The sequence below is a fragment of the Hippoglossus hippoglossus genome, chromosome 7 (assembly GCF_009819705.1).
Source record: "Hippoglossus hippoglossus isolate fHipHip1 chromosome 7, fHipHip1.pri, whole genome shotgun sequence".
In the NCBI taxonomy this organism is placed as follows: domain Eukaryota; kingdom Metazoa; phylum Chordata; class Actinopteri; order Pleuronectiformes; family Pleuronectidae; genus Hippoglossus; species Hippoglossus hippoglossus.
In genome coordinates this window covers 798,809-1,007,496 of record NC_047157.1, presented here as the reverse complement: position 1 = coordinate 1,007,496, position 208,688 = coordinate 798,809, and the positions used below count along the sequence as shown (strand labels likewise).

The 208,688-nt window shown below is 40.1% G+C and overlaps 7 protein-coding genes, 2 long non-coding RNA genes and 8 other non-coding genes across 28 annotated transcripts; 3 read left to right on the top strand and 14 right to left on the bottom strand.

The window, feature by feature from the left end:
- Positions 1 to 1,816: 1,816 nt before the first annotated feature.
- On the top strand, positions 1,817 to 60,770 carry LOC117765135 (paired box protein Pax-7-like). Of its 3 annotated transcripts, XM_034591443.1 has the most exons (10): positions 1,817 to 1,934; positions 2,153 to 2,221; positions 2,743 to 2,978; positions 3,191 to 3,335; positions 3,540 to 3,668; positions 30,861 to 31,060; positions 34,196 to 34,361; positions 36,588 to 36,787; positions 53,198 to 53,465; positions 59,545 to 60,770. In XM_034591443.1, exons 2-10 carry the CDS (start codon positions 2,167 to 2,169, stop codon positions 59,658 to 59,660), a joined length of 1,515 nt encoding a protein of 504 aa, XP_034447334.1. In that variant the 5' UTR covers positions 1,817 to 1,934; positions 2,153 to 2,166; the 3' UTR covers positions 59,661 to 60,770. The 3 variants fall into 3 exon arrangements, with proteins under 3 accessions (XP_034447334.1, XP_034447331.1, XP_034447332.1); XM_034591440.1 differs by lacking the exon at positions 1,817 to 1,934 and having other exon boundaries at positions 2,054 to 2,221; XM_034591441.1 differs by lacking the exon at positions 1,817 to 1,934 and having other exon boundaries at positions 2,085 to 2,221; positions 3,191 to 3,320.
- Positions 60,771 to 73,737: 12,967 nt separating this feature from the next.
- LOC117764819 lies at positions 73,738 to 77,033 on the top strand. The gene is made up of 3 exons (XM_034590896.1): positions 73,738 to 74,190; positions 74,278 to 74,421; positions 76,707 to 77,033. The coding sequence occupies exons 1-3, from the start codon at positions 73,738 to 73,740 to the stop codon at positions 77,031 to 77,033; spliced, it is 924 nt and encodes a 307-aa protein (XP_034446787.1).
- An 18,963-nt stretch (positions 77,034 to 95,996) lies between these two features.
- foxp3b (forkhead box P3b) lies at positions 95,997 to 123,693 on the bottom strand. Of its 10 annotated transcripts, none has more exons than XM_034591462.1 (14): positions 123,448 to 123,693; positions 123,087 to 123,123; positions 117,827 to 117,940; positions 115,885 to 115,969; positions 115,009 to 115,145; positions 103,416 to 103,508; positions 102,730 to 102,817; positions 101,803 to 101,877; positions 101,463 to 101,619; positions 101,240 to 101,316; positions 101,036 to 101,137; positions 100,510 to 100,573; positions 99,081 to 99,222; positions 96,347 to 96,526 (listed from the first exon to the last, which is right to left on the bottom strand). In XM_034591462.1, exons 1-14 carry the CDS (start codon positions 123,464 to 123,466, stop codon positions 96,469 to 96,471), a joined length of 1,248 nt encoding a protein of 415 aa, XP_034447353.1. In that variant the 5' UTR covers positions 123,467 to 123,693; the 3' UTR covers positions 96,347 to 96,468. The 10 variants fall into 10 exon arrangements, with proteins under 10 accessions (XP_034447348.1, XP_034447350.1, XP_034447354.1 ...); XM_034591465.1 differs by having other exon boundaries at positions 96,394 to 96,526; positions 99,081 to 99,202; XM_034591457.1 differs by lacking the exon at positions 100,510 to 100,573 and having other exon boundaries at positions 95,997 to 96,526; positions 123,448 to 123,689.
- A 12,785-nt stretch (positions 123,694 to 136,478) lies between these two features.
- Positions 136,479 to 172,865, top strand: gpr173 (G protein-coupled receptor 173). The gene is made up of 2 exons (XM_034591476.1): positions 136,479 to 137,266; positions 170,811 to 172,865. The coding sequence occupies exon 2, from the start codon at positions 171,009 to 171,011 to the stop codon at positions 172,191 to 172,193; it is 1,185 nt and encodes a 394-aa protein (XP_034447367.1). The 5' UTR covers positions 136,479 to 137,266; positions 170,811 to 171,008; the 3' UTR covers positions 172,194 to 172,865.
- LOC117765203 lies at positions 143,711 to 147,027 on the bottom strand. Its single transcript, XR_004614531.1, has 2 exons — positions 146,920 to 147,027; positions 143,711 to 143,744 (listed from the first exon to the last, which is right to left on the bottom strand). It is a non-coding gene; the product is annotated as an uncharacterized LOC117765203 (long non-coding RNA).
- On the bottom strand, positions 156,579 to 157,616 carry LOC117764812 (homeodomain-interacting protein kinase 1-like). Its single transcript, XM_034590889.1, has 3 exons — positions 157,230 to 157,616; positions 156,904 to 157,085; positions 156,579 to 156,720 (listed from the first exon to the last, which is right to left on the bottom strand). The coding sequence occupies exons 1-3, from the start codon at positions 157,614 to 157,616 to the stop codon at positions 156,579 to 156,581; spliced, it is 711 nt and encodes a 236-aa protein (XP_034446780.1).
- Positions 159,229 to 162,313, bottom strand: LOC117765181. Its single transcript, XR_004614507.1, has 11 exons — positions 162,269 to 162,313; positions 162,076 to 162,123; positions 161,857 to 161,900; positions 161,356 to 161,404; positions 161,115 to 161,164; positions 160,899 to 160,925; positions 160,456 to 160,716; positions 159,898 to 159,950; positions 159,697 to 159,726; positions 159,418 to 159,471; positions 159,229 to 159,320 (listed from the first exon to the last, which is right to left on the bottom strand). It is a non-coding gene; the product is annotated as an uncharacterized LOC117765181 (long non-coding RNA).
- LOC117765438 lies at positions 159,541 to 159,613 on the bottom strand. The gene has a single exon (XR_004614587.1). It is a non-coding gene; the product is annotated as a small nucleolar RNA SNORD47 (small nucleolar RNA).
- On the bottom strand, positions 159,795 to 159,861 carry LOC117765449. Its single transcript, XR_004614598.1, has one exon. It is a non-coding gene; the product is annotated as a small nucleolar RNA SNORD78 (small nucleolar RNA).
- LOC117765442 lies at positions 160,781 to 160,863 on the bottom strand. Its single transcript, XR_004614591.1, has one exon. It is a non-coding gene; the product is annotated as a small nucleolar RNA snR60/Z15/Z230/Z193/J17 (small nucleolar RNA).
- Positions 160,993 to 161,075, bottom strand: LOC117765443. The gene has a single exon (XR_004614592.1). It is a non-coding gene; the product is annotated as a small nucleolar RNA snR60/Z15/Z230/Z193/J17 (small nucleolar RNA).
- LOC117765431 lies at positions 161,234 to 161,312 on the bottom strand. The gene has a single exon (XR_004614580.1). It is a non-coding gene; the product is annotated as a small nucleolar RNA SNORD79 (small nucleolar RNA).
- LOC117765430 lies at positions 161,473 to 161,552 on the bottom strand. The gene has a single exon (XR_004614579.1). It is a non-coding gene; the product is annotated as a small nucleolar RNA SNORD24 (small nucleolar RNA).
- LOC117765452 lies at positions 161,969 to 162,037 on the bottom strand. The gene has a single exon (XR_004614601.1). It is a non-coding gene; the product is annotated as a small nucleolar RNA SNORD75 (small nucleolar RNA).
- Positions 162,455 to 162,534, bottom strand: LOC117765441. Its single transcript, XR_004614590.1, has one exon. It is a non-coding gene; the product is annotated as a small nucleolar RNA SNORD74 (small nucleolar RNA).
- An 8,606-nt stretch (positions 172,866 to 181,471) lies between the features above and the next one.
- suv39h1a (suppressor of variegation 3-9 homolog 1a) lies at positions 181,472 to 200,178 on the bottom strand. The gene is made up of 6 exons (XM_034591470.1): positions 199,751 to 200,178; positions 198,731 to 198,876; positions 197,439 to 198,098; positions 191,453 to 191,599; positions 188,951 to 189,080; positions 181,472 to 182,581 (listed from the first exon to the last, which is right to left on the bottom strand). Exons 1-6 carry the CDS (start codon positions 199,767 to 199,769, stop codon positions 182,448 to 182,450), a joined length of 1,236 nt encoding a protein of 411 aa, XP_034447361.1. The 5' UTR covers positions 199,770 to 200,178; the 3' UTR covers positions 181,472 to 182,447.
- A 1,445-nt stretch (positions 200,179 to 201,623) lies between these two features.
- On the bottom strand, positions 201,624 to 205,659 carry si:dkey-16n15.6 (organic solute transporter subunit alpha). Its single transcript, XM_034590885.1, is given in 9 exon segments — positions 201,624 to 202,066; positions 202,996 to 203,209; positions 203,212 to 203,249; positions 203,438 to 203,455; positions 204,009 to 204,149; positions 204,498 to 204,563; positions 204,566 to 204,612; positions 204,701 to 204,774; positions 205,651 to 205,659. Coding segments are annotated over 9 exon segments (1,050 nt in total).
- Positions 205,660 to 208,688: the final 3,029 nt, after the last annotated feature.

Here is a 208,688-nt window from a genome sequence, read left to right as displayed (position 1 = left end):
TTGCACTGCTGTCCGTCCTGGGGGAGGATCCGTCAGATAAGGCTCTCTCTGAGGTTGAGGTTGTTGAGGGTTAAGGGCAGAGGATGTCACACTTTATTAAGCCCATATGAGACAAATTGTGATTTGTGAATATGGGCTATACAATTCAAATTTGATTGATTGATTTGATGTCAGATGTAAGTCAATCAATCAATACAATTTTATTTGTATAGCCCATATTCACAAATCACAATTTGTCTCATAGGGCTTTAACAAGGTTGGACATCCTCTGCCCTTAACCCTCAACAAGAGTAAGGAAAAAATAAAAAAAATAAAAAAACCTTTTAACAGGGTAAGTGATAAATTACTAATATAAAGTATTGTTTGTCTCACAACTTGCAAGATTAGCTTGTTGAACACGAGTTTAGACAATGATTCCAGAGATATAGACCCAAGCTTTGTTGAAACAGAAACTATCTGGGATTCATCACGTTTTTTACAACTGGAAAAGTTGCAAATAAGAAAAGCTAACTTTGCATTTAGAATATTTTACTGCAGAAAAAATGTCCAAAAATATGAGCCGTAAAGGGCGATCAGCTAAGAGAGGGCCGCTCATGGGTGAGTTTAGCTAACCTACGTTGCTACTGAGTGAGAGAAAAGCAGCTCCAGCACTGCAGAGAGCATATTTGTAATTCAATCCATCCTTGTGCTACTGGATGGATATCTGCAGTAAAAAGATGTGTATTTCTGTTGTTACAGCCACTTATGTATTGTGTACATGTATTGTATTTTATTCAAGTAGCATGTTACTGACATTTTCATTCCGATACAGTGTTCTACTGTTATATACAGAATAACAAAACAGGGCCACAGATTTAGTTTGGAAGTGGTAAAGTACTGTCCATTGGCCAAAGTGAAGTGTATTATAATTATAATAATTATTATAATTATTATTAATATTATTAATATAACTACTACAGCACATATATTTCATTTAATTAATTTGAAATTATTTAGGCTTTTTGTTCTTGTAATGGCAGTGCTGTTTACTGCATATTTAGCCTGTGTGATCCAATGGCCTGCATTCCCTGAATAACCACTGTCTGTACAGTAGTTTATTTTGGTCCTTCACAGAGTGCATATTCATAATCTGTTCTGCTTTTCATATGGTTCTACATTTTATATCCTGTATGTTCTACAGCCACGAACTAGCCTAATTTCCTTTTCTGCCTAGTGAATACTGTATTTGCTTTTCTAATGTTTATTTGCTCTGTATATTTTGTGTGTTTTTCTATATTGTGTTATATTTTACACACATTACATAGTTTTTCCTTCTTGTAACTGCACCATATACAGCCAGAAGAAAAACCAATAAACCCAAAGGTCTATCTCTCAACTCTCAGCTACTGAACACAAGTCAGTCAAAGTGACTGTCTCTAACCCCCCTCAGTTGATATTAGATTGCACCCTTTGCTTAGTTATTACGATGCTCAGTAGCATCATTGGGATGTGTTTGTCTTCAGCTGCAGATCAAAACTGAAGAGAAATGCCACAGGCCTGCATCAACACACGGATCGCCTGTATAGCTGATTTGCATTGGATAGCATTTGACAGGTGTTTGTGTGTCCAGTTTGTTAGGTGAGCTGCTATCGAGGCTGTGCAGTGTGTTTCAGTCTGAGTGTATTGTGTAGGCTCCGTGCTGTTCTGACGGTGTGTGTGTGTGTGTGCATCTCCATCCCTTCGTTCCAATTGGCTGCTGAAACTTGTTGGAGCTTTTCCCTCTCGAATAAGAGAAGGCTCCGTGAACCTATCGGTGCTCGCAGTCCGTCCCCCCCTCCTCCAGCCTGCATGGCCCAGACTTGTCCTGGAGACTGAGACAGAGTCCAGCCTTCACAGCGGTTAAATAAGCTGGTGTCAGAGACGGAGCAGCTGTGTAGTGTGAACACATTAACAGTGTAAGGACTGTCTCACTCTGCTTCGGGGGCTTTCACACTCACATTAAACCTCCCTCTCCTCCTGCACCTCTCTCTGGATCTGTCTGTCATTTTCTATCTCCTTAAATACTTGACCAACAAGACTGCTTTTGAACTGGACATCTAGAAACTTTTTTTTATTTTGTTTTTTATTTTTGTATATTTTCTTTTTGTTAATGGTGCAATGTCGTCTTTGCCAGGAACGGTACCGCGGATGATGCGCCCGGCTCCCGGACAGAACTATCCCCGCACTGGATTCCCTCTGGAAGGTAGGCCGCACACAGCCCCAGTGAGAGGAGGCGGAACATCAGGTCAATTAGGAAAGGAACATTTAACTGGAAAGGACATCTTCAGATTAAATACAGTAACATACTTTGCTGTGAGGAAACTCCATCACTTCTTCATATTGAAAATTATTTTAATACTATACAAAAATGTGATATCATCTTAATATTGGCTATATGCTATTTAACATATAGGTGCACTTCATTGATTAATTGTCCACTGGCTATTTGGCCAAGAAAGGAACAGTTTAAATTCCCAGAAAAGTGTCTATAAAGAAAACATATGGGATTTCTTCGAGTGTCTGGAAATTCAAATCAAACACGAAAGGAGAACCAGATGATCTCATCAGTATTTGGACGACGTGATGTGAATAATAAAGACGGTATAAATGTCTCTTCACCTCCTCAGGGTCATAATAATAATAACAGCAGGGCCACTTTCATATGTTAGGCCTTCAGCCAGATCAGCCCGACAGAGTCCAACTGTCTGTCTGTCCCCCCAACAGTGTCCACTCCTCTGGGCCAGGGACGTGTCAACCAGCTCGGAGGGGTCTTCATCAACGGCCGCCCGCTACCCAACCACATCCGACACAAGATCGTGGAGATGGCCCATCACGGGATCCGGCCCTGCGTCATCTCCCGCCAGCTGCGCGTCTCCCACGGCTGCGTCTCCAAGATTCTGTGTCGCTACCAGGAGACCGGCTCCATCCGGCCCGGAGCTATCGGAGGCAGCAAGCCCAGGGTGAGAGGAGCCGGCAATAATAATAATACAAATAATAATAATAACAACAACAATAAGAAGAAGAAGAAGAAGAAGAAGAAGAAGAAGAAGAAGAAGAAGAAGAAGAAATGTTCATATTTAATTTCATTCGTTCTTTCTGTCTCCCTCTCTCTCTCCTTCTCTCTCTCGTGTCATTATACTGATATTCGGTCCGGTCTCTGTCCGATCTACAGCAGGTAGCCACGCCGGACGTGGAGAAGCGGATAGAGGAGTACAAGCGGGACAACCCCGGCATGTTCAGCTGGGAGATCAGGGATAAACTGCTGAAGGACGGAGTGTGTGACAGAAGCACAGTCCCTTCAGGTGAGGCCTCCCCTGGTAAGCCCCATTTAATTATACTTTTTACTTTGACTGTTTCCCCATATGGATACAAAATAAACAAGGCCGTGGTTGTCGCCTGTAGAGAAACGAAGGTTATTATTATAATTATTATTATAATTATTATTATAATTATTATAATAATAATAATTATTTTTATTATTATCATTATTAGTGTGACTGAAGATGCTCTTATGTTGGCAGTGAGTTCAATCAGCCGTGTGCTTCGAGCTCGCTTTGGGAAGAAGGACGAGGAGGATGAGTGTGATAAAAAGGATGAAGATGGGGAGAAGAAAACGAAACACAGTATCGACGGTATTCTCGGGGACAAAGGTACGTGCTGCTTTCAGCGCTCATACAAATTGGCCTGTAAATGGTCGTTTAGTCGCTGCGGTTCTCCTGCTGTAAGCGGCTCTCCCAGCAGACACAGCGGCACCTTAATTATTTATGACGGGGAGCGGGAGTGGATGCAGCTCCCGTGGTGCTGGTTAAACGCTCTGTTGAAAGCGGCGCTGACACATGACCGATGTGCCCGTCAATATCAATTACAAGCGGCCTGACAGCAACACCAGTACCGCTGCGGAGCGGGGGGCCAGCCGCCTCAGTGCGGCCCGTGTGGGAGCTGTGCGTCGGCCACGTGAAATATATACACCGCAAAAAAACTGTATTTGATTTATAAAGGACAACGCTAACAAGAATTAAAACAATCCACAATCCCGGGCCTTTATATAAAAATCAAGATATGTGTAGTTCAATTTTAGCTCATATATTGTAGGCCTACATTTTAAATAAGCAAATGATTCACATCAAGTCAAATTAATTATATACATATTTATGAAGCATTAATAATGAAACTAAATTAAGATTCATTTATAGGTAATTTCTTGAGGATCAATTTTTTCTATAAAATAGAGATACATATTTAGTGTCTAGTATCGAGCTATATATAGGCTATATGTATTACGAGATCATAATGACATAATGTTTACACCCGTTTCTCACAGTGAATTCAAATTTTTATGTATATACATTTTTATAGCTGAATCAATCAATCAAATTTTATTTGTATAGCCCATATTCACAAATCACAAATTGCCTCATTTACAAGTTGCGAAAACAACCAAAAAACGTATAACTTGCTGGGTGACACTGCAGAAGCTGTTTTTTGTAGTGGGCCTGTAAGTAGCATCTGCCTCCTGACCACTGGCTCAACTGGAGACATGTTCTCTTTTCAAATCAAAATTATTCACAACTGTCCTCTTTTCCTTCTTCCTCCCTTCCCTCTTCCTTCTTCAGCCTTCTGCGTGTCTTTCTGTCATCTTGGCCTGGCATTTAATAATTTGAAGACTTAGCCTATTACAGCTGGTAATGAAACTGGTGTCTGTTGAATAGGTGTCTGTGTTGGAGAGGGGTGTAATAGCTCAAAGGCATGGTAAGAAATATATTTATCCCCTATCAGCCCTCACTCTCACAGTTCCAGGCACATGCGTTCAGTTGAAGAGCTTTAAAGCAGATTAAATTGAGCCTTTTATTTCTTTTCACTTTCATCTTTCAGTGGCTGACTTCGTGGTGTAAAGCCTGCAGCGCAAATTCATGAGATTTTAAGGTTTCCTCTCGTGTTGTTTAGATTGTATTTTTGAATATTCATTTCATTTGTTTTTGTGGGATTGCTTTTGGTGGCATGTTGGCAGAATGTGAGGGAGAGCGTGTGTATTTTAGCTGCAGTGTTAGTCTGAATATGTGACAAACACATTTAGTCTCATTTTCATCAGATGAGATACTGCTTTTTACGCCAGCACTAATGTACAGCAAGGGCAGGCTGCATATACAAATTAGTCCAATTTATATTTGTTAAAACCCATCACAAACTGCTTATACACATAAAATCAATATACATTATAGGAGATTTATCATAAAATGTTTACAATTAGCCAATTTATAATTGGCTCATATCACAAATACATGCTGCTCATCCATCTTGATGTACTTACTCATATTTGCATAAAATAAATGACTCCAGTTATATTACATCTACTATACGTGTTGTAAAGTACAGGCCTGCACTGCACATAATTGTATTTCTCATCTTAAGCTATATTGTTTTTTTTCGATTTTTATGATAGATGTCAGTGTTTATGCATATATATATATATATATATAAAACACATATAGTAACATAACAGAAGATGTATTTCATTCCATAGGGGCCCATATAATGGAGCTGTCTGCTTTTGGTCAAACCACACACTGTATCTGTTTTGATGTCTCCATTGACAGTGACTGCTATATAGTCTATTCATCTGCACTTTAAGGCAGCACTGAATCAATATGCTGTATACCAAAGAAATGCATACATGTACTGTAGTACTATGAATTTTGGAGTCCAGAGTAAGCCTCCTTGAAAGAAAAAAAAGGTCGGGGAGGACTTCAAACAAATTCAGTGGAAGTGACAAGAGGCAGCTTTAAGGAGAGCGCAGGCTGTGGGAAGTTCTATTGCAGCTATTAATAACACTTTTCCCCGGGCATCCACACATACTGCACTTTCTCCCAGCTATTTTGCCGGGTTGAAATTGAGGGGGACCCAAATGTTGGCTGGAGATAACACAATCATCACAACCTTGGTCCTGGGCTGTGCATCTGTGTATTAAACTGGGATTAACCTCCCCTTTCCTCCCCGCTGCCTCGCACCAAAAATTCACATTATAAGGGACATATTAAAAAAGAGATGAGGGAATTGGAAGCCAATGTGCAATACAGATGAGTCGTATAAACATTAATAATTATGTCATCGTTTTCATGATAATCATGCTGACATGCTCATCTCCTTTGTTAGTGTAAAGTGTTTGGACTGTGGGTTGGACTAAATGAGCAGTTTAGAGACATCAAAAATATGAATGTCTTATTTTGACCTCACTAAACAAATAATTAGAATAAACAAATGAGACTTTATTTAATATCATTTTTATTTTTCAGCTGCAATCTTGGGCTCATGTTTTTCAGACTGGAAGTTATTTAAATGTAAAGGTGATGTCTTTAAACATCCTGAAAAACAGGCATCAGGCAGTGATTCCAGTCATTCAGTGACTGAAAGACAAATATGTCACATTGTCCATTACAGCATCAAAAAATTGTTTTGGAAAATGTATAAATATTACAATATCATGATATATTATAACGTAAAATTGAATTGAAATTTTCTATAAAAATGGCCAATCAAATGGAAAATCACACATCATGCACAATGGCCAAATATAACCAGAAATAAGACACTGACACCTTTGTATAAATGTTGATAGACACACCTCACTATAACATCATATAGCACACCTTATATTCATAAGATGAAGGTTTAGTGGTCTGCAATATTTTTCGAATTATCACTGATCATGTTCTTACAACTAATAATTCTTGAACATGACAAAATTGTTGTAGCAGCTATACATGTTATTATTGCTTCCTAAAGCTGTCTGATTTACAGTCTGTTCAAATAACCTTTATAATAAATAATTTCAATATTTGTGACGAATAAATTGTGGCGGATGTGTGCTTGGTCACTGTAGGTGCAGAGGTTTAGTGTTTAGCAAATGGGATTTTACCCCCTCTGGGGACATCAGTTCTAAAAGAGGCTTCTATGGAATGACTGCAAAATATTTCTCTCCTATAAGAATATTGTGTCATGAAAAGCAAGTGAAATATGGCTTGGAAACGCCACATCGAGACTAACGTACAGAGATGTTTTTTTTATTAGTGAGCGTGATGAACGCTGAGGCTGTTCCTGTTGTGTTCATGCAGCAGCTGTGGTGACGTGCTGACCTGAGGACAGGATTCATGTGCTGTCTCCAGGTTTGCCTCAGCACACAGTCTTAGAGCACAGGAGCAAAAAGTAGGTGAGGAGAGGAGGAAGCTGTTGGAGCAAAGTGAGCAGCTTAAAGGCTTTGATCCTCTCCTGCTTTTGCTTATCAGAGACATTTGAGGTGACACTGCCACAATGAGAGTTCATCATATTAGCTGGTGCCAGTGCTGCTTTCAGGCTTGCCTGTCTATTAATTAAAGCCCATTTACCACATGAGACAGGATCTGTCTGGGCCCAGCCCCCGATGTAAAAGTATGAGAACAAGGTTTTAGTTTTAGGTTTCAACATATGAAACATGCCATTAAAAACACAAATGAAATTTTCAGATGGCATAGACATTTAGTAATTTGTATTACATATGTAATATATTTTCATTCATAGTGCTCCATGGGAACCATTTAACATGTGTTTCCCACATGTTCTTCTTAGAAAATGTCAAATTCTATTAATTACACATTAATTAAAACATATATATATATAAATAAATTTGATGAGAGTTAAAACATTGTTAATAATACTAATAATATTGATGACCACTCAAAGCACTCTACAGTACAGTTTTTCCATTCACCCATACACATTCATACAGTGCATCTATTTCTTTATCACACATCGCTAACACACTGCCAACACAACTGTCAGGGGCAATTTGGGGTTCAATATCTTGCCCAAGGACACTTTAGCAAGTGGTATGGAGTAGACTGGGATTGAACCGCCGACCCTTTGGTTAATTAGATAATGATCCTAGTAATAATAATAATAATAATCTTAATAATAATAAAAGTTATAGTAATAGTAATAACAATAATCGGTGAAACTGTAACAGTTGTAATTAAAACCTTGAATATGGTTTCCGCTGTTTCTCAACCTACATTAGCATTTTTGTCAGGTCTGACCTACTTGTTGATTTTCCTTTATTTCTTGTAGCACTCTGGACTTCTCAGTGATATGTTTGAGAAAACAAACATGTATAAAGGCTAGCTGCTGAACAGAGAGGGGGCTTTGAATAGGAGAATAGCAGCCCACTCTTTGCTATGGAGTGTTCAGTAGCCATCCCTTAATCCTCCTTTCATTTCGCCGACAAATGCCAAGAATCTTGTCTGGCGACCCATTGGGAAGCTGATCAGCCAACAAAAGAGGAGCCGTGCACAAAGAGCAAACAGGCAAAATGGGGTTGAGGGCAGTCAGAAGCATTGGGCATCCCATTAACATCCCATTTGCAAAGGATACACACAGGATAAAGGCAAACAGAGAAACACAACGCATAACACAAACAATATGGCAACAGCAAATTAATAAAATGTCAACACTTTGGTTGGTCTTTAATTGAGCTGAGCCCTCGCTGCATGTTGTGGTGAAGCCCCAGCTGTGGAGAGCTCATGAACTGCAGCTGTGCCGCTCCAGTGTGAAATACATGCTGTTTTTCTACACACACACTACTAGATGTTGTCAGTGGAGCAGTTTTTAACAAACACATTTAATGGTAAAGGTTTGTTCAAACACATGGAACTTATTTAAAATTAGCAGAGATCTTATAGCTTCCAAACTTATCAAATATGTCAACCAGAAAAATACAGCCTAAGTCTGAATATTTTAATTTGATAGAATGGTGCCATCATATACATTTTAGGGTTTGAATGTTTTTCTCAGTTATTTTTATTTTACATTTTTAATTTAAGAAAAGTGAAATTCTTGAAGGTAAAAATAGAGGTTTTAAGAGGTTAAGTTAATATCTTGTGCTTGATTGGTTTGTTAGCTGCCACTGTGTCGGGATTTGGCAGGAGACATCTGCTTTCATCCAACTAATTTGACCCAAGAGCTCATTACAGACAAACCACTGAGAGGTTCCTTCCTCATACTTAGCTGCAGGATCAAACAGAGCTGCGTTTAGAAAACACAGCTCCCTGACCACAGGATTCGGCACTACACCACTTCACCATGGTCTTTTAGGTTTGTTCTTTCATCCACACATTCATTTATTTTCACATATGCGACATGTCTTTCAAATCATATAATGGATAATATCATGGGCATATTGTTAATATCTACTTTAGATTATGTTGATTATTGATTTGCTTTAAATTTGGACAACACAATATAGTCTTTGATAATTGAAAAATTTATTGAAAGATGATATTCAGAATTAACAAAATCAACTGTCAATGATTGAGGAAAAAACGGAAAGAAATATCATAAATAGATAGCAGGGCTGTATGCTGGACTGTACAAAGTACTGAGTGCATTGTTTTACTGTAAGGCTTCAAATATAATTGATTGTATAATATACAATCAATTATAATATTAAGTCCCAAACTTTGCCAGTAAACAGAATATGACCTTAGTGCCCTCAGTGACCTGATAACATTAGGCAAACAGGTATTATATCAGTAACTGAAATTATTATAATTTATTTAAAGGGAACAACCGTATATTGTATTTTCTTTTTTAATCCTATTATTATCTGTTTTTTTCTGTTTTTCTTTTTCAAAGAAATGACCAAACATATTGAGACAGAGTGAAAATAAAGCTGAAGTGTGTATAACTGATTATTCATATTAGCGTTTCCTGTGTTTGGGAAATGGATGAAGGAATTATTTTCAGAGTGGCCTAATTCATCTCTGAATCCTGATTGAAATTTCCATACAGAGGTCTGTGTGCTTGGATCTATTAGATGGCTTATTCATGGTTTTCTCCATCAATCCATGTAAGAAATCACATTCACCAAATGCAACCATCCAGTGTAATTGGCTAGAAAATGACCTTAAATATACAGAGATTACTGGGGCATAAAAGCCTGGTATTCCTGTATTTTTTTTTCTCGGGGTGGGGGGTAAATGTTCACGCTGCTGAAAGGTATGAAAGTGGATTAATGGCCATGTCTCCGTCACTGCATTGAAATAATTTGAGGCACATATTCAAATATTTGCGACACACACAAGAACTGAACATTGTTCACAGTGCATCTTTAGGTAAATAAATCAGGGAGCGCACTCTTAACAGAAGCACTGGATTAATGAGCTGCTGATCATATTTGATTGATATGCTGTATACCTTTCTTGTATGAATAAGGTACCAACAAAATTAAAGGGTTAATACTGATACTGACAGCTATGTAAAATACAATATTACAGGATACAAAAATAGAAAATGTTGAGTATTGATCTTAAAAATGCACACCACATCTGTCACTGACAAACTTTATTGCAGTTTGTAGAAAATACAATTTAACAGCGGAGCTCAGTCACAGGGATTTATTATGTTGTCTGTTAATTCATTTGAAATTAGGTCTGTGCTTTTAATAATTTGCTCTAAATTGTTCAAATGGTCCTAACTTGATAAATAATACATTACTAGTAGCATCAAATTATATTATTCTAATGAACTGCTTTCTCCTTTTCTAATTACACTGTAAAAAATGTTTCAATTCAATTCAATTTTATTTATATAGTGCCAAATTATAATATACATTATCTCAAGGCACTTTGCATAGAAGGTCAAGACGTTAAAAATTATAGAGAAACCCAACAATTCCGTTTTGTCTTCCACAACTGTAACTGTCGCTATTCAGCAATTACTAAATACTCAAGCAAATCATTTATTTTCTCTTAAAGGTTTAATCCTTTGTTACCCATTAACATTTAAGAATCCATGTTTAATCAAAATCTGATTCATGCAGTGAAATTAAAATGAAATTGTAAATTAATTGTTACCAGATGTTCTGGCTATTTGCTCTCATCATCTGATCATTAAAAAAAGTAATGAGGTCCTATCAGAGATACCTGCATGTTTGGCAGTAATGAACTAAATATGAAAAAATATGAAAAAAATTAAACAAATACCTTGATATACAGACGGGTGTCTAAAGACAGTTGTAATAATTATGATTGTGGTGGACACATTGCACCAAAATATGATAGCATTCTTATTGCAAGATGATTTTATAACCTGAATCAGTTGTATTGCATTTGTCTGTGATGAGGTAAGCTGGTTTCTTTCTTATTAAACTACAAATATCTAAATCGATACAAAAAAACATGTTTTTGAAGTGCAGGACAGCTAGATAGAGGTATTATTATTATCGTAATTGTTATTATTATTGTTGTTGTTATTTTTATTATACAGGCCATAGTAATCAGCTTTGATATTCAATGATATTGCCTGCATTTAAAAAAACAAGTGACAATGATGTATAGTAAGAAAACATAGGTTTGCTACCTGAGGTTTTTGTTGTGTTATGTTACTTTGTGGAACAACATATCTAGCAAAATTATATTTCTGATTGTATGAGCAATGCTGTAGATGTAGAGCTTTGAAATGGTTTTAAAGATTTACATTTTTATGGCATCACTGTGTTCAAGTAGCCTACTTTTATTTTTCAGCTTATATCTCATTGCTCCACAACAAACAGGCCTGCGTTTTCAATGCATTAATTTCACAACATTGCAAAATAAAATTACATGCACTGTTATCAGGATTTTATTCTAATTTCATACTCTAAATTTATTCTGAGATGTAATCTGAGCCTTCTCCTCAGTATGATGAAGCTGAGTGTGTGAGCATCATGTACACAATTATGTTTGAAAATTGATACAGTTCTAAACAGAAAAGTACTAAAGTCCAACTTCAAAACTTAATGATCTCTGTACAAAGAACGTGTTGATTTTCAATAAGTTAATAAATGTTACCACTCCTTATTCATTCAGTTAATTTATCAGAACTAATTATTTGTATAGATACATTTTGTGTGATGTTCTGTGGGAGGACGTTCCTCATCATGTGATTTTAGCAGGAATAATCACAGAAAAATTGAAAAGATTTGGATCTAAGAAACGTACCTTTACACAAATGCCAGTCTCAACATCAGCATTGTGGAATATTGTTAGCCCCAATCAGGCAGCTACAGACAATAGGCATGCATGTGTGCTTTTAGATGTGGCCCTCTGATACACTAACAAGAGAAAAAAAAGCTCATACAGCCTGTCTGTTATTTTGTGCCTGGATTTGCTGTTGAAGGAGCTGATGAACTCCTCCAAGTTTATTAAGGAAAAGGAAACAATATAAACCAAAGACTTTAGGCAAGTAGGCTGACAGTTTATAAAGTGGCAGCCATTGTGGCCTGAAGGCAGATGCATGAATACCTCTGAATAGACTCCCTCAAAGTGACACGATTGAGCTAGACAACAGCAAAACGCTGAAAGGAAAGCTTCTCCTCTGTGCCGCTGAGCTGATCGGCATTTCTAATGCTCCGGCTTTGAATGAACATACATCTGCAGGGGGAGGGTGTGCAGGGGTCCACTCACCACACTGCTGTTCTGACTCCTGTTTTGGCTGGAAGTAAAAAAAAACTTTGTTACAGAGTTCTGTTGTCGCTTTTCTCCCAACTGAGTGCAATGTAACATTTCCTAATGTTGAAATGGTTTCAGTTCATTTGATGAGAAAATGTGGCTTAACAGTGTCCTGTAACATTTTGAGCTCTGTATGGAAAGATGAAGTTGAAAGTGGCAGTTCAAATTGAAGAGCTAGAAGGAGTTTCAGTTATGTTGATAGTCTGTTCAGTCAGTCTTTTGTTTGTTGAAGTCATGTGTTTTCTCACACCTGTTTATTTAATGCTGTGACAAAATAGTGACAGTGTACTACAGACAAAAGGGAAATAAGCAAAAACAATAAAACGTGTGTAAGTAGTTTGAGTATTGATATTCAAACCACTTACAGCATATTAGTGTAGAATAATGATTCAATGTTGAAATGGTTGCAATTTTTTTAATCTAAAATATGAATGCTTTAACATTTTGGGAAATATGATGACGACAGTTAACTCATTTCTATACCACTCCCATGTATGACATGGAAATAAGACAGGCAGGGGTTCCACAGCTCTGTGCGAAGGTAACCTACCAATCCCTGTAAAACTCACTTACACACCTCATGTGTTTCACCCATACACAGACAGTTATAGGCTGCAGTTCTACAGGCTGTTACGTGCTGCTCGATTTCGTGGCTGTGGAAGCAGTGATTTCCTGGAGTCACATCAGAAAATCACTGTAGAAACAGACTATTGTTTCACCCCTGAACCTGTTGTAACAATTGTTCAACATAGATTACCTACATTTAGTTCAGTAAAGAGCTTTCACTACATCCGTTGAGTTAAGATTGTTTTGAGTTTTACTACAGAGGTGGTAAGAATCGAGGCCTCAAAGTAGCAACTTGCTACTTAGTCTTCCAGAGCTGCACTCAAGTCATATTTTCTCATTTTCTCTGCAGGCCTACAGTTAGAAGATGGAAGAGATGACTGATCACTACATCCATTGTTATAGTATAGAGGGAGGCAGTAATTTATTTCATTGTTTCACTAAGCTGATTGTCTTTGTCTGTCTGTCTCTCCTGTTGAGAATATTCATCAATTCAACCTGAACAGAAGTTTTCAGTTATTGAACATCTGGATCTATAGTAGATGTTAGCAAACATTTTCGCTTGTGGCTAAAAATGTAGAACCATGCCTTATATTGTTAACTTCTCAAACTAACTGACCAGTCACAACTTTGAAACAACCACTTGTAAAGGCTCTGAGGTTTCCTTCGTTGTGTTTGAGCTGCTCCATTGGCTTTCATCATCAGCAGTCATTTGACATAACCAGCAATGCACACATGTATGACATGTATGAAAAAGCTGAAGAAGAATGAGCAGAATAAATGTTCTTTTCCTTCAGATGTGATAAGCAGCAGATGAAAGCCCACCTATCCCTCCATCTCCTGCAAACGTATCGGTGCATTTCAAATATTTGAAACCTGAATTTGGAAAGAGAGTCAACAAGCACAAGCACAAGTCACTTCACTTTATTTGCACTGCTCTGATTGTTGATCTACTTTCTCCCAAAGAAAGATTATTCTATTGCTCTTTAAAACTTTCTGCAATTGCTTTCTTTAAGCCTGCAGCTGTCCAGTGAGGGCTTTGCTGTGTTGAGTATATCTTAAGAGTGCTTCTTATTATTATATTTGCTCCCAGCTCTAATCTTTATCAGTATTTATATTGACAGTCAGCAGTTTTTGTTTATGGCTTATGTTTTTATCTACTAAATAAAGACACATGCATGCCAGTGCCTGTGGAGGAAAGAAGATAAAGACTTTGCATTAATAGTTTGCTAAGACATAATGCCCTGATAAAGCCAACATCTTTGTGTGGGCTGGATTGAGTTCAGTGCCAGTTCTATCCAGAGCACACCACTCGCCTAACAGCTCCATATAGTTCTCTTTGAGATTGTATGTTTGTGGCTGCACTCAAATGTTTTTCATAGTAAACCAACAATAGTTTGGATTTTTCAGCACAGTTCCTCCATCTGCTGGAAAATATTTTACTCATCATTGTGAAACTGCCTACGTTGCAATCACTCCACTCCTGCTGCTTACTGTACACTTTTGCTGCATTAGTTGTGACTAAATACCATTGTGTGGGGCTGTATTGGAACAAAGGCGGGAACAATGCTGAACTGTATGAATGGGAGCATGTGCAGAGGCACCAACGTTGTTGCAGCGCTGGTCTCAGCGTCGTCTCAGTTTTGCCCATTTGGGCTTGAATTTGAGGCCTTTGTTGATTGAGGAGCTTCTCTTGCCAACTGGCAGATTTTATTTTACTTTCTTTTGTGTTCTTGGAATCATTTTCAAAACTTTGGCTTTAGCCTCATTAGTCAAGTGTTCAGACCTACAATTCAAGGCCCTGTATTGTACACGCATACAAAAATCTGCAATTTAAATGAAAATATACTGTTGCAGCAAAAAATGTATGAACCTATAGCTGATATGATATTATTATGGTATTACAAAATACATAGTTATTAAATATAAACCACCTGGACTTAGCTACAGAAAACAATTTGTCGAGACACTATTCATTTATTCATATTCCCATATCAATAGGTGACATAAATACTAGGTGATTGGCATACTGTGTGTTTATCGTAATTCACATATATTATGGGAGAAATGTATGAGCAAAGCAAGCTTAATGCTGAGATATGACAACACCTCCAGTCTGGGCTTTGTTAAGTCTCTTTATAAACTAACATAATCTGTGTTGGAATGGGAGATTTTATGTTAAAATGCAACAATAGTGAGAAAAAAAAAATCAGAATCATGTCCCAACAACCTCCCCCATCTGTCAGTTCCATGTCATGCCTCTTCACAGTTTGACCTCTATAATGCTTACACTGCTTGGCTGCTCAGCTTTAGGGACTCCGTCTGCAAGTGTTTGCTGAAGTCTTGCCGAGTGCAGCAGAGCAGTTTCTGGTCTTTTATGTCCAGCGGCCTCCTGGGGGACTTCCTCTGTTGGCCCTGAAAGGCCCGGGGAGGCTCCTGGGCCTCCGTTATTTAAAGTGAGCCCACTTTGTCACTGAGGCAGCTGACCAATAAGAGGTGTAAAAAGACCTGTAGTGCCAAGACAAGATGTCTAAAAGAGCCACAGCTTCCACTTCAGTCTGTCCACATTGTTTCTCATGCCTCCAGTCGAAACTCTTCAGCTGCTAAAGAGAGAAAAGACCTTGTACACACTGTTTATCTGGTCTGTTAGATTTGGTCTTTGGAATGAATGGTAAATATAATGGAAGTAATAAGCGAGCATGTTGAGTGAAGTGTCCACTTAGTTTTGTTTAATCCAGCTTCTGAGATCTTAGTGCTGTGGAGTTAAATATAGTTTAGTTTTATAATCATCCAGATTATAAAAGCATGTAGAGTAAGTATACATGTGTGTACCACATGTGTAGTGGTATTTCTTTATGTACAGGAGCCCAACTATGACACACATGCACAGTTAAGTTTTGGCTAATTTTGAAGGTTATAACCTCTGTTCATACAGAGGCGGGTTTACATGCATTAGTCCACTATAAGCACAGATCAAATGTTAGATGACTCTGTGAATATTCATCATGTGGACAATCTGATGCAGCTCTCAGCTCTGTATTAGACCATGTTGTAGTAGGTTGTGTACAATGCTGCAGAGCAGCAGAGGTGAAGCTCATCTAACAGCGAAGGCTGTGGATATGTAGCTGCTGTGGATATGTAGCTGCTGTGGATATGTAGCTGCTAGCTTTCATTCCCAACAGCATTTTGACTCAGCCACAGCATTTTAACAGGCTTAGTAATGTTTCTACTGGCAACTTTTAAGGTGAAATGTTTTTTGTGTGTTACCCACTATAATAATTGATGTTGAATGGTCTTGAATGTCAATAAGGCAACTTTGACCTTTCCATTTGATTATTAATTGCTCTCTTGCCGAGTACACTTTAATGACTTGCACTTGAAAAGTTCAAGGGATTTCAACGTCTTTTTCCTCGACTGGAGTATACATAATGTACAGTACAATATATACAGTGCATTGTCATTACATAGTGAGTGTAAGTTTTCCAGTGTAAATAATTCTTTTTCAAAACATGTTTTCAGTGTAATGCCCCACAGGTTCTTTTTTTAAATCAAAATCCTGAATGAATGAATGATGAAAACATTTTAGGACCATGTCTGCAAAGTCACAAAATGTTGACTGCATCTGCACAACGTTCAATGTTAATGTGCAGAGAGGGTTGCTAATTCAGTTCTTTGTTCTATGAAAAGTAAACTAAGAAAAATCACACAGTATTGTATACAAATAAAACTGTAATGACATTTTGCATGACATGTCAGCACATGCTTCATTTAACACCATTGTAGTTAGGGTTAGGAATTAAGTACAGAAATGATGTGGTGTGAAATAACATGCAAAAAGCAAAAATGTGAGGAAATAACAAGCAAAATGTCATATGGTGTTTGACATGTTATTCATAAACTCTATGCTTGGGAAATCACGTTTCCTACATGCAGAGTATTTAACTATCAACGTTTTCTTTTTAAACTTGTGCATCGTGTTAAAGATTCTCTGCAATATAAATAAAACTGACTTGACTGGACTTGGCAGTCTGTCATGTTGAAGGGAGGTGTGTACAGTTATGGTGTGAAAAAGAAGAGTGTCAGTGGTGATGAGAGCAGGCAGGTTGGTTAGATCATGCCCTAAAGCTGAGCAGAAAGAGATCCTTATCACAGACTGCACACAGGAAAATACCTTTACGACACCTTTCTCCTTCTTTCATGTCTCACAGAAACAAACACAACAACTATGGACCAAAAACTTAACAATCAACAGCCTCTTTTGTCAGGAAGAGGTAGTTTTGCACTAATAAATCCATCATTGTTGAGCAACTGGTCAGAGCCTATGAAGCAAAACTGAAAGGAGTGTAATTATATTGGAACCAAAAATTATTTTCAAAATACCCCATAATTAGTTTCATGTAACAACCTCAGAGCTCTGTCAGTCTTTGGCCCATTTCTTTAGTAAAAGTGGAAACAGTAATGTCAGTATTCTCCACCAGAGTCAACAATGTCGTTTTACAACAGCCACTCAGTGCAGAACATGGCTCATCTATCTGCTCCTCCAAATACCTCACTTTCACATCTAGCAAGGCCAAACCTTGTTGACGATGTATAATCTCTTCATAGAAGAGAATAGTTTTAAAGGCACAAAGTAAAGTAAAAATCTCTATATTGGGAACAAAAGTATTTTGGCTTCACATTATTTTAACCACCCTAACCCTATTTTTTTTTTTACCTCAAATGGTCCTAAAAGATAATACACACAAAAAAAGTCCTACAAAGCTGATTCTATGTTACTTATTACATAAGTTTAAAGGGTCACATTAATGAAAAGTTCACTATCATATTAAGTAAATGTAAAAAAATCTAATAACTTGGAAGTTATTTGAGTAAATAAAGTTACACTTATACATACAATTTACATAAACTTTATATGGAATTATAATACATAAAGTCAGCGTTTTAGGACACTTTTTTTAGTGTACAGTACAGGATCTACTTCAAAATGTAGGTTTGTTTTGTTGGCCCATGCCCCATCTCTCTGACAGATCAACACACACATGTGCTGCCAAAAGTATCTATTCTGGTGTGTGGTGTCCCAGGTGGGGACTTTCTCTGGGGGGACAGTTACAACCTCTGTATTTCTAGAATTACAGTTCTATTTTCATAAAGACATAAAGAGAGTGAATTAGAGGAGAGATTGTTTGCATCTCCACTGACTTTATAAAGCTCATTTTTATCAGCAGAGTTGGACAGTGGAGTCTGGTAGCATAGCATTGTGGGGTTGCAGTAATTTCAACACATTTTTTTATGTAGAAAATATTATTAGCAGCCATATGGTTTATTCTTAAAACATATATGCAGCATTGAAAAACATTTCAGTAATTTTTGTGTGTAAAGTTGATCTGAATCAAGCCCCTTAATGATGCTAAAGCTAAATGAGTCACATGTCACTATGTGTTGTCCCCTTATGGTTGTAAGTCTACTCTACAGGGCTCTTTTCATTAACAACGCAATAAACAAATTAATCTGAGGGGTATATTTCATAATGTAAATTTACCCAATGTGTTATTTTATTTACATTGTGTACCTTGTGTCTTGAGAAGCTACCTCCATTGCAAATACTGCTTATCAGTTTCCTACATTTTCACCCTGCTATCAGAATTATCCTATTGAGGAAGAGCGATTATTATATCACAATCAAACTAAAGCACTTTGTTTCAATTGATTCCATTTTAGATTTTTCAAGTTAAATAAAAGCCTGACTCTGAGGGACACAGCAGGCTTTGTGATCTCAGTGCACATTCTGAAAAACATAATAGGGTGGTAATTTGGTGATAAATGACTCTCCCTGGAACAGGAAAATTGAATTACAGCTATCGCTATTAAGTAATCAGAATGTCCATAATTGTTTAATTAGACTTGTTTTTTAGAGGGAGACTGTGTGTGTGTGTGTGTGTGTGTGTGTGTGTGTGTGTGTGTGTGTGTGTGTGTGTGTGTGTGTGTGTGTGTGTGTGTGTGTGTGTGTGTGTGTGTGTGTAGTTGCTGCACATGATGCCAGCGATCTGAGCGTGGATGTGTTTCTATATAATCGTATTCACTCTGTAACAAAACCAGGCTGTTGTGTAAAACCAAAGCGTACTGTTTGTTATTTATACCACAGCACATTTGCAAACCCCCTCTCTCTCTCTGTGTGTGTGAGGAGCTGCACCATGCTCCCATTCTCCTGATAAGACGTAGCATGCCAATCGAGGGATCTGCTTGAGACAAAGATGAAGTCCAGGTTTAGCCCCTCTATCGGCTCTAGGCGTCTGTCTCATTACCATAATCTCTGCTATGTGGCTGACCCTCCTGATCCACCGGCCTGTCAAACTTTATTCTACTCCATCCTGGGATCCTTATTGTGCTGCCATCCAAAGCAAGTGTGAGGCTGCTGCTACCATGTGATACCAAACCACCAGTGCAGCTCAGTTTGTCAGTGCAGCTGCCCGCACACTGCCGGCAACATTAGACCGGTTGTGCACTGTCATTTACACAACCAATCATTTTGAGCTTCATGGCTGGCTTTGCTTTTCTAATCTGTTCTCATGTTACCCAATTTTTTTTTTATAGTCTCCACTATGGAAAAGCAACCCCAAGGGCAAAACTCATATAAGTGAAAATTATGCAGAAACACAAATTCTCACAAACCTGTGCAAATAAAACCAAAACTAACTACATGGAACTTTTAATAAAAAAAAGGTATGACTATGTACCAGTGAATCTGATATCTTAAATATAGCTAATTCATACGCATATGTTTTGATGTTCATACGTGTGTTGTGTAGTCCTTATAGTAATGAAATTATTTAATGAACAGCTCTCACATTTCACATAACATTGTCATGATGCTCCTGCAGGGAGCGTATTATGAAGTGATGTATGAACCAAACATACTGAATTATGCTGGCCTACTTCTCGAAAATGAAATACACAAACATAATAACTGACACATTTGATACTGTGCATTGTTAGTATCATTAAATAATGTAATTTTAGGCTAACATGTGACTTTCTCATTCAAAAACTGATTTTATTTAGATTTTCAAAATATCTGTTGCTGTATTTTGGACACTTTAACAAATAATTCACATCTAGAACAAAGTAGATATATAAAGCAGATAAAATGATTATGGTCTCCTTGGTGTATATACTCTAAGTGTAGGCTACATAATTCAATTAAGTGATTTAGCATGAGAGCTTGTAAAAGTCTGCACCTTTCCACACTTGTATTTAAGGTTGGGAACCGAAACTCTGTTCCAAATTAGAACCAAATCCAAAATGCCAAGTACAGGGCACCCGTAAAAAAAAAATGCAAGGATGACGTATGTATCTGCCAGGACCTGCATATGTGACTACGTCATGCACTACACAACACCCTGTCCATTTGTTTAGACGCGACCTAGCATGCATGGCTAACGTGGCTAAGATGAGCGGCGATAAACGTGTGGCTTCACTTTTAAAAAGACAACGACGACAAAGCAAAGTGCAATGCATGTGGGAAGCTCACCAAACATTTAAGGCAGCAAGACTGTAAAGTGTTTAATGTCCTGCGGTCTCCGAGCCCGAGTATGTCATCTTCAGCTAGTGCGAGTAGCACCTCGCTAGCACCTCCAGTAGAGCTCGGGAGAGCGAGCTGCGATGGTTGTGTGGGTTTTCTTTTGTAATGTTGCCTGTCTACCACAAGGCGTTACCTTTGCTGCCCCGGTGTAACATGAAGCACAGGTACTGTGCATTGGTCCAGTCCAATAAAGATATTTTTGTCATCTAAACATTTGACCTCTTTTTTTTACCATTTTGGAATCGAAATGGAGAATCGTTAAGAACCGGAATCGATAAGCAGAATCAGAATCAATAAAATTTAAATGATACCCAACCCTACTTGTTTTGGAGGCAAACACTGTTTGATGTCAACTCTTCTGCAGTGTGAGTTTGTTGGCTGCTGGTCACTCCTAAAACTGCCATAAGATGATTCAAAAGAAAGAACGAAGGCAAACAAAAAATAACAAGCCTCAAAGCAGATTGTTTCAGGTGGAGGCCAAATTCATGTGTGTGGGCTGACAGAGACAGAGAGGAAGACAGAAAATACTGTGAGGCGAGGAAGCCCCATTTTCACTCATATCCCTCCCTCTCCTCCACCTCTGCCCCTCTCCTCCCCAAAATCCAGCAGCATGTGGAGGGAAAACAAATAGAGTCCATCCCATTGCAGCTGCACCCCGAGGATTGGTGATACCTTTTGGAAACTGATCCCACCCTACTGCAGCCGCCTCAAGTGTTGTCACGCTGAGTTAGTGCCAAATTGCTCTGCAAGCTAACACCATCACCCCCCCCCCCCCCCCCCCCCCCAACCCCCCACCCGACAATGCCTGCACCAACCTACCAGCAACAAACAAGACATAGATTGTATATATAAATATATATACAGTATTTTTATTACATTGGTGTATAGGAAAACAAATCTTTGCATGCTAAAAGAATTGAGTTAATTAATGCAGCAGCGTGTCCTGCGGCCACATGTAATCCATTGAGAATTCTCTAGTGGGAGCTTTCAAGGGGTGCAGCTAGGGGGGAATACAAAAAGATATTCTCCCTGAGTCTCTTCCAGTGGCCTGTAATGGGAGCCTTGCACTAATCCTATAATTCCTTGTTTAATTAAACTACAGAGCCGACCCTCTAGTTGTCTCAGCCAGTTTGACAGGGCTTTTCTTTCCTTCCTTCACCAGCACATGACCGACGTCTGTAGTGAATAAAATACATGCATAAAGATAAACTAATACACGGTAGAAGAATATCCATGTCCGCCCTCTACTTTTCACTGTCAACAACCCAGAATGCATTGCACCCAAACACCTTCATATTACACATATTTATAACAAATACTGGACTTCACATTCGCAAAACTGTGTTCCTCTGAAGACCCCTTCACTGTACAAACAGATTTTATATGCCCCTGATCCATGAAAAGCTAAGTCCACTATTCAGGTTCACTATACTGTATGTCACATATTTGAAATTTAGCCATAAATATGGTTTTTCCATGCTGTATGCTTTTCTTCACCACCATATTTTTATTGTTGTTGTTTTTAAACTTTAAAATAGTGGCATATAGTGATTCAGTGGCGTAAGAATTAGCAGCAAGAAGAAAAAGTGCCCTTTTGACAAGAAGTCATGTCGAGACTGATGAAAATCAACCGACGAAGAATGACAACTGCCAGGACTGCTAGCCAAACAACAGAGTCACCATCAACAGGTGAGAAGCCCAAGGCTTTGATTTGCAAGGTGACTCAAAACTTTAACGACATAAAGGAAGAGAAACTCTCCAAGTTCACAGAGACTTTGGAAAGAATATCCAGGATGTTGGAAAGCCAGTAGAGCTGGAGCAGGAGGGTTAACTTTTGTGTTCTTAATCTGAAAGAAGGCACGGAGGGAAAACGCACTTTGCTTGGCTTAGAAGCGCAACGGAGGTTGGGGCCGCGGGTCGTATGTCCCTGCCCAGTGATTATCATACTTCACAACACCAGGGATAAACCGATGATAATGGCAGCATTGAGGGTGACGCCTAATCTGGAGTATGAAGGACAGCGGATCTTCATACATCAAGACTTATATTCTGCGGTTCGAGAGAGGCAGCAGGCCTTCAACGATATGTGTCAGGCTCTGATAGACAAGGGCATCCGCTTTAACATGCGCTTTAACATGCGCTTTAACAAGCGCTTCCCGGCTACACTGATTGTGAACCAAAACGAGACTGTTGTGGAACACTAAGTTTTAAACACAGACATGCAGAAAATGTTCTCAACACACTTGAATAAAGTCGGACAGGAGACGCTGTGACTTTCGTCTTGTTTGATCTGGCAGATTACACGGACACGGCTCCTTAGACTCTACTATTAAGATGGCGCTGTGGATGGCAGCCTCGGTACTGCGCTCTCTGGTACTTTTTCTGTTTTTGTTTATTTGTTTCGTTTCCAGCTGTTCCTCTCTGATCACATTCAGCAGGGAGGAACCTTTAAACATCGGACAATCCACTGGTCAAACCTTTTTACCGCTTTTCATTGAACCGGGAAGTTTTACAGAGCATTTAGTTGGAGAAGCAGCGGCTCTCTATGGGATTTGCCGGAAACGCTGATGGGGGAAGTGAGCAGGTGTGCTCATTAATCTGCGAGAGCGTGGATCTCGAACTGCACTCCCGTCAATCCATCTGGCGAATGTCCACTATCTGGCCAACACGATGGATGAACTGCTGCCCCTAAACAGACCAAACACAGACTTTTGCAGATCCGCCGCCCTGTGTTTCACTGAAACCTGGCTTGGTGAGCACATCCCGGACAGCACACTACATCTGCCGGGCTTCCAACTCCTCCGAGCAGACCGCGTAACGGCGCTATCGGGAAAAACTAAGGGAGGCGGAATCTGCTTCTACATTAACGAAGGTTTGTGTACAGATGTCACAGTCTTAAAGAAATCATTCAGCCCTCACTTAGAAACCCTCTTCATAAACTGTAAACCATTTTATTCACCGCAGGAGTTTTGCTCATTTATTTTGGTTGGTGTTTACATCCCACCTCAGGTCTGTGTTAGTGAGGCGCTACAACACCTGGCTGACCAGATAACTAAAATGGAGCACAAACATGTAGACTTCCTGCTTATTGTTCTTGGGGACTTTAACAGAGCAAACCTCAGTAAAGAACTGCCAAAATGCAGACAGCACATTAAGTGTCCCACCAGCGACAAAAACACACTTGACCACTGCTACACTCTAATAAAGGACACCTATGGATCTGTCCCCACGTGCAGCTTTGGGACTCTCTGATCATTGTCTGGTTCATCTTCTCCCAAAGTCTGCAAAGCCTGTGTTCAAGACTGTGAGGAGATGGACCAAAGAAGCAAAGCTGGAGTTACAGGCCTGCTTTGATTGCACTGATTGGACTGTTTTTGAGGCTGCTGCTATAGACCTGGATGAGCTCACCGACACTGTGACATTGTACATCAGTTTTTGTGAGGACATGTGTGTGTTGACTAAAATCTTCTGCACATACAACAACAATAAACCCTGGTTCACTGCAAAACTCAGGAAGCTCCGTCAGGCCAAGGAGGAGGCCTACAGAAGTGGGGACAGCATCCTGTACAACCAGGCCAGAAACACACTGACAAAGGAGATCAGAGTAGCAAAGAGGAGCTACACTGAAAAGTTGGAAAACGGTTTTCAGCCAACGACCCGGCGTCAGTGTGGAGAGGCCTGCAGGACCTCGCCAACTACAGGAGACCATCCCCCCACACTGTTTACAATCATCAACTGGCTGAAGACCTGAATGTGTTCTACTGCAGGTTTGATAAGACCACTTTCACATCCCCCAACTGCTCTGACATCAAACCACCACCTCCACCCCCTGCCACCTCCTCACCTCTCCCAACCGACCCCCCACCTGCCTTGAGGATCTGCGAAGAGGATGTGAGTCTGGTCTTTCACAGACAGAAGATCAGGAAGGCACCAGGCCCAGACGGTGTGTCACCCTCCTGCGTGAAAGTCTGTGCTGACCAGCTTGCCCCCATCTTCACGCAGATCTTCAACTGATCACTGGAGCTGTGTGAAGTCCCCTCCTGCTTCAAACACTCCACCATCATCCTAGTCCCCAAGGAATCCTCCATCACAGGATTAAATGACTACAGCCCCGTCGCCCTGATGTCTGTGGTCATGAAATCATCACAGGCCCCCTGCTGGACCCCCTGCAGTTTGCCTACCGGGCTAACAGGTCGGTGGATGATGCAATCAACATGGGACTGCACTACATGCTGCAACACCTCGACTCCCCAGGGACATACGCAAGGGTAAGCCTTACCTGCTGCCTCCTATCTGTCAGGAAATTAGTGATCAACTGACAGGTGGAGGCTGGCACAGAGAGCTGGGAGAGTTTGGGAAAGATCACATCCAGCACCCGGGATATCAGCACCGGCGCCCCCCAGGGATGTGTGGTCTGGTCTTCTCCCTCCACACTCTGTTAAACTCCTGAAGTTCACAGACGACACAGCGGTCATCGGCCTCATGGGGACGGTGATGAGCCTGCGTACAGACGGGAGATTGAACAGCTGGCCCTCTGTTGTGGTCAGAACAATCTGGAGCTGAACAAGCTCAAAACTGTGGAGATGACAGTGGACTTCAGGAGGAGCCCCCCTACACTGAAAAAACAGAGTCAAATTCCTTGTATGTGTACACGTACATGGCCAATAAAGCTGATTCTGATTTGATTCTGTTTGTTTTTGTTATAGCAGCTATCCTGTCTTGAGAGAACACTTCAACATAAGATATTTAAAGGCGTAAATGGTGACCTGGCTCTACTATGTTTTTTCTTTTTCAAAATATGTAGTGTGATATAGTCACCTCTTTAAAATGCTCACTCTAATATCTTAATAATTAATGAGTGGCCTCTTTTGTGGTTGATAATATCAGCTGTAGAAGCTTTATGTTGATAGGTGGCCAGAATAATAACAGGCAGGTAATAACGTTAGGTTGTGGGAGCGGGATATGGAGGGGAAACTCCTTTTAAATGGTCTGTATTTATATAGCGCTTTTCTAGTCTTGATGACCACTCAAAGTGCTTTTCAGTACAGTTTGCCATTCACACATTCACACACACATTCATACAGTGTATCTAGGTGAATTTCTATGAGGGGAAATTCAGGGTGTCCAAGGACACTTCGGCATACAGATGGGGAAGACTGTGATTGAACTGCTGACGTTCTGGTTGGAGGACGAGCGTTCTACCGCTCAAATATAACTGTATTGTAGTATATTCGTTATAATGGTTCACTTCTGTTTGGTCTGGATCATTTTTATTTGATGGCTGACCAATCAGCAACTTAATGAGTAACAGAAAAAATCGCACACACTCTCGCCCAAGGGCACAAGCAGACTCGACGTTCACATCGCTACGTCTGCTAGCATCGCTAGTGGAGTTAAAACATGGTGTAAATAACCTAGTTACGAGTCAAATATGAATGTAGGGGGTGCAGACATTTGGATGACACCACACGAGCAGGCAAATCAATTCAATTCAATTTTATTTGTATAGTGCCAAATCTGAATATAAATTATCTCAAGGATTTTATGAAATATACACTACATTACATGTCATTTAGCTTTTTCCAAAGTCCAAAGTGACTTTCAATTGGTGCATTCAACATCTATGAGGGGCCATTTTTTGGGGTGGGAAGTTCAGCATCTTGCCCAAGGACACTTCGGCATGGGCTGGGATTCTAGCTCCTGACCTTCTGGTTGAAGGACAACTGCTCTACCCCCTCAGCCACAGCCACCCCAATATAGTTGAAATATAGTTGAATTTTGTCAAAGAATGGAGCTGTCTGTTGCCATCCTGTCTGATACCATGACCTGAATGACTGATAATCTTCACAGACATCCTGGTAATACATTTGAGACCATGCAGGGACAGTTCCTGGTCTGTCTGCCCACCCCCCCATAATCTTTATAAGAATGGTTGTTATATTGAAAATAATAAGAGTGCCATTTATATATATATAATGATATTATCAATTATAGCAGCACCAGTTAATAATAATAATAATACTAACCACAGACAGTGAGAGTGAGAGAGAGAGAGAGAGAGAGAGATCTCGAACAGTGATTTGTTTAACCATCAGTAGTAGGTTTATTGTGTTCAGATTTGTTTTTAAGGACAGAAATGTGAAATATGGATCATGAGGACATCTGGTCCCATGTCCCAGCTGATGTGTTTTTATCTGTAATTTGACATCATACCACAGTCTAGATTAACATACACTATATATCAAATTATAAATACTCTCCAATCCTGGTAAGAATTTAGTAGCTTCATTGGAAAGGGATATCTGCATGTATATAATGTAGATAATATGTAGATAATCTCCCATGGCTCCTCATGAACATCAGTGTGGACACATTGTGTGTGAGTGAAATCAGCTGTGCAGTAAATGTTTTGGGACTATTTTCAGCCTGCCAGTGTGCTTGTCTGGGCTGCCCTCGGGCAAACAGTGCAAGAATGGTGTTACACACATCACCAAGGTGGTCTGGAGAGATTAGCACCCCTCATTACACTGCACCTCTCAGTAATGTGCCCTGGGGGATGCTGGGATCTGCAGGTTTTGATATAGAACTGTACTTATCAGTCAAAAGAAAAGTGTTCTGTCATATAAATAACCACACAAAGAAATCATTGGAGATTGTAGCATACGAAGCACCGTTTGATCCTCCTCCATCTGATCCCTCTGTATGTGTCGAAAGTTGTGAACATGTCTATTGCTTCTCGCTGTGCCACACAATGTCACATCTATCTCTACCTCTCTCTCTCTCTCTCTCTCTCTCTCTCTCTCTCTCTCTCTCTCTATGACTGTTGTATTATACTTTAGTGTAAGATAGGTGTTCCTAATTGACTCCTAACAGAGTTTATATGAATATAATGTAGATATAATGAATGAAATGTATCTCATTTGCAAATTAATATGTTTGACATTTTTTAAGCCAATAACAGGATGTTCTGCAGCAATAACAACCTCTCAATTTGTGTATCAAAAACAGAGGAATAGATTATAGAACTACAATTCAGATCTCATACCTTCTGAATGTTGATTAACAATCCAATGGAGTGGTATCAGGGGCGAATCTTTTCATCTTACTGGGAAGGTTTTTTACCTGTTGCGCATTGTCCCTTTGTTTTAGCTCATTGTGTGTGAAAGAGAGATATACAGACAGACAGACAGAGAGAGAGAGAGAGAGAGAGAGAGAGAGAGAGAGAGAGAGAGAGAGAGAGAGAGAGAGAGACTACGGCCCATCAACTGAAGTTCTTTACATGAACTTTTAATATAACAACACCCTTTGTGAGGTGTCTGCTGTGATCACTGTATTTCAAAAGTAGTCATATGTACTCAAATAAATACTAGTACTCTACTGTATAGAGGAGCGGCATTTCCGCTCCTCAAAATAAAACAACTTTTTATAACTAACGAATGGATTCAGTGAGCAGAAATGCAGGAGTGCTTTTATTTTAAGGAACGGATACAGAAAGTGTTGCAAACATTTAGGTTTTTGACATATTCAACAGACAGTAAAGATTTGTCTTCAGTAATATTTGACAGAGCATTAAACCTGTGTTTCAGACCTGCAATCTGTCAAAGTTTAAGAATGCTTTATTTTGTGTTTATAATAAGCCAACATACATTCAGTACACAATGTATAACTATTTATTATTATCCTTGCTTAAATTGGTACAGAATGCCTCATTAAGAGATGCTATCTATGTTCATCCTCAGCTGCCAAATTCTGTACTCACATGCAAAATCAAGCTCTCTCTAGGGATTTCAAATCTAACCATGGAAAAGTAAATCTTTTAACTCTAAATTAAGATCAGCTCTCAACAGTGTGACACCTGAGAAATCCAAAAAGAAATCACAGACTAAACTAATGCCATGGAAAAATTACTGAATACGTCTGCTGAAGAGGAAATGCTGTAGAGCTGAGAGAATGTGAAGAAAAAGCTAATTAACAAGCCACAGAGATCGCTCCTCATCTACAACAAAGCTCTGAATACACATGTCCTGCTTCACAATCAGGTATCTTTCCAGATGCACTTCAAACCGCTCTGGTAAAGCCCCTTCTTAAAAAAGCAAATCTTGATTCCTCTATGCTGAACAACTACAGACTCATTTCCAACCTGCCTTTCCTTAGTTCAATCAGGATAAACTTAAAATTAACACTTTAACAACATTTATTGACGTGCACAGAAAGTGATGTGAAAGTTATGGTCTATTGGAGTTTTAGACCCCTATGTGATGTCATCAGGATTAGATGGGGGTAAAGCAGAACGTAGTACAGTAATTCCCCCCGAGGTCTAGACACTGGTGGTGGTTGAGGATCCAGATAAGGTGATGATGATTCTGCAGAAGACAGGAGGAGATTGGGGTGGAGGTGAGTTTTTGAGCATCACTGAATGACAGCTGACCACGGAAAGGGATTTAAAGTTTGACAGCAGGCACATGATTGGCTGTAAGAGACTTTGGCACAATCTGATTGGCCATTTAGAAACGCCCACAGTGAGCTGATCAATAACCATAGAGAGAGTGAGAGATTTGAGATTGATTGAATGGGGGTAAAGTCTTCCTGCCTGAACTTTGAAAATTCTCGAAAAGGCCAAATCTAAACAGTTGGATGAGTTCCTACATATGAACCGTATACACAACTGATTTCAGTCTTAGAAAGGGACCAAAATAGCACCGGTCAGAATAATAAATGAGTGTAGACTGAGCGCAGATAATAAAAATGCATCTATCCTGATGCTGCTCGACTTATCTGCTGCATTTGACACAGTAGATCACAAGATTATTTTACACAGACTAGAAAGTTGGATTGGTATCAAAGGCACAGCTCTAAACTGGTTCAAAACATACCTTACTGGCAGAACAGTTGACTCGTTTTTATTCTTTCTCGCCTGGACTACTGTAATGCACTATATTCAGAATTACCCAAAAAATCCATTGACCAACTCCAGCTTGTACAAAATTCAGCAGCCAGGGTTTTAATGAGAAATAGGAAGAGATCACATTACTCTGGTTTTAGCATTTTTACACTGGGTTCCAGTATCACTGAGGACTGATTTTAAAATTGTTTTACTTGTTTTTAAGTCTCTTAATGGTACAGCACCCTCATACACCCTGAATGTTTATTGGAGTATGTTCCAAAACATTCCCCAAGGTCTTCTACCACAGGCTTGCTCAATATCCCCAAAACGAAGTACAAAAAGCTTGGGGGGGGCTACTTCTGTTGATAGTTTTAACATAACAACTGAAGACCTATTTCTATGATCTTGCTTTTAATTAATTTGAATAAAAATAATGAATCTTCTTTTTTAACACCATTGTCTTTATTCTATATTTTTTTACTTCTTTTTATACCTTTTGCTATTTTTATTTGTTTTTTGTTTTTTATCCCAAGTCTTTGTTTTATTGCTAACGTATTAGGGTTAGGTCCAGACCCCCCTGTCCACCCAGGAAAGCCGCCCCTGAGTGGTATGACGTTTTACTTTAAAGGGAATGATAAACAGTTTGAAAAGGTCACCAAATCAAAGGATGTGTTTATGGTGTTACAACTGGCTCATGGGCCGCAACAAAGGATGGAGATGCACTCTGCATTCTGTTCTCACAAACATTTATTAAAGAAAATGCAGATAATTAACATGGTATATGGGGCGGCTGTGGCTCAGAGGTTAGAGCGGTCGTACTCTAACCAAAAGGTTAGAGGTCGGCAATTCGATCCCAGTCTTCCCTAGTTTGCATGCCAAAGTGTCCTTGGGCAAGATACTGAATCCCAAATTGCCCCTTCTCTTAGAGAAAATGCTGCACATAGATGCACTGTATGAATGTGCGTGTGAAAGGGTGAATGTAAAACTGTATTGTAAAGCCCTTTGAATGGTCATCAGGACTAGAAAAACGCTATATAAATACGGACCATTACCATTTACTATTTATGTGGTAGTTGGGATTCAGTAGTGAATGTGAGTGCCTGGTTGAAAAAAATCATGGTGTGGAGCATGTTGTGAGTGCGAACAAATATAATACAAAGGCAGCATACAGGCTGGTACTGGCACACTGGTGTCAGGGTAGGTGGGTTTAAGTAACTGGTAACACACATTAATTACATCATTATATGTTCACAGCTAAAATCATGCTGACATAATATGCCCCTTCCATGTGTTTGTCCAGGCAGTCGGATGGATGAAGTGTCTGATGTAGAGTCGGAGCCTGACCTCCCTCTGAAGAGGAAGCAGCGCAGGAGTCGCACCACGTTCACAGCGGAGCAGCTGGAGGAGCTGGAGAAGGCTTTCGAAAGAACCCACTACCCTGACATCTATACCAGGGAAGAGCTGGCCCAGAGGACCAAATTGACTGAGGCCAGGGTCCAGGTAACACTGTGACATCCATTAATCAATCCATCCATGATGTTGCCTGTGTCATCTGTGCGATTGTTTGACAATTCGTGCTCTAACAGCAAAGGCTTTGTCACTCTCTGGTAACAAAATGTGACCAACAGGAAAAGCTCCATCCACTGATCCATAAGGGGTTGATAAATCATTGCTGTAATTTAGGGTGAGGCGATATATGATTTAAAAGTGATAAGTAGAATTTCTTAATCAATGCACAATGTAAAAGGCAGTCAGTGTATGTTGGCAGCTACAAGAGTAATGTCACTATGGCTTTGTGCCAGTTAACATTTGAGAAGCAATGTTCTGTAGCATGTCAAGATAGTGAAGGAGACTTGACCTGCTTGACTGAAATTATTTGTACATGTACATGATGTCACATTATTGTGATACTTTACAGACCATCTAGCATTCACCCAAACTGGACATTCATCCAACACTCTGCCCTCTCAGCTAAGGAAACTGTTTTGACAGTTCCAGTGTCCCAGTAAATCTCGGGAAAGTACTGTGGAGCTCTGACAACAGCTGTTCAGCAGTGGGGTTGGGGCGCATTCCTCAAGCATGTCTCACTCCCTAACATCTTGGCTGTAGTCTGTTTTTCCCACCACTTTAAAGCGCACTTCTCACTGAAACATTCATAGCAGATCAAGAGTCTGGGCTGTCTCATGGGAGCTTTAATCCACAGCCGCAAAATGGATCAATCAAGAGACAGTAAAACAGAGACAGTGAGAAACCAGTGAGGCTTGAAACCAGTGCACTGAACATTTAACCTGCAGACACTGGTCATCATACATTCCCTGATGCTGGTTTCAGTCAGATATTTATAAAAAGAAACAGGTAATCTAAACTTGCCAAGTCTGGTCTTGAGTCAAGGTCCACGTTCCCCCTTGTTCTTGAGCTATTAATCCTATCAAATGGTCGCCAGTGTGTTAGAGTTGGCCAGTCAAGTGCAAGGACTAAAGGACATGATTTTGCTAGTTTTCAAATACTGATTGTTAATAGAATACATGTAGAGAGCAGTGGCAAGTAAATGTAAAAAAAAGGGGCTTGGCACTGATTCTCGAAGGGAACTTAAAACCTGAATGATTGCACAAATCTCTTACTGTGCAAGATGGTTGTAATAAGGTCGTGGTTGCAGTCTGTGTCAAACTGTAGCATTTCACATTTAAAGCTTGTCAGATGGGGTGTTGAATGTTGTGCTTTGATTTAAACAAAAGAAATATGCAAGCAGAGACATGTCATCAACCTGCAACACTCTCATCTTGTGAAAATGTCAGTAGTGGAATGTGAAGTGGAAGTACTTCACTCAGGTCATATTTAAGGTACTTGTACCTGAATAAGGAATTTTCTTTTCATGCTACTACATTCAGATATTGTTCTTTTATTATTTCACTACAATGATTAATATTATTATTGACATTTGGCTGTACTTGTACATTTACAATAGAGACCTTTTATTCTATTATTTAACAGGTTTAAATTAATGAGGAGCTTTTAGAAAATGATGCTTTGTTGAAAATGAAATTTCCTAACAGTAAGTGCAGCACAAGTTAATAGGATTTTATCATTGCATTGTATTAACCATTCAATGCTGCCAAACACTGTATGTGTCTGCAAACAGAAGAATACCCCATTGAAATGTATTTTTGATAATTTTTAAAGGTTTGGACTATGTGTGACTTACTTAACATCTGTGCACCTACCTATTTCAAAAAAGAAATATATATTTTTTATATTTTCATGGATGGAGCTAAACACAATGGTTCCGCAGTGTAAATAGCCTATTTTCCGTTTGCTACACTAACAAGTTTTAGGTCTACTAAGACTATGGGATAATACATAATTAATAAGTATATTCATATCTTTACTTGTTAAATTTTGCAGCAAATTCCTAACACACACACACACACACACACACACACACACACACACACACACACACACACACACAGTCCTATCATTGCTCTACAGAAGGAATTGGACTGGTGAGTTGATCAGACTCTACTTGTTCTGCCTTTTTTACAGAAGTACCTCTGGGCAACAACACCTGTTCTAATTATTTGAGTCTCCTGTACAGAAATAGGAGTCCAAATGATGTTCTCCACTTGAAAGGCATATTTTCATTTGCTCCAAATGAAAAAGGCTGATTCCTGGAGAAAGTGAGCGGGTAGAGAGCTGGAGGCAACACAGATTCGTGCAACGACTCTGGATGTTTGCTATGTGCATGTATTAACTCGTGAGTGATATTGTATGGATTGATTCAAATAGCATAAATGAAAAAGAATCCCGTACCTGTATTTCGTAATGTGGGACAGTGTGTGTGAGGAGCACACGGTGCAACAGAGACACATCCGGACTGTGTAAGTGTGATTTCTGCAGAGTGCCAGGCTGAAAGTTGCTCAGAGCGTCTGACTTTTCGTTAGCATAAATTAAGAACTTGGAAATAAGTGCACCGCTGAGTTGAGATGAACACAGTTTAGCTTTTGGCTGTAAACGCACCTTTGTCATTTCACAATCTGCCTGATTTGGCTCACATTACTGGAATGAAAGTAGATTTGTCTGTGCTTTTTTCAAACCCTTAAAAATATTTCACTACAAATAAGTGATGCTGCATTGGAGGCTAATACTTTATAGTTTATGTCAATTACATTTAAACATTTGAGACCTGAACTCTTGACTGTCTTTAATATGATTCTAGGTAGGAGGTCATGTGACCAGGTAATCAACTCACATCTGTAAAACCATGTTGCGCTATCAGCTACTGCTGTTATCTTTCATATCGAGACTGTCTATCCACTCTGTTACATATTCCATATGTGCAGGTCTTTTGCTTTTATTGCTAACATGTTCTTACTGATCTCTTATTTTGTGTCTTTGATTTTATTGATTTTATTGTCAAGCACTTTGAGCAGCATTTTATGTATGAAAGGTGCTGTATAAAAAAATGTATTATTATTATTACGCTGTATACATATTCATTTCACAATTACAATACAAATCTGTCCCTGCAGAGGAGAGTTTTCACTGAGACAATGACAAACTATGTGACACTGTCAGCTCATTTATAATTATTAAAATGACTAAGATGAGTGACTCATGCTTTCGTTTTCTTTTTAGGTCTGGTTCAGCAATCGAAGAGCCAGATGGCGAAAACAAGCAGGAGCCAATCAGCTAGCAGCATTCAACCATCTGTTGCCAGGTGGATTTCCTCCTACAGGGATGCCAACACTTCAGACTTACCAGCTTCCAGAGTCTAGCTACCAAACCAACACTCTGTCTCAAGGTAGAGCACATAACACTTTGACACTGGTTATATGAGTGACAAATAAAAATGTTGAAAAGGTGTTGCTCCTTGTTATAGTGTGTAAAGTGTGTGGGACTCGTGAACTAGTGAAAAATATGGGCTGGAAGCTATGCACTGTTGATTTGTATCTTGGTGGACTATATTTTTTACAGGCTACATATTGTAAATAAAGAAGGTTCTGGTTCTGGACTGTTTAATACTCATTACATTATTAAACTCATGGAAATGGTTGGTTCAGATTCCTGAAATTTACGATCATAGAGAAGATGTTCCATGATGTTGGATTTTGTAAACAACAAAATGCTTTATTCATAATGAACAGTAGTGTTGCAAATGATAAATGATAGCAGAGTACACAGGTTAAAAAATAGAGGCTGCTTGCTAAATATTTTGTACACTTCTGAAACAGAGGTAATTGGTGATTTCTCACGTTGACACAATTTATAATAATAATTTTCTCTTGCATACTGTATATGTAGCAAAAATAGTATAGTGCTCATCAGGTACTTGCTATTCACAGAGAATGCAGCCCTTGTGACTCACACTGATATTGCAGTGCAGATACGCTGTGTTCACTTTGCTTACAATTTCAAGAAGTGTTGGCTCGCTACAAGCCTGAAGAGGACCAACTGTCCCCTCCAACAAAAATGTCTTTCTCAATGTTGTGGCCAAATTCACTCAACTGGGTTCCCTAATCAACAATCAAGATCCTCTCGCTCAATGTCAAACTTGACAGGCAGCTTCGGAGGTCAAACACCATCATGGCTAGACTGACAAAAAGGTTGTGGGAAAGTAAAGCACTGACAGAAGACACCAACTTTGGAAATTAATCAGGACTGTGTTCTCAGCACCTTACTGTATGGAAGTGAATCCAGGATCTATAGTAGGCAAGAGCTTAATGCCTTTTTATATAAAGTGCCTCCAGTGCATCCTCAAAATCAGTTGGGACTTCTCAACTTCTCAGCATGTAGTCCCTGTTTAGTCAATGCCACCACTGATGTATAGGTCGTGTCTGATGCAAAGCAGATGAGAGGCTAAAATACATTGTGTATGGACAGCTAAACAATGGCAACTGACAGATCACTGCATCACACACTTTTAAATGGACTGCCAACCTATACTGAGTAGGATGCAAACACAGCAGACCACAGTTTAAAGTGGTTTTGCCTGTTGATTTAATCAGAAAATCTCCCTCATTCACACGGTGAAGCAAATATAATGTGCAGATCTCTTGTTTCCAACATGAACAGTTACCAATCAGCTATTGATTTAATTCAGCTTTATTGCCATAAAATCGTATAGCTAGTGGACCCACATACTCGTACACTCGTACATAGTCTCAGTAATTTCTGTCCGGCCAACTGGACCAAACGACACATACCAGGAAAAGGCACCAGATTTCTTTCAAACCGAACCAAAGACATAAGTTGTAAAAACACCCTATTAACACAAACAAATCATTTAGTTATAGTTCTACACTCCATTGGTACATTCTTCTTTTGTCCACATATATCCTTGTTTTCATCATTGTGGTGCAATGTCAGTGTCAAAACCATATCTCCTGCCCTTCTACTCACCTGAAAAATTGAACATAGCATTATATCAGGCAGGTGACGAAGTCGATCTCAGCCACAATTCAGTCCGTCAGCTGACAGCAGCGGATCTGTATGCCTGATGACTCAGATTATCCCGTCCTTTGCTTTCAATTGGCAAAACTTATATTGCGGTCTATTTAAGCTACTGACCTTCAGCACCTACTTTTCATTCTGAATCTGACCTAATCACTGTTATATATTGAAATTGATGCTGCTCTGTTCTGTGCCAGGGTCTTTAAGCTGCTGCTCTCTGCATCACTTCCCATGAAGGCTCATGGAAGGGTAGGAAGGTGTGCTCTTCCAACCTCAGTTTTTCCAAGTATGCATATGGAAGAGCAGGGAGGTCCCAGAACAGAGTCGCACTGCCAAATATAACTTTACAATTGTTGAAATCAAATACATTTTGAAGAAGTTGGTGCTAACGAAACTATGCTGTTTACTGATAAATCAACAATTTGTTTGGTTCAGTTGAGCACACAGACAACGGCTTGAGCAATTAAAGAAAGAGATCTGTGTTAAAAACACTGACTGGAGCACAGGGAGTTTTTAGATGGTATACAGAATCTTTAAGTACTAAGCTATGTATGCACTGTTGTGTTTTGCTCTTTAGATGGTGGTGGTACAGTTCACCGTCCCCAGCCGTTACCTCCATCCACCATGCACCAGAGTAGTCTGTCTAGCACTGACAGCAGCTCCGCCTACGGTCTGGCCTCAAACCGCCACAGCTTCTCCACCTACTCTGACACTTTTATGACCTCCGCAGCACCAAGCAGCCACGTCAACCCTGTCAGCAATGGACTCGCCCCACAGGTAAGACCTAATGGACTCAACATTAGAGCATGAGGATTTGAGCTCTTGTTAACATTAACTCCTGAATCGACCTGTACATTATCCTGATCACTCGTGGGCTGTAATTTATTTCTGTAATCTCAGTCATGCTCTGTTATTGGGACACTCTGGTAGATTTGCTTGTTAGCTTCCTTGCTAGGAGTTAGAAAGGACTGTCCATATCATTTTCTTCTGTGTTTGTGTTTTGTGTAGAAACTGGCTTAGAATATGTTCACTGTCAAGAGGGCTGGAGGTGCCTAGAGGTAGCTAGCCACTAATAGCAGATGTATTGACCTTCTGGCAACCTTGTTACAAGTTGCATCTTGTCAAGGGTATGGCCCAAATATTCTCTGGCTGTTTTCATTGTTATAGTGTGTGTGTAAGGTTGTTAGCTAAGTTGAGATTGAAGGAGAATCATGGTGTGTAAAGATTTGTTGTTTGTGGTTACTGAATTGCGCCAGTGCTATTTCTAATTATGGTGAGGTTCCAACACATACACTGTAGATTAAATAACATTTGTTGGTAGTCACCTGTGGCAAAGGTGGGGTGAATAATCGAAAGTAATAGAAAAGATTATTACTTGTACTGTTAACTAATTAGTGTGGTTTGGTGATTACTTCTTCCATTAACAGGATGCACAATGTAATCGATTACATTTTCTAAGTCACTTACCAATGCTGATCCACATTACAGTGGAATCTGTGACCTGGAAGATTCAAAACCTTTAACATTCTATCAGCTTTAGTGTTCGTGTCCATGATGTCAGAGACTGATACTTAGTGAAGTAACAAGTGGAAACCAGAATTATCATTTAAATCAAGCATCTTTATGAATACTTGTCCGTTAGTTTGCAGGATTATGCAATAACTACTGGACAAATTACCATGAAATTTGGTGTGGGTCATGAAAGAATTCTATTTTATTTTACATTCTCTGCAGCATTTCCCACAGAATTAATTCAATATATGGTCTTACACGCAACAGATTCCAAGAGAACACAGACTAAAGAGTGAAAGGCAAGTTCTTGAGTGAGAGAGAGAACTGTATTGCATGCCCATTACAGGTATGTGCACAACTGCAACCAAAACTATGAGGACTGAGTGCAGCATGTGGCAAATACCACTGCAAATAGTTACAGCCATACAATGCAGCAGCAAACCAAAACAGCAAGTTATCTCTTTCCATGTTCTTATGAGAAGTGTAAAAAGTGGTATGGGTCAAAGAGGAACACATACAATTTTGGTGTGGATCCAGGTAAGGGGGTGGATCGAGGATTTTTTTTTAAACATTTTTGTTACTTTCACAGAGAACAACTACAACACCTGCACTACTGCTGACGCAGCAATGACCTGCCTCAACATCCTTTGCTCAATCTTCCCCTCCATTGTGAGGGAGTGAAAGAACTTAAACTCTTTTACTTGCGGCAGCAACTCACCCCCAACCCAGAGGGAGCAATTACCATTTTCCGGCAAAGAACCATGGCCTCTGATTGGAGGTGCTGTCTGTCATCCTGACCACTTCACATTAGACTGCAAACCCCTGCCACTGAACATAGATGGCTGTGGCTCAGTAGGTAGAGCAGGTCATTCACTAACCAGAAGGTCTGCTGATCCCAGTCTCCCCCATTTTCTGTGTTCTTGGGCAAGTTACTGAACCCCAAATTACCCCAGACGACATTGCTGGCAGTCTGTGAGTGATGCATAATAGAGAAAGTGACATCTTGACTTGACTTGACTTGTCACAAACTTAACCATGATCTATTCGTAACCACAACCAACCAATAGCTGCCTTGTAAAGATTAAGAGTAATTTTTGCAGCAGCAGCAATTTTGTGTCACTGTGTTTGTGTCGACACTGTTATGGAAGTTTTCTGGAAGCTGGTGAAAGGAGAACTCAGGCAGCAGCTGATGTCTTACGCAGAAGTTTTAATGTAGACTTGATGCATCAAGGAGACCAGAAGGTGAAACAATATACCAATGCCAACAGAGTAACATGAGCAATTGTCACCCCCAAGTCTGAAGATGTCTCCCACAGCATCCCCATATATCTCACTCTACTTGTGTCACCCATTCTAACAGCACATCAATGAATGGCTAGAACTGCTGTCACTCTATGTTACATGTAGGTGTTCACATCCTATTGGATAGTTAAGGCTAAAGTATGCATTCCTAAATCAAATGTGTCCTTACATCTTGCCACTGGTGAAATATGCAAAAAATACTGCACTGGAATAATAGGACAAAAACCTGATTTTACTGTTGGGTGTCAGAAAGGAGCACCAGTACATGAGATGATGGAAAAAAATGGATACAAATCTCATCACTTTTGAATCGAAATAGCTCCATTGACTTTATCTGACTGAAATTGTATTCATCGATGACATGCAGTGAGTATGTAGCATTCTGTGTTTATTGTCCTTTCGGTCTATTCTTAATCCCTCCAAGTCATAGTTGAAGCTTTTTTCATTATGAGTTCACTGCCATTGACCCTTTCATCATGTTCCCAGGCATTTACATGAGATAACAATGTGGGTGTATTTCCTAAGTTCCCACTTCAAAATTGCAGGAAGACCACATGCTGTATGTCTGACAGGCAATAATTCAATTTGAAACAGCTATATTGCATTTGAAATGTAATTCATACAAGCCATTTCTGCACCTCCTCCTCTCAAATTGAATGGGAAAGAATTAGTGGCTGACTTTCATGTGGAGATGGAGTGTGCAGCCAATTCCAAGTCTTATTGACAGAAAGACAAAATGACAGAATGAAAAGCTGTCCCTGTGATGGCAGTGCATGTGTAAATAGAAACCCTTTTTCACAGCTTCACCATCAGAGGTTTTACAAGCCCCCTCCCCCAAAGAAAGCCTGCAAAATAAAGCTTTTTATTTTCAACCACACGTTTTTGACAAATTCCCACATATCTATTCTGCTTTTGAGCTCTCTTAGTGGTGAGGAGTTATTTTCTCCACTCAGACAGACAGTGATGCTGGACCACTAATCCCTTTTCGTCAGGTCAGACAACTCAGTGACCTGCCACTGAAAATGAAACTATTACTTCCCACAGTGACCTCAACACATCACACAACTAAAAGCAGAAAACATTTCTCCTCTTGCACTCTCATTTCCTCTCTGGTTTGTTGTGAGAGGAAGATTTAGCCTGCTTTGGAATGGTGGAGCTCTCTGGCTCACTATTTGATGTCAGGGTGAGAGATAGAGAGAGAGAGGCGGGCGAGTAAGGATAGAATAGAGTGGGTTTCAGTGTTGGGGGATCAGAGCTGCTTTGGTTCTCCAGCTCTGTCTCTTTGATCCATATCCCCAGGCCTGCCTGCCTGCCTCGCTAACTCAGGCCTCTGCTCGTGATTCCTGACAACTGTCGGCCTGAGATAAGGAGGTGGGGTGGGGGGATGTGGGAGGCCTCTTCCACTACCCCCCACCCTCCACACCCCCCCCCCATCCCCCGCACCCCCCACCCTACCCTGCACCACTACTCTTTATACACTTCTGTTAACATTAACAATAACCTCTTTAAAAAAAAACAGTGAGGAAATGTGTTGAATTATATTCAAGAAGGCTGAGCACAGAGGGACCTACCCCCCACCCCCTCCCATAACAAAATATACAAGCTCCCCCTTTCTAGTGCCCGTTCTCATGCAGCCCCCAGTTCACAGGGTGTTGACACGGCTGCGTGCACCTGAATGTCAATGAGAGTGGTGCCTATTAGTCTCAGCTGCTATTAGAATTTGCACTAAGTACTAAGCCCTTTGACTGGGCGCACTGTCAACTGGCACACTTCCATGTCAACAAATCCAAAAGGATGAGGAGGGTATATTTACATCATTCCCATAATGAGGAATAGAGTGGTGGCAGGGGGGAGATGTTAATTAGAAAATGCCTGGCAATTTTGGCAAGAAGCAAAGCAAAGAGCTTTAGCAAATAAATAAATAAACGACAAGTCCTACTCAGGAAATCTGCCAGAAAAGCAGAGGAATTTAAATCATTTCCTACTGATGGAATGTTTGTAGGATATATTTCTCAGTGTGCTCTCCTCCAAACAGAGCACAGGGTGTTGTCTGACTGACTGACTGAGTGAGTGGGTAGAGAAGTGTAAAGCCCCTCTATTTCCTGTAGTTTGATTGTAGGCGTTGACTGGCTGCAGTACAACGTGAAACTTACATCTTCTGTTTCATAAGATCCGTTTTTACAAACACTTGACTTCATGACTACAGAGACGCCGTGTTTCAGGTAGTGTCTGGCTTAGTGTTGAACATGCGTTTCTTCTGGTTTTACCTGTAACCAGGCTGCAGCTAGCCTGGCTGGACATATCTGAAGCTGCTTTCAGACATGCACTGAACGGAGAACATGCAGACATTCTCCAGAGGGGTCATCAGAGTGAGACCGTCATGAGTGTCTGTAGTTTCTCCGGCCAGCCTCCAAGTACAAACTATGCAGAATGTCCGAAGGAGCAATGTGACAAAACGGCAACCTCCACAGGATTCATCACGAGAGAGTGGGCGTATTGATGATGTTTCTAACACGCGACAGAATCAAACATGAAAAAAACAAAAAGAAAACAAATATCTGAGGATGAAAAATGGTAAATGGTCTGTATTTATATAGTGCTTTTCTAGTCTTGATGACCACTCAAAGTGCTTTACATGAAAGTTTATTGCTATTCACCAATTCAAACACAATCATACAGTGCATCTATTAGCAGCACTTTTTCTATGAGGGGCAATTTTGGGTTCAGTATCTTGCCCAAGAACACTTCGGCATGCAGATGGGGAAGACTGGGAACGCACCGCCGACCTTCTGGTTGACCGCTCTACCCCTCAGCCACTGCCGCCCTCGGTGCCATACGTGTAGAAAATACCGGCAAAGATGTCAAGAGCTTTTGGTTATAAGAGCTGCCGCCGGTGTAGAAAGAACTGTGTAATTAATACATTACATCTTGCCTTTCTGCCTGCTGCACCAACTCTAACCTGAATGCTCTCTAGATTTCTGTGTGGTTGTGAATGTGAGCAGAGAATCTCCAGTGTTGAATATTATGTTTGAAGAGCAGAGTCCAGACCCAATGCTTGGGACATCCTCTGGAGTTCATGTCTGAAAATGGCTTGAGTTGCTGCTTACGTCTCTGATCCACTTACGGTTCAGTTCAGTTATTTAGTCAGCCTGCTGTGACTAGTAGCCATGAATGTTGCAGCTATGGTCACTGTCACTCCTGGGTGGCAAACAGAAAGTTGTTAACATCAACCATGATGACATATGGAAATTATCTGTGATAAACAAAAACAAAAACCAAAACAAGAAAAATGGAATGATTTAATGAATGATAGATCGAGGACATGTTGCATTTAGATTAGAAGCAAATTTTAATGCCCTCCATCCTAATTTTTAAAGGTCTTGACCTTCTAGGTAAAGTGCTTTGAGATAATGTATATTGTGATTTGGTGCAATACAAATAAAAATTAATTCAATTTAATTGAAAAAGGAGCTTTGACCACATCGCATGGTGTCACCAGTAGTTAAAGTTGTTGCGTTGTTCAGTTGTCATGGACAAACCTCACTTCACCATCAGGTGAAGGAAAGCACCACATGTTTGATATGTGTGAAAGCCACATAACATGTGAGTAACTAGACCTTGAATTGTGATTATTTTGTCACATACATCAATTCAGAATCTACTAACCACCAAAACTGTCACAGATAATAGTCAAATTTTCCATATTTTGCTGTGGTAGTAACACCGCTCTGTCATTTCTTCAGATAAGTTTAATTAATTTTTGAATGCATTTGTTTGGTGTTACAGCTCTGAATGTTCAAATCTTCCTTCTACATGTCTTTGAATCACTGATGGAGGAGTTGTCTTTTTCAGGATTGCAGCCTCTGACCAAAAACATATCTGCTCATAATAAAACAGCATAAGCTGATCACAGAATTACCTCGGATTGCATTAGATATTCTGCATTCAAAGCTGACATACTCAAAGGGCTTTCCAATTAGTGTCTGATTTAAGATTTCATGGAAGAAAGTGAATCCTGTCTGACACCAGCAACATCAGCCTTAATCAAAGTCACTGTATCCACCCACAACACAAACTCAATCTGACACTGTTAGGTTGATAATAACCAAGAAACATTGGCTCAAAATGCAAATATAATACACATGCATAGTGAAAGTCAACATCAAAATTCTGCACACTGCTCTGTTACGAACGTCTCATGCAACAGTCCGGTCTCAATAATCATGTATGCTCGATAACATGTGGTCTGAGGCTAGAATGCAGACTCTGAATGTGACTAGTGCTGCTCGATTATGGCAAAAATCATAATCACAATTATTTTGATTCATATTGAAATCTCGATTATTAAAAAACGATTACTCATTGATTTGTGAACATATGCGTTTATTGAACTTTAAAACTGGTGTTTCATTTTAACACAATGTCTTTGAACTTTAAGTATAATTGAACTGACTTACAAGAAATACAAGAAAATAAATAAAGTGAATTATATACAAATAAAAACAAATAATGTATAAAAATAATAAATATAAATACATACCACCAACTATGTTGAAGTGCACTCACTGCTACAACCTACTGAAGTGCAAACTACTGACATACAGTAGCATAATCAGTATATCAATGTTAAACTTAAACATGTTAAACTACTTTTGAGGTAGTGCACTCTTGTGGCCAAACACTTTGAAACATGAACCTGCCCAAACCTTTTTTTTTAAAACAAAAGCCACCCAGTCAGATTCTCCCTCACCCTGGCTCCCCGCAATCTGCCTCCTGAAACCTCTTAAAGGTTTTATCCAGAAAAACCATGTCTGTCTACATGGTCTAGCTTCAGAGATGAGTGCAGGAAGGTGACAATATTTCCACCTGTACTGAAAACCCTCTCTGAAGAGGCACCTGTGGCTGGGAAGCAAAGATATTTCTTAGCCAGTTTAGCCGTGGGCAGAGCCGTGGTAGAGCTTCTGGGATACCTTCCACCACTCCAGTGTCCAATATCCCTCCTTTGAGGTAGGACTCTAGCTATGGCCTGGTCCGGTTGCAGAGCTGGTCCTTGAGCTGTGGCTTCACTGACCTTGAAGAAGCTGCCCAGAGCCTTCTTCTTCTTCTTTCGTGCACCACCAGCAGCAGCATCCTCAGTGTCTTCAGCAGCAATCACTGCTGTCTCAAGAGAGGCCCTCTCCTTGGAGAGGAAAAATAGAGGCCATGTCGACTAGCTCTTGTTTTGGGACGTCATTATATTTCTCATTGAGATAGTCCACTATCTTCTTTTTGATGCTTCTGGTGAGATCTGTGTCATCCTCCTGCACTGCCAATATGGAGTTGTTGAAGAGGTGGAGAGTTGGTGAAAGTGAATTCGTCAATTCAACCAGAGGGCTAATTGACTTATTGATGGCCTCCAGTACATCTCTGTCCTGCCACATGGGGGTGAGGTTTTTCGGTCATTGGAGAGGAAATGGGAAATGGCCTTTTGCTGCTTGAGGACCCTGCCAATCATGGCCTGCCGAGATCCTGGGATCTTTCATTGCAATCTCTAAGATGATAAAAAAAAAGATATATATAACCATTTATTATCATGATGATCATCATCATAATCTTCATCAAAATATATTTTGGCTGTGGAAAAGGAATTATTAAGATTTTATTATCATTTGGTTGTGTGTGTGTTAGTGTGTGTGTGTTTGTGTGGGAGAGAGAGATATCATAGAGTAGCTGACATGAAATATCTTAATTACATTATTTGTTATTAATGTCACACACAATCAGGAGGAAGGAAACTTTCCCCATAGGTGACTATGGCCAAGTGGAGTCTTTGCCCAAAGCACTGCAGCCTCATCCACCTATTAACTTTAGCCACTAGCCTTACGTTTGAGGTTCTCCCCTTTAAATCCCATGCAGCCATCGCTTGCCTCAGGCCATCTGCAATGTTTTGCCCCGTGTGGTCTTTGGGGAAAAGGCAGTTCGGAGACATCTTGTCTTCATAGTGAAATCCCGTCAATATAATGTAGCGGGAGGCTTATAGAGGGCTCCATAGCGTGGCTTGACAAAAGGTCTGTGCAAAATATTCAGCTGTACAAACATCTTTTGCAACTTTCTCACAATATTCCTCAAATAGTGCAAGCAGTGCAACTCTGCTGAAATGGTGATGCGATGGCAACATGTAACGCTTGTTTAAAGTGTTTACTAATTGCTTAAACAGTGTTGATTAGACATATGTCTTTGGCTAGCATGAATGTAATGGCATCTGTAATTTCTTGATGTCTCCAGGAGATGGGTGGATAGGCTGTTGCTTTATAAAGAGTTCCCTTAATGGATTTCTTATTAGATCATTGACTGTTTTTTCTGTCAATTAATCATTATTGGAAGAAGAGAAAGTAGAAAGTAACACACACACACAAACATATACACTGACTCTGCTGCTCTCTGTGTGTGTGTGTGTGTGTGTGTGTGTTTGTGTCTCTCTCTCTCAACTGACGTCTCTACAGTTTAAAAGTTGATTTGTTTAAAATGACGCCACAATATCAATACTGATTTTCACATAATGATCGATACTTTTATCAATTAGTTAAATCTTTCTTCAGAGCAGCGCGTGCATTCATCATTTTCCTCTCTCTCTCTCTCTCTCTCTCTCTCTCTCTCTCTCTCTCTCTCCCGTTCAGTGTGACGGGTCAACTAAACACATGTTCAGTCTGTGTTGATAATCATATTGAAAGCCCAGTTTCAGTTCAGATTTATGATTTTATTTGGATCCTCATCAGCTGAAGCAGAGCATCAGCCACTCAATAAAAACATCACAGCAGATTACAGATGAAACAAACACATGAAATAAACATAAGAAATATATAACTGACAATAATCTTCCTGGAAAAATATTATATATGCTTATATCTTATATAATCTAAATCCATTGCTAATATTCCTATATGTAACATTTACAGAGGAGACTATCAGGAGTGGGGTCATTAACTGTGGCTTCATAGCTTGGTAAATTGTGGGCTTTAGCAGTCTGAAATAGAAGTCAACCATAGTTCAATACAATACTGTGCAGAGCTTTATTGTCCTCTAGATGTAGCAACTGTGGAGAGACCTGTCTGCTGGGGTGTGCATGTGTTTTAGAGCTGAATGTGAGTCGACTTTATGAACAAAGATATTTCCGTGCCCTATTATATCTTAATAATCTCAGCTCACAACTGCTCAAAACTCAGATTGAAACTAAGCACCAATAAATATATATGTGAGATGATGTGGGGTTTAGCTTTTGAAAGATATGCAGAGGAAAAGATATGTGGATGTAGGGCAGTTGTAACCAACCTTTTTAAGCTCAAGATCCCCGACCTTGGCCTAGTTGAAAGGTAAGATCTACCTATTGAAGCACTGAGAGAAGAAGATGGCCAGATTGAATTTACTCCTTGCAGCCTTTTATTTTGGCTAATTGTATTTGAATTACATGTAATGCTTTGGTCCAACTTTCAAATTGATGCAACCAAGAAAACAATGTAACTAGCATATTAAACAGGCCGGTCTTGCTTTAAGAATTTTACAACACACCTTAAATTCTAAGTTTCATTATTTAATTTCATTCCAACACCAACAAAAGGCCTGTGGCCTATTTTGTATAAGGACATTATTTAGTTCATAGTAGACAACAAAGAAAATAAAATCAACACACTTGCAGTGAGCAGATCATACCAGGTGCCATTGTTAACTGTAAATGTTTATCCTCTGAAGTTTCATGCAAGTTACTACTTTTAAAATTACTATTTTAGAAAGTAGAACTGTAATATGCACAACAAATTACAACAAACAACAACATTCTCAGTCAGTTTAATGAAGCGAAGTGCAGTTGTATGTCCCATCTTATGCAGCCTCACTTTTCACAATGCCACAATGACATCAGAAGGCAAAACTGTTGCAGTCATGTTACTCACTCAGGTCAATGTGATGGCTATGAGTGCTTTGTAGTTTGGCTCATAGCTATAGACAGCCAATCTGAGGCAGTCTGTGAGGTGTCTGTCAGTAAGCCGGCTCCTGTACTTTGATTTGATTATTTTCATTTGTGGAAACACCACTTCACAGAGGTAAGTGGATCCAAAGTAGCCACTCACTCTTAGTCAGCAGAGTGAGAGGAAACTTCTCTATGCTGACAAGTGCCCAAAAGTCACTGTCCCTTGATCTGGCTTTCAGCTCTATGCCATTTTGCAAAACAACCATCTCCATGTCAACTCCACATGGCAAAGCAAATACTTGCTGGAATTTGACTGCTACTTGTTCTATTTCAATGGGCAGAAATGGATTTGAGACAAATGCAGCAATATCTTCCATGACATCTAGCTCACCAAAAGCCAATTGAACTCTGTTGCCACTTTGTCCAGGTGAGCACAGTACTGCTCAGGGTGAAAAGCATCCTTGTCTTCAATGGCCTGAGACATTTTCTCCAGGTTGGGAAAGTGTGTCATTCTCCCATTCTTTAAATGTGTGGTTCAAACACAGAGCTTGGCTTTGAACGCATTCACTGCACTTATCATATGGGGTAGGTGTCACCCTTTTTCTTGGAGCTCGTTGTTGAGTGCGTTCAGTTTTGTTGTTAGGTCTGTCAGAAACCCCAGGTCCAGTAGCCACGCATCATTTGACAGTTCCTGGTGCTCCTCGTTCTTTCTAGCCAGAAAATCTTTATCTCAGGCAGCAAGTCAACAAATCGCTGCAGCCCTTTGGCCAACCACATTACATCCGCATGGAGGAGCGGGTCTCAGTAAGCTGCATCGAGCTAATCCAATCACACCTTGAACAAGCGCACCTCTTGAAGCGGTTTTGCTTGAATCAAGTTTATCAGTTTGACCACCAGTGTCGTTACATGAGAAAAGTCCACAACCTGCCCTCTGCTGATGAATCACACAGTGATAATTTATGAAGTCGGGAAAATAAGGGTCAGCACGGCACAGTGCTATAAAACCAGTGCGCACACTGTGCATTGCCGGTGCCCCATCAGTAGTAATTGCCACCAGTTTATGAATGGGGCGAGCATGTTTTTAAACTCATTGTAAATATCCTCACCTCTCGTTCTCTCCTTTAAGTGCAAAAGAGTGAGGAAGTCCTCCTTTGTTGTAGAATCCTGGAAAGTCCTTCTGAGAAATACAACAAGCTGAGCTGTGTCCATTACATCTAGAGATTCATCAAACTGTAGTGAGTGTCAAGTCCTTGTTGATCCACGTCCTCTGATAGTGACTCGACCCTCCTTGTCACTGTGGCAGGGCCAAGCGGTATACATCGGAGTGTGGTTTGGATGTCGTCTTTGTTTTTTAAGTCTTGAATACAGTCTCTGCCTCTAATGGCCATTGCTTCCTTGAACTTGCAGGTTTTGTGAAAAGCGTTTGCTGAGCCTTCAACTCCGTCATCTCGTGAACTTTCCTTTTACGGATTTTGCTCTTCGCTGGGTAGCGGTCTTTAAATTTCTGGTGGTTGCTGTTGTGGTGCCTCTCCAGATTTCCTCTTTTATACAGTGCTTGTGTTTGGTGGCACAACATGCATACACACTTGTCTTTCACCAAGGTGAAAAGAAATTCCTCATCCTATTCTGAATGGAAATTGTATGTTTTCATCTTCTTTCATGGAGCCTCAGCCATGCTAGCTAACTGTTAGCTACCTATCATCGGTGAGTACCGCATATTGACGTTAATGACAGTTAACTTACCGGCACTTATCTCTTATCGCATTGGTCAAGGCAGCAACTGATACTCTCAGCAGCTGAATCGAGAGACAAGGAGAAAGAGGGAGGGAGAGAGGTGGGGAGAGAGATAGGCAGAGGTAGCGTTGCAAAACAGAACATACATTTTTTTCTATTAATTGTGGGAGCTTCAGGGAAGTCTCAAAGATCTCAGCCATGCCAGCTAATTGTTAGCTACCTGTCACTGGTGAGTGCCGTATATTGACGTTTGCGACAGTTAACTTACCGACACTTGTTTCTTATGTCATTGGTCAAGGCAGCACCTGTTACTCGCAAAACTGAACATTTATGTTTTTCTATTAATTTTGGGATCTACAGGGGTAGTCTCAAAGACAATCGCAATCGACGGGTTGGTGACCACTGAAAGTAGGGGATGGTGCTGTGTGGTACAGATATAATACACACCTCTGCTCCTGTCCCATCTCTTCATTTGTTTAAGACTCCTCACACTGTTTGAGATGGGCTCTTATTGCCTTATCCACCTACTATCTCTCTCTCAATCTCTCTCTCTCTTTCTCTCTGTGTATATGTTTGTGTCCTTTTGTTTTTGTATGTATTTTTTGAATGTCTCAATATCACTGTCTAGCTGTTATAGTGTATGGTCTGGTACATTTGGGATTGGTACTCGTTCAGCTCTGCACCACAGCTGAATTCATATGCTCTTCAGTGCAGTTGTTTTAAGATTTGAGAATGATTTGTTACATCCACAGACTGTAAATAAAGATGGAGGCCGCATCTTGCTCCCATTGTACAAAAATTAAATCAAAATATACTGAAGCCGCTATCTTGCAAGGTTATGTGGAGTCAGACTTAATCTCAACTGTTAACTGATTAATAAGCAATCAAAACAAAACTTATCAGAAAAAATTACTCTTGAACAAACATCAGTGTGATAAGAACTATTTGAAATGACAGAAACCATTATTGAGAAACATAAATTACTGTACTTTGACTTTTTAGTAGTTCATGTTCAGTCCACTAACACAGAGGAGGCTGGGTTTATGACCTACTGTATATTGCAGCCAGCCACCATGGGGCGCTCAAGATTATTTGGCCTCACTTTTTGGCAGCTGTCATGTCATCCATCATTATATAGAGTCATGGTTATATCCCCAAAGTATTTTACTCACCAGTTTATTTACTAAGGTCTGGGAGTTACACTGATACCAGTAGTAATTTACAATGTGCTTTCTAACAAATCCACAGTTTAACCCACATATTTATTTCTATGTTTATGTTTATATAGCACTTTCCCAATTTAATCAACCACTCAAAGTGCTTTAGAGCCACATTGACCGATTCACGCACACCTTCATAAAGCGCTGCTATATGCAAAACATTTTTGTATCATACACCATTCATACATGGCGGCACAGCTGTCAGGGGCAATATGGGGTTCACTATCTTGCACAAACCTGACCTTCTGGCTAGTAGACAACCTTCTCTACCCTCTGACCCTCCAGAGGCTTTCACCTGTTTGTGGCTGACCACTTTCTTGACAAACCTGGCCAGCGCAATATTACAACTTCCACACTGTGAGCTATTAATGAACGTCTATATAAATGGCGCTCCATATGGCCATGAACAGTGTGATGAGGTGTGTATTGGAGGTAATATCAGGGGTGCTGTTCAAATAAGACAACAGACTGAATTAAAACGTCTTCAAATCACATATCAGCAGTATGGCAGGTGTTATTAGCATCTGTCCATCATATTCCTTCAGTTTCAGGTATGAAGTGGGGGAGTACTGAATAATATCTAAAATAATGAAAACCAAAACCACAGAAATATTACCCAAGTTACAAAAAACTTCCTCACCTTCTCCTGACTACTTACCTTTTATATGTTACCAAACCGGCCATTTACTGTAAATGAACACACTACAACAATAAATAATGTCTTCTTGTATCTTCATAAAAACATGTATATATATATACTAGATTTATGTTAGAGTAGCAGCAAAGTAGTCTGACAAAGAAAATAATAATAATAATAATAATAATAATAATCATCATCATCATCATAATACATTTGATGTCACTGTAGCACACTGCAAAGCTGTGCAAACCAGGGAACTTGACTCTGCTGCTGCTGCTTATAGCAGCTCCTCTACATGTGGTGTTTGTGTGTTCTGTCTGCTGATACCTCGGCTCTCAGGACTTCTGTAAGGTAGAGGCAGAGAGATGGACCAGATCTCAGTTAAAAAAACACATTATGTTTAAGGTAGGCTCATACGTAAACTCTTCACCAGACTGCGCAAGTGAACACCAGCCTCCAGAGTTGTGTATTATTTTGTTTTGCTGTGATGCCAGCCTTGCACCAAGAACAAGTCTTTTGTAGCATAGATGCCTGGTATTGAAAAGCTTATAGTCCGTAGTAAAATGTCATGTCACTTTCATTGGAAAGGCCCAGTAATGATGTATCATTTCACTCTGAAGGAGAGTGAATAAGGATAGTATTGTTTAACTCAACCTTTAACAAGGGACTAAAAAATCATCTTGTACAGAGAATCTAAAAACCGTCTCACTAGACCAGCACTCAATTCACATTTTCAACAGATTATGACTGAATTTAGGTAATCGTGTTACTGTTAAACAAAGGGGAAAACATTATCAACTATAATATCAATACAAACATACATACATATAGTAAGTAAGGCCACTGTTTATAGTAGCCAAGCACAGAAGCAAACAGTTTCAGGGCACAGACCTCAGCTCTGAAGATTTTAGCTATTCTCCAACAGTGGCAGGAACCCTGGTGCTTTCTTTATTATGGTCGCCCAAATATTTCACCCCCTAATCCAGGCGCCTTTAATTGATGTGTGTGAGCTTATGCTAAATATGAAGATTTGAATAATTTCCACTTACAAGCACCACAATGTGCTGCTATGCAGTGACAGACCACCTCCATGTTAACCTCAATAGAGGTGTCAGGCTGCTGGAAACCCCTCACCTTCTCACCCAAAGTCTAGCTTTGACGCCCTTTGGGATCCTGTAGGGGATCTACCCCCTCCTCACTTCTCTACCTGTGTCTCTCTGCCACTCCTCCCCCAACAACCCTTACCTCTTTTTACTCTAAAGCAAAACCACCATTACCAGATCAACCAGGCAACATACCATTGTCCAGCATTCCCATTACAAACAAAACAAGGTTGAAAAAAGTTGTATTATCTACAACTGAATTTCTAAAACTAAATAATTTATTTTAAAAAATCGAATTGCTTGATTAACTCAGTTATACTGCTGACACTAACTCAACAGAAGACACTTAACAGGTGGCTACGAAATCGGCAACAATCAGCAAGGTTACCTTTGTGTCGTAAAAAAAACCTACAACTCTACAGTAAACACATTAACGTTAAATCATGTATTGATAATCTTAAATTGTACAGCAGCCTCATTGTACTCTATATAACACCTCTCTAAAAAAGAAGGTAGTAAATCGGAGGAGATTAGCTCCATGGCATTAACCAACACATGCTCTAAGATTTTAGTGATAGCAGCGACAGTTAATATAATAATAATACAAGCAATAGTTGCTCAGTGCATGTTCTGAGCTGTGGCTCAAGGGTAAGAGCTGTCGCCCTCGAACCAGAAAGTTGGCGGTTCGATCCCAGTCTTCGAACCGCGTGTGCTTGGGTAAGATACTGGACCAGTAAAGCGCGTTATGCATCAAGACTAGAAAAGTGCTATATAAATACACACCATATACAATTACCCCAGCAGTCTAGACCTATAACAGCATAACTAAGGGATGGTTCAGGACTCACCTGATCCAGAACCCACTATAGGCTTTATCAAAAAGGAAGGTTTTAAATCTAACCTTAAATGTAGAGATGGTGTCTGCCTCCTGAACCCTGAGTGGGAGCTGGTTCCACAGGAGAGGAGCCTGGTAGCTGAAGGCTCTACCTCCCATTCTACTCTTACAGACTCTAGGAACCACAAGAGAGCCTGTGTTTAAAGAGAGAAGTGATATGTTGGGACAATACAGTGTTATGAGCTCTTTGACATATGTGGGAGTTTGATTGTTAAGGGTTTTACATGTCAGGAGCAGGATCTTGAATTCTATTCTGAATTTTACAGGGAGCCAAAGCAGAGAAGCTAAGACAGGAGTAATATGATCTCTCCTTCTAGTTCCTGTCAGCACTCTTGCTGCAGCATTTTGTACCAACTGGAGGCTTTTCACAGACTTACTGGGACATCCTGATAGTAAAGAATTCATATTCTTTTTAATTAATTCCTAATTTTCTTAATATTAAGCAGGTGGAAGAAAGCTGTCTTAGTTAGTAGTTTTGCCATTATTATGTTAACACCAGATGTTGATAATTAAAGACAGTTTTATTTGAGAGGTATTTATAATATAATTTCAGTTTTTCTTCCAAATAAGTTTGTCCAAGCTGTTAGTTTTTGTTGAATCTGACAGATTGTCTGACTACACGTGGCTGTATCCTGTGACTGCAGAGTTGTCAGATATTATCATTAAAGCCCACAGTTCACTACATTTAAAAGGGTTCATCTTCTAAGAATGATTATGGAATATCTTGCGACCATTGTTAACATGTTGTTTATAGTTTTCAAAATAATCTGACCATTGTTTGTTGCTGTGTAAAAGCCCGGTAAAAACTCTTGCTGAAAGCCTTTTCTGTGTCTTTGCAGGTGATGAGCATTCTGAGTAACCCAAGTGGAGTCTCCTCACAGCCACAACACGACTTCTCCATTTCACCGCTACATAGCGCCTTGGACTCCTCTCCATCCAACGTCATCTCAGGCAGCTGCAGCCAGCGTTCAGCCGAGGCCTCTATTAAGACGGTGGACAGCCTTCCCTCATCCCAGTCCTACTGCCCTCCCACATACAGCACCACCAGCTACAGCATGGACTCAGCTGTGGCAGCTGCCGGCTACCAGTACAGTCAGTATGGCCAGAGTGAGTGCTGCTATTCGAGGTTAAGCAACATTTTGTTATGAAACTTGCCCTTTTTTAAAGCTCTCTGTCATTAATTGATAAACAATTAATTAAGCACAGTTATTCCACTCAGTAAATTATTCCAATAAACAATAATTCCACATTTATTCAGAGTTAGACAAAGTATTGCTGCTAGCAGTCAAGCATAGTCTACAGTACAGAATGACACACACCACTGAGAGAAAACAGCACAGCTAGTGTCAGAGTACAGACAGCACAGTCAAATAAACAATCACACACACATAAACTGTGCTGTAAATGAAAATAAAAAAAGGGTTTAGTCCGTGGACGCTTCCTGGTGTATTTTTCACAGGAACAATCAAACAAATAGAGGGAAGGAGGGATGACCATCACTCCCTATCCTCCTCATAGTTTGGTAATGCATAAACAACTTATAGCCTACTATACGGAGTCAACGGCAGTGTAAAATATCACTTTAGCATGGTGGGACACCACATCCCAAGACACAGTGCTGCAGTGGGGTTACCTGTAAAAAATAGTGTGTAAGCAACAACATTTACGAAGAAGATCAGAAATTTATGGAGATGTGGATTATGATAAGGTTTGGAATTTCAGCACCATGGACAGCACCACTGATTTATTAGTACACAGTGACCAACTCATATTTAAGAAGCACAACTCCAAATACGCTATCCAATAGAAGATGAGTCGAGGGCAACTGGACTTTGTTGTATACTTTTAAAAATACTCTCATCCAAGAGGTCTCTTCAGTTATTACTGCCTGGTGGGAAGACCTATGCATTTAACTTCTGTGGGGTCGTTTTTAAAGTCATCAATGTTACATGGTTCATTATTGCTCCTTACAGTCTTTAGACTTGTTGGAGTCACTTTAGGCCAAGTGTGAATGCTTGTTAAATCTCCTGGGAAGGGGTGAAACATTGTGGGTGAGCGACAAGTGATGTTTTAGACCTCCACCTCTACTGGGGAATAATGTCTCTACTTTGACATAAGTGGCCTCCCTCACTACTCTTTCAAACCACATGTCCTCCCTATCTAAAATGTGTATTGTTGTTGCCATCAAGGGAATGATCCTCCTCCCTCATATTTAAGTAAAATGTTGAGGCTTGAACTTGGTAACTGACACTCCTGATTAACGCCATGATTTTGGCTTTTTTGATTACACCAATATCTCTACTGTAGATCTGTTCATAACTCACATGGCTGACATTGCTTTAATGGGTGTCCATTCTTTCAGATGTACCATTTTTTTATGTTACTGTATTGGTGGGTTTCACATTGTTGGTGCTCTTCAAGGTTCTTGCAGCCTTTTTCACAAAGGTCAAGCTGTCATTGAATCCAACCCAGCAAAAAAAATAACATGGAATCCAATGGAACCCTTATGAAGAGTTACCATGAGGCCACAAGATTCTACCTCTGCTCTTTTTTTCTCCTATTTTAGCCAACAAATATACAATAGCTATCATATTTATTTAAATATCACTAACATTATTTAAAGGTTTGACTCAAGCCAGTGTTTGAGATGTGTCATAAAAGGCTGGTGCACTCAAGCAAATGATAGCACACTCGCACTCGAAGGGAGCAAACCACAGCACAGCAGGTGCCAGAAGCCTCAAAAGCAACGCTACATAGGAGTTTATCCATGCCAGAGCTGGTTTGAGCCCTGAGAATGCCAAGGGAGAGTAAACTAAGGGTACATTGAGCAACAATAACTGGTAGCCCTGCTGGTGGTTGTGTAATTGGGCTAATGTCAGCCATTAATTGTGGGCAATGATTAAGTTCTATTTCACTAGCCAATGGTAGTATTATGACAATTGAACAAATCGCAGACAGGGGTTGGCTGGTAGCATCTCCTTGCACTTTGGCATATCCACTGTTTTGGAGCTTAGAGAAGAAATGGTGTTGGCTCTTCAGTACTGGGTGCTTGACCCCGGTTTTCTTTTATAAAATAATATCATACTAAGTGGAAACATAATGCAGTGGACCAGACTCAAGAGGTAGAGCAGGTTAACCAGAAGGTCTGTGGTTCAGTGCTGCAGTCCATATGTCGTCAAAGTTGGGCAAGTAAGTGAACCCCCAAAGTGCTGCTGACATGGTGACTACACAAACATACACACTACTCAAGTGAAAGAGACAACACTCATGCACCTGAACTTCAAAGTCTGAGGTAATGTTCTATCAAAGGACACACACATACACACATGCATATTGAAATCAGTAATGATCAATTCACATCCCTCACATGACAAACAAAGAGAGAGACAGAACTACAATGGACAGGCATAACTCCAAGGGAATCAGAGCGGCAGGGGATCTATTATACTAAGGGTGGAATCAATCACTGCTTTCATACATGCACTGAACCCCAGAGATCGTCTGTAGTTTCTCCGGAGGAGAAGTATGTGTGGGCAGAGTTTCCCCGCCTGGCCCCCTAGTATAAAGTCCACAGAAACTCAGGAGGCACAATTCTTCTGCTGGTGCTATTTGCTGCATGAGTCGGGATCACTTTGGTTGGGGGCTTTTTCAGCTCTGATGAGGTCTGAGTCTGACTTTTTAATTTTTTTTACACAATCAAGACACATAGATACAATTTTATAAATTGGGAGACCTGTGGATCTGCTCCCCCATTCACTCCGCAACAGATGACATTGTAACATGTGCCAACTGCATTAAAGGGGGTGGAAATGCGATACCACTGTAATATGGTTAAAAGCATGATTCCAGATTATAACAACTTGATAACTAGCTATATACTAAAACATTTCTATTACAAAATCTCTCTTATGCTATGACTGATCCTCTGTAATGCAAAGTTAGTGGTTTGGCTGTACCCCCACCCCACCCCACCCCCTTCCTGCAGACAGATTTAACAGTTTACTTGAGACATTTGACTCCTCTCTTGTTCTAATTCAGAAAGCTCCTGACAGATTAAAGTATATACTGTCAAAATAGCTGAGGCTAGAGTGTGTGCCTGCACCTGTATTTGTACATGTGTGCATATGTTTTAGTGTGTATTATCAGATGAGCTGTATCTTGGTGGCAGAGGACTCTCGGTGTGACTGCTCAACAGGGATTTAAGGTATAAACCTGGCTGACAGGAAAAACAGCTTCCTTTACAGGGCCTACTAAACCCTTGTGAAACATACACACACACGCACACACACACTGCTCCCCCACTAGCTGTCTGGCTGACTGGCATCTTGGCAGACAGACCTGCCCACCCATAGGTGCTCTTCTTTCTCTCATTCCTCAGCATCGAGTGACAGCTTCCTTTTTGTGCACACTAACATCCTAACTGACATGTCTTACTTATTGCCCCCAATAGCCTAAACACACACACATGCACACCATGTCACATCCCTTCTGCTGTCAGCCCCCCTCTCTTCAGCCCTATTAAAGAGAAGTTATCGCCAGCTAAACCAGGGAGGGGCAACATCCACCACTCCAAGAGAAAAATATACTGAGCATTAATGCCAGGTTTTTCGAAGAAAGTGACTACCTGTCTCTATCTTTGTTTGTGGAAGCAGAACTGTTGGCTGCTTTTGTCTTTCTGTCAGTGTTATGTTGTCAGTCAATGTGAATGAACAAACAATTCTGCAACTATACAATATATGTTTTGTTTTGTGGATTAAGTACTATTTATGTGTGTGATTGTGTGCATCAACACCTTTTATCTCTTATTTCTCTGTGCCATAGAACTCCATTGTTTGTAAAAAGTATTAAAAACACATCAGTGAGACACACTGGGTCACAGGTTCCTTTATTTTCATCAACGTTTAAGTCCCTGTCCCAATTCCTCTCCCTTGGCCCTACCCCTAGTTATGAAGTTCCCTTCGCTTGGAGTGTCCCCCTTCAAACTGAGCCACAAAGGGTAGGCTTAGAAAATCTTTCCTAGGAATAGGGACACCACTCGCTACTTCATCAGCAGCCCACCAACGTTATGTCCTTTAATTCTCACTTAAAACAAATTTCTAGGACCACCTTGTTTCACTTGCATAACATCTCAAAAATCAGACATGTCCTTTCTCAAAAAGATGCAGAAAAACTAGTCCACGCCTTTATTCCATCCAGACTTGATTATTGTAATTCCTTATTATCAGGCTCCAGCAGTAAGTCGTTAAAGACTCTGCAGTTTGTCCAAAATGCTGCAGCACGTGTCCTAACAAGAACCAGGAAAAGAGACCACATTTCTCCAGTATTAGCTTCACTACACTGGCTTCTGGTTAAATCTAGAATAGAATTTTAAATTCTCCTCCTCACCTTCAAGGCCCTTAATAATATGGCACCATTATACCTCAAAGAGCTGTTAGTACCTTATCAACCCACTAGAGCACTGCGCTCCCAGAATTCAGGCTTACTTGTCGTCCCTAAAGTCTCTGAAAGTAGAGTAGGAGCCAGAGCTTTCAGCTATCAAGCTCCTCTCCTGTGGAATCATCTCCCACTTTCAGTTCGGGAGGCAGACACCATCTGTACGTTTAAGAGTAGGATTAAAACCTTCCTTTACGATAAAGCTTATAGTTAGAGCCGGTCCAGGCTTGTCTTAGACCTGCTCTTAGTTATGCTGCTATAGATCTAGAAGGTCGGGGGACACATGACACACGGAGCTTCTCTTCCCAGCTTCTCCTTCCTCTTCTCAATCGTTATCACATCAAAGAAATTAATATCCCATCAATACATGTTACTGACTTGACTTCTTCCCCGGAGTCCCTTTGCCTTATCGTCCGCGGATCCAGGGCCACGGCCGCGGCCACATTGTGTATTATGATGGTGGATCGAGTATCAGAGATCGTGATCGTAATGGCGGATCCTTTATCGTGCTGGCATCTGATAATGGTGGTGGACCACGATCAAGGTGGCAGCTGATGGTGGATCCTGATGGCGGCAGTGGATAATGACTGTGGACTATAGTGGCATCCGATCTTGATGGTGGATCATGATCGTGGTGGCTGCTGACCATAGACTATGATTACAACAGGACTGCTTGATATATAATATGTCTCCTCAGATACTCGACCATTACTGACAATAATCCATCAATTCATTGACCTTCCATTATGCTACAAAGTGTTTATTCTAATCAATGCTGCAAATACCCTTATCTTTCTGATGTTCTCCTTTACACTTGACATCTATTGCACTTCTGTCCGTCCTGGGAGAGGGATCCCTCACATGTGGCTCTCTCTGAGGTTTCTACCTTCTTTTTACCCTGTTAAAAGGGTTTTTGTTTTTTTGTTTTTCCTTACTCTTGTTGAGGGTTAAGGGCAGAGGATGTCACACCATGTTAAAGCCCTATGAGACAAATTGTGATTTGTGAATATGGCCTATATAAATAAAATTTGATTGATTGAATGTAACGTTAGTCCTGTCCATAGAAACTTCTGTCCCGCACTGAAAACTTTATCACATGAGCAGGGAAGTTTTTTTCAAACTTCATATACGGACATGGGAGTAACGAGCGTTACTTATTATTCTCACTCAGACATCCTTGTTTTGATGGCGTGATTAGCGATTTTCCTGAAATACTTGTTACAGCAATTCAATTACATATGAATTTGTTACTGGATTAGACTAAGATATAGATAAAAAATCTGAGTTACTTTGCAGGATTTCTTACATTTCTGAACATTTTACCAGCAGCGGTGGCCATGTAGATGCACTTGGTCCGTTCGTAAAGCATTAGGGAATTTCCGTCTACCCTTTCATATTCAGAGAGTTCCTGAATACACTATGGTTAAAGGGGTGTTTAAAGGGCTAGATGGTGACTACCCCTACGTCATACAGAGACATTGGACAAAACTATTCCCTTCACAGCCACGCGAAAAAACTAAGGGGTAGGGGTAGATAATACCTGACAAGGTCAACTGTGTATGTTTTGCTGTATATACACTGCACCAATTCCATCAAAACAACAACACAGTCATGTTCTACTCACCACTCTGCTGCTGAGTTTCTCTTTGACCAGAGTCACTACAGATTCTTCTTCAAGATGTCACAATGTTGAGTGTCTGAGTAGCAGCTGAAGAGGATATTAACTCTGGCTCCTGTCTCTCATCCTCTCCAGCTGCTGTGGATTACCTGGCAAAGAACGTCAGCCTGTCCAGTCAGCGCAGGATGAAGCTGGCCGACCACACAGCTGTACTGGGACTGCTGCAGGTCGAGACTGGCCAGGCCTACTAGTGCTTGCCTGACATGTTTAAACAACATGACATCTGGTCACCAGCACAACCTGCACCTCCTGCTGCCATCCATACAAATCTGTGTGTGAGTGTACATGTGTGTCATAGACTGACTACATGGGGCTGATATTTAGATGTTTTATACTTTATGTAAGTGCTTGTTTAAGGATCGAATTATGCAGCTGTCCAAGCTTTAAACATTCCCCATGGGACCAATCAAATCCACAACAAGGATTTCCACTGTTAGTAATACAGTTTTCCTTTGTTCCTCACATTTTGTAAACAAGTTTACTGTATAGCTTTAAACAAGTGATAAAAAAACAATACTATGTGACCCCTGAGCCAACCAGTTAAGGGTGTCATCTAAAATATTACTCACAAAACCTGGGACAGATGTTAATTATGAAGCAAGCAAACCATCCTCACTATATCAGAGATCTAATCTTTTACAGTGTGACAATGACAGATGAATGTTTTCAGGTTGTCACTGCCCACAATGAAACAGAGAGAATTATGCATTACAGTCATCCTGTGATGCACAGAGTGAATTCACATGTGTTGGTGTTCATTGTGCTGTTGAATTGATGTTTGCATTCAGTCTGAACAAACCATAAAGGGATAGTTCACTGAAAAAACTTCCCTCATTACCTACTCACCACTATGCCGATGGAGGGGTGGGTAAAGTGTTTGTGTCCACAAGACACTTGAGGCGTTTCAGGGGTAAACAGCGTTGCAGCAAAATTCAATAAAATTGAATTAAGTGGCGACCACGTCTTCAAATGTAAAAAAAAAAGACAGAAAAGTGTCCATAAGCCCTGACATTCAAATTCGACTTGAAACAGTGTCAGTTACACCATGTTTCTAGCCTAAATGTCCTCTGATATCCTCCTCCGGTGCTGCCTTCACGTTCGCACGTACACACCGCACACACAGACAAGCGCGGGGTTCGCGGTAGCATCGCTGCAGTTACTGCTGAATATCACTGATGTTGACACGTGCCCCTTGGGCAAGAGCATAGAGGCGCAAGCTTGTGCGCTGTGCATGTGCACGAACGTGAACGCGGCTCCAGGGCCGCCCATTGGCATAGTGGTGAATTTACATTTTTTGGTGAAATAACCCTTTAAGAAAGCACAGCCCAGTTACTCTTCTGAGTCACCTCTTGACTGCTGCCTCAAATTCAAGTGTCCGTCTTCTGATAGCACACTTTCACAGATGTTTTGGTGCTAACAGTGGAGGTGAGATTTTCTGCCCAAATAGACAGATCAGGGCCAGGTCCTGGCTGAGTTTTAAGATGCCCATATTTTGGCCATTTACAGTGTACATTTACAAATTTAGAGGGTCTACTGAAAAGGTTTACATGCTGTAATGTTAAAATACAATTATAATTGTAATTTTTTTGCTTTATAAGCAAGCGCTTAGCTTAAGCAGCGCCTCTTTTCTTCCTCTGTTTTAGTTCTTGGTCCAGTCTGCTGTGATCGATCAGCTGCCTAACTCTTTTAAGAAGATCAACCACAAGCGTGTTTTGCAAATGTCATGGCCCTTGCCCAGAGGCTTCTTGATCAGCAATGTTGTAGCCAGCTTCTACTTCTACTTTATAGCCCTGTTACAAGTTACATGTCACTTGGTGATATAGATGCTTTATGAAAAAAGGCAGCAGTGCAAAGGACGCATTTCAGGATTTTCTGTGGGAGAGAAGGATTCCCTTTGCGGCAGACATTTAGTCAACGTAGTAGAACTTTTACACGCACAAAAACTATGACACAGGAAATGAGAAAAGGGACAAAATATGGGCACTTTGAAAAAGAGTGGGTTTGGTTTTTCTTTTTAGCTTTTGAAGAATAATATGCTGGGGTCTAAATAATTTCAATGTCTTGAGTCAAAACTTGACACATACTGAATATCAGCACAACATAATGGCAGCTTAAAGAAAAAAACAATCAGCCATCAGGAATTCATGTGTGCATGTGTGTTTTCCGAAGGAGATAACACCTCTGTAGCAGACTGATGTGGTATTATTCAGCCATTCCTCAACAGATGTCTCTATTCAGACGTTAGAGTCCCTCTCATCACTGGGACCTCCCAAAGGGCACTGTGAATATTTGGAAGTCAAACATTCAGAGATAGTCACTGCTGGCAATTTCAACATATATACATTCGGAGCATTTATTAAAAAAACTGCTAATTTCCCCATAAAACTTTTTTTATACTTTAGCAGAAGAAGCCTGTGTTTTCTGATGTGCTCCTGTCTTAATTTACTGTTGATGCAAACTCCTACCTATTATCTTGATACATTTAATATAGGCACATCAATTGCGCACACGGCCCAGTAAACCCAGTATATCTATCAGTTTAAGACTTTCTGTTGTTTAGCTATGTCAGTGAAATGCTTCCTGCAAACAGTAATATGCTTCTGTATTATTATTATTATTATTATTATTATTATTATTATTATTATTATTATTATTACTATTTTCTTTCTTTCTTTCTTCTATATTTAATTCCATTCCAGATTGATGCTCAGTGTTTAGTCATGGGTTTATGTGAGGATGATGCTTGTAAACCCAGTCATCACATTATAAGAGCATCCTTCTTCATCTCCTCAAGAGCCATGGAAACTGTTTGGACGCTGACTGTGTTAACCTTCTACCTTGTGTATATATATTTTTTCACTGACAGCAAACCAAGGAGAACATTTAGGATCAAATGTACAGATATGTTTATTCACCTGACCTCTTCTGTTTACCTCTTGGTCCTTGCTCTGCTTGTTTAGTTTTGCTTTCTGTTTGGCATGTGTGTAATATAATTTATTCTACCTGTATGATGTATTAGACTAGTAAGACATTTCTATTGGCATTTATTCCCCTCAGCCTCTTGGTGTGTACACTGTAACACTGGCGTAACTGTTCATTAAAGCTCTACAATTGGACCAAGATCACAGGGCTGTGCTAGCTTCCTGCTCTACATTGAAGTTGATGTTTGTATGTAATGTAGAAATAACTACTACATACTCCCATACTAATGTAGTATTGACTACTGCATATCATGTAATAGTGTAGTATTGGCTACTGAGTACTAAACATGTAACAATTTAGTACTGATGACTCTGTACTCATGTTATAACAACAAGTCCTCCAACTCAGACAAATACACATGTCATTTTAATGTAGTCTGTGTAATTATGTCATATTGACTACTAAGTACTCATGTAATAATGTACTACTCAAATAATAACTTAGTTATGACTTTTGAGCACTCACTTAACATAGTATTGACAATGGCGTACACGTGTATAAATGTAGTATTGACTTTATAGTACTCACATGATAGTGTAGTCATGACTACTAAGTATTAATGATAACTACTAAATAAACATGTAATAATGCAGAATTGTCTACTGAGTGCTCAAGTAATAATGACGTTATAAATACTAAGAATTCCTTAATAATGTAGTGATGACTACTAAGGTCATGGAGTAATGGAGTAATAGATACTGAGGACTCATGCAATTATGTCATATTGACTACTGAGTAATAATGTAGTCATAAATAATGAGTACTAACTGAATACTGTAGTATTGACTACCGAGTTCTAACTTAATAATGTAGTAAAGACTCCGGAGGATTAATGTAGTAAGGAATGAGTTCTCTGATAATAGTAGTTAGTTTGTCATATAAATGAGCTGTAAATGTAATTGAAATCTATATAGTTACTTTATAAAAAATAAAAATATTAAACTTACGGTTAGGTACATAAAGTTTCATGGTTGTGTAAATGTATGATTTTGTAATGTGCGCACGTTAAGAGGCATAAGCTTCTGTTGGGGAAAGCGTATACTTTTACACTTTTGAATTACTTACGTAATTTTAAACACACATTAATGAAATCATTAAATCCTGCAACTTCCATCTTCCATCTATCTATTTACAAAATGAAATCAGTACTCTTCTATTGCAATGCACTTTTTACATGCCTTAGTCAAACCTTGGTAACTCGTTTGCAGCTTGTTCAAAATGCTGCTGCTCATATTTTAACTAAAACAAACCATAGGTCTCATATCATGTCATTACTTGCATCCATTCAGTAGTTGCTAGTTAAATTCAGGATTGATTTTAAGATTCTTTTAATAACTTTCAAAGCTCAACATGGGTTGGCCCCCACTTACATTTCACATGGATTTCATAGCACTGCCATACAAGCCAGTAGCCTGATGACACCATGGTACAGGTGAAGATTATTATTATTATTTCAACAACCAGTCTGACAGAGCTCAAATGTGATGGTTACACAACTGTTCCTAGTCTCTACCCCCAGCACAATGTTTTTGCATTGGCTTTGCCTTGTATATGGCCATAAATATGGCCATATACAAGGAATATTTCCTTGTATAAAAGTAGTCCTGTTTACTCAAATAAATACAAGTATTATACAGTATGAAGCCGTGCATCTTTTGCTCCTGCAAATATTTCACAATAAAAAAAAACTTTTTAAACAAAAGAATGGATTCCTGTCAACAGAAACGCTGTAGTGCTTTTATTTTGAAACGCATACAGAAAATATTGCAACCATTTATGTTTGTGACATAAATTCATCAGATAAACATTAAAACTCAGGTGAAAGAGAATTTTCTCTGTTTATTCTGCTGTGAAACACAATGTTTATCTTGTCTATGAAACAAACGTTTTTACAACACTTCCCGAACCCGTTTCAAAGTAAAAGCACTCCAGCATTTCACTTTCTGAATCCATTCACTTCTTCTAACGGGGCTTTGATTGTTATTGAGAGATCGGAAGATGTTTGTCTTCATACGGAGTCCTGACATTTAGTTTAGTACATAATCCGACTTGTATTGAAGGAATTGCAGTAGATAAACCTGCAGCTCCACCGCCAGTAGCAGACACACTGTCCGTGTGAACAACAGACAACCGACACACAGCTGATCTGCGGCGCAACCGCAGCCAGCGAGTCCAGAGAGTTACAGGGATCGACCGGTAGATCGCAGTTGATGGGTTGGCGACCACTGTGCTAGAGGTTTCTTCCAGTTTATGAGTTTTTTCTCTCCACAGTCATTGTGCTGATTGTGGGAACTGTTGGGTTGCTCTACACATTTTAAGGTCTTGACCTTATTATGTTATGATTTGGCCCTTAAAATTGTACTGAATTTATTATAATTCATTCATCTTTTTGACATAGGTTTTTTGTGAAGCACTTTGTAATCTTGTTTAGATAAGTGCTATACAAATAAAGTTCTTATTATTATACCTCCTTCAAGATTAATGTGCTGTTCTTCCATTAATTATCTCAACTCGACCTCATAGTTTCAGCTGCAGTTGTTTGTGTACCCAAAAGGGGCATCAATGCAGTTCTCTCTCTCATTCGATAACTGTCTTTCATTGTTTTGTCTGTGTATCTGTCACTTGGAATTTATCATAGACGGAATGAGTTGAAAATGTTGCAGAGAAAGTAAAACAAAGTTCCTGGGTCTGCAAACATTTTTTAATTAATTATTTAATTTGAATCCTGACCCACACTGCATCCTTCCCCTTCCCCAGTTTCATGATAATTTGTCCTGTAGTTTTTGTGTTATTCTGCTAACTATGCTAACCAACAGACAGACAAACCAAATTCCTTGGAGGAGGTAACAGCTGGGTCCAAATGAAAGGCAATTTATTTACTATTATTTACTGACATTAAATAAATGCAGTGGCTGATAATGAATTCAAGATGAACAGCGCATATTTGGGAACCGCATCTACTAAGAAGGACAAAATGAGCTGTGTGATAACTTGAGCGATGATTCAAGATTTATGTTTTTTAATGTTAATACTCACAGACTAACAATCCAATACTTTCCAACTTTCTGCTGATTTTGCTTGAAGAATAAGTGAAAGACTGCACAAGAAATATGACTCAAAGAACACGTGGTGAAAGAAAAGAAAACATGATAAGGAAAGATGATACTGGAGAAGCAAAGAAAGGTTAGGTGAGTTGTAGTTAAATGTGCATTATTTACTGAATTAAAAACAATTGAAAGTATCTGCTATCCATATAAGAAGGATGGTGAATTCAGCATAACATACTATATTAGTGTTACCAAGGATAACAGAAACTCCCTGGATCAGCAGCACGGGGCGCACAGCCATCCTGGCTTCACCATGAAACAAATCACAGTCCAGCATTACACTGTGCAATGGAACCCACAAAACATTCAAATCCATCCCACGAAACCGGATACCCGTTTCTGTTTCCTTTGACAAGGGCAAAACTCCAGCCTTAATGAAAGAATCAGAAGCACCTGTGTCCCTAAAAATGGTCACAGGCACCTTATTTCCATCTACAACCAAAGACACAAAACCTTTAAGCATAAATGGACGATAGGATTCCAACCCCTTATGACAAAAGTCTTCACATAAATCAGATTTACCGCACTGAGGAGTAAAGGCACGAGACACGGATGCAGATAAACCAACCCCTTTCACGTGGACCACAGACGCAGCCTTTTTTTGGTTTAAAGGGCCCATATTTTACACCTTTCTGGGACTTAATTTGAGTTATTGGTACCCCTAAGATGATATATCAGTGGTTTAAAGTCTAAAAAAACTGCTGCAATGTGTATTTCCATGTCCTCTTTTCTGCCTCTCTCTGGAGCTGCAGACAGGACAGGCTGTTTTCGCCTGCCTGTTTAATTATTTAGGAGCCCCTCAACTGATTGGCTGACTGCACTTTGAGTGACAGGCCAGCTGGGTGGGGCTGAGAGAAGAGTGTGATTCCATGATGACATCATACGGAGAGGAAGTACGAAACGCAACGTTTCAATAACATATTTCTTAGAATGGACTGAGTGAAAAAGTCCGCGGAGTGACTGGTTTCATACTTTGAGGGTTCCTACTGACCCCCTTCAAGTAACTACAGATAGTAAAAGTCCAGAAAATGTATTTTACACAATATGGGCCCTTTAAGTGACTAGCAGTCCACCTTCCAGTGTCCCGGTTTGTGACAGTAATTAGAGTTTTTGCTGAATCACGTAAGTTACCGTTGACTTTACTCCCAACCTGAACATTTTTACCATGCTGGCCATATAAAAGAGCTGTCTCTGTGTAATCATCAGCCAGGGTTGCCGCTTCCGAGACGTTCCTTGCCTTCTGCTCACTAATGTATGTCGCTACACGCACAGGTACAGAATATTTAAAATGCTCATGCACTATGAGATCACACATGCCTCAAAATCATTTACACCAGAGGAAGAACACCACAGATTAAAGTGAGAGGCCAAGTCACGAGCCAACTCAAGATGACTCTGCTTCTCCCCTCTTCTCCAGGTTCTAAACCGTTGCCGGTAAGCCTCCGGAACCAACTCATATGCCCTCATCACAGCTGACTTCACCGAAGAATACTTACGACTTTCAGCATCAGTCAACGCTAAGAGTGCTTCCTGCGCTCTGCCCATCAACACACACTGCAGCATCAGCCTGCGCACGCAATCTGGCCAGGTACGCGGATCAGCCATACGCTCAAACAACAAAAAACAATTCCAGGTCTCTTTCAGAGAATTTAAAAACACTAATTTCCCAGGACATCAAATTCATCAACAGACTGTTCGGGGAGGAGGGACTTCATGTCTTCATTTGGTTAATGGCGGTGGGTAGTTACGCACTGAAGCCCAGTGGTGAGGGAGAGAAACCAGGAACTGGCGACACCCCCTTAACCATGGATATGCTCCCGGGCAAAGTTGCTCTAACCACGGTCACCGCGACACTATTAAAACAACAAACAAGACGAAACCCAAAGGGGTTACGCCACTGAACCTGTCAGGGGAACACCCGTTTGCTTCAAAGTAAGTTTTGTGCACACAGAAGACAACACATCTCTCAAAAAAAACTGCGTCTCCCAAACAAAGCGCTTACTTCCCACGACCTCACACTAGATAAGTTACGGACACGGGACAGCACTATCAATCAATCAAATTTTATTTGTATAGCCCATATTCACAAATCACAATTTGTCTCATAGGGCTATACAAACTAGAGGGAATCCCTAGGGAAGCCCTCGCCAAAAACTAGTGACGTCAACTCTGACGTCACTAGTTGAACATGAGACTAACAAACAATCAAGAAACACTAGTAGTAGCAAACCAAACACCGAAGCGTGTGTGTGTGGTGCGGGGAGGATGTTGGATGGAATAGAACAAAGCAAGACTGCATGAAAGTCAGGTGAGTGAGAGCGAGAGAGAGCATGTCAGCCAACTACTTTCATACCAGTTGGATTCTGATTTACAACATGTTATAGCAGCTCCAGAGTAAAAAAAATAATATGCTTTAACCAGATCTGGAGTATAATCATTTTTAATGGAGTAAGTTCAGATTGATGATGTCTTAGGCAAACCTAAAGACACTTAACTGAGTATATCATGTGAAAGCTTTAGTGGTTAAACAGAAGACATTCAAGCATTTAAGTTTGTTTGTTGTCAAACATTAATGTCATCAGTCTGTCTGAGTAGAGAAAGTGCCACAAAGCATGCAGTGATTACAGGACTTGTTTGTAGAAGTTCAACTACCCCCACCCAAAAGCCCCAGGGATATTGTGCATCGGGAGAACTGCTTTGTCAAACACTCCACACTGTCACAATGAAAGGACTTACAAAGCCTAACATCTCCCTAAATCCCATAATTATTCCAGGATACATTATGTACCTGGGCTCCAGCTGTCTGATCACCACTGTGAGGGGATTGCACCTTCTACAATCAGCTTACAGGAGACAGATTGTTATGATTGGCTAATAATATTAGCTTGTAAGTACTGTGCTTAAGCAGTGTGAAACAGACGTAAGAATAAATGTGAAATAAATTGCTGGATCCTCTCTCTGCTCCACTGTCATTCCCGCTGTTCCTGCAGATTACAATTTCTACAACAAAAGAAAGTGAGATGTACTATCATTTTGTAACCACTTCACCCCCCCACCACCACCATCCCTTCCCATCCCTAGCCACCGCTCTGCTGCTGCTATCACATTCCATGTCTTTCATTGAGTGTCAGGGTTTTCCTTAAATCCCGGGTCTTTATTGTGTTATTGCAGCAGCCCCCTGAATGTACGATTACTAAGATCCTCCGTTGTTGCGAGCCCTGCTCTCACACCCTGCCCCCTCACTCCCACTACCCCACTCATTCTAATCTCATCATTGCAGTAGCACTTTGAAATGAAGCCAGGAGGAGGCTCTGTGTCTTCCTAACCTCTATGCCCCTACACCAGGACCTCAATCAGCCTCACTGTGGAAAAGGATTTTTTTTGAGCTGACAGTCACACTGAAAACCTGGGCTTTAAAAGACAGCATGGCTACACTGGTCATGGACATTCATTATTGACTGGGTATATCAAAACAATAGCATAGGTTTAATTTAGCTGAACACAGAATGACCAGATCAATATCACAGGTAACTGTAAAAAATGACTGAGCTTCAAGCTCAACTAAACAGATACAGTGCACTCAGAAAGTATTTACTTTTTTCACTTATGTTGCAGCCTAATGAAGATTAAGACAAAAATCCCCAATCAATCTACACTCAATAATCAATAATGACATTTGACAATGACAATGACAATGCATTTTTTATCTGAAAACAAAGGTTGAAATATACCATTTGCTATCTGATACTTTTAATTTCTGGATCATCTTTGTTTCTAAACCCTCGCTGTGACCCCAGCGAGGGTTTAGAAACAAAGTCGGACCACCTCTTAGGATCCTACTGTATATTAGATACGTTTTTATAATTAGACCCAATCAGAAAGTACGATTTTTACGGGGGCTAATCATTGCAAAATATTGTTTCTTACTTTAAAGGGATAGTTCACAGAAACATTTTTATTCACTCATTATCTACTCACCACTATGCCAATGGAGGGTGGGTGATGTGTTTGACTCCACAAAACACTTTTTGAGTTTCAAGGGTAAACAGCATTGCTGCCAGATCCAATACAATTGTATTAACTGCCGACCACATCTTAAAACGTAAATACAAACATAAAATGCCTCCATACTTATCCTCTGGTGTCATCCAAGTGTCGGAAAGCCTCGATAGGGTTAGGTATCGTTTAAATTTGACCGATTCCGAAACTGCTTATCGATTCCAGTTCTTATCGATTTTACATTTCGATTCCAAAATGTAAAAAAAAAAAGAGGTCATATGTTTACATATCAAAAATATCTCTATTGGACTGGACTGCTGCACAGTAGCTGTGCTTCATGTTACACCGGGGCAGCAGTGGTAATGCCTTGTGGTAGAGAGGCAACATTACAAAAGAAAACCCACACAACAGCTGTGGCTGAGGGGTAGAGCGGTCATCCTCCAACCTGAAGGTCGGCAGTTCGATCCCCAGTCTTCCCCATCTGCATGCCGAAGTGTCCTTGGGCAAGATGCTGACCCTGAATTGCCCCTCATAGAACAACAAAGTGCTGCTAATAGATGCACTGTATGTATGTGTGTGTGAATGGGTGATTGTAAAACTGTGCTGTAAAGAGCTTTGAGTGGTCATCAAGACTAGAAAAGCACTATATAAATACAAAACCATTTACAACTTGTATCTCAGACCCCATTCCTACAAAATTACTTAAAGAAATTCTGCTCCTAATTTATAGTACGTTACTGAACACAATCAATCTGTCATTATCATCAGGATATGTACCACAGTCCTTTAAACTAGCTGTAATCAAACCCCTTCTCAAAAAACCCACCCTAGACCCGCAGGTTTTAGCCAACTACAGACCGATATCCAACCTCCCCTTCCTGTCTAAAATCCTTAAAAAAGTTGTAGCCAATCAGCTGTGTGAGTTTCTCCAGGAAAGTAATGTATATGAAGACTTTCAGTCTTGGTTTAGAGCCAATCACAGCACAGAGACAGCCTTGGCAAAAGTCACTAATGACCTTCTAATAGCTTCAGATCAGGGATTTGTGTCTGTCCTCGTTCTGTTAGATCTTAGTGCAGCATTCAATACTATTGATCATAACATTTTATTACAGAGACTAGAACAGTTAATTATCATTAAAGGAACTGCCCTAAACTGGTTTAAATTATATTTTTCAGATTGATTCCAATTCTGTGCTCGGCCCAATTTTATTCTCATTATATATGCTTCCACTAGGAAACATTATCAGGACACACTCGGTAAGTTTCCACTGCTATGTGGATGACACCCAGTTATACTGGTCAATAACACCTGAACAGTGTAATCAATTAACTAAACTCCAAGCATGTCTCAAGGACATAAAAACCTGGATGACCTGCAATTTACTCTTATTAAACTCAGATAAAACAGAGGTTCTAATACTTGGCCCTAAACACCTTAGAGATACATTATCTAATGATATAGCTGCGCTAGACGACATTGCCCTTGCTTCCAATGAAACAGTCAGGAACTTGGGAGTGATCTTCGATCCTGATTTGTCCTTTAATTCTCACTTAAAACAAATTTCTAGGACCGCCTTCTTTCACTTCCGTAATATCTAAAAAATCAGACATGTCCTTTCTCAAAAAGATGCAGAAAAACTTTGTTACTTCCAGACTTGATTATTGTAATTCCTTATTATCAGGCTCCAGCAGTAAGTCGTTAAAGACTCTGCAGCTTGTCCAAAATGCTGCAGCACGTGTCCTGACAAGAACCAAGAAAAGAGACCACATTTCTCCAGTATTAGCTTCACTACACTGGCTTCCGGTTAAATCTAGAATAGAATTTGAAATTCTCCTCCTCACCTTCAAGGCCCTTAATAATATGGCACCATTATACCTCAAAGAGCTGATAGTACCTTATCAACCCACTAGAGCACTGCGCTCCCAGAATTCAGGCTTACTTGTCGTCCCTAAAGTCTCTGAAAGTAGAGGAGGAGCCAGAGCTTTCAGCTATCAAGCTCCTCTCCTGTGGAATCATCTCCCACTTTCAGTTCGGGAGGCAGACACCATCTGTACGTTTAAGAGTAGGATTAAAACCTTCCTTTACGATAAAGCTTATAGTTAGAGCCGGTCCAGGCTTGTCTTAGACCTGCTCTTAGTTAGGCTGCTATAGGTCTAGAATGTCGGGGGACACATGACACACGGAGCTTCTCTTCCCAGCTTCTCCTTCCTCTTCACCATCCTTATCACATCAAAGAAATTAATATCTCATCAATACATGTGTAACAGAGTTAGAAATGCACTTTATTTATTCTTATTTATAATTTGTATTTGTGAATTTTATTAGTTATTTTTATTAATTGTAATTTTCTTTATTAATGTTTCCTGCGAAAATGACCTTGCTGTGCATCACCTTTTGTGTTCCTCTGAAATCTCATACTTCCTGTCGACCCCTCCCCCCTCAGTGTTGTTTTGCATTGCTGAGGGTAGGTCATGTGCAGAAATGCTGCAGCGCTATTTTATAATTTTCTTTGAAAAATTAACGGTTTAAGTTAGGGCTGAACGATTAATTGCATTTGCGATAAAATCGCGATTTTCTAACCACAACGTGCGCGATTACAACGTGCAAAAGAGAGTAGGGCACTGTGCTGCATCAACATTTCATGCTGCCCTTTAACCTGTTACAATGGCCTCTGGCTCAACGGAACAGTCAGAAACTGACACAACTGAGACTTTAGTCACGAAGAGGAACAGCACGTCGGTGGTGTGGAATTATTTTGGCTTCAAAAAAGATGATGCTGCACAGTGTCAGGTGTTGTGCAGAGCATGCCGTGCTACCGTTGCTACTTCACGGGGTAACACTACAAACTTGTTCCAGCACTTAAAAAAATACCATAAAACCATGTACGACAGTTGTATGGCCAAAATGCCGAGCACCAGTGCGCCAGACAAGCCAAATACCTCAAGACAGGGATCACTGACCGAAATGTTTGATAGTGTCAGTCCATATGACCGCAATTCAAAACGGCACGGGGAAATCACTCGGGTGATAACCGAGTTCATAGCTAAAGATATGGTGCCTCTCAGCACGGTGACCAAGCCTGGGTTCACGGCATTGATAAATACGCTTGATAAACAGTACAGTATACCCTCCCGTACATACTTCAGTCAGACTGCCATTCTGGAGCTGTACAAAAAGTGCAAAGAGAAAGTCGCCGCGGAGCTTAAAATGGTGGAGGTTTTTGCTACTACTACTGATATGTGGTCAAGCCGCACATCTGAGCCTTACCAGAGTCTTACAGTCCATTTTATTGATGAAGATTTCAACCTCAAAGCTCGCTGCCTACAAGCTGCGTACTTCCCAGACGACCACACAGGGGAAAATATTGCAGCCGGCCTGAGAGAGGGGCTTGCCAGCTGGGATCTCCACGAGGAGAAACACGTCTGCATCACGACGGACAACGCGTCAAATATGGTGCTGACTGCACGGCTTAATGAATGGACGAGGCTCCAGTGTTTTGGGCACAGATTACATCTTGCCATTGGTAAGTTATCATGTCGTGTGTGTGTGTGCAAGAGAGAGAGAGATTCACCAATTTACAGAAATCAGTGTCGGCCTATAGTATAAAAATCTAATGTGTTGATTAGTAATCAGGAAGCTGAATATACAAATATATAAATTATGTTGAGTTGTGGAAAGTGGGTGGGATGAAAGAAATTCATACTTTCCCCCCATTCCTTTTCGAATATGTAAATTGAAATATTATGTGTTTTGATTTTATGTGCTTATATGTCTGTCTGTGGTGGAATGCCCACCTGCATTTATTTGTATTTTTGTTTTTTTTTACATGTTTTAAATAAACACACACACACAAACTGTTTATGTGTTGTGTGTGTGTGAGATAGAGAGAGGACAGGGGTGTGGATGTGTGTATTTCAGAATGACAGAGAATGTGAGTGTGTAATGGTGATAGCCTTGTATCACAGAACTCAAATTGTTTGTAATACACTACTTTTTATTTCTTTCAGAAAATGCACTCAAAGATGAGTGTCAAGGGCAACAGCACTGTGCAGGAAGCTGGTGGGGCACTTTTCCCACAGTTGGAAGAAGAAGGCAGCACTGACGGAGGCACAGAGGGATCTCAAACTCCCTGAGCACAACCTCATAACTGAGTGCTCAACAAGATGGGGATCTAAAGAAATGACGATTGCCAGAGTGCTTGAACAGGCCAAAGCCATTTCTCAGGTATTGTCTGGTGATCGATATGCACGCTCCCTCATCCCAACCTGGCAGGATATTGACGTGTTGGAGTCAATTCACAAGGCACTGCATCCTCTACTGGAATTTACAGATGCTCTTTCTGGAGAGGAATATGTGAGCATCTCCTACCTCAAGCCAGTTCTCCACCTTTTTGCCACATCAGTCCTGGCTGAAGATGCTGAGGACACTGACCTGACTAAATCAATAAAAACCAAAGTCCTAGCATACCTCAATAACAAATATGGAGACCCAAACATCCAGGAGCTTTTGGATGTTGCCTGTTTCCTGGACCCTAGGTTCAAAACACAGTTCATCAGTACTGACAACATCCCTGCCATCAAGACCCGACTGAAGACAGAGATGGTAGACTTAGCAAAACGTACATATCATCGGGTAAATGATAATTATGTATTTCACAAAAAGACAATTTTTCTGTAAAATCTAACTGGAAAACTAATGGCTGTTTTTTTCATCTAATAGGATAAGAGGTCTCGCACTGAAACTGTTCCTCAAAGTGCACAGCCCTTGGGGGAAAAGGCGAAGAGGTCTCTTGGCAGTTTTTTCAAGACCAGTGCGGCCTCTCCGTCTTTGCCTGTAAAACCTGAAGATGCCGCAGAGGCAGAGGTAAACAGTTACCTGATGACTCCTGCCATTGATGGAGAAGATGATCCCTTGGCTTGGTGGAGGGTGCACGAGATCAGCTACACACAATTGTCCACCATGGCCCGCAAGTATCTTTGTGTACCTGCCCCAAGTGCTCCCTCAGAGCGTCTTTTTAGCACAGGAGGGAATATTGTGACTTGCACTCGCTCATCGTTGAAGCCAGCAAAAGTTAATATGCTGGTTTTCTTAGCAAAAAACCTGTGAGCCACTGAGAAAAAATCACTGTTGGATCATTATGGCTGGCAGTGCCATACTCATTGTGAAATTTAGTCTGTGAGGTGTGTTATTGTTGTGTATTTCAGATAAGTGAGGTTGATCTATATTATAATATTCAAATTGTTTTTTTATTGTCTAATTTACAAAGTGCATTTCTCCGTTTTTTATTTATAACTTTATTTACTTTTATTTTACAAAATATTTTCAAAGTAGTAGAGGCAAATTCTATGTTTCAGTTGTGTGAAATGTTACTGACTTGGGAGCAGTAAGACACCTATAATTTTAAATAATTTTTTTCTTAAGATGGTAAATTTTGCACACAGTGTTTAAAAAGTGCATGCCTTGTGTTTATACTTACAATGACTTTGTTTAAATTACTTAAATGCACAGTGGCAAAGCCACCGATTTGTTGTTCTTGTTTCTGTAATGAGCAGTTAAATAAAAATGTAAAATGTGGGAAAGAATATTTTACACTAAATGTATCTAATATTGTGTTGGTCATATTTAAATCATTCATTACGTTTTGTTGGGAAAAAGAAAAAAGTGGATAAAATAAAAAAATCGCATATTAAATCGCAATCGCAATATTGGGGGAAAAAATCGCAATTAGATTATTTTCCCAAATCGTTCAGCCCTAGTTTAAATTGCATATTGTAAATACAAGTACACTACGCTGCCGTTTTGAGTGTTAATATGTTTTGTAAATGTTATCATTTCACTTTCACGGCGGTACTTTTTGCATGATGGTGGAGCGCCATTTTGTTTAGTAGCGTCGCAGGGATTTCGGCAGCCCTTTGAGATTAAATTATTTTATTTTATATGTTTAAGAACGGAGGTGCAACAAGAGGAGAGATTAATCACAGCAAGACAATGTGTGTTGTTTTCTACAGGTATGTGTTTTTCCTTTTTGAAACTTAATTTTCGATGTAGCTGTTTAATAACCCAACCCAAGGCACCTATTTATTTCACCCAACAATGTGTCACTGTTGTCCTGCTGTATATAATTCTTTTTTAGTTTTGAGGATATTTGTTGTAATTTAAGTTAAATGTTTTTCGGACAATTGTAATTGCTCCCTGTAAAAGTCTGTGAGGTAGACTGTGTCTAATACATACTGTTGTGAAGAGAAAAGTATGAAGCCAGTGTTGTTTTGCATTGCTGAGGAACGGAGGTGCAGCAAGAGGAGAAATTAATCACAGCAAGACAATGTGTGTTGTTTTCTACAGGAGCAAATAAAAAGCTGGAAAACAACCCAGAGTCGTTCGTCCCTATGCCCAATCCACATCTGTTACACATGTTACTGACTTGACTTCTTCCCCGGAGTCCCTTTGCCAGGGCCGCGGCTGCGGCCACATCGTGGATTATGATCTGTGGATCGCGTATCAGAGATCGTGATCGTAATGGTGGATCCTGTATGGTGGATCTGTATCGTGCTGGCTGATCGTGATAATAATGGCGGATCCTGTATCGTGCTGGCTGATCGTGATAATAATGGCAGGGACCACAGGAAAATACTGTAGTCAGCTTGTGCGCAGATTTATTCTGGCATGTAATGCAAATTAATACAACAACAATTTTTGCATTACATTCCTCATCCATATTTCATTCTTATATTTTCCACATTTGCTTACTTTGTCCCTATCACACAATACTCTAATCTGAATAACTTTTGATATTGCCCTTGGAATACATATGTAGTAAAGTATACATCAAACTTTCCTTTATACAATATATTTCTACATATTTCCAAATGACCCAAACAATTATTATTATCAGTTATACAGCTGTAATTCTGTGACACAAACCATTTTTTACAGACTAAGCCCTTAATATGAAACACAGTATTATACTTGTTCTCAAAACCACAACTGTACTTAGAGTAACTTCCACCATTAGGCACGGTGGGCCATAGACTACCTGGGCTCTAGAAAAAAACAAATTAAAACCGGTGTTGGAAACAAAATAACAATTAAAATATGAACACAATTCAACACCAGTAACTTCACGTAAACTGCTTCTGGTTGCTTTACAGGACCTGGATATCAAAGCGGGAAATGTCCCAGAAATGTCCCGGTGCTCCGGATATGCACTCATCCCTTCTAATCCACCAACTACTAGAATGAAGCGGAGCTACCCAAGTGGTTGTGGAAAACGGAAGAAGCAGGAGGAGGGTAAAAAGGTTTTAGCAACACTGCCAAAGGTATCAACCTTTTTCAGGGTGCTGGCAGGTACTGAGAACAACATTGATAAAAAGCAGCAAGAAGTCGCTGCTTGCGCAAGCAATGGCGATATCGCTATCAGCTACCTGTTGCTGGTTGCTCAAGCTATGCTGATACAGATAGGCCAATCAACAAAGTGATGAAGATGGCGATCAAAAACTAGTGAGTAGCAGTCCCCTTACTAACCAATGTGTTATAGGCTTACTTGAAGATGACCCAGCACTCTGGCCCAAAGAGCTGAGAGACAAAGAGTGTTGCTCAATAGTGCAGAGGACCAGTTTAGGTAAAGGACCGAATTAATCCAAAATTACATTACATGCAAATCAGGAATGGAGTATAAAAAACAGATAAACATTCAAGGAAGAGAAAGAGAAAACAGAGACAAAGAAGAAGAGTAGGGGAAATATAGGGACAAAGGAGGAGAGGAAGAGAAAGACGGGGACAAAGAGAAATGGTAATAATTTTTAACTGTATATTTTTTTAATTATTTCATATACTTATTTCCATAATTGACCTCATATTGTCATGTGTGTTATCTTCTCACTTTAGTAAAAAATACATACAAGACAGAGGCCCATCATCAATTTCTATCAGAGATCCTGCACGAAAACCAAAAAAGACATCTTCCATGTGAATGGACAATACGGTACATTCTTATTGTACAGAGATCATATTGTTAATGAAAATCAGATTTGACTGTTAGTAATGTCAATATGTTTTGTTGGGTTGGGAAGAAGTTACAAGTAGGGCTTTCTTAGATAAGGATGGAAGAAAAAGGTGGGGAACAACGGATGCAGAGGGCCACGTGCCTGTGGCCCCTAAATTACTAAATCTGCCACTGCCTCCCTCCCTACCTTACGTGACTAGACAATAAAATCCTGTGAACCTGCTCCTGTGTGTTGCACTTGGTTTCAGCTCCCAGTGAAATCATAACAGTAGCAGGTGTTGTGATTATTATAACTAAAGCGTGACACCAATAAATGGTTTGCCTTTGGGCATTCAATAAATTTTGTTATCAGAAAAATATTGAATATTAATATTAAACATATTAATATTAAATAATAACTTTAATTGATTAAAGTTACCTTGGGGCACCACCCTTCAAAGGAAGGGAGATAGACAATTTATTGATTAAGTCTCATGAAAGTACTAACTACAAATTTAGAACTGATTAATAATTAAATGAATAACATAACCAAAATTACCATATAAGAAGTTAGCAAAGTTGAAGAATATGGAGTTCTAGAAAATGTAGAAGTTGGCAAAATTCATACTTATGCAACATTAATGAAGACAACATTTGTGTTAAAGAAAAAAATGTATTATGACAATAATAAAAGTAGAAACACACAAACTAACTAAGTTTACCTACTATATACATGTGTGTGTGAGTGAGTGTGTGTGAGTGAGTGAGTGATGGCGGCTGGCCACGACGAAACAAAAGAACACATGGAATGGTGGAGTCATGTGGTTGATGTCACATGTATATGTTAAGTTTGGGGAGATGTGTGTGAGGTGTTGGTGTCATGTTAGAGAAAGTAGTTAGTGGCCTGCAAAGAAAGACTGTAACTTTCGAATAACTTATCACCAAAATATCACAGCAACACAAATCAAACGTATAAACATCACATGAATAGAATTGTCTTTGCTTAGCCTAGTGTAATTATTAAGCCCAGTTGTGTTACCCATCCATGAAAAGCGGGAATGGTCCTTTTTGATGTTTGAAGTCCAGTGAAGTGGTCTTGCTGGTTTGTGGCTCCTGTTGTTGTGGTTCTGCTGGCAAGACTTTTGTCGATGCAGCTCGTGCTGAAGTTCTTAGGCAGGCTCTCGCGTAGCTGCCTTTTGGAAAGTTTCAGCAGTCTGCTCCAGGCAGGCCTGCTTGGAGGTTGGTAGAGCTTGGGTAGGGAGGAAGTTTCCCTGGCTGGGTGAGCTGGAGAGCTACACCTAACCTCCAGGAGAAGTGAGTAGAAAGAGGAAGAAGAGAGAGGGAACTGGGCTTATATTGACCTGGTGACCTCATGGGTCATGGGGCCCAGAGTGACCAAAGGTGGTTGAAAGTTGTGTCCAGGGGAAGTTTTAACACCTAGGTGTGAAGTTGAAGCACACTGGGAGACTGAGTTCTGGAAGCTCTCCTTTGTCTGCAGAACAATGGTTTCAGGCTTTGGTTACACATGTAGGCCCAACTATTGTTCACAAATACTAGGTCCCAACACAGGTGTAAGATGTTTCACAACACAGTGATCTACTGCCATCATTGCTGCACAATCATAGAGTTTGCACTCCTTTGGATCCTTGTCCTGAGCTCCAGAAATTTCTGTCTAACAACCTAATATTTCAAAGCTTACCCCCACCCCCTACAAACCATGGAGTTAGATGACACAGCTGGAGCCAGCCTCTTTATGCATTCATGAGCCATGTGCTACTGTGGCGCCGTAAAATAGCATCATTAAATTGCTAAATTGTTATTATTCATATTTATCTATCCTTCAGGCGACTGCAGAAATGAAATGTGACACACCCAAATGAAAAACCTGTACTGCAGCCGTATTCCACTCACCCTTTTCAATTTCACTATTCTGTCACCATGATATTAATCCAAGTTATTTACAATGTCAGTCATGACCCTTATGTTCACCAAAAATTAAACCTTTCCAGTTCAAAATAAGGACAGAATCTAGGGAAGGAGACTCCAGTCGAGCATTGTCCAAGACAACCAATTCTTATTATTCTGCTTTCATATTAAATGGACACTGAGCAAAACAAACCAAAGCACAGGCAAATGGTTGTTTGGACTTTGCTTGTGGCTCAGGAGGTTCACAGGGTCGTCCACTAACCAGTTAGTGGTACAATCCCCAGCTCCACCAATTCTGTCTCTTCAATTCAATTTGTGTCTCCTCCTCCTTTTCCTCCACCTCTTCCTCGTCCTCCTCTTATTCCTCTCTGTGATGGTAATGCCTTAATGGATGTGCCATCCCAGGCTGCAGACAGCAGATACGGTCTTGAACTGGTGGACCATGTTGCGGGGGAGGAAGTAGATGTCATCGTGGCACAGGCGGATGCGGGCTGCCATCTTTTGACTCCAACATCTATCTTAAAAACGAATCGCTGTATAAACAAATATAAAAGGGATTTAAGTTTCCTCTTTTTTTTTTACCTTGGTTCTGTAAATATATGATTTAAATAAAACTCAAATTTCTTTCTTAAGTCAAAAAGCTCTATTTTACACGAAATCAAATGCACCTGATCACCTAACAAAATGTGAAATGTAAAAATATGCAATAAAATGCTAAATCTGACTTTTGTTAGATAAGCACAGACGCTAGCTTGTATCAGTGCAATTTTACTCTACATTTACATCTTAAAAATTAACATAGCCATAACAAGATGATTTGAAGGCACTTTCTCTTTGTGTGAACTGAGTGTGTATGTGTGGTCCAGATACTATTCATGTTGTGGGGACCTAAATCTGTTTACACAGTCACATTATGGGGACTTGTCTTCCTTATGGAGGCTGTAATGTCATGTGTGATAGAAAAAGCACTGTGTATAGAAGAGCTGTATGAAAATGTGACTTGAAGTGTAAAACAAAGTATAAATGTAGTCCATTTAGAGTGGATCAAGATTTATACAGATCATCAGGGACAGACAGCTATTGATCAAATAGTGCCCCATGTGTTATATTGCATACACACACAATACACACAAAAATTGCTTTCCTGATGGGAACATGTTAAGGGTTTAGAAACATAGTTGCATCCCAACATTATCCCGGAAAAAAAAGCTACATCTCCAACTCCATCAACGTCTTCTGCTTCTATATCTCTACCCATCATCTAAAAACAACTCTTCAGTGATACCAGAGTAAATTTCATTATTGAGGGGATACTTGAAATACTATGATTGTTCTTTTGAGTCAAACTTTGCTGATTGCTCCACCAATATGTTTCCTTTTCTTCTGTCAGGTCTTTATTTAGTTTTTTTATCTAATAGTTCTTTTCCCCTGTGGTGTGCGCACACATACACACACATACACACACACACACTGCCTGTGCCCTTAAGTCCCCTATTCATTGTGATAGTGAAGCGCTGGGGCTTGAGACCCTAGGTGCTTTTTTGGCAAGATCAGTGGAGGCCTGACTATGTGATGTACATGTGTAAGCAGGCTTCAGCCATCAGGGAGTGAATTGTGGATGCTCCAGATTAAACTGCTACAATAGAGGGGCATAAGAACGCGAACGTTGGTTTGCAACTCTGCAAAATGCACATGGAGGATTTTAAAGCAACTTCTGCCAGGTTTATAATGGAGGACAACCTCCCACCTCATCTCGCTCTCTCTCATGTCATCACATCACTGTAATATGGCAATTTATAATTTCTACTTCTGTCCATTAGTTTGCAGTCACTTTACCACCCTGCAGACACAAATACAAGTCCAGCATGATCTGGAATAAAAACATTGCAATTGCTGTAAACCACTATCTGCACAGTTTATGGCTTTTACATAGAGGCATACAGTTTTGTATCACATGTGAAATTTAATTCTATATGAAAATGCATCCAGATGGGGCATGTGTGATAATGATTATTAACTTTGTAATAGTAAAGAGTGATTATTATGATGAGATGGACTGAGAAGAATAAATATTCCAGAGGCTATTCCAGGTGTAGCTCTGGAATGTTTTATTAAACATTTATCATACCCCAAAATTATTTTCTTTTGGTGAGGGGGAGGGTGGTAGGGTCAGGTTTTCATCGAAAACATTTCAGAAAACAGAACAACTGTTGTCCAGTAAATTGATTGAAGAACAGACAGATAGTTGGATGATCTGAGGAAACAGACATTTGTGAATTTGGGGTTATCTTCAAGTTGTATTGATGCATGGTTCTGATTATTGGATATGGTTCCCATCACTTCAAATTGTGATGGTGTGGTATTTATAAGGAGGAAGAAATATGAACACATTTTTCAAGTGGGCATCTGTAATCTATATATGAAAATAGTTATGTTTATGTTCAATTAACAAATCAAATTGTGCTGTATGCTGGATGTATGTAAATAGGTTCAAATATGTATTACAAAGCAACATAGACTTTAGCTACAACAACAAATCACACCTTTATATTATAGAATATATTAGTCATATCAAAGTTTTCAGTCGCAGCTTATTCGTCCTTTGAAGCTTTTCAACTCATACTTTTATGATTTTCATGCTAAACTTTACTATGCCACACAGCTGCGCTCAGCATGTATTGTCAGAACATACAGAGATTTTCAAAATCACCTGCTCTAAAGATATTCAGCATGTGCGAGTATCTGCATATAATAAATCCCCTCCTTTGTCCTTGTGAGCTGCCTTGAGAGTGGTGAATATCTTAGCTCTAACTGACCTGCCTTTGGGAAGAAAGGCAATTACAGCAGGATTTCATGTACAGCACTGCTCAGGATTACAAAAGCCTTATATCAGAGATGGTGCGACCCCACCCTCCATTGTGGCTCCACCGGAGGTATCCATGGTATCCACCTGGGATGAAAAACCTCCAGACCTGGGAGGTAAATTTAATTTTTGAAGATCACAAGCCTTTATGATAATCAGTCCCCCTTAGCAGGACTGTGAGATATTTCAAGAAACAGGATTACCAGGGCTAGGTGACTCAATTTCAAAAAAAGAAAAAGATTAATTTAGGGGTTATAGTACATGAGGAGACAGTGGAGAAAACAATGCAAATTCTTTTCACCCCTATCTACAGTGATGACCCTGTCGCAACATAGTACTCTGTGTTTCCAAAATGTACCATGCAAAATTACATCATTCTACATCCAGCATATTTCAATGAAAGCTTTTCTTCACAGCTGAAACAAGAGAGTCAATTCCTTGAATACTGAGCAGGGAGACTGATATGGAGTATCTGCAATATCACATTCACGAGCGAAGGGAGCAGTTACAGTGCATGCTAATGCTGCTATGTGTAACCTCCACTTTTATCAAACAGGTGGAGGTTTGTGAGCAGCATTGTAATTGGCACATTAAAAGAAAGCATTACAAACACATATAAAACAGTCTGATGACAGTATCACCACAGAGGAAAATGGTAGGTAGTACTAGCAAAAATAATATAAAAAAAAAAGAATCACTAAAACAAAGATTGAAATTTAACAAAATACGCAGACAAACCTTAAAAATGATGAAGGGAATTCTTAGTTTAAGCATGGAAATATAAAAATTAACTCTGAAAAGAAGAGGGGAAGTGGTAATAACAAATGAGGCTATAGCCAGGCATAAAACAGGCCTTAATGATTTAATGTTAAAGTAACTCATGGACAAAGTAAAAGTTAATTTCAGCACATTTGTGGCAGGATTAGGCAGAACAGAGCAATAAAGTCTAAATTTAGAGACCATCATGCTATGGAATCAATGGTATAAAATGGACAAGATTTGTAAATACCTCTTTATTGTAAATGGAAACAACTTCAAGTATTTGTCGTGAATACCGATATTTTTGGGACACAAACAGATACAGATTTGAGCTTTATATCACACCCGTAGATTGGGTTCAGTATACTGTCCCTGGGTCTTGGCTATCTCATCATGTGGAGGGGCCCCTGAATTTCATGGGAACTGAAATTCCAAATCAAAGCAGACACAAAAAAGCTTATTATATTAACACACAATTTTCCAAGAGCTGTACAATTGTGTGTACAGTGCATAACAAGATTAGATCTCTGTGATGCTCTCTATACAGGTGTTTTTCAGGATTCCTCAATTGGTCCACACATCCATATGTTTGCTTTTGCACTGATTGTATGAATTTTTTGATCACAATCAAGGTTTTACTTATCCAAACCCTTATGTATTTCCATGATATACCTTGAATTTAGAGACCATCTAAACTTTCCTTGCAAAATATTAATTGTTTTAAATTTGCACCACATATTATTAGGAGAGAAGTGAGATGACTGCTTGTGCCACATGTTCATATATGGGATCCTTACCTTATCACCATCCTTCACAATCGGTCCAAGTTGATTTATACCTTGACACTGCCAAGTATTGTTTATTGTTTCAGGTTGAAAAATACTACAATCTCTCTGTAGGCTAATAATTATTTAAACTCCATTGCTCACTTTTATGGTTATTTGCAGCAAGATGGAGTTGGACCATCAAGGGGACATGGTCTGAAATTATGATATCACGAGTGCAGTGTACTATAGTAAACTACTTGAAACCTGTAGTTTGAAATGTTTTGTCTCTTGGCCAGTGTTGATGCTCTGGAGCTACTTCAGAATTATTTCTTGTCATTAGTGAGTCCACCACAAAGAGTTCACTTTTTATTGTTTGTGTTCTGGAAGTTGTGTGTAGACCTTTTTATAAACAGTCTATGGTGCAGAGTGAAGTTAGAAAACGTTCTGGTTTATCTGCAATGAAGATTTCACATTCAATGTTTTTCGTAAAATGATGCAGACTTTTATTTACTATTGTTCACATGTGGGGTCTTTATATAAGTTTGAATGATTTACTTAACAGGTGTTATTTTTTTCACATGTCGGCTATTTTGAGTCTGTTAAGCAACCGACACAACCTTCAGATCCTGGGGTCACAACTTTTTATAATAAAAGCTTTGCATTCCCGCTCAGTACAAGGCACTGCAGCAACAAAATGAATGTTGTTGGGGTGGCTGTGGCTGAGGGGGTAAAGACGTCCTCCTTGGGCAAGATACTGAACCCCGAATTGCCCCTCATAGAAAAGGTTCTGCCCATAAATGCACTGTATGAATGTGTGTGTGAGCGCTTTGAGTGGTCAACAAGATTAAAAAAGAGCTATATAAATACAGACCATTTACCATTTGTGCAAATTGTCAAATAGGAAGTGATTCTATGAATGTTGTTACCATGACGGGGGCAGCACCCACTGCAACCATGACTGTCTGTGTCAGTCCGATTTGGTGAAATAAAAATGTTGACGCATAGTTTGAAACAGTTACGTGGTCAGTAACTGTTTCAAACTATGCGTCAAAATTTATATTACTGTTTATCCGAGGATGTAGAAGAGGACATGTACAAGTCGGGCTACAGAGGGCACACTGCCCCCCCACACTCACATACACTGACTGCTAGAGTGCTGGTTAATATACCAAATGTAGAGTTAATTAGATTAACGGTTGATGAGATATGATAATATATCTGCCATCCTTATCAACAGAAGATGAACTGGGGCCTCATTTATAAAACAGTGCATAGGATTCATACTAAAATTGTAGATGTGCACAAAAGCCAAAAATGGCTTATGCAAAAAAAAAAATCTGATTCATAAAATTGGGCGCACGCACAACTGAACGCAATGTTCACTTTATAAATCACAGTCCACACGGAAACGTTCGTACGTGGATCTGTCTCCAAGTCCTCCCTCTACACACCCACATTCAAACATAAATGGTCAATGCAAAGCAACTGATGAATATTAACTTATCCAGCTGACCAATGGGTTTCCACGGTGAGTCACGGCATCAAGCGATGAGAAGAGGAAGCAAAACTTTCTGAAACTGACATCGAAGTTTTTGTTAGTGAGGTGAAGAGCGATTCTTTGGGACAGCAGTTATGTCACTAATAAAGAAAATACACTGATATACTGCTGATGCTGCGGATAATACAGTCAGTGAGAGAGAGACAGAGACAACGGAGCCTGAAATAAAAAAAGATAAAACTCAATGGTGGAGGCAAAAATGTGAGGGAACTTGTTGTATTGACTGTTCGTCTGTAACAATCTGTTCAGTCTGTTTCTATTTGTGTTCACTTCCTGTTTTATTTTGTTGTCAGGGTTGTTGTGTCTAGTGTCTAGTGTTACTTCCTGTTGGTTTCCCCACACACCTGTACCTTGTTTGTAATTAAGCTTGCCCTATTTATACCCTGTGTTTCCACTCACCCACTGCCAGATTGTCATCGTCTCCTTCGTGTGCACGTGCGCTCAAGCCTTAATGTCCGTGTGTTTGCTTGCCTGGTTTTGGACTCTGCCTGGATTACGGACTTTGGATTTTGTGCTTTTTCCCTGTATGGACTTGGTTGCTTCTCTGACTGCCTACCCGTGTATGACCTCTGGATTGTCAAAGTAAAGTTTTATTTTGAACTTTTTGTCTCCCGTGCTTCCTTTTGCATTTGAGTCCCAGCTTTGTACAGAACCGTCACATCGTCTTTCAATTGTAGGTTCTTATGGAACAGATATGTCGCAGGGGCGCAAATATTGCTGTTGGTTTAAAGTAGATCACACAGCTCCAGCTGTATGTGAGCCACACACACCTCAGTCTTCTGATATTCCCACACGGCTGAATCGGCAGTATTACAAGGCAAAGACATTAATCTAGTCTCCCTCTTTCTGCCATCCCCGAGTGCGATAAAGCATCTCTACGGGGAAATAATCACTGCCGCGTTCAGATCCACGTTTCAATTTAGAGACTTGTCAATCGGCCAGTTCCTTGATGCTTTAGCATTTACACAACCTGCTCCGTCTACCCCATTTTATATAATTTGGTCCTCGGACCTAAATTTCCGTTTGGTCAAATGACCTTTAATTTAAGTTTGGTCCTTTGCTGACCTTTTCATTAAGTTCTACATTTAGCTCTCACACTCAGCATTCTATTTTACGTTCGGTCAAATGTCTTAATTTCTGTTGTCATTGCTGACTTAAAAAAAATGTTGGGGTCATATTTTCTGTTGGCATTTTATTTAATTGTGGTCCTTGGACCCTATTTTTGTTCGGTAGAATGACATTTTATGTTATTTTGGTTTTTGCTGACCTGTTATGTTCTATGTTCTAACATTGAATTAAAGTCTCCCCTGATTGAAATATTGTTAGAAATGTGTTATAGATAAGAAAGAAATTCCCAGAAGGCTGTTAGAAAAATGACAAAAAGGAAACAGAAAAGTGCCTGTGAGCAAAGTGATGGGCACAGCTATCTGCAAAGATCAATCAATCAAATTTTATTTGTATAGCCCATATTCACAAATCACAATTTGTCTCATAGGGCTTTAACAAGGTGTGACATCCTCTGCCCTTAACCCTCAACAAGAGTAAGGAAAAACTACTAAAAAACCCTTTTAACAGGGTAAAAAGAACGTAGAAACCTCAGAGTGAGCCACATGTGAGGGATCCCTCTCCCAGGGGGGACAGAAGTGCAATAGATGCCACGTGTAAAGGAGAACATCAAGATAAAGGTTTTAGCAGCATTGATAAGGGTAAACATTTTGAAGCATAACTGAAGGTCAATGAATTGATGGATTATTGTCAGTAATGGTCAAGTATCTGATGAGAAATACTATATATCAGGCAGTCCTGCTGCAATCATAGTCTATGGTCAGCTGCCACCACGATCATGATCCACCATCAAGATCGGATGCCACTATAGTCCACAGTCATTGTCCACTGCCGCCATCAGGATCCATCATCAGCTGCCACCTCGATCGTGGTCCACCACCATTATCAGAGGCCAACATGATAAAGGATCCGCCATTATTATCACACCATGTCTCAATTAATGCGGGATCAGTGCGTCCTGAATTATGAAAAAGAATTACAGGGAAAAAAGAGGACAAAAAATGATCTTGCTTTCACCTGCACCAACGTGGCCTTTTAAATCCATTCTTTAAACCAAAAGAAAAAAAAAACAACAATCATCTTAGTGTGAAATTTTAATTTCATTTGACTACTTAGATTATAAATAATTGCATCCTTTTGTGAAAAAAATTGTACATTTGTTAGGAATAGTACTATACAAATGAAACTTTGTATCGTTATAAATATATAATTCAGTGAGTACTTCCTCTTTAAAATTACATGGATTGTGTGATTTAAAAAGTAGTTCTTGAATATACTATAAAATTACACACTCATGACTTCCCATGAATCACTGGCAAATAAAAGCTCATATGTTTGAGTCCAAATGTTTGTTTAAGACCTCGGGTGGTGCCCTGGTGTCCCAGCACAGTCATCTCTCAAATATGATCAGAATCATGGCTTCAGGTTTCACACAGACATGAGTTAGAGCTGAGGGGAAACAGTGATCCGGCTGGACTGAGGAGTCAAGGCCAGCATGAGGAGGTACGTGCCACTTTCCCAGGCTTTTGACAAGCCAAACAGCTGAGATACCCCTGCCCCCACAGCCCATGCACAGATGTATGCATGTACTGTACTGTGTGTGTGTGTGTGTGTGTGTGTGATGTTGTGACATCTCAGGGTGTGCTGCGTAATGAGAAAGAGAGGGAGAGAGCTGAGAGATTATGTTTTTCTTCCCATCAGCAGCAGGATGATGAGAGTTGAACAGCAGCTGTGCTCTCTCTCTCTCTCTCTCTCTCTCTCTCTCTCTCTCTGTTCACTATTTGAAGCTTATAATGTTGAAAAAGCATAAGATTAGAATAAGAATCTGGTGTTATTCTGTACTCTACTTACAAAAGGCCAAAAATCAACAATGTCCTCAATCATTTTTCAGTCCTCTACCATGCCCTCTCTGTGGCTCTCAGCCCATTGGTTTTTACTGAAGATATAAATCTTTCAAAATTGACTTTGGATTGACATTACTCAGACAAGGAGAGGTCGGACAAGGGGAGAAATATATAAGAAGGTATGTTTTTCAGCTGCTATCCTCCAAATTCACTAATGCACATTAACAGTTTAATTGACTGCTCATAAACTGATAAAACACCAAGTACAGATGCCTCAGTTGAGATGTTGTAGTATGAAAAAACAATATCACATATATCAACTTCCCCATTTATGTACTCATGTTTGTGGTTGTAATTTTCATTTTGGTGAAAAAAGGCTGAAGAGCACAACTGCCCTAGCCCAGATGGACATGGTAAATGGTTTTGTATTTATATAGCGCTTTTCTAGTCTTGATGACCACTCAAAGCTCTTTACAGTACAGTTTTACATTCACCCATTCACACACACATTCATACAGTGCATCTATTAGCAGCACTTTGTTGTTCTATGAGGGGCAATTCGGGGTTCAGCATCTTGCCCAAGGACACTTCGGCATGCAGATGGGGAAGACTGGGGATCGAACTGCCGACCTTCAGGTTGGAGGACCCCTCAGCCACAGCTGCCCACATCATGATGGCTCCACAAAAGTGAAGCAAAATTAGACCCAACACAGGGTCTAGACATGCATATATTTATCTAAAGCAGCCTATGGGTTGAAAGAGCCCAATGACCCAAAAAGTTTTTTGTCACACAAAATTAAATTTTAGGGGTTCAAGAAGAACAGGAGACATGCTTTCAAGTCCCTATTAAAGGGCCCATATTGTGTAAAATACATTTTATGGGCTTTTACTATATGTAATTACTTGAAGGGGGTCAGTAGGTACCCTCAAATTATGAAAACAGTAACTCCGTTGACTTTTTCACTCAGTCCATTTGAAGAAATATTTTAGTGAAACGTCGCATTTCGTACTTCTTCTCCGTATGATGTCATCATGGAATCGTACTCTTCTCTCAGCCCCACCCAGCCGGTACCAGTCCACCTTCCGAACCCACCACCCCTGCTCCACACCAAACGCGACACCAAGCAGACATGTTGCTGAGCTAGCAGTTTGTTAGCTACCACAGGCTAACCACAACAAACGACACTGAAGAAACACTGCAGCGTGGAGGGATGCAAGGAAGAGAATGTGTCCGTGCACATTCCTCCTTAGAGCGTTACTCTTCGAGACCAGCGGTTACGCTTTATATCTTCTGACGTGCCTTGTTGGTGTGCTCGGAGTAACGAGTAAAGTACTCCGTACTGAAAGTCGGGACTTACTCCTAAAATTTGAACAAACATGAGGACGGTGTAACTTACCATTCAGAAACATCCTGTTGTAACCGACTGTAAATATGTGGCTGGTCTTCTATAGCTGTATCAATCAATCGATCAATCAAATTTTATTTGTATAGCCCATATTCACAAATCACAATTTGTCTCATAGGGCTTTAACATGGTGTGACATCCTCTGCCCTTAACCCTCAACAAGAGTAAGGAAAAACTACTAAAAAACCCTTTTAACAGGGTAAAAAGAAGGTAGAAACCTCAGAGAGAGCCACATGTGAGGGATCCCTCTCCCAGGACGGACAGAAGTGCAATAGATGTCAAGTGTAAAGGAGAACATCAGCAAGATAAAGGTTTTAGCAGCATTGATAAGGGTAAACATTTTGAAGCATAACTGAAGGTCAATGAATTGATGGATTATTGTCAGTAATGGTCGAGTATCTGAGGAAAAATACTATATATCAAGCAGTCCTGTTGCAATCATAGTCTCTGGTCAGCTGCCACCACGATCATGATCCACCATCAAGATCGGATGCCACTATAGTCCACAGTCAACACGATAAAGGATCCGCCTTTGCGTGCGTTTTGTACACCGCTGGAAGGATAAACACATCACTTTCTGTGTCCGTCACACAATGCCGAACCATTCCCACTAATCACGCATTAGTCCATGCCATCAAGTGAAGACCACATGGTGATAATTTAATGTAGGTGGCACTATCACTATCACTACATACAGACTAATAGACACATGTAATTTGAGGGACATTGAACCAAGTACACTAAAGTTACAGCAATTTCGTGTGTCATGGTTGAAATTTGATGCCACGCCCCTAACATGGTGTTGGACGAAAAACTCACAGTTTCCAAATGACTTCATCATAAATGTCTTGAGGCCTTTCTGATAAAGTTTCACATGTTTGCGGTCAATGGACGAGGAGGAGTACATCAAAGTGTAAGACATGCAAAAAACAAGACATTTCCTTTTGCCACCAGGGGGCACTGTTATTTTAAGCCATGATTTCTGTGGAGATGTCGTCAGGCCGGGACTCTTGTCATACATGTCTAGTTTGGAGTAGATTTGACCATGTATGTCCAAGATACAACAACCTTGTGTTTGGATGGCGACTCATCAAAATTTTACGCCACGCCACGGTCACACCGTATGACGAAAACTTGTGTTAGTTTTAATTTTCATGTTGTTTAGATGACACTCACTGATTTTGAAGTTGATCTGATGAAAGCTGTAGGAGGAGTTTGTTAAAATACACAACGTGTAAAATGTCCATTAATTTCACAATATTTATAATAAAGATCAAATAACTGAACCACTGGGAAACAAAACATACGTTAAAGTGAATAATGGGGGTAATTTTAGAGGCTTATTGCGGCGAGATTCTATCGCAGACCCCAATAGAAATCACCACGTGAGCAAATTTGGATAACTACCACCGCAACTTACACTGCAAAGAAAAACAACAAGCCCACACACTGTTTAAGTGACCACCACGCTTTAGTACTACCACACTTATGTGTGTCTCACAACTACTCCCCACAGGTCGTCCTGCTGCCTGAACAAAAAAAAAGGGAGAAAAAATAAACAAACAGTAGAGTGAGACTCAGTTGGTTCAGGGTCACAAAAAATATAATAATCTAGCAGTCCATCAGGAATGTAATGAAATAGACTTTGGACCAACAATATAACACAAACGCAGCAGAAGCTGTTGGCCAGACAGCATTGGTACAGGCAAAGCAGCTGTCATGGTTTTGTCTTCCTAGTGTGATTTTTGCCTCTTTTATTAAGAGTGTTTTCAGTTTAATTATTATTACCGCCTCATGTTTTATGTTTTTACCTGTGTTTTATGTTGTTTATGAGTTGTGTCTGTGTGTCATGTTTGCCCACTCCCTGTGTTCTGTTTCCTGTTTTATTTTGTAGTTTCTGCTCCCAGTGTGTTTTCTTTCTTCACTTCCTGTCTTTGTGATTGTCTGCACCAGTCCTCATGTGTTCCACCTGTGTTCAATTGCCCCTGCCTTCCCTGTGTGTATATAAGTCTCTGTGCTTCCCCTTGTCCTGGTCCACACATTTGGAAAACCGTGGCAGATGAATGGATCAAACTCATAAATGAACTACTTTCATATTTGTCTTTATTTTATCTGGCAGAAAAGCTGTCTGGAGAGAACCCAAGAAAACTATAAAAGTATTGAAAAAGAAACAAGAAACAATAAAAGCTGTTTTTTTTCACTTGCCTGTCTGGGCAGGTGACCAAAGGTTTGGGAAAGTGATCTTGGTGACAAAAACATAAAAGTTTTGTCAAGCGTATTGTAGTAGACACATGCAGCATAATTGTGTTTGCTGCTGGATGATATGATACAGACAGCAGATTGGTGGGAAAGGAAGCTCAAACTGATTTCAGAGAAAAATTAAGATTTCAGTTTTATTCAGAGGTTGGAGGGACTCTCTGCTGATAACATGCCCCACCCTGATTTCCCCTATTTACTTGTAGTAACCAAGCGTTGTTATTTAACCTCACCTTTTGCCGCTGTGATTTGATACCTTTGCCTAATTGACTATCAAACTTCAAGTCTTAGTAAAGACTGTTTTATGAACTGATTCCAGAGTCGTGCACTTGAGTCCTTTCCTGTGATCAAGTGTTACATCTGCACACGATTCACACATTTCAATAATTCCCTCACCTCTCAACAGTATTGACAAACCTGTCTGATCACCACTACTCTGCTAGAGCCTTGTATTACCTCATGGTACTCACACTTCGGCTGAACCTTGTTTGATCACAGCTTGTATTTTTTCTTGTTTTTGTGCCTATCCTGATCATTTTTTTTTTTGTCTGCCAAGAACAAGCATGAGGCATATTTTATTTTTTTCTCATACTATTAACTTAGTATAACTAAAGGTAAATGTGGGTGTTCATGTCCCATTTCAGTCAATGGTGATATGGTTCAGCCTAACTGCATTTTGTAGTAATGAACAAGTGCCACAAGAGGGCAATAGCTACATTTCAATTGTCATTTGGGAACCCCTCTATATTTTTATAGTACATTCCTGAAGATGTTTCACAATAAAAGCATTGTTGAGGCATACAATTTGTGTCTATTGAAACACTAAAGGATTTTTATTTGACATTTAACAACATTTAACAGCGTAATGCAATTTAATAATTTCAGACTGGAATTTATTGAAACTCAATAAAACAAATTCAAATAAAATAATGAAAACAAATTAATACACATTATTGTACTATCACTTTGAATATTATGTTCATAGCTTCAACAGATTTCTGTCCTGTGAGGACCAGTGTGTCTTTATTCATTTACTTATTAATTTATTTTATTTACTCATCTGTTTATCACATTCTGGCCGAGGAGAGTTTTTTTTCTTCAAATGAACTCCCTGTGACTAACCACATTTACTCCTAGTTCCTAAATGAATTATGAACAAATGTGTGTGTTATCTAAGCTGATAGGCTGGGAATATTTGCTCATATTTATTTATTTATTTTGATGTCTGTACATTGTTATTGTGTCATTTCATGAACACAAAACAGGTTTCTGAAAAGTACTGTAAATATTATTGATGAACTAAAAGGCAATATGTATTTATGAAAATATAAAAAATCCTATCAAGTTTTAAAATCATCTACATTATATTTTCTTCTGGTATCTTTACCAATATTCTCAGAAATATTCATAGAAATTGTGTGAAAGTTTGTCTAAAAACTATTATCAAAAAACTGGGCACTAGACAAAATCTAGACAAACCTTTGCCAATCATCAGTCTAGTCTCCAGAGAGAACTGATTTTAATGAACTGATTTTAATGAAAAAATGTATAGTTATGTATATGAAGGCAAAAGACTGTGGCCTCTGCTTTTTGCTACATTTTCTGGATCATGACCTGGAATTTGCCTGCAGAGATAAAAAGAAAAGTAACAGTAGAAAGCATGTGTTGGACAAAATGTTATTCTTATTTAAAATGTATAATCAACAAACAACTCAGATAGGGCCACTAGATCAATTTAATTTATTTAGTTTTTTTACAAAAAGCTGTCTTGGTGACAAATGAGTCATATGTGCTGTCATGTGTTGATGCCATACTCACAACAGCCTCATCACAATTTCCAGTCAGTGTAATATGACAATTCAAGTCAATGGTAGAATGAAGATTTGTCAATGTACTGTCCCACAAGTATGAGGTACTTGTGCAAACTGAATTATTAAGTTTTTATTAATCCCTGAATCTTTTTTTGCAATAAATGATTATTCGTTTTGTTATTCTATGGGTATGTTTTGGCATTTTCCAAAAAACTAAAGATTTAGAGACCCCAAAACCTGCCTGCATGAGAGTAACTGAAACATAAATACAGTATGACATAGATCATATAATATGCAAGTTTATGGTAAAACCACCTATATGTACAGAACTTCCCTGTTCCAGACACAGAAATTAAAAGAGATTCCTTGGTTTGAGTTTCATATATTATCTTAGTTTTTTGGCGTGTTGTTAAGGCCACAAACAGAAAATGTGAAATCAGGCTCAACCTTGTAGCCACAAAATAAAATGAGGACACCAACCAAGTACCGAGTTTAAACACAAGATAAAGTTTATTTACAAAATGTAAAATAAACTAACTACCAAGATTTACCAAAACTATGGGAGTCTGGAGGTCTAGCCAAAAATAACAAATAGGATGAGGAAGTCTGGGCCAGCCCACAGTGACCATATGACCAAGAACTTCCTCCCCTAAACTAACAAACATGAAAGCTTTACAATTAGCTGAATCATATTTCTATGGAAGTAAATCAGTCTCATCAGATTTAGAAATTTTAAAGCCTTTGAATTTCTAGCACTGAATTTGTTTGCGTTGAAATTATGCATTTGTATTTTTTGCCACTGAATTTCAGTATTCAAATTTCAAAGTATAATATTCAACTGCTAAAATTCAGTTGCAAAAATTCAGATTAAACATCCGGGATACCAGGAAAAGCAATCAATAGTCTCAATTCGAACCAAACCTCCGACCAATCAGGTCATGTGTCAGAGGTCATGTGACGTCAGGTGATGCTTGTGACAACGAGAAGCGCCATACTGTCAGCTACGCTACTAGACCGGCCATGGCATCAAACCAGCATGAGGTTTGGTTCGATAACAGACTATCGATTGCTTTTCCTGGTATCCCGGATGTTTAATCTGAATTTTAGCAGTTGAATATTATACTTTGGAATTTTGAAGACTGAAATTCAGTGGCAAAAAATACAAATGCATAACTTCAACGTAAAAAAATTCAGTGCTAGAAATTCCAAGGCCTTAAAATTTCATAATCTGATGAGACTGATTTACTTCCATACATTTCTGACAGTTTACCATGACATGATGAACTGTTTCCTCTTGCCCACAATAATCACGTTCTCCTGTATCGTGTTTTCCTATTTTTTGCAAAGTACTGTTTAGTCCTGTGTCCAAATCTGAGACTTGATACTATTGTTTCTTCGCTCCTGTTTCCTGTCTCATTTCTCCCACTGTACATTGAATTTGGTAAAACCATCGTTCTTTCCTGTCTTCCTCCCATTGCTTCTGCCACCTTTCATTCAACCTTTGTTAATTGATCCTCAAGTCTCTGCTTTACTGAAGCTGACTGCCACATCACGTGTAGCTATTGTTTTTTTATCTCTAAGCCACATTTATCATGATTATATTTGCACATTTTGTTAAGCTTCAGAACTAGTGAATCCTGATGTAGAAACTGATAAGTCAGAAAAGGTATTTGTATATCTTATATAATTCATAATGAATAAGATAACAACATATACATATTATAGAGCTCAAATATAGTTGTTATATTTGTCATCAATATCTTATTTTGATATATTTGAGCCAATCACATTAAATATAAATCAAGTCATTTTAGGCTGTTAGACTTTTTGTACACTCTTTTGTTATCTGCCATTCTTACATACATTTTGAGGTTATTTAACTAATCTGCAGTAAATGTTAACCTAAAAGCTAAGAGTTCCTGGGTAATTGAGGATTAATTCATGAATTAATTGAAGGTCAAATATACAATTCCTAAGAATTTTTGAGAATCATTAGGATTGTGTTCCAATCCAGCCAATCAAATGCTGTGAAATCACACATATTTAATTCGGTTGCAGTACCACAAATCCACCGACAGGGGAAGTGATCATTCTCAAGGTCAGGTAAATGTAAACTATGCTGCCACAAATACTGCAACACTAAATGTGACCAGTGGAATTAGGAAATCAAAATTTTATATTTATTAGAAAATATTGTCATAGAACAATGTGTCGCAATAATATGCAGTTACCTTTTGAAATATTTGGGGTTTTTGTGTGCAAAAGGAAATAGAATTTCAGTGGTTCATGTCCAATTTCAATTTGATAAGAGATCAATTTGATCAGTCAGGATCAGAGAATATTTAAAAAACAGATGACGTAGTGTAGGAGGATGTTCTCTGCTCATGATTTTATTTACTTACTTTATAACTAGTTCATGAATGGATAAAATCAGGCTGAGGACAAAACAGCCACAAATGTCAGCCTCATATGTTACTAAACAACATTTCTTTTGAATTAGAAATCAGTGAGTATGACAACAGCTGTCGATATGTGTACAAAATATAATTATGTAACAAACAACATAGCAATATTTAATAAGTAATTTGAAAATAATACAAAGTAGAAATGGACATGTGAACACTGCTGCAAACACCGATTACGCCAGCAGCATTGTACTGCCATCTGCTGGTCTTCAGGGGTCCACTGGACAATAATGGGAGAAGGATGTGAGCCACTTGACCGGACAGTCCCTGGGAACACACATTTAGTGACAAACACACACTCACTGTATGCTCAATTTAGTCACATTTTTTTCAAATTAATTAATCAATTATGGAATCACATTTGAAGCTGAATAGAAAGTGGCACTGAATGTCAAACTTCATCTTTAACCCCCCCCCCCCGACCTCTTCAGTTTCTGTTTTACTTCCTCCGCCTCTTTTTTACCTACTTATTTCTTTCGCTACCAAAATGTCCTTCTTGATAACTTGATTAATAAAATAAATCATTTTAATGATTATAATTTTTATAATTCGTGGGCACAAGTTCTTAAGTCGTGGGAACGAGATAAATAACTCATGGCCACCAGTTGTTATAAATCAGTTCCTTAAGTAATAAATAAGACGACATGTCGAACTGAACTAAAGAAGCTGCTTGGATGAGAGATGAAATGTTTCACTTAATCACATGATGTAGCCTCTATAATGGGCTTTAGTTTGAAACACACTGTCTGCACTGACTCTGATTGTGGCCACACCGTGGAGAAAACGTTTGTCAGTTAAAACATAGGGCCCTATCCTCATGCGCCATGAAGCACCGTGCAAAGTGCGTGGGGAGCCTAACTGCTCTTGTTGAGAGATGTGGCCCAATCCCATTTCGCCCCTTGGCCCTACCCCTACCTCTTGTTTTCGAGGGTTATCTTGACCCTTGAAACGGAGTCACAAAGGGTAGTGGTTGAAATCTTCCCCTACGAATTGGGACAGCCCTTCAAGAAGCTGTTGCATCATCAGTAGTCGTCGCGAAAACCCGACATGTCATCAGTAGTCGATGCGAAAATACGTGATTATCATCGCACAAAAAGATCACTAGCATGTAGTATCACTAGCAACGGTAGTATGCTAGAGCTAGAGCGATTGCGATCTTTTTTTTAAGGTTGTTGTCAAAAAAGTGACCATAATACATTGAAATGATATTAAACTAAGATATTACAATCATTTTCGTAATTTTTAAATCCTTATTAATGGAGAAAATACTACATTTGTGGGTCTCTCTCCCAGCTTGCCGGTGATTCGCAAGGCATTCTGGGTATCCCTCTGTTCGAAGTGAGGGTCTGAAAAATCTCCGTTTGGAGTGGTATACAGCCCTACGCCTCGGCCCTACCCCTCCGTCCCAACAGGTATTGGGACAGCCTACGCCTACACCTGAGCGCAAAACGAAGGGGTAGGGCCAAGGGGTGAAATGGGATTGGGCCTAAGATGTAGCCTACTTGGTGGTAATAATAAAACATAGTTTTATAATTTTATCCTCCCCTTTACATAAGTTTATCATAAGAAATTAAATATTGGTTTGGAATGGGAGATGGATAGTTTACAGATTTACCTTGTGACGCCCCCCCAACATCTACTGTTAGTTGGTAACTTTAACTGTTGGTCACCTACATGTGCATCCGATACCATCAACTAGTGGTAGGCATTCATTAGTGCGGTAGAACATACAAGGTATACTCTCCACTTGTCCTATGTTCTAAAATGGGACAGTGCTTAGTTTTAAAAAGGCATAGAGGTAATGTCTGATCTACTAAGCGGGTCACATGGCTTTCCTAGTACTGCCATACAAGTTTTACCTTTAGCCTCAGCATACCGTAAAGTTCGGCCTGTATCATTGATTACAAGGCCAAAAGCAGTTATATCCCGAAGATCCACTAACACCTTCTAACATCTACTGGTAGTTTTCGTTTTACCTGATATAAATTAATATTGTTTTGGGACTGTTTATTTATTTTTGTTTCTTGATTTGAGTGCAGCCCTACTAATGCGTGTCTGTTTTCTGTATTTTGCAGAAGTTGAGAGTCTAAGGTGGTGGAGCCTGGTGTCTCCATCCTGTGTGCTGTGCCTTACACCCCTGGTCTGGTTTTAACAATTGCATGTGTCTGTGCGGACACATGTGTATGCATGTGTGACCGGGACTCTCCCTGGAATACCTCTCCTCCCTCGCTATAGCCCGCCTCTCCACTGGTAAGTCTTAGCTCTGGATCATTCCCCCCTGCTTATATGTGTGAATGGTGTGTGACAGCTCCTTTAATAGTTAAAATGTTGTCATTATTAATAAATCAATATTTTTGGATGGAACCATGTCTCTTGCTCTTCAGTATAATGAACATGAATGCCTTATGTCTGAGGTAATTCATTCCCTGGGTTAATATCCAGGTGTGGCGTTGTTGTATTTTCCTTGATAACACTGGTTAATGCTCATCTAGCCAATCACAAGTCCATTATAGAGGCTGCATCATGTGATTAGGTGAAGTGTTTCATCTCTCATCAAAGCGGCTTCTTCAGTTTAGTTCACCAGGTCTTTTCCTTAAGAAACATATTCATAACTCATGGCCACAAGTTATTTACTGTATCTCATTCCCACAACTAAATAGCTTGTGGCTACGACTTCGGAATATTTTTTTCCCCCAAATGTCACCAAAGGGGCTAGAGTTTAACCATTCAACCATTCAAGGAATGAATATCTGCCCATTTACAGCACTTAACTATTCAGAGCAGAGTTGCAAAGGTGTGTTTGTTGTGAGGATGTTTGTACCTGTGATACTTCTGTCCCCTCCTTCTCTGGTACTCGGTTTCATCGACTGTCCACACAGCCCCCTTTCCTCCCTCCACTCGTACAAAACACTTGTGTAGGCTGAGGTTGTGACGCACAGCATTCTGGAGACAACAGGAGAGTTCTGTTGTCATAAAGGTAAGGTTAAATGGTCTGTATTTATATAGTGCTTTTCTAGTTATCACTTAAAGCTCTTTACAGTACAGTCTTTGCCATACAAACATGCATTCATACAGTGCATATACTGTATGTGCAGCACTTTCTCTAAGAGAAGGGGCAATTTGGGGTTTCAGTATCTTGCCCAAGGACACTTTGGCATGCGGAATGGGGAAGACTGGGATCGAACAACTGGTTAGAACTTCTTTGCCCCCTCAGCCACAGCCGACCCCAAGTCAAACAATTTCTGATGGAATATATCATATTACTTACAAACACATTACCAAACCACAAGGCAACAATACAATGGTGTTTAACAATGTTCAAGCCAACCTGTAAACACCAGTTTCCAACCTCCTTGTTAAAGAGATATTATGTCTCACATGACCAGCTCACAGTTAATGTGAACTTTCAGCCTATGTTAAGTTTTCATCAGCTGTGCACAGGAAAAAAACTAGAAAGCATTTCACAGTTGTTGTTGTACAACATTACTTTATAATACCACAAGATGGTTTAACTTAATGAATGGACACGTGCCTTATTATCAACAACAACGTTGTGCTGCAAAGCATTGAAAAAACAAGGTGGTATCCCATCCACCACTGGCGTTTGTTCTCGCTCACAACTTCTCTCCCAAGCTTGTAACTTAGTGGTGGCTATTTTGTGTTAGTGAGATTGTTCTCAAATAACTCTCTGCTATTGAACAAGACTGCATGGGCAATTGAATGATTGATTAATTAATTACTTAGAAAGTTAGTTGCTATGGTACTGTTGGTCAGACTGTTTTAAACTATATGGATTGCAATGTGATGTTCTGCTGCCTAGGAAAAGTATTTTCTTGTATTTTTGAAATACAAAGATACAGTAGTTTATTTTGATACAATTACGGTATTTGGTAATTTATTTTGTAATGCATTTGGATGTATCTTTGCCCATCCCTTGTGTATATATATATATATATTTAATCACATGGTTGCTTTAAAATAAGATCTTAATTTTCAGGTGAAAGAAAGTTCGTGCAAAAACACAGGGATTTCCTAAACATCCGTTAAATCTGCAACAAAAAGGCAAACGCAGCGAGATCGGTTGTTGTTCTCTTTTCACTTGCGCTACGAGAAGTAGAAAGTAGGTGCATTTGAGATGGACTTAGTCTGACTGTGTCCAACTGTGTTCGTTTTTTTACTCCACCCCTGCAGCCACTGGCAGATCACATCGGAGGATAAAGACAGCTGCAGTCAGACCAAGTCCAACGTACCTATTGTGTGACCTCCTGGTGTAAAACGTGTATTGAAACAGGAACAGTAGTTGGCGGTATGCACCTTGGAGTTGTTTGCCATCCACAAGTGAACCAAGAGAAGAAGAATTAAATTAATAAAAAAGTTTTTGTGTAATATTAACACTTGCAAATGATAGCCATGGGTATTTTCCTAATTCCACCATCCAACCTATGTGATGAATTCATAGTGTTGCTCTAACAAACCTTGCATGCCAAAAAAACCCTGGCTTAATAATCAGAATGTTTGTGCCATTTTGTTTGACCTCATTAAGGGATGTAGATACTGTAGGTGGCTAAATGGTAAATGGACTGTATCTATATAGCTACCTCTAAAATGCTTTAATGTCACCTTCACCCATTCACACATACATTCATACAGTGATTCAATATGCAGCACTTTATCTATCACACACCATTGATACACTGTCAGGGGCAATTCTGGGTTCAGAGGAACCTGGGCTCAAAGCAGCGACTTGAATGAATTTGTAATAAAAACATTTCAAACCTTCCAGGTAGCAGTGTTGTGTCTGAAGTAGAAGAACATTGTGGTAAACCAGTTGTAAATCTCATTAAGTGTGAGCTGTTTTTCTGGAGACTCCACGATGGACTACAACACAAAACACAAAACAAGCTGTGACAACTCAGCATTGATTAAATAGCCACTATAATAACGATTTATTTTTACTACCCAATTTGAAATGAAACTCACCAATCTTATCAAGAAGGCATAGGTGTATGGAGGCCTGATGTTTTTGTATTTGTAATATTCAATGCTGGGGACCAAATCTGTACAATAACAATAATGATATGTCATCAATTCATAGTGTAAAACATATATTGAAATTTAAATACATTTTGAAATCTTTGAACAAGTTCCTTTTGTTTTTTCTGTAATACTTTATCAACTATAAATATCTGTGGAAATGTTTTACCTGGCAGCAGGCTGGCAGAAGCAGTAGTTCTGTAGCCATGCTGGGATAACTCCCCCAGCTGTTTCATGCACCACTGTTGCCCTCTCCTGTCTCCATCTGCCACGTGAGGCTGTGGGAGGAACAGAGGAAGGCTGTGTGGCCACTCAGAATCTGTCCTCTGCGTACAGTGATGGAGGTGGACAGTAACAGACAATGATACTTGCTTTTTTTATGCAGAGAAATCATAAATAGAAGACTTTATATTCTAGTCTTCTTAACATTACAAAAGCTACCCATGTTTAATCAAGTAAATCAAGCAGACAGAAATAGTTAAAGCCAAGAATAACAAGAGCCAACATACCAAGCCAGTGTGTTTGAGTTCAGAGAGGTGTAGATGAAGTTGCATTGCAAATAGTTTCTGTTTTTCCAGGATGAGCTGAAACAATAAGTATTGGATTTACCTCATTTGTGCTTGAATAAGTCATCACACTCACCCAAAGTTAGAAATATTTAAGAAAATACGGTTCAGATAGTTGAAGTAACAGATCCATGAGTTTCATACAAAACAATGTGTCTACACTGTACATATTAGAAATAAGGCTTTTTTTTCACAAGCATATTATAATCTAAAAATGTGTGCACATTGTTGAATTATTTATGGTTTAGTATGGCAGAAAATCTATATGCTCTACAGCAACACTGTATATTTTTACAAAGATAAAAACTGAATATAGTAAGGAAAACTTTGTTGTATATAATCTGTCAAAAAAGCAAAGATCACAATGTGACCAGCTGAGATCAAGTGTTTTACCTTTTGACTGTGGAAACTGGATGATACATTAATTGAGAGAAGGATAAGTGGATCTGTCCGATGTGATGTCTAAATGATGTACTTTTGTCTTGTTTTCTACTGTCCCTTTTTTCTTTTTTTAATTCTGCAATGGTCTGTTTTGTAAGATAAAAAATAAATAAAATGATTTTGTACACATGGCTGAAGTGCATAGATTGACTTGAGTTATCCGGAGAAAACCTAGGAGACTAGAAAAAAAAAAAAAAAGAAGACAAAGACAAAAAGAAAATTCTCTATCAAGTCAGTTTGTATAAGTAAGAGTTGTGTAAGCAATGTGTTTTTTCCCTTGTCTTCTTTCCACAGGTTTTGTATATTTAGTAAGAGAAGAATATGTGTGTGTTTGTAAATAAGGGCTTTTTTGTAACCCCAAAATGGGATGGGAAACTACATTGATATTTATTGTGTACTCGTAAAATTCTATGTTCTTCTATGTCCCACCTGACTCTCCATGCACTGGACAATATCCTCCTGGACCCTGCACTGAGCAATACTTCTGTCACCATGACTGTGTTCAGAATGGAGATGCCTAAAAGACAAAACAGGGCAAAGTTTTTAGGTCAAAATGCTCTTGTATGCAATGAAATCCAAAATTAGATAAGAAGCTCTACTCCCTCTTTTAGGTACTATAAATAAATCTGTTCTCAACCAGAGCAACACTTAACCCACTTGAAATGTTATTTAAATTAATTCAACATTTTTCACTCTACTCCCATATGGATGCATGAATAGATAGAAGAAGGTACATTTCAGTCCGTCTGCCAGTGTGGTTGAGGAAGGCCAGACAGTAGAGGAGGAAGGTGAAAGCTCAGAATAGTACATCTCCGTCCATAATGGCTAAGAGCCAATGTATAACAATCTGAAAAGAAATTTTGAGACCCAATGTCCACTTCAAGGAACTGGTGAGAAATACATAACATAAATAACATTTTTAAAAGATGTTTCTTTTGACCACAATACTAATACTGGAATTGTCTAAAAGAATTCTGGGTCTCAGGAGGCTAAGTACATGGTGCTGCCAGGATTGAGCAATCCTCAGCAATCTGTGCTTAGTGAAGGTGGGAAATAACCATTCCAAAAAATGCTTTAACACTTAAATGATTCAATGTATTCAGCAGTCTACTTACTTTAAGAAGCTCGGAAAATCGGTAGACAAAGCCTCACAGCCGGGCCAGCGACATAGGCCACTCACAAACAGAGCACTGGCCCCCTCAGAGATGCTGGAGGGAAAAGGAAAGTCTCAGTGACATCATGTGTAACGTACAAGATGCCACATCCTCCAGCTCTTCCTGGGTGATCTTTTTATGTAACCAGGCCAGATGACATATGTAAACATGTTTAATGGGGTCTCTTTCAATCAAATCAATCAAATTTTATTTGTATAGCCCATATTCACAAATCACAATTTGTCTCATAGGGCTTTAACAAGGTGTGACATCCTCTGCCCTTAACCCTCAACAAGAGTAAGGAAAAACTACTAAAAAACCTTTTAACAGGGTAAAAAGAAGGTAGAAACCTCAGAGAGAGCTACATGTGAGGGATCCCTCTCCCAGGACGGACAGAAGTGCAATAGATGTCAAGTGTAAAGGAGAACATCAGAAAGATATGGGTATTTGCAGCATTGATTAGAATAAACACTTTGTAGCATAATGGAAGGTCAATGAATTGATGGATTATTGTCAGTAATGGCCGAGTATCTGAGGAGACATATTGTATATCAAGCAGTCTTGTTGTAATCATAGTCCATGGTCAGCAGCCACCACGATCATGATCCACAGCCGCCCCTGTGGCTGAGAGGTAGAAGACTTCAAAACCTGAAGTCTTCAAAATCCTGAAGTCAAGTCAGTAACATGTATTGATGAGATATTCATTTCTTTGATGTGATAAGGATTGAGAAGAGGAAGGAGAAGCTGGGAAGAGAAGCTCCATGTGTCATATGTCCCTCTAACTATAAGCTTTATCGTAAAGGAAGGATTTAAGCCTACTCTTAAACGTACAGAAGGTGTCTGCCTCCCGAACTGAAAGTGGGAGATGATTCCACTTCTTTAAGGTTGGACATGCCTGGAAAACCTCAACAGGGAAGCATCATATACGTCACATCAACTGATTCCTTTTGAGAGGAATTGTTATCATCCAAGCTTCTTCTGGATGTTTGAACTTCTTGTCTAAGTCATTCAAATGCTATTATCCAACTTTTTTTGTTAATAACGAAAAGCTCAGGACCATCGAGGTAGAGTTGGACTGTTGAGAACAGTGCTCAGTGCCCACTAACGGAGCGATGCTTGCGAGCTAGTTCAGGCAGCCAACTCGAGCTGCGCTGCTCCAATCATGTGACATACCTCACTCTTCACAATCATCTATAATACATACCCACCCTATTAAAATGTCCCATCACTCCCTTTGACTGCCCCCGCTCCTGCATCAGTATTGCTGCCAGTTCCTTCAGCGTCTCAGTGTTGTCCTCAGGGGAAGAAGTCAGCTTTATTCCCGAAACTCGGGTTCAATCCCTTGAGATTCACTCCGAGTCTGAATCAGTCCACGCCATATGGTAAATGTAAATGGTCTGCATTTATATTGTGCTTCTCTAGTCTTGATGACCACTCAAATTGCTTTACAGTGATTCTATGGGCAATTCGGGGTTCAGTATCTTGTCCAATGAAGACTGGGATCGAACTGCCAACTTTGTGGTTAGAGGACGACCGCTCTACCACCCGTAGCAATAGCTTCCGCAAACAACCTATCAGCGGGGTGGCCTGTGCACCGCATCCAGAAAGAGCTGTTAATTTATCAGGCCTTAATCACGAGGAAGTCTTACAATTAAAACTGAAACCGAAACGACATGGAAAAGTAGTATGATTGCCTTGACTGATGACGATCTCTACGCCACCGAGCCGCTGAGTGTTTGGTGCACTTTACCTAAATGAAGCCTATTTTTACTCTGTCAGCTGTAAGACACCTGATTCAATTCAAATTTCAATTTAAAACAACTATATTTGTTCAAAGGCACATAGAGCATGTCCAAACACAAGTAAAAACAAGAAAGAAAACATCGATAACATCAGTGTATGTATGAATATATTTATACACTACAGTATATATTTATCTGCTGCTGATGTTCTTTAAGGAATCGCTCATGTTATCTGGTGATAGTCGGAACACAGATAAACGCTGCATAATTAATAACAGGCCCCACAAACTGATGATCCTCATTCATAGGAGACCCCGGGAGGTATGAAGAAAATACACACGTGGCCAGCTCAACGCAAAGTGCTTTTGTTTGACACTGGTGATCCTAAAATCAATGATCCTATTTTCAAAGCTAACCTTGGCAGAGTTCAGCTTCACCTTGGGTCTTTAGACCAAGTTTACCTGAAACACAGGGAGAGCCTCAACGCTCACTCACAATCAAATCAAATCAAATATACTTGATTGACCCATAGGGAAATTTGTCTTGGACCAAAGTGCTACAGCAGCTGCAGAAGAGAACATTGTACAACAAACAACAACAACAAAAAACAGTACACAAGGACATATCACGCAAGACCTAGAATAATAATGCAGAATAAAAGTGATATTGCACCTGCCCGAAAAACACTACAAGGATATAACAAGATAAGCCAGATGAAAAACAGAAACGGGCATTAAAACTTAAAGATGTGCTAGACAAAGTGCAATTATTTGAGCTAACTTCCCACACAGAAAGTCTACATGGGCACTCCATTTAAGATTGCAGCTGTATGCCCAGATATGTAAAAGTGCCCACCTGCTCGATAACATTGTCAGTGATTATGATTGGGTCATGGACTCTCACCTCTTTGGGGTCAAATATCATCTCCTTCGTCTTTTTTATGTTAAAAATTAGATGATGACTGTCACACCAGTCTTTAAAGGTGTGAATCTCATCGAAGTATATTGCAGGACAAACATCAACATCATCGACATCCCCCTTGAGCATATTCACAATGATCTTTTCAAAACATTTCATAACTACAGATGTAAGCGCTACTGGTCTAAAGTTATTGTTAGTAGCCGGACATGATGTTTTTGGCACTGGAGTGATAATAGATTTCTTCCAGAGAAAAGATTTCCAACTTACTGGACATCCCACAGAGTTCAGTTAAATCCATCATTAAGAAATGGAAGGAGTATGGCACTTGTTTAAATCTGCCTAGAGCTGGCCATCCTCACAAACTGAGTGACCGGGCAAGAAGAAGACTGGTGAGGGAGGCCACCAAGACACCTATGACCAAAAGCTTCAGTGGCTCAGATGGGAGAGACTGTACATACAACAACTGTTGCCCGGGTTCACCAGTCGAAGCTGTATGGGAGAGTGGCAAAGAGAAAGCCACTGTTGAAAAAAGCTCATATGAAATCTCGCCTGGATTTCACCCAAAGGCATGTGGGAGACTCCAAGGTCAATTAGAAGAAGGTTCTTTGGTCTGTTGAGACAAAAATTTCGCTTTTTGGCCATCAGACTAGACGCTATGTTTGGCGAACACCAAAGACTGCACATCACCACAAACACACCATCTCCACCGTGAAGCATGGTGGTGGCAGCATCATGCTCTGGGGATGCTTCTCAGCAGCAGGCCCTGGAAGGCTTGTAAAGGTAGAGGGGAACATGAATGCAGAAAAATATCGCCAAATCCTGGAGGATAATCTGACTCAGTCTGCAAGAGAACTACGACTTGGGAGAAGATTTATTTTCCAGCAAGACAACGACCCCAAGCATACAGCAAAAGCTACACAGAAATGGTTCAAAGACAACAAGGTGAATGTTCTGGAGTCGCCAAGTCAAAGCCCAGATCTCAATCCAATCGAGAATTTGTGGCTGGACTTGAAAAGAGCTGTTCACGCCCGATCCCCGAGCAACCTGACAGAGCTTGAGCTGTTTTGCAAGGAAGAATGGAGACAAATTGCAGTGTCCAGATGTGCCAGCCTGATTGAGACATATCCACACAGACTCAGTGCTGTGATTGCAGCCAAAGGTGCATCTACCAAATACTGACCTGAAGGGGGTGAATATTTATGCAAACATTTACTTTACCTTATATATTTTTTATTAATTGACATTATTTTGTAAAAATCTGTTTTCACTTTGATATTAAAGAGTTTTTTTTTGCAAATTCTTGTCAAAAAAGCCAAGAATTTTTATTTTTTATAGGCATTGCATATTTAGGAGGATGGCAGGCAGGCCATGAGGACCTGTAGATTTCTTATTACAGACTCTGCTAAAGACACACTGTACCTGCTGTGGTTTAATTATTAGACAGTGGGAAGCATTACATGCGGTTGAGGCCTCAGCCCCCTTCTGAGAGAGGTCCCAAGTCTCATACCTTTGGAAAAAGTAATTTAGTTCATCAGCTCTTACTTGATCGTTCATAGTGGAGAGCTGTATCCTACTGGCGTTCATATTTGTGATGCTTTTCATTGAGTCAGATTTTTTGTGTCCATGGAGCTTTGTTCGACAGCCGCCCAATGTTTTTCTCTTGCTTTTCTCAGAGCAGGATTAAGATCTTTTTTGTGCTGTAGCCACACCCATACGGTCCTTGTTCCTGAAAGCCAGTCTCTTTTTGTTAATGCAGATTTAAACCTCCTTAGTTATGTATGGCTTATTGTTGTAAGATTGTAAATGTAAAATTATTTTTTTCTGAAATACATTGTCAACACAAAATTTAATGTAATCTGTGATAGTCACTGTTGCCTCATCAATACCTAGGTCATGAAAGTCCATGCTAAGGAAACAGCCTCTTAAAGTTTCAATGCTATCTTCAGACGCATGCAGCACAGTCTTTAGCTGGGGCCTGCTTGACTTAAGCGCAGATTTATATGTGGGCAACAGATGAACAGTAGAGTGATCCGAGTTAGAGAGAGGAGGAAGGGCATTAGCTTTGTAGGCACTTTTGATAATACTGAAGCAATTGTCCAGAACAGTGTTATTTCTGGTACCACATTTTACATACTGGTTAAAACCAGGCAATGCCACCTCCAGTTTGCAGTGATTAAAATCACCGAGGATGATAGGGGCCCCTGGAGTGCACTGGAGTTGGGTGTGGGTGCATTCAGCAAGGAGATTTGCAGCTTTTTTTGCATTATCACTTGGAGGAAGATAAGCAGCACAGATAATGATGTTCCCAGATTCTCTAGGGAGGTATAACGGTCACAAAGAGAGAAAGAGGATCTCTAAGTCAGGGCTGCACATAGGGTTTATTATCATGACTTGCTTGCACAAGCTGTTACTTACAAAGATACATAAGCCTCCACCTCTGCACTTCCCTGATGATTTATTTCGAGTAAACACCATGATACACAAGTCTTTGTATTCGTGACTGTATCTTGTGTTTAAGTGGAGCTCATCCATTTTGTTGCACAGCAACCTCACGTTGCTTAAGATCATAGGGGGCAGCGGGGGTCTGTTACCCCTCCAACAGAGCTGCTGTTTATTGCCTCCTCTCCTGCCCCTCCTCTGCCAACGCTGTTTTCCAGCAGGCTTCCCTCTGACGGTCTCCGGGAGAAGCATCAGAGGTGAAACTCCCTCGAGCCGCAGTGCTAGTAGGGCATCCCTGGAGTATACCATCCGAGTTTCCGTGTGCACCAGTGGAGAGGGCAAACTCATACACAGGAGTTCACCAGTCACCAGAAGTAAAAGCACAATAGTAACAAGTGGTGCCATGGCTTCTGCAGTCGGCTATAATTTCTGAACTCGCCCTCTTGTAAGGGAGCTCAATCAACTAGGGCAGTCGGCACCGGGATAAGGCTCCGTGTTGTGTGCGTTTGGTGTGCATTTTGTGCACCACGGGAAGGATAAACGCGTCACTTCCTGCGTCCGTTGCATGGACCATGCCCACTAATCACGCGTTCCACGCCAATAATTGTAGACCACAAGGTGAAAATTTAATGTAAATCAAATTAAACTTGTAAAACGAGGCTCACCTCTTTTTGGCAGTAGGTGGTGCTATCACTACCACTACATACAGACAAATAGATCTGTTCAGGTCAATAAACAAGTTAATTTCCAACGTGTTTTAAGCCCAAAAGTCCACCAGAAGTTGCTAAGCTAGCAGACGTTAGCATTCCCGGTCCCTGAATGCACCTCGTCTGAAGATATCAGCGGACATTAAGGCTAAAAACATGGTGTAAATGATGCAGTTTCCAGTCGAATTTGAATGTCGGGGCTTGCGGACACTTTGATGACACCACACGAGCAGTACGGAGGCATGTTGTGTTTTTTATGTTGTTTTATTACTTCTGATGATAGGTCACTAATGTCTTCAATTGTATTGGATTTGGCTGCTACACTGTTTACCCCTGAGACTCCTAAAGTCGTTTGTGTACTCAAACACTTCACCCACCCCTCCATCGGCATAGTTGTGAGTAGATAATGAGTGAATTTTCATTTCTGGGTGAACTATCCCTTTAACCCTTTGATACACATGGGTCAAAAGTGACCCGGCTCAGTTTTTATTTTGTGCAATATTTGATTTAGTGGTCAGTGCTCTGCATACTGATTTGACATCCATTTAGTTTAGACTTATGTGCTGCTTAAAAGGACAAACTCTGATTATAGCCTTTACTGTATCAAGGTGGCCCCACGTGGCCCTGATTTCATCGACACTGTGTTGCACATGCGCTCGTCCTCAAGCCCTCTCGACATCCTACCCACATTACTCCTAAAAGTAGTAATCAATACTATTGGCCCTAGCCTTCTTAGAATTATTAATTGCTCCCTTTCCTCTGGCAAAGTCCCCGATTACTTTAAGAAAGCTACCATTCAACCTTTATTGAAAAAGCCAAATCTTGACGAATCATTTCCAAAAATATAACAAATCATTAAAGGCCCATTTCAAAACCCCCATTCATATCCAAAATTCAAAGGTGGTTCTGACCCAACTGCTAGATGTGTGTGAGAATAATACAATTTTCGACAAATTCCAGTCAGGATTCCGGAAATGTCACAGTACGGAGTCCGCTCTCCTTAAAATTACTAATGATTTACTAATGTCTGCCTATGCTGGTGATGCACGGTATTACTGCTCCTTGACACCATTGATCATAACATTCTGATCAATAGACTAACGCAATGCGTCGTCATATCTGGCACTGCCCTTAGTTGGTTCAAGTCATATCTCTCAGATAGACAAATAACCGTTTCCATCGGAAATAACACCTCATCCTTGGCTCCACTGTTATGTGGAGTGCCACAAGGTTTCATTCTATTTTCACTCTACATGCTCCCATTAGGAAACATCATCAGCCTTTTTAATGGGATATCATACCATTCCTATGCTGATGACACCCAAATATACTTGTCCTTCAAGCCAGACAACGTCAGCCACATGAGTGTCCTGACAGAGTGCCTATCCGCCATTAAGGAATGGATTTCACTTCCTTCAGGTAAATTCCAATAAAACTGAAATCTTCGGTCCCGACCAGCCAGCAGGCAGAACCCTATCATTTCTCAGTCCCCTGGCAGCCAATATTAAAACTACAGCTAAAAATCTAGGTGTCACATTCGATTCTCATCTGAACTTCAAAACACATGTTAATCAAATCATTAAATCCTGTTACTTCCATCTACTAAAACATCTCTAAAATCAAATTGGTTCTATCTCTCCCTGACCTAGAAAAGTTAATACATGGCTTTGTTTTCTCCTGCCTGAATTATTGTAACGCCCTGTATACATGCCTCAGCCAATCCGTAGTAACTCGTTTGCAGCTTGTTCAAAACACTGCTGCTCGTATTTTAACAAATACAAACCGTGGGGCTCATATCACGCCAATTCTTGCGTCCCATCACTGGTTACCAGTTAAATTCAGGATTGATTTTAAGATTCTTTTAATAACTTTTAAAGCTCAACATGGGCCCCCACATACATTTTGCAGGTCTTGACTCCCTATAATCCCAGTCGTAATTGAGATCAGCCAGCCTGTCCCGGTTGGCTGTCCCAAAGGTCAAGGCTGGCTACTCAAGGTGACCGGGGTTTCTCAGTCAGGGCTCCGAGGTTCTGAAACTCCCTGACTGATGAGATTAGGCTCGCTAACTCATTACACATCTTTCACTGCTTAAAACGTATTTCTACAGGAAAGCATTTCCAACATGTGACTTGTAATTATTTTCATTACAACAATTAGTCTTACAGAGTTCAAATGTGATGTTCCTGATCTCTCTCTCTCTCTCTCTCTCTCTCTCTCTCTCTCTCTCTCTCTCTCTCTCTCCCCCCCACTCCCATCTCTCTCTCTATTCCACCCACCTCCACTCTTCCCCATAGATAGATGAGTATTTTGGTGCTGATTGGACCATGCACAGAGGAGTTAAAATAAATCCCTCTTTTTTGGCAATCATCTAACTTTGACGTCACGCCACGGTCGCAGTGACTGTACACTAGAATGTTTAATATATTTTAATCTCCATAGAATTAAGATGAGCTTCACTGAATTTAGAGTTGATCTGATGAAAGCTATAAGAAGAGTTTGACAAAATACAACATGTGGAAATGGTCAAAAATGGCTACTTAATTCAAAATGGCTAACTTCCTGTTTGGTATAGCATATCGATCCATGAGGGTTTTTTGTTCGTAATGAAATGACACATGTCACTACAGATTTTTGTACATGTCGGTCATTCAGGTAGCTGGGCTGCTCTTTAGGGGGTGCTATTCAGCTATTTTGCCAAACCATTCATTAAAACCATGTCTTCAGGCTGGGGCTGTTTTTTTACACACATGTAGTGTGAGGGAGATTGAACAATGTACACCGAAGTTACAGCAATTTTGTATGTCACGGCGACACGTTGAAATTTGACGCCACGCCACTAATATGGTGTTCGACAAAAACTCAGTTTCCAAAAGACTTCATCATCAATGTCTTGAGGCCCTTCTGACAAAGTTTGACATGGTTGTAGTCAATGGACGAGGAGTGGTACATCAAAGTGTAAGACTTGCAAAAAACAAGACATTTGCTGTTGCCACCAGGGGGCGCTGGTCATGATTTCTGTGTAGATGTCATCAGGCCATGAATCTTGTCATACATGTCAAGTTTGGAGGATATTGGACCATGTATGTCCAAGATACAACAACCTTGTGTTTTGATGATGATTCATGAACATTTTACGTCAAAGTGTGTGATGAAAAATGTGTGTACCGAATTTCGTGAAGATCGGTTAAACCAGACGGAATTGCTAGGTTTTAGGGGGCGCTGTAGGGCCATTTTGCCACGCCCATTTACAGTTACTCCAGAATACATACATTTTCATCAGGCCTGATGTGAGTTTGGTGAGTTTGGTGAGTATGTTCAAGCCATCAAATATGTGATTAACTTGCCTGAATAATCAAACAAAAAGCTATAGGGCCTCCGCACTATCGGTGCTCAGGCTGCCAAAGCTGGCATTTAAGTATGGACAATAAAAGAATATCAACAATCATCGTAGTATAAATGATTATATAGCAAAGGTGCAATATATATATATATATATATATATATATTTAGCTTATACATTGCACAAGAACAGTGATGAGGTATCACACCGATCTTCTCAGATTGGTAAAGTTTGCTGTTTAAGAGTCATTCTCTGCCCAGAAGTAAGGAAATTCTGGGATTGAGTCAAAAATATACCAAGTAATAAATGAAGATGTCTCAGTATCCCCAGAAGTATGCTTGCTTTGAAATAAAATTAATGGATTACAATCTGAAGTAACATTTGATAATTTTGGCATTGCTATTTGTAAAAAGAATCATACTTGTGAACTGGAAAGTGAGAAAACAGATTTGTTTCTGTTTAAATAACTGTAATAATCGATAATGGGTATTTTATATTGTTATTTATTTATCGGAATCGGAAATTATAGCCAATAAACACAGCGCCTGGTCACTGAAAACTGCGTTGACGGTGTGGAAGTCTCAGAGTGACTGTGGGATTACAATTTGCAACAAATGTGCAAAGGTTCCAAGAGGGGGGAAAACATTTGCAAATTTTAACAGTACCAATCTCATAAGTCACCTTAGACCGGAGATAAACTTGCTGTTAACTACGCGTACGTGTGTGCATGATGGCTGCCTCCAGTATCCTGCATCCATTTGGAGCGTCGGTTGTGCACGTCCTCAGAAATTAACTCTTTGGATGACTTCCTTGTCTCGTCTCCCCTGACAGCAGCACCAGATAAATCTCCAGGCCCTTCCACCATTTGGAATATCTCAGTATAAGTCTCGATAGTCTGCTCATGCAAGCATCTCTGTCAGACAAGTTGTCTGTCATCGAGCAGATATTAAATCCTGGTTTGTTGTGGCCATACTCACTATAAGAGAGGTTTCATATTCCCTCAGTTTTACTGATCCAGCCCCTTCTGTTGGTCTTGGGGGATTCTACATTAATGTCTGGCCAACCAAAAAATTGAATTACCCTAACATCTATTCCAAATCCAGTGGTCTTTACCCCATTGTCCTCACCCACTTCCAACAGAGTAGATGGATCAAGGAACAAATTACTTCGTGATGCATCAATGCTGCTACAATAGAAATAATCTATAAAAGCCCCAATAATTAACAGTTTATGCATCATTTAGTTTGGTTTTCTACTCAGTACTACTAAGTAGTTGTCAATTGATTGGATGATGGAAGCAGTCTTGCCAGCAATCCTGCAAAGGGGATTCTCTAATTTAATCCCCTACATGACCTTACCTTCTCTAACCTTAGAATAACACATGTACCCAATATAAGTATATACCAAATAAGTACTTAAAGACTGATAGATCTTGTGAAGACACATGAATTATCATTGCTAAGAATAATACTGCTTTCTGTTCTTTCTCTTTTATAATGAAACACTTGCATTGCTTCCCAACCCATCTGTTGGCACCCCTGCTCACCAACAATGGTTGAAACCCATGACGAGATCTCCTCAAATCTTCGCAATCTGAGCCAGAGCTGCGGCCTAACACCTGACCGCTATTTTCCTCACTCAGCTCTCCATCATCCATGAATAAATATAGTATATATATTATTATATATATAAATATGTGCTCATCACTCCCATCATATCTATACCATCAGATCTGGGGGAATGATGAAGTCGGAGCCTAGACACCAAACACATTCTACTGTTGCAATAAACATTTGAATGTGAGTTTTCTGACTGAGCTGCTGTTGGGGCACCAATCCACAATTAACCTAACATGCCCTCATGCATGAATAAGAACTCAGGATACATGAACTGTTTCACCCAGGACAGTTGCAATTTAAAATTTAATTTTGCAGCAGAGAGAGTTATTGGCTTTTATCTCCAACACTCAGTACCACAGAATCACCTCAGTCCACCTTGGTCATTGAACAGGACAGTCATTATGTCTGTGCTGCACCTTGTGATTCTGTCCATGAAATTTACAAACAGAATCACAGAGATACTCCAACAGTAACCCTTCCTAGATATTCCATAGGACAAGTTCATTAGCCCTTTCTAGTCCACAACACAGAAGTCGACTGTATGGGAAAAAATGACATCTCCAGCTGGTCCGGTTTTTCGTGACCACAACAGAATCTGCATGAATTTACCAACTCGAGTAAGTCATTTTAATTCCAATATGCATATATATGTATTTTTAGTCAACCAGTAATTACACAGAAGAAAATCTTCCTATCCTATGATGCAATGATTTGCCTAATGCCTGCACACACTGGTTTGTCTAATTTATCATTCAATGTAAATGTTGATGTAACAATGCAAGTCACCCATCATGAATTCTGGCCTCGATGGAGCTCTGTGTTGGACCATCTGTCGTCAAAGGGATCTTGTGATTGCTTTGCCTGAGAAAGGAAGCCCTTGGTGGTGAAGGGGACTGGGGAAAACACCATCCATCCACCTCTTCCTCGCAAATGGAGAAGGTTGCATTATTTTCTAAAGGCAGAAGGGATGGAAAGCATTAGTTTTGGTTTTTGACCTGCTCAAAATACCTATACATACAATATAAAGGTTCAAAAGGTTCAAAGGCTTTATTGTCATATGCAGAAATAACAAGTAATCAATGCAATGAAATTCTTAGTTCTCTTGTCTGGCCTGGTGCCGTCAGTTATTAAAATAAAATATATAAATAAAAAAGCTAGAAACATTTAAATATGTATACATATATATACTGGAAACTAAGTTTTAATCATAAATAAAAGGGATAAGCGATAAACAGCTGAGGTAGATCAAGGTGATTTAGGTGTGCTAAAAACAGTAAAAGACAGTATAAAAGTCAGAGCAGAAAAACAGTTTGTGCAAAAAGACAACAAGGTGCATGTTCACTGTGCTGTGTTCACTTAAGTCCTTGATGGTTATTAATGAACTGCTACCTCTGCTTAAACAGGTGGTTAGAGGTCATACATTTTTTTAATTCATACAATTACGTAAGACAGACAACACCATCAAGCACCACTGCAAGAATGGCTGTGTCTTAAAAGTGTAGTTGCTCACTTTTGTATTAAGGCTTTAATACTTTGTTAAGTTCTCACTCTAAAACATATAGAATGAAGCACACCAGCAAAAGTCAGCACACATACAGTAAGTGGGATGTAGAAAAATGATGTTGCTGGTGTGGAGCTTAGTACATTGAATTGTCTGCATACCATTTTTTTGCCTGGACGGTGTTTGAAAAACTTGACGCAGCACTGACGGTCTCTGTTGTCTCTGCCATTTTCCTTCCACGCTACACTGTGAGGGAAAACACCAATGTTAGCTGTATATATACAGTGTTGTGCATGAACGGTGTTCAATGAACAAGTTCATATTTTGTAAATGCTGAACTGAACAAATCAATTTTCAAATGATGAACAGGAACTGATCCTGATCCTCCTCTGAGCTGCATTCACGTTTGCACGCACACACCGGAAACACCGCAAACACTGCACGCATTTTTCGGTGATCTATCCCTTTAAAGGTTCAGTGTGTACGATTTAGGGTGAAATGATCTATTGGCAAATAATAGAATATAAAATTATCCTAGTGATGTTTTTACCAGTGTGTTTCATCTAAATTGTACGAATTGTTGTTTTCTTTACCCCTTAATGGGCTCTTTATATCTAAATACTAAATATTTACATCAGCAGCTGGTCCTCTCTACCGAGGCCGCCATGTTTTTTACAGTAACGCAGACTGGACAAACTAAACACCTTTTGAGTTTTTATGACAACTGAAGCTGCCACAGATTCTCTTTCATGTTTGGAAGGGGGAGGGGGAGGGGTATTCAGCTGCAACATGACACTTCACCACTAGATGTCACTAAATTATACTCATTGTATCTTTAAGGTTATTTAAAAGTTTCCTTAGCTAGGTAGTTACATAACAACTAGTTAGAAAACCACGCAACACTGTCAAACTGCCTCAAATCCCAGTGGATGAAATTTGGGCACACTGATATAAAGATAGAACAACTCAGTTCCGGTCATATCAAAGAGCCGTTGAAAAAAAAATCGGATCATTCGCGAACGTCACAACACGATACAGGATAGAGCTGACCTGAGGTTTAAAGGACTCCCCTCCAACTGAGAATACTCTTGTTGAACACTTGAAGTTGTCAAGTAACTGGAGGCAAATGCTTTGGAAGTCAACTAACCATCCTGTTTCCTTGTGCCTAGAGCCTGCACCAATTGGAGCACTGTTTGAGCTGATCCCAAACCATTGATCGTTGTGCTTTTAAGAAAAAGAAAATAAATAAATAAACCCAAAACTCTATCTGGGTTGTTGTGGTGGTTTTATACATGGTCACGCCATTGAACTGTAATTTTTTATTTAAATTACACTGTAACTCCAATCTTTACTAAGAAATCATGTATATCTGTGAAGCCTTAAGATGAATTTGCACTTGTTGTAAAAAGGGGCACCAGCTCCTATTATTTAGGAGGAATTTAATTAATAATCAGCTTCAAATCATAAAATCATGAATTCTCAATTCAATGGGTCTCCGTTTGCAACGATAGATACAAAAATATGAGATTTATTGACTAATAGCTACGAGGAAGGGAATATTTACAAGAATGATGAATATGCAAAATGGAATAAATGAAACATCTGGATTTATAGAAATTTAAAATTTATAATTTTGGTGATGGTGGAAGATGAAAAACTGTGGTAACATTAACGTTAAGGGGTTGCTGGGGATGTCCTGTGATCTTCTCTTTTGGAGAATTAGTAATTCGACATTGTTAAATTGTGCAACCTAACCTGTAAAGGGCGAGGTTGCATATTCTTTCGAGGAACTAAAGCTAAGGAGTTGCCTGCCAACTCCCTTCGGCCAGTTGCGCCCAAATAATGTGCAGTGCCAGGCATATATCTGTTTTGTCAGGTTAAAAGCAGTTTGTTTGGACGAATAGCATTGGATGTTTTTGGTTTCTTGTCCGAAATGGAGGTTTTATGGTATAAGGATTGGGAAGAGGTCGACCTGCAGGTCAAGGTATCTGGTTTCCCACATTTGGCTGAGTGAGGGCTGGAGCCAGGCCAGGGATGTCTGCTACATCTGTGATTAAGAAGTGATTTGCTCAGCATAGTTGTGTGGTGTCAGTTGTGTCATACCTGGTGTTCTGAGGCACATGGGGAAACCATGTCCATGTTCTGAGGTGGAGCAGGAGGTTGGGCTTTGAACTGTTCACATCGCACACTCTCACTGGACATCTCCCAAAATGATTTCTGGAAAAAAAACACACTATCATTCCAAATGGGCATTAGCACAAGTTACTGCTAAAATTTACTTTAAAATTTAAAAAATGTAAAAGTTAAAACTTTTTACAGCATAGCATGTTGTCTATCGTATCTCTCCACTGAGATACACATTGAGTATTTATCTCATTGGAGAGACGGTCTCTTCACTCGGAGAACAATGGATACAATGTAGTCTACAGATATCTGCAATCATTACTCTCAGACTTTCACACAGGCCCGTGTAGTTACTAAAATAATAATCTAGAAACTTAAAGAATGAATAACAAGCTCACATCAATTTTCCAAACACTCATCAACCTCCTAACTAAAAGTCAGTCAGCATTTTGACCACACCTGAGCACTGAGATACCATATATACCCTAATAAAGTTTGAAAATCTGTCCATGCATTTTAGAGTTATTTTGTACACACACTCTTACAGGGTTGCTCCTGTTACGCAGGGTAAAAAGTAGTTCGTGACTGCAGCTGATGAAGAGCAGTGCTGCTATATGGTCACTAAGACCAGGTACTTGCATCACATCAGTATAGTGTTCTTATCTTTATTCTGGCTTTTTTCAATATATATTAATATTCTACTAAACAGCCAGCTGGTCGCTAGTGACCAGTTTACACTGATGTAAAGTTGGTATAACTTTTATATATATATATATATATATATATATGCTATCATTATTATATATTATTATTATTCTATTCAGTACTCACTAAATCATTTTTCACTGTATTATTATGAACTGTACAGCTATTATAATACTATTCATACAAAATATAGTATTTGCTAATATTGATATTGTATTGATCCTGATGCATGCACTGAATATAGGCAGTTGATGCACTAAGATGTTGTACTACTTTTATGTATTGAGGTTAAGTACTGAGTTTGCTCTCTGAGTAAAATACTCTGATCTAGTTAACTTACTTAAGCACAGTTTTCAGGCACTCAGTCCCTCTTGATTTATGTACTTCAGATTGATGTATTGACCTTTTGGTTGTTTAAAGAAAGCTGCATTTGACGTCAAAATTCTTGTAAAACCTGTTGTTCAGGAAAATCTTCAAATCTTAAACAAACTCATCACTCCTAATTGCACTACCCTCACATTTTGACAGTTGATATAAATTAAGTTCTTTGAATATAATTTTGTGTTGTGTGTCATATAACTTTTCATCAAGCACCAAAAAAATATTTATTGAAAAACACAAATTGTGATTGCTATTTTCTATATTTTTTTTATCCTCAATACATATTATAAGTCTTTGTTTTTTCAAGAAAGTATTGTGTATTTTGGTCTACACAATTAACATTATTTATTCTATCTACGGATAAGAATTGCTGTGTGTGCGTTCATCTGAAAATAATGCACATTCTTAAGCTAATCGACATCCAACATTCATAGCCGCCAAGTACACATCAAAGTCTTCAAAACATTACATTTCCTGTAGTAGATCCTCTGACAGAAAAATTGTGGTTGTTCACAGCAGGTGCAGTGACACACATACAAATGGATGCACACACACACACATAATACTTTTGTGCAGTACCATGAAATGTGTCACCTGCAACCAACGTGTGTTTGTCAAAGATGCTGGCATGGTATTTTCAGATCAGATGTTGTCATTCCTGGAGTTGTGTTGCACTATGTGATACTCAGTTAAACAAATTCTAAATTTTTCCAGTGATACTTTGTCTTTTGAGTATCAAGCACCCTCGTACTTTGCACACATACATTCGTAGTACTTTTTACACTACACTTTTTTGCCACCACAAAGTATTTGTGATGGGGAAAAAGGCCATCAAAACATAAATAGAAACAAAAAACGTCTACAGTGCAAATAATTACTCCTATCAATATGCTAGTATGTTCCAAACACTAATTTCCCCTCTTAAAGTTCTAAAAGAGGCAGACGTCCATTCAAAATATAGCATGGAATATTGCTATTAATTTTAATCATAACCAAAATGTACTGAAATGAAGAAAACTGTAATAGTATTTATTCTGATGGCCACTGCCATTGTAGGACTGTTACCATCATAATGCCAATATTTTCATGTTTTAATATTTAAGGGGTTCTTGGTGAAACTACTCAGTGTGTTTTAGAATCCTAATCCACAAGTATTATGACAGCAGAAAATTTTAAATCTTTATTACAAATACCTTAAAATGTACTCGTGCAGTCCCTGTTACAGCTATATAACATTGGTAACACTATAATATCTTTACTATATTATGAAGAATCTATCATGAACTGTTACTCAGCACTAACTACAGTCAATGTTGTAAATTAATATCTTTCCATCATCAAAAGATAAGTATTGGATGCAGTGTAACTGTAAAGGTAACCTGTGGAGTAGCACCAGGGTGAAATGCTACATTAAATTCTTGAATATTCTAAAATTATTTGACGATTTAATTTAGTCTAAATAATTAAACTGTGCTGACTGTTTACACAATGTTATTCAGTCTCTCTGTTTCAAAATCGTATTTTAATGTTGGCTGTTACATTCACTATCTTTATTGTTTATTAACCATTCAGTTGGTAGGTATATGTAGTCTTTAGCTGATGTTTCTTGTTCTATATGGTTTTTAGTTAATCATCATTTTCACTTTCTAGTGAGAATGTCAGTCCTACTATACAACCATCCCCTATGCTTTCAAACATTTAACTCGTATCTCCTTATATGTTTTTGATGCTTGAACCAGTCATGATGGTGTGTGCATAGCATGCACGTTATCATGTGAAATGGGGCCCTTTCTTTCAGCTATCTCACTGTCACATCAGAGATTTCTTTAAAGCTGTAGGGAAGCATGCATCGAGATAACAAACCACACAGCCGATACCATATGTGTTCTGCAAATGCACACCCACAGAAACGGGAATTGAGTCGAAAGTGAAAGCACTGAAGATGTTGTGGCTTCTCACTGTCATCTCTCACTCTGGTTTTCCTTCTTGACTTTGTCTCCCTTTGTTCAAAGTGTGTCTGCTTTGTCTAAATTAGGAGAGCTTTAGTCACAAGTCTACTCACTCAAAGTCATTTGATGTCATGGTTGATATACTTGGCTGTTATTTCTGTGAGTCAACATCTGTCGGCAAGAAATGGGTTCGACAAAGTATTTCCTGTTTGGATTCTGTAATCAGTCACATTATTCTCTGGAAAGCTACAGATGCCTCATTCTGCTACTACTATGTGTGGGTTTTATTATTTACAAAGTCCCACATCTCAAAGCACACATCACAACCAATCACATAATCACATTACTAATGTATTTTTAAATGACCAAGTAGGAGACTTTGATCTAAAATTGTTTAACCACGTGTTGGTGTTAGGGTGTTAGGGTGTGTGTGTGTGTGTGTGTGTGTGTGTGTGTGTGTGTGTGTGTGTGTGTGTGTGTGTGTGTGTGTGTTCAGTTAAAGAGGATGTAGCATGAAGAATGTATATGGATGTATATTTGTGACATGTATGATGTGATATATATGTATTGGGTGTATTTTTTGTGTTTACTTTAATTTCATTTAATTTGTTGGGGTGGGGGTGTCCATGGGGTGTCATTGTAATAATTATTGTGTATTATTTCAATGCCAAGAATGAAAAATAAAGTTATTTTCATTCTCCTTTGAGCTTTCACAATGATAGTTATTTAGTTAATTTGTTATTTAGTTTTTTTATGATTTGTACAATTTGCTGATACTAATGACATAAAATAAGGAAGGATTTAAGCAAAACTGGATGTCCTGTCTTTATGTGAGGCCATTCAGACTATAAACATGTCTGTATTTAGACATCATAAAAATGGGTTAGTTTCAAGTAAATGATAACACCAAGGTATCTTGTATCTTGAAGCTGAGGCTGCATCCTTTATCCATTGAGTAGGAATGGATTTCCCTCTTTATCAATCGTGAGGGACTAAGGGTAAACCGGACATGTGGGTATTGTATCAATACAGGCTTTTTTATTTTTATCTTTGATTATCTCTAGTAATACCCTTTTGGACATGCAGGATTACTTTTTGGGTAATGGTTTTACTTGCTACTTCTTAACTGGATCAGCTAAAACCAACATCCTTGTCTGGTTATTTTATTGAGGCTAACCCCTAATATTGTTAAAACAAACTGACAATGGAGGCATGCAACAAATTACTATTCTTAACTATTATTGCAGACTTAGTGGAAAATATGTGTGTGTGAAGCTAGAAAGTATATCTATCTCTCTCTCTCTCTCTCTATATATATATATATTCACCTTTAGAAGCTTGAAGATTGATAAATATACAGTAATTAATGATAAACAAGCAAAGATTGGCTGTAGTTCAGATAAAACACACCTTATTAATTCTATATAATAAACATTTTCAAATATATATTGCAACACGATGAGAACTGCTCTGATACACATTATCAAATTAAATTATTGTCTTTTACAGCTGAGATAATTTGTACTTCTTATATGAAGACTTTGATGATGCTGGTTGACTGGTTCGCTGGTTGATGATGTTTTTAATGTAAAATGTATTAAAAAATTAAGAATGTTGTGTTTTTAAATACATTAAAGATTCATTTATTTTATTTGACATAAATGATGATCTTGTTAGATATTCAATGGTTCATTTAGGCAGGTGAGTATATTTCGAATGAAACCCAGATAAAATAAATTGGCTTTGACCGGTGAATCATCTTATATAAAGTTACATCCTTTCACTGTTTCCTGCGTTAACTGCCATTTCACTTACAATTAAACTACAATCAAATACAATTTTAACATTTCTCTTTACATGGCCTTAGAAAATGTTTTGCTGAGTAACTATTTGGAAAAATTCAAATTTATATTACTGTTCTGAGCAGATAGACCATAGTTTATAATTGTCCGTTTATTTGAGAAGAACCTTATGTGTTCATTATGGAGAAGAAATGTGAAAACTGGTCAGTGAGAGTTCTCTATCAACACTTGATCAAGCAGAAGAATGTGATTTAAGATTCACTTAAACATTAGTTTTGAGTATTTTGTCAACATAGTTATGATTTACAATTTTTAGACATATATGGACTGCACTTTTCGATTTGAGCAGATCCCATTTTAATTATTTTTAACTTTTGATAAAATAGTAAAATTAGTGCTTACCGTATATCACGTTCAGGCACAACCTGCTGATGAGATACTTAGAAATGATTCAGACATGGAGTTATTCCACAGGAAGTAAGGTTTTTGACAAAAAACATGATAGACAGATGTTAATCTGAAGATTTAAGAAATTGCTTAATTTAGGTGAAGAAAAATAGTTATGTACTCCACTATAAAATCTAAACCATACCATATATCATGAGCACTCTTATGCATTTATATTTTTAGTTTGAAAGAAAAACTTTCTTTCAAACTTTTGGTTTGAAAGAAAAACTAAGATTATCAATCTGTCAAAATATTATGCAGTCAAGCTACCTTAAAAGATTGTTTGAGGAAATTGATGTTAAAGGCACACACTCACCTGATGTCAGAGAGCACATAACAACGGTGAGATATTCACTGTATTTATTTGCACAGCAGGAAACAGAGCAGAGCTAAAGCCCATCTCCTCAGCAAATCAAAACACAAGAAACTTCAACCAAAGCCCAAAAAAATTATTTCCAAACTCTGCTCTGAATGCATGTCAAATATGTGTGTTGGAAAGTAAGCTATTCTACATTGAACAAAAAGAACAAACAAGTCATCTTTGTGCTAAAGTTCACAAAGCCCTGGGGAAATAACTGCTTTTGTCACCTTCGCACATGTCTAACCTTCTGATCTAAATGTGCAAGCAAGTGTTAAGCAAACAGATGAGGATTTCACTCAGAATATCTTATTGCAGGAATTTGTGTATCCCAACACAGAACAGCTTTTTTTTAAATCTCACCTTCCAGATCCATTATAATTATTTAATGATTTAATAATTTAATTAATTTCCCCAAATTACGTTAAAATTATTTGTTAAACATTGTTACACACTGCAGTTGTTGCATTTTCTGAAGAACTTGGATATTCTAAGACACAAATTAATGAGATATGTTATAAAAATGAACTCTACGCTGTGTTTCAAATCTAATTTATTATTCACGAGTTGAATTTAGATAAATTAAGCCTTGTGTTCATTACCTGCCTGTGAATAACATTTACTTTTATAATCAAGTGAACTAACCTTAAATTAGTAAAAACATGTTTACAAATTTTAAACTTTTCTGGGACAATTTTTTGCAGTCATGTTCACATTGTGTATGTGACTAATACATTGTCTCATACATTGTGGCAGAAATGTTGATGGTGACTTTTGACTTCATCCCATATTTATATGTAGTATGTTGTGCTCTAAGAACTGAGTCTGCTGTAAGATTTTTGTTTTATTTAACTTTTGTTATTTGTTCTGATGAGATCAACAGAGTGCTTTTAGAGGTTTTGTTAAATATACTTATATCAAAGCAGATGTGTTCTTTTTTGTACCTTCAATTCTTTCAAGCAGAATGTGAGGCCATTCTCTTTGACTTGTTTGAAGATACTGTTGTAGTTGGGGAGCAGACAAATGGCAGCAGTGTAAGGGCTCATCAGGTAATCCAATTTGAATTGTTCAGATTCTCAATTTGTTTGATTTTGATGAATTGTCAAACATCAGATATGCAGATGTGTTCTGGAAACAGTTGCTCACAAAAACAGAAGCTTCCATGTACAGTGTGGTAAATACTCTATCTCACTGTGAGAATCATGTTCTTGTGTGAATATCACAAGTGTGAGAAAAGCTTTGATGAGTGTACTTTCTGATCCGACTAGAAGTCTGAGCAAATGATGATGAATTGACAATTCTGTTCTCATTCTTTGCTGACTAGGTTCTGGGACTTGTATGTGTACTGTAAATGATGTTGCTCTCTCAGTACGTGCTATTTAGAATGAAAATCATATTGTCGCTATGTCGATGATTCATTCCTTCCCTGACAGAGGTGTTGGATATAAAGACTTACTCAAATGATTCAGCCCATATGGGGGTGAGTGACATTTTTTTTATACTGACTCAAAGGAAGAATTTATAATAAATAATTGTGTATTTAATATATAGTAATGAACAAGTTTGGGTACAGGCGGCCTTCCCTCATCCTCACTAGCTGCTTGTGTCCTGTTACTGGTGCCTGCTCCGTCATTGGTCGGCCCAGTCTCCACTAATCCAATCCCTGAGATGCCAGGAACCCGAAGAGTATATATACACAGATCACCTGCCCTTCAGGGCAGCTGTACTGGTCTTGCCTGACATTCTGTTACTGTCACATGGTAGGTTTGTCAATGTGCGTTAGAGACAGTAGGTTAAGGGGTGCTGTCCCTTTTGTATTTTTTTTTCTAGACTGAATTAGATCGTAAGGATTTTTGTTTCCATTTCTTATGTTTGTTTTTTTGTGTGAAGCTAGTTAACTCTAGGTTTAGAGTCCTCTTTTTGTTACATTTATTCCTTTGATTTGGGCAGCATCCCTAACCCCCTTTCTTTTCATTAGAGTTTGCCTCACACCTTTATTATTGTTATCTTTCTCCTTTACTTTTACAAATAAATAACTTAATTCAACCAATAACCCTGGTTTTACGTTCCCCTTCCCCACACAGGCTGAGGGTTGTAACAGGTGGAAAATGACTAATCAGGCTTTATAGAGTTAATCATACAGCTACCAATAGAGCTAATCAAGTAATGATTAAAAGTAGTAAAGCAAATCATCACTCCCTTTAAACTTGTAAATTCCAAGTTTGAAGTAAATTTGGCTCTTAACTGGTGATGATAACCACAGTAACTACAGAAAAAAGCCAACAGCTTATCCATAATATGGCATGTGTGAGTGGTATCATGGTGTAACAATTCGCCTTATTTAGAATATAAGGCAATTAATCACACACGATATTCTTAAGGAGAACGGTTGGATCTGTCACGCTGTGTATGAACGCCGCCCGCTGACCCTCTTACAACATACGAATAATACGACCTAAGACCTGAAACCTTATTGTTCGTCCCACTAAAATATATGGGAATATATATAATAACGAAATTGACTCAAACAAGTTTCAATTATTAGTTTGTATTACCAAGAAAATGAAGTAAACACTCGTCCCACCTGGACGTCAACCTGCAAACAAAGACCGGAACGTGAGCAAAAGATCTCAGCTCCAAACAATTCACATACGTCTCCCTTATGGCATTTAAATGCCCAGGTTAGTGCGCTGTGGTCTGCATTAAGACAGCCCCTAGTCCCACGTCGCTAGCATCACAGTGGACCTGAAAGCCAAGGAGCGGCCACGGCTGAGCCAACACTGGTGATGACTGCAACAAGCTTTTGAGGTTTTCAAAAGTGACTTGACACTGAACGGACCACTCCCACAATACTCCTTTCCTCTTGAGGTTATTGAGTCGGGCCACAATATCCGCCATCCTAGGTATGAACTTGTTGTACCAGCCCACCTACCAGAGGAATCTCTGGAGACTCTTCAAGTCTGTGGGTGCTCGATAGGCTGTTATGGCTTCAATCTTTGCTGGGTCTACGGCCACCCCCTCACCTGAGACTGCATGCCCCAGAAAGATGAGCTGAGTCTGAAGAAGATGGCATTTCTTCACATTGAGAGTTAGATGGGCCTGATGGAGCTTTTGGAAGACTGCATCAAGGTCATGCAGATGCTGCTCCTGAGTCCTGGAAAAGACGATGATATCATCTATTTAAACGAAATAGATTTTTCCCTTTAACTCCGCCAGGACAGTTTCCATCAGCAGCTGAAAAGTGGCTCCAGCATTGCGCAGACCAAAGGGCAAAACCCCAAACTGGAATAGGCCCAGATGAGTGATCATGGCAGTCTTCCGTTTGGGCTCCTCATCCATGGCGTCCTGCCAGTAACCGCTCTGGAGATCCAGTGAGCTAAAATAATGGGCGCCCTGCAAGGACTCCAAAATCTCATGCACCAATGGCATTGGATATCCATCATGATGTGTTTTGGCATTGATACCTCTGTAGTTCACACAGAAGGAGTCCCATACTTCCTTGGGCCTAAAACTACTGGTAAGACCCAGGCAGAGGAGGATGGCTCTATTACGCCATTACTGAGCATCTTCTTAATCTGCTCCTCGATAACTGCTTGCCTTTGCAGTGATGCTCTGTAGGCTATCTTTCGTACTGGCAACTCATCTGTGGTCAGGATCTTGTGCTTTACGATATCGGTGACACCAGTGGACTCTGTCCAAATCATCGACCACTTCTGCAGCAGTGGTCTAACCACCTCAGGTTGAGCTTCCAATAGAGGAACGCCAGGCTGCTCCATGGTAGAGTTTTCCATTACCGCCATGTAGAAGTTGAGCATTGACTCTGGAAGCCCCCACTGCAATGCATCCCGAGTTTTGGGTAAAGACTTATGCTCTTTTCCCCCCAGCATAACATACTTCCTCAGGTGTGGCATTAAGTTGATCTGGCTCGCACACATAAAGTCTAGTCCAAGCAGGAGGGGCATGTACAGCTGGTCATCACTAAGTATATGTATGTTGATTGTGATGTGAGCATCATGGAGGGTGAGGAGCAAGTTGGTTTTCCCTAGAGCAGTGATTCTCAACTGGTGGGTCGCGACCCAAAAGTGGGTCGCGGACCCGTTTTCAGTGTGTCGCGGGCCTTTGCCTTGTCAAAAAAAACATGTTAGGAAAAAATCCTGTGCTTTTATTTTGAAGGGGATTTTTAATGCAGCGGAGTGCCCTCTATTCACACTCCTTAACAGTATTTGTTAAGGAGTGTGAATAGGATCAGTTTTGTTGGTTGTCATAGATTTAGTGAGTGAGTATTCTCAGCTAAAGCTAAATAATTTGAGTCTTTTTGAAACTACTTCTCAGTAGTTGGACTTTTGTATTTCACATTAGTGCATGACAGCACTGTTGAGTCCGTTAAAAAAGGCTGAAGTTACTGAATTGCTATGTATGTTGTTTTACCTTGTGTCCTTAACATGCACTTTTTGGTTTTTAATTAAAATGCAGCTAATTGAGTGTAAAGGGAATTTTTTCCTTAAATAGATTGGAGAAGTTGAAAATGTTCCTCGATTTGGGTCGCGGCTTGTCATTAAGGGGTGATGGTGGGTCCCGAAGCCAGACCAGTTGAGAACCACTGCGCTAGAGTCTTACTCTCTTGTCCATTGGCCATAATGAACCTTGGTATTTCGGCCGGGCTCGGAGTCTCACCAGTCCTCTTTAGTTTCTTCCACAGGGTTCTATTCATCAAAGAGTATGTGCACCCTGACACAAAGAGGCATCTCCGTTTGATCCTCTGACCCTTATTGGTACCACCAGGAGAGTTGAAATGCCCAGAACAGAGGCCACATCTGCACCATGTCCACGGCCCTGACCCTGTTCAGGTTTCTTGCTGGATCTTTTGCCAGCATGGTCCGAAGAGTTGGACTGCTGTATGCGGTTCCAATAATCTTTGGAGTTACTCCAGTCTTTCTCTATAAAAGACCCCATCTTAACCAACTGGTCAACAGTGGACACAATGCCACATAGGCCACTGGCCAACCTTGTGGTACATGCTCTCAGGACCGCCGCACAACCTCCTCTTCTGACATATCAGGACTCCACTTCAGGCAGTGCGCACGGTGATCATATGCAAAGTCCCTCAGGCACTGATGGGGTGATCGCACATTGGACGGGAGTTGCTCCTCAATCTCAGGCTGGTGATCAGTGGGCAAGAAAGACTCAAGGAAAGCATTTTTTCAACATTGTGGTTTAGCTGAGGCTGCGGCCAAGGGTGGGAGTGAACATCTCCCTCATGTGTTGGACGGCTGGCGGGCAAGACCACAGCAGGAGTGGAGAATTAACAGGTTTCCATGAAGACCTTTTTTTGTTGATGGTCTTCTTTAGCTCTTCATCCTACAGTTTATCATTGCGCTGCAGACAAGACACCACGGCATGATCAAAACTCTGCAGCTTAATGTCAATATACTCCTTTGCCTCCTTAGCCATTGAATCAATTGCTGCTCTGAGCCCCTCCTCACGATTGAGTGTGCTATTGGCTGCTTCTTTAAACCGGTTCTCTAAGGACTACATTTTTTAACTGCAAGTCCTGCAGCTGCTTATCCTGGCCTCAGCATCCTCACTTTCATCTGACTTTGGTTGTTCCTTATAAGGGGGGTCTAGAGACATAGATTCCAGCATGCTGCTTAACTCACTGACATCACTGCGGTTGTGTCTAGTGGTAACATGTCGGTAAGTATAAGCCTCAGCAGGTGGGGTGGTATTTTGGACCAAATCTATGAGAGGCATTGAACTCTCTTCATGTGCATCATTACCCCTGGGTGCCTCCTGCTGCTGCCTTGTAGTAGACATTTGAATTAACAAGTGAAACTAAGCAAACAGGACAAGGTGTGCTGTTGTGATATGCGACCATAAAAGGATGTATGCCTTTGTGGAGGTGAGGGGGCTGGGAGAGCACCTTCACCTGCACCACAGAGGATCAATTAGCACAGGTGAGAGCTGTTTGCTGATTGATCCTCACACTTAAAAGGCAGCGTCTGAGCTGCCTCAGGGGAACACTCAAGAAAACTTAGACACAAGGGACACTGAGACACAGTCACAGAGAGAGTAGGAATACAACGGCTGGCGAGAGAGCCACCGTGTAAATATGTGTGTGTGTGTGTAGATACAAAGAATAAAAAGCAACCACAACAAAAGTCATACCTGTGGTCCAGCATGTTCCTGACGAGATACCCACGGCAACAGAGCGGTTTGCCACACTGGTGCCCAACGTGGGGCTCCACGCAGCCAGAGACCCGGACTGGCAGGCAGAGCCGGAGCTGGCGCTGGTACAGATGGTTCCTGCACCAAGGCTGGCGGTGAAGCCGGCGTCCCCTGATCCTGTTTCCACGCCCCCTGCTCCAGTTGCTACCCCAAGGTCGGCGGTGATGGCGACACCTGCAGCCCCTGTTCTGGATCCCTCGTCGGCAGAGAGGCCGATGCCTGCCCAGCAGCATGCCCAGCAGCCCCTGTTCCTGGTCCCTCACGGCCGACGCCTACAGCCCCTGCAGCCCCTTTTGCTGGTCCTTCTAAAGCAGAGAGGTCGACGCCTGCAGCCCCTGCAGCCCCTGTTTCTGGGCCCTTGTCGGTGGAGAGGCCGATGCCTGCAGGCCCTGCAGCCCCTGTTCCTGGTCCCTCGTCGGTGGTGAGGCCGATGCTTGCAGGCCCTGTTCCTTTTGCCAGGGCGCCCGTGTTGCGTCGCCCACCTGCCCGGCCTCCGGAGAGATGCAGCGCACGACGACGCCCACCTGCTCGACCTCCACAGAGCCTCAGTGGGTGGGCTGGCTTCCTCTCCTGGTCTGTCGGGAGGGGGGGGAGTAGGTCAGCCGATGGCTCCCTGGCCTGAATTTGGTGATGGCAGTATGTGGAGGTGAGGGGGCTGGGAGAGAACCTTCACCTGCACCACAGAGGATCAATCAGCACAGGTGAGAGCTGTTAGCTGATTGATCCTCACGCTTAAAAGGCAGCATCTGAGCTGCCTCACGGAACACTGGAGAACACTCGGACAGACTCAGAGAGACAGAGACACAGAAACTGAGCTGCAATGCTCAGGAACTTTACGTTTGACTTTTGAATTTATGTTTTTATTTAATAAAGTATGCTAAAAAGCAACACCCTTGTCTCTGGCTTTGTGTGGGAGAGCCCCGTGGCATAGACATTTGCCACAGCCCTGTACTGTAGTTATGCAATATATATGTGTAGATCATGTAAGCACAGCTGCCACTACCTTAATCTTGATCTCACAAATTAAATCGTCTGCTTTGTCTACATAGACAACATCATAGTCTTCTCCAGAACTCAGGAACAACATCTTTGTGACCTTGAGGCTGTTTTCCAAAAACTACAACAGGCCCATCTAACCCTCAATGTCAAGAAATGTCACCTGCTACAGATTCAGCTCTCTCAGGCAGGGGAGTGAAAGTAGACCCCAAAAACAGTCTGCAGGGATGTTTGGAGTTATGTCCGAACTTGCCATACCTGTCAGACTGCTGTGCTTTTCCCATTTCCTGAAGGGAATTGGGTAGATTGGAATGTTTCAACAGCTATACACACCAGTTTCATAGGTAAACACCGTATATTAAGGCCCAAACAAATTAAATCAAACCCGACCAGGTCGGCACTTTAACACCAACGCCAGGCGGCAATATATTTCATACAACACAAAACAGGTCACAAAAAAAGCACAATAGTTCCCCAGGTTAACAGAAAGTACACAAACAACATTATAAACGAAGAAGTCCACTAAATGATTGTCCAAACTAAGGCGAATTAATATTAACAGGGGAAATACAATGGCAATCGGAAAACGCACAGTCTCACCATAGTCTGTTTGGAAACAATACTCCATGTTACACATCTTTTGATATGATATAATTTCCGATAATTTCTTTCTGTACATTCTTCAAATGTAAGAAACAATAAAACAAACCATATGTATATTTTAACATTCGGTGTACATTAGGGAAGGCAGGTGATCAATATATTGGTGTTGTAATTACTGTCAGTAAATGTCTACCTGGAGCGAGTGATAAATTCCTCTTCAGTGCTCAACCAAAGACAGGTCTTCACAGCAGTATATTTCGTATTTATACATGAAATGTAAAACATTGGCATAAACTTATTACTGATATGAGTTCATCCTGAAGACCACTGTGCTGAGAAATACAAACAAAACACAGATTCTCTTTTACTGCACATTGCAACTGTAAGCTACAGTTTTTCTTTGAACTAACCTGTTTTGTGTCTAGTTTCTAAGAGCCAAATTGTTCAATACAGGAAATCTTCTCATTACTACGTGGTATATGAGAAAGTAGCAGCCTGACCAGGACTACAAACTTTCTTTAAAATGAATATGTGTATATGTATGTATGAAAACAAATGCCCCTTATCTATTCTAATTTTATCACATCTCTCAAATTGAAAAATAAAACTGGTCAGACAAGATCCCTGGATTGTTGAGTCTAGATGCCCCACCAATAAAGACTGAACTTGGAGAGTTTACTTCTTGACCAGTAACTCATTAAGACTCATGTCATTAGATGAATTTAAGTTTATAATATTTTTTAGATATTTACAGAGATATGAGTGATTGCCTCTAATTTTGTTTGCTGTCTCGCTCTTGATCTCAGTGAGACTCCCTGATCAGGAATTTCACAGAATCAATAAAGTACATCCAATTGAATCTCTTTCTGTCTGTCAAATTGTTGTAATACATATACAGTTCAAAACTGACTGATGATCTTATTGCTTTTCTTTCTTGCAACAACAAACCTCTGTATGTCAATGCCATCATGTTTCCAGATTTCAGCACTAATACAATTACCCTGTAAGTACAAAGCTTAAACAGTTGCTTTTATTCATTTTCCACCTTGCCTTTCACATTCTGGATGTAGGTCTGTCACTTATACTGGTGGTGATAAAGAAAACTGTAAATGATAAAAAATGCAACCACCATTATTGTAGCCTGAAATCATTTTAAATACCTGCTCCTACGTATATTTTTGTAAAGTATTTTTTAGACTAGGTGCTTTTCAATAATGAACGTCTCTTTTGTTTTCAATCTCCTCGGAAATATAATTTCCGAGGAGATTACAATGATTGTTCAGTGTAAACTCAGCTCAATCATTTTCAGTATCAAGAACCTCACCAATACATGTTTAAAGAGCATGAACTTCAGTGAGCAGGGGGAAGCCCAGTAACATGCTGTATGACATTCTAACAGGTGTAAACAGCTTCTTCTGAGGTTACTTTATGTGCTGTCAAAGGTCATCTCATCTAAAAGAATGCCACTTAGGCACGGTGGAAGCTTCAGTCCTGTATCATCTTCAAAACCTTTTGCCATTATTACCGTCTTTATTTAGTTATGTATTTCAGGACTTCATTGAATGTGTTGCACTTTTTGGACCAATGGACCAGATTTAGATTCAGGTTAGATTCAAAGATATAAAATCCAAATAAGTAGTATTTCTTCTCTGAGTAATTTCTATTTCATATTGTTCAAGATATATTTTTCTTTATGCAGTATCTTAAGAGTGCTGTTGATGCAGTTTTCACACATTTCAAAATGCTAAAGTACATATGCAAATCATCAAAATGTTTTTACTGCTCATTCCTTTACTGAGCAATAGAAGAATTTCCCATTGCTTTGATCACATGACAAGCTGTCATCGCTAACACTAAAAATGAACAAAACAATGTCAGCAGTTTAATGGAAATTGTCTTCCTGTGCAACAGCTCATTATGACCTATAGTTACTTTATATCTTAATACAGACATCGATAGTGCCTCTTAAAATTTAATCAAGAGAGATGGCTTCTGCATTTACTTGCTTTACTGCTCACACTTTAGAACTTAATGTAACATGCCTCATGGCTAACTTTGTCCCCTGTTCACTTGTATCTTCCTGTTTCTTATTATTACTACCCTCTTATTATGCGAGTACTCAAGCCCAACACATGACTTCCCTAGAGATTGTGTCCAGACTTTACCCGCATTTTGCCTTTCACACACGCACAACACAGTGGGAGATTCTCTGCAGAGATGTGTTCTAAACAGCAACAATCACCAACAACAACACGCTCACGTGGGTGTTGTTTGTGTCTGTGGTGCAGCCAGGTGAAGCAGATAGAGGCAGGAAGTAACATTAATTCTGTTGCACAGATCACAGGATTTTCTTTAAAACACACTGACACCACAAACTTTCCTGACATCTTTGTCAGTGTCTTGTATGTGTATGGCTCCACTTTTTCCCCCGGAGATATGTTGTCTTTATGTCTTTTTTTCATGTTTGCGTTGTGGAGGATCTGCTGCTGAATTTCTGTGGACTTTATTCTAGCGGGGCAGGCAAAGATAATCCAAAGGCTCTCACTCTGACATTTGAGTTCACACATGCATCTCCTCCGGAGAAGGTGCAGGTACTTTCTGGAGTTCAGTGCATGTCTGAAAGCAGCTTGAGTGACATTAGTCTCTGCCTGTGTGTCTGCATCCAGTTGATTATAGGTGGATTGAGTGAAGGCCAAATTCTCTTTTCACTTTCAATCTAGGATCGAGGATCCTCACTATTACACTTATACCGTTCTTACTTATTAGCTATTATTTATCTTAGTTCATCACAACAGTTTAATCTCCTACAAATGTGTAGTATTCTAAATTCGCTGTGCTCTTTTGTTTCATCGTGGTCAGCAGCCATTTTGAAAGTACAATTTCTCACACACGCACACACACACCTATACTCACATACACATGTCTATAGTAAGTAGCTTTAGATAGTTTGTGTGTTAATTCTTTTATTAATTTCATAAGAAATGTTTTTCTTTAACACACTGGTGGTCTTCATTTTTAGTTTAATAAGACAGAATTGCAGGTCATCCAGGTTTTTATGTCCTTGAAACATGCTTGAAGTTGAGTTAATTGTTCAGGTTTTATTGACAAGTATAACTGGGTGTCATCCGCATAGCAGTGGAAATTTATAGAGTGTTCCCTGAACTTGTTTCCTAGTGTTGTTTCATATATAATGAGAATAATTTTGGGCCAAGCACAGAACCCTGAGGAACACTGTGGTTAACTCTGGTGCGCACCTATGACTCATTAATTTGCACAAATTGTAATCGATCTGAAAAATAGGATTTAAACCAGTTTAGGGCTTTCTTTAATGCCAATTAACTGTTCTAGTCTCTGTAATAAAATGTAATAATCAATAGTGTTGAATGCTGCACTAAGATCTAACAACAGATTTCCTCAATTGCTTCTATTATTGCCATTGATGTTGATCTGTTTGATCAGCCTGTATTGACTGTTGGTGAGTAATTTGTGTTTTTCTAATCTTTTGTTGAATAATTTTTCTAGTATTTTTCAGATTTGTATTTTGAGCTACATTTTTAGAATAAGTATTTTAATATAACACATTTGAAAATATGTGTACTAGATGCTAATAGGAAAACTTCCTAAATGGTATGTTGAATAACATATTCAATGAAAGTCGGAATATATGGATTGTAAGGTTGAATATGTAAAATGAATATTTTAATTTATGATTTAAAGTTTCAATAACTATAATGAAATCTGTTAATATTGATCGGAAGTGTTGTTAAAATAAGAACCCCAGGTTCCTCTTCAGTACTGTAGCCAGGCTGACTGAGAGTCATAGCTCTACTTAACCATCTATTAATTTGCTCTCTGAGCAGTAATGATTTTCTTTACAAATAAAATTGTAACCATCAGGGTAAAAATTCCACACCTCCTCGCCCCGAATAGCATAGATACACTGTCAGTACTGTAATGGAAAATTATACCATTATACCACACTATATATTATCTCTACTTATGCATACTATTTCTGCTTGTGTAACTGCCAAAATGACATTAGAGCCACAAATCTGAGACTGTGCTCGTCTCCCACACCAAGACCTCGAAGAGGTCTTCAGCCTGTGTCTAGTCTTATCTCCTGGGATTTTACTATTCACTCCGTTCACACACATAGTTCACACACACACACAGACACAGACACAGACACACACACACAGTTCAACTCTTCACACACACATTTCTTCATTGCATCTGCATAAAAAGCATACGCCTGCAACTGTTTCTTTGTCATTCCCTCTGCAGAATGCTCTTCGCATGCTGTATGATTGTCTGACCTTCCTTGCAAGGAATTAAGTATACTTAAGACTATTATTCCCAAATCTCTTGATTTCAGAAGTCTCACCAGGTCAAATTGCCATCACAGTACCCTTAGAACCAACTGTAAAACAAGATTTATATTTAGACCACTTTCCTGTTATATATCTTTCTGAGCTGACTTCACCAGTCTCTTAATCTAAACCAGTGGTTCTCAAATGGGGGTACGTGAAAGCACGTGAGATGTTTTAAAAATAGATTTAAAATTAGCATCCATTCAAAAATCCTTTAAAAATAGTTATTTAATAAATATTCAATAAAATATGTGTTTAATAAATCAGACACTGATGGCACAGCTCTGCGTATTACATCTTTTTTTCAACCAAAAATGCTTTGTGCTGGTTGGGGGGTACATCACTGAAAAAAGGTTGAGAACCACTGATCTAAACCATCAATGTCTATTGGACCTTATTGCAACGAAACTTTTTTAAGGAAGGTCTTTCCTTAATTAACAGTTCTATATTCAATCAGATTAATATAGAAACCAGCTTCAGGATTTTAAGGTAGCAGTAATTAATATCCAAAGTGCCACCAATACCAATAGCAAGGAAGTTTTCCAGTTCAACAAGTATTGGAATATGTCATCTGATGCCGTTTTGTAAAACCAGACAATTCAAGAGGCTATATATTACTTATATATGCTGCTAGTGGGGGAACAGACGTAAAAATGGAAAACAAATATTTCTGGGTAAATAAGCAGTGACACACATTCAAAATTGAACTCCATATATTCATGTCGTTCTAAATATTCAAACTTTGCATGCAATGGCTCTCTGTGGGGGCACGTCCCCCAGAAAGCTTTGACCGCCCCTGTCCGTGAAGCGTTCAGTGGGGATTAAAATCGCTTCGACCGTCGGATGCTGCATTTATTCCCCAAACCTGCCCAACACCAGCCTCTTTGCCCCGGAGACAGACAGAGGACATTTCTATCCACAATGCTGCACCTTGTCTCGGCTTGTCAGTGAGACGCCTGTACGCTAGTGGGCTGCGGGACACGATGTGGATTGGCGTCGGTGTCATCCTCATCCCACAGACCTGCCCGGGGCTGTGTGGCCTCAGTGCGTTAGCTAGCGAGCAGACTGTACTGTGATCGTTTCGGCATGCTGGCGGATTTCTAAACTCCCCTCGCCTTGACTGGAACAATGCGGCGGCAGATCGACAGGGTTTCTGAAAACTACGAGCGGGAGAAGCTCCACAGGGCGTCTGCTGGTGTGTGTCGGCTCCAGGAAGCGGTGAATCCACAGCCGATGCCACAGGACGGTTTTGACCGCAGTTTATAGACACCGGATGGAGATAGGAGCCGTCGCCTTACACCAGTAAAACACTGTAAGCAGTGATGATCCCTCATTTTGCCCTGCCACTGGAGCTCTCCTGACATGACATGCACAAGAAAGAAAAGAAAACGCAGCTAATTTTAAAATGAGTTGGCAACAGGCTTTACCAGACACCAGAGGACTGGAGCACTGACACAACTGTCTGTCGACCATCCACTGTTTAGCTGATGTTGTGATGGAGCAGGCTGGTGGATTGCTGTAGCCTGGATTTCATCTAGATTGCAACGACGGCCTGTCTGCCACAGACAAGCAGCCCACAGCAGGTAAGCAACACACCATGACTACCATTTTGTATTCCTGCTAAAATGCTCATAATAATGATATGAGAAGCAGCCTCCTGCAGGCCCAGACTGAGGCAGATCACAGGGCTGGTATCTATGTGCCTCACACAGTGATGCAGAGCAGCCTAACATCGCATTCATCACAGCAGCATGTACAGTGGTCAGTGTGATGCCATGTTGTGTTGATGATGAATAGTGTTGGGTCTCCACCAGCTCTTGGGGCCTTGCTCAGCACAGGGAGAGCCAAGTGATTTATTTCCCCTGCTAGACAACAGAGCGCCATCTCCTGAAGAAGTGTAGTCTGTAAACTGTGTGATTATAAAGCCACACAGGTCCTTGGTAGTGGACTGCAGCAGTTGGTGGCTCTCCAGTCCTCATCAGACCTGCACTGACTGTCTATATCTCATCCACTGAGCTTTGCTGCCTCCTCCCACCTACAGCAAGCCAGAGGTATTGGGCTGCTGTTGCTACCCTGATCCTGACAGTGACTCTGCCCTCTGCTGCCAACCAACTTCCAGCTTCATAAAGCCCCTCCTTCAAGTCATACAGCCTCTCAGTTCCCCACAGCCCCCAGCCTGTGGAGCTCAACAATGACCTGATATAAACAGTTGCAGTGTAACCCATATCTTGATTTGCTAAATATCTTGTTCATCGCACACTGTTCTCATCACAAACACATATATAGGAGCTATGTGTTCGAAACCAGTATTTTTTAGTTGTTTTATACTTTGTGCCTTATCTGCATAGGCTGTTTTTTTTTATCTGGTTCAGCAAATGACCAGCAAGGCAAGTGTCAAGTATTCTACTAAAAATTAAATTAATTTATTACAACTAAACCAACAGAAGAACTGATTTGAGGAATAAATAATGCTGCAACATGATCTTAGTCAAAAGCATTTAATCCCATGTAATTTGCTATGTAATAGGCATTCATCAAGACTGTAGGCTACTGTGATGTCATATAAGTGAAACAATGGCTTTTCTGTTTAAAATTAATTTGTGTTGCTTTTGTGGTTGTTGCCCTATGGGAAATGGTGTGTAGGTATATACCACTTTTAGTCTTGATGATCATTCAAAGTGCTTTAAAGTACAGTTTTGCCATTCACCTATTCACACACATTCATACAGTGCATATGTATGTACTACTCTCTCTATCATACATCAATCATGCACTGCGGGTTAAGCCGCAATTAGGGGTTGAGTATCTTGCCCATGGACACTTCGGCATGCGGAATGGGGGAAACGGGGATCAAACCGCCAACTTTGTAGTTAGTTGACGATAGGGATAGGCGATAAAACGTTATCAATAATTATCGTGATATAACTTTTCCTCGATAGAAATTTAAGACATGTCGATATAACGTCAATAGAACTCATCCCATCCATGTTTTGACGGACAACACGAACAGCCAAAGATAATGAGCATAGCGCTGCGCCGAACCAATCATGTGGCTGGAATAGAGTTACACCCACATCAGGTTAGGTTGACGCACACAGCACAGAGTGAAGGAGGCGCAGCACATGTGTTAATGTTTGGGCTCCTTCACAGAGGTGGAAGACAGATGCAGAGACTGAACATATACATGTTTTCCCCTCATTCATAGTTTTAGCGGGTTTCCACCGCTGAATAATTATAACACCGCTGCTTCAGGACAAATGCTCATTAAAGGTCCGGTCGTCCTGTGTCGGAGCTTCCTCCTCACTCCCCCTCTGACCTGCGCTCACTTTACACTTTAACAATAAACACCATCACTGATCACAAGTTTTAAGGACACATACAGGACTGACGTTTACTTTGTGTTTGTTTGATTCTAGAGTTTATGAGACACATGTTTAAACCTGCGACATAACACGAGACGTAACGTGACGCACACAGTCACGACATCAGGGTTAAAGTGACCGAAGTGATCCGGAGTCATGATCCGATATCATCAACTAATAACTATTTTAGAATATAGGACTAGATGGTGATATCCCATGTGATTATCAGTTCGTGTGTGAAGAGGGACAGAGATGAGCGGGGGGACAAACACACAGACACACACTCCTGCAGACAGAAGTTCCTCCTGCAGATTACGACGGATGCAGTGTTTTAACTTGTTGCAGAAGAAGCGACGCCCCGTTTATCCAGGAACATTAATATGAATTCAGCAGGTTTTTATAAAGATCAGTTCTAAGTGTGATGGTTAGAAAACATCAGAGGAGCAGAGTCACTTGTTGACCTGCGGGTAATCCGCCTCAGTGGTGCTGATTTAAGTTATGATGAAATAAGAGAAAACTTTATTAATCCACACACTGGGAAAATTCAGTTGTTACAGCAGCAGGCACGTCAGATTGAGGTAGACACGAAAATAAAGAAATGTAAAAAGACAATAGAATAATAGAATAATGTAAATTACATTTTTTTAAATGCTGAGTATGTACATTATATACACCTTTTCACTGTAGTGGTTTGCATGAAACTTTACCAGTAAAGTGGCACAGGATGATTGTGTGAGCAAGTAAAATCTGTTTTGTGCATAAGAAAGTTTTTTGTACATAAACCCAAATGTGGAAAAAAACCAATTCTGGTTATTTGATCTATATCGTGATATATATCGATATTGACTGATATGAAAAAAATACCGTGATAAGATTTTTTTCCATATCGCCCAGCTCTAGTTGACGACCCATTCTACCTCCTGAGCCACAGCCGTCCTATGGGAACTTGTCATGGGAGGCCCTGATCACTGATATGCATACACACAAACCCCAGTACAAGATACGTCCATTCTAGTTCTAGACATGCATTTCTTTGAACCCCTGCACCTTGTATGGTACCACAGTGTGTGTGTGTGTGTGTGTGTGTGTGTGTGTGTGTGTGTGTGTGTGTGTGTGTGTGTGTGTGTGTGTGTGTGTGTGTGTGTGTGTGTGTGTGTGTGTGTGTGTGTGTGTGTGTGTGTGTGTGTGTGTGCGTGTGTGTGTGTGAGATAGAGTGAGAGGTAAAGCACTTTGAATAACAGCTTTACGTAAATACTGTATTTTACTATTTATGTCTACTGCTATCTCTAAGCCTCCATTTTTGTGGTGGCACTCGTCAAGTACTACAGTATTTGGACTATGGTGCAGATTATGCAGCTATGTATTTCCTTCAAGAGTTGGAGGAGACCAAATAGCTAACAGAGATAGAGTATAGGATTTACTGTACATTCAGCAGGTGGACACAAACATGGCTACGAATGAATGATAATGTGTCTCTGCTAGATCTGTAAATTCAAAAATGTTTGACAGTTCAACTTCATAAGGCCATGTCTCGTATTCTTGATTTTATTTGTCCACTTTGGGAAGCACTTTGTAATGGCTGTTCTCAGTGGCGGCTGGTGAAAAATATTCTTGGTGGGGCTGTGCTCTGCCATACTCAGTTTTCAGTAACCATCCCACTACGATTTAACAGTGGTGCAGTAGAAGGTACTCTCCCCAGACACTGGATTTTTTGGGCAGCAGATGCGATGAGACTCCCTTTCAATAGGCTGTTTCAGGGTTAAGACTTTTAAGGTTAGGTTTAGAATTAAGTTTAGGTTAGGGTTAGGCAGTTAGCTTTGATGGTTAAGGTTAGGCAAAGGTTCCAGGGAATGCATTATGCCTAAAAGCCTTGTATCATCACATGACACAGACTATAATATGTTGTACACCCCACTTACTTCTGTCACACGTGAGAAGGTTTGTTTAACTAACAATAAGACAAACACACAGGCTGTTTGTTATGTCTATATACTCCTCATCCTATCTCTACCACCACATTCATGTGGTCAGTACTATAAACTTGGTTGTTATGGTTACTGCTGAAGGGAGTGGGGTAAAAGTACCTTAACAAAAATGCACTATTGTTTCAAGTAGTCGATGTAAGGGTCACGTGTGAGCAGAAATTGACTTAATAAGAGAATACAGACTAAATAAGGAGAATAGATTAAATGAGTAAAAATGCCTTCACAGATCTCTCATTCTTTCAGCACGAAATCAAAAGTAAGTTATTTAATATAGCACCTTTCACAGGGTCAGTCACAAAGTGAGTGCAGTTGTTCAAGTTAAACAATAAAAGAAACAGACAAAGCATTTGCACAAAAAAAGGTAAACTAGGCAAACAGCATTTTGAAAAAATTAGATTTTAGCTTATTTTTGAAGGTGTCCACAGAGACAGCAGATCTTATGTCATTAAGGAGGGCATGTCGGAACCATGGCTTCAAATGTGTGATCAAAGTTCTTCATCTTGTAGGGACAACTAAGGCCTGGTCAGACAACTCAAGTTACCTGCAAGTGATGTAAGGTAGAAACTAGGGCTCCACCTATCGATTCTTTTTTTATCGATTAATCTAATGATAATTTTTATTGTTATATAATAACGAATTTATCAGAAATTATTTATTTTAAAATTATTTATTATTTATTTTATATTTATTTAATCATCTTTTCTTAAATCCAAACAAATCTGACAACACACAAAGTATGCACTGCAAGGCATTATTCCATAAAAAAAAATAGCCCAGTCTAAACTTCTATTGTCTTTTACAGTCCCATACAAAATCTCTCCAAAATAAAATTTGTGAAAGAGCCTGGTCCATTAAAGTAAAAGGAATATATCAATCTACATTAAGCTGTCCAACAACAAAATAAATGAAAACCAAATTAAAATCCAAGTAACTTTCTGGAGGAATATCAAAACACTGTGTAAATTCAAGTTTAGCAGTCTATCAAAAAAACTATCTTGAAGTTGCCTAGTAGACGATCAATGTCTGAATGAAGTCAAAAAATGACAAACTAAGAAATAAAATAAAGTAAGTATAATTCAATAGTATTTCAACAAAAATTATTATGAATTTTCACACTGAACTGAAGTGTACTCTAATAATAAAATCAATATTCTTTTCTCGTTTCAAGTAAAATAATGTTTGCATACAAAATAAAGAGCCTTTGAAAAAGTCATCTTAAAATATAATGCTCAATTTTTGAAAAAAATAAATAAAAAGATGTAGTTTGAGTTTCTCCTTTTCTTCTTTTTTCTTAAAACTATATTTTACATTTAAACAATCTTAACAAACATTAACAACTGAACAGCTTTAACTTTCCTCTTTGTTCCCACTTTCTCTGGTTCAGTGAAGTAAACTCCACCATGTGCTGCCAGGATTCACTACCCTTAAGACAGAAAAAGCTGCGCAGGTTAAAATAAGACTACCGTAAGTGCTAGAAAAAGTGGACAGGATAAAATAGAAACGGTCCGTCACAATCTAAAAACAGCGTCTGGGTTCGTGTAGAAGGGGTCCAGTCCGAACCTATGCTAGATGACCGTGGGCGATTTTTTTTCGGTTCAGCTTGCTCTTCAGGTGACTGCCTGCATTGACTGTGCGCAGCCACCTTCCTTACGACGCACGTTCTGCGAGTCGACATATTTACGTACTCAATGACGTTGATTACATCGACGAGTCGCCCCAGCCCTAGCGAGCATGATCAACTCCTATGTAGGAAAGTGGTTAGGAGTCCCGAGATGTCTAAGCAACATCGGCCTGTATGGACATAGTTTAAATGCACCAAGAAAAGGCTGGAGATGACCCTCTCAGTGTCCGGAGACACATCTATACGGGCTGTTGGACCATCACTGACAACAGGACACCAACAGGCAAAAGCACCACTCCAGCATGCTGACATTGTGGTCCACGTTCAACAGGGAAGAGGAGGTTTGGGCCAAGGTCAGAGTACCCCAAAAAACTCTTCTCCATCTTTTCTAACATCCTTGACCCCCCCACCCCCCAGTCCCCCTCCTCCTTCCTCCCTTCTACCAAGCCACTTTGTCAACTACAAAAAAGATAGATGACATACGCTCCTCATTCTCTAACCCACTTTCTGAAATTACCTTTCCATCAACCACATCTTCATCCCCTACTCTATCCTCTTTCCCTCCCCTGTCTCCCAATCAAGTTCTTACCCTGGTAACTTCCTCCCGCCCAACCACCTGCCCCCTTGACCACATCCCCTCTCACATTCTCCAGTCTATTGCTCCCGACCGTCTTCCTTTTCTGGGCTTTTACTATCCTGAATTACTTGAAGGGGGTCAGTAGGGACCCTCTAAGTATGAAAACAGTCACTCCGCAGACCTTTCACTCAGTCCATTCAAAGAAATATGTTATTGAAACGTTGCGCTTCGTACTTCTTCGCCGTATGATGTCATCATGGAATCGCACTCTTCTCTCAGCCCCACCCAGCCGGTACCAGTCCTTCTACCTTCCATAAGACACGTTGACGCACGTTCCGCGAGTCGACGTATTTACGTAATCGACGCGTCGCCCCAGCCCTAGTAGCAACAGTTGAGATCTACATAGGTGCCTGGCCATGAAGTGCTGTGTACGTTACAACAAGAACCTTAAAATGTATAGAAACTGACATTTATTTTTTTGGAACTTTTATTAGAACAAGTCCCTTGACAGTGAGTCTCAGAATCAGAATCAGAATTATTTTTATTGCCGAGTATATTTACACATACAGGAAATTGCCTTGGTGTGGTTGGTGCATTTGGACATAAAAACAACAATCGGACATAAAACAACAATATATACAGAAAGAACAATAAGTTATGTTATGGGCATGTGCGGTGCTAAGGTGCAGTGATTGGTTCCGGGATAGTGCCAATAATATATAAGTTATAAATTATGTGCAGGGGGGCAGAGTCAGTGTGATGCAGGGGGCTTGTTTGTGAGCCCCACTGCCATGGGGAAAAAACTGTTCAGGTGGCGCGAGGTTTTAGTCTTGATGGCCCAGAACCTTTGTCCGGATGGGAGTCTCTGGAATAGGTGGTGGCCGGGATGGGAAGGATCAGCAATGATCTTGCCTGCTCTCTTACTGGTCCTGGAGTGGAACAGGTGTAGGAGAGCCGGCAGGTCGCAGCCGATGACCTTCTCAGCTGACCGAATGATCCGCTGCAGTCTGCCCTTGTCCTTGGCAGTGGAGGCAGCGAACCAGACGGTAATTGATGAGGTGAGGATGGACTCAATGATGGCCGTGTAGAACTCGACTATCACTCACACAGCATGTCATACAATATTACAAGTGTAGACCAAATAAAAAGAAAACACAAATTGCAGAAGGGTTATCCCAATGGGTTCACATAGTTTCATATTCAATCCAGCTTGCCCAGTCAAATGTCAACAGAATGTTCATTTTAACAGATACATTATAACAGGTGTCCATTTTGCTAAGTAAATGTCCATCCGGAGTCGTAGGCTTGCAGTTAAACTTTCCATTTCATTCACAGCCTGGAGCCTCTGGGTCCACTGGTCCACGGTAGGTGGGTGGGGCCTGAGCCAGTTTACTGTGATAATTTTGTGGGCAATTAACATCATAGCTCTGATCATATACAATTCGTTTTTCCCTAGCCCCCTTGAAGGTGTAGTTCCCAAAATCAGCTCTTGTGGGTCAATCGAACTGTCTAAGTTCAAGATCTCACGTATCTCCCTCTTCACCTCCTCCCAGAACTTCTGCAATTTAGGGCAATCCCAGAAAATGTGAGAAAAGTCCCCTATTAGACCACAACCTCTCCAGCAGAGAGGGGAATACTTCTTGTCATACTTAGCTATTACTATGGGTGTTTTAAAATATGTCATTCTTAGCTTCCAACTAAATTCTCTCCAGGTTGGACTACTTAAACATTTGTGCCAGGACACCCAAGAGCTTTCCCATTCATCATCTGCAATAATGGTGTTAGCCTCCAATTCCCATTTACCTTTTATATCCAATGTGTCAATAGATGTATCCATATGAATTCTACTGTATAAACAGGATATTATATGTTTTGTTTGAATTCGATACTCAGCTATCTCCACCCAGTACTGTTCAAAATTGCCTGGTGTTTCCTTAATTTTGTCCCATTCCTTGTGTGTGGTCAAATAGTGCCGAAGTTGGAAATATCGGAATAGATCATTAGCTTCAATACCATACTTTGCTTGAAGTTGTGCGAAAGCCCTGAGAGTCGTTCCTTCAAATAATTGACTTATTGTGGTCAAACCCTTCTCCGCCCATCTACTAAAACCACTGTCTAATTTAGCAGGCAGAAAATCACAAAGAGCAGCAATTTTTGTCGCCCTAGATACAGATAACGGTAGGTTTAATACCTGTCTTATTTTCTTCCAAACCTTTAAAGTATACTTAACCCATTCATTTTGTATCCTGAGTTTACGCCATGCAATTGTCGTCAGATAGGGGAGGGCTGAGAGTGATGTGTTTACTGAACTTTGCTCTATATGTACCCATTTTGTATCCATATCCAATCTCATCCAGGAGACCAGTACTCTAAGTTGTGCTGCCCAGTAATAACTTCTGAAATGAGGCAAAGATAAGCCGCCCTTCTCTTTATGTAAGCAAAGAACTTTGAGTCTCACTCTAGGCCTCTTGTTCTGCCATATGAATCTGGAAACCAGCCTATCTAAGAGCTTAAAAGTAGATACCGGGACAGCAATAGGAAGAGAACAAAAGAGAAATAACAGCCTTGGCAGAACATTCATCCTAATGGTTTCTACCCTCCCAACCAAAGAAAGGGGAAGCATCGCCCACCTTTCCAAGTCATTTTTGATCTGGGAAATAAGTTTGTCATAGTTTGCGCTGTACAATTTAGAAGAAATAGGAGTCAAAATCACCCCCAAGTACCTAAAGCCCCCCTTCGACCATCTAAATCTCACAAGTCTGTCCAATTGTGTAGGCCAGCTTCCTGTAATCATCATTGCTTCCGATTTCCCCTCGTTAACCTTATGTCCTGAAACTTCCCCATAGTTCCTCAGACAATGCATAACTGCTGGTATAGATGACAATGGATTTCTTATAAACAAAAGAATATCATCCGCAAACAACGATATCTTATGCATCATGCCCCCCTCATCTGCTATACCTTCAATTTGATCATTACCCCTTATTAACTCGGCCAGCGGTTCGATACTCAGTGCGAACAAAATAGGAGACACTGGATTTCCTTGCCGAACCCCCTTCTTAAGTTTTAAGTACTGCAAGTCCGCTGGATCGACTAATCAAAATTGCCACTCCTCTCTTTCTGCTATTTGGACAAGATGCATAGAACACCTGCTCCACCCAATTTCTTGTGTTCAGCCTCATTTAGGTGAGTTTCCTGTAGTAACCCTATTGAACAATTGAATTTTTTCAACTGAGCTAGAATCTTTTTCTTCTTTATGGGATGATTGATACCTTTAACATTGTAACTGACAACCCCTAAATCAGACATAAATAATCTTCTTTCTCGTTTTTTTTCCTTCCCCTAAAATCCCCTGTGTTTAAAATAAAAAGCTTTACTTCAAAAATTACCTCATGTACTTGTGTGGACTTAACAGACATGTCAAGGATATAAGAACTAAGAACAAACACATTTAAATGAACCAAATAAACACCTTTGACTTCCAAAACCCCAGCTGGCTGAAGAAATGTGTCCACCAGCCCCTGTTGTATTATAGGCAGAGAGTTGTGACCTCTAACTCTCTCTGGGGAATATGCACAAAGTGCCAACCAAACCACAGACCAAAGAAAATAACCAATTCCCTGGTGAGGTTTTCGTCCCATCTTGGGTATTATCATAAAAAAGAAAATGGGAGCCCTTCACTCCCTCTTACCTTTAATATCACTCACATATACTCATCACTTATATTCAGTGTGGCTAGCTGTTTCAAGTGTCATATGAGGGGATAGATATAATGTCTTATTCCTGTCGACCGTTAAACTAAGCACCGAAAAGTCTGTTAGCGTTACAAACTGACATTTATAAATGATAAAACCTCTAATGGTGGCCCAAGCACAATGTACCGTGCCGTATTACCCTGCCTCATGTCCTCCCTCCTCACTCCACTGCTGACCTGTGCTCACTTTACACGTGAACAATAAACACCAACACTAATCAGAAGTTATTAGAAACCGTACAGTACTTGAAGTTTACTTTGTGCTTGTTTGATTGAGTTTATGAGAAACGCATTTAAACACATTGAAATAAAGTCGCACACAGTTCATCTGCTACACACAACACAAGACATAACGTGACACGCACAGCCAGGACATCAAGTGACGAATGTGTCATGATCCGACATCATCGATTAATAACTTAATAAATGTGCGAAGAGCAACAGAGACAAGCACACACACGCACACACACTGGATTCAGTATCTTTGCAGCAGCATTTTGAAACCATTTATAGGCAGTCTAGAGACAATTTACTGAGGCGGTTAAAAAGGGAAGTGCAGTTATCGAGTCTGGAAGATATAAGAGCATGAATTATCAGCCCCAGTTCAGGTTTTGAGACAATAGGCTTTATTTTTTTTATTTTTCTTAGAACCCCCGACAATTAACTTTTAATTTTTATTGATTTTGGTGCCTTTGTGGACAATATTCAATTTTATTAAATTGTATTTGTATTGCGCCAAATCATAATATACATTGTATCAAGGCAATTAAGATAAAGCGGTAGTGTTTCCACTGTCTCCTGTCGTAAAAACCTTGGTCTGGCCAGCATGTTCATTTGTTTTGAAAGGAGTGAAAAAAAGACACAGCTGTTTGCATAGCGATGAGGTAATGTATCTTTTGTTGCTGTATGATTGTTACTGTTATTTTCTCTGTTTGGGTAAGTCACATTTTACGACAATTAAAACGTCGTCTGGGTGATCCGTCTTCAATGAAGTCATGTAGCTTTTCAAGCGCTACCTGAGCTTTAGCTTGTGGGGGAATGTATAGCGCCATAATTGTTATTATTGTGAATTCCCTTGGAAGAAAGAATGAACTGCAGCTTACAGTGAGGAGCTCTAGGTCTGGGCAGCAGTGTTTGTAAACAATGTCCGCAGCTGTGCACCAGCTGTTGTTCACTTAAAGACACACACCTCCTCCTCTGCTCTTCCTGGAGTCCCTTGTTCGGTCCGCTCTATAAACAGAGCAGCCGTCTACTTCAGTCGTCATGTCTGGTATGTTGTTGTTTAGCCAGGTCTCTGTGATGACAATAACAAAATGTGCGAAAAATACCTATAAATGAGACGTCACATCGGTTCAGTCTGTGAATGCATGAATGAATTGATAAGATCACACATTAATTAATTAAAAATACACAAATTAATTTAACTGAATGAAGTAATGATAAATAGTAAAACTAATGATAAAAAATTACGACTGCCTGTGAAACTATTTCAGAGGAAATTGAGACTTGAGACAGTAGTGACATCATTCAAAAGATGGCAGAGGGCAGTGAGTTACTGCAACGCCTACTCGTTTACTAGTCTGTTAACCGTTTCATCAACAAATAGGGTTAGCTTACAAAATTAGAGGTCTGGTGCTTTTGTGAAAGGGTTGGTCTGGAAAGGAGTCAAATTACCGGCCTCAATTATTGTCCCAGTCCGCCTGCTCACACACACTGATTGATCAGTGGACGGTCTTTGTGCACTCTTGCCCCCCGGTCTGACGGCTCAGTACCACCCACGTCTCATTTTCGGCCAGGAAAAACCCTGCATATTCACTCCTGTAACTTTCACCTGCAAAAAAAAAAGAAACTTCTGTGTCTTTTTTTTCTCATTCAGAAAGGTTTTGAGGATGTCATTAAGGCTTGATATGACAGAACCTTTCTATTAAGTGTTCCTAAATTTAGCCTGAAACAGTCTTGGGATATTTTGATGACACTGTTGAGCTTACAGATTATAGAATGTTCTTTTATTAAACATTCCCACAATGTAACATGATAAAGGGAAAACATTTTCCATATGCTACATGGTAATAAGATAATTTTTGGAGAGTTAGCACAGCCTAGCATATGTCATTGATTAGCAACAACATAGAATTTAATATTTTTGGTGTAGTATCACTGTTACATCCCTAAGATTTCTAGGTAAACAATTAAAAAATAAACCGGGGAACAAACAAGTAACATTACATTCCATTACATTTCATTTAGCTGATGCTTTTATCCAAGGCGACTTACAATAAGTGCATTCAACCATGAGGGTACAAACCCATAACAACAAGAATCAAGAAAGTAAAATTGTATTAAGTAACCAGCAAGATGCATTCCAAGTAAAATCAAGTATTTTTATTAATAACCATAAGGTCTACACAAAACGCCCTTCCCAAAACGGAAGAGGCAATAAGAAAACAACGAACCACTAACTGAAAACAATCTCCAATGAAATGAAGATGAACCATGAAAACAGAAGAACACTAACAGAAGTTATCGACAGAGTTATTCTTATGTTGTTGTTAGAAAAACACAAAAAAAATGATGCATTATTATTTTTATAGTAGATGGTAATGAGATTATTTTCGGAGAGTTAACACAGCCTGCCATTTGTCGTTAATTAGCAACAACATCAACTTTTTTGCATTATTAGTTTTTTGCGTAGTGTCACATTTAAAAAAGACTACCTAACCTCTAACCACAAGGTTGGCGGTTTGATCCCGATTGACGGTGCGATGGCCGAAGTGTCCTTAACTAAACAGAACTCTAAATCCAGTGTGTGTGAATGGGTGAATGGCAAAAAACGGTACTATAAAGTGCTTTGAGTGGTCATCAAGACTAGAAAAGCGCATTATAAAGACAGATAATTTACCATTTGTGGCCAAAAATAGCCACTCCCTAAAACTGCTATAATACACTTTATATTGTGGTGGAAAGATCAAGTTTGTCCTGTGAGAGTTTTATTAAAGCCTTTGTAAGGGGTCCACCCTGAGAAAGAATTAGGGCCGGCCTATTATGGCAAAAGTCAAATTTTTTTATTCATATTGATTGCAGAACATATGTTTGTATTGAATTTTAACACTGGTGCTTCTTTTTAACACAATGTCTTTTAACTTTAAGTATAATTGAACTGAAAAACTATGGAGGACGGAAAATTACTTAAGTATAAATAAATGCATAAATAAATAAATGCATAAATAGATAAGGAAATAAATAAATACAGAAATAAATGAATAAATGTCTTAAATTTGTGTCCGTATGCTAATGAGAAAGGCGGTCCTAACCTCAGTCTTATGCAGGATTGGTCACAGGAGTGTTATGATCCAGTTCTACTACTAATGCCTTTCAATGCTGACTGTTGTCCAGTAGCTGTTTGCAGTGTTGTGCCAGTTCACACTTAAAAGGAACTAGCTGAAGTTCATTTGTTCCATTTTTTATTGGGATGATTTAGGTGACAAATGTAGTCACGTGTTTAGTTATTAATCAATGGTGTTGGATCATGTCTGTGTGTCACTCCGGTCATTTTAACTGTGCGTTATGTCTCGTGTTGTACTGAGCAGACAGCAGCTGGAGAGCCTCCAGCTGCTGTCTGCTCTTCACCGACTGCTCCCGGTACGTGGCCATGTACTCCTCCGCCACTCCAATCAGCACCATCTCAGCCTGTAGGTCCGCTTCTCTGGCTGAGTTGAGCCCCACGTCTCCCAAACACAGCCAGAGACAAACGAGTTGCTTTTCAGCATCTTTATTTCTTTCAAATGGACCAAACATAACTTAAAAAAAACACTAGACATAAACTTGCAAGCAATTTCTGCTGGCATCTGGGCTTGGCAACTCTGCTCTGTACAGTCTCTTTCTTCATGAGTTCCTTGTTTTTGTCCTCACGTGTCTCCTTCGCGTCCTTCCCATGTGTCCCTCCCCCTCCCCCTCCCCTTCTCCTCTGGCAGCTCTGCTGCTGCCTTATGAATCCAGGTAGAGTTAATTGGCCAACTAATCTCGGCTGTGCCAATCAACTCTCCCTGGTTCACCTAGAGCAGTGATTCTCAACTGGTGAGTCGCGACCCAAAAGTGCGTCGTGGACCCGTTTTCAGTGGTTTTTTGCCTTGCCAAAAATGTTAAGAAAAAAATCCTGTGCTTTTATTTTGAAGGGGATTTTTTATGCAGCGGAGTGCCTTCTATTCACACTCCTTAACAAATTACTGTTAAGGAGTGTGAATAGGATCAGTTTTGTTGGTTGTCATAGATTTAGTGAGTGAGTATTCTCAGCTAAAGCTAAATAGTCTTTTTGAAACTACTTCTCAGTAGTTGGACTTTTTTATTTCACGTTTGTGCATGAAAGCACTGTTGAGTCCGTTAAAAAAGGCTGAAGTTACTGAATTGTTATGTATGTTGTATTACCTTGTGTCCTTAAGATGCACTTTTTGATTTTTAATTAAAATGCAGCTAATTGAGTGTAAAAGGGAATATTTCCCTCTCTAGCATCGCCACCTGCTGGTCGTTTTGGTTTATCATTAAACTTTCGTGTTGGCATACTGTGATATTCTGTACTATCTCAGGTTCAAACTGCACCATCTTTCATTAAATACATTAGAGAAGTTGAAAATGTTCCTCGATTTGGGTCGCGGCTTGTCATTAAGGGGTGATGGTGGGTCCCGAAGCCAGACCAGTTGAGAACCACTGACCTAGAGGTCACCTCCACAGTCGTTAGTAACTTTTAACATTGCTGTTTCTGTGCTTTGATGGATTCTAAATCCTGACTGAAAGTATTCCAACAAACCATTACTATCGAAGTAATCACATAGCTGGTTAGCAACAGCTTTAAAAAAAAACAAACTATAGTTTTGGATCAAGAGTGGGCTTTTTAAGCAGAGGTTTAATTACTGCTACCTTAAAAAGTGTATGTAGCCAGTTAACAAAGACATATTAATCTGATTTAATAATCTGGTTTGTGGCTCCTGTTGTTGTTGTTCTGCTGGCAAGACGTTTTGTCGAAGCAGCTCATGCTGAGGTTGTTTGGCAGGCTCTAGCGTCGCTGCCTTTTGGAAGGTTTTAGCAGTTTGCTTCAGGCAGGCCTGCTTGGAGGTAGAAAGATCCCTTGGTTAGGGGAAAATGTCTCCCTGGCTGGGTGAGCTGGAGAGCTACACCTCCAAAGAGGGGGAACTGGGCTTTTATAGGCCTGGTGACGTCATAGGTCATGGGGCATATAGTGACCAATAGTGGTTGAAAGTTGTGTCCAGAGGCATTTTTAACACCTGGGTGTGAAGTCGAAGAACACAGGGATACTGAGTTCTGAAGGCTCTGCTTTGTCTTCAGAACAAAGGAAAATTGTGGTTGCAGGCTTTGGCTACACACGTAGGCCCAACTATTGTTCACAAATACTGGGTCCCAACACATAAGAATTCAATTCAATTCAATTTTATTTGTATAGTGCCAAATCATAATATACATTATCTCAAGGCACTTTACATAGAAGGTCAAGACCTTAAAAATTATAGAGAAACCCAACAGTTCCCACAATGAGCAGCACTTTGGCGACTGTGGAGAGAAAAAAACTCCCTCATTAACTGGAAGAAACCTCTAACAGAACCAGCCTCAATGTGGACGGCCATCTGCCTCGACCGGTTGGGGTGAGCAGGTAAAAATGGGGAGGAGAGGAGAGATGGGTGGAAAAGAGGGGAGAGAAGAGAGAGAGATAGGGGAAGGAGAGGGGGAGGAGTGAGAGACCAGGAACACTTGTGCACCATCAGGTATCAGCTCTGACTAGTTATAATTAAAACACTAACAATGTAAAGATGTTATTGATTATTAATGATAGCAGCAACAATTCAAACTAGGGCTACGTTGTAGCACTAACGGGCCCGAGCACAGGCAATTTGAAGCCTGTTGCGGTTAGTGGAGAGAGCGATCATTGAACAAGTGCACGTCTCCACGTTGCATGCGTTTTGCGCACTGCGGCAAGGATAAATGCTTCACTTCCTGCGTCCGTCACGTGATGTCGATCCTTGCCTGCTAATTGCTCATTACGGTCCACGCTATTAAATACCACATCACACTGTGAAAATTGTATGTAAATCGAATGATAGTTGTAAAACAAAGCTTACTTCCTGTTGCCAGTAGGTGGCGCCATCACTATTATTACATACATACTAATATATCTGTTGAAGAAGGGGCTCTGATGTAGCATGAGCAATTTTGTGTCAATTGGACAATGTTACAACAACTTAATTATCACACTGATCAGTAGGTGGCGCTAATGACCCTGCACTAATATTAATATATGGAGCTGTGCAGGTCTGGATTGTGATTATAGGTCAGCATTTGGGGTCCGGTAGGATAATGCAGAGTGGATTGACAAAGTACTTCCTGTTTCATGGTGAATCAGTAGGTGGCGCTATGACACTGAGGAAATATTGACACATAGAGCTGTTCAGGCTTGATCTCTGATCATGAGACCGAAGTTTGGCAGTGATAGGACTATGCACACTGGAGTTATGACAACATCGTCTCCTTTGGCGAAGGATGATCCTTCGCCGCACCTCAATGTTTACACGGTTTGAGGAAATGTCACAATTCTGACCATGATCCAACTGAGCTCATTTGAGCTGTATATTGTAAAGCAGCCAGGAGCAGTGCATCAAAGTATGAAACATGTCACTTCCTGTTGCCAGCAGGTGGCGCTGTGATTTTAAGTCATGATTTCTGTGTAGATGTCATCAGGCCGGGACTCTTGTCTTACATGTCTAGTTTTGACTCGATTGGACCAAATATATCTGAGATACAGAACCTTGTGTTTTGATGGCGTGTAATCAAACTTTGAGGCAACGCCACGGTCACACCGTGTGACGAAAAATCGATCTTTGAGTTAGTTTTTATCTCCATCTTGTTTAGATGACACTCATCTCAATTTGAAGTTGATCTGATGAAAGCCCTGGGACAAGTACTTCAAAGTAAAAATGTGGAAAATGGCCAAAATGGCCACTAAAGTCAAAATGGCGGGCTTCCTGTTTGGTCTAGCATATCTATCCAAGAGACTTATTTGTTTGTTATGAAAAGACACATGTCCCCATCGATTTTTGTACATGTCGGCCAATCATGGTGCCGGGGCTGCCCTTTAGGGGGCGCTAGTCAGTTATTTTGCCATGCCCATTCCTTAAGGTGGCGCAAGGTTTTGGTCATCGATTAAAAAGAGCAGATAAAACACAAATTAATATCTTGACAGTCCAGTTCGGTCTCCTTATTCAAGATTCAAGATTCAAGATTCAAGAGTTTATTGTCATATGCACAACGATAACATTAAGCAGTCGCTTGCAATGAAATGCTTGGGTCACAGGCTCTCTTATAACAATGCTCAATCAAAATTTAAAATTTAAAATAAAATATACATATCTAAAATATATATATACACCTAAAGAAAAAAAGAAAAACAATAGTGCAAGTGTGTGCAATAGTGCAAATATGCAATAGTGCAAATATGCTAAGGTGCAGAGTTATGACAGATTGGAGGAGTTTAAAAGTCTTATGGCCTGGGGGATGAAACTGTCTCTGAGCCTGGTGGTGCGGGCCCGGATGCTGCGGTACCGTCGGCCAGACGGCAGCAGGCAGAACAGTTTATGGCTGGGGTGATAGGGATCTTTAATGATCCGGTTGGCCTTCTTCCTACACCGCTGGGTGTAGAGGTCCTCCATGGATGGTAGCTCCGTCCTGGTGATGTGCTGGGCAGACTTCACCACCCTCTGCAAAGCCTTCTGGTTCAGAGCGGTGCAGCTGCCGTGCCAGGCGGTGATGCAGCCAGTCAGGATGCTCTCTATGGTGCACCTGTAGAAATTGCAGAGAATCCTGGCATCCATGTTGAGCCTCCGCAGCCTGCGGAGGAAGAAGAGCCGCTGTCTGGCCATCTTCCTGATGGAGTCTGTGTGGTTGGTCCAGGTCAGGTCATCACTGATGTGGACCCCGAGGAACCTGAAGCTGCTGACTCGCAGACTATTCCAGTCTTTAGAACGGGCAAGTTCTACCTTCCTTCTCTCCATGAGCAGGTTTTGTCCAACACTGGCACCTCCTCTTCGTCCCTCATCCTCTTCTTGGGGAATGAACATTGGTTGAATTGGAGGGGGCAGCTTCTGACTTTTTGTTGCCTCTCACAAGGTCCGTCCTTTTCTGAGGCTCATGTTTGTCTTCTTTGTCGAGGGGTTCCCATCCCTGTGGGATCGTGTCTCTTTCTCATCCTCATCCTGATTGGGCCCGTTTGCCCACTTGTGCCTTTTCGATTGGCTGCCAGTCGTTCACTCCTTCTGACCTGTGCTTGGGAGTCTTCTGGTCTGTGATGTGGATAAGAAAATAATTTAATTCTTGATCTTAAAGCAGTGATTTGACATTTCTAAAAATGCACATTCTAAACTGCACTTGGCTGCAGATCCATAGTTACTGAGACTTTTATCATTCTTCCCATTAAACTCTGAGCAAAAAACAAGAATATTTACCAAAATGTTGAACTGTTCTTCTACAATATAAAATGATCAAGACAGGAAGATATTTCAAACACTCACATGGTGCCACGCTTTGCATTCATTTTTGAATGCTTCTCATCTGTCATCCCAGCAGGGCTGCGCTCCTTGGCTGGGCTGGCAGTGCTGCTGGAGGCGTCCTCTTTCAGGGACATTTGAAGGATCACCTGGTCTCCATGTCCTCCATCGTCAGAGCTTGGATCCTGACAGATGTCCATCAGATCCTTACATGACTTCACACTGGAAGACAAATGAAACTGCTGAGCCAAACACCTTAATCACCTTATATCTCAGATATTTTTTACCCATGTCTATCAGCACAGACTTACACAGACCATCTAAGCACAAACTTACTAGAGGCTGTTTCTGAATGAACCCTGAAGGTGGCTCATCGTGATGAATGGATGCTGGAGAATTCTGCTGGGGGTAATTCTTCTTAACTGACTCATCATCAGCATCTGAGTCATTAGGTCCAAAAAGCACTGCAGGTCACAGTATTCTGCTTGGACGTCTTCTCCCCCGAGCGGATGAGTCCCCTTTAACAAGATGAGGAAAACCAACATTGTTACATGTCCTCGTGTTTGGATTATGAAACTATTGACTGAAATGAAGAATTGTTTCATTGAGATAGTTTGCAGTGGATGGCACAGGGGAAAGAAACATAGACTGAAGGAAAGACACCATAATTAGTGAGCTAGTGGAGCCAGCTAAGTGGTTGTAAACTACTTTCTTACCATAAATCTGCCTTCCATCCAGCGTCTTGGCCAGAACGCATGAGGTAGGAAGTTTCCTTCATGCTCTGGATCTCTAATTGCAAACGCAAATTGCCTCATCTGTGGAGAAAACACAACATTGTGAGAGTTAGTTAACTTCAAGTTTACATTGTTGATCATGTACATCAGGTGCACTTCTATTACTGAGACATATGGATGAAGTGTCTCTGATTTGTCTCATTAGTAAAATAGTAGAAATCAGTGAACTTCTACTGGAAACCCTCTCACTATAATAATCAAGTGTGTGGATTTAAAAATACACAAACATCACGGCAGAACTGTACGTGTTTGTTGTGATTTAAGTGCAGATACTGACCAATTCATTCTCATTAGAGGCTGGGAACAGTGGTCTGCCCGTAGACAGCTCAGCAGCAATACAGCCGAGAGACCATACATCGATGGCCCCGCTGAAAGGTTCTTTATACAGAACCTCAGGAGATCTTAGGATAAGAAACACAAACATATTACTGAGGTTTTAAAATGTACTAAACTCCTTGTTACTGTCAATATGTTACTGTCCGTTTCTGAGACATAAACCTGACATGCCAGCGTACAGGACTTGTCTAATTAATTACAGCAAACACAGCTGTCCCAGGTATACAGATGTGCTGTCAGTTACCTACCTGTACCACAAAGGCTGGAGGAGATCACCGATCTGTTCCTCAGGATCATCGAAGGCTAAACCAAAGTCAATGACTTTAACTTTGAGTGGCTTCCTGACATGATCCACCAACATGATGTTATCTGGCTTCAAATCTGCATGAATGATCCCTGCGCTGTTCAGAAATTCCAAGGATGTAGCCAGCTGAAATCATGAAAAACATAATAATAATCATGAGCTACAGAGTTATTTCCTCAACAACAACCATAACAGACACATTTTAGCGACCAAGTTTACCCTTCACCCTACAAAGCAGTTAGTGTAAGAGCTTGAGTTTAAAAAACAAACCTGCTGTAGAATGGGGCGGATCTGCTTCAGCTGAAGGTGTTGACCCGGGCTGATCTGCTTGAATTTCTGCAGATCCATATCCAGGTGCTCAAACACAAGACAGTAATGTCCCTTGTAGGTGAATGACTCGTTGAATCTGACGATGTTGAACCTGTCTGAGTGGAGCGCCTTCATGGTTTGAAGGGTGACCTCCTCTTCCTTGGCGCAGTCAATGTTTTCCATGCTTTTGATCATTTTTAAAGCCACCGTTTCATCGGTGGTCACATTCCTGCATTGGATGACCACTCCATAGACGCCATTGCCCAGGATTGTCTGTGCCTGGTACTGTGTAGTGGGGGAGGGGATCAGGTCTCCTACACTGATTTCTAACTCACTGTTTTGAGACATGGTGACAGAATAGTTCTCCTGTTGATTTTTGTTCATGTGACTGAAGTGATGAAGCTGTGTGTGCCTATATACCTTTCACACGGCTTTGATGTCTAATTAGAATAAAACCACACAATCAACTTCATGCCTTTGTAGTGATTTATTTTCTTTTATGTGAATTTTCTTTCTTCTTTTCGTCACAATTCTTTTATTTTAATCTTTGTCAACCATCGTGATTTAAACAGTAGATGGCGCTAATGCACCTTGATGTCGGTTGCCACCCGCAAATAGACCACAAGGGTGGGCGAAGTGAAACACTGCTCAGCGAAATGACACATAAACACCGGCTGAAATACTAAAACTGCCTTAATGGTAGTTCTCACTCCTGTATGTTTTTTACTGGAACATATTTTTTAAGCTAATACACCCACACACATACAATCTTATCTCAGAAAATGTCTGTTAATCAATATGTGATTTTGTGTGTGTACAAATTTGGAGGTCTTTTCCAGTATAAACATTGACCTTGTCAGGACCAGTAGACCTGACGGGACCAAAGCTCAGTCCTGATGAGGCCAAACTTCATTTCTGTGTTCCTGGTTAAGGTTAAAGATCAGATGTGGATTGTTGTCAGGTTAAGGTAGAAGGATTACGTTAGGCTGTCCATTATGAATGGAAGTCAAGGTAAAGTCTGAAGCATAGTTCTGTGTGTGTGTGTGTGTGCATGTCTATCTAGTTATAATGGCCCATCTTGGTTCAATTCATCATTGTGGGGCGGTTTTGCCTGGTCCTCACAGTCAATGGGTTGTTTGAGGGTTAAGACTTGATTTTAGAGTTAGAGGTAGATTTGGGCTATAAGTAGATTCAGGTTAGGTATTTAGTTGCAATGGTAAAGGTTAGAGAATGAATCATGTCAATGCGTGTCCTCAGAAGTCTAGAGACGAGCACATACTCAAGAAATGTTCTCCGCAATAAAAAAAAGGGATCAGTTTGCCTACTGTCTTTATTTGACCTTGATTTAATGTTGGGTTCATTATGAGTAGCTGTTAGCTTGAAGAGTTTAAGAATCACGCATTTGTTCATGCTGTTGATTTCTTGCCATGTCTATTTTTATAATTGAAAGCTGGAACCTGAAAGTGCACATGAAAATTAAACAGAAAAACAAGGCCCATTCAATAGATGAGCTTAAGGCTTAGGTTGTAACTGATTAAAAACTAAGCACATTCAATATAAAAAAAATAATCTCATTTCCCACACATCAGACAAATTACCCCATAGCCAAATTATTTTGAGATCAGTAAGAGGCAAAAAAACGTCCTAACGTTATATCAAATACCCCAGATCCACACAAATGTAACGGGTTCTTTGAGACATGCCTGACCCCACACTATTTCATGGCTATCAGTTGAGGTTTTGCATAATCCCTACAAACTGACTTAAGTAACCTACTTAAGTTAAAATGAGTCTTGTTTACATTTTTGCAATCACATTGCATTTTATCATTGATTTCTGGCACAATGAAGACTTCCAATCACTGACCAGCTCTGTAGTTGAGTCAATTATACTTTAAAACACAATTTCCATATTTTTCCAAAAAAAACAACATCAATATTTCGTATTTTACGAGTTTACGAGTATTTTATTGCAACAATGTTGAAAACACATTTGCCAAGAGATATTAAATTGTCTACAGGTCAAACTCCGGTCGCCATAATACCACAGAATCTGAAAAACAGGCAGCTTTGTTTTAATATCCAGAACAATAAAGTCTATTTGATATCATCACGACTCAGATATTGTACTCTAGCAGGCTTGTACTTACCTTTAGAGTAAAACATCAGGCTGTCTGAGGGCCAGAGGACATTACATCTGCTTTCTGTGGAAAGAAACAAGTCTTTTAAAATAAAACCAGGTATCAAGTAACAAAACATTTGTTTTAGACCACAACCTCAGAGAAATATGGAACGGTAAGGTATAATCAAGAGATATCATTTGGCAGAATCTTGTCATCACAGGTAGTGGTCCATTTAAGCAGATTTTCATGTCAATATTTTCTATCAAACCAACATTGGCACTTTGTCATAGACTTTGAAATACTTACCAAGGTCAGCCCAAGAGATGCAGCCTTTTCCTGGAGAAGAGACAGAAATACCCTTATTACAAGTCAGTGATTGGTCTATTAAGCTTCAAGTTTGCAGGTTACTCAGCAACAATGTTGTCCACATTACAAGTTCAGGTCAGACATTTGTTAAAGACATCACTGAACCAGCAAAAGCCATTTTGCAATTCTCTGAATTCTCACCTCAGTCAACCTCGTCTTGGCCGTTCAGTCGGATCTCAGAGAGCGATCAGAACCTGCAGACGACAGAACAGCATAAGATGAGTATGCACAACATACATGGGGTGACCAAATCAGATAGAGCTAATATAACAAGACTCCATGGTTTCAAGTCAGTCATCATCTAGTCATCACAAGGTCAGACTACAGGGATCATGAGGTTCACTAAAACCAACCAAGTTCCCAACTAATGAACCAGAGCTGCTTGCTCAGACCCAGATGAGGTGGAGTTCAACCAGCAAATGGAGCTGGTGTCAGTTGTAAATGAATTTACTCCAATTCATGCATTTTCCAATTTGACTTTTATTTCCACTCAACATAAGTTTACATTATGAATAGGTATCCCAATTAAATCCTGCAGTTCTAGCCTAACTACATACCTTTTATTTGATATAAAGTGAAAAAAGCCAACTAGCAGTTTCAGTCTTGACAACTACCTGCTGATAGCTAAAGGGCATGTTTGTGTCCAGCTCCACTTGTCATCTGGGACTGAGGTTCTACAGTTTTTATTTTCATACTCACATTGTTTGTGTGACATCTTCTGCACCCAACTGCCCAAGATCCCATTAGATCTGTAAAGTAAAAACAGCTTCAATTATGATGATTGCAGAAACTAGCAATTTTATCTCTTGCAACAAGTATCAGATCAGAAACATGACATATTTCCTCAACTGGATCAGCGACCTGATTCACATTCATCACGCCTGAACATTAGCAACATTTGATTTGAATGTGAGATGTACCAACAAGGCTGGAAGTTTAGTCGGCGGAGAAGTCACATGTCTGAGGAGAACAGAGGGGACGTTAGTATGCATAATAAGCTGTTTGGGCTAGAGGACAATTACAGGTGACACATCAGCTAGGAGCGAAAGACAAATAGATCTTCTTCATTGTTAAATCTGCTGAACTATGGTATCATCATTGTGTCAAACTTCATTTAAGGATAAAACTTCAGTCTCACTCACCATAGCATTCTGTAGCCAGAGAGGTTTCTGAAAATAAACAAGAAATTCAATTAAAACCAAATCCCATTTGAGGAGACATTGGAGGTCATAGAAGCCGACACATCAGATAGGAGCGAAAGACAATAGTTCTTCTTCATTGATTAACTGTGCTGAACTATGGGATCATCATTGTATCAGACCAGTTTCAAAACTAAACCGGTAAAATCTTAAACTCACCAGTAGCTCATACTAGAGCGTTCAGACCAGATGCACAAACACGAGACCATCTGCAAGACAAACACCAGAAGTTGAGAAAACAAAAAAACCTGCAAACATACAAGCTTTTCCTAAACCAGCACTGCATCAGAAAACAGTTCTCTTTCACCCTTTATCAGAGAGATTCCCATTGTTTAACAATAATCATCATTAACAGTTTGTTTTGGGGCAAATATGTCAAGATAAAAGTCTAGTTCGTTACCTTATTGAATGTCGTGAACGAAGAGTGAATTCAGTCAGTGTGATCACACCTGCAGAAACAAAACATATATACGTGAGCCATGAAAGAATCTCAGGACGTCAGACACGGCCTCATCAGTGCCTCAGATAATAAAACATGGTGGTTGCTGGTATCATCATCGTTTGATCAAGAGTAGCAAATAAATGTCATCAGCAGCACAGGGATCACGTGCTTCTCTGGAGGTGTGGTCAGAGTGGAGCCAAGACTGCACTTTGAGTTTTCAGATGTGGCTCTAAAATCAAATACTTGTAAATTAAGAGATTTGAGAGTTATTAAACTGGTTCAGATTTAATGGATCCTGTTAATAAAAGGATGCAAGTTATAAAATACAATTGTCAGACTTAAGACCAACAACTGAGGCCTTGTCTTTGAGCCTGGTGAAATGTTCAATAGCTAAATAAAGATTTGCAAACACCTCAAGAGAAACAGAAGCCATCGACATTTAGAAAACGTGAGCTTTACCTCATCATCCCCAGCTTCTTCACACCTCTGCATCATACTCCAACCTGCGGATACAAGCGCATTTTGGTATTGTCCACGTGACACCGAGAGCATGGTGCACAGCGGAAACGGAAGTCTCCGTCTAAAGCTGCTCAGAAATCACTTCTGTCCACTACTCTTATAATTGAAATCATCAGCGACTTCCACTTTGAATTAGTAGAGTTTAAAAAGTACAATTACCAGGGATGCATTTGATGAGTCCAAACGCCTGGAAACACCCGTTTGAGCCTGAGGAAAGAAGGGCATGTTAGTTGAAGGGGTCCGGGACGCCATCTTGAGTAACTGGAACTAATCTTTATTTATCACTACTGATTCAAACTCAGTGAGAAGTTTCAGAAACTACTGTCCATCTAACCTAATAGCTTTTACTTACCACGTGCTGTTCACCTTCATTTTGAGTCGATGTCGCTGACGAGTCTGCAAAAAGATGGGAAAACAGATTAAGCACGAAACTGATTGAAATAGATGCAGCCATCTTCTGACTGAAAACATGTCCACACCCTAAAGTCTGGCAGCGCAGGAGCTCTGCAGTGAAAACGGCCTCTTTGTGTCTCAGTGTCCCACGCGGTCAGAAAGTTGGCGTTTCCTCACAGTAGTCAGATGTCCCTACCAACATTTGTTTCATCACACTGCGATGAGACGAGGCCGAGCCGAGCTGAGCTGAGCTGATCTCAACCCGCGCTAAGCAACACGTGGTCGAGGCCTGCTGCGGCTAACCAGGCTAGCATCAGCGCCTCACAGGTCAAACCCGTCAGTGCACAGAGCGTGGGCTCAGCAGAGGAAGTTACATGAATACACATCAGAGTGGAGACATTAAAAGCTAAAAGACAAAGTGACGACACGCAGCACAGAGACACGTGGTGGAGGAGACATACCTGTTGCACAGAGAGAGAGCCGGAGAATGAGACTGAGCTGCTTTTGCCCTTTTGCCCTTTTCTCAAACATAGAAAACAGCCCTTAACTACCCGCCCTCACGGATTTACTGAAATGAAATGCGCATATTCGGCAGGAAGGCAACTCGACTGACTGGTTCTGTTTTTGAGAGTAGATCTCAAACAGCCTGGTTCCGGAAGTAAAAGTCCTATTCTGATTATATAGTGTTGTACGGTGGCCGAGAGAGCTCAACGCACTGCAAATTAACAAAACACATGCAAAAAAACAACTTCATCAATTTGACGACACGTGGGCTGCAAAATAAAGTCCCAAAGCACGCAAATACAGAAAAGCGCCACAAATAACGAAAACGACACCGGAAATGTTTCCTGGGGACCCAAAAAAGTAATGAACCTGCCTGTAGTTCGGTGCTGTGTGAAGTTATTGAAGTGTGCTACTCGTCAGTGGTGATGGAACTTCACAAAGAATCACAAACATTATTTGATAACAACTAGAAGTAGGGCTACGTTGTAGCACTAACGGGCCGAGCACAGGCAATTTGAAGCCTGTTGGTGGAGAGAGCGATCATTGAACAAGTGCACGTCTCCACGTTGCATGCGTTTTGCGCACTGCGCCAAGGACAAACGCTTCACTTCCTGCGTCCGTCACGTGATGTCGATCCTTGCCTGCTAATTGCTCATTACGGTCCACGCTATCAAATAGCACATCCCACTGTGAAAATTGTATGTAAATCGAATGATAGTTGTAAAACAAAGCTTACTTCCTGTTGCCAGTAGGTGGCGCCATCACTATTATTACATACATACTAATATATCTGTTGAAGAAGGGGCTCTGATGTAGCATGAGCAATTTTGTGTCAATTGGACAATGTTACAACAACTTAATTATCACACTGATCAGTAGGTGGCGCTATGACCCTGCACTAATATTAATATATGGAGCTGTGCAGGTCTGGATTGTGATTATAGGTCAGCATTTGGGGTCAGGTAGGATAATGCAGAGTGGATTCACAAAGTAATTCCTGTTTCATGGTGAATCAGTAGGTGGCGCTATGACACTGAGGAAATATTGACACATAGAGCTGTTCAGGCTTGATCTCTGATCATGAGACAGAAGTTTGGCAGTGATAGGACAATGCACACTGTAGTTATGACAACATCGTCTCCTTTGGCGAAGGATGATCCTTCGCCGCACCTCAATGTTTACACGGTTTGAGGAAATGTCACAATTCTGACCATGGTCCAACTGAGCTCATTTGAGCTGTATATTGTAAAGCAGCCAGGAGCAGTGCATCAAAGTATGTCACTTCCTGTTGCCAGCAGGTGGCGCTGTGATTTTAAGTCATGATTTCTGTGTAGATGTCATCAGGCCGGGACTCTTGTCTTACATGTCTAGTTTGGACTCGATTGGACCAAATATTTCTGAGATACAGAACCTCGTGTTTTGATGGCGTGTAATCAAACTTTGAGGCAACGCCACGGTCACACCGTGTGACGAAAAATCGATCTTTGAGTTAGTTTTTATCTCCATCTTGTTTAGATGACACTCATCTCAATTTGAAGTTAATCTGATGAAAGCCCTACGACAAGTACTTCAAAGTAAAAATGTGGAAAATGTGGAAAATGGCCACTAAAGTCAAAATGGCGGGCTTCCTGTTTGGTCTAGCATATCTATCCAAGAGACTTATTTGTTTGTTATGAAAAGACACATGTCCCTATCGATTTTTTAAACATGTCGGCCAATCGTAGTGCCGGGGCTGCACTTTAGGGGGCGCTAGTCAGTTATTTTGCCACGCCTATTCCTTAAAACCATCTGAATGTCTGCAGGGGGGGGCTGTTGCTACACAAATGTAGTTTGAGGGAGGTTGAACCTCCAACACCGAAGTTATAGTAATTTTGTGTGTCACGGCGAGTTGATGAAATTTGACGCCACGCCACTATTATGGCGTTTGACGAAAAGTCACAGTAATGTTATGCCTTCATTATCAATGTCTGGAGACCCATTTGACACAGGTTGACATGGCTGCGAGCAGTGGGTGAGGAGGAATACCTCCAAGTGTAAGACGTTCCAAAAACAAGACATTTCCTGTTGCCACCAGGGGGCGCTGTGATTTTAAGTCATGATTTCTATGTAGATGTCATCAGGCCGGGACTCTTGTCTTACATGTCTAGTTTGGACTCGATTGGACCATGTATGTCCGAGATACAGAACCTCGTGTTTTGATGGCGTGTAATCAAACTTAGATGCCACGCCACGGTCACACCATGTGACGAAAAATCGATCTTTGGTGTAGTTTTCATCTGCATCTTGTTGTGATGACATGCATCTCCATATGAAGTTGATCTGATGAAAGCCCTGGGACAAGTACATCAAAGTAAAAATGTGGAAAATGGCCAATATGGCCACTAAAGTCCAAATGGCGGGCTTCCTGTTGCTTTTTTCCAATTGCACCTCTGACCTTTTTTGTTTGTCTGGTCATGATACACCTGGGCTACGATTTTTGTGAAGATCGGTGAAAGCTAACTGAGGGGCTTTTCCTTAGATGGCGCTGTTGAGCCATTTTTCCACGGCCATTTCAAATTACTCCAGAATACAATTACTTTTTGGGGTTTTGAATTCCCTGCAAATTTTGGTAACAATTTGAGCATGTCTAGGCCCTGAAAAAGCCCCAAAAGGGAAATACAAATCCTTCGAAATACAATAGGGCCTCCCACCGGAGGTGCTCGGGCCCTAATAATAATTAATGAATAATAAGTATTTTTGTTAATAATAATCACAATAATAATAATAACTAGGGCTACGTTGTAGCACTAACGGGCCCGAGCACAGGCATTTTGAAGCCTGTTGCGGTTAGTGGAGAGAGCGATCAATGACCAAGCGCACGTCTCCGCGTTGCACGCGTTTTGCGCACTGCGGCAAGGATAAACGCTTCACTTCCTGCGTCCGTCACGCGATGACTATCCTTGCCTGCTAATTGCTCATTACGGTCCACGCTATCATTTGCACATCACACTGAAAATGTTATGTAAATCGAGTGATAGTTGTAAAACAAAGCTTACTTCCTGTTGCCAGAAGGTGGCGCCATCACTATTATTACGTACAGACTAATAGATCTGTTCAAGTAGGGGCTCTGAGGTAGCGTGAGCAATTTTGTGTCAATTGGACAATGTTACCACAACTTCATTTTCACACTGATCAGTAGGTGGCGCTATGACCCTGAACTAATATTAATATATGGAGCTGTTCAGGTCAGGATTGTGATCATAGGTCAGCAGTTCGGAGCCAGTTGGATAATGCAGAGTGGATTTACAAAGTACTTCCTGTTTCATGGCGAATCAGTAGGTGGCGCTATGACACTGAGGAAATACTGACACATAGAGCTGTTCAGGCTTGGACTCTGATCATGTGACAGAATTTTGGTAGTGATAGGACAATGCACAGTGGAGTTATGACAACATCGTCTCCTTTGGCGAAGGATGAACCTTCGCCGCACCGCAATGTTTACACGGTTTGAGAAAATGTCACAATTCTCACCATGGTCCAATGACTTGACTGAGCTCTTTTGAGCTGTATATTGTAAAGCAGCCAGGAGCAGTGCATCAAAGTATAAAACATGTCACTTCCTGTAGCCAGCAGGGGGGGCTTTGACGACAAGTCAATATTGACACATGGATCTGATCAGGGCGGGACTGTGAATGTGTGAATGAGGTTTGAGGCTGATGGAACAATGCACAGAGGAGTTATATGAAATCCCTCTTTTTTGGCGAATCATCAAAATTCTACGCCACGCCACGGTCAGAGCGTGTAACGTACACTTAAAAATTGTCATTTTACTCTTAATCATGAACTAAAGTTATCTCTCAACATTAATTGACAAACATCCATAAGTTTAATTTAGTTTGTAACATATTAACAATGTGTGAACGAACTCTTCAGCCCTGGGGTGAAGAGTTTGTGCCTTGGGCAAACCATGGTCTTACACTGCCCTCTAGTGACCAATATTGCAGGTGCAGCTCAATCATCTTGATTTGACTCATCAAACTTTAACGCCACGTCACGGTCACACGTGTGATAAAATCAAATATACCAAAACCTAGGGGCTGCGTTCCAGGGGGCGCTGTTGAGCCATTTTGCCACGCCCATTTCAAATTACTCCAGAATAGTAAAATTACCGTAGGTCTTGAATTTCCTGCAAAGTTTCATGATCTTTTGAGCATGTCTAGGCCCTGAAAAAGTCCCCCAAAGGGTAATAATAATAATAATAATAATAATAAAAATCCTTTCAATTTCAATAGGGCCTCCCACCGTCGGTGCTCGGGTGAAATCTGATGAAAGCCCTACGACAAGTTCGTCAAAGTAAAAATGTGGAAAATGGCCATTAAAGTCAAAATGGCGGGCTTCCTGTTGCTTTTTCCAATTGCACCTCTGACCTTTTTTGTTTGTCTGGTCATGATACACCTGGGCTACGATTTTTGTGAAGATTGGTGATAACTGAGGGTCTTTTCCTTAGATGGCGCTGTTGAGCCATTTTTCCACGCCCATTTCAAATTACTCCAGAATACAATTACTTTTTGGGGTTTTGAATTCCCTGCAAACTTTGGTAACAATTTGAGCATGTCTAGGCCCTGAAAAAGCCCCAAAAGGGAAATACAAATCCTTCGAAATACAATAGGGCCTTCCACCGGAGGTGCTCGGGCCCTAATAATAAATACCTGCAAAGAACAAATTACAGATAAAAAAACATTGGTGAATGTCAGAATCTTTGTAAAAACTGTGTAAGTGAACGCACCGTTACCCCAGGGAAGGGGTCAGCAACCCGCGGCTCTGGAGCCGCATGCGGCTCTTCAGCCCCTCTCCAGTTGCTCCCTGTACAGTGTTCTGCATGTCGTGCATATTTTGCGCAAACGGTGAACTTAACGAATCAGTTTTCATATGATGAACGTGAACGTGAGTGAACGTCACGTTAATTTTTTAAATCATCATAGTATCAGGCCATCATGGAATACCAGGAGCGGGCGAATGTGTGTGTGTGTGTGTGCTCCCAGACAGCGCACACACACACACAGGCCCCGGAGCAATAAAATGTCAACAGTTTTCTTTGTCATTCTATAATTTCATAAATGCAACAAACTATAGTTTTAATATATATAGTATAACTATATATAAAACTTTATAAGCTGTGTTATCGAATATGTTTTGCGGCTCCAGACAAATTTTACTTGGGGGAAGAGGGGGCAAAATGGCTCTTTTGATAGTAAAGGTTGCCTACCCCTGCCCCAGGGGAAGTCTCAACACGATGCTGCATGAGTGTTGTGCGTCCTGGCAAGGGGGAGAACACGTCAGCGAAACGCTGCTGCAACATGGCCATCTCCGCTCTCTGGGGTGGGGAGAGATGGTTATCACAAGGGAGCGAGGCCGGATTGATGGAATTTGGCACCTCAGGCCCCAACTCATCTCTTTCACTTACCAGCGACACGGGCTCTGCCTCTCTCCATGCTTTCAGGAGGTTGAGGTGGTATATTTGTGTGGCTCAGCCCCTGTCAGACTGCACAACCTCATAATCGACCTCCACCACTCGCTGTGTGACCACGAAGGGCCCTTGCCACCTAGCGAGTAATTTAGAGGTAGAAGAGGGAACCCATACAAGTACCTTGGCCTGGAGCAAATTCTCACGTGATAACTACCCAAGTGTGTGGAGTTTTGCTCACAGGTCCAGGACGTACTGAATTTCGTTGGTACTGGGACCTTCCTCACAGTTTTCTCTTGGTAGGTCCAGTACGCCCTGTGGTTTTCTGCCAAATAGCAGCTCAAAGGGAGAAAATCCAGTAGAGGCCTGGGGCACCTCCCGCACTGCAAACAACAGAGGGGCAAGCCATTTATCCCAATTACGTTCGTTCGTATGTTAATTGGGAAAAACTGAAACACGCTTTGAACAATATAAGAACACAGATGGGATTAATTCTGCTGTTTAAGAACGCAAAATTAATCTGATGTAGAGTTTTCTTAGAAAAATAGAAGAACAAATTTAAGAAAATTCTTAAGAAGATATTGGTAAGTGAGGCCCATTGCCTTGTGAGCTTGCTTGTAGATGGCAAGACCATGGTTCACACAACCAATGATTGGAACAAGGTTGTCTTTGCAATGGGGGAGCTGGGAGAGATCCTCCACAGATTTGTCACATACATATGTCAATGCCCTGATATCACAACCCATCACGCTGTATGCTGTAGCAGTGCCTATATTCATCAAATACTTGATGGCCATGAATGTTACTAAAAGTAGCATAAAGAAAACACTCACCTGAAGGCTGTATGGTACTTGGCTCTGTATAGGGATCCGTCCTTGCCCTTTGAAGGCACATCTTTCCCAGTGAACACTAAAGCTGCTTTCAGACATGAAATGAACTCTGCAAATTGTCTGTATTTTCTCCGGAGGAGGTGCATGTGTGAACGCATATGTCATGAGATTTGGCTGATGATGCTTCTCACATGCAAAAAAAAGGCAATATCTCCCAGGAAAAAAATGGTGACACACACGTAGAAGACAACGACAAAGTCTAGCGAGCTTGACTTTGTCCGACGCCAGTGTCTGTGTGTTCTAAAGAAAATCATGTGATCTTCACTGACGAGTTAATATGTCGCTTCCTGCAGCTGTCTGCTGCACCTGGCTGCACCACCCTTCACCTGAATTTTGCAGAGGATTTGATGCTGTTGTGAACACGTCTGTGCAGAGAAGCCCCCGCTGCATTGTACATGTGTGAAAGGCAAACTCAAGAGCTACTTCTCCGGATTTTACCCACAAGTCATGTCTGAAAACGTGCTATACAGATGAAGTATTTTGGTGCAGTTGTCAGGTCCATTGGATTTTGCCAGTTCACTAATGTTCACAATCAGGTGATGCCTTGATTGGTTGTTGTGCTTTAGGATAAAGAAAATATTTAACTACAGCTGACTTGTATCCCAGTTTACCAGCATACAGAACAAAGGAGTCTCAACCTGGTTTGACAACAGCTCACGGATCTCAAATGTGGTCACATAAAACAAAATATTGTGTGAGTTGTGGTATATTTTAGGGCACCATGTATTAGTATCAGTTTCAATTGTAGGACCAACCTAAAACAAGCTTTCCCCCCAGCCTATAAATTATCTAATTAAAATGCTTGTGGTGAGAAAGGCTAACAGATGAGTCATATACATTTCAAAATACTCACATTGTCATCAGATGAGAACAGCAGAGGCTTTGCCTGATATATATATGTCAATTTGGTGCCGACCCAAATAAAAATCTGGCTCTAGTGAATTTAAATGTGTTTTCACAAGGCGACTGTAGAGCCTTGGCGGAGGTATTCACTCTACTGAGTGTCATTCTAGTTTTCCTCATTTACCAGGAACGGTTTGAAGCTACTCTGCTTCCTTGTTGCAAGTTCACCTATGATATATCAATGGGAGAAGCCACCACAAGCTCTCCTGAGCCTTGACTGTGTCAGCATTGTACAAATCAGTTCTTTTTTGGCATTATCTTAACGTTCCTCAAGTTGTGGAAAATTGAAAACTATTAAGTGGAAGTTGTTATGTACCAATCATGTTAAAATCATGTAAAAAAAACAACAACAATCAATTAATTTGACCACCTCCTACTATATTCTTGGTTGTTATGGTTTCTATGGTGCTAAAGCTACACAGTAAATGGGTGCATTTGTCTCTGTCTGGTGATTAGTTCAAAAGTCAGGTCAAGACCAAACAGACCTTTTTTTTTTTTTACAAAGTTTCCAGCTTGGAACATCAAAATTTGCTTACTTTACACGTTTTTATGATATGAATATTGAAAAACTGAAAATAAAATAAAGGGGGGTTAGTTGTTGTATGGTTGCTAGATGTCACTAACACACATACTGATGCCAAGATAATATTGTAGGTCTGCCCAGTCCCAACCTCTCTGAGCTCAATTGTAAGGTAATTACTGTTATTGCGAACTCAATAGCACAGGCCTTCTAATTCACTGTTGTTTCTGATTCTTTTCAGGCTCCTGGAGAGAATCAGGAGGTGAGACAACACATTACACCGACAAAGGGACCCATCTCAAAATGGGGCAATGTGGATTAAGGTGTTCCCGTTCCTTGTGAACTACGAAAAGGAAGCAACCACGAGGACGAAGGAACTGATAGCAGACGGAGGAGGTGGCAGGGGAGTGGTGGATTTGGTGTTTGAAGAGAAGGTGGTATGGGTGGGGGGACATTCAGAATGGCCCATGGAAACGAGACCAGTGAAGGGCCTCCTGGGCCCATGGCAGCAGTGGTGGCTACTGCAGGAGGTATGGTAGCAGAGAGTCCTTCCTCTGCTGTGTCTACCTATATCAAACTGGTGCTACTGGGGCTGATCATCTGCATTAGCCTGGTGGGGAACCTGGTGGTATCTCTGTTAGTACTGCGGGACCGGGCCCTGCACAAAGCACCTTATTACTTCCTGCTGGACCTGTGCCTGGCAGACACCATTCGCTCAGCTATCTGCTTCCCTTTTGTTCTGGTGTCAATAAAGAACGGCTCAGCCTGGACCTACAGTGTTCTAAGCTGCAAGGTAGTGGCCTTCATGGCAGTCCTCTTCTGTTTCCATGCTGCCTTCATGCTGTTCTGCATCAGCGTAACACGCTACATGGCTATTGCACACCACCGCTTTTACTCAAAGCGAATGACATTCTGGACATGTGTGGCAGTGGTGTGTATGGTGTGGACACTGTCTGTGGCGATGGCATTCCCACCAGTTTTTGACGTGGGTACCTACAAGTTCATTCGCGAGGAGGACCAGTGCATCTTTGAGCATCGCTATTTCAAGGCTAATGATACACTCGGCTTCATGTTAATGCTGGCTGTTCTCATTCTAGCCACACATGTTGTCTACATGAAGTTACTTCTCTTTGAATACAAGCACCGTAAAATGAAACCAGTCCAGATGGTGCCAGCCATCAGTCAGAACTGGACCTTTCACGGACCAGGGGCTACTGGTCAAGCGGCAGCCAACTGGATTGCAGGCTTTGGCAGGGGCCCGATGCCGCCAACTTTGCTTGGAATCCGGCAGAACTTGCACAACCAGAACCGGCGCCTGTTGGGCATGGAGGAGTTCAAAGCAGAGAAGCAGCTTGGCAGGATGTTTTATGTGATCACCCTTCTGTTCCTGGTTCTGTGGTCTCCTTACATAGTGGCTTGCTATTGGAGAGTGTTTGTCAAGGCTTGCACAATACCACACAGGTACCTCTCCACAACCGTGTGGATGAGTTTCGCTCAAGCCGGGGTCAACCCTATTGTCTGTTTCTTCCTTAACAAAGACTTGAAGATAGGGCTCCTTTCCCATCTACCAGCCTGCTGCAGGACTAAACCTCATCTGCCACGAGAGCCTTATTGTGTCATTTAAGTAGAGATGATGATCTAAACATGGAGAAAAACCAAGGGCCAACCAATAGATGTGTTGTGGGAGTGTTTACTGTAGTAATTGATTAAATGCAAGCTACATTTACAGAGATGGTGGTAACTGGTGAGTGCAATGGGAAAAACACTGGAATGTTAAGCATGTATTTCCATCTACCAAAATCCTTTTCACTCAAAATAAGAACATACGTGGAGTAAGACGTTGACTTTTGATAAGGAGAAAAATACTTTTAATAGCTACATAATGCAAATAATAATGCAGTCACTGTGGAAACCAAGCCAGACAAATAACTATCAACAAATTACAAACGCTGCTTCATAAACAACATAAAAAACATGTTGATTGATGATTGACAAGGATGTTTGTTGTTTTGGTCACATGAGACAACTAAAGATTTGAACCGGGGACGCTGCCATTAATTTTAAGCCCAAACTGCACCTTTTTAATTAGTATTTAATTTTTAGTAGTTGAAAACATGACTTAAAAAATTGAATTGCTGTGAGTTGAAGGTTTTGATTTTCAGAGGCAACGCTCAATCCAAAGGGTCTGTCCAGTTATCTACCCATGTAGAAACACAAAGAATTAAGCTTGGGTTTTTATAATCACTTATCTTACCTTAAAAAATCTGTTTTAAAGTTGGTAAACATTTGAAATGTTGAAATACATTATGTCACATTTTGGCTTTGAAATCAAATCAGTTCTGAGAAAATGGGGTGAGTTGAATTTGAGACAGGAAACAAAAGCAGCATCAAAAAGTCTATTTCTGAATACTGGGTCTTTTGATTCAGGACCCAGTTAGATTTAAACTTATCTTATGTTTGTAATCAAATAAAAGTACATCTATAAATGCCCGTCCCTCAATTAAGAAGTCACTATTCTACAATATCACTATTTCTTTTGTATGCAAACACATCAGCGCCAGGGACTGACTGATGATGTATTTTCTTTGATCTCATGTGTGTTTACTGTGTACTACTACTACTACTTTACTACTTGTCTGTTACTCTGACTCTACAGACAACTGCAGGTACTCCAGTATTACAGTACGTACGATTTTCATTATGTGCGTCACTTGAAGATAAGAGATAAAACCTGATCAGCTGAGTTAATAGTAAGTAAGTAGAGTTTTCACTAACACAGCTTGTTATAACATATGATTTGAAACTGAACTCAGTGCCCAGTTGCATTAGATGTTTCTTGTTCCATTTTTCATAACTGATACTTGAATTTACATAAGGTGCAAGAAAATCTCCCTACCAGCTCTAACTAAGACTGAGGATGTGTTGGAAATCTCATTGGCTATCTAGTGCACTTCATGTGCTTGATGCTAATCTCCAAATATTTATAATATTTCAGTTCATAATGTATGTAATTCACTTAAAAACTAAATCCCACAGTAGAACTAAAGCTTTCACATGGTCATGCTATCAGCTAATCATAAGCTTATTTTTTGTTAAAAGTCCAATAATTCAGTAACTGCAGTTCACTCTGCGGCCTGCAGAAATTATGCCCACATTTGTACCTGATGTGCTGACGTCTACTAGGCATGTGGGAATAATGTCTCAGTCTTATCTCTCAGCCACCATTATTTTCTAAGCCTATTAAAAGCATTACATTTACGTGTGAATATATATATATATATTCACACGTAAATATATATATACATTATATACCTGTATGTGTTGATTTTAACTTAATATTAAATGAATAATTTTGTTACCAACTTTATCTTTATGTACAAACAGCAAAAAACCTATTTGAAGTCTGTAAGCAGTAGAGGAATGTATAAATGTATGAATCAGGTGGTAATAAAATAACTATGGGTCCTACTTAAATGTAGGTACAGTGGAGAAATAGAAGACAGCAAAATGGAGTAACAATTGCAAAAAGAGGAAAATAGAAAAGAATCATAACAGACGTTTAAAGGTTCAGTGTGTAGAATTTAGTGGTGAAGTTGTATGTTGCAGCTGAATACCCCTCACCTCACCCTCCCCTTTCTAAACATGAAAGAGAACCTGTGGTAGCCTTCAGTTGTCATAAAAACTCAAAAGGTGTTTAGTGTGTCCAGTCTGGGCTACTGTAAAAAAAAAACAACGAGGCGGCCTCCATAGAGGACCTGCTACTGATGTAAATATAAGGCATTTAAATATAAAGGGCCCATTCTGAGGTAAAGAAAAAAACAATTCATCTAATTTAGATGATTACATACTTTAGATGAAAACATCACTAGGATTATTTTGTCTTCAATTTCTGCCAATAGATCCCTTTCACCTAAATCTTACACACTGGACCTTTAAGTAAAGTAATGTTAACAGTGGCAACTTTGTTGTTTTCTAAACTGTATATTATATTCATTTCTCCATTCCTCTAAAATGTGTATTAGTTAATCCTTTGTTCCTCATAGACTTGTTTTCCTCCACTATACCAACATAGAAAATGAAGTGGTCATTATGTATGACTGAAGCCTTTTCAGACATGACCTGTGGAGGAACTCCAGAGAATTGGGTCCGCACTTTCTCCACAGTTAGCGGGAGTTTCTCTGCAGAAATGTGTTCACAACAAAAAACTCTCCAAAGGATCCAGGGGAGGGGTGGTCCAGCAGGCAGAGGCAGGATGTAACATATTAATTCCGCTGCAGAGATCACATGATTTTGTTTACAGCACATCAACATTAGCAGCAGCTCTTCGTCTATGTCTTCTCCATGTACGGTTCAGCTTTTTCATCCTGAAATATTTGTTTTCTTTTTGTCTTCTTAATTTTTGCGTCTGTTAAATGTTCAAAACATTGTCAATGCACCCACGGCGAATTCAGTGGAGGATCTCCTGTTGTGTTCTCACATCAGATTCTTCTGACTTTCTGCTGACTTTTTACCAGGGGGCCAGGCAGAGAGAGTCCACAGAAAGTCTGGAGGCTCTCACTCTGACTTGTGTTCACACGTACATCTCCTCCGGAGCAAGTGCGAAGGATCTCTGGAGTTCAGTGCATGTCTGAAAGCAGCTTAAGTGAACGAAGGAGTGATTTCTAACAGTCCAGCAAATTTAAATCTTGAACTCTTCACAAAGTTTTCGTGTCTATTTTTCAAACTGCCAAAGAGGAGATTACACTGAGGAGATTGTGATTACGTGATTGATAAACCAAAGTAAAACACTGCAAAGTATGACACAGATGTGACAAAGCCTTTAGGAGTTTCTGTTACCAGTCATTTTGACACATTTTCACAACAAACCTACAAACTACATTTTTATTGTATATATTTTTTAAAGGACAAATCATAAGTCACACGTGGAAAACAGTTCTTGGAGAGAAGTGAAGAGGGACTATGTAACTGGGCACTGAATACAATCTAGCTCTGCAATCACTTGTTCAGGGACAGTCACTCTCAATGCCACATTACCTCCTGTCTGCAGCATGTCCTGTCCACTCAGAGTGTAGCTGTCCGAACAGCCCCGCAGGAGAAGATTCACACACCATGGTGTTGCTCTGTAAAACCAGATTGAAGCACTCACAGCAGCTTCCTGGTGTGAGGTGATAGAAGCTAATTTCACTCCATTTCAGGATCAAAATTACTGAATCCAACTGACTTTTCTATGATGTTTTTACCTTTTAGGTCAAAAGTCTAAACTTCAACTATGTCAAACTGGTAAAAAAAAAAAAAAAATCTGGTCAGAATCATGACATATCCAAAACTTGAATCACTCAAAAAGTTGTGAGGTTAAAAATACAGTTCAGTTCAAATCACAAAATCCATGATGGCTGAAATTGGATAATCTGGAGTCAACTTGATGTTAAGATCATACAGTGGAGCTGATTCATATCATCAATGCTGAAGGGATGATGATGCAGTAGCAGACATACCTACTGCTTTATTTTTGCACATATCTAATTCAATTAATTAACTGTGCTTCTTCCTTGTTCCTCTCTAAAAATTATTTGTAACCTGAATGGAATGAAGGTGGAAGTAAGGGAAAGGGCGCAGAGGCTGTAATTTGTCTGTGAATGTCTGAAAACATGCCAGTTCCTAGACCGGAAGGGAAAGTGTGTTTTGGGAATATTCTTGCCCCTTTGTCGTGGTATTTCTGACACAAAGAATCACTTGTGTTATTTGTGTTTTTTTTAATTATGGCCTTACTCCATAAAAACGTCAAACCAATGCAACAAAGAGTAGAGAAATGTCTCTTCTGTATGTACAGAAGTCATTCAAAAAGAGGAGACAACACTGTGTACACTACTTCCCATCACAACCTGGTGGGACTGTGGTCCCGGACAGTTGATGGGAAAGAACATTGACAGGCGTATAAGTGACTATTTTCTATCGCAGCTCGATGATGTGAGTGCTCTGCATTATTTTGGAATTGTTTTCAGCCCTGATTTCCTCCTGGGGAGTGAAGGGAAAATGACAGGTCTTTCCATTTTCATTTCTGAGACACAGTTAATGCTGGAGAGAGCGGACAGTGCTTTTTTAAGTTGCCTCAGGCAGATTATCTTTTGTAGGTTTACTGTGACCTCTGTACTATTTAGTGTGTATTATATTGACAGCAAACTAACTTTGAATTGCAACAGAAGAGTTCATGATCTTTTCATTTCTACTGTGACTCTGTGTGCGTGTGTCTGAGAGAGAGAGAGAGAGAGAGGAAAGCGAGAGGGAAAATATTGAGCGAATATACAGATATATTACATTTTGAAGATATAATTTCTGCAAATGCCCCCTCACGTTGACCCCTTTTCTCATACAAACTACATACTGAATGTGTTCTCAAAATAATGAGGTTTACTATAGGTCCCTTAAAAAAAATAAAAAAAAATACATGTATCGGGTTATTATGAATTGGATTTTTTTGTACATATTTAGGGACCATGAAGGTTATAAAGCTTGCGATAAAGCATCCAGACAAACCAAATGTGATTGCATACCCTGGCATCTTTCTGAATGTTTCATTATTAAATTATGTCAAACTACAATCGTCATAATGATAAATAATCGAAAATTGTACGTACAAAGTAGTTTCAGTTTCACATCAGGTCAGCAGGATAACCTATTCATCTTGGTTCTTTTTCATCAGCCCTGTGATTGATAACAACACTGAAGCTGAACACAGTGACATCACAAAGACTGATGATCCGACAGGTTGGAAACAAACCAAATGTATCTGGAGGAGAAAAAAGTTAAACCGTAAAATGTTGCAAGAAACTGTTTACACACCCACTTCCTGCTTCGACATTTAATGAGCGGTATCCCTTTGACCTTCAAACAAAGTGGTTCTGGTAATCTGAATTAATAAAGAAGTTAAGGAAATCTGAATAAAACTGGTTTAGGTCATCTGAATAATCTGTTGGTTTCCATTCCACTGTCTGATCATCCGCTGGTGTTTCTTTTGGTCAAACTTTGATTGTAGTCATGTTGCTGTGTTCCCAGATCTGAAGAAACCAACAGACATGACTGCTCAAATTACAAATAAAAAAAATAAAGTTATAATGAAGTGCAACGATCTTTAAATGTTTGCCTATTGTGTCAGAGATGCATGAGTTGAACTTATCACCAGCAGCAATCGTCAGTTTATAGTTAAAACTTCTGCTTGATGCTTCATCACAAAGTAGCTGGGTGACTTCTGACTTCTAAGCTAGTGTGGAGCTCTTAAAGTCCCAAAAGGATGGCATTTCCTTATCGGGATGAGAAAATACAATCATATCTGTGCTCAAGATCAAAGGAAATATTATCTCTCAGGACGTTGTAAAGAAGCATGCTTCATTTTGAAACCTAAAAACGATCACCCGTTTTTGGGTCAAAGATGGCTGACGATCTAAACTTTGTTGTTTACAGGAACTTAACACATTATTTGTAATGACGCAGAAGGTTTGCTGTTATGTTTGCAGGTGGGACTCTGCCCAGCAGTAGATGAGCCAGATGTCAATCTGTGAATATCCAAATGAACACTGGTTGTTCTGCTGTGTATCACATCATTAACTCATGCCAATGATCTAAAGACAAAAGGATTGTCTCAGTTCTTCCTGCAGTCAGCCATAAAAATACCACAAGGTTTCCACTGGAAATCATAGAGGCAGAACAAGTGGTTGAGCTGCCTATTACGCATGTATTGGGCGATTTAAGATTTTTGTAATGAAAATAAATTTCATTTGAAATGATACGAATATTACTATGATTACCTGTGTCAGCTTCTCCCTACCATTCCTGCGCATTCAATTCAAAGTTATATTTTGAGGACATTTATAATATATATTTAACATTGTGTTTTGGAGACTGGCTGGCTGATGATGTTTCTATGGGTAACACATTCTTTGGCAGAAAGCACTCTGCGATTTTTTAAATGTTATTTATTTCCATATTTACAGTTTCTAATCTTGATGACCACTCAAAGCACTTTACATTACAGTTTATTGCCATCCACCCATTCAAACACATTCCTACAGTGCATCAATGGGCATGAGTAGTGAGGAAACAATTTTCCCATCACCATCAGATAGCACAATTCGGTCAGGGAATAAAAGCCATGAGTGATCCAGATTGTTCCTGAAAGCACAGTCAAGCTTAATGAGACCCAGACACAGGCCATCTAGCTGATATGGCTTATTCACCTTCAGTCACAACCACCACCTGTGTCTTTTCACTGCAGCTCATGAAGTCCTTATCCTCCACAAATCCAGCAAATGCCCAAATGTTTATTCTGTGAGACCAGGAGTGGGCGGAGAGAATTACCTGTCACAGGGGAGGAGACTAGAGAAGGGGAAGCAATATAAGGGCTGGGTGTGTCCTCTTCAAGTCCCTTTGTTTGGGACCATGCTGCTACACCAACCAAGCTATATTGTTACCAAGCAGGCAGAACCATCAAAGAGAACCTGACCAAAGGAAGGCCTGAAGCATTACTTAACCTAGAGGATGCATTAATATAAATCATCCACTATACCATCCTTTCTTCCCTTCCTCCTTCCCTTCATCAACCTCACCACTAATAAATGGTTAAATGGCTCTTGGATCCTCACCAGCTAGAGGTTCTATGGTCCAGTAATACGGCACAACCAAATCATATATACTTTATGGGCTTTTTTTCACTGATTTAACTTTATTCTACTCCAAATATGTGTTAATCCTTATTCAACAGATCCCCCCAAAAAATGTTCTGCATTTTGAGTTAATTTCGCTTCATGTTTATACACTAAAGTTAAAAAAAAAAGAAATAACTTCTGACTGATGTCAACATTTTAATGTGTCGTAAAGTCAGAATAGGAATTTTCTCAGGTTTGATTCCAGGTGGAGCCAGTTCTTTGAACTAAAACGTTCACTCAATGTGATGTTTGAACTTCACTTTACTGTACTTCGGGAATTTTCCATTTAATGGTCAATGAAGACCATCCGTCCATCCACCCATCAATCCACACCAGCAGATCTCACTGCGTGTGTCTCTGTGAGCGAGTGAGTGGGGGCGGAACTCCAGGGCCCTTGCTACACACACACACACACACATTTTCGCCTGCTCCTGGTATTTCACGATTGCCTGATACGATGATGATTCTCACGTCACTCATGTTCACGTTCCTCGTTCACAAAAAATATGAACGAGTTCAATGCACAGCACTGACTACAGGGCTCCAGAGTGCGACCATTTTAATCTGTGAAGTGCGACAAAAAAAATTCCTTTTCCGCACCTGTGCGCCAGACAGAACTGGTCTGTCCCTGTATTTGATCGAGTTCTGTCGCTTTCTCTTCTCATCTCCTCGGCAGTTTCCTCTCACACAGACCCCAGACCTGGCCCCGCCCCCACTCACTCACACACTGACGCACATGACCAACGCTGTATAACCTCCCTCCACACTCCTGCTGACCTGCTCTCACTTCATCAGATAAATGTGAAAAAAACGCACATCCATCATTGTGTAGAGCAGTGGTTTTCAAACATTTTTTTCCCAAGGCACACCAAAGGGCAAGCTCAAATCGCAAGGCACACCTGTAATCTTATTCATGCAAAACCCTTGTTATCATCCATTTTTACCTGCATTTCTTTCTCTTTTTTTTGTTGCTCTTTTTCACACTTTAATGTGTCACACACTTATAATTCCCACCATCTTTCAACTGCGCCAACGGCTACAATTAGGGTTTCGAAGGTTTTTTAAAGGTAAAGAAAGTACCTCTGTATTGAGAAATGTGTGCATAAAACCGGACGGTTCATGTCCTAATAACCTGTGATGAGTGTCGGTGTTTATCATTGGAGGAGGAAGGTTTTTCTGTGCTTGCCCTAAATTTCAATTTAACACCTGGCTTTATGAGCATTACTTTGGGACAGCCAACCATGAGCAAATATAACAAACTGTATATTAGGATGGATGAGTTGCCAGCTTCCCAAAAGTAAAGACAAAGTGCATTGATTGTCCACTGGCTGCAGAACCATAGACTGTATATAAAGAGTGCAGAACATGTCATAAAGGTCACCTCCTCCATGTTAGCAGATTGAACATGGGCCAAACTAAAAGTCAAAGTTTATGTCAAAGGATTTTTTCCTCAAAGATTGTTTCTGTCAATGTCGGTCATTGTACAATGTATGAAAAAAACCACACCTGCTAAGTAAATCATTCAAACACATAACCCACACAGGTGAACAATCATAAAGAAAATTCAGCTACATTTAATGACATTTTTTTTAAAACAGAGACACAGATAAACCAGGTCGGATGAACGCAAATTTTTAAAAAGCTCTGCACTCAACGTCTAACACACAAATAATAAATAAGTTGAGAGTATAACTGTTTGAGGACTCACTGACAAAAATAATTCTGAAGTAGACTACTGTACATATCAAGAAAACGGTCATTCATCAAATTATAATAAACATTTATTAATCACAATATGGAGAGAGCAGATAAAACTGACTGTTAAGAGCATTTCATCTGCCTAATAATTCCAGAAATCTGTCTGTCACAGATCTTTGTTCCGCACCTTTCAGTTTCTCCAGCTAATCTTTATTTGCAGTGGCTTACATACTAAAGGTAACTTTTAAAGTTTGAGACAGAAAGCTGCCACCAGCATTAACAGGCCAAGTAAACAGCCCATTCCAAACAGGCACTAAACAAGTTATATTATAATGGGAGGAATTAAAAGTCAATCATTTTGAGTATTATGTTAGCTGTATCTTTTCTGAATCAACAGTGGAATCATGTGGTGCATATATTGAAAGTGAGGATTAATAAAACAGTGATCTAGTAAAATGTAGTAAGAGTACAACAATGGAAAACAGGACAGCATCAGTTATCTTCATAACCATTTATTTACATTGTATTTGTTCTCTATTTCTAATAAACTAATAAAAATAAGTACTAATACCTAAAATGTTTAAATATACAAACTGTAAAATAATCAGCTATTTGACCAGATAATACATCTTATTCAGAGAGAATGGGTAATGAAAGGCTCAGTTCATTAAAAAACCTCGCACCTGTCCCAGATGGGTTTCATAAATGCAGATAGTTTTACCAACTGAAAATGTTAATTGTTTTTATCATCGGTTTTAGCCTTTCACCCATATACTTTCCAAACAGTGACATTGAACACATCTATAACATATCTTTTGTCATATCACAACTTTCCCCCCACCACTTCTGACTTCAACACAGATTGACAGACGCGCATGCTCACGCACTCCCTCCCTGCAGACAGCTGACAAATGAAAGAAAAGCTTGAAAAAGGAGTGGAGAACCAGGATGACAGTGCCCTCCTCTGTTGGACATGAAGGCTCACTGAATGGTTTTATGAGAATGAAAATTATATCAATCATATGCTGTAGCCTTGAAAGTCACAAAACTTCAACTATACTGATGACCCAGACTGACCATCAGCGAGCGAAATGGTGGGACCCTGCTACCATGGCTCAATCCCCCTACTGTGCATGTCGAAAACATGTACAGAGCACATAGAAAGCAATCACAGGTAATCATTTACTCATCAAGTCAACAGTGAGTCATTACTATACTGCACTCTGTAGTGATTGGCTAATATATAGGCCACACCACTCGTCTTGCAAAAAGTGGAAGGAGGAAGATATATAATATGATTGGAATTTAGTAGACAAATTACCCCCTCATGTCAAGTCAATTACAAATATAAAACTTTGCTTTGTTTGTCAAAGTTGATAGTGGGTTTAAGCTAAATAAACATAAACAAAAATAAAAATAAAATAAAAATCTGTACAATTTTTCACATCTTTACAAAAATGATGCTTTCCTGCAAACTCTCATCAGAACAGGTATTTTCGACATGAGTCGGATCCACACCGACACTCCACTCGAATCCTCTTCTTTGGCGAGCTCGGGAGCCCCGCTAGACTGAAACTGGAGTCCATTTTGGTGCTTTCTGTGTCAACTGGATCAACTGGAATCAAACAGATGCCGGAAAGGGTTCAGTTGAAGAGGCAGCTTTTATTGACCGTTAAAAAGCAACTTGACTGCTTGAACATAAACTCTCCCCCTCCATGTAGATGGCTGCTAACATTATGGTCAGTGATCGTGTGTGATAGTGTAATAAAGTCACACATACATTATACATTACATACATTATAGTATAATCAGTGTAAGGTTATTTAAGTCCACTCTTTTTTAAGAAGAAAATGCTACCCCTGTAACAATTACCATGATTGCACAATTACTATAAAAAGATGTTGAAACGCACCCACAAAACAGTATTTAAAAGTTTTAAATAAAAACCTAAATGAGAAGTGACAAAGTGGTTGGATATCCTGCATGCTGTTTTGGGCCACAACCCAGCTGGTGCTGGCCTCTGTGGTATCAGTACCATTACTTCCATGACTGTTAGGGGTGTAAGGATACGCTGAATCCACGGGTTCTGACCTCGATTTTTGAGCCACAGTTCGGTTCATACCTCATTTTTTTTTTAGGGGGGTGTAGTGGGTTCATAAGAAAAAGAGGGAGGAAAGTTTCTGTGTTTTATTAAAACACCAACATTTGGAACAGTAAAGAGACGAACACTTAAAGTGATAGTTCACTCATAAATGAAATTTCACTCATCTACTCACCACTATGCTGATGGTGGGGTTCCCGGAGTCTCAGGGGTAAATTTGTTGCAGCAGAATCCAATACAATTGAAATTAATGGTGAGCTATTCTTCAGATGTAATAAAACAGAAAAAAACATAACATGCTTCCATACTGCTCTTGTGGTGTCATCCAAGTGTCCGCAGGCCCCGACATATTCGACTCGAAAACAGTGTCATTCACACTGTTTTAAGCCTAAATATCCACAGGAAGGGGCTAAGCTAGCGTACGTTAGCATTACCGACGGACCCTGAATGCACCTCGTCGGAAGATATTAGTGGACTTTTAGGCTTAAAACATGGTGTAATTGACGCCGTTTCGAGTCGAATATGAATGTCGGGGCTTGCGGACACTTGGGTGACACCACACGAGCAGTGTGGAGGCATGTTATGTTTATTCTGTTTTATTACATCTGAAGAATAGCTCACCATTGACTTCAAATGTATTGGATTCTGCTGCAACAAAGTTTACCCCTGATACTCCTAAAGTGTTTTGTGGACTCAAACACTTCATCCACCCCACCATCGGCATTCTTGTGAGTAGATGATGAGTGAAGTTTCATTTCTGGGTGAACTATCCCTTTAAGAATATGTTGGACTTGACGTCACATGAAACTACATAAACAAAAATAACCAACAGATAGGAAAGAGGCAAGAGTGTGTGCATATTTGTCTCCCACAGTCTCAATGTCCACAGTTCAATCCGTATATTTACAAAGTCTGTTTCAGTCTCCCCCACAAGCCCAACACAGTTCAGTTTAATCATCATCATATCAGGCCATCAAGTGAAATACTTGGAGCGGGCGAAAATGTGTGTGTGCTCCTACACAGCGCGCACACACACACACACACACACACACACACACACACACACACACACACACACACACACACACACACACACACACACACACACACACACACACACACACACACACACACACACACACACACACACACACACACACACACACACACACACACACACACACACACACACGCAGGCCCCAGGGCCTGTGCCCCACTCCCTCGCTCAGAGCGACACACGCAGTGAGATCAGAGCTCGTTCACGTGAAGCAGCCGGTCAGTGACCTTGTTGAATAACAGTGGAAACAGTGAAACACAGAGTTTCTCTGGTCTCAGCCGCTCAGTGATCAGAGCAGAAGCTGCAGTTGGTTTGTATCATGCTGGAGTTTCTGTGTCCTCCTCCACTCTGACCTGCTCTCACTTTAACTAATAAACACTCATCAGTTATTAGGACCTGATCTGTAAATAAAGTTTACTTAGTGTGTGTTTGAATCGCTCCAGAGATTATGATGCTGCATTTAAACATCATGAAAAATTACTCGTCAACATTTTGTGCTCAGTACAACAACACAAGACGTTAAGTGCAAGTGACACCATCAATTAATAACTTAACACATGATCGTAAGTTTGTCAACTAAATCATCCCAATAAAAAATTGAACAAATGAAGGTGAACTAGTTCATTTTCATCCGCATGAACTGAACTTTGAACTAGTTCTTCATAAGTGTGATTTGGCACAATACTGCTCACGGTACCGTCGATGGTAAAGTCGGTCAGTCAGTCGGGCATACGCCGGCCGGCAGCTCCAGGGAAACTACATAAGGAATTAACAGTCGACCTGACCCCAGCACCCGATTTCCTCCTGACTTCGACTTCATAGACGAGGTGTCGGCTCCCAAGCGGCAGCAACACGCAGACTTTACAATGTCCTTTTGTAAAGGTAAAATGGAGGATCCTTTCCAAACTCCACACTCATTCCTGTAAAGATACTAGTCACTTCTGTGTTGGTTCAGATTTCGCAGGGTTGTGATTGGATTGGAGTGTAATTGGACACATTGGACACGCACACACGCAACAGGCAGCATGTGGGGTTTGGCAAGGAGACATGTCATGGTTCCGTCTTCGCGTATCGCAAAATGTACGGACGTGGACGTCCGAACCGTGGTTTTTGTTCGGGAATCGTTACAGCCCTAATGGTCGTTTATCCCACAACCACTTCACAGCCTGGTAAAGTCCATTTCTCAGATGTTCTGAGGTTAGTCCTGTTATTTGTAGTTGGAATTTTTTGTGGCCAACATTCAAATGGTCCCAGTCTGTAGAGTGCAGTCGAAACTTTTGAAGAACCTTAAACTAAAACATTCTTCAGCCTCAAGACAAGTGAATGTTTGAGATTTGTGTTAAAAGCTATAAACTAGTGTTAATATTATCCATTTGTCTATAATTAATTTTCTGCAAGGGTGCATTGTCCTGCACCAGGAGAAACCAGGAGTCCACTGCACTAGCATAAGGTCTGACAATCGATATATTTCATCCAGGTCCCTAACAGCAGTCAGGGTAGTGTTGGCTATGACATGGAGGTCTGTGTGACCCTCCAAGGATATGCCTCCCTTGACCATCACTGACCCACCGCCAAACTGGTCATGCTGCACTATGTTACAGGCAGCATAACGTTCACCACGCCGTCTCTTTGCCAATTATGGTGTTCTCCAGCGAATGCCAATTGAGCTGCACGCCACTTCAGATAAGTTTGTGGTGGTGGATTGTGATCGTGGTGGTGATATACAATATGCCTACTCACATATTCTACCATTACTGTCAATAACCTCCTCCATTTCAATTGTCATTGATACCCCTGTCATCTCTATCAGACAATGTCTTAAGTATAAATACTTGAAACCTTGATACACCTTTCCATTATGCTAAAATCTGTTTCTTCCATTCAATGTTGTAAATATTGTAATTTTGTTGATGTCTTCATCTATTTGCGGCATCTACAATGCACCTCTGTACGTTCTGGGAGAGGGATCCCTCACATGTGGCTCTCCCTGAGGTTTCCACCTGAGGGTGGTTGAGGGTTTTTTTCCCTCTTTTTTTTTTTGAGGATTAATGACAGAGGATGTCACACCTTGTTAGGAACCTATGAGAAAAATTGTGATTTGTGAATATGGGCAAAACAAAACAAATATGATTTATTGATTTAGAGCAGGGATTCCCAAAGGATTCCCAGCTCTCTCTCTCTCTCTCTCTCTCTCTCTCTCTCTCTCTCTCTCTCTCTCTCTCTCTCTCTCTCTCTCTCTCTCTCTCTCTCTCTCTCTCTCTCTCTCTCTCTCTCTCTCTCTCTCTCTCTCTCTCTCTCTCTCTCTCTCTCTCTCTCTCTCTCTCTCTCTCTCTCTCTCTCTCCAGGCTGAGCCACCTGCGCTGCACTTGAAAATCCTCAAATGGATCATCTTTTTTATCCATATCTGTGCTGAGCCTATGCAGGTGCCACTCTTTGTTCTTTACGTGGTGGATCGTGTGTAACTTTATTGTAATTTGATTCAATGGTGTTCAAATTTTCGTAACCGCTGTTATGTATGGTAAATAGTAAATTAAATTTGATGCAATTTTTCTTTAATGCGGCTGAAAATATGACAGCATTTTTCCCCATGTTCTCTCATGATGGGCAAATCTGCCTCTGAGCCTGTGCGTGTGTCCTCGCCATCCTCGTTGCTCTTTAAAAGTGACGGCTTGTGTAACTTTGTTGAAATTTATTGAAACTTTGTTGCAGTGTTTCAGTTTCATTCGATGTGAGAGCGCATTGTTGCGATCTCTTGATTACTTTGTGTTCTGATCATGTGTTCATGATTAAAGATTTAATGCAGCTATAAATAGGCTCTGTTGCGGGGTTTTTTTTTTTTTGAAGGTGTGGGGGATTGGGGGTGCGTGAAACCGGTCAGGATGTAGAAGGGGGTGCGTGGCCTAAAATGTTTGGGAACCGCTGATTTAGAGCAATTCAACTTTAACTATTATAATCACTCATAATGATGTTATTTTTATAATGGAGATAGCAAACCCTTTAAAGAGCTTTAAAATTATATGTGAACCATTTCTCTGTGACCTATATTAAGGGAGATATGACCAGTCAAAGGCAGAGTCCTAAAAAGTTCAAACTTTGTCAGCCCATATCTCCCTTAATTAGGATGCTAATATATTTATTGTTGAGAAAGAACTAAAACAAAAGTGAAAAAGCTCTTAGAATTATAAAACTAATTTTAAAGCGTTACCGAAGGTCCCTTAATGAACATGTTAACATAATTAAGACCTTCCAATACGTATTGAAGACCTAGTACATGACCTTTTTAAGACCCAGCAGAAAACCCAGACACACTTGTAAAGGTCACCTAAGTTCACTTTATGTACAGGAAATATGTTAGGGAGGACAGATAAATCTGCGCCTTCTTACCTACATGTTTTATAAGTTCTGTACATAGCCAAACTGTCAGAGGCCTTAAAGTATAAGGATAAGGGAAGGGATCTCCGTATGTATTTGTTTATTGAATGTGTTATTGTGTATGTATTGGTTTCTTTAACATCCAAATGTGATAAATGAGGGGAAGTGACGGCTCAGCAGGGGGGTTTGTTTTGGGTATGCGGGCCGGCAGAGGACCAGCCACGTTCGAGTCAACTGCGGTCCTGAAGACCTACATGGGATTACTTCCAAAGAAACGGGATCATTGCCTGGGTGACACTTTCAAGGATTACCGCGAGGACTGAACTATTTTTCTGGGCGCTCAGAGGTGGTGAGGATAGCGTGGACCATTTTTGGTATTGTTTGCGGCATCTCACCACGCCACACCTGCATACATTTTTGCTTTGGGACCTTGTTTGGGGATTCCGGGACTGTATGAATTTGTGTAAATTGTGTGGTTATGTTCACGTTTTCGTCTTTGTTTGCGGGCACACGTCCAGGGGGTACGTGTGTATGATTGGGTTTTTTGTCAATACAGACAATTGTATGCAACATATCTGGGTTTATTTCGTTTATATATATATTATTTCATATGTGGTGGGGCCGATGACAAGGTTATCGGTCTTATAGAATATTATTCGTTTATTGTAAATTGGTCAGGCGGCGGCGCCCGTACACAGCGTGACAGGTCCGCCCGTGCTCCTTTTAAAATAGCGTAGTAATTTTCCCCTTTTTCCTAAACAAGGCGAATTGTTACACACTGTCTACTTAGGCTCAGTCCCATTTCACCCCTTCTCCCTACCTCTTGTTTTCGAGGGCTATCTTGTCCCTTAAAACGGAGTTACAATGGGTAGTGGTTGAAATCTTCCACTACGAATTGGGACAGCACTTCAAGAAGCTGTTACATCATCAGTAGTTGTGGCGGGAACCCAACATGTTATCAGTAGTCTTCGATGTAAATAGACCCCACAAAAAGTTACATCTAAACTAATGCAGGTAAATCAAATTACCAGGTTAATGTTTTCCTGCCCTCCCTCCGTACTATGGCAATAATGGTGTAGCACAATGACATTTGTCATTCATCCAATGGAAACTAAAAAGCTTGGATGCTCAGCATTATTTCACGTATAAATCAGAAGCACACTGCTTCAGGCTACTAGCACTGGTCTGTAGGCAACCCTGCAAGGATGCATTATTAGAGGAGCAGTTAAGTTCAGTAATCTCACTGCTATACGCTAGTTAAATTAAGGGCATTGTGTATCTTCAAAGAGGGGGGGTGTGACATGAACTCATGTCATATCTTGCAGACCTTACTTTTCTAAAACCTTAAAATTTGTTCATATTTTCTCTCACTAATTTTCCCTCACACATACTGATACATGCTTAAAATACACGATTCTAAAGATATAAAGTGCTGCTGAAACCCTGATACTTACTTTGCATTTTGTAGTCAAAGGTGAGCTCTTCTCCTGCCCGAATAGCCCGTGTGGAAAATAAAGCGATTCTTGGGAGCCTCTCATCAATGTTATCAATGAACACATTGAAAACCTGCAGGTTGGGATTACACTGTAAAAAGAGGATAACACATGTCAGGAGACTGTGCTTCAGAATAACAAATAGGGCTGCACGATATTAAGAAAACATGCAATATCATTGTTGAATATTGCGATGACGATATGACTTGCTATAAATAATCAAATGCTTAAGTATACAGTGTTAAAGTCTTTCTGCTCTGGATTCACTGCTAACATAGACCCCATACAGTAAGTGTTCTATGCAGACACTGAAAAGAGGGTAGGTAGAGGGTAGAGGGTGCACAGCGCCACCAACTCTAGGGCAGTCACCCAGGGAGCCATGCACAGCTCCACTAAGTCTGCTCACACTCTTTTCATACAAGTTTGGACTGCAAAAAATTATGTTTTACAGTTTAACCGGCTCTGTCAGTAATTTACTGCTCCTCTCTGTGTCTCTGCCATTCGCGCTGTGCACTGCTCCAACCGCGTTAAGCCAAACCATTCGTGCCGCCATCTCCTCCAACTCTCCATACATTGACTTAGTTTACAAATTCTGTTGTTGTTACCCAGTCTGAGTTTACACATGTGTCCGATCACACTGTTTGTTTGTTTGTTTGTTTGTTTGTTTGTTTGTTTGTTTGTTTGTGTGTGTGTGTGTGAGAGAGTGAAAGAGAGCAAGTGAGGAAGCGAGAGCAGTGTGTGCGCTGTTACTTTCCCCTCAGGATCTGGGATTATCATAAATAAGCTACGCAATTCGTTTATATAATCAACCACTAATAGTGATGAATTTGACCCGGGACAAACTTGATCACTAGAAGTTTCCACAGAATTTAGTCAGGCGGAGGCAGAGCAAGATTTGACTAAGCCGCCTCGAAATTCTCTGTTCTCAATCTATTCTCTTCTTCCGGACAATGATTCATTGACGGAAAAACCCGTCAACGATCTGATTATCTTGAATTTATTATCCAGGGCTGCAGGGCTCTATCTGATGGACCAAATATATTGACATTGTAGAGCGTGAATGCATGGCACATGGAACACCATTTATCGCAGTTCAAGCAGTCTTTTGTGCTAAGTATATCATGCTGCCCTAATACCAAACAACAAAAAGAAACTGCATTGCGTTTGGAATTAAAAAGTGATCTTGGGCTCAAAAAGGTTGGTAACCACTGATCTAAAGCATACATAAGAGGGAAGAACATAGCTCATTCTTCAAATGTGAAAAAGGCACTATTCAGACAATGTGTACCAAACGTATGTATTGTGAAATATCAGTTGCCTGAGATATATATTACCAAAAAAGCAGGTACTCCCAGTGAGCAAGAAGTGGAGTCTGCCAACTGCCAATTATATCAAAGGAACAAAATAAAAGATGGATACTCCTATAACAGAGGAGATTAGTAATTAACTGAATTACATGGTTTCCCAGTTAAATAATACAATAATACAAGAAATACTATTGATATCTATACTGATATTGAATGGCATTTGAAACAGGCTGTGTACCCAGTACATTTAATGATGCCTGGATTTCTCTGATCCCTAAAAAGGACAGAGACAACTCAGAGCCATCTAATTTCAGACTGGTGAGACTTCTTGTTGCAGATTGCAAGGTATTAAGACATTGGCATCAAATTCAAGCACATATCACCAGACATTATAATTGAGAACAGATCATCAGGTGATAAGTGATAATGCTGCCTTCTCACTCGATGCCAAGAAGGCCTTCGACTTTGACTTAAAAATTTGGGTTTGGGCTTGGTTTTGGAACTGGAAGAGGATACTCCATTTGAATCAGAGAGCACGTTTTTCTGTTTCTCTGTGGGCACTACGTAATGTGCTTTTTTTTTAAATTTCGCCGTTGCTTATTACAATAGCTGGGAACCACTGGCCTCAGCAATCTGAGCTGCTCTAAGAATTAAAAGGGTGCATGGAGGTGTTAGAGAGCACAAGATGTATGTATGCTGATGAGTTTAGCAGTGATGGCTGTACCTGCTTGCTCTTTACCAGGTATCGAGTCTTATTCCAAACTGTCAGGTTTAAAAATAAACTGGCACAAATATGAGTGCATGTCTATATTAAACACATGTCACTCTAAATGGATACCTGTAGGAATTAGATTAAATCCAAACCTGGATAAAATAATGCTTTCAAATGGGGAAACTCTCCTCGGAATAATAAAAATGAACCTTAAGAGAAAATGGGGGAAATTACTTTGTGGGAACTAGTTTTACTTAATTTCTTTCTCATGATCAAGTTCCTTCCTTTTACACGACATTGAGCTCTGTGCTGAGACAAACTATTTTCATTAATTAACAGATACTTGTGTAAAACTGTGAATCAATACATAAATGTGAGGTAAATTTAGCAGCTGCCTTCCAAGCTGCCAGCAGTATACTCTGTGCACTGTTTAAAAACACTTACGCTATGGTTGACAAAGTGGGAGATGTTGCCTAGGTGAGCAGCATCGACTGTGTACACATCCTCCACATAGTCCAGGTCAAACAGGTATGTAGATCCTTGGCGGTCGTACACGTGACCCCTCCTCTCTGCTTCATCTGTTGTGATAATCTGAAGGAAACATGACATTACAGGATAATAGTGGAACCACTGTTTTGAAGTCATATGCCAACGCAACAAATTAGCAAAGAATAAGTAAAAAAAACAACTAAAATAACCACTTAAACTATTTACTTATCGTAGAAACGATAAGTAAATATAGTTGCAATTTTACCCAATGTGGGATTAATATAGGATTATTTTATTTTAAATAAAATTAATATAGGATTATTTTATTTTAAATAAAATAATCCTATATCGGGATCGTCAAAGATCTAAATACTCAACATATTCATATAAAAATAAAGATGCATAAAATATGGACCAAATTGTCAGTGAAGACAATCTTCTATTCTATTAGAACTGATTAAAAAAAAAAAAACTCTGGTTATGTTTACTTTATCTTTTGATTTTCACATTTAGAAGCAATTACAGTCATTGATCCAAAAATTATTATTGTTGCTAGTTAACAACAAACAGACGAACAAGCAAAGAGAATTGCGAAATTGGAGGTACCTGCAAAAATGTCCTTTAGTGAGTGAAAAATTGTCAACTAGTTGATGCAAAAACAGTATCCAAATATAGGTCCTTCATAGTTTTTATACCTAACCTAGCACAGATAGAAAATACACTATCCAGTAATGATGGGGGAAAGATATGATTTGCCTCTTATGGTGCCCTAGTCAGATGCGGACTTAACCATTTGACAAAGGTCGGCAATTGCCTTGGGCCCCGAACTACCAGGGGCCCCATAAAACACCTAATAAACTTATGGTAAAGATTATTTTTTAAAACTCTTCGTTAATTAATTATTTCATTCTGAAAATCCATATACGCCAAAATGGCATCAGAACGCCTATAATTTATGAGTAACTAGTGTCACAGCAACCCCACTCCCCCCTCAGTCCCCAGTACAATGGACTATTCCATGGCCGCGTAAACACAGACTGACGCACACACACACATATATATTTTCACTCGCTCCTGGTATTTCACATGATGGCCTATACATGATGATAAAAAAAACGTGAGCGCGATTTTAAGAGAAAAAATTAAAATAAAAACATTCAGGGGAGAGAAAGAGAAACCAAGGACAAAGGAGAAGAGTAAGAGAAATGGTGTCTAAATTGAAACCAAATTTTAAGACAGGAGGCTACAATCACATTTTCAGTTTAACTAGAGATAGAAGAAAGAAGAGGCGAATGCAATAAGGCTTTCAATGTTACCGGATGAGCGGAGTTTGCCTCCATAACCAACCATGATGGAGGGGCCTCAATATCCTCATATTGTAGCCAATAGTTCAAGTTTCTAATATTTGTTGCCCAATAATAGAACAAAATCCTGGGTAGTGCCATTCCATCCAGTGCTTTGGGCCTCTGTAAAATCTGACATCGCAATCTAGGAGTCTTTTTATTCCAAACAAACTCCATATTAAGACTATCTACTTTGCGGGAAAAAAAGAGGAAGAAAGATTGGTACGCACTGAAGCAGATATAGAAAACGTGGGAAAATATTAATCTTGATAGTGTTGATTCTAGCAGCAACAGACAGATTAAGGAGGGACCATCGCTCGAAATCTGGTTTAATAAACATTTCTAACAAATACGGGGCAAGCTGTTTCTAAAACGTTTTATAGAACTCGGCCAGAGAGCTGCCCGGACCCGGGCTTTTACCGCCTAGCAGCGATATGGCTGCCGCCTCGATTTCGAGTGCGGTGATTGGATGCTCCAATTCCCTAGTCACATTCTGATCCAGAGCAGGGATATTAATTTTGTTAAAGAAGGAGTCATGGTCTACTAGCACAAGGGAGTGGTCAGAAGTATATAACAACTTATAAAATCGCTCCTTATAGGTGTTTGGTAATTTTGAGGTTGCATACAAAGAGTCCAAGAGAACTTTACGTTGCGATAACTTAGTTAATTTTTCTTTAACAAAAGCGCCAAGGATCGACCACATTAAACTGATCCATAAAGGCTACAATTACCTTGGCTGACTTGGATTGAGCAGCTGGAGTAGAGGAAGAGTGGTCTAGAGAAGTATCCAGCCAACAATTGAAGTCTCCTCCCAAAATAAGAAAATATTCAGACAAATCCGGCAACAATGAAAAGACCCGTTTAAAAAATCCTTCATTATCCCAATTAGGAGCATATACATTTGCGAAGATTACCTTAACATCATAAATCTGCCCGATGACAACAATAAATGTGTCAGTCCGATAAGAAATCGTTTTAACATGAACAAAGGGAATAGCTTATGTAAAAGTATAGCAACACCTCTCAACCTACTGAAAAAGGAAGACGGATAAACTTGTCCGACCCAGCCACGTTTCAACCTGGGTTGCTCATATAATATATTCTTGCAAATATATTATATGAGCATCAAGATGCCTTAAATAAGGTAAGACCTTACAATGTTTGATCGGATTATTCAGGCCTTTAAAATTCAGACTGACAAATTTAATATCTGAGAAGTGGCCTATGCATCTTTCAGGCCACGTTTTGTGTGTACACAACGGTTATAAATTAGCCTTTAGCCTAGCCGTTAGCCCTTCGAGTAGCCTGGCTTACTTCGCCAGCTTCTGTGTCCTCTCCCTCCGCAAATTGTTGCTCTGATCTTGCAAGTAATCCATTTCGGCGACAGACATGAACAATAGTTTATAGAAAAAGCCTATTTTCTCCCTGATTGTCTCATTTGCTGTTGTAGGTCATAAAGAGGTAGCAATATTAAAATAAGACCAAAATAAGATCATAACCAGTTAGAAACTTCTTGTAGTGGTTTTAAAAACACTTGAAATACAACCCTGCAATTAACTATGGCCTTGAGAAGGCGCTTCCTGCTCACTACAACTGTGTCCTGATACAAAAGTTTTTCACACTTTCTGAGAGTGACTGTAAGACTGAAATTTGCACCAAATGTGGAAAGGTTCCGAGAGGGGGGAAAAGATTTGCAAATTCTAACACTACCAATCTCATAAGTCACCTTAGAGTCTGTCATCGCGACGACGATGTATGGTGAGAATACAAGGCACTTGCAGCCAGCGTTTGTGAGAACAAAAAAAAGGGAGAGGTTGGATTTTCAAAATAAATCCCTCCCAATAGTTAGAGATCCTTACCAGGAAACCCGAAAGGAGGCTGTTTTTTTCAAAATAAAACCCCAAGATAGTTACAGGAAATTACCAGCAAACCTGAAAGGAGATTGGATTTTCAAAATAAAACCCCACAGATAGTTACAGGATGTTGCCAGGAATCCTAAAAAGGAGCCTGGAATTTCCAAATAAAACCACCCGGATAGTTACAGGAAGTTACCAGGAAACCCAAAAGGAGGCTGGATTTTCAAAAATATACCCCCCAGAAAGTTACAGGACGTTGCCAGGAAACCCGAAAGGAGCCTAGGTTTTCAAAATAAACCCCCCCGGATAGTAACAGGACGTTGCCAGGAAACCCGAAAGGAGCCTGGATTTTCAAAGTAAACCCATGTATTAGTTCCAATGGCAAGGGGATACACGCGCAGAGCAAGGGAGAGGGGGCAGTTGAACTGCTGGTCCTATATGCAAATTATGTGTGTGTGATTAGCTCAATTGGTAAAGACACTTGGACAGTGAGAAAGACATTGTGGGTTCAAGAACAAGTGAGGGCAAGAGGTTTTATTAGCTTTTTTTTTACTGTTACTGCTACTGAATAGAAACCTCTGTCTCTCTCTCTCATTATTTTATCTGAATTACTATTTTAATACATTGACATGTCTTACTTGAGATGTCATAATATTTAATTTAAAATCTTTTGAAGGAGAAATTTTCCTCTTCCACCTAAAGTTGTTTGAAGTTTCCTGTGTCTCAATTTTACCCTCAGGTGTGCATAAACTACAGGCTATGAACTTCTTTTTAAGAAGCGTGAAATTATAATCGGTATTGGCCATGTGAAGCTTGTAGTTATCGGTATCAGGCGGAAAAATCCAAGTCGTGCATTCCCTAATTCCACCCAAATACTACCTTGTCTAAATATTTAGACAGTTTAATCCACCTAAATACTACTTTCTATTTTAGTACTTTCATGTTGGGAAATTTGGGTAATTAGAATAATTGGTCCATTATCAGGTTAAATAAAGATGGATGCCATGAACATTGTATTTAGTAGATCTCAACCAGATATTTGAACGGACAGAGGGAAGACACAAGAAATATCCTTCTTTTTCTATGATAAGGAGAGTCAAAATAAAACCATAATTCGTCATGTTAGACTTTGATTTAAGTGAGTTTTGACTATGATTAAATCGAGTCTAGTGGGATTGGCTAGCCAGACATATGGGCTTTTTTGGTTAAAAAAATAAAGGAAAAGGGGATCTTACTTTCTAACAATAAGGTCTACTCACACTTCGGTAAGCTAAAACTTTAGTGTGAAATTTTGTTTACTATGACTGCTTTTAATGTAAAACAAATAAAACAAAATTCACATTCAGTACTCGCACTCGTCGTAGCCCATCGCGTCTTGTCTAGAAATGCAGCCTTTTCCAATTCGGTAACATTACACGGCACGGTCCCCAAGACCCTAGGGCCTTAGAATGGAGGTCCCGAAACTGTGGTCCTGAAACTGCAGGAATCCCTGACTCCCTGACACCGCAGATTAACGATATATTTGCACAGGCACAATTATCAAATCCCACTTCTCCTCTGTAACGACTACAGAGACACCTCCGGTCACACAGTCAGCTCTCTGTCTAAGTAACATTCAGCGAAAAGTTAGAAGTCATTTGCTGGCTATCTTAAAATGAAGTTTTTGTCTTTTTTATATGATTAATAAATGAATAATCAAAATAATAATCGAATTACTAAAAGCTATTCTGATCAATTATCAAAATAGTCATTTGTTGCAGCCATAGTTTGGTCACAAAAACATATGCTAAAAGTGACAGTGAGCCCAAAGGATCCTTTCCTATATCTTTCTGCTCACAGAACATCACATCACAGTTTTATAGAAAATCATGGCAATTTTTCTCTACTTCGCCATTAACTATTATATATCTCAAGTAAACATAAACAATTACTTCAATATTTTTCACTTGCATGTTTTACTTTGTGCGGCATATACTCAAATGAGTCTTTTATCAGGTTAATCTCTAGCAATTTTCAGATAAAAGCAATTTGCAACAGTCAGTGGGCACCTCACTGTGTCTTCACCCCAACCTGCACTCTGATTGACTGTAGTTGTTACTAATTCATTAAGATATTTAGCCAGCTAAGAATTTATTCAGAGGTTGCATCGTGTATGCCCCTAGAACCGCATCTTTGAAGAGGTCACACTTAACAATAGGCAACTGCCGATCCAACAGATTTGCTCTGATCTAGGGCTTTTGTCTGCGACTTCCAAAACATTGTGCTAAAAGAAATCATGTCATGTGAACTAGGCATAACTCCTTACAGATTCTCCCTCACATTTTTCCTTCATGTCTTGAGCCAAAGAATAGAAGTAAGGAGAGGAGAGTTTTGTTTTTACTTTTTTCGAATGGTGTAAGACCAGTCAGTGCAACTGGCCCCAGGATTTTTAAAGTCAGGTTGCATCACACACATTAGGAGAAACTTATAATGCTCTTCCATCTAAACTGAAACATGCATAGACTACAAGATTATTTGAAAATTATACACTACAGGATATTATTAAGATGATCATGCAGGAGGGAGAAAGCAGGGACCAATGCACCTCAGAAAACACAAAAGCAGGGCCCTTTAACAAAGGCTGGTCAACAATGGTCAAGTATTCCTCAACTCCACAGGAAACACTGACTTTAGATGTCTATCAATGACAAGATGCATAAGGCCAAACAGTTCAAAATGATTTGACAGAATATCTTTGCTTACCTCTCCTACATACTCCATGACAAATGTGTTCTTCCTGATATGCTGCAGTGTGCGGACACCCCATCCTCGGCCGTTCTCTGTCTTAAAGATGCACAGGTCAAACTGGATGCCCCTCTGCACCACTCTGTTGGGACAATCAGGGACACAGCTGCATCGGGAGTTACACTCATATATGGGCTGTCCTGCCCGGATCCGGACCTGCCCCTTTTCGTTGTAGGCCATGCGGTGCAAAGAGGCCCCAGGGCAGCAGCCATTCACCGGCTCCTCTAAACAGTTCTTACACTCACAACCCACAGCCATCTCATCTAACACTATGCCCTGGCCTACTTTGTAGTTGTTGATGTAGGTGAAGTTTTTTGGAGGCCCCTCAAGGTCCACTTCGTTAATGACGAAAATGCGACCTGGGTGGTTCCGAGTCTGATTCAAATGGGTCTCCCAGAGCTGCAGACTCTGACGGAGTTTGGCTTTCTGGAGGAGGATTGAGGTGACTTCCTTATCTAGCTTTTTAGGGATGCAGCGTCGCTTGTGGCGCCTCAGTTCCTGATCAAGGTCCTGATGGAACTGCTTTATCAGTTTGGGGCATTTGAGGTTCTTCTTGGGTTCCCAACTATTATCTGACTCTGGGAACCCCCTCCATTTAACCAGATAGAATTCCTCCTCCTGAAAAACACAAATTTAATTAGGAGCAGAGACTGAATTTTTCCTGTTGAAATTTATACATCTTTTACCATCTCAACACAGTGAACAGATATCTAAGCTTCATTGTTTTGACAATCAACAGCCCCACATCAGCACAACAGGTATCGTGTTTAAAATATGATAATTAAATATTATTACATAATTTATCTTGCACTGAGACAAAGTTAATTTTTTCCTCCAATAAGTTCAGCAGCATGTCTTTCTCTCCATGCCGCTGAACTTTGTGGTATCCATTCTCATGTTTATGTCACAGGGTGTGTGTGTGTGTGTGTGTGTGTTCATCTCTGTTGCTCATCACACACAAACTGACCATCACATTTATTGAGGTAGTAAGCGAAGGTGTTGGATCATAAATCCAGGTCATTCCAGTCACTTTAACCCTGATGTCCTGGCTGTGTGCATCTTGTGTTGAGTGTGGCAGGTGAACTGTCTGTGCACAAAATGTTGGGACGTCTAAGTCCATGCCTCTTGCTGTCTCTACTTGCTGTGGCTCAATTACTGCAGGTCACTTTGAGAGAAAACTGAACCCAGCATTACTACAGGTCAAGCAAACAAATGCACTCATAATAATAATCATAATAATAATACCATACCTTAGTCTTCTTGTAGTCACAGAGGAACTCGACCTCATACTCATTGACGTTGGTTCTGTTCACCCCAAGCTGTTTACAGTTGAGCCTCTCTGTGCGACATAGCGCCTCCAGCTCATCCCAGGACATCTTACATGGCACTCTGCAATCTGACACAGCAACTCCGTTTAACCAAGTTAGTGTCAAAAGCACTGTGGCTATAGCAAAATACACTCAGTAGGCATTTGGTTTAAACTGGCACTGTTCACTGCTGGAACTGTCAAACCAAATCAACAGAAAGTACTGCCTTTTGATTTTATAGAAATACTCACAAGGGGCTGGAACCACATATAATGAAAGTGAATGGGAGGCACAGATTTGTTACTGCTATGTTCCGGCATATAGTCGTGGACAGCTGGACTGGACTCCCATCACATACTCACTTATTCTCTTTCTTTGTCTGTCTGTCTCTCTCACAGTGATACTGCACGGTCAAGATGTGACACTACTACTCTATTATTACTGATGGTAGTATTGGTGCTGCAACATTTTTTACATATAACCTCATTACATCCGAAAGTATCACTGTTGTTATTATTGGTGTAACACATATATACATATAACATATAGCACCATTTAAACATGTATGTGGCGCTGCAGGGCGCGTGGAGGTTGTCGGGTATAGTTTTGCCCGCTAACACACATTAGTCTGCTCCGACACTGATGAAGTGACTTCACTAACTCAGCCCTTCCATCTCTCTCAGTTAGTTCGCATGCTGCTAGAAATGGTCGAAACAAACGGCGGAGAGTTAGCTTACAAAGGAGACTAAGTTAAACTGCACAAGTTAGTGAGGACTACTAACTAGTCTTCCTACAGTCACCATGATACACAGTCTCACCGCTCTCTATATGTTCCGTCAGCTCGACGACAAGAAAGCGTACATAGGCGATGTCTGTCAAGGGACTTTACCTAAACCGAAAGATATAGAACGCCAGATAAACCCATGATGTAATATAAAGTCGAAAATAGAACTCTTTAGTTACCTTTCAAATCTTCCGCCATGTTTACCACACAGCCGCCAAAATAGAAAAGCTCACACTGGTGGGAAGGATCCTGAAGCAGAATGAACTGGAGCGGCTGCTGATTGGACGAGCGTCATTTGTCAGCCCTCTCATTGGCTCAGAGGGAGTCAGGAGGTTGGCCGGAAGACAATAGATGTCGTACGAGCTAGTCACATTCACCAAGAAGTTAGGAAGCTGGCGTAGTAGTGAAAGCCCGCTGTAGCACACCACTAGAGACCCGGATGTGAAGTTCATATCCTTCACCCTGTAGACTAGTGCTTTTAAATAGTTTCAGACATTCCTTTAACCTTTAATTAAAATGATCACATGTGTAAAATTTAACTTTTAACTTAAATTAAATCCTTAATGTTAAATCCATGTGAAAAACAATAATATTGACACAGCTTTGTAAATTGCTTTAATTGTGTATGGATTTGAACACATATTTGTGATCCTATTTTTCATTTGTAGACAGGGGTAGATATCACAGGGGGGCAGGGGCGTCTGGACCCCCCATTCTGGGAATAACAGAGAGGTGTCCCCCCCCTTATCATTGCAGATATAGCTATAAAATTGTACAGTGTACAATACTATGCATTGACTGCACTTATTATAGTATCCAATTATCGATACAACATAAAGCGTTTTGAAATATAGAACTCTCTTCTCATTTGCATAAGTTGTTCTATCCACTGTCGATGTCTAACAGACCTCTGAAATAGTCGACATGCCTTATATGAAAAAAATATCACGAGTTCAGTAAATCATTCAAACTTATACATTAACCACACTCGTGAACAGTAATAAAGCAATTCAGTTATATTTAATGAAAAACATTGACTATAAAACCTCTGCACACAACGTCCAGCACCAAAACAATAAAAAGTGACAGTATTTTGTAGAACTGTTTGAGGAGGACTCACTAATGACAAGGAATAATTCTAAAGTAGCTCCGGAGCATTAACACAGTACAAGCAAACAAAACATTCCAAACAGGCAGGTTTACAACATTCACTGTACTATAATCTAATGTGGGACCTTTTGAAAGCAACATTTGTTGCTGTAAAACATATAACTTGTTGTGGATAGAGGGTCAAAACTGGCTGGGTGCTATCAGTGTGACAAAATAGAATGTGAGGTTGCTGCAATGCTTTGATTTTATTGGCTGTTTGCCAAAAAGTCCTCCATATACAGAGAGGGAACCAACCACAAGTGAATGCTCAGATACAGGGAACAATCTTCAAACCCGAAATCTTAAATTATTTGTATTCTGTTCCAATTTTTTTCAAAGGGGGGAAGAATACTTAAGTCTAAAGCTGTGTTTAAATGAGGTCGCACTCCTTTGTAGATCAAGGAGGTACAATGTTGCAGTTAGATACAGCAAGGCACTGAACAAGGCACAGGATTCAAGCCCTTCAAATCTTTAGTTTAACCTTCAAGCTAAGTTGTGTTTTACACAAATTACCAAAATTATTATATGTGCAAAACAAAATAATAGTGACAATCCATAACAAAAAAACATACAAGGATTTTTAATATCTACAAGCAGCAACATTTCTTGGCTTTTATACTAAAGAGACCAAGTGGTGAACATTGTATAGCAGTATGCAGCAGCAGTGTAACAGTTTGGAAAGTTCAAACCTTGTAGATGTGAGCTGAGAAGTATTTGTTAATGCTCACAATGTGAGAATCAACAACCTCACACAAGGGAGTTAGTATAAGGGAACCATGTGGTTCAGTTGTTGCCCTGTTTATCACAGTTCTCCAGGGTCCTCGGGGCCACTCACACTCCATGAAAATAGCGTACTGGCAAATCACCTTATTCTGGGTTTTCTTAAAGGTCTTCCATAGTTAGTCAAACGATTGTAACATCTTTACAGTCCTGATAGTTCATATCAGCTCTGACAGTAATGTGAGTCACAACTACAACTGGCTCCTCTGTAGACCTGGCTTCCAGTGGATCTGGTCTGCCTGGATGATGACCTCTGGCCTGAGGAAAGGGGAAACCATCCAGAAATGCATGCTCTATCCTGCACAGGCTGGCCGACAGCCTGTGCAGGATCATCTTCCAGGCCAAGCCTCCTCTGAGGGCAGGCTAAGCTTGTGCTGCATCATCTTCACGTCATGTTTGAACAGCTTTTTCTACCTGCTGAACACTGAGGGACCACTCCACATCCTCCAACATGCTCTGCTCCACCTTACGGTGGCAGACTAATGTGTGTTAGCGAGCATGTGGCATGTGGCGGGCATACAGGCCAATGCAGAACATCTCCACAATCCCTCCATAGTGGTAGATCACTAGTTGGACAGATTACCTTTTCAAAAATGTATGTAATGTGTAGTGTGAATGAATGTATAAAGAAGTATTGTATGTGTCAATAAATATATGTGAATACCCAAAGTCAAGAGCGTTGTACATATGTGTACAAATATTGTATGTTCATATACTGTACATGTATAACATAATCTTTAAAATTGTATTTATGTACTTCTTTAATTGCACCTGTACACCAAATGTGGCCGATGTGTTTTCTCAGTTCTTTTGATAGAATAATGTAACATGAACTCTGTTGCATTCAGATAGCTATGAATTTGCAGATGTTTTTTCCCATCAGCAAAAGTTCTGTCCCCAAAGCACAACTTTTTGACAGGTTCTCTGCAATTATGTCAGTGTGAATGAGAAACAAGTATCTGCTCTTTAATTTAGATATTATATAACGTCAATAAAATGCTGATTGTTGACTTTTGGATCACTGAAATTTGGTAAGCACTGTCGCCTAACACAAATAAGGTTCTGGGTATGAACTCAACGTCGACCAGGGTCTTTCTGTAAGGCATTTGCATGTTCTCCCTGCATTGGTTTACTCCGGATACTCCTCCCAAACTCCAAAGACATGTAGGTTAATTGGCTGAGGTATTTGTGAATGTGCGTAGGTGTGAATGTGAGTATGAATGATTGTTCGACACTGTATGTATCTAGGCCCTGGTGACACCGCCTCTCGCCCAATGTCAGCTGGGATTGGCTCCAGCCCCCTTCTGACCCTGAAAGGTTAAATTGTGTAGATAATGGATGGATAAATGGATGACATTTTCCCAAAGAAAATCTCAACTCCAGTTCAGTTGAAAGAAGCCAGTTTCATTCATACTGCGAGTTGTTCTCCAAAACTACAAAGTTGATGGTAAACCTTATTTGTGAGTAAGACTGGAGGAGTTAAGATGTGACTTACACTGGGACCTGGTCAAGACAGAGAAGGGTGGCATGCAGGGGATGACCTCCAGAGCACCCTTGGTCTCTAGGATGCCACTCTGCAGCCCACACAGCACCAGCACCATGATGATACAGATGAACTTGGCTCTCAGTCCATAGCCATGTAAAGCACTCTTAGTGGCTTTGTAAAACAGCAGGTGGCCATAGAAGGACACGAAGGTTGACACACACACATGATACCTTTCACATACAGGTTGAGGTTGAACACTGTTTCTTTCCTGCAACTGTTTCAGCTGTCTTTGATGATCTGACAAAAAATTGCATCTGATTTCATGTTTATAGAATTCTATATTTGTCACCCTAAAGCCAGATAATATAATCAATACAATTTTGATTATAAAAATAAACATCCCAGACTATAGCTTGGCTACATAATAATCACAGGGAGAATAAGCTCAGACCCAAGTCTTGATAAATAACTCACATCACCATCACATCAGCATGTCAAGTGACATTGCCTACATGCAAACAGGCAACTGAGAGAACTTAAAGGGTATATTTTACACCTTTCTGGGATTGAATCTGAGCTGTTGGTACCGCTTAGATGATATATCAGTGGTTTAAAGTCGAAAAAAACTGCTGCAATGTGTATTTCCATGTCCTCTCTTCTGCCTCTCTCTGGAGCTGCAGACAGAACAGGCTGTTTTTGCATGCGTCTTGACACGCGACCAGGCCTATCACCGGTCTCATTCTGGCGCATTCACTCGGAGGCTGGACTGGTACCGGCTGGGTGTGGCTGAGAGAAGAGTGCGATCATACAGGGGAGGAAGTACGAAATGAGACGTTTCGATAACATATTTCTTAGAATGGACTGAGTGAAAAAGTCCTCGGAGTGACTGTTCTCATACTTTGAGGGTCCCTACTAACCCCCTTCAAGTCATTACAGATAATATTTGATATTGTCAGCATTTTTTAATTGCCCCAAGTTGATGCAGGTAGACAACTGTGGTAACAACCACTGAAACAGTCAACCTGCCTCCTCAGTGCCTTGAAAGAAGAAGATGAAGATGATTTTACTCTTTACTGATCAATGCAGGTTTAGTGTGTTGCTCAGATGTTTATCTGGTGTGTACCTGTTGATGGCCACTATTGGCAGACAGCAGCGGCAGCAGCGGCAGCGGCAGCAGCAGCAGCAGCAGCGGAAGCAGCAGCGGCGGCGGCGGCGGCGGCGGCGGCGGCGGCAGCGGCGGCGGCAGCAGCGGCGGCGGCAGCAGCAGCAGCGGCGGCAGCAGCAGCGGCAGCGGCAGCGGCGGCGGCGGCAGCGGCGGCGGCGGCAGCAGCGGCGGCGGCAGCAGCGGCGGCGGCAGCAGCAGCGGCAGCGGAAGCGGCGGCAGCGGCAGCGGCAGCGGAAGCGGCGGCAGCGGCAGCGGAAGCGGCGGCAGCGGCAGCAGCGGCGGCGGCAGCAGCGGCGGCGGCAGCAGCAGCGGCAGCGGAAGCGGCGGCAGCGGCAGCGGCAGCGGCAGGGGAAAGGATCTGGAGACACCTGCTGTCCAGACAAAGCAGCCAACATACACGCTTTCCCTCAGGGAAGTCTGTGATCAGCTCCATGAACTTGAGCAAGGTGATGGAGTGATACCTGCACACACACATACACATTCAGAGACTCTGCAGGACCAGGGTACAACAGATGTGATCACAGTTTATGTCAAGACTGGGTCACTCACAGTGAAGCAATGAAATTACACAGCGAGGAAGAACGTGGCACATACAGCGCTATAAGGGAGGTGAACGAGAAAACCTAGGTTAAAAAGAACATTAGAAGATTCAGACACTTGAAAAAAATAAATTCAAGATACTTGATATTTTCAGAAGTTATAGATTTTTCTTTTTGAGATTTCTGGTATCTGAGTGTTGGGCTGAGTGGGTGAATGTTACCGGGTACACTAAAATTTGAGCCAAAGGTCATCTTCAATGACTGAAAAAAAACACAAAATCTGATCACAAAACTACAGGAGAGTACTAGAGCCAGGACGAAATAGAAATGAGGTCATTTTTTGTATTTTGCATTTAGAGAATGAATGTGAAATTCTGAGAAAAAGTAAAATGTTGATAACATTTAACGAGGAGAAATATAAAATTATGTGTATAGTGAGAATAAAGCAGACATGAAATTTCAAGATGAAAGATTTTTTTTGTTGAATATATCAAACAACTATCAGCACATTGACTGCTTCTACAAAATGCCCTGTGTAGGTTCTTCAGAATGGGTTTTAGTAACCCGGACATTCTTTCTCTCTTAGGGCATACGATTGTGCAAAAGACTGCACATCGAAACTGCACAAGCAGGAAAGGGTTCATGACTTATGGTGACTTAGGCTGCTATCTGTTCCCTCCCATACTTGTACAACACTGAAATGCATATCTTGTATTTGTATTTTTTTGGGACAATCCGAACGTACAGACCAAGAATCTTTTGACCTGTTTATTGCATATACTCGACTAAATAAGAGTAAATTGCTATTTTACTAAGTCTAACTTTAGGGCAAGTTTTATTCCATTTTGTTATGTGGTCTCTAATTGCAAAAGTTAATTTCTTCATGTCCAAAATTGGTTCTATTGTTGACAGCCATGAAGTAAGTTTTGGTGGGTTTGGCTGTTTCCACATCCTTGTCACTTGCTTCATGGCAATCACAGTCAACTGATATTATCTTACCAAGCAGGTTGATTCGCAATGTTCTTTTCTTATTTCAAAGGTTCTTTTAAATTGAATATATATCTGAGAGTTTTCTCCACCTCTTTCCAAAAATAATTTAGAATTGGACATGTAAAGAATGTATGCAATAATTCTGAAGTAGCTCAGGAGTGTATCAAAGAAGCATAATTCTTAATATCTGTGAAGATTCTCAATCATCTCAGTCAGTAATCATTCTAAAAATTATATTAGTATTATTCACAGTTTGGAGAGGGGAGATAAAACAGTATTTATTAAGAGCATTTCATCTGTCTAATAATTACAGTCTGTGGCTTTCTTATCTCGAAAATGTTTTATCTTCAGCTTCACACTTGGCAAGTGTATTGTTAAGGGCCGAAGGAAGTACAGTATCGAATTTAGTTTATTGCAATTCGGACAATATTATAAATTATAATAAATCATATTATAAATATTAATATTTTAATAAACAGGCAACCAGCACTCTTTAGCAGCAGTGGCTGGGACTCATCAACATAAGTGACGTTGTTACATCATAAGTCAATTCATGACAACGGCAACAAATGATTCTGCAGTTCATGCTTCTGCATACTGAGTGGAGCTTCACCAAACTGAAATCCTTCATTAAAAACACATTTTCAAACTAAAGAATATCAGCATAGTATTCAGCCATTAATACTCAGCCCTGGTTACATTTAGATGCTTTTAGAATAGGAATTAAATGTTTTATCCTTTCAACAAAGAAAAATTGACACTTATTTGGATAAAGAAATACTGAAAACTATGGTGACGATGGTTATTAGACATCTTCTTAACCCAGGTGAAGTCAAAAGAGATGTGTCTTTAGCCTGCGGCAGAAGATGTGTAGACCTTCTGCTGTTTCTGCTGATTTCAGTGGGGAGCTCGTTCCATCGTTCCAGCTCAATTTAATGTGACACCATGTGCAGGTGCTTGATTAAACTTACCGAAAGACCAGCGATGACTTTGCTCTTTATTATAGAGGAATTGCTTTCACAGCACATTGCAAAGGTTTTAAACTGGATTCACATCTGGTGACTGGGTAAGTTCACTGTGTAATGAAAATGTACATACATATCACTTTTTACCACTTGTGTATATGTGTGTGGATGCACCAAGACTGAAAACATGGGGCATAGTCAGATAATTATAGATCCTGTGTCACTGCTCTTGCCTTGGTCTTTCAGACTAAATGATTCACCCCTTAGTCTCAACCAATTTTAGTGAACCTCCACTACATACTGAACTCACTGTCCTCTTCATGAAACCTGTTTTAGATAACTATTTTTTTTGACATGGAAATGATTAGAGCCAGACTCAACAAAAACAATATTCCAATCCTGTAGCCTGCATCACAAATGTAGCCTCATTGTGACTGTGGCAACTTTCATGCTGTTTGTTTTAGGTCTCACAAAACAGCAGTTAGTCAACTCTGTTTCTCATAACAAGAGCAGGAGGAGGTCCGAGTGTAAGCTTGTCCTCATCACTTGCTGCTGAATCTGTAAATCAGGTCGATCCGGACGAAGCTCCTTTATCCTTTTTTTTCTTGTTGGGGTGTTTTTGTAAAGAAATCACTGGATTTACCGGTTGAATTTGAATTCGCCACATGTTTACTGGTTAGCTCGCAGCGGATGTAACTCAGTGACGTGGGACGTACCTGAGACGGCGTCGAAAGGTCAACCAATCATATTAGATCTAAAAACATAGATTAGTACCTATTGGCTACAAATAACAGTGGGAGTGCAGAGAGCTGGGTCCCGAGGAAAATCTGCAGCAACCAATTAAAGAGCAGCCTCAGGTCACATGGTTGCCAAACTTTTCAGGACCCACATTCACATCCACTTGGCCGTCGCCCCCCACTCGTAAGTATTATGTAGTTTGACAGAAATTAACAATATACAATTTGAAAACAACTTGTTTTTATGCTCATAGGTCTACCAGGAGCATTGTACGAGTAAACTATTATCATATAATTGAATTATGTTTATCGTTTTATACAGGCTTTTTTGTCTCAGGATGTTTGAGGGGGCCCAAGCGCCCCCGTATTGACTAGCTGCCACTCTATTCAACCTACGCATTCGCGAGACATAAGATACTCAATGTTACACCCTAACCCAATCATCACATTTTCCAAGAGCTCTGGCAATAATAGAGACAACTAAAAATTATATTGTTCAGACAATTATTCCCCATATGATATCATATAAGTAACATTATGAAAAAGTCAAGAAAGAAGTCAGAGAATGTGATCATTGTTCAAAAATGCATTTTTCTAGGTTTCTCTACGTCTTACAGGACATTAGACGTTACCTAAAGCCTATATCAATCAATCAATCAATCAAATTTTATTTGTATAGCCCATATCCACAAAGCACAATTTGTCTCATAGGGCTTTAACAAGGTGTGACATCCTCTGCCCTTAACCCTCAACAAGAGTAAGGAAAAACTACAACAAAAAAAACCTTTTAACAGGGTAAAAAGAAGGTAGAAACCTCAGAGAGAGCCACATGTATCGTGCTGGCTGATCGTGATAATGGCGGATCCTTTATTGTGTTGGCATCTGATAATGGTGGTGGACCACGACCGAGGTGGCAGCTGATGATGGATCCTGATGGCGGCAGTGGATAATGACTGTGGACTATAGTGGCATCCGATCTTGATGGTGGATCATGATCGTGGTGGCTGCTGACCATAGACTATGATTGCAGCAGGACTGCTTGATAACCAATGTCTCCTCAGATAATCAATTCATTGAAATTCAGTTATGCTTCAAAATGTTTATTCTTATCAATGCTACTAAAACCTTTATCTTTCTGATGTTCTCCTTTACACTTGACATCTATTGCACTTCTGTCCGTCCTGGGAGAGGGATCCCTCACATGTGGCTCTCTCTGAGGTTTCTACGTTCTTTTTACCCTGTTAAAAGGGTTTTTTAGTAGTTTTTCCTTACTCTTGTTGAGGGTTAAGGGCAGAGGATGTCACAC

What these genes read in the sequence shown, in the direction of transcription:
- LOC117764819 (XM_034590896.1), top strand. Translation starts at nt 73,738, where the DNA reads ATGACGATTGCCAGAGTGCTTGAACAGGCCAAAGCCATTTCTCAGGTA. An exon ending in CAAAACGTACATATCATCGG is followed by an intron (nt 74,191 to 74,277) that starts GTAAATGATAAT and finishes TTCATCTAATAG; the next exon opens with GATAAGAGGTCTCGCACTGA. An exon ending in AAGATGCCGCAGAGGCAGAG is followed by an intron (nt 74,422 to 76,706) that starts GTAAACAGTTAC and finishes GTTGCTTTACAG; the next exon opens with GACCTGGATATCAAAGCGGG.
- suv39h1a (XM_034591470.1), bottom strand. An exon ending in GTGACTACAAGAAGACTAAG is followed by an intron (nt 198,099 to 198,730) that starts GTATGGTATTAT and finishes TGTGTTTTTCAG; the next exon opens with GAGGAGGAATTCTATCTGGT. An exon ending in CTTTGACTACAAAATGCAAA is followed by an intron (nt 182,582 to 188,950) that starts GTAAGTATCAGG and finishes GTTTGATTCCAG; the next exon opens with TTGATCCAGTTGACACAGAA.
- gpr173 (XM_034591476.1), top strand. Translation starts at nt 171,009, where the DNA reads ATGGGTGGGGGGACATTCAGAATGGCCCATGGAAACGAGACCAGTGAA.
- LOC117764812 (XM_034590889.1), bottom strand. Translation starts at nt 157,616, where the DNA reads ATGTCTCAAAACAGTGAGTTAGAAATCAGTGTAGGAGACCTGATCCCC. An exon ending in TCCGCCCCATTCTACAGCAG is followed by an intron (nt 157,086 to 157,229) that starts GTTTGTTTTTTA and finishes TCATGATTTCAG; the next exon opens with CTGGCTACATCCTTGGAATT. An exon ending in CTCCAGCCTTTGTGGTACAG is followed by an intron (nt 156,721 to 156,903) that starts GTAGGTAACTGA and finishes TCTTATCCTAAG; the next exon opens with ATCTCCTGAGGTTCTGTATA.
- LOC117765135 (XM_034591440.1), top strand. Translation starts at nt 2,137, where the DNA reads ATGTCGTCTTTGCCAGGAACGGTACCGCGGATGATGCGCCCGGCTCCC. An exon ending in AACCAACACTCTGTCTCAAG is followed by an intron (nt 34,362 to 36,587) that starts GTAGAGCACATA and finishes TTTGCTCTTTAG; the next exon opens with ATGGTGGTGGTACAGTTCAC. An exon ending in GCAATGGACTCGCCCCACAG is followed by an intron (nt 36,788 to 53,197) that starts GTAAGACCTAAT and finishes GTGTCTTTGCAG; the next exon opens with GTGATGAGCATTCTGAGTAA.
- foxp3b (XM_034591457.1), bottom strand. An exon ending in GAGGCCAGAATTCATGATGG is followed by an intron (nt 103,509 to 115,008) that starts GTGACTTGCATT and finishes TTTTCCCTCCAG; the next exon opens with CATCTCTGAGGGGGCCAGTG. An exon ending in ATGCCTTCTTGATAAGATTG is followed by an intron (nt 101,138 to 101,239) that starts GTGAGTTTCATT and finishes TTTGTGTTGTAG; the next exon opens with TCCATCGTGGAGTCTCCAGA.